Source organism: Oryzias latipes, chromosome 9 (assembly GCF_002234675.1).
Source record: "Oryzias latipes chromosome 9, ASM223467v1".
Taxonomy (NCBI): Eukaryota; Metazoa; Chordata; class Actinopteri; order Beloniformes; family Adrianichthyidae; genus Oryzias; species Oryzias latipes.
In genome coordinates, this window is record NC_019867.2 from 20,863,312 (window position 1) to 21,151,669 (window position 288,358).

At 41.5% G+C, this 288,358-nt stretch overlaps 2 protein-coding genes and 1 non-coding gene across 4 annotated transcripts; 1 reads left to right on the plus strand and 2 right to left on the minus strand.

Moving 5' to 3' along the window:
* Positions 1-23,385: 23,385 nt before the first annotated feature.
* LOC101169042 (leucine-rich repeat transmembrane neuronal protein 4) lies at positions 23,386-28,733 on the minus strand. The gene is made up of 2 exons (XM_011479454.3): positions 25,983-28,733; positions 23,386-25,632 (listed from the first exon to the last, which is right to left on the minus strand). The coding sequence occupies exons 1-2, from the start codon at positions 25,984-25,986 to the stop codon at positions 24,017-24,019; spliced, it is 1,620 nt and encodes a 539-aa protein (XP_011477756.1). The 5' UTR covers positions 25,987-28,733; the 3' UTR covers positions 23,386-24,016.
* A 4,990-nt stretch (positions 28,734-33,723) lies between these two features.
* On the plus strand, positions 33,724-184,815 carry LOC101169294 (leucine-rich repeat transmembrane neuronal protein 4). Of its 2 annotated transcripts, XM_023958658.1 has the most exons (4): positions 33,724-34,054; positions 34,145-34,312; positions 34,618-36,208; positions 183,860-184,815. In XM_023958658.1, the coding sequence occupies exons 2-3, from the start codon at positions 34,267-34,269 to the stop codon at positions 36,162-36,164; spliced, it is 1,593 nt and encodes a 530-aa protein (XP_023814426.1). In that variant the 5' UTR covers positions 33,724-34,054; positions 34,145-34,266; the 3' UTR covers positions 36,165-36,208; positions 183,860-184,815. The 2 variants fall into 2 exon arrangements, with proteins under 2 accessions (XP_023814426.1, XP_023814425.1); XM_023958657.1 differs by having other exon boundaries at positions 33,724-34,312.
* Positions 125,139-132,138, minus strand: LOC110015503. Its single transcript, XR_002873877.1, has 2 exons — positions 130,754-132,138; positions 125,139-129,927 (listed from the first exon to the last, which is right to left on the minus strand). It is a non-coding gene; the product is annotated as an uncharacterized LOC110015503 (transcript).
* Positions 184,816-288,358: the final 103,543 nt, after the last annotated feature.

Here is a 288,358-nt window from a genome sequence, read left to right on the forward strand (position 1 = left end):
CAACCATGGGTGCCAGACATGTACTAGTAATCAGAAGAAAAACAATCCTGTTTGTCCGGTGCTGGTCTGGTGTGAATACCGCGGGCTACCGGCAGTTCACTGCCCAATGTATGAGGATATACCACCACTTACTGAACCTTTATTAACTTAACACAATTCAATTCAATTTAATTTTATCTATATAGCTCAATATTTACACAGACACGTTATTATTTGCAAAAGCGGTTAGCAGCCCGAGACATCTACCCTCTTCCTGTTACCAAAAATAAAATAAGAACGATCAAACAGAAAGAGCAACTCCAAGCTGTGTTGTTTTTAGTCTATCACACATTATCAAGATTTTCATTGTCTGCAACAATATACAATGTTGCATTCAGGCGATGTTCATTTATTTTTCGGCACTTTAATCCAATCATGGGATTTCCGTTGTTTAGGAAAACACAAATTTGTGTGATTGCGTAGTTATCTGCTGTTTAAACAGCTCGGACAATCATAAAGGAGGCAGAACTGTCTGCAAATGTTACAGTGAGCTAATCTTTTTTATATCTTTCAATATTGATTATTTAATTTATATCTTTTGGGAAGAGCAGCGTGCTGTTCGTACGAAATTCCACATTCAAAAGTTAATAGGAAATGTTAACTTCAAATGTTTAAGTTGGCTTATTCAAATATTTGACACGTTCTCTTTTGTTTAAACAGTTAAAATGACGTATCCAAGTTTCCACTGTCAATGAATGCAGTGTGCCGGAAGCACCGCCCCCACGCGCCAGAAAGGGGCTAAAAGTCAAAACTGAAGATTTTGACTAGAAAAGGAAAAAAAAAGTGAAATTTCAAAAACTTAAAAACAGATCATTCGAAACTGAAAAACAAAACAAAAACAAAGTTATATTCATTTTTCAGAAATCCCAAATCTCTTTTTTTTAGTCTGCTTATGGTTTTATTTATTTTTATTCCAAAACCTGTTTTTCAGCTTTGGGTCTCAAGTTGTATTTCGGTTTTCAGGACTTTTGGCAGCCATTTATCACCATACAGAGAAAATAAACAAAAGAACAAGATAAAAAGGTTTAAAAACAAGGACGTTTGACTTGTGTCTTTGTGGGCTTTTGTTTTTCTCTCATGTTGTTGCTGTTGGAGTCTATTTTCTCCTTTCACTGTATTGCTCCCCTTTTTTGGATGATGCACAGTATGCTGTCATATCAATACTGCATAATTGTATTTGCAATGACACAGAAGACAAAGTCAACACAATAATCTCTCTTTCCTCTGCTTTGTTTACAGTTGCTACATTTTTACAACTGTTTGTCATCTGTAACAGTAGCACAATCTAGCTGCTGTTTGTTTTTTGCAAAACCGCAGAGGTTTCAGTTTTTCCCTGCTACTGTCGGATAAGCTTTCTAGCTCATCTTGTTCGCTTTCTTTTCCTGTTTTGCTGTTTAGCATATGTAAAAACTACAGTGAGTCATAGAAACAGTCTCACCTGCCGCGCTCTGCACTCAGCTCAGCAGGCATTTGTTACTTCTGTTGGTTCTCTTACCATCACATCATGTAGCCAAAAGAAGAAAGTGTGTTAAAAAAAAGTGTTTTAACTTTAGAGCTGGAGGATGACTTAGTGACTTTGTTACACATAGATTTACTCTTTAAAGCTGAATTTGTATCTGAATTTGTAGTAGCCCTGGTGTTTATTCCCAAAAATTTGGCAACCAGCCCGGTGTGGGTACTGGATCGACGCGGGCTGCCACATCTTCTCGGGGTCCTTACCCTACGGTAACACCAGTTGGACAAACTACTTAGCGATTTTACGTTTCCTTTTGTAAAGTTTTTCTCACTCATAACTAATAATGCCATTTTTAATTTTAAGGTGTCTGACATAATTGTTTGTTATGTCTGACATTATTATTTGTTACACCAAATGCAAACTGTACTTTAATACATAAACAGAACAAATATGTTCTGTTTATGTTTTAAAGGGAGAACCATTGGCAATATAAACGTATTTTTCCAATTTGAGCAAATGTATGACTGTATAAAAACAATATTTATTTATTGACAAGGACCACAGAATGGCGAGGACTCAGATGCAGAGTTCTTGGAAAACTTTTATTCCTGAGAACCTGAAATAGGCGTAGGGTTTGTTAAACATCTACACATGATAATCAGGCACAGGACAGAGGGAGACACAGACCATAAATACATATGAGGAGGGACAGCACAGGTGGGAACGATCAGGGATGATTAGGACAACAGCTGTGGGGAAAACAGACATGAACAGGAAAGGGAAGAACTTTCAAAAGAAAACAGGAAGCGACACACGAGGACACAAATGTCAGACAGGAACTTGACGAAACATGACAGTACCCCCTCCCTAAGGACCGACACCAGACGGTCCAGGAGCCCCGGACCTGAAGAAGTCCGTCAGGAGGGACCTGTCCTCGATGAAACGCTCCGGAATCCACTGGCGGTCCTCTGGACCATAGCCCAGCCAGTCCACTAGGAACTGCCGACCACGACCCCGTTTCCTGACGGCCAGGATCTTCCGCACCGTGTACACCGGTCCACCCCCCACCATCCTGGGCGGCGGCGGGGGCTCCGAGGGAGGCACCAGAGGACTGTCCACCACCGGCTTCACCTTGCTGACATGGAACGTAGGATGAACCCGGAGGGACCGGGGCAGACGAAGACGAACCGCAGCTGGGTTTATGACCTTGGCGACAGGAAACGGCCCCACAAACCGGGGAGCCAGTTTTCTACACGGAACGTGTAGGTTGAGATCCCTGGTTGAGAGCAAAACCTTCTGTCCAGGTTGGTAGATGGGAGCGGGACGCCTCCTGCGGTCAGCAGCCCTCTTGACCCGATCCTGTTGTCGAGCCAGGATCTGTCGTGCAGCCGCCCAGATGTGATGGCAGCGACGAACCAGGGCGTGAGCGGACGGGACGGCGACCTCGGTTTCCGCCTCCGCGAACAGAGGAGGATCGTAGCCATGCACGCACTTGAAGGGTGAGAAGCCAGTGGCCGAGGTAGGTAGAGTGTTGTGGGCGAACTCCACCCACACCAGGAGTCTGCTCCATGTCGAGGGGTTCTGGGAGACCAAGCACCGGAGACCAGTTTCCAGCTGCTGATTGAGGCGCTCAGTCTGGCCGTTGGATTCAGGGTGATGTCCCGAGGACAGGCTGACCGTGGCGCCAATGAGCCGGCAGAACTCCTTCCAGAACCGGGACACGAACTGCGGTCCCCGATCCGACACAACATCCCTCGGGAACCCATGGTATCACACGATTTGGTGCATGACGATCTCAGCCGTGGCCTTGGCCGATGGCAATCTTGGCAGGGCGATGAACCGGACCATCTTGGAGAACCGGTCCACGACAGTTAAGACGGTGGTGTGACCCCGTGAGGGGGGAAGACCAGTGACAAAGTCCATAGAGATGTCAGCCCATGGTCTGGAAGGGATGGGAAGGGGCTGAAGGAGTCCCATGCGACGTCCGGTGGAAGATTTATTCCGGGCACAGACCGAACACGCCGCAACGTACTCCCGGACCTCCGACCCCATGCTTGGCCACCAGAACCTCCGAGAGATGGCGTGCATCGTCCGCCGAACTCCCGGATGACAGGAAAGCAGCGAGGCGTGGGCCCAGTGTATCACCCTAGAGCGTAGCGACTTCGGGCATCCACTGGGCATCTGCACCCCGCTGTTAGCCTGCTTCACCTCAGATTCTATTTGCCAGGACACCGCTCCAACCACACATGACAGTGGAAGGATAGACTCAGGTGCTTTGGCAACAGGCGCGGGGTCAAATCGACGGGACAAAGCATCCGGCTTGATGTTCTTGGACCCCGGCCTGTAAGAGAGAACAAAAGAGAAACGGTCAAAAAACAGTCGCCAACGGGCCTGGCGAGAATTAAGTCTTTTGGCGTTCCGGATGTACTCCAGGTTTTTGTGGTCCGTCCAGACCACAAAGGGGTGTTCGGCCCCCTCCAACCAGTGCCTCCACTCCTCCAGGGCCACCTTGACCGCCAGCAGCTCACGGTTGCCGATGTCGTAGTTGCGTTCGGAAGCGGAGAGACGCCTGGACAGGAACGCACAGGGATGCAGCTTTCCATCCTGCTCCGACCGCTGGGACAGGACGGCCCCAATCCCCTCATTGGAGGCATCCACCTCCACAACGAACTGGCGACGCGGGTCCGGCAGAGTGAGCAGCGGAGCCGACGTGAAGCGGCGTTTCAGGGTCCGGAAGGCAGCCTCTGCTGCAGGAGTCCACCGGAACTGCACACGTGGAGACGTGAGTACATGGAGGGGTGCTGCAATGGAGCTGAAACCCCGAATGAAGCGTCTATAAAAGTTCGCGAACCCCAGGAACTGCTGGAGTTTCTTGCGGCTGTCAGGTGACGGCCAGTCCGTCACAGCGCTGACCTTCGCCGGGTCCATCTCAACCGTCCCTGCGGACACAATGAATCCCAGAAAGGCGACGGTTGAGACATGGAACTCGCTTTTTTCTGCCTTGACATACAGATGATTGTCCAGAAGGCGCTTAAGGACCGCAGAGACATGGGTGACATGAGTGTCCGGATCAGGGGAGTAAATTAGAATGTCTTCCAAATATACGTATACAAAGTGGTCCAGGAAGTCTCTGAGGACGTCGTTGATCATGGCCTGGAACACGGCAGGAGCATTGGTTAGTCCAAAGGGCATTACCAGATACTCGTAATGGCCCCTGGGTGTGTTGAACCCCGTCTTCCACTCATCCCCCTCCCTGATCCTGACCAGATGGTATGCGTTCCGGAGGTCGAGTTTAGTGAAGACTTTGGCCTGCTGGAGCTGGTCAAAGACAGAGGACATGAGCGGCAATGGGTAACGATTTTTAATTGTAATGTCATTGAGGGCGCTGTAGTCAATGCAGGGCCTAAGGGACCCATCCTTCTTCCCAACGAAGAAGAACCCAGCCCCGGCTGCAGAGGAGGAAGGACGGATTAGGCCTGCCGCCAGAGAGTTGTCGATGTAGTCATTCAGGGCCTGGCGTTCTGCCGCTGAAACGGGGTACAGACGCCCTTTGGGAATGGTGGACCCTGGAACCAGGTCTATGGCGCAGTCATACGGGCGATGGGGAGGAAGACTCGAAGCTCTGGATTTGCTGAAGACCTCACCCAGATGGTGGTAACAGGCGGGAACTGTACTCAGCTCCGGGGTCCCGGTCCCTAAAGCAGGACGAACGGGAAGTGGGTTAATGTTCACAGATGTTCGTTTACCTGCGGACCCAGGACTCCGGTGTTCTTCACAGCCCGACCCCCATCCCAGGATTTTCCCTGATGACCAGTCGACCTGGGGTCCGTGCTGACACAGCCAGGGGTACCCCAAGACCAGGTTCCTAGAAGAGCCCTTAAACAGGTAGAACGGCATGACTTCTGAATGGTCTTGGATGGACACTTGAAGAGGTTCTGTGGCGTGCGTGATTTGAAAAAGACCCCTTCCATGAAGGCCACAGACCCGGACGGGACTGGGCAGGGGACGAGGCTCCAGTCCCAGGTCTTCTGCCAGCATCCAGTCCATTAAGCTGACATCGGCCCCTGAGTCTACAAGAGCTGTGAGGGATGTGGTGACACCACGGTGTGTTACCTCTAGGTGTGTGAGGCTTCGTGTGGGTCTGCAATCGGTTGCTATGTGACTCACCCTTGCCGAGTTCTTCATAGGACAGAAAGGAACCAGATGACCGAGCTCTCCACAGAAGAAGCACCGCCCCTCTCGCTGACGTCGCTGTCGTTCCGCCGCTGAGAGCCGTGCTCGGTTCACCTGCATGGGTTCCCCCTCCCCTCCCCTAGGGGGCGAGCGAGGCGGGTCGGCCGGAACCTGGCGGAAGATCCGCCTCTCCGCGGCCTCAGTTCCTCCAGACGGCGCTTCCCCCATGGGACCGCGGCTACGCCGGGAGGCCAGTTCACGGATCCTATTGTCCGTGCGAACGGCGAGAGCTATGAGGGAGTCCAGATCTGACGGTAAATCCAGGGGTATGAGCTGCTCCTGGATGCGCGGCGCCAACCCCTTCAGAAAGACGTCGTACAGCGCCACCGAGTTCCATCCGCTCTCAGCCGCCAAGGTGCGAAAACGGACGGCGTACTCACAGACAGAATCCCCTCCTTGGCGTATGCAGGTAAGCTCCCGCGCCTTATCCCTGCTGGTAGATACGGGGTCGAACGTGCACTGAAGAGCCTCTTGGAAGGCGAGGAGTGACATGCAGAGAGGGGAGTCGCGAGCCCACTCGGCCATGGCCCAAGCTCGAGCCCTCCCCGAAAGGTGGGAGATCATGAAGGCAATCCTCGCCCGGTCCGATCCAAAAGCATGGGGGGAATGTTCAAAATGAATCGAACAGTCTGTGAGGAAGTGCCTGCATAATCCTGACTCTCCTGAGTAACGCTCGGGAGGGGCGATCCTGATTTCCGAACACCGGGCAGGCGCGGGCGGGGCAGAAGCCGGGACGGCTGAAGAGGCTCCCGGGGGCGGGTTGGTCAAGGGCTGCCTTATACGAAGTTCCTGGACTTGGGAGGTGACCTGAACTATGTGGGCGGCCAGGGACTTCTGGAAGTCCTCCTGCTGGGAAAGGCGAGCCTCCAGGCGTTGTAGAACGGCAGCTAGAGTGCTGCTCTCTTCTGAGTCCATTCTGGCCTGATTATACTGACAAGGACCACAGAATGGCGAGGACTCAGATGCAGAGTTCTTGGAAAACTTTTATTCCTGAGAACCTGAAATAGGCGTAGGGTTTGTTAAACATCTACACATGATAATCAGGCACAGGACAGAGGGAGACACAGACCATAAATACATATGAGGAGGGACAGCACAGGTGGGAACGATCAGGGATGATTAGGACAACAGCTGTGGGGAAAACAGACATGAACAGGAAAGGGAAGAACTTTCAAAAGAAAACAGGAAGCGACACACGAGGACACAAATGTCAGACAGGAACTTGACGAAACATGACATTTATGGTGTGCAGTCTGGTTTAATTCTCCCAAATGTCAGTTTTCCTTTCTTTTTTTATCTCAGAAAAAACATTGTCATATTGATAACTATAATCAAAAGGAGAAACCTACAGTCCTAAGCATTAATCGAATTCCACACTATGGAATTACAGAACTTCATTGGATTTAACAGTTATGATTGCAAAGTATATATTTCCTGTTTAAAACTTGTTGAAAGCATTAAAAAACTATTTTAAAAAAAAACAGCACACTTTTTTTTGCTCAATTATTATTTGTTCTTCATGTTTTACCAAAACAAAAAAAACAAAAAACATTTTGATGTAATAGTCATCCATGTTTCTCACGAATAACGTAAAATTATAGTATTATCGTTCACCGTAACTGTAACTGACCAATCACTATTGTATACGTCATCGTGCCAACTTACAGCCAATCAAATAGTGTAACGTCATCATTGGTCGAAGAACCCCGAACGACCCCGAGAAGATCTGGCAGCCCAAGTTTATTAGATTCAGGCATCTATTGGAGACATGTGTTTATTCCATCACAGACAGTATGGTAATGGATAATGGGTTCATTTTGGGGTTATATTCGGTCAAGAAATGCCAACAATAACGATGAAAATGTCAGGATTTATTGAAATGATAAGAACATTTTTTATGTTGTTAGCACTGGCCGATACGACGGAGTATTAGGGCCACCAAAAAAAAAAAAAAATTAGAGCCACCAAAAAAAAAAAAGTAAAATTACGAGATTTTATCTCGTAAATTTAGGAGATAAAAACTCGTAAATTTACGACTTTTTATCTCATACATTTACGACTTAAAATCTCATAAATTTACGAGAAAAAAGTCGTAGATTAAGGAAAAAACACCGAAGTTGTCCGTTTATCGGAACCTAGCTTGAAGATGAAGTATGTGGAGCCTTTTGTGAAGCTTCATTTCCGGATTATTATAGGTTTAAAACAAAGAGATTCTGAACCTTTTGGCGACTCAAAATCAGATTAGTTTCCGTGTAGCAGTCTTTCCGGGGTTCAGTGTCAGTAAAGTGGAGTTTAATATGTAAAATAAGGAGCTCAGAGACACGTTTGGGTGTAGACAATCGCTGCAGCCTTTATTCTCCTTTTCATTCACATTTTCTGAAGTTCATTTGTCTCATTACGTCATGAACCTGTCATCCCAACACCAATGCGGAAGTAAACAGTGTTACAAACGCCCCCTCCTGCAGATGAAATGTCCCGTTTCAGCATAAAACAATAAAGAGGAATGAAAATAGTCTTTTATATTAGCTTTGGAACGTTGAAAATGCCAAAAAAGTGCTCCTCCTTTTGTGTGACGGAAGCGTCACACAGACGTAGAGTCTTGTCTTTGGTGAAGAAAGGATTCAAGCGAACAGCTGCAGGGACACCGACGACGGCTTCATCGGGCTGCAGAGATCCTGCAAACCAACCATCAATAAATAAAACTTTAATGAATTGTAAATCAAACAAATGACCTTCCAGACATTTGGAACGTTATCAATAAACATTCAGCTCACCTGTTCAACAAAGTTTAGTCGGTCTTCTCTGCGGCTGCACGGCGTTCACCTGCTGCTCTGCATGCTCACTTCCACTGTAATCTCCTAAAATTACGACTTTTTTTCTCCTAAATTTACGAGTTTTTATCTCCTAAATTTACGAGTTTTTATCTCCTAAATTTACGAGATAAAATCTCGTAATTTTACTTCTTTTTTTTTGGTGGCTCTAATTTTTTTTTTTTTTTTTTTGGTGGCCCTAATACTCCGTCGTAGGCCGAAAATGTTTCTTATCTCTTTGAAAAATCATTAATATCGGTGTCAAAAATCCTCTGCGCTTTCATGCAAATCATTTTCCTGGAGACGTCCACCTTTCCATCTATGCTCAATAATCCATGTTTAAACCAATTCTACTAATTTGTCGCTCATTTTCTTTCCACCTCCACCAGGAAATCGTTTGCTCCTTTTTCTGCAGCTGTCTCCTCCAGATCATCCTTCTGCTTGCGCCATTCTCGAAAACCTTTAGGATCTACCCCAAAATGTTGTGCAGTTTCCTCTTGACAATGTCCTTTAGCATACACCACCACACAAAGTTTAAATCGAGCGTTTCTTGGCCATCACTACACTGACTCACAATACAAACACCATAGACACCTGGAATCTGCACGACTGTGCATGGGGGTGGGGGGTTGGTCACTTAAACAACCATGAAATCCAATTAAACTCAATTTTCAGCACGTTACATTCAAATAAACTAACCATACTCTTTGTGCTGTCTGGTCTCAGTTTCGTGTGATTATCTGTCTATTACTTATCTTCTTCATCACTCCAAACTATCTCTCTTGCTTTAACCATGATTTTGGGCCTGTCAAAGACTTTTGTAATGTCAATTTTTTGTTTTTCTCTCACTGTCAAAACATAAGACAAAATTAGAAAAAATTTGTAACTATTTTTTGTTGGTTTTAGGTAAAAATAAAATACATTCATCTTCTTCTTCTCCGTTTATTCCATTCACACCCATTCAATCTCACACTCACACCTAGGGACAATTTAGAGTTGCCAATCAACCTATGAAGCATGTTTTTGGACGGTGGGAGGAAGCCGGAGATCCCGGAGAAAACCCACGCATGCACGGGGAGAACATGCAAACTCCACACAGAAAGGTCCCCTGTTGATGTGTTTTTCAGATCCCCCAGCCGGGACTTGAACCGGGGGCCTTCTTGCTGTGAGGCAAGAGCGCTAACCACTGCGCCACCGTGCACCATGTTTTAAATTAGTTTAGTAAAAAAGTTTAAAGAAAATATTGCAATTATGACGGAAAAATCTTGACTAGACATATCACTAACAGTCTGACTAACAAAGGGTTCTAGAGTGCTAGAGACGATCGCAATGTTTGAAAAGTATAAACTCCGAAGTTCATCGCAGTTCTGGCGGACAATCGCAGACAAATCAAAACAAGCTAAACGAGCTAAACGCGCAATTGTGGACAAGCTGGTGCGCTGTCCGATCGCTTGGCTCTGTTACCCTTGTGCCATCCTAGGCACTTTAACATTGGGAGTTGGGTCATCTAGACCCACTAGACAGTGCTCTGAAGCTTTTTCCTTCAATTTGTGAACATCACTGGTGTCCATGGATTATATGAAATCCTTTCACCTTTATCCACCTTTGTCATGGTAGGGATAACACGTCAATGTAAGGGTGGGGTCATCTAAGTTAGCACAAGGGTTAAGCGAAGGGCAACACTGGCTTCCTCCTTGGAACCGTTTTTTCTTAACTGCCCTTCACTCTTTCTTACTTCTTTTTCAAGCCGCTCATAAGTGGTCAATACATTTTTGCGCTGAGCAGAGGAGGGGTAGCGAAAGCTTGTTACAGATGCTGATGGTACATGGTATAGAAGCAAAATCCAGAACCACTTCACTTTGATTGATCTTGCGAAAAGAGAATTTAGAGTCTGCAAGAAAACAATTCTATCTAGAACTAACCTGCTCAACAACTAACCTGCACCTGAGAACTGAGAGAATCTTTTCCTTTTAGTCTTTTCCTTTGCTTTTGTGCTTTTTAAAATAAATAAATTTGATCTCTAAACATCCTCCATGTCTTCAATGCAATGTAATGAGACACACAGAGACAGAAATGTGAAGGCATCTGCTGTAAATCCAAACATTGCTCACATCCGTGTTTATGAATGCCTCATGGCGTGAATAACAGGTTAATGATGGGCTAGGTAGCATGTAGCCAACTAGCCTTCGGATGTAAAGTGACTGCAAAAGAGTATGTTAATAAAAGACAAGTCCTGAATATTATTCTTCTTATTCGACCCTAAACTACAATATCCCACACCGCACCTGGCTGGCTGGTAGACAGCCAGCCAGGTGCCCAAATGCCAGCAAGACAAGCTAAAAAGCTCTGCGGCGGAGCTAGGTGCTATGTCCGGAGAATCGCTGCGATGTGGCGAAACAGCAAGCTTTGGCATCCTAAATCTTATGATATTTTTCTTATATTCATTGAGACAATAATAAATTGATCATTCTTGTTTTTCTTTTTCCTTTCTTGAACGTTTGTGGGTCACAGAGACTTGGATGTTACCGCTGAAAGCGGCTTTTGCGGCCGGATGGAGAGCACATGCGTGTTTATGAATGACTTATGACGTGAACAGTTATTTCGTTCGCACAAATTAATTATTTCGAGGGAATGAAATAGTATTTCGTGGGAACGGAGTATTATCTTGTGGGAACGAAATATTATTTCGTGTGAACAAGATATGAATTTGTGGGAACAAGATATTAATCTGTGGGAACGAGATATATTTTAGTTTTTTAATGTCAGGACACGGGCTCAGTAATCCTTAGTTTATTGTTAGCAAAATTGTTTCAGGTCTCTCCAAAAACACTGTTGTGGTCTGTTTTGTTTATATTTTTGTGTTTTCTTCAATTATAACTTCTGCATGATGAAATATTGAACGGATGCAAGCACAAGCCAGCTTAAGCTGTTACTAAAAAAATAAATTATAATTTATCATGAACTCTGACTCTGGTATGAGACAACAGTTAGAGATCTAATTGCTTGTAAATATGTAAATAAGTGTTATGTATTCATTTATTAAATGTAATATTTATGTTTTCACTTTACAATTTAGATTTATACAGGAGATGTCGGATGACTTGACAGCTCCTAGCAAATTGCAAAGTTTATAATCAAAGAGGATATGGCCACTCGGATTCACAGCATATCCACAAAAGTAATTCATATGTTCATGTGCACTGATATGATTTCCTTCAAGATGACAAAACTGTTAAAAGGTGCCACTAAATTTCTGAAGATCTCACTGAAGGCCTTTAGTATCACAGTAAACTTTCACTATCAGTTTATTTGACATAAAGCCCTTTTTTTACATGCATGACTGAAAATTAATGAATGTACAAAGTTGGTCTAAATTATGAAAATTTAATTCTGGTTGATGAAGCATCTTAACATATGAACTTTCACTACAAATGGAACAAATTTTGTTGCCCTGTAAGTAAATAATAAAAAGATGAGAATGTGTTTTAATTTAATAATAGAATTCATAATCTGAACAATTAAAAAGAAAGATGTGGTGCTAATTACAGTAAACTATTTTACCTGTCTAACTTTAAAAGATCTTTAAATAATAAAAAATCTCCTAATGTATTAGTTACATTTATCAAGAATCATTTTGTGAATAAATGTCTCGGTTATTGTTGCTAGCATCGTTTAAAATGATCTTTTCATAATGCTGATATTGATATCACAAATCCCTGTCATAGTTGTTGAGTCTTTCGACACTTAGTGAGAATAACTATATTATTCTGTATGCATTTAGACACTAAAGCTGACAGAAGAAGAAAAAGAAATCTCACCAGTTATTTGTAGCTGCAGTAATCACTTCACACTCAGAGTACCCCTTTGTTTCTAAAAAGCACCATGTCAGATGTGTTTTGCATTCAGAGGCTCGTTCGTAAATATTATGAGTTATGGAGCCATCATCACTTAAAATGATTGGTGCGTTATTGAAGCTGAAGCAAATACTGTATAGAAACACAGAGCTATATAGTTATGTCCTGTATGCCACTTGAGTGGCACGCAGCTTTCAGACAGAAATTATTATTATCAGCTTTTAAGTGCTGGTCTTATTGGATGAGATCTACAATGTTCCTTCTTGCTAGGATGTTGAATGCAAATAAAAATAGAGAGCTTTGTAAATAATTTATTCCTGACATTTAGCTGGGAGAAGTACAGAGACAAAAACATGTTAATAAATGTTTAAATCTTACAATTTGTGAATTTCTGATGAGCTTTCAAACTTGGACTGCTATAAAATGTGGGAAATGCAAACAAAATGACTGGGATGTTAATGCATTTTAGCAGTTGGAACATCGCACGACTGGTCAAATTAATTAGAAAAGGTCATGAACATTTGATGTATAGTTGGTATAAACATTTTTAAAGGTAAATATGGGAAGAGGTTGATGATCTGTTGAAGCCTTCATGGGTAAATAATTCAGCATTTAAATAACAACTTTGTGCATCAAGAATTTGGGGATTTAATAATTTCTTGAACAAATTTTGAACCTTTTTTTTCCAGAAAAGAAAACCTCTGTGATTAGGACAAGGAGTTTTGTGTTCCAGTTGATGCTACATTAAGTGGAGTCCTGGTTGAAATATTACGTTGCAAACACTGAATTTATGTAGAAACTAGACTGAGGGAGTGAGCCGTTGTAGGTACAAAAAGTGTTGGGGGGGCAGTAAATGTTCGCGGAACCTGACACCAATGATGACGTCACACTAGGGTAACCCCACTTGGACAAACTGCGTAGCGTGGAGATCTGCTCGGGCTCTACATATTTTCATTTTACGTTTCCTTTTGTAACCTTTCCTTCATAATTTGTATCTGACATTAGTCTTTGTAATGTTTATAGACCCACTTTGTAGAAAGATCTGTGGCTGTTAGAATGAATCAGCAGCTCCATGCAAGTTAACCGTGTCTCCGAGCAGAACAGCTGGAGTCTTGTAGCTTTGTGTTCGCAAGCAGGTGTCCAGTCCGGAGAAGGGTTCGAACCGCAGTCCGTTCGGCTGCTCTGCGTGGGCGAGCTGCCGGATTCAGGAGAACCGTGTCTCCCGGGAGATTTGCGTCTCCAAGCAGAGAAGCAGCTTTGGGACGGTGTGTGCAATGACTGGGTAGGCTTTAGAATGAAGAGTCCTGAGAAACCGTGCAAACACTCATTTAATTTTGTGTTTTCCAATCGGGTCCAGACAAAATGAAGGCTGATGTTATTCCAGTTTAAGTTCATCCCTTTCTAAATGTGATTAGCACGGCTAAATGTTGTTAGCACGTATTAACTTAATCCTAACCCTTCTTCCGGGTCAGTTCTGCCAAGAATAAAGCACTGGCCGCACAGATTTAGAAAAAACTAGAAGTGAACATGCACTTAATAATATCTATAGCAATAATAAAAGTCCGTTTAGAAGATCATCTCGCTCTATGTCGGTGCTTTGTTTGTTTACAACAGAACTCATAACTTCTTCTTCTATGGTTGTACTGTAATTTGTCCTGACTAAACACTATCTGACATGTCATCGGACCAACGTACAGCCAATCAACTAGTGTGACGTCATCATTAGTCGCAGGACCCCAAACACTTATTGCACGCCAAACCATTTTGGTACCTACACCGTCACCCATAGAAAAACCTTTACAACCAAAATAAGTCAATACAGTCGCCATTTTTCTGCGTTATGTCTGTCTCCATAGTGGAACTTGGAACCAGTAACCCGTGATAGGTCTGTGTCTGTCTTCCATGGCAACCACTCTCTCCAGTCAGTAGTGAGCATTTTAGAAGGCCACACCCCTTCCACTGAAAGCTAGCTCAGAATAATCTGTCAAACGGTTCAAATGCTAGAGCAAAAATTTCATTAAAAAAATTTTGGATTAGCAAGAACATGTTGAAAAGATTTAGCAGAGAAAGATTGGTTGTTCTGACAATTACAATGACTGAGTAATAGCTGTTTATTTCTCAATAGAAGTTAATTTCAGCGTTTTGGGACCAGTGGTTACTTCTTATTTGGAACGCGAAGTGGAAGGGGTCACACAGTCCAGTTCTCATATACAGTCAGTGGCTGCAAATTAGCGGCATGAAGACGTTAAAGATTTTTAGGGCACAGCTACAAAATGATTAGGTTTTTATTTAATGTCTTTCTTAAAAGTTTTTTAAATGAAAAGTGCAAAATTAAATTTCATATTGGCAAAACAACTGCAAAAAATATCAAGCTGACTAGTAAATCATTTACAGTAATGAATAAAGATTATTCTGGTTATTTCAGAATTCTGAATTCTTCCTAATCTACATTCACTTTTTTGCTGGGTCACTATTTAAAAAAAAAAAATAATACAAAGACACTGAGCGTATCTGTGCCAGTAACAAAAATTTTATTTGAACGAGTTTGATGGGTAGAGATGTTTGATACCAATGACAAAAATATGAACCCTTCCAAAAAAATAAAAACAAACAATAACAGGGTAAGTTGTTTTAATTACTACTTAGCAATGTCTACTTTTTGAATAGTAACCAAAATTACAATATTCATACTCACGTAGTTTGTTTTTCTAGTTCCAAAATCAGCTAAAATAATGCAAAATTACAGTCAACAAACAATATAGAAACTTCTGAAGCGTTATCCAGTATTTTTTTTCAACCAACAGTGTGCTGAGTGAGAACACAAGACTGTGTCTGCTTGTTAAATGAGGCAGTGTCAAGTTATTGTCCCATTTGCTTTCCACTCGATGTGGTTTCTGCAGAAGAAACAAGAAAATAGGCAAGAATTGTAAAAGAATGAATGCAATTCATTATTAGAACAAAGCTGCTGCTGTTAAACATTCAACCTTCAAACCGCAAAATAAAAATACAGAGCTGCAGCAGACTTGTGGACTGTGATGTACCACTTTCACCTTTTGTGTGATTCGAGCACACCTCCTGTTCACTAATGAACTCGAAACATGCCAGAAAAGGACGTCTACCTTATGATGAACAGATATCAACAACAGCAAAGAGTTATCAGAGGCAATACAGTCACATCAATATCTATATTCATAATAAATTTGCTGCACTCTAAGGGTCCATTAGCAGCATTTGTAACTAAGCAACAAAATATAAGCCTGGCCTTGAAAATAGTAGAGAGATAAATTTCTGGGCACTGTAACTGTTCGTCTTCTTATTCCATAACCACAGTCGGAAATTTTGTTTCTTCGGACTGACGAGAGTCTCTGTTGTCAGGAGACCTGTTGTTAAATTGATTTGCTGTGTAGCGTCCAAAAAGCCTAAAAAAGCCACTCTCTCAAGAAAAACCCCTCACTAACTGGGGTGAAGTAGTATAAAGGAAATACACTGCTATTTGAACGTTTTTAATTACGGTATCTAAAAATCATCTCTAGGACAAAGACATCTGTCAGCTTCACCTAAATGAAGTCCGGAGTACACTGGGAAGATGTTCCCATGCAGGCAGTTTTCACATCTTTCCATTGTTGGCTGTGGCAGATAGTACAAATGCTGTGTTTTATTAAAAAGGTTGTTTGTTCAATGCCTAGCTCTGCCACATGTGGAAAAGCCCTTTGGCAAGATGCTGCACCCCACATGAAGAGTGAAGATCTGCAAAGCATGTTTACAGAAGCTGTTTGACTGTGTCTGACTACACAAATAAAAAAACTCATTAGAGAGGGATTGCAGCACTGGAAGAGCAAAATAATAAAGGTTTCTTTCCTTTTTGCTGCATTTGCACAAAGTATGTTGCTATGCTAACAAATGTTGACAAATGTTTATATGGTACATTTTTATAGTACATTTTTATAGTCCATTTTTGTGTTTTGCAAGTTTATCTGTAATGTTCTATGTATACTATACATTAAATGGGGCCTTACAATCAAAATTTGAGATTGTGGCATTTCTGGGCATAATTTTAAAGCAGTGGGTTGCCCCTGGACTCAGTGTAACAGGAACTTCACACTGTGACAAGTCACAGTAAGGGTCAAATAGGCATGCAGTGGAGTTGCATTGTTGCATTGAGGCTCACTAAACTGGGGAATATAGACCACAGTGCATTGCGTTTGAACAACGTTTGTGAAAAAAGTGTTTCAATAAAATGTTTTAATAAATTAGATTAGGTTTTCACTTCGCAAAATCTGTGACGTCATATTGGCTGTTTGAAAACAAAAGTATTCAGCACGGCTTTCGAATTGCTTTTAAAATCCAGGGTATTAAATAGCCCCGAACTATATATATTTTTTGTAGTTAGAAAGTAGGGAAGGAATTAGCACACAGCCCAAGTCTTTCATGTATGAAATGATGCTTTGAAAGAAAAAGCCTGGAGCAAGATTTACAAGATTTTCACCACTTCAACATTTCGCACCAAGCCTCTCCCAACAGTAGGTGACGGAAATGCAGCAGGAAACAGTAGCAAATGAAGAACAAGCCTCTATACCTGCTTGTTCAGTGGGAACACAATGGACTAAATCCATGTTCAAGAATCTGCGTTTAGCATGTTCTTGAACGTGTTTCACATGCCCGGTGTATATGTAGCTTAATAACAATGTTCTTCAGTGAGCTGACTGTGTTCATTTAAATAAGCTTGCAGGGTTTAAAAATTGGGTATAGTTTCACTGAAAGCTGCCAAACAACCTATAACTTCTGTTTATCAGGGGGTTTGAATAGATTAACAATAAAAATACTAAATGTTGACCTTTTTTCAGAAAGCTTGTTAAACTACAGATATACTTTAAAAGCTTTTTACAATCAGGGTTGTTGGTTACTCTCCGAGTGCACTAATATAAACCCATTTTGCAATGTAAGCCAAACTTTATTGAGTTTTGCACCTTGGACAGGACGGGGGGAAGGGGGGGGATAATACAAGGTCATGGAATAAGATGAGGGTCATACGTAAATTACATTACATGCGTTGATGCTCATTCACACAAGTACGTACATACCCACACACACACCATCACACGGTGTCCACACAACTGTTTACAGTCATAAGCATATCTATTTAAATTCATGGTATCTATAGAATACTGTTTCACGTCCAACAAATAAACAAATAAAACATCCACCATTCTTATGTTCAAACAGAAGAAATGAGCGGGTAAATTGAATGACTGTACGTTTCCTGGTGTCTGCTCAATCACACTGAATGCTCCAGTGAGAGCGCAGCAGACAAACCCGGCAGACAGATCCCTAGGGAAAGCCATCCACAAACGTACTAGACCCCCACCAGAAGAACGGAGCGGGAGTCACGCCCCCGTAGCCCCCCAGCCTAGAGGCAGAAAAAGCACAGGGAATGGGGCCACAACCATGCAGGAACTTGACACTCCCCCAGGCGTCCCAAGCCCAGACCATCCGAGACATATGCCAGCACCCAGACGAGAGGCACGCCACCACCAGGCGGTCCTGAGCCCCCGTTCCCACCCCTAGAAACGGAGCCACCCACGACCAGCCCACACTGCACCCTCGACAGCCCGCTTATCAGCCCCACCAAGACCGATTGGGGGAAGAGGCCGAGACCATCCACCCAGTGGGAGGGTGGACACTAATGGCGCAGAGCCAGGAGCCCCCACGCCAAGCAGCCAGGTCCACAATGGGGACGCTGGTCCTGTGTATGGAGTCCTGTGAAGAGTATTATACTGTATGAGCTGCAGAGTGGCACGTTTTAGCAAATTTGTGACCAAAAAGCGCCATCTGACCTAATACCCAGGTCCAAAGTCCCATTTTCCAGTTGGCATTGTAACTTTGTCTCCAATGTTACTTAAAAGTACATATAATTTGAACAAAAGTTTATATGATGATAATTTCCAAACCATATTCACTGATTCTTGTGGGATCAAATAAATGTGATTCAAGTTATACCTTGTACTTATTACTGACGTCAACTGTTCGTATTTAAAGTAATTGTTATTTCTTATTCAATTTATTTCCTTCAAGTTTTCTTGAATCATATGTTTAATATGTGAAATACCGTTAGCCTGCCAGGTTGAGAAATTAGCCTTTTTCTTATTTATCAGGATGTCAGGATGTATAAACCTTTTTTTTTTGGTTTGGTTTGATTGCTTGTGTAAAATTCCACACGTTTAGCACTAGCTTTAAATCTCATTAAACTTTTAGAAATTGATAGTGCAGGACTTTACTGCACATCAATAACAGAATAACTGTTAAAACCTTAGAAATTGGAGAGGGCCTTATTGTTATCAGAAGTGCCTTAGTAGGTGGTTGATTGTGGTCAGAGAAAGAGCAGAAGCAGCTGAAACGGCCCATTATTTTTCTCCAAGACTGAAAAAAAATGTCTTGGTGATGCAGCCATTCATCAAATGTAAAAGCAAAGGAATATATAAAAGTTTTCAATTTATTGAATTTAATTCAATCAACGTTCATTATAGCATAAGATACTTTACCTCTACTTTAATCAAATTATATTCCAATTCATTCTGAGCTGCCTCAATCCAATTATAATCTAAGTTATTGGATCTTTGGGCACCATAAACTGCCCTCAATTCATGTATCACTTAGAGTATGATAGAAAATAGAAGCTTTGTACTCTAGAGGTAAAACTGACATCATATACAGTGTATGTTCTGTTTTTTGACTGTTTGTAAATAAATAAACTTTTCAAAAAATAACCTGACTTCAGTTTGTTGCTTTAAATTTTACACGCATGTTTAAATATGTTTGTAAAGTTGTCTGAAAAACCAGACAACAGCAGGTGAGATGAAGGATGATTGAAAGTCCTTGATTGGATTGTCACATCAGGGCTTTCACTGACAGGGATATAATAGACCAAACTGCTTGCAGACTAAAAAATTGAGTCAATAACTGAGAGTTTTCATCGCTCCATTGGCCGCAATGTTATGTTGTTGTCAAATTGATGAAAAATTGATTTCTGACCAAGAGGCTTGTTTTCCAGCCAAAATCAGTAACAGCAAATCAGGATTATGCTGCATCTTATCCCCATTATCTGCTTCAGCTGATGGATTTATGCTTTTGCAAGAAATTCTTGTGAAATTGAGCCTTTTGTTTGCCAAGTCGAAATTCCAGGAACAAAAAAAAAAAGATTTAACAAATTACTTGATTAGACTTTAATCTGTTTCAGAGCAATCAGAAGAAAAATGGCTTTAAAAATCCAGACTCTTAGAATCAATCAAAAGTAACTAATCCAACTTAATCCATTCTCCAAAAGTCGGCTCTTTCAATTGTTGTCCAACAACCTTTTCTGAAACTTCTCTGTTTGCATGAAGATGGGTTGGATACTTTTCATCTTGGAAATGGTACAGAGGGCCATGGTCCTGTGCAGCTTTGCTGGATTAATGTTTCCATTTTTTATGCTGAAGCTGAAGGGGACCTCTGTTCAAAGGGGGCTACCGGCACAGAAAAACCATAATGTTAGTAATATTTTATAGCCTTCTGTTGGAAGCCAGAATCAGAATAGTAACAATAGGTAAAACTGCCTGTATTCATCAAAGTTAACCTGAAATTACATTTTATTTTAGCTCCTTTCAAACTCTCTGACAAAAGCAGAGAAACTAGATTAAATTGTATATTATTTTATTAAATACGACGTTTTACTTTTGTTTAGTTTTTCAACACATTTTAAACATTTCTTCACCTCTTAAGCAAATTTGCCATGAAAGCTTTTGGTGTCTGTTTCTTTTCCGAAACACGATGGGCGTAATATGCTATTTTTAAATTTCATACAGTTATTTGTGTTCACTTTGTGGCTGATGTCCCATTTGTGGGAAGCAGATCTGTTGGCCAACAGTGGAGGACAATAAATTTTCCATAACAATATCTCAAAAGAATTTGCAACAATGCAGAGGCCTCCCTGTGTCTGCATGTGCAGCATGTGTGAGGTAACTTCATGTGGGTTAAATTTAAATATCACTTAAGGCACTACATATGGTAGCATTTTCTTAAAAGCAAGCGGAAATACTGTTATAAAGGTCAAGTTGTCAGAAATGCTTCTGCTTGAAATGATTTTCTGATGTTAAACAGACTGAATTGGCTAGGCTATCAGTCATCGTGGACAAAAAAACAATGTCTTCATATCAGATGTCAGGTAGAAAAAGGGGCTGACAGGATAGCCTGTAACACAAAAATGTTTTTATTGTGAATAATCAGAGAAATTAAATACACAAAACACTTTGCAGATAGCGACACAAACAGACAAGAATATTTGACAATGAATATATGTGCTCAATAAAGAAAGTTTCTATTAATAACAATAAATGAGACATTTTGCTTGAAGAGTTTTTGCTACCGAAATGTTTGAGTGTTATAAAGGAAAGCTGAAAGTATAAGAGCACATGATAGATTTCAAAAACATTTTTCTTCAAATTTGAGTCAAAATGTAAAGCTCCTCCTGCTCAAAGATTATAGTATTTTTGCTCAAATGAAAAAAAACCTCTTGCAGACTGCTGCCTGGGTTTGTTTCCGTGAACAAAAAGTACATTTTCCTGCACAGAGCGCCCACTGGGACACATGACAAAAGGCTGCAAAGCGTTTCTATTCAAATGAATTTTACAGGTGACATACTGCACACAAAAAAGACAGGATAAAGTTTTCTTAACCCAAACTGTGACGAGTGCCTCTGAAATTTTTCATACTTCACTGAGTCAATTTTCATCCGACGTTAATCGTTTGGATTTAACAGCCTGGAACTCATTATTTTGACTTGGTAGCTTAAAGGTTACACACCTTATATTCATCATGTAGGAGAAAGAAAGCTGAGGGAAAGCTAGTCATTGGTTCAAAAACAGTGAGAGACTCCTTCTACAAAAGGGTACACGTCCTAAAAAGGAGAGACAGAGGAAGGAATATGCTCAAAGACACTATCTGTGAATTTCCATACAGTTTAACAATCATTCACAATTATTGATTCACTTGTGTTTGTTTTGTTTAGATGGGTGTTTAACAGTTTGGAAAAATAAACATCTCTTTTACTATGAAACTTCATCTAAATCTTACCAGCTGTGACTCAAAGCGATCTTCTGTGTTTAATCCTCTCATAAACCAGAGCTTAAGTGTTGGTGACAGAAGGCAATTGTAGCCTTGCATCTAGCAGCTCTCCGATAAGATGGCTGCAAACCTTTTTGAAATCTGTCTCACTCACACATTATATTTTAGAGAAGCACAAAGGGACAGTTCTATGTCCCTTTTCAAATTTTACTTAGCATTACATTAAACAGAGTTCCACCACATTATTTTTTTGTGAAGTATGAAATAACAGATTTTACTTTGAAAAGCAGGCAGTCAGACAGGCAGGAGGTTTTTAGGGTGTAATGACACATCAGGACTGTTGCTTTAGGATGATCATGCTCTCCCCTGTAAATAACTAATTTAACCTTTGGCAAAGATACACTAAACATCAGAAAAGATCCCCAGTGAGAGCTTCAGTGGGAACACAGGCTGTGAATGTGAGCGCTTCATGCTTAAGTCTTTGCTCCTCTCATCTATTCTGTGGCTTACTTTATTTTATGCTATGTACCTTAATTAAAGACTTTTCTCTGGACTTGCAGTGCGTTTATTTTTATTATTTTTTCCCCCAGCAAGAGTTCCTCTTCTGTGCATTGCTGTGTTCGGTCAATACTTGATGGTCCCACAATTTTTCATTGGAACAAATGTCTTCGGTAACGATCAGCAGGATGCAGACCACCGCCTCCTCCTAATCAACCTATTTTCCCCTTTCACCAAAAGTTTCAAAACCCAGCGAATTACTTTGAATCAGTCATGATGTGTCAAATCAAACACTAATTACCATATCTTCAAGGCTTGGATCAACAAATCATTTGTGTGGCTCATGTTGCACTTTTTCTTTGGCCTGCAGGTTTACTGGCCCTGTACGGGAAATTCATCATTCATGCAAGAGCTGGGGACTAAAATATGGATACAAATTCTATAAGCAGTCATTCTCTGCTTGACAGGAACATAAATATGAAAAAATCTAAATCTGAAAACATAGACAGTGAAGATCATAAAATGTTACCTCAACAGCCTTTGACAAAAGAGACACTGCGGGAGAAAGCTGACAACATGCAGAGGAAAGGTATTTATGTTTAGATACAAGTGTTTGGGAAAAAGACAGCTGCATGGAAGATATTAAAATAAGACGTGAAATGTTTTTTTCCCCCAAAAAAATCTCAAAAAGAAGGGAAATTTTGGACAGCTAGGGGCTAGCTTTTCGTGCCTAACCTAAAACACAATTATCACCTGGTGCAGGTTAATTTTTTATGCCTTTACAGCATACATGCCATAAAAGTATACACACTTATCTTAGATGGTGAAGCAGTTTACTATCTTAAATTATACAGCAGTGGCAGATAACTACATAAATCTGAGTTCCTTAATCTGCTTTTGATTTTTTAGGACTTTAATTTTTCAGTTTAATAAACTAAGATGGCATTGCCTACTTGAGGCCAAAATGTAAAAAAGAAAACCAGGTTAGATCAAAAGCATGAAAAAACATCATTTAAAACCCAGCTTGCACCATTGCCCAGCCTGTATCCTAGGTTGCAGTCCAGATGCAATCAAAGCTGCTGTTGTCAATACTTCCAGACGAGAATGGAAGGGATCCAGAAAAGCGGCATGTGAATACATGTCAGCTCCCTCTGCATGCAGCAGCAAATCCAATGAAATGTGTGACATCCACGGCACAGTGCGTGGCTTTAAAGAAATACTTCTCTCTCCACGCTTTGCTCCAGCTAGCATTGGTCCCAATAGATACACGCTTTCACTCCCCCTGCAGTGTTCCTTTTTTAACAATAGCCATAATTACACAGATTGCCCTGTACCAACTCTGTTTTAATGTTATATATATATATATATATATATATATATATATATATATATATATATATATATATCATTTGTTTTTCTTTTGTTGGACACAAGTTGTCTCATCCGAAGAATGAAGAATTTTCTGTATTTGATAGTACAAAAGAAGGATGGCTTCATGCAAACCATGCTCACTTTGTGACTCCATGTTTCAGCGGCGCTGCTGCAGCTGCACTTGTCTGCCAAATGCAAAATGACTCAACTGGACAAAGAAGGAGGTGCAGCCCTCCTCCAAGCAGACGTTAGTTTAACCAGAGGATTATGAACTCATCCCGATGACACACACACACATTAATTTAAAAGATGTACATTTAAATGCTTTACTCAAGAAATTAAAAAAAGAAGTCAAACAACAGACTCTTTCCTTTCGTCTCACGGTGATGCACCCTGACAAAGGCTGTGTTTCCATCTCTCCACAGAGCGGACGTACATCCTGAAGCGGAGACGTTTTTGGATGAAGCATTGGCTGAACCCTGCTGACCCAGTCCTTCGTGTCAGTCATAATTAGTTCTCTCCAAATATATCACTCCATACACGTCATCGTGTTCTTCTTTATTACTTCCACAAATTCAACCCGATCTGTCATCTAACATCAGAGAGAAAACATTTGTGTCCATTTAGCGAGTGAACCTTTATGACTCTGCCAGCTGAGCTTATACCTCACACTCTATGGATCCTGAAATAGTGCACGTGCATGGCCTGGTTTCATTCACCAATGAGTCCATTGCTTCTGAGTTTGAATGGTAGCTCAGATAGTACTCTTGCAGCTGAGAGTTAAGGTCCTGCTCCTGCTTGTGGACCTTTTTTCTTCGTTTATGGTTGACTGAGTGCTGCTGCAGCTGCCTCATGGTGTTGGGGTAGCGCCTCCACGACACATAAATAACCAGCAGAATCAATGAGACTGACAGGAACAGGGCTACACTGCCTGCAATGATTTTATGGAAAGTCATATGTTCAAACTGCAGCTCTGGAATGAACAGTGTGGGGGTTTCAAGGGAGATGTCGGATGGAAAGGTCATAGTTGTGGATTCTGAGGTCTTTCTGTCAGCCTCGGTGGGACGGACCGGAGAAAGGGTAAATTTCTTTGAGGGTGACACAGTATGCGTCAGGTGTGTAACTCCAAACTGAACTGGAAAAGTTGTAACATCTTCAGTTTGGGTTGTGCTCAGAATGATGATGGTTGCAGTGGAGAGCTCCTCAAACAGACACACAGAGTAATTCCTTACTACATCCACCACCTTCTCACCCTGCACAGACTTGGGACTGCTGCAGATCATGCTGATGTCTTTTGAGTCCCTGAAAGTTCTGAGCCATCCCATCAGAGGGCAGATGCTGGGACTGCAGTCCCAGGCGTTACCTGCCAGGCTGATGGTGGTCAGGGAAGTCCATGCTGCCACAGTTTCTGCAGATACGCTGCTCAACTTGTTTGTTTCAAGATTTAGTGTTTGCAAGTTTGGCATGCACTGGAAAACGGCTGGGTCCAACATCTGGATCTCATTCCCGGACAGGTCCAGTTTCTGAAGCTTCTGCCAAATCCATGGTTCACCTTGACTGACAGATCGTATGCGATTCCATTGCAAATAAAGAGCCCGCAGGTTGGTGAGGCGAGGGAAAACATAAAAATTAATCTTGGAGAACTGATTGTGCTCCAGGTGAAGCTCCCTCAACCTGAACAGCCCTAAAAAGGTTGTGCGGGTAAGGCTGCGCAGGTGATTATAACCCAAGTCAAGAAACTCCAAGCTGCGGCACTCCAGAAATGTTCGAATCAGGATCTGTCTCAGTCCATTAGAGCGAAGGTGGAGGTTCTGAAGCTTTCGTAGACCGTGGAAATGGCCTGGCTGCAGAGACTGCAGCTGGTTGTGATTTAAATCCAGATTCCTCAAGTTTGGAATGGCACTGAATGTTTTATTGTGCAGATGGGTAATTTCATTTGAATTGAGAATCAGCTCCTTGAGTCGACGCACTCCATGAAAGGCCAAAGCATCCATAGAACTGATGGAGTTGTGGTCCAGGTAAAGCCAAACCAGCTGATTGAGATGTGCAAACTGGTACGGCAAAAGAGCCATCAGGTTGTTATTACGCAGGGAAAGTCCTTGGCATCCTGTGGAGATGTTTACTGGAATTTCTAGCAAGTTTCGAGACTCGCAGTAAACAATCTTCCTTTCGCAGCGACAGCTTGCAGGGCACATCTTCTCCCCCTTGCTGAGCAGCAGCAAGGCAGCTGCATGCAGAAGAAGGCAGAATAACCTCCAGTCCAACATCACAGAACCTGTTGGGGGTAGAGGGGAGCAATCAAAGCACTTGGTTTGAGGAACAGTTTCCTTAAAGACATTTTAGGAATCACAAGTAGGACTGGAAATCATGTTTGAGGTCTAATCTTTTAGACATTTTCCAACCTGTTTCATGGAGGATTGATAGCAGTCTGTAAAAATATTAACAATAATTAATGTTTGGATATCTATCATTTCCGATTGAGTAAATACATAAAAAATATTGATTTTAAATTCCTAATGTAATAAATTAGGATACAACCATACAAGGATTTTAAATATTTTGTCAGTGAAAGCTCATCGTGTCACTCCGGCTTTCAATAGGGACAGAGGAGTGAAAGAGACTTACCCATCGTGGAGCAGAAGGAGCAATCCGAAATGGATGAAGAGCGCGTTAAACTGCTCCCAGTTCACGCAGCTTCAGTCCGCATCCTGAGCTCACTTCCAAACCCAAGTTTTCTGCAAAACTGTCTCGACATGTCGGCGAAGGTGCACCTTCAGAGTTGGGTCGCAGTTGGAGTCACCGCAACAGTTCAGTCCGCCGTGTGCGCAATTACCCATTTGGGCGCCAGTGCGCTGATGCACAGCTCTGCTCCTCGCGCAGCCCCCCCTCCTCCATCCCTCCCCCCTCTCCGTCTGCATCTCCACTCTCCTTACCTCACGCCTTGCTCAAAGGCGTGGGCGTTTTTAAGAACATAAGCTTGCAAAAATATGTAATCACGCTAACTCTGCCTTTTAAGCAAACTAAGAAATGATTTCAGAGTACTGTCTGTTTTTGAATGCACTCTGTGTAAAATATGAATGATGTTTTCAGAATTAAGTATGAATAATAACTGATCCCGTATTTTTCTAATTTTCTTTCACGTATTTTTTTTTACATGTGCACTCCCAAACTTTGCATGTGTAAGTCAGATGGGTTCTGGTGAGAACTGCAGTGCTGAAACACCAGGAAAAGAAGATCCCTTAGAAGTAAAAAGGTGACAAGATCCACTACTTCATTAGTTACCAGCCATTCTGCGTGACACGAATCAACAGTGACATGGATAATTGGGACTTCTGGAAGCGATTTCTGTGCCATCCTGATAGCTTCATCATTCCACCAGCCTGATTGTGATGTTGACAGTTCATGTGGACAAATGTGACTGAGATCTTGTAAGCCAAAAAGGCGTCAACATTTGGATGAATGGGTTTTCAAACAAACTTGGCAGTCAGCAGGTAGCAGCGGAAAGAATCATGCTAAGACGGAGATACCTCTCATTATCTGCTTGTTTTCTTCTCATTGTTTACACGCTCCATGATTTGAAAAAGCGCTCACACTGGGAAAGAGAAGGTTGTAGCCTGCACAGCTTCAGATAGCCTAAAATGAAACATGTGCTTACAGCAACCCCTTGTGCACACAAAGAGAAAAATCCTGAGATCTGACGATACTGATCTGCAAATGTTTGATCTCAAAGTCAAGGGTGAGAGCTGGTCTATGGGTTGAGGGAATATTGGGCTAATGAACCTGCATCAATATTTGGCAATGAGGTGCAGTGTTCTCCCTAGTCAAACAAAAGCTCCACGGCTGCCTGTGGGCTGCATTATAAAAAGGGAGCGCCTCAGCAGGGCAGAACCTCAAATGTAAAAATGGGCCGTTTCCTTCAGAAATTACTTCGCAAACCTAGTTGCACTCTGTGTAATTGAATTGCAAAGAAAACCTGCTCTTCAAAGCATCGTCACATGGTGTCTGAGGAGCCCACATATTACTCAAGTTACATCCATGCACGTCCTGAAAGACAGTGATGCTGCTCGGAGAGGCTGCATGGAAAACCTACTGCAGGTGGGGGTGGGAATGCACTGTCACCGATCATGTGTCAGCTTCATAAACAGGTTATGGTCTTGATCTCATGCTGGAGATTAAAAGTAAAGGGGTGATTGTATGTCAGTTTCAGTGGTGATAGCATCCAGCTTTGGAGCACAGATTAAAGGCAAATAAAATTATGAAGGATCAAAATGTAAGTTTATTTTTTAAATGTGTGTATTTGGCTGCACATCTTTGAATGGTCCAAATCTGTCTGATTGGGGAAAAAAACTATTGTTTTTCTTTCATCAATGTTCTTAAGCCCTTTCCATTAAAATACCACAAAATGTGTGTTGTGAGATTCAAATACTTCAAATGAAAGTGTCAGATTGATACTGCCTGCCTCACTGCTAATGAAAAGTGCATATTCCAACCCAAACAGTGTGTTATTGTAATGGAGTTTCATTATTTAGGCTGGAAGCCAAGCCCCTCAGCAGCATTTGTATGGGAAAACGGCATCAATTCACCAGAAAATGTTACATCCTGTATCTTTTCATGCATGTATGAGGGTAAGTGAGTCTAACATGGGATAGTTGAGTCCCATTAAAACTAGTGTCTATGTTTAAAAAAAAAGCACAGGCTGGTGTGCCTCTTCACACTTTTTTGTGGTCTTGAACCACTTCTCACTATAATGGGAAATTGTGTATTTTATTTATGCAATTTAGCATCTCATTACTTATGCAAACACAAGACTCTCCATATGCCAAGTTTCATTCAAATTTGATTCGCATCTGAAATACAAGCACGCCATGTGCAAGTTTCATGACAGTCAAGCAGTAAAATCAAAACTTTTGCAACACAATGAAAAAAACAGCAAACATTTTGGCAGCTAATTTCCCAAACTGTTCCTTTAAGACATAGACTTCTATTGGAATTTTCAAACAACACATTTCATTGAATCTCAGATTACTTATGAAGAGACAGATCCCTCACATGATCAAAATCCCTTAAACTCTTTTCTTGATGTGGGAAAACATTTATCTCCAAATAAATTAGTTGATTTTTAATTTTACAAAAAACACATCAAATAAGCCCCCCCCCCGGCTTGGTTTCTTGGTAATTTTCACCTCCGGTTTGACTGAGGTGGAAGTGCATCAGTTTTAGTAGTTCTCAGAAGCCGTGTTAGTAAATGCACTCGAATTCTCTGAATTGTCGACTTGATTGTCGTGGAACGCAGCACTTTTAAATGACTAATAACATGATAGGCAGGAGAAGGTCACTGCTTTGCTAGTGAAAGACACACACTGTGAGAACATAACTGTTCACTGTTCTCTGTACTGTTTTTGCATGTGCAATGGGATTTTAGGCTTTTTGATGCCTGTGGGCAGTGCAGAGCTCTGAAAAGAATGATGTCCATCCCAGGAAAAGTGAACTGTTTCATGTGGGGTATTTTCGATTGATATTTGCAAAATCATTACTGATATTTTCAATTGATTATAATTCATATTTAGAAGACCAATTCTGCCATTTCTTACACAGTAAAGCTGCTTGAAACCAAGTATTGTAAATCTGACTCATGCACCCATATTTACTAAAACTTCTCAAAGAAAATGGAACTTTGATGCATTACATCTCCAGCATCAAAGAAATCTTCTTGTGGTCCAAACAGATACTGTTTTCCTATCTCACTGTGGTGTGCAAAGAAACTCAAAAAAAGAGAAGAGTAAACACTTTCAGCGTAAGTGCAATGGAAAAAGCATGAAGAAATACTAATCTGTGAAATACTGCAGCATTTCTACTCAGAATTTAGGCACAAAACTCAGTTATCGTCGTCATTTCTATTATGCATTATCTGCTCTTTCACACAGCTTTCCCAGCAGACATGTTTTCTTATGCATGAGCATAATGCAGAAGGTAGACTACAACATGAAGCCAAGGTGTCCACATACAGTATTCTGCTGAAAGGCACCTGGGAGAAGACTGAAAACGGCTGTGGCCCCTGCACAGACACAATGTTTTAATGGGGGTTTGATGTTGTTTTGGAATCTGTTTTGTAGTTTTTTTCCACTTACATTTTCGCTTACATTCCCATCAGAAGAAGAGACATGCTCCTGCTGCTGATCAGAACACTTTAAAAGTTCTAACTGTCCTCCAAGTGTCTTTAGTTAGAGATACTTAAACAGGAGATCTCCCCACATTTCCTCAGTAAGGTCATTTTAAAAGTTCAACTGCATCCACACTGGAGCTTTGTTAAAATGTTCACGTACAGATTAAGACAATATTAAATGAAATTCATTTACTCAAAAGGGTGATGTGTTCCAAATGATTTGGAATGAATTTTCTCCAAATACCTTTACCTGCTATGGGAATATTTTGTCTTCTCTGATGCAAAGAAAAGCCAAAGATTCAGACAGCAGTCAAACCCATTGAAGTTCGTCTTTTTATTGATTATTTCACCTTTTATACCTTTTACTAAATTTGTTTCAAAGGGATTCATTAGGCTTTAGGTTAGGTCCCACCCTTGCTCTATTATTCAAGGCTCTGTCAGTTACAGACAGTCATTAAAGTTTCATTGTAAGCAATTTGGTGCCTGAGTTATTTGCAAAGTGAGGTGAGTGCACACAGCAATATTATACCTTTGTGTTTTGTGGCGGAGCTCTCTTAAGTCATTCAGGGCTCTCATGGGGTTAACTTCTTGATTACATCTGTGGTAGCTTTGTTAAGCAGCTCCTGGGCGCAGCAAGACACAAAATGTATGATTTTAAAAACAAGAGCAAAGGTAAAAACATGGTTAATTCATAAAATGTATAAAAAAATAGTTGTGGAATTATTAAGAAATTTTGATTTTCTGAAAATAATGCATAAATGCACCTCACGTTGTCATTTTTCTTAAGAAAACCAATACAAAAACGAATGAAATCTGAAAATGACTAAACATTTCAGAGTTGATTGAGCCTCACTGATCACAGGAACAGGTTTCAGCATTTACAGAATTAGAGGTCAGCTGTTGTTTGAGTTGTCATCTTAAAATTTTCCGCACATGCTCCATTTAGGACTGCAAGGAGGCCTACCTGTTCTTGCTGCAGCCTTTGTAAAATTTGCAGAAGGCCGTTTTCCATTGTCCTGATGAAAAATGCAAGGACATCCCAGACAAAGACAGCATGTACCGATCTAAAATCTCAGCGTGCTTTTCTAAATAAATGATGTCATCACAGACAAGAAAACTGCCTAATTCAAGGGCACTGAGACAATCCTCATCATCCGTTTTTAAAAACTAGCAATAGCAAACAAATGAATTATTGTAGATAAAAAAATGTATGTTCTTTGACAATCCTGAACAGATGTTTCCATTATAGCTGAAACTCTGTTTCCACAAGGTTAACATGATTCACAGTAAAGTTTTTACTGGCAACTGTGAATAAATCGTTTTCCTGGAATCCTTGGTTCCAACTTCTGCTTGAAATATTCAGGTTTTTCTGGCATTTTCTGGTCTCCTTGTGTAATGTAAGGGCCTCTTTAGGTTAAATTTGCATCTGAACTGTAAAAATTCTAATTTTTTCCAATTTATTTGACAAAATACTAGTTTATTTTCCATTTGGCAGATTATTTTTAGTTCACCCCGCATGTGGGTCCACCATCAGTCTTTAAATGTACCTTATTGCCTCTAAATTGCTTCTTTTTCCACCTTTTGGGTTGCAGGTGAAGGCTGAAGTGTAGCAACAAATGGTGTAATCACAGCTTTATTTACCATTTTCTGCTCAATTCTGACTTTTTGGATTGAACTCAGATTTTAAGGTAAAATAATTAAATTGCTCCTACTTTTGCCTGTGTCAGATTGATAATAAATACACCGTGAAACTTGATTATTGACTGATGCACTTTTGCACAGTTGCACATACCAGATAATCAGAAAAGCTAGCGAAACCAAAAGAAAAAAAAAGAAAACTGGGTCACGTCAGACTTATTCAACAATACAAATGAGAATTAATGCAGAAACTACAGGAGACTTATCGTGCCATGAATGCACCGCAGTGACTCACTCTGATTTATAACGGTGTCAATACAAACTGAGATAACTCTCCTATTTGTGGGAATCTGTGGCTGTTCATTCCCCTTCCATCCATTTATCAGCATGTCGGGAGCTTTGACCTGTTTGTTAACAAACAGAGGTGAAACCAAGACCATCAGACTCATGGCCGTCTAAAGGGAACCATAGAGAACTTTTTTACTGAGATATAAAAGGTTTGTTTTTCCCTTCAATTTTTTAAATCTTATTCACAGACGGTGTCCAATTCAATAATCTGACAAGAACTAAATTACACGTTTTGGGAACAATCTCTGCCCTTATTTTCTAAATTACTACACTGCCATTTAAAAATTGATCCCAAAAATCTGGAAAAAAAAACAAGAAGAAAAAGAAAAGAAAAACTGTCATTTTAAAATATTTCGTTTAACATTTTCTTTAAAACATTTATCTAATTTGTATTTATTGAATGTTGGAATGCCTGATAGTAAAAGCCTATTAAATCATCTGAGAATGAAGTTCTGCACTCAGACAGATGACGCACACTGTGGATCACCTCTGCATTCAGAGCCGTGTAATTGTCACTGCCGTGCTTGCAGTCACCTTGATGTGTGTGACTCACAGAGAAGTGTGAGTGTGTGTGCACATTTCCCCTCTGCCCTTCAACCCTTGTTAGCTGACTGATCTAACAGTGGAAATTAAATCAGTGATTGCTGCTGAATGAAGCCACTGCATTCATGTTTCTGGCAGTTTCTTTGTCCCAAACTCTTTGAGCTTTCAACTGAAATGTTCATTAATGTTCATTACTGGTAATTATGACAGTCATTAAGAACAGGGGCAGACAGAAATGGATGACTCCAACCCTGCCTCTTGGTCTCTATATAAAACATTTAGCACCCATTTTTACACAAAGTATATTTCAATGTCAATATGCTAATTTCAGTGAGTAAAAAGAAAATACAAGCACATAGAAACTGATGCAGTAAAACATTTGTATTACAATAAAACAAACGTATTGTTAACTTGTAGAGGTTAAAGTCAATATTGTTACTTGGTCTGCATTGTGTATTGATGATTACTGGATTAATGTGATAATGTATTCTGATGATACTCAATAAGTATTACCTGTCTTTTACATGATGTGTGAAACATGTTACTGTTTACCAAAATTATGAAAAACTATTTTCTAAAGAATTTTGTCAAAAAGGAGTACTTTGTTACCCAAAAAATACACTTGATCTGATAAGAACAGGGTTATGACAACCATGCAAAAAATTTAACATGAAATAACTCAGTAAGTAGGGGTGTGATTACTTATTGCTTCTTCTCGCTCTTTTTCAAGCAATAGATCACACTCCACCTGACTTAAGTTGATAATCATTATATTTTATAAATCTAATGTGACCTTTCGTGTGTCTTAGAAGCATTACTGCAAAAATATCTGTTTAGGATTAAGAGTAACTACACAGTTATACTGATGGCATCATCTTACATTTTTGTAATTTTTTTCAGTTGTTTCAACCAATCCATTTCTTTATTTTTAAAATGAGTTTGATATATTTATATTTAGTTTTGTATATTTATATTTGTGTGATTTCTTGTTGGATGTCTACAATTAATGGTAAAAAGACTAAGAAATCATATCAAATCAAATCAAATCAAAGTCTGACTGTGGAAAGCTAATTTGCCTGAAACCTACATGAGAACCAAATTAACTTGGGATTTTTAAGTAACAGATTTAGAAACAGTGACCTAAAATGATTTAAGATAATTTAAAAATTACATGCATCCCCCCAAATTTATCCTTAATCATTTAGGCCGTTTTGCAGTATTTTCATAAAATTTAGCTCATTTTGATTCTACACCTACAATGTGAATGTATTTTATTGAATACTTATTTAGAATAGAATATTCACCAAAAATACATTTGTGGATCATAGCCTTACAAATGGTTATCACAAAGAAGTAAGGCAAGTTTTAAATGACTAAATGACTTTATTTATTGACAGATTATATTCTCAGGCGGTATAGTGGGAATGCTTTCTTAAATTACATGAAATATTTGTCCTTTTCTGCTTTGCTGGGTTTACTGTGAGTCTCTGTGAAAGCCGCCTGAGCATCATCTGAGAATGTGAGACATTTGGCTGCTCGGAGGGTTTTGACTGGCAGTGGAGCTTCGCAAATATCTGAAGGCAGAGCAAACAGTGTTCCCAGTCCCCAACTCTACTTGATATGCAGGCTGTCCTCCTGGAGAACAACGAGGACCATTTTGGAGAGGGCTGCGAAGCTTCCTGTTGCGGCCGCCAGGGGGCGTCTCGAGTCCTGAAACAGAGTCTCAGCTCGGTCCTCTTCTCCTCACAAATGTCGTTCCTGTTGCTTAACAACTGATTTATTCTTGATGCTTCGGTCAACCCGCTGCAGTCTGCCCCTTTCCTCCTCTCACCTGCCGCAGGATGCTACCAGTTTGTTACTTCCAGACTGACACACTTCCTCACACTTTTTATTTATTATTTTAATCAACAATTGGCGAGCCGTTGCTTGGATTGGATTCTTAAGCCTCCCACCACCTGCGTGGAAGAGTGACTGGATCACGAGCTGCGAGAGCTCTCCGTCCTGTGTGAGAAATGCGTTATCCGGCTCACGCTGTGCGGCACCGGGGCAAACTACAGACTGCAGGCTGATGCGCACCTTCTGTCGTTTCCGACAGGTGTGCGGCCGTGAGCGGGTCTGACTGCTGCGGCGCAGAGCGCGCGACTCCTCCGCGCAGACGGCTGGTTGAGCGTGCCACTGTTTTGGCGAGCTGGCGGGTGACATGTAGAGCTGGGAGGCATGCAGCTGAGAGCCGCGGACACGAGGATACACCGCGCCAGGATGGGTATGTTTGGAAGCGTTTGTTTCTGCGCTGTCTCTTGACGTGTGTCTAAGTGCAGGTCAGTCAGTCAAGGCTGATGCTGCAGGTGCATCTAAACCCTGCAGCTTACCAGTAGTTGCATGTTTTAAAAAGAAAAAGGACAGGATACATGCAGCTGTCACTCACCTTACAAGAGCCCCAAAGGCATGACTGTGATTGTATGGGTTGCACTGACCAACCCTCTTCATTAGGTTTTTGATGTTTAATTGAAATTGTGCATAGGTGGTATTCGGTATACTCTCACATCTGTCACTTTTTTGTACCTCCAGGACTCCCCGTGCTTTTCCAGTGGCTTATCTTCATAGTGGTGGTACCCACATGGTTGTTTGCGGCTCCGAACCGGGAGCGCCCCTGTCCCCATAGCTGCAGGTGTGATGGGAAAATAATATACTGTGAATCGAATGCCTTTCACGACATGCCAAACAATGTGTCTGTGGGCACACAGGGTCTGTCCCTTCGCTACAACAGCCTGGTAAGCCTAAGAGCCCACCAGTTTGCAGCACTGAGTCAACTCGTTTGGCTCTACCTGGACCATAATTACATCAATGCTGTGGATGGCCAGGCCTTCCACGGGATACGGAGGCTCAAGGAACTGATTCTCAGCTCAAATAAGCTCACAAAGTTAAAAAACAACACGTTTCACGATGTCCCCAATTTACGAAACCTTGATCTGTCCTACAACAAGCTGCAGGTTCTCCAGCCAAACCAGTTTTTTGGTTTACGAAAGCTGCTCAGCCTGCACTTGAGGTCAAACTCCTTAAAAACCATCCCCATGCGTGTTTTTCTTGATTGTCGCAACCTGGAGTTTCTTGATGTTGGCTACAACAGGCTGAGGAGCCTTACACGAAATGCCTTTGCAGGACTCCTAAAGTTGATTGAGCTTCATTTGGAGCACAATCAGTTTTCAAAGATAAACTTTGCTCATTTCCCCCGCTTGACTAACCTACGGGCGCTTTACCTGCAGTGGAACAGGATAAAATTGCTTAACCAGGGTCTGCCGTGGATGTGGACTTCCTTACAAAAGTTGGACCTCACAGGAAATGAGTTGGACATTCTGGATTCAAACACATTTCAGTGCCTGCCTAACCTTCAGACTCTTAATCTGGACTCCAACAAACTCACCAACATTTCTCAGCAGACGGTGGACACCTGGATCTCCCTCACAACCATCAGCCTGGCTGGCAATTTGTGGCACTGTAACCCCAACATATGTCCTCTGATATCTTGGCTCAAAGCCTTTAAGGGTAACAAGGGGACAACTATGATTTGCGCCACTCCTAAGGAGGCCCAAGGAGAGAAAGTAACAGATGTGGTGGACACTTACAATGTCTGTACAGCAACGCCAACTCCACTCACCTCCACGACCTTGCCCCTCACTTCTGTGTTTCAGACGGAGCTGCCGTCTTTTCCCACGCAGTCCTCTGTGGATCAAAAGCTGATCTGGAACAGGACGGATTCTTCTTCCCCTTCACCTTCCCAGGCCTCCCCCACCTCCCCCCTGCCTGACAGTGAGCTTGTATCCTTCCACAAAATCATAGCCGGCAGCGTGGCCCTTTCCCTATTCGTGACCATAATTCTGCTAGTGATCTACGTGTCGTGGAAACACTATCCCAACAGTCTCAAACAGCTTCAGCTGCGCTCAGCAGTCAAAAAGCGCCAGAAAAAGGCTCGGGAGATCGAGCGCTCTTTTAATTCTCCACTGCAAGAATATTACGTGGACTACAAACCTTCCCACTCAGAGACTATGGATGTTCTGGTTAATGGAACAGGACCTTATACATACACGATCTCAGGCTCGAGGGAATGTGAGGTATGACTGTTGCCCTCCAAAAACCAATTTCCACTGCAAAGGCGTAAGAGGTAAATTTTCTGACACTCCATGAGAAAGAATGTTAGTTTCTCCTTTGCTGTGGGATAAGGAAGCAAATATCAGTGCATGGTGACTCGTTTTGCAAAATAGCAGTTTGTTCAATTCCATATGACTGCCAAGCTGCTGCTTTAAATATTATTCCCATTTGCTGAAACTGCAATGGCAGCTCCTCTTTCTGGGGTTACTTGCTTACACCACCATGCAATATGCACAAGAGATTTATCTTTCATTACCTACAGGAACAGGCCCCTTGATTAATTTTTGTATCATCAGCCTGCCCCTTCTTCAGACACAAATGACTTGGTGGCCCGAATGGAACAACAGCAATGCATTAGATCAAGTCACTGTGCAGGTGGTACTTTCTTATCCTGTGTTTTTGCTACAACAGCCATAGTGGCAAACACACAACTTGTTGGAATCGAAATATTTGTTTTCTGTTCTGTAAAGCATGTAAATGTTCTTAATCACACCAGCTGATCGTCATATATCTCACTGTCTGCCTGCAGTAACAGTGTGTTTAGCATTTTTTCTCATTAGTTTAATTTCCAAAGTTCAAACAGTCACTGCAGGGTGGAGTACACCATAAAGGCCCGTGGCCAAATAAAAAATAAATTATGCATTTGGGCTCAATTTCTGTTTGGCTCTGGCGTGCTGCTGCAGTGAGAAACTGCATTATGCTGCGTTGGTTAATGTCAGAAATATGAAAGCAAAGCTTTTGTCTAAAAAAAAAAGACTGGGAATATCCACTTTTAGACAATTTTTTGATACACAAAAGAAAAACACAACCAAAATCATGTGGGTTGAATGTGTGAATGTTTACCTCCAAACTCTCAGCATCTGTTCTGTTTTTACTAACACTTGTCTCCTTTTTGTCATAACAGTTAAGTGTGATTAACAGGATGTGTTGCTAGGAGGAGAAAAAAACCTGAAACACACTGCTGGAACCTTTTGTGTTATTAACCAGAGGTGCTGTGGAGTTCAGTAGACATCTTTCTTCTCCATTGTTTCTGTCTTTGCGGCTCAGAGACTACATTTTATCTCTCACTGCCACACAGCCCATTGACCATATTCTCTGTGGGGCCAACAAATCATTTAAAAATATGTTTTAGGTCAGCAGACTGCAGTGTATAACTCTTCCTGTTATTTTTAACCATTATGGAACTCAGCACAGACACTTGTGATGGTCTCAGTTGTATTTCTGAAGGATTTTGGTGCACATGCAGTTAAATTAGCTGAGTTTTTCTAAAATAAAAGTTTGGGGTAAGAAGTGTATTTTCTTTTGTGGCTTTTGTGTAAAGATAGCTTTAAAGTCCCACTTCAATCATATTTTGGTCTATTACAAAATAATTCCCAGTAGTCTTTAAATGTTGATTATGCGTTTTTTGCCCAAAAAAAAGAAAAACTGTGTTGTTTTCTAGGACATAGTTCCTGCAGAGCGGCAGTAGTTTGTTAGAAATTCACCTCTGAGTTGTGGGCAGGACTATTGGCGCAGAGTAAGCCTGCCCTCATTTCCTATCAACCCTTAGTTTACACTCTTTCTCGCTATAGCTTACAGACCCTCATAACTCCAACCTGACATTACCAGTGGATGATGAGCAATATTGGAACTTTCCAGTCGTACAGTTTGGAGCCAGATGCCAGCTCAGACATGGAAAATGAAGACATACATGGATGTATTTGTCCACAGGTGAATGCATTCGAATGGAGCAGAGCAGGGAGCTTGTGACCCCTCCAGTGTATTTTCTACATAAAAAAACAATCTTTCACAAATGTTACTTTTGAATCTAAAACTGATTCACAATGATTTGAAATGCAGTTTTATTCCTAATTTTCTCTGTACAGTATATATGTCCTCCATTATGAGATAAATGGCAAAAGAATGTTAAAAACATCCAAAACACAATTTTCACTGGAGTGGGTCTTTAAGGCAGCAGTGTTTTGAGTTCATTGTGGTGATTTTCATGCATAACCAGATGATATTTATGCATGTTTCTTTCTAAGATTTGGTTTGCTAGCCTCATTCTTGAACCACAACAAAAGGTGGAAAACGACAAAAACGGATTATACTTTTTAAAAAAGAAATCTTTCTATTTCTATTAGCTGGAGCTGACGTGAGCGGGGTGACCCTGCTGCAGCTTGCAACAGGCATGCATCTAATCTACACTTTCTTTTTACCAATGCAAGTACGAGAATCAATTTAGCACAGTCTCCTTTGGCATGTAAAGATCCTTCTCAGTTTACAGTGACACTGTGTAGTGTCAGGGAAGATGAAAGCCAAAGAAATGCTGTTTTTGAAGCAATTGCTGCAGGGCTAAAGCCCAGACTCAGAGGCACAGACTAAATCCTGGAATCCAATGTGCCTTCTGCATGGGTTTTTTCAAGCTTCCCCAGATAGGAAGCTCTTAAGCTATTAGCTGCATTTTCAATTAGGAGAAGAGCTATGTAATTGAAGCCTGTTATCTTGTGCACATGTCCAAACCAACAGACGTCGAGTTAATTTGTTTCTATAGATTTCCTCCAGCACAGCTCAGCAGGTTGGTTTCGACACAGCAAAGAGAGCTCACAGTGCGTGAATTTTGATGAACACTTTGAACCGTGAACTTCTTCAGACTCCTTCTTGCACATTATTTAAAAGCGCACCCTTGTACGCCATCCACTTACAAGCTCACAAAGCAGCTGCGACTGCTGTACACCCACAGATCATTCCCTTCAAAGTTGGTTTAGAGCATATTAAGGCAAAAACCTCATCCATTTCAGCCAAAGGCACTCCTTTTATTTGGACAGAATCTGCAAGCAGTAATGAGATGAGAAGATTCTTCTCACAGATAATTAAAGTGGACATTGTGAAGCCTGATGATGTGAGTAGAAAGGTGTGCCACTGTGGGATGCATTTAACTTGACATTATGCTGTCTAATGTAATTAGATCTGGAAGGTTAGTTTCCTTTTTCTTTTTTTTGCTTTTACACTGTGACAGCTTTTTTCATCTTTGTGTAAACACACACCAAGTGAAGCTATTTTTTGGGACTAGTTTAAATAAGGAAATATTATATAAAATTTTACTAATTCAATTCAATTACATTTTATTTATATAGCCCAGTATTACAACAATAGTTGTATCAATGGGCTTCATATCGGTAATGGTATAGGAACATAATATCTGTCATAAAAATCAATTGGTAATTGTGAAAAATCCTCAGGGGTGTCCACATGAAGGAGGGATCCTCTCCCAGGAAGGACAGGCGCTGTACCACAACTCTTAGCTTAGAAGAATTAGCTTATCTAACTCTACGACTACACGTTTAAATAGTCCAGCAGATGGACTTCATCCAAATGGAGTTGGGGGACGGCTAGGGGTGCGAGACGAGCCAGAGGCTAGGTTCATGGCTAAGTACACGAGCATGGACAGGCCAATTTGAATCACTCCTGCTCCCCTGGAGGGGAGTGGGAAAGAGGGACAACACATGAATTGTACTGCACCAAACAAAGACATGGATAACTAAATGATAAATAAATTATCAAGAATAGAGGAGAGGACATGTAGATGAGAGTGGAGGACAGAACCCCAGTGCACCATACTTTCCCCAGCTTCTAACTTCCAGCAGCTCACTAGCAACTAATTCTTATTGAAATTTAATTCAAACATGTTTATAGTAAGTTGCATGCACTATGGTACTTATAGTGGATATTAATAATAATACTGGAAAATATACGTGTTTGGGATATTAGTAGTAATGCAATATAGTGTTAATCTAAGCAGGGGGAACTGTTTATTAAACATTCTTCCCTCTGCGGAGAAATATGTATAATAAATGTGATGAAAATTGTAATTATTCCCCCAAAATTCATTACAGTAGGTGAGGTAGGGGGAGCAATAAGGTAAATATTCTCTGATTACTAGCTAGTCTGCAATAAGCCTGTCCAAAGAGGAATGTTTTAAGTCTAACTTTGAATGTAGGAACTGTGTCAGCCTCGCTGACATGAGCTGGGAGCTCATTCCATAAGCTACTAAAGGCTCTACTTCCAACTGTGCTTTGACAAATTCTAGAAACCACAAGCAGTCCTGCATTTTGTGAGCGAAGTGTTTTGTTTGGTTGGTAAGGCACTATGAGATCTTTAATATAGGATGGGGTCATACCATTTAAGGCCTTATAGGTTAGCAGGAGGATTTTGAACTTGATTCTAGACTCAACTGGGAGCCTGTGAAGTGAAGCTAACGAAGGGGTAATGTTTTCTTTTCTGCTAGTTCCTGTTAACAATCTTGCTGCTGCGTTCTAAACAAGCTGAAGACTTTTTAAAGAACTTTAAGGGCACGCTGCTAAAAAAGAGTTACAGTAATCCAACCTACACGTAACAAATGCATGAATAAGTTTCAGCATCACTTAGATAATATATTTCTGATCTTAGCTATGTTGTGCAGGTGAAAAAATGTGTGATGTTTTGTGTGTTTTACAAGCCTGTGATATGTAAGCCTTAAATGATAAATCCTGGTCAATTAAAACTTCTTTTTTTTAACTGTGAAATTGGAGGCTATACTTACACCATCCAGGGAGACTATCTGATCAGAGAGAGCATCCCTCAGGTATTTAGGACCTGGTATAATGACTGTAGTATTCTCTGGGTTTAAGAGGAGGTAAGCATTGTTATCCAGGTTTTGATGTCTCAGATGCAGGCATTAAGTTTCTCTATATGGTCATTCTAGTCAGGTTTAATGGATACATACAACTGTGTAACAGTGAAAATTAATTCTGTGTTTCCTAATTATGTTTCCAAAGGGCAGCATATAAAGCATAAACAGGATGGGTCCTAGAACTGAGCCCTGTGTGACTCCATAGCTAACTTGAGTGCAATGAGAAAACGGTCCATTTACATTAGCAAACTGGTACCTATCAGATAAAAACAATTCAAACCACCGGAGGGCAGATCCTCTGATCCTTATGTCATGCTCTAATCTTTGGAGTAAAATGCTGTGGTTGATAGTGTCAAAGGCTAGACTGAGGTCTAACAGATCCAGAATAGAGAACAGTCTCTTTTCTGAGCCCAATAACAAGTCATTAGAGAGTCTAACTAAGCGCAGTGCAATTCAACAATTACATTTTAAACAGTGCTATGAGGAATAAACTACTAAGACTTGAATAATTAAATATCAATATATCACAAATCTAGATTTTGTGTTTTTGCTTTTCATTTTGGTTTGCCATTTTATTGTGTTGTGGAATTGACAATCACTCTGACCACATGGCTTGGAGGGGGGATGATTCATGGATCCGCACCAGCAGACTACTTAGCTTTTATCATACCTGATGATTTTGTGAAAAATGGGCTCCGGCAAGTTCCATTCAAACTCAACTGCAGCAAAACGCAGCAAGAAAATAGCCTATTAACTGAATTGCCTGTAATGGCTGTTATGTAATATCATTTTTATGACTCTCCGTCACGTGCTGTTCAGTAGATGGGGATTTATATAGGAAAAATTAATAATTCTTACATGTGAATCATCACATAATCTTAACTGACTCGAAGTGCTTTCAAAACTGAGTAATTCATTAAATTGTCCAAATGTTTTCTACATAAAGGATGAGTTAAAATTCTACAAAAGGTTTTTCCACGCTTTTTTTTTAACTATTAGTAATATAAAATAAAATGGAATTTGCCCCAATTAAAACACAGGGTTTTAAAAGAAGTTTAAAGATTTATGTTATTGCCAGATTTCTGCAAAGTTATTTGTGTTTTTTTTTCTAAAAGCATATTAAATACCAGCTGGAGCTGAAGCTTGAAGGGCATGAAGTATGTACAGAAATTATGCACAATTACTCATTTTTGCTTAAACCCTGCATTAACCTCTTCCTGTTAAAAAATTGCCTTCAAAAGTTAAAACAAGCATTTTCAAATAAACTACAGAGAGTAATTGAATAGATCAGGTGTAAACAGTATAACCTGATTGCAACAGCACTGTGTGAGTAAGCATAAGTATTTTTCATTTAAAAAAGAAACAGAGTGAAAAAAAGAAATAAGGAAAATATCGCTTTAAAATACTGCAAGATCATGCAATTATTTTACATTTGTTTGAAATCTTATTATTTTCTGCATTAAAAGTGGTTCTCTTGTTAGGTAGCCTTTTCAGATTTTTCTAAAAAGAAGTACCAGGGTCTCCTTGGTGCATGCTGCATGGTTTGGCACACCTGGGGTTTCTCATGTGACACCCAACTATGTTTACTTCAATAAAGTATGTGAGCTGTGAAAATCATCTTCTGTGAGGGGAAGAATTCATAAGCCACACATTTATTTTGAGTTTGTGTTTATTGACAAACTATTGTAAAAAGGTAGAGGAACTCTCAGCAGGTCCCTAAAAAAGTGAGGTAACATGCATTGTTTTTCCACGTTCATATATAATTGTGTGTTATACCATGGTCCGGGTGAATACTCGATTCTGATTGGCTGCTGAGTGTGGATTAAAAATTGATAATCAACACTGATTGTATACGCCCAAAAAAAGACATCCCAGTCACAGAACCTAAATGTTCTACTTCACTGCGCCGGCTTCTTTAAAACAAACTTTAGCTTCATCATCTGGAAAAAATCAAGCAGTAAGAGGTGAACTTTCTCTATGAACTGATGCTTTATTTAACCTATCATGCAATTGGCATATATATCGCTTTGCTGCTGTGGTTGAGGTCGGTGCTGGCTCACCCAGCTAAGTGTGACATGTTACTGTGACAACGCGCAGCACCATTTAACAAATAGTCCGCTTTTTTGAGAAAAAAGCAATCTAAACCGAACAAATAACAAGAACGAATGACTAAAAACTGATTAAATATTTCTTTCTTTTGTAAGTGACCATGGTATCAGCGGGTTAATGGCGTTCGAAGTGTGCATTATCAGAATTTAACACACCTCGATTCAGGCTTCCATGTCAATGTCTGATAATGCACACTTCGTCTGCCATAAACCCATATATCCATTTCCAGAAAGTCTGAACATCCTGCCTTCTTTGTACTTAAGATATTCCCCTTGCTTTGTTTGTGCTTGTTGCTATGTAGAATCTTGTTTAACAAGTCTACCTTTCTACCTTCACCTGTAAGACTTTGCAGCTGGCATCAACAGTTCTCGATGGTTTGCATATGCTGCTGATATTACTAAAAGGCCCTTTGCTCACCTTCAGGATGAAAGTATATTTACATTTCTTTCATTTCTTAAGTTACAAGGTTTTATATTATACTTTATTATTATACTTTAGTTAAACATTGTTTGAAGTGATTGACATAGTGAACTGCTTGGTATCAGAACTACACCAACAAAAACCTGTTAAAAAGACTTGTTAGATAAACAATAGCTGTGTTTCCATCTCACATATGTGCAAAACATTATAGAAATTCTAGAAATGTTGAAATGTCCTGTGCTTTGACCCAGGCTTGTCTTTCTTCAAAATAGATTTCTATTCTTCTGCTGAATAAATCATTTATATGTTGATTGAAATGGTTAAATTTAAATGCATGTCTGCATATTTGAGCCTTGTGTTAGCTTCTATTGGGTCTATCTTTTCCAAGCAGTTAAAGTGGCATCTCCTTTTAACGTGGACAAAGTGATTGAAGGCCTTACATGCAGCATGCAAAACTGAACGACGCAGCAAAACTCCTTATTTATATAAATTCCTACAACTAAAAAGAAGAAAACGCAACCAACAAAATCAAGTTGGTAAAAACTTTCAAAACAAAACAAACCAAAAAACCTCCCTTAATAGGAATTAAAAAAACAGGAATTCAAGGTGAGAAGTAACAAAATACAAAAGTATAAAAAACTGTTTCTTGGTATTCATTGCCAAGCAAAACAAACATTCATCTGCAGATTGCAAGGATTGAAGTGATATGTCCTGATATGTCAATGTTATCTGACAAAAAAAGGGGAGAAAAAAACACGTTGTGACTATACACACCTTTAGGTATTCAGGATCTCTTGAAACGCTCACAGTGGCAGTTAAACAGGACAGTTTCATGCACTCTACTGAGGGCTCTGGGTCTGCAAGTTGAGTATAAATGAACCAGCGGGATTTAATTCATAATCAGAGCAGAAACCTATCTTTGGTTAAGCACCTTTCATGCTGCTGTGTGCGTGGGGTGAGATCTCCTCCAAATAAACATCCTCAGCGCTGCTCATAATTCCGACTTTTGCCAGAGGTTCCTCTCGGCGGTGTCATGTCTACTCTGGAGAGGAGCGGAATGCATAAAAGGACTGAACCAAAAGAAGTGGCGATAGATTTGTGTAAAAATGGCTTGTAGAATCTGATAGTTCTTTTGTTTCACAGTGATTAATCTTGACATCTGCTCTTCATCTGAAGGATGTTCTCATGATTTCATTATTGTCCTTATGATGTGCTAATAGCAAATCTGTCAGTCAGATAAAAGCTCATTCTGGTGTAGGCAGAAAAGGAAATGATGCTGCTTTTCCATGCTTCAACACAGAAAATATTGAATTCCACTCCAAGTTAGAAGTCCTTATTTACAGAAAAAGTGCGACAAAACACTGATTGGGTCCCTGATCACTGATCATTCCAGTTTTTGAGGTAGCTCACTGTGGAAGCACTGCGCTGCTGAGAAAAAAAAGCAATAAAAGTCAGGGCTTTTTCGACCTTCAAACCTCAGATTTAAATTGAGGCCAGCATTGATTGACAGCATCATTAACTTCCGAATGCACTTCATGTTGCACAATAATGTAGTCCTTCACCTAGACTCCAGGCTAAACAAACTACATGAAAAGTCAGGCCACACTGCTTTCTCCCATTTAAGATAACGCAAAATACAAAAATTAACAAACCTTTAAACCCACTAACATTCATGAAATACGCTCAAAATTATATTTATATAAGGAAAAAAAATGTTTTCGTGCAAACTAATTTGTGGGCAAATGAAGAGAGCACACAGATAAGTCAGGCTAATTTATTTCATGAACCGTACCCTCAATCTGCCCACACACAAACTATGATGAATATATAATGCAACATTAAACTTCTCTGTTCTGTTTCAAAGGCAATGTGAATTAGCTAAAAGCAATATTCTGGTAATTTGCTGAATATGTGTTCATAGAAATCATGTAAATGCCTTTTAGAAGTTAAATTAATAATTACGTTCCAAGTGAAAGAGCCATTTTTGATTAAGCAGTGAATAATAAAATTGGGGAAAGTATGAAGTGTTTGTAAAATCTAACACTTTTTCCAAAAGTGATCAATAAGGCTATACAACAAGATGTACAACATACTGTAGTTATTTCATAAAGATTTTGCAAAAATGTAGAAATCTTTGAGTCAAACCAAGTTTTGCAATATAACATTTTTTTTAGAAGCACTTTTAACAAAAGCTTGTTGTAATGAATTAAGTGTATTTGGGTAAATATCAGTCAATACATCACTGACAAACTAATAAATCAATTTATTTTCTAATTCAACAAGATTTGCTCAAATGTTCATTATTTTTCAAATTTCCATCCCAAATCTAATTAAGTATGGTTATAAAAAATAGTTTTCACTTTTGTTTTTACTTGACAATTGAATATCTTACATTGATACAACAATGAAATATTAAATGAAAAAATGGCCAAAAAACAGTTTTTTGGCCAAAATAAAAGAGGCAACAAAATTTGTTTTTAGGAAAATCAATCCGCAAATTAGATGAATTGATATTTTCAAAGTCAAGATTGATTGGATTAGATTAATCAATTTTTTAATCTCAGCCCCATCGGTAACAGAAGTCATTTTTGGCAGAAAGTCAATGTTTTGTAATAATTTCTCAGACATTTTGACCCATGATGAAATGATAGCATCACGCTCTTGCTGCAGATTCCCATCATAACATGAAGCTCCCAACCTACCAGTCTCTGGACCTTTAGCATGTCAGAGATGCTCAAGTGGACTGATATTATGTAGCTTTAGAATCCAAAATATTGTTAAAATAAATGTTTTGGTTAGGGATCATTTGAACTTTATGCCAATTTAAATACTACTTCTTACACAGGGTCAGGTTTTTATTGTATTATCTCATTTTGGTAAGCACCCACACAAAGAATTTATTTGAGCTTTATTATATATTATTTGAGTTGCTTTTTTAAATTTATCAGTTTCCCTTGACCTTCAACACCAACACATTGTTGAACTGAATATTTTCACTTTTGAACTAGAGTGTGTAAAACATGAAAGATGATGAAAGGGGAAAATTCCAGTTTCTGAATGACCAAAACTGCAGATGTTTGAAAGGAAATTATAATAAATCTCCAGCATCAGTCAATTTCTTTTGAATCTGCTCAAAATTCTTGAAGGGGTTTATTTCCAAACTCTTTTACGACTGCTTGTCCATCACTTTCTTATGCATTTGCCCTTTCACATGCCCAGATACACAGCCTGCTTATTTTTTGTGTATTCAGACTAGACACATTTGGTTTGCTTAAAGTGAACCAGAGTTTCTTTTCCCTGATAATCCCGAACAAATTTTCAGCCTGAAACCCAAGCAGACCCTGGTTCAGGACCATGAACCGCTCTTGGACCCATCTTCCGAGGTGGTCTAGATTCGTTTCCAATTGGACTGAGATTCGTTTTGCTCTGAGATTCCTCAGTCTGAACACAATCCATCCTCGGAGTGGAACCACTGGACCAAAACAACCTCCGTAGCCGACGTACACAGAGTAGAAATGTAGCAACAAATGAGCCTTGGGAAAATAAAGCAACAATTTAAAGCAATGATTATCGTTTATCAAACAGAAAAAGGGTCCATGGTTATTTGTTAGAACGTTTTATTTTAACACCACTGAAAACGTTTCTTACAAGCTGTTCTGTGTCTTGTTGCGCGTCACGCGCAGAGAGGCGCTGCTGTGATGTCACCCTAAAAGCTGCCTTGTAGTTCCTTAACAGATCTGTTTTATACGGTTTTAAAGCACAACAACGATGAGACGCAGCAACTCATTCAAATGTAAACGGATGAATTCAGACTCATTTAAACAATTTTACCGTGATACAAATTGCTTCTCACCATTTTCCCGACGATTTATATGTCATAAACACTTATTAGTATACCTTCTTAGCTGTCTTCTTGCCAGTAACCGCCCTGCAGCCTGCCTCCACCAGACCAAAAAAGCAAGTAAAAAGTGTTGACCCTGATGTTGATACAGATGTACAAAATTTGTGAGCAAAGTATTAAGTTTGAAAGAACTAAAAGCACAGGACTTCCATAGTTTCTGCCTCTAGTTGCTTTTCTCCCGCCCTCGTAATTCCTGACTAATGAGTGAAGAGATCTTTAGTCAGGTTTTGCTGAATTTGTGTACAAGCTTTAGTCCGGAACAAGAAGGCCTACTTGACGGCAGTCTGAATACACACCATTCGCAAGGTTCGGGACTCGATTCGGACCAAATTTTTTTTATTTTTCATTTTCGGACCAAATTAAGTGGACTTGGTGTGGACCAAACGGTTTTCTCAGTCTGAATCCACCCTAAGCATTGACCTTTTGTGTCCTACTCTTCCTATGCACAGTTTGAATGATTTTTCTCTGAACAACTATCACATTTCCATGATTGAAGGCTAACACGCGTTAACAACATTAGCCTTGGATGAACATAAAATCTATGCAGGAAAGGCTGTAATCTGCATCTTGACTGCACGTAAATATGTGGGAATAACATCAGCCTTTATTTTGTCGGGACACGACTGGAAACACAAATCCAGGTGATTGTTTGAAAGGTTTGCAAGGACTGAGCAGCATTTCTGCTTTGAAAAGCTCATACACTGCCACAAAGCCGCTGTGTGAGCTGGCAGTCCGCAGTCCGGAATAGTCCGATATATTTTTTTACCCATGTCAGATCCTTGTCTCCCTAGTGACATACACTATATTACAAAAAGTATTGCCACCGTCCCAAAAAACAAAAAAACAAACAAAAAACATGCTCATAGGTTTTAATTGGTTAATCTAAATTATCCCTTGGTGTGAATGTGAGTGTACATGGGTGTGTGATTTGTGGCCCCGGGATAGACTAGAGACCTGTCCAGGATGTCCCCTGCCTTCACCTACGAGTGGCCGGGATAGGTTTTGGCAGCCTCTTGACCCTGAAAGGGACAAAATGGGTTTAGAAGATGTATGAATAAAAATAAAAGAAACATAAATGCTAATCGTGACATAGTATACAAAGAAAACAAATCATAAAATTATACAAATGTTTACGTAAAAAAACAAGCTAATGTGCAGGTAAGTGGAAGACGCCTAAAGGCTTATATGAAAGCTACCCCTAGATCAACAAAAGGAATAAAAAAAAACAAGATTTGTAATAACATAAGAAATTTTATGTGAGTTCTGTAGGTACACCTCCAAACAATGTTACAACAAGAAAATAAAGGATAAGCAGGCTATAGGTCAAGAGTAAAATACATTGTTTTTATAACCCTTTTTAAATATGGGAATAACTTTTGTAATCTTTAGGTCAACTGGTACAAGTTTTTTCCTTGAAAACTTTTACTAGTTTTTTTCTATATGACCTAAAAGTTTATATATTAAAGGGAGAAGATGAGCTTAAATACTTCTTGTATAAGTTGTTTATACTTAACAATTACCTTTTCAGACCATGAGTAAACCATGATTTACTTAGTTTTCTTTTTTCTTCCCAACCATTTTTCACAATTGGAAAGGATCTCTCAGAGGCTACATTGATTAATAGTGAAATCCATGATATGTTCTATCAGGATCTTCTTCTCTAAAGAATTTAAAAAAAAGATGTGTTCTAATAATTGTTTAATTCAAGTTTAATATAATTATTATAATTTTGAAATGTGATATTCAATCTTTTATTGACAAAGTTGAACAATTTGAAATATAAGAAAGTGATCGGATATATATGTGTACAATATAACTGACTTTGTTTCATAATTTAAGGAATTAAATAAAATTTCATCTATTAATGTTGCCGTACTTTCAGGGAGTCGGTTTAGCTCGTGCTGGTTTGCGGCGCCTTCTGTCCGCGAAACCAGGGTTCGAATCCGGGTTGCTCCCTATTCCCTGCTCTGCTTCTGTGCCGGACCCAAGCTCAGCTAAACTTGACAGGGTTGCGTAAGGAAGGGCATCCAGAGTAAAACATTGCCAAGGTAACCATGCGACTAGAGAGAGGGGTTGTTTCGCTGTGGCAACCCCTGATGGGAAAAGCCAAAATTGGAAGAAGACTGTTGCTGTACTTTCAATTTCCGTTAAAACGGATAAAATATCATACTCATTGAAAAGTACAGAGAGATTGTGTTGAATCTTGAACTCTTAACTCATTCATTCATCTTCTTCAGTTTTGTCCCTTTCGGGGTGATGGAGTTGCCGGAGCCTGTCCAGGCCACTTATGGGCGAAGGCAGGGGACACACTGGACAGGTCGCCAGGAAAGTGCAGGAGAGGAGAGAGTTAAAATATAGTTCTGGGTTTTCCGTGCAAGACTCTAAAAACAAAAATTAAAATCTTAAAATATATTTTAAGTCGTGCGCTTATTCGTTCCCAATCAAAAGCCTTGCTGCAGAGTTTTGGACAAATTGGGGACGTTTCAGAGACTTTTTGTTAAACAAGTAAAAAGAGAATTGCGGTCGTCTAAACAAGAAGACAAAAAAGCATGAATTTTCAGCTCAAGATCATACTGGGATTAAATTGGTAGAACATTCTAATACCACTGCTAATACTCAGAAGACAGTCCAAGTTGATTTTATAAGAATTTATTATACAATGCCTGATATACAGTGGGGAAAAAGTATTTAGACACCCATCATTTGTACAAGTTCTCCCACTTAAAAAGATGTAATTTTCATCATAGGTATAACTCAACTAGAAACAAAATGAGGAAAAAAAAGAGAAGAAAAAAACAAAAATGACATTGTCTGATATTAAAATTTATTAGCAAAATTATAGTGGAAAATAAATATTTAGTCAATAACTAAAGTTCAACTCAATACTTTGTTATATACCCTTTGTTGGCAATGACAGCAGTAAAACTTGTTCTGTAAGTCTTCACAATGTTTTCACAAACTCTTGCTTCTGTTTTGGTCTATTCTTCCATGCAAATCTCCTCTAGAGCAGTGATGTTTTGGGGATGCCGCTAGGCAACACGGACTGTCCACTCTCTACAAAGATTTTTTATGGAGTTGAGACCTATAGACTGGCTAGGCCACTTCTTCATTACCCGGGCGGTGTGTTTTGGATTGTTGTCATGCTGAAAGACCCAGCCACATTTCTTCTTCAATGGCCTTGCTGACAGAAGAAGGCTTTCACTCGAAATCTAACGATACATGGTCCCATTCATTTTTTTTTTCTTTACAGGGATCAGTCATCCTGGTCCCTTTGCTGAAAAACAGCCCCCATCTCCCACGGCAGTGATGAGTTTGTCATATTTGAGATAAGCAATGTCCCCTCTCTGTCTTGCCTTTTTCATTGCTAGGACATGTTCTTTACATTTTTGTAGAACCAATTCGGAATAGTCCTTATTTACATGAATATTTGTTCCTTTAAGGAGCCTTGCCTTTTCCATCACAGCCAAACAATCTTTTAATCTCAGAAACGTCACCACTATTTGTCTAGGTTTTCCCCCTTGAACCTGTGAATTACCAAAGCAAATCATACCAATCAGATTGAGGAGCGAAGCGCTCCTCAATCTGATTGGTGTCCAGTTTCAAATTGTCTGAGATGATTTTTCTAACCTCAGCCTCAGATTCCAACCACGTTTCATGATCAGACTCTGATTGTTGCTACGTCATTGGTTTTTAATGTAATCAATTTTTCCAACCACATTTTTGACCGAGCAGCCAAAATCATTAATCTTTGTTAATCTCCTTAGACTTGCATGATAAATCATCAGTTTGCAATCTTATTCCGTCAATGTCTTTATGTGAATACTGCAGACTTGATTTAAATTCACAAACCTCTTACACAAGTCAATCCAACCTCTTATTTAAATAGTCCATAATGAGTTGAATAAAGCCCTTGTAGGTTGTTTCTTAGCTCTGAAAGAAGTCTCTGAATGAAGACATTTGCTGATCTAAGAAGTCTCTGACTTGTGAGGTGGTCATTAAGTCCTCTCCTGATTTTGTGCTTTTTGGAGGCATCTCAATACCTTTAGTTGCTAGTAGTGCTGCTGAATGACAGCCTGGTCATTCCACTGCCTCTGGTACTGCTTGCTGTTGCTAGATGACGGCCTGGTCACAGCTTGGTTACTCTACTAATGCTGCAGCTGGTGAGTTGGATGTGCTTTCCATAAAACTATTCCTCCACCAGGTGAGGGGTTTGGTAAGAAATACCTAGCTCGGTTGGTCTGTTGGTACAGGACACCACCACATAGGTGTAATGTGGCTGGGAGTTGCGGCTACAGACGACTCCTAACTAATAATGCATTTTGGACTACATTGTGCCTTGTTTTTCTTTGATGCATACTCCCCTTATCACTCTATTCTTGATCAGTAGTGATTATAGGGTTGGGTTTGGTTGATAAATATTTAATTTATAATCCCTCCCAAAAGCTGTTGACATATTTGTTATTTCATCAACAAGATCAAAATGCTGACAATCTTGACACTTTTTTTCGGATTCGAATTTTTTCTGACTGATGTTGATATTTGACAGGAAGTTGTTTTATATTTAGGCTGCAACTTCCTTATTTAGTCATCGGTTAACCAAGCAAAGGGTCTGGAGCTGATTGAGTTTTGCATTTGCATTTGAAAAATGCAATTGTGACCCCACAGGATGCAGTGAAAGGAGTTCTTAAGGGGAGCAAGCCATGCTTGGCTTTGAAGAGAAAAGAAATTCACATGAAAGATATCAGAGATTAATATTTTGCTATGCTTTCCTGAAAAAGCATTTGAGAAGTCCAATCTGATGTTTGAAAGGAAAAGTAAGACGAACTCAGGCCGTATCACTGGAAGGAGAAAGTAATGAAAACGAATAAACGGTTTTTGATCAGAGCAGTATCATCTGCAAAAGCTTGTGATGACAAGAGCACACATGAGCCATTAACTGCTTATGTGACACATTACAGAATTCTTAAGTGTTATCCCAGACCCAGACTCAAAGTCAATGTGTTGTCAACTTCAGAAAGTTGTAGCCTTGAAAAGGGTTCTGTAGGTTCTTGACAAAAAAAAGACTTTGGATAGAATATTCAATTCACTCCATTGCATTTAGTATTTATTATTTAGTTAGTTTCTTCACTTGAATGTGACATTTTTCTCATTAAACATCTTATATTTCCAACACTTCTGTGAGTTTGATTTTGAAACTGAAGAAGAAACTCTGAACTTAAATCCCACATCAAACACAATATAAACTGTATTTTTCTCAGCTAAAATAATGCTTTTGTTGGGAGAGGGGAGTGGATAACTGAATCCAAGTGCAGACACAAACTGATAGAAGTTAGGTTATTTAATTTGACTTGGCAGGCAGACTGATAGGCTGGCAGGCAGGCAGGAAGGCAGGCTGGAAGGCAGGCAGGCAGGCAGGCAGGCAGACTTGAAGGCAGGCAGGCAGGCAGACACAGGGTGAACAATAATCTGGCGCTGGCTGGAGATCCTCCTCAGGAATAAATAGAGTCTGTGATGGCCTGCAGGTGGGGAGGTGCTGATTGTAGAGATGAGCAGCAGGTGTTGGGCTCCAAGGAGGAGGCATGCTCAACAGAACCACAACAGTACCCCCCCTCAACGGGAGCCACCAGGCGATGGAAAACGGTCTGGACGACGCCTGCGAAGATCCCGGATCAGGGAGTCATCCAGGATAAAGGACCGAGGAACCCAGGCACGCTCTTCCGGGCCATACCCCACCCAGTCAACGAGGTACTGGAACCCTCGACCACGTCGACGAACATCCAGAAGACGTCGGACAGAGTAGGCGGGCCGGCCACAAACCAACCGGTCGGGAGGAGGGGGCTTGGAAGGAGGGACCAAGGCACTGGAACAGACCGGCTTGAGGTGTGAGACATGGAAAACGGGATGAACCTTCATGGAGGCAGGGAGCCGGAGCTTGACCGCAGACGGGTTGATGACAGCCAAAACCTCAAAGGGGCCCAAGTAACGGGGAGATAGCTTCCTTGAGTCAGTACGGAGTTGGATATTCTTGGAAGACAGCCACACCTTCTGACCAGGGCTATAGCAGGGAGCAGAAGACCTCCGGGCATCAGCCACGCGGCAGCTACGTTCCCGAGCACGCAGGAGTGCCCGATGAGCCAATCTCCACACTCGACGGCACCTGCGGACGTGCAGCTGGACAGATGGCACAGAAACCTCCTCCTCCTGGGCTGGAAACAGGGGTGGCTGAAACCCCAGAGAGCATTCAAATGGTGACAGACCTGTAGCAGAGCAGGTGATGGAATTATGGGCATACTCAACCCAGTCCAAGTAATCGCTCCAGGAGGAGGGGTTTGCCTCAGTCACACACCGCAGGGCTGTCTCCAGATCCTGGTTGGCGCGTTCGGCCTGTCCGTTGGTCTGAGGGTGAAAACCTGAGGACAAACTGACGGTAGCACCGATGGACCGACAAAAAGCCTTCCAAACTTGGGATGTGAATTGAGGGCCTCTATCCGACACAATGTCAGCAGGAAGCCCGTGAAGACGGAAAATGTGATGGACAAGGAGGTTGGCAGTGTCAGTAGCAGAGGGTAGTTTGGGAAGGGCCACATAATGGACAGCTTTGGAGAAACGATCCACAATGGTAAGTATGGTGGTGTTACCTCGAGACAAGGGCAAACCGGTGACAAAATCCAAAGCTATATGAGACCAAGGGCGGCCAGGAACGGGTAGAGGATGGAGGAGACCAGCAGGGGGTTGATGCGAGGCCTTATTACGAGCACACGTTGGGCAGGCAGCAACATACTGCCGTACGTCCTTCTCCAAGGTCGGCCACCAGAATCTGAGTCTCAGCAGCGAGCAGGTGCGGGCCCCACCAGGATGACAGGTACGGCGAGAGGTGTGACCCCACTGGATGACCTGTGAGCGAACAGAGTCTGGCACAAAAAGGCGATTAGCAGGGCCTGTACCTGGATCTGGTTGTTGTTGCTGGGCCTCTAAAACTTTGTCCTCGATCTCCCAAGAGACAGCAGCAAGTGTACATGATGAAGGAAGGATGGGTTGCGGCAGTGTTGGTGCATCTAAAGTAAACTGGCGAGACAAGGCATCAGGTTTCTGGTTCTTGGAACCTGGCCTGTAGGACAAAAGAAAGTTAAAACGAGTGAAAAACAAAGACCACCGCGCCTGACGGGGATTGAGTTGTTTTGCTGATTGTAGGTAGGAGAGGTTTTTATGGTCAGTCCAAATGATAAAGGGATTCTTGGTTCCTTCCAACCAGTGTCTCCAATGTTCCAAAGCTAGCTTAACAGCCAACAACTCTCGATCTCCCACATGGTAATTTCTCTCAGCTGGGGTCAGGCGTCGGGAGAAAAACGCGCAAGGGTGCAATTTTTGTGTGTCCATGGATCGTTGTGACAGAACGGCTCCTACCCCAGTGTCAGATGCGTCTACCTCCACGATAAATTGCAGGGTTGGATCAGGATGACGAAGAACAGGAGCCTATGTGAACCTCTCTTTCAGCGTGGAGAAGGCCTTGGCTGCCTCCTCTGACCAGTGGAAAGAGACAGATGGAGAAGTTAATCTTGTCAGGGGAGCAGCTATCTGACTGTAATTTCGGATGAACCTGCGGTAGAAATTGGCGAACCCCAGGAAACGTTGTAGTTGTTTTACAGTGGTGGGGGTAGGCCAGTTTGCTACAGCTCGTATCTTTTCAGGGTCAGCTTTGACCTGCTTGTTCTCAAAGATGTAGCCGAGGAAGGATATGGAGGTGGTGTGGAACTGACACTTCTCAGCTTTCACGAATAACCGGTTTTCCAATAGTCTCTGTAGCACTTGTTGCACATGTTGGATGTGCTCTGTGACTGAGGGGGAGAAAATAAGGATGTCATCTAGATAGACAAACACAAACCGGTTCAAGAAATCTCTTAGAACGTCATTTACAAGTGCTTGGAAAACTGCAGGGGCATTACAAAGACCAAAAGGCATAACCAGGTATTCAAATTGGCCTAGTGGAGTGTTGAAAGCTGTCTTCCATTCATCTCCCTCCTTCATCCTTACCAGATGGTAGGCATTTCGAAGGTCTAGTTTGGAGAAGATTGTGGCATCCTGGAGAGAGTTAAAAGCTGAATCAATGAGTGGCAGGGGATATTTGTTCTTCACAGTGATGTTGTTCAACCCCCGGAAATCGATGCAGGGACGGAGAGTACCCTCTTTCTTCGTGACAAAGAAAAACCCAGCTGCTACTGGAGAAGAAGAGGGTCTGATGATTCCTGCAGCTAGAGAAGTTGTAATGTAGTTTTCCATGGTTTCCATTTGTGGCCTAGACAGGTTATACAGACGGCTGGTTGGTAGAGGGGCCCCTGGGAGCAGGTCGATAGCACAATCATAAGGACGGTGTGGTGGAAGGACAAGGGCACGATCCTTGCAGAAAACTTCCTTAAGGTCATGATAGACTTCTGGAATGGTGGACAGGTCAGGTGGGTATGTAGTGGAAGGACCTGAAGGCACAGCAGAGAGAAGACAGGATGTGTGACATGTGTCACTCCAGTTCAGGATGGTCCCCGTCCTCCAATCCACATGAGGATTGTGTGAGACCAACCAAGGATGTCCAAGGACCACTGGGTTTTCTGGAGAGGCAACTATGAGAAATTGGAGCTGTTCGTGGTGATTACCAGAGGATATAAGCTTAATTGGGGCTGAGCGTTGAGTGATCCGGTAAAGCTCCCGGCCATCTAAAGCTCGTGCAACAGTGGGTGAAGGGAGGTTCTCTAGAGGAAGACTGATCTGGGACGCCAAGGTCTGGTCAAGGAAGTTAGCCTCTGCTCCTGAGTCCACCAATGCCAGAACTGGATGGGACGACTGATTAATGCACAGCGTAGCCGAGAGCAGGGTCTTTGTGTGGGTGATGTTAGTGGAGGTAGTCGTGGTCGTCAATACCCCCACTGCTACTGACGACCACTGTCTTTTGGCCGGATCGGACAGGAAATGACAACATGTCCAGGAGTTCCACAGTACAGACAGGCCCCACTAGATATTCGTCGCTGGCGTTCCTCAGTGGAGAGGCGGGCTCGACCCAGTTGCATAGGTTCCTCAGGTGGAGGGCTTGCAGCATGGAGCGGGTGAGAAGGTGGACATGAGGAGATTAATGAACGTGGACTAGGTCCCTGTTCCCTTGCTCGATCCCGCCGCCTGTTGTCCAGCCTGATTGTCAGGGAGATGAGGTCACCTAAGGTTGAGGGTGGATCTCTTGAGGCCAACTCATCTTTCAGCTGCCCGTTGAGACCATTTGTGAACAAAGCTTGCAGTGCCTCGTCATTAAAGCCCACATCTGCAGCCACAGTCTGGAAATCCACAGAATACTCTGCAGCGCTCCGGGCTCCTTGTCTCATGGAGATCAACTGCCTTGTGGAATCCCCTCCTCTCACTGGGTGGTCAAAAACACGTTTTAAGTTCTCTACAAAGTCAGAGTAGGACAGCTGCCCAAAGCCATGCCGGTCGAAAGAGGCTTCTGCCCACTGCAATGCCTTGCCATCCAGGAGACCAACAACATATGACACCTTTGCTTGGTCACTGGCGTAAGAGAGAGGCTTCTGTTCAAAAATTAAAGAACACTGTAACAGAAAACCCCTGCACTTACCCAGGTCTCCGGGATATGGTTTGGGATCCGGGATGTGGGTCTCTCTCACAGCTGCGGGCGGGTTTCCTGGAAAAACAGATTGAAGCGGAGCTGGTGTAGGTTGTGCTGCAGGGGCGGTGTGAGTGGACAAAGACTGAGTGAGTCGATCCAACTGAGCCAGAACTGCATTGAACTTGTGATCCAGGTTAAGGATCATCTGTTCGTGGCGTAGAAAGTTCACATCAGAGTGAGGAAGGGGATGCTGAGCAGGGTCCTGGGAAGCAGACATGTCCGCTGGATCCATATTAAATGGCCAGATTATTCTGTTGGGAGAGGGGAGTGGATAACTGAATCCAAGTGCAGACACAAACTGATAGAAGTTAGGTTATTCAATTTGACTTGGCAGGCAGACTGATAGGCTGGCAGGCAGACTGGAAGGCAGGCAGGCAGGCAGACTGGAAGGCAGGCAGGCAGGCAGACTGGAAGGCAGGCTGGAAGGCAGGCAGACTGGAAGGCAGGCAGGCAGGCAGACTGGAAGGCAGGCAGGCAGGCAGACTGGCAGGCAGACTGGAAGGCAGGCTGGAAGGCAGGCAGGCAGGCAGGCAGGCAGACTGGAAGGAAGGCAGGCAGGCAGGCAGGCAGACACAGGGTGAACAATAATCTGGCGCTGGCTGGAGATCCTCCTCAGGAATAAATAGAGTCTGTGATGGCCTGCAGGTGGGGAGGTGCTGATTGTAGAGATGAGCAGCAGGTGTTGGGCTCCAAGGAGGAGGCATGCTCAACAGAACCACAACAGCTTTTGCTGTTCATTTTTAATAATAGAACAACTGTGTAGCCTGTATTTCAACCCTTATTAACAATGAGCATATTTGCAGTTAAAGCTAAATTGAATTCTATATGCAGTCTTATTACAGCTGACACTTTCCTAAAATCGTAAATGTGTGGATACAGCTTTGAACAGTAACTGACATAATTATAAATGAAAATGAGCACCGCTTTTTCATCATCTGTTTGTGTTGGTACAGAACAGTGAAAAGAATCAAGTCAATAAATTCCGTTTATTTATGAAGTGCCAGTTCACAACTTGCACAAGGCAAGAAAGATCAAACCAAGCTTTATTATATATGATTGTTAAAATTAAATTGAAAGGGCTTAAAAGTGTTTTCCACATAAGTCCCATACTGAGAAAGCAACAGGAAAATGTAGAAAGAAAATCTTTCTCAAAATGGAAAAAAAAAGGGGGGCGTTCCGGTTCAAGACATCCATCCGGGTAATGAGCCACTTTGGATGGATGAGTTGGGTTTTGTACCTTACTGCCACCTTCTTTCCTGGAATGTATTAGATTTGCCATCTCAACCCATTATAATTAAGAAAAGTTAGCAAAAGCTCTATTAGTTGGTGGTTACGTTGTTACATGAACATAATTAAATAATGTTGAAACACAAAACATAAATTATGATGGTATTGAATTTTATGACTGATTTCATGTTCTTATACAATTACTGATATGACGTCTATTGAGATGTCTATTGTCATATTATTGGGCTATATATATATATATATATATATATATATATATATATATATATATATATATATATATATATATAGCCCAATAATATGACAATAGACAATATGACAATAGACATCTCAATATATATATATATATATATATATATATATATATATATATATATTTATACCCGGAAGGAAACACAGGAGATTTAGATGTTGAGTAATGAGTTTATTTTCCTGGACGAGGATCCGAAGATGAGTTTGTTGAAGAAGTGCTGGCGATGCGCCGATATTGGTTTGGTTAGCGGGAGCTATGGCTTGAAGGAGTAGCGTGGTTGGAGGTCTTGGCGTGGCTGGGAATCGTGGCTTGGCTGGGGTGGTGGCGTGGCTGGGAATCGTGGCTTGGTGAAGCGTGGATCAGGCTGCTCTTGGAAAACTGAGACTCAGGTGAACACTCGTGGTCTATGGTCCTGTGGGCGAGGCGGAGAAACAAGATTAGTGAGGAGCGAGAGCACAAGAGCATAGAGACCTCACTAGTAGACCAGGCTAAGCACCATAAGAGGCAACGAACTGGCGATGAATGCTGGAACTGGATCTCCTTAAGAAGGCTAGATGAGGTGAGTGTCCACAGCTGGTCTCAATCAGAAGGCAGAGCAAAGAGGGGAGGGGTAGGAGAGAATGCAAGGGGCATCATGACAAGTTGCTTTTTGTAAAAATGAATGGGATGCGCTACCTCTGACCCTTGCTACGACAAAGTAATGCTTGAAAACGGTTCCTAGGTCTATATTAAAATTAAATTGACCTAGAGTGGTGAAATAAATACCGGTATGTATTTTGAATGCGTTTTGAGCAAAACCAGTTTAAGGGGGGGAGAACGCCTCTGTTGGCATCAAGGGGTCAAAAATTGGGGTGGCATGTGGGGGGATGGCAAAGCTTTTTGCTGGGGTGGCAGCATCCTGTACCCTGGCAACCATTTTCCGTGACCAGCTGGGCCCTTAGAGAACAGAAAAGAGACAGACTTGCACAAAAACCCTGGAACATCTGTTGAAGAGCGGAAAATTATTTATTCATTGCATCAATAAGAAAAGAGAAAACAGATGAGCATAAAAATTGTTTGTTAAAAACAGATACATCCAAAAAAATTAGAATATCAAGGAAAAGTGTATTCCTTTCTGTAATTCCATTAAAAAAATTAAAGTTTTATAGAATATACATTTAGGGCCCACTGTTTAATTGATTACAAGTATTTTTTATTTTATTTTACATAAGTTCAGGGTCTAGCTCATAAAACCCACAAAAATAGGATTTTCAGATATTTAGAAAACTCTAGTATAATCACCTATCCTCTGTTTTAACAGAAAGATAAAGACAGATTATAATTACATCCAAATAAAGTATATTTTCTTTTTTTTTTCTTCACTTGTCCTGTCCAACAACTGAGAAAACGGATGAGAGATATACTTATGATATGCTAAACTTTAATACCATATCAAAATCTTAAACATTCATGCTGCTAGAGACTAGAAAAGATTAAATAAAGGATCATTCACTTTGAAAGAACAATAAAATTGAACCTATGTGCAAAAAGAAACAAAAAGTTGTGTTAATGACTGCAATGTGCCTGCTTTGTGCTACACATCTTTTCAAAACGAGGTTGAAGGTTTGTTACTGCAGCCCAGCTCTGTTCTTTGTTTTCAAAGTGGCAACAGCAGAAAAGCCGATCTCACAAAGATAGGACGTAGAATGGAAGCAGAATGCCCACAGCCTTCTGCCCTATGAGTGGATGCTCCCTCCACACCAGGCCAGAATTCAGGGAGTCTCTGTGCTGTAAACCTCATTCTCATTCTTATGGTTAGGATTAGGATTACGTTAATGCAGTGCTTCTCAGATTACGGGGCGTGCTCCCGATGCGATTCCAGGGGCGGTGCAGTGGTGGCGGTTTTAGGCAAAGGTAATACGGGCAATTGGGGGGGGCGGATTTTATTTTTTATTTTTTTATTTTTTTTACTTGTCCTGTCCAACAGCTAGGCAGGCAGATGAGAGCTGAGGGCCTCTTGTGTTGGACATATTTTACTTTAACAAGAGGGGTTATTAATCTTCAGACAAACCAAAGGTGTGACTGAACAAACCCCTTTTGTAATTGAGGTCAAACTTTATTCATTTCAACCATGATTGAAAATCTTTGGTGTTGGACCGGACGGAAAAGGAAAGAAGGGAAGAAGAGGGAGGGATGTCAGAGGGCGGGGGGGTGTTATAGTGAGAGGGGGGGGTAAGACCATGAAGCAGCATAGAGCAGACAGGTTTACTGGTTGTTTATCGTTACGGTACAGTTCAAATGTAGTACAAAAAGGGCGGGGCCTGTCCACACACACTCAAATATTATCAACACACCTGCTAGCTGCAAAAAATGTTCACATGTCAACATGTACATAAAACAGATAGTGTTCACGAACGCATACCTATGCCTTTAAACCAACTGGTGTGAAATCTTTCATTCATTCAATCATGCAAAGTATAAGTGCAAAGGTGAGCTAACACCTGTGCTCAGGTGAGTGTTTATGTTCTTCTAAAATGGATGGTGGAATGTGAAAAGAAGGAGGAGGAGCGCCCAGCCACCCCCACACCCAGACCCCCGCCGCAGCAGCAGCGGCAGCCGGAATTCCCCCAACGCCACACGGGAACAGGCAGGGAACAACCCCCCCCCGGGCGACCAAGACCGCCACCCAGGCCAGGGCCAGCAGGACTGCCGCGAGGCCCCCAGAGCCAGAGAGCAGGGAGGCGCGGAGGGAAAGAGAGCGCCGCCCCAGCCCAGCCAGGAAAGCAGCCCCCCGCGCCGGAAGAGCGCCGCCCCAGCCCAGCCAGGAAAGCAGCCCCCCGCGCCGGAAGAGCCCAACGCAGGGCCCCACCGGAGAAGAACGCCCACAGCCCCAGACGAGCACCCCACCATCACCCAGGAGTTCCGGGCATCCCCCCGCCCCAACCCCAGGTACGAGCCAGGACCTCCCAAGGGAGACCCGCTACGCACTCCAGGCAGCCACCCACCCGGCCCACGGTTGGTCCAGGGAGGAGCAAGGCAGGGGCCCGCCGCCCCCGCCCAGGAGGGGGGAACCCCCGGGGAAAAAAGGGTGGCCCACAAGGGGTGTTATAAATATGGCCCGACCAGGCTCGGCCATGTTGGAAGTTTGGCGGGGCCCAGCGCTCAGGGGCAAGGACCAGGACCCACCCCCCAGGGACACGAACACCCCCGGCTCAGGTATAATATGAACCCCCCCACCGTGCGGAGAGAGCACCGCTGGGCCCAGGGAGCCGGCACCCAAGGGACAAGGGGCCCGCACCCCCCACCAGGGAAGGGGTAAGGGACAGATGGACCCAGGTCCCACCTTCCTTGCAAAATGTGTGTGCGTGTATGTGTGTTTGAGAGGGTGTGTGTGTGCATGTGTGTGCGTTTATGTTGGAATGTATATATTGAAGGGGGAGGGGGGGGTGTACTAAGGGGGGTGCAATTAAAATTGGCGAGTAGGGCACTAAGGGGACATCTCCTGATTACTCACAGTGATGTCCCCTCACCCTCCCCACCAAGGGGCCCTAAATGTCTAGGGTGCGGTTAAAATTGGCGGGTATTGGGGGGGGGCGGAAATTTAACGGGGGACAATGGTGACAGCAGCTCAGTGCTTGGAAAAAAACTGTCGTTTAGTTGATGTCAGTATTTGACATAAAGACAGAAGGCAATGCAGTAAAACAGCTGCACTTTATAAGATCATGGATAAACAATCCATCATATAGAAAAATAAATCAGCACAATGTTTTTTACCTATTTCTTCAGACTAAAAACGTTAAATATATTGGTGCTGCTCTGTTAATGTTTCAGATCAATTTACATTTAATAATATTTATTGATTGAATTATTTTTCTCAGCATCAAATTGTTCAGTTGGTCAAAAATGTTTCTAGTTTAAATAAGGAATGACAGATTTTTTGTTTCAGGCACTTTAAACTTCTTTTCTGTTTTAGACTATAACAGGGTTTCTGTGTGGCAAAATAAAGCTGATATTTGTTGAAAGTGGATTTATATTGCTTTTTTTCTTTTGTTAATGTTAGAAGATACAATTCAGGTATACTTCAACAAATTTTTAGATACTAACCTGACAAAAAATAATTGAGAAGCACTGTCTTATTGCAGCATTTCTGAAAGCTCAGGGTCTAAATGAAATCTATAATTTGTCATTTGCTCTTAACTTATCTTCACACTTCTAACAATGAAACATTTTTTAATGCTCTGCCATTGTGGAAAGCACCTCACTTCATTCTTCTAGATTTGGTGTTTTATTTTGAAAAACTAATATTCTGCAACATTTCTACCTTGTTATAAATCCAGGCATGAGCATCAAGTCTCGATGTCATACACTCTGATGAATTGTCCCACAATTTCACACAAGCATTCAACAATCCATCATAAAGGAGAAATGCATTTCAGAAGAAGCACAAAAACCAATTTCTTCTCTGACAGCCGTCTCAATAGGCCACAATGCAATCCAGCCTCTTGATATGTGGCGGTTTGAGTGAAGGATGTGACTTTTTTGACTTTCACGCTCACTGTCACTGGCGTTTTTACCTCGTCTGCCAACAAGCAGCTGATAGCGGAGTGCACTGATTTTTGGTCTGTGATGATTGGTGAATGGCATTTAGGAAGATGCAGAAAGTCACAGGCTGACATTGAAGCAAATGGAGGAAGTTATATTCGAAACAATAATCTTTTTCACATCACAGATAAATTACTGCTCACACTCAAGAGCATTACCGATAACAGTGTAACTGTATCCTAGGGTGGAATTTTTAATTCATTCTCAAGCAAGAGCTAAAAAAAAACATTTGGTTTCTTAGAATTTCCAGACAAATGACAAAAAAAAACAAATTATACATCAAAGCAATTTTAGCATATTCATAGAAATCTAAATTACTATAGAATACAATGTCTATTGTTTAGTTATTACATGATCAGGTTTTTTTTTTGTGAGCTTCCATTCAGCAACACTTGGCTCTTAATGGGATTTGACTTCTTATCTATAACCATGAACAACTCAATTCTTCAGACAGAATTATTAATATCACTGCAGCTATGCAGATATACCTACATTAAAAAATCCATTTGGTTATGACAAATTTAACTAAACCTCTTAAGACAGTTGGGTTGAGGCTTCAGAGCCTGCTGAGTGACTTTCATTTTTTTCAAAAAGCGATACTTTAAACTAGAATGAAACAGCATTAAAACACTGTGAAAAAAGTCCCCAAAGTTGGTAAACTGTCATCTTTTTTTTTACACTCCTCTATATAACAGTGGTTTTTAAACATCTATTTCTTTTGGAAAATATTTTGATTTAATGCTAAAGTCTAGCTAAGGACTAGCTGCAGAAAGTAAACCATCTTCATCATTTATTTCACGGCATCAGTCAGTCTTAAGAGGCGAAATGGTGAACCAGTCAGCAGAAACTGAGAGTGATATAGCACCTCTGCCATCCTATCCTTGGGCCTTTGTGAAGGATGAGCACAAAAACTAACTTGATCGCTGTGATACTGTTAATGTTTCCTTGGTGAAATTTTCACTATCTTGAATAGAGGTGTTTAACAGGAATCTCCACTAGTCAGAATATCATTTATGCAAAGTTTCAATTCGTGAGAGAAGATGACTGCCCAGAAAAAAGTCTTTCAATTTTACTATATTTAACATCAGAACATATGCTTTGCTGAGTGGAAAAGATTTCAATCAAAGTTTGATGTTGATAGTAACTAGTAAAAGGTATATAACATGCGGATATAGTACTTTTTTTTACCTTTTTTAGAGCCCAGAGTATTTTGCAGTCACAGTGTCATTCGGACACACATATCAAGAGTGTCAAGGTGAAGCCCTAAACATGAGCAATGTGGGGTTCAGTGTCTTGTCCAAGGATATTTCGACACCTTGGCAGGCAAAGCGAGACCCTTTGTGTCACAGCTGCCCAGAGACAGGGATACAGCAAATTATCATGATCATATTGATAAAATAGTCTATAATGTTTCAGTAGAGGTCCTACCACACCTGGGTGCGTGAAATTTACTATCCTCATTTGATCCATCTCCTTGGCCAGTGGTGAAGTGCATTTACAGAAGCACACATAGGGAAGACAGTCTCCCACCTACCCGCTGAGTCTCCAGGCTACTTATCGGCTCTGATAAATATCTAATTAGTAAAATTATAAAACACGTTTACAAGAGCCATGTCATTTCACATCTAAATACATAAAAAAGAGTTGTTCAATTAAAATAAGTAAAAGAGAAATGTTTTCCACTTCCCAATCCCTACAAGTTCAGGGCTACTAGAACATTCTAGAAAGTTACTCCTTACCTATTCCTTAAAAAAAAAAAAAATACAATAGAGTCCCACATGTAAAAATAATCAGTCTTGCTCTGGCTGACCTTCTTTTTGCTCCTTTCAAGAGCAAATCTCCACCTCTCTAGATGTTCCTTCAGCTGTTCCCTGCTCTCACCTCAGATCACAATGACACTTGCAAACATATTAATCCACAGAGATTTCTGTCTAACCTCATCTGTCATTCTGTCCATCACTACAGGAACAACAAGGGGCTTAAAGCTGAACCTTGGTCCCACCTCCATCTTGAACTCTGTAACACATATACAACACATCTAATCACTGTCTTAAAGCTCTTTTACATGTCTTGAAAAACTCCAATGTACTTCTCTGACCTTAGACTTGCTCTTACAGACAACAACCCTTCACTTTAGACCCTGTTTTAGACTTAAACTATACATCTTTAAAAACACAATGAAGCTAATTTTATCCTTACTAATCTTTGCTACTTTCTGCACCACAACAGCCAGCTCTCCTGTCAATTGTATGTCATGTTTGCCTTTCGACTCTTTTCCTTAATGTGTCGCCACAGAAAATCAGCTTTCTCCATCTATTCCTGTTTTCTGCGTCCTATAGTCTAACATCAGCTATCTTCATTTCTTCATTGACTGCATCCATAAACCTCCACTTTGGTATTCCAAAAGACCTCTTGCCTGGCAGCTCTAGACTCAGCATCGTTTTACCAATATATTCACTCTCTCTCCTCTGGACATGTCCAAAGCTATTCTACTTATCTGCTTCCCTTATGCCAAATGTAAAGTACAGTCAGAACATTTTAGCAAGCTCCTCCTTCAGGACCAGCCCTACATAATTTGTTTTTCCATTAACACCTTATTAAAACAGCTTGACATCTGCTCCTTTAAGCATTGTTCTCTTTTCATCTGGTATCTTGAACACACATGTTCTTCATCTTTATTCTTTTCATCATGTCCATAAACAATTTTCCTGTCACCACATCTGGTGGTAAAAGGTTAACTGGGCCATGACTGATCCAGTATGATTCACAAAAATAATTTGTTTTGTGTCCAATGCCCTTCCAGATACAACCTCCTGCAAAAGCTTTGGATTGCATTGCCACTTTTTGGAACCTTTGAGAATTTTCTTTTGTGTTTACAATCACACAAAATTCCAAACAGAATTTAACATTTTTTTGCATGGATCTTTCTTATAAATTCCACAACACCTACAAAGACTTGTGTAAGATTTGAGGGACAAATGATTGGCAAAAATGAAGGAGGAAATGTCCGTCTCCAACATCTGAGGAAGGTTTCTTCAACGTAAACGAGGGGATAACGCTCCCTTGCAAACGTTTCAGATATTTTAAAACTTCCCCATACACCACTTTCATAACCTCCCCCACATTTGGCTGTTGAGCTAAACGCTAAGCTCCTTTAGCTCCTCAGGAAGGTTAGAGGCATTACTAAGTGTGAACATTTCACCCCTAAAAACTTAGTAGGCACAAACCGAAAATTAAATGAAAAATTCCAAAAGTCATAACTCTACTTTCAAAAGTTGTGCTCCTGTTCTTTAGTAAATTGCACTGTACAACTGACTATGATACGTGCTAATTAGGAAAGGGGTAATTGTTGCTAAGGTCAATGTCCTGAGCCTGCAATTAGTTTTGCAGCTAATGATTTATAAGCTAAACTGACAAACTGAAAAAAGAACTTATACAAGGAAAATTAAGCTTCAAACCTAATTTCTGAGTATTTCTTTATTTAAATCGTAAGCCAGGAGTAGATACATAAATGGTGTAGGAAAAAGCCTGTAGTTGTTATGTAGAAGCTACAATTAGGAAGCAACAAGCTCCCTGCTCCGCTCCATTCTGATGCATAAAATTGCAAACGGCGAGATCCACGTACGTCTTCGTTTTCCTCATCTGAGCTGACATCTGGCTCAAAACTGTATGGTTGGATAGCTCCAATATTGCTTGCAATTTCTGTTGTAGTGAAACCGTTAAGTTGGGGTTGTGAGTAGCAATAAGCTAGTGAGAGAGCATGGATTATGGGAAATGGGGGCAGGCTTACTCTGTGCTAATACTTGCTTACAAGCATACGCCATTTAAAAGTTCTGCACACATTCCAGAGGTGAATAATGAACTCCTGCCCCTCTGCAGAAACTACTGTATGTCCCAGGAAATGACACTGATTTTTAAAATTTGGTTTAAAATGACATAATCATAATTAAAAGGCCACTGGGAACACTTTTAAAATAGATCAATATCATGGTTGGAGTGGGACCTTCCTTAGTTTATATGCTAAACCCACATTTGTATTAATTACTGGTTAACTAATGTCCGAGGTTTTATGGCTTCCCACACAACTATCATGGAGATGTCTTGGACTGACAGAAATGGGAACAGTCCTGTCCCAAAAGCCGCACCACTGCTGCTGCCTTTTTGAGTTCTGTGTGGTTGCAGAGACCAGGCACCATATGCATAAAAGATGAGCACACAACACAAAACTCTGCAGACACTTTTTTCGGCACTCCAGTTGATATTTATAGAGGAAAATAGTGCGATGAGAATATGTGCATCTCATGCATTCTAAGACCGTCAATGTGCACTTTGTTCTTTCAGCTCAAGCCTGATTAGGGGAGAAAAACAGGATTTCGCACAACAAAATCATTCATTTCACAGAACTATGCCTTTGATCTGATAAGAACACATATTGCAATTCACTTGTTTTCTTGTGCCTAATAAGGATCCTCTCACATAAAAACTTTGTTAATGTGTCTTTAGGAACTACTCAGAGATTTCCTTCTAACATAGCTTCTGTAAAGATGTCAGGCATGGCCGACTTGCGGGGGTGTGCAAGAGCTGCGAGGGAAAGTGTCTAGCCATGCGTATAGGCTGTCCCCTTGGAAGCGCAGGGGATCAGTAGAATCTTTGGAACATTACTCTTTATTTTTATCCATTTTAGACAGTGATCAATTTATTGTTTTTCGTCTGGACGTGTGTGTCTCCCTCCTGGTCATTTACTGTTTGACATAATACTGTATGACCTTGTGTACTGGCTTTGATGTCATCTGTTGCAGAGACAATGTAGGGTTACTGATCCTGCTCCCATAGGCTCTTCTCATGTAGGATGATAGGTTTTGTGTTCCTCTTTTTAAATTCTTTTTTCTTTAAGACACACAATTATTTATTTATTTTTATTTTTTTCAAGTCCCACTCCCATCATTAATAATGCTTTAGAATAAGATAACGTAATAAACTACTTATAAGCATTGGTAATGTGGCATCAAGCTACTTATAAATACAATAATTAGCATTTGAAAATGTCTTAAAAATGACTTGCGAGTTTAAATGACCTGCTTCTGAAGACATTTATTGGCAGTTGTTAATCCTTTATAAAATGTGTCAACATTTGCAATGTTTTAAAATGCCTTGTAAGTTAATAATAAATGTACTAATTGAATCCTTTTTAACAGCTTATTGAGTCTTTTGCAGCCCCTAATCTGAAGCGTGACAAAATAGATGTTAGTCTTTTACAGGCATTTATAAATTGCTTGTAAGGGATTAAGCAGCATGTTAACATGTTACTAATGTTTGTTAATGTCTTACAAGTACTTTATTAAAGAATCTTGTTCTAAAGCATTACAGAGTTGTTACATGTTTGTGGCTTTGGTTAACGTTATAAAGTTCATCAGGCCTCTTTTGCTTACTTGAAGATAGGCAAGACAACACATGGTGTCAGAAATGAGCAGTGACATAAAAAAGAAGAAATAGGAGAAATCTCTGTCTTGTGATTGAAACATGCTGGGGCAACATGCTAACAGAATGTGCTACATTGTGTGATGGCTTTGAGCATCAGTGATAGAAAAGCCGGAGCCGATTGACTGGAGATGATTGTACAAACAGAAGAGGTGTATTTTCCTGATTACATGGATAACGCACAGCTGCAGAGGTTCAGAGATGCCCAAATACACCGACTCGTCATGGATAAGCTAAGTTGATAGGCAATCTTGATAATAACTGAAAACGGTTTGAGCAAAGATTTCACATTTATTTTGCTGCATGTGCACAAATAAATTTGTTATTTATGTAAGGGTTAATAGCAGATGTGCATTATCACTTTTTAACGCACGCCGTGGAAGCCTGAATGCTTCGCTTTTTTCACGAAAAGCTGACTATTTGTTACATGGTGCGGCAAGATTCAGCGACATGAAGCGATACATATGCTGATCGTCCCAATGGGTTGAATAAAGCATCAGTTCAGAGAGAAAGTTCACCTCTTACTGGTTGTTTTTGTCCAGATGATGAAGCTAAAGGTTCTTTTAAGTGATACAGAAGATTTAAGATAGATTTAAGATATTTGACCGGAACTTCTCTTTTGGGGAGTGTGGTTATCACTTTTTAATGCACACCCAGCAGCTAATCAGAATCGAGTATTCACCCGAAACATGGTGTAAAAAGGATTGCAAATCACTGACAGTGGAGAGCAAAATTCGTCCAATAACAGCAAAGGTGACTGGGTACACAGGCGAATGCGTTACTGTAAAAGGGGATGCAGGATCCTTATTCAAAACATTGAAAACAACCAAATAAATATGAAATATGATTTATTATGATAATGATCATTTCACTCATCAAAAATCAGATTGCTTGAAGACAAAATCCATCCTTTTCTCTATCCTCAAAAACAGTTAGATCACCCAGTCATAGATTATCGTCTTCATTTCCAAAAAGAAGTCCTTTTCTATTACCATCAACGCCAGAGTGCTGAGAATCGAGTCTGTCCTGTTGTGTTTCTGCGTAGGCTTTAATTCGGTTTAGAGACGAAAATGTCCGCTCAATAGACGCAGTCGACACGAGCGTGGATGGTCAGTGCCAAACACACAAATCTGTTCAGCTGCTCACAATCTCACTCAGATTTTTCTGATGAAGGAAGTCTAGGAGACTTTCCTGCAAAATCATCCATGGAGTACATTAAAGTCAGCTCTGTTTTTAACCGAGATCACAAAGTGCTCCTCCGCTCTGTGTCAAACTTGACAAGGCTGCATGTAACTTCCTGAAACTTCTGTCCAATCAGAAGGTCTGAATACTGTGAAGTTGCCTAAGCCTGAAAAAGGCCCTGCTGGCACCAACTCAAAATCTGATTGGTTGAAAGAAATGAATGCCCGACATTGATTTTGCATTAGCAGGCTTTCACAACTCATGGTGAGACCCTTACCCTGCTTGGCAACAAAGGACAGCTGAAATGTGATTGGTTAAATGCTCCAATGTGAAAATACGCCTGTCTGGACCACCATGAACACAATAAAGAGAATGGACAGACCATTTTGGATGATTTAATGAGTACGCATGGACAAAATACAATTAACACATGATTCAGATATTTTTTAGGCTTTCAGAGAAGGCCTTTAAGGCCCTGACGGCCCTCTACTGCAAAAATGTCACGTGGACGTTGATAATTGATGTTAGCCAAATGCCGTAAAAAACAATTCGCCTGCCGTATTGTTGTCTGTGCCTTCTGTGACCCCATTTCCGGGTGAGCGTAACCCAGTGCTTGGTCGTTATTTGACTGTTTGCTCCTGTTTGGTATTAGCCTGATTGCTAATACCCAACTTCAGTGTTATCCGGTTTAATATTCACATTCCATTTCTTTGTGTAGCTCCTTTAGTATACTAGTGAATAAACTACCTTGTTAACCGCTTGCTGTCCACGTTACTCTAAGCTTGCAACGTATCTGCTTCTCCTCAGCTTAACACTGCCAACCTTATCTTAGCACTTAGCATGGCTTCTACCTCTTCTGCTTTCACCCCTTGTGAGGGATCGAGCGGCCAAAGAGGACAACAGAAGTTTCTCAAAAATGAAAATTTTAATTTTCTCAAAAAATGTAAAAAGATGAACAAACTGGGCCCGTAAAAGAGGTCAACAGAAACATAATTAACTCAGGCAATAACTTTAACTTAACCAACTGAACAAACCAAGTAACAGAAACAAACTGACCTCACCAAAGACACAACAGGGGAACATATATAGTGGCTGATCAGACCACTTGAGAAACATGGGGGGGAACTAACATGACTACAAAAGACATTTAACAAAGACTATAAAGACGAGACTAAACACAAAACTTGGCCTCTTAGTGGAAGAGAAAAATCATCAAAAGTGGAACAAAATGAATAATGAACAACAGAAGCAAAGCAAATAAACATTAAATAAGTCCATTGGTTTCTCCCCTGGAGGCTTCAGTAGATGGTGCCTTCCTAATTGCCTGGCTGGAGTATTTAAAGGCTGTGAAGACTTGAGCTCCTCCTTTGCCAGTCCTCACAGCACAGCTCCAGGAGCAGAACCTCAGCCACACCCGTAGCGACCAGTAGCCCCCTCAGCACTGGCAACTCAAAAACAGGTGACATTAAATAAACAAACCAAAATAAGTAAACTAAACAAGTGTCCATGTGCTAGAAATTATTGAAAATAAATAAATGTATATTTTAACTCAAAGAAATGTGTGCATTTATTTAAGAATAAAGAATCTGAAATAATAAAATTAAAAAGAAAGTGTGCAATGCTGAAGGGAGGTTACCGCCATGTTGTTTGTGGGTGTGGCAGGGTATGCTGCCATCACACCCCTCTTTCCTGCCCCATGAGCTATATTTTCAGTGAGGATTCTGCCTCCTTTAGTGAAGATAGTGGTAGGTGTGTTAAGTGTAGTCTTATCTTAAACTTGGAGGCCAGTCAAGAGCATTTAGAAGCACGGCTCCGCACACTGGAAGCTAAGCCAGCTAGCCTGGTAGTACCTTGTAGCGTGGGCCGCACTACCAGATCTAAACTCCCCGTCAGCCGGGGAATACACAGGATGGGTATGTACCGGTGGGAAGGAAGCATAGTGCTAAACACAAAAACAAAAACACAAAAGCACCCAAAGCCCCCCATGTGTAACAGGTACTTCAGCAACACACCCGCTCAACCATATTGGTCATTGACTCCTAGTTAGATGTAGTTAGACACATGGAGGTCCCAGCGGCTATAGTTAGGTGTTATTCGGGGGCCAGAATTGGTGACAAGGGTAACCTTAGTTAGCCCAGAGTAAGTCCAGGTACTGTCGATTTGTGATTCACGCAGGCAGTAACGACGCCCGTTCGAGACAATCAGAGGTTCTCAAATTAAATGTAGAATCAATGTGCAAACTTGCTAAGTCAATGTCAGACATTGTAATTTTCTCTGGTCCCCTGCTGAACCTGGTCATTGTGAAATGTACCGCTTTTCATAATTTATCCGCTGGTTAGCTAGATGGTGTAAAATGAGTACATTTTTTACCTCATTTGCATTTAAAGTGATTTACATTCCTGCTAAGTAATATATTATTTTACAATGAACAAAGAATGAGCATTTTGTACAGATGCCAAAATGTATACTTCATTATTTCATTCTTCTTCTTTCTCTTTCGACTTTTCCCATCAGGGGTCGCCACAGCGAATCATCGTCCTCCACCTCACTCTATCATGGACATCTTCTACCCTAACACCAGCCAACTTCATGTCCTCTGTTAAGACATCCATATATCTCCTCTTTGGCCGTCCTCTTGCCCTCCTGCCAGGCAGCTCCATCTCCAACATCCTTCTACCAATATATCCACTATCCCTCCTCTGAACATGTCCAAACCATCTCAGTCTGGCTTCTCTGACTTTGTCCCTAACACAGGCAACATGAGCCGTCCCTCTGATGTACTCGTTCCTTATCCTGTCTAACCTGGTCACTCCTAAGGAGAACCTCAACATCTTCATCTCCGCTACCTCCATCTCAGCCTCTTGTCTCTGTCTCACTGCTACCGTCTCTAACCCATAGAGCAGAGCTGGTCTCACCACTGTCTTGTACACCTTTCCTTTGAGTCTTGCTGGCACTCTTCTGTCACACAACACTCCTGACACTTTCCTCCACCCGCTCCAACCTGCCTGCACTCGCCTCTTCACCTCTTTTCCACACTCCCCATCACACTGAACTGTTGACCCCAAGTACTTAAACTCCTGCACCTTCTTCACCTCAGCCCCCTGTAACCTAACGCTTCTACCTTGATCCCTCTCGTTCAGACACATGTATTCTGTCTTACTATGACTGACCTTCATGCCTCTTCTTTCCAGAGCAAACCTCCACCTCTCTAGCTGTTCCTCCACCTGCTCTCTACTCTCACTGCAAATTACAATGTCATCTGCAAACATCATTGTCCAGGGAGATTCCTGTCTTACCTCGTCTGTCAGCCTGTCCATCAGCATAGCAAACAAAAAAGGACTCAAAGCTGATCCTTGGTGTAGTCCCACCTCCACCTTGAACTCCTCTGTCTGACCTACAGCACATCTCACCACCGTCATACTTCTCTCATACATGTCCTGAACTACTCTGCATTATTTCATTATTGCTAATTATTCTTGTTGATGGTTTTGAATTTCCATATTCCCCCTCTGTTACTGTGGGTAAAACTATTGTGTTTATTTTAACAAAAATTAGGATAACTAAACCTTTAGGTTCAGTTTACGTGAAATTAATATTGTCAATAGTTATTCATTGCTTTTTGTAGTGTTGTGTAATATTTCTGATAAATAAATATTTATATTTCTACACTTCAATCCTCTCTCTCCTTTTGTGACTAAACAACATAATATCATTAGTAGAACTATACCAGAATGCTAGAAGTGTCATTTTTATTAAAGTTTTGCATTTTAATGCTTTGTTATGTTTGCGGGCAGCTGTTGTGTTTTGGGCAGTGGCTTTAGTAACTATAAAAAATTACTTTTTGAAAGTAAGATTCCCAACCCTGGTCGAGACTAGCAGCTGTCGCCTCATGAAGATGGGTGTGGATATCCATTCACGACCTTCCTGGCTCTTCAGCCAGTGTGCACTGATTCCAGTGGCACCTGGTGTTGTCTTTGCTCCTCAGGTGCACTGCATATGAGGTGTGTTCCACCACTCAGAACGGGCCTGTACTGCAAAGCTTAGACCACTTTCTCTTGAAATCTTCAAAAGACCCTACTCAACAATGTATGGCTCTGCTGTGCCAGAGTCTGGAGCATGGCCTCTTACCTGTGATGCAGAAGCTGTAACTAAAGCTCTAAGTTTGTTAAAAAAATTGTTCGTACTGATACCCAGTGGGTTCTTCGCTCAAGTTCAGTGCTTCTGCTGGTCTTGTAAACTCTCAACTTGTTAGAGGCTTATTGGGAGTGAACTGAGTGTTAGCATTCACAGAGCACCTGACAGCCATTACCCATTTTTGCCAATTTTGCTTCAAAATCTGGTAAATTCTTTCTCCTTCCATGCTTACGTTTCAGACTCTGGGCTTTCTCACCTGTCCCAGAGTCAGCGCTCTTAAAGTGAAACCCATTGTCCAATCTGATCCGTTCGGGGAACCTGTGCTGCTGAATATAATATTTGATTAAACACTTAATAATGCTAGCATTGTCCTCCTGTTTTGCTGGCAAAGCTTCTGGCCATCCTGTAAAAGAGTTAACAGCAACCAGCAGATACTGAAACACCTGGTGACCTCCACACTCCTGTGACCCATTGTTGTTGCCACGCTGCTTTTTTCTGGTGATGCCTTCAGCTGGTCTCTCGCCACCTGTTCCAATGTGATTTGGGACAAAAGCTCTGTTAAATTCTGTGGTTCAGTTAACATCCTCTGTATGTTACCAGAATACCTGGCAGCTTGTTTTGCTGCTCGATCAGCAGTCTCATTTTCCTAACTAACCAAAGTATTTTCTCCACTATGGTTCCTATTTTTGATGAATGCTACTTCCTATGGTCCCTCCAAAACCTTTAGAAATTTTCTCATCTTTTTCTTGTGTTAATAGGTTTCTTGTTAGCTGTGAGGAACCTTGTTCTTTGCCACTAAGGAAGCTCTATTATTGCCAGTCCAGTGTGTTGTCCAGTGTTTAAGTCCTAATGTTTAGTTGCACAATCCGATATTTCAAGTCTGATTCCCCCTAGATATGCATACATACACACCAATTTTTATTTTAAGAAATCAAAAACTTTCATGCTCTCGCGGTAGAGCTGTGACGTGTCGGATTTTTCATCACCGCGGTGATGAACCACCAGGGGGCGCGGTGTCGCGGTTAACCGCAGCCCCCCCCCAAAAAAATAAAACACAAAATCCCCCGGCGGCCGCATCAGAAATAAATACAATTACAACGTAGTATTCTTTATTAACAAATAACAGTAACAACTAACTACTACCTAATTAATGAACTAACTATATAGGTGTTGTAGATTGACTGTGACTGTGTGAGCGTGCTGCGTCGTGTGTAGGACTGGGAGGAGGGAGCGCGCACACGTGTTGGGGGTGTGTGTTGATTCTTCTGCAGTGGACCGCTCTCTAGCTGCACGTGAGTTTCACCTGTGCTCTCTGGTACAAACATCTTCTCAGAATATTATTTATTGCCCAGTAATAAACAGACTGTAGACACTTTTTCACCTTTCTGGTAGCCATGAAGCCTAACACCCATGAAGAACGCGGGGCAGGAGGCTCCGCCTTTGTTTATACAGACACGTAACGTTGCGCTCCACAAAATAGTTCCCAAACAAAACGTGTAGTGATATTCATCGAAATCTAACAGTGCGCGCTCATGTTTGGTGTTACAGAGTGACTGAGAACAGTAATAAACCGCCCCAACATAAAATCCTCCGGCGGGCGGCCGTGTCGCGCACTTAAGAGCGCACGTAGCTTGTAACGGAAATGAATACAAATGGAAATTTATAATTAGAACGCATTGACTTTCTGTTGTAGAAATAGGATGTGTGCTTCTGAAAGCGCGCGCCTGTGTTGAAAGGGAGCAGCGTGCTACTTGCAGCAAAGCCGGTGAGAGCGCCCGCGCCTACGAGTGAAAGGGGCGGGTGGGAGAGAAGGACAGAACAGTCTGAAAGAAAGTCTGAACACAGGACTAGCAGAAAAAGTAAATTATCAGCAAAGATGAACGTGTTTAATGTGTTTATTATAGTTCCAATCATGCACCATATGCTGAACTTTCAACAAAAAGAAAAAAAAAATAAGTGCGGTGATGAGGTCATCATCACAGCCCTACTCGCGGGCCACATAAAAAGACATAGCGGGCCTTGAGTTTCACACATGTGATTTAGGGGGAGGGGCTGATCACTATCCCCATTTGATTTGATTTGAAATGGTTTATTTCAAGCAATTAAGTAGAAATAATACACAACAGCAATATAATCATCAGTTATACATTCATACAGTAACTAATCAAACTTAAGATAATTAGACATATTAATAAATATTGCTTGAAAGGGAGTGGAAGGAAGCGAACTTATATAATCCCACCCCGTTATACTATAACCATTTTATTACATGATTTATCAATATCCGGTTCCCAGTTTTTATCAGACAGAATAAAAAATCACAAGATATTGATAAAGCACATGACAAAGATGAATTACTTAAGTATTACGTCAAAAATAACTATTTTAGAAATCAACATGGCAAATGCAGATCAGTCATCTGAAATATATGTAGATTATGTTACTTATAAAAGCCATTCATATGAATAAAACATAATACTATATCAGTAAAGTAGACACAACACTGTTTCAGGAATTTTCAGCAAGTTAAAAACATGTGCAAAATTATGCTACATTAGGAAAGATTTTTGAATCAATATATCAATTTTTAGTAATATCATTAAAAGTCAATCAATTTAATAATTTTCAATAAGTGATTAATCATTTGTTTTACATTTTTTAATATTTTTTTTTGTATTTTTATTTTTAATTTTTATAATAAAGTAATGCTGTAGGAGAAAAGTAAAAAGGGTCCATAACTGTCGATTGTCCAAGGTTGGTATTTCTTCTTTTACTGATAACAGCTGATCTTCTGGGTTTGAACAGAGTTTGTTCTCTTCGATGTTATGACTGCAGACATTAGATTCAGGTCCATATCCTTCTTCGGTTGATATCAGCGACGGTGAAAGTTGAGGTCAAGTTGTCCGCAGGTCAGAACTCTGCTGTTATTCAGGTTACGTCAGACATACAGAGAAAGTGATGAATCCACGTGTCATATTTCTTGAAATTATTTGGCTCTTTGGTTTATTACTCCATGTTGTTTCAGACGACTGTGATTAAACACTTTTCAAAGTCTTTCATGGTGTTCACAACCAGAACCTTGGACCGGTCCTCTGGACCGAGTGGTTTGGCGTAAATCCTGCAGCCTTTAACCCAAGTGTTCTCAATCTGCTTACGCTTCCGGAGAAGCCGTGCATGTTTTGAGATTTCAGCATTCCTTCTGGTCAGATGGTCGTTCAGATAAGCAGTCGAACCTTTCAGGTGTTTCCTTTGGGTCATCAAAGCTAGCTTGTGTTTGTGATTCACAAACCTGATGAGGATCGCTGGTTTATCCGTCTCCTTTCTCCTGGGGAGCAGGTGGCAGGTCTCGATGGTATTGAGATCCAGGGAAATCCCTTTAGATGTGAGAAATGAATGTATTTGCTGCTCCAAAGACACTGCACCGATCTCCGTATTAGCACTGCTAGCTATGCTAGCGCTAGCATTAGCAGTGTTGGCTCCTGCTGCATCCAGCTTCGCTCGAGACTTGATTGGTACTCCAGTGAGAATGACATTATTCATCCTTACTTGCTGTTCCACATCGTCCAGTCTTTTCTCCAGAATCTCGACCCGGTTTTCTCGCTGCTCGTTTTGAGCCCGAAATCTTCGGAACTCTTCCATCATTTCCCAAAGTGGCGTTAGCTTAGCCGACACTTGTTCCATAAAACTTTTCAGCGTTTCTTGAATAATGTCAAGAGTCTTTTTGAGGTCTTCGTATTCCTGGGGCTTCTTCTGGGGCATGGTCAGCTCTCTTTTTTGGGGAAAATCAACCTTTTAAGTAATTTGAAGATAGTTGTATTCGCAGAGAGGCACGCCACGCGCCCTGCTGTGTAACCTGGAACTGGAAATGAATTCAAGTTCACCTGGCTCTAGGTGTGTTTACATTTTGGTGAGTTTTTGAGCATATGGTGTTGGTCAAATTCTCAATTTACTCAGTCAGCAGTATTTTTTATGATGTCTTCTTCTTTATCATCTACAAGTGAATGCATCAGAATGGACTGGTGCAGGAAACCTTTGGCTTGCTCTTGTAGGTTCTATGTGAGAAACAAGTGGAACAGTTATTGGCTTTTGTATCTCTATTTGCCAAAAATAAAAACTAAAGAGTAAATACCTATTTGTAAGAGAAAATTGTGGACACTGTGATGCAAAATAGTTGCAAATAGACAAAGAAACACTGAGGAGGACTATGCTTTATTGAACACATTTAATCCAAGCCTTAAAAGAGTTTGACTTATATCGGTGCAGGGTAACAGAGGAATGTTTTGTCGCTGTTGTCGCACATCATTTCTATGTGGTAATGATTATAAGTTCCGCAGAGATGTTTAACATTTGCTTCTATATAGTTTACTTTGACATATAACATGCTCAGGAGTGTTGAAAGGAATCACCTTTCTTTTTCACTCAGGGTGCAGATGCATCCTTTTGAATCAAACCAGTGGGACAGCTCTAAAGTAATTTCACTTGTCCAGTTTGAAAAAACACAAAATTGACTATGACCACTAAGATATTTTTGGAAGCAATGCTAAAACATTATCTTTTTAGGGGGCAGATGCAACTTGATTTTAACTTGTTTAATAAATTGTACTCTGTTCATTCACAGTGCACAAAAGCACCACTATGTAGTTAAAAACTTGGAAAATTTACTTCATTGAATTATTCTAGCTGTAGCTGAACAGAATTTAAAAATGATTGATATACACTTTCCATTCATCTACACAGTTCCGCATGTTGTTTGCTTTTCAATGCTATGCTCTTTAGCCATTCCTCCTCAGATGTAAAAGCACAAACAGACCAACAAACCAAGGAGGTGTGAAGAGCATTGACAAACTGACAAAAGTCTATCAGCAGAACTGGATGATTGTGTTCATTCTTCTGTATACTTTCCTTTAAATTTGGTCTTGTTTCTGTGGAAAATTAGTCTGTTTTAGTGAAAGTGCACAGCAATTTTCATCATAATCAGATAACTGAAGACAGCAACAGAACAGCATCATTAACAGTGGGCCTATTATACTCTTGACATTTATTCAGTTATTACATTTCTATGTGACATTTTGACACAACAATTACATTTTGGCTCTGATGTTGGCTTATGCAGATAATCTACAGGTCTGTAATAATGAATAAATCTTTAAATGAGACTATCTTTTGATACTTTAAATCAAATTCAGTTATGTCAAATAAGCCATGTACAGTACCATAATGTTACTGCTCTTCTGTATTTTGACATGTCAGCACAAAAGCAACGTCACCCTGTGTCTTTAGGAGACTGAAAGATTGACTTTCCTTTAAATCTGTGATTGTAAATCGTTTTCGCACGATTTCGCACGTATTTTGATCCACTCACCCAATTCTGAGTATTCCTCTAAAACCTGCACTCTGAGTACAGGCCCCTCCCAACCCATGAAAAGCGGGTTCTCCCTAGCTCTTCTAGGAAGAGTCTGCGAAGCCAGCACCACCCCCAGGCTAACACATACACACCCTTACTCCACAGAGCTAGTGGCAATCAGCTAAAAATTTTTCCTTTTATATGCACAATATGCACATCTATCTTTGCAAAAGTTTAGATGTTGTTTTTTTTGTGTGTGGGTGAAATGCACACTTGCTGCAGAGGCCAACTCGAGGTTGATGTCATGAAATGGGCGGCACTCACACGGAGTGAAAGCCGGTGCCTCTGAGATTGCATCGTCTTACTTCTGTGTTGGAAAAATTTAGGAAAATGACTAATATTTAATTAAAAAATTGTTCTTTAGTGTGCCAAAGGTGTTATAGTATCATATACGGTTTTAAAGGCTCAAGATTAGCAGGCCAGGAGTCAGCAATATTTATGACATGAAGTGTCATTTAAAAATTTTCTCCTTAACAACTGTTTCATCGCCAACTATAATGGAAACTCGAATACAAAGAAATACCAAAAACATTTCCAATAAATCTGAAATTTTCTCTTAACATATTTTGACATTAAATTAAAAAAATGCTGTCACAACAATCTTGCAACAGGAAAATAGGCCAAAGTTGAAATAGTATTGCAACAATGTTTCTTTGACACAAAAAGTACTGCGTTTGTGGCATTTTATACCTTCAATAATAGGATTGATACAATCACTATTTCTAAAAACTTCACAACCATGAAAAAAGGGTACTTTGGTTTATTCATCTTTTGTTAGATTATGAGACAGGGCTTGAGTAACTAAATATAAGTTAATTCTGCTATTGTGCTTTTATTGCATATAAATTTAAATGTTTTTATTTTCTGTTAGTTTGCTAACTATAGAAATATACATTTTTCACAATTGAACAGTGTCATTCTTCTCTTTTTCTCACCCCCAGTAAATGGATGACTGATACTACAGTAGTACTACAGTTTTTCCTAAGTGCTAAAACACACAAGTGCCATTTTCCAAACCACCAAATCGATCACTATAACTATTTTCTCAAAAACAGAACTCTTTAAACCTAAAACACAATTTCTAATTAACACAGAATTTCTAAAACTCTAATCCACTCATTGCAGAACACACGATACATTCTTACATTACAGTTTTTCTCAAATACTAAAACACAAAAGTCAATCCCCTAAACCAAATGACCACACATTTAGTAAATCTAGCCACCTTTTTCCAACATCATAAACACATTTCACATGAAGACACAATTCACCTAACACAATTCTCTGTTCTCATAAATCTTAACATTTTTCTTTGCTAAAACACAAGTTGCAAAAGAAATCGGCTCAAACCGAGTACGTTCACCTGAGTAGGTTCACCGTGGCCACTATTATCAGGGCGATCAACCTGTAGAAACGAAGGCAAAGAGGACGTAACATTATTGGCCATAGAGCCATACTGAGGTTCCTGGCCAACGGGGGGGGGGGTTATTTTACTTTTTGTGTGGCTATGGGTTTGGAGTGGCTTGTCTACTGGCATGCTGTCCTTGGGTTTTACAACACCCAACGTCTCCTTACCTTCCTAGAGGAGCTAAAAAACATCCTCCTGGACCGCCAACAACACCATCCTGGGCCTGCACATCACATTTGTGTGATCATTTGGGACGATGTAAGCTTCCACAGAATGAACCACATCAGAGAGTGGTTCACCACCAACAGTAACCACTCTACTCCCCTTTCCTGAACCTTATAGAGGAGTTCTTTTCATCGTGGAGATAGAAGGTTTATGACAGACATCTAAATGCCTAATCCTCAGCAGAGACTTAAGAACATCCATTTCTGTTTCTAAAAGTTTCTAAAAAAAACATGCATTGGCAGTTGTGAAAAAAGGAACCTTCTCACAAATTGAGAATTGTGTTTTAAATTGTTTTGCTTGGGCATACAGAAAAAAGTTTGAAAATATTTATATATATCCTGATTATTATATTATTCTATTTTAATGAGGGGGGGGGGCATTTCTCTTAAAATCCTTTTGTGAACAGTGTCAATTGTTTTGTGGTGGATTGTGTTGTGTTTGCTGTGTGTTCCTTAGTTTTCACGACAGAGTATTCATTGTGACCTTAAAGTGAGCTTTTGACTGAAGAATCAAGTATTTTGTACATTTTACTTATATTAAGAAAATTGTGTTTGGTGTTTTGCTGTGTGTATGTACATTTTGACAACAGTGTCTTCTATTTGACCTTAAAATTGACCTCATGACTCAAGAGTTTTGTATATTCAACCTATATATTTATATTTGGCCTATATTTTGATGTTGTGTTTTATGTTTGGTTAAATTGGTCTAATGTGTCAGAAAAATGGCTGGGTAGCTCGGTTGGTAAGGTGGGAAGCTACCATGCAGGAAACCAGGGTTCGATTCCCGGAGGGGAATGAGCAATGGTACTGGGGGCAATTACCATATCAATGGCGAGCAATTAACATCACCCGGTGAGGGTCCTTAGGCAAGACCCTTAACGCTACTGCCTCCCGAGCGTGGTTTCGGCTGCAGCTCACCGCTCCCCAAGGGGATGGGGTCAAATGCGGAGAAAGAATTTCCCTTCGTGGGATAAAATACAGTGTATAAAAAAAAAAAAAAAAAAAAGTGTTTTAGCAATTGGGAAAAACCGAAAATGTAAAAATTCTTCACATTTCATATTAAGATTTGGCCGAACAGAAAGAAAGTCCGGGTCTAATCTGACCTTGCTTGGTTATTATTCAACAAACAGAACTTTTAACTTCATAAAGGTGGGCCGCTGTGACGCCAAAAACATGACACAAAAAAAAAAAAACAGCTGTGCAGTCGTAAATGTGTGCAACAGCTCAGGGATCAGCTTCGGGATTTTTCCTCTCACGCATGAGCTCACGTTCCATCCACAGTCACGCTCATATCGCTCTGCCTGTCAACTACCGGTTTCAAAACACAGGGGAATTATTACGACATTTTAATTTCACTGTGGCAAACTTTTTTTTTTCCTACGAAGCACATTAATTGCAGTAATTAAATCATTCATTTGTGAAGCCCAATGCAAAGTGGCAGTATTTATTTAGGTGGTGGAGTCACAGTAACAGCGCTGCTTGAATGGAGCCTTTCCCAGCCAGCAAGGCCAAGCAAACCCCATATGGTTTAAAAGTTGGCAGAAAATGTGGGCCCCAATTGGGTTTGTCCACAGTTTGTCCACTACATAGTTGGTCCAAGTGGGGTTACCGTAGTGTGACGTCATCATTAGTGTCAGAACCCTGAACACTTATTGTAGGCTGAACAGTTTTGGTACCTACAGTGGCCCAACCTGTGTTTGCCCACATTGGCTTAAGTGAGCACTCAGTGGCTGGCAACAGATCAAGTACTTATTTTTGTCACACCCCTGCATGCCACTGTCTTTCCCTTTGCCAAATGTAGCACCTGTGCCTCAGGTTGCCGACCCCTGGTAAAGGCCCTTTAATATTGTTACAACAGTGTTAAATGCCAACCACAAAAAATTAAAACCTCTTTAAATATTAGGTAAAACGTTATAAAAAGCATCAGCTAATCCTAACAGTTGTTTAATAACTTCAAAATCAAATAAAAACACTAATCTAATTAATAAATTAAAAATTAAAGAGTAATGCTCAATTGGGATAAAATGCCATCGATACTAAACATGCTTTAGCAGGCTTTTGAACAACACAAAGCTGGTTCACGCCGTCATATAGAGATGCGAAGTAATGAGAACATCATGCAGTAAATATGTGGGTGATTTAAAAAAAACTCTCAAATGGAAGAAAGGGCTCAGCTTTTGTGAGAAGCCTAACTGAAATAAATTTGCCCTGACCACTGGTGAAATGTGCTTGGTCAGTTTAAAAGCAGATTTTAGACTCACTCCCAGGTTTTGGACAATAGAGAGAAAGTAAGGAGCCAGTAAAAGAACTGTGGTTGACTTTCAGATGGTCTGATTGCTCATATTAAATAATTATATTTTTGTACTGTTGAGAATAGGAAGGGAATTGTTTTAATCTAGAACTAAACCTTTTTTGTTCATTACTGTAGGAAGTCAGTAAACCAACAAAAAGACCCTTTCGGAAAATGGAACCCAGTGGAAGTATAGGGTATTTAACAATAAAATATAAGAGGACCCAGAATGGAACCTTGTGGTACCACAGCTAAAGCAATTTTCAGCTGAATGGAGGTGATAAGTATGATAATTCAGGATGACTACTGAGAAAAAAGTACAAAAACTTTGGATGATATCTAACTTAGATTCACTGACTGAAGCACTTTTCGTTATGCTTTTATATGAAACGTGCTTTATAAATAATGTTTAACACTAGAACGCCCAGGATTTTTCACTCCCCCTGCAGCGTCCAGAGCACAGCCAAATGGCTGGGTGGCTCGAAATGACTGATTCAACAGCCTTCACACCCTCAATTAGCCACCTTTCATTTGTAAATGCAGCACCAACTACCTGATCATCTGGATGAAGACATGTCCTAGCTAACCACATTCTTTACTCAGATCAGGGTGGGGGAGGTTTTTCTGCTTCAAAAGAGCCTCCAAGCTCTAACAAACTTTGACTCCCAGTTTGTCAACTGAAAAACCAAGATGCCTTAATTTTACAACAATGAGCAGACATTGAAAATTATCCTGGAGCAAGTCAACCCATTTGACTCTGAGGGAGAAGAGATAGTCCTTTAGCTGGACTCAGACGGATATTTCTTTTGATAAGATTTCATGAACATCTTGTTCTCATTTGCTGATTCTAGCAGTTGTCTATCCATTTATTTTCTGTGCCTGCTCATCCTGGTCAGGATCACAGGGGTCTGCTGGAGCACATCCCAGCTAGTCACAAGCAACTGGGGAGGGGTACATCCTGGATGGGTCACCAGTCCATTGCAGGGCCACATAGATAAATAACCAGGCACACTCACATACACACCTATGAGAAATTTAGTCATTTAATTTAACCACATGTTTCTTGGACTGGGGAGGCAAAGGAGGCCTATTTGACATGTTTTGGAATTTATGGTTTCAACTAGAATTCAACAAAAAACAAAAAAAAATAAAAATAAACAAGTGAAACAACATATCTTTACATTGTTGAAGGTTTTCATTGCTCAGATCTCAGAAATCAGATCACAGATGAGGAGATTTCATTGCCATCAGAAAAGAGAGGACGACAGAGAGGAGACACACTGTGCCAACAGAAAAAGCAAAAGATGGCACAATGTGGCATTCAGAAAAGGTTGGAAGGCCTCTCCATCACAGCCCAATTGAATGTTACACTGCTGAGGAAGAGCCAACTGCTTTGGTCAGAAGTACGGTGTCGACTCGCTTACAGAGTTTCCTGTGTTTCCTCACTCTGAACATGATTCAGACTATTCGGGACTGTGTTGTTCAGCATGAATGTCAGACAGAAGATGACAGCTGGTTCATAGCCCTCCCTGAACTAATGGGGTTCATTGCCATCCTCCTTGTGAGGGGGGGATAAAACTTCCATCCATGCAAAACGCAAGATGCAAGATGGTTGGCGAAAATGGGAAATCCACTGATCTAAAAAAACTATGGTCAGAAACCACTTCAAAGATATCATGCGGCATTTACACTTTGATGTCAAGGGCATGCGCATGGAACAAGTTGGGACTGACAGGTTTCCTGCAATCTCCAATGTTTGTGGGTTTGTTGTTGCCAACTGCATCAAACTTTCAACCAGGCAAAATTCACTGGGAGCTTCCAGAATCAGTAAAAAACCTTGCACAGGTACATGCGGGAGCTGAGAAGGCGAAAAAGGAATACCGTGTTTGGTGACAAGCTCCCATACCTGGCAAAGGGAAACGGGCAATATGCCAGGTGAATAGTCAGTACAAGAACAATAATGACAGAGTGCGCTTTGTTGATTGCTACAAGTATACCATGTGGAAAATGCAGAAAGGAGATTTTGGGGCAGTACCAAGTATGCACAGACCAGTAGTGGGTTGAAGATATGACTTTGACCACATGATTTCTTTGCTTGAACATTTCAGTATTATGCCGGTAAAGAAGTGTAACCTGTGCATGAACGATAAATCTCAGCCAAAAAAGAAAAACCAAACTGTGGTGACCTCTTACTAGAAGTGACAGAGGTGAGGGGAAATAGTGAAAACTTGCGCAGCCACTTGGCTCGTCCTTTTTGCATGCCAAAAGAACAACCTAATGGCTGCGCTCTTCATGTGCAAACTATGTTGAAGGCTGCTCTTTGGGCATGTAAATTTCAACTAATCCAGCCACTTGGCTGTCCCTTGGACATTGTAGGTAGAAAAGCCAAATGGCTGCCCTACGGACGTTCTAGTGATAATTGATTAATTTTGTCAAATACCTGTGTCAGGAAGCAGATGACCTGACGAGGGTGTTAGAACCAGGTCTATAGGAGAGGGAAAAGGTGAAATGGTTAAAAAACAAAGACCATCTGGCTTGGCGTGAATTGAGTCCCTTAGCTATGTCTCCTGGTCCAGAGGAGGGTCACCAGTTCTGCTCCCCTTCATGGCTCATGTCCCTGGGGAGAGTAATTGGGACTGCTCCTCTTCATGCCTGTTGCTGAGGAAGGGTTTGCCATGTCACCCCTCACTTCTGCTAGGCTGCAGAAACCCAAACTGTGTTCTGGACTTTTTTCTTTTCCTGTTCCTCCAGGTCCCCCTCTCTGGGTTTGTTTGGGCATCTGGGATCAGCCCTTTTGGGGAGGGGTACTGTCATCCTTGTCAAGTCATCTGCTCTGTTGTGTCACCGGTTTGTTTCTCCCCATAGTTTTGTCATGTTTCAGTTTGTTTATTAAATGTTTTATTTCCTGTCACCAAGACTGGTCTCCTGGATTTTGGGTCCTCCACCACCAGTTCCTGACAAGCTGGTCCAAAAATGAGAAAATATTCAAACTAATAGTTAAATAGAGTTACAGCTGCACCTGTGTAAAAACATGTATTTGCAAGTCCAAACGTGTGTTCACAAACCACAAGCATCGGGCAAAGTCATGTGTGGGAGGAGCTACAGCAAACTTTTATTTAACAGGCTCATGTGGTCAGTCAGAGAGACTCCCAGGATCCCAGGATAGGAGAAGATTTAAGCAGTATGTCAGTCTTGTACAAAAACATATCCAAGCATTCTGATTTACCCCAAATAAAATAAAATCTGGGCATAACAGGGAGTGAAAAAAAACATTCTCTTAGACTCTGAGCTTGACATGTACAGTGGTCCCCCCGCTTATTTGCCTTTCACGTATTCGCGGATTGTTTTCCCCAGTCACGTGACTCCTCCGGTTAATCTCAAGAAACTCAAGACCTTTGAGTCAGAAGGAAGTGCTACAGGGGAGGAGGAGCAGAGATGAGGAGCATGCTGGCCCATTGGCGTTCTTGCCAGGGGCTAAATAATAGTTTACAGCTATTTCCACCGGTTCCTGAATTGCTACCAAACAAAGTTTGTCCTCTGGTGGAGAGATGGCATCAGCTGACTCAGTATTGGCCGGAAAATATCCTGATATGCTTAGGAAGATGATCGTGGAGAACAATTATCATCCCGATGAATGACTAATTGATGAAACCGCCCTCTTCTGGCAGAAGATGCCCTCTCACACTTAAGGGAAGAAGGAAGAAGCACAGGCTCCTGGATTTAAGGCACAGAGTGACACTCCTAATGTGCGTTATGAAGTACGCCCTGGTACAGTCAATTGCTCTGATTAAAAAAAAAAACTACATTGAGCAATTTTCCAATAATCTTTAATAAATGTTTTACAAAGCATCAGAAATGTTACAGCAGGGTTTTTGATGAGCAAGGATTGGTAACAGACATTCTTTGGGCGTGGGGGTGGTTCTCTGTTTTCGCAGATACTGCATATTCGCGGGTGTCTCTGGTCCCTAAACCTAGGGAATATGGGGAAAATACTGTGTAGATGACCTTTTGCTTCCATTTAAAACGTGTTTGACTTTGGTAGAACTGTAACAGAAGGAGCATTGCTAAATGATGCACATAGTTTATGCACTCTGTGACCAGTGAGACCAGATTAGTACTTAGTGTTAATAGTTAAAGCCTCATTTACACCACCATATTGTGAATCCAGCACAAAACATCCATTTCAGTAATTGTTAACCTGAGACATAAGGTCTTTTGTTTTTATGTAGCTGCATTCAATTCCCAGAAATGCGTCGATTTATCACACAGACACATCTCCAACGCACTGCAAATTTCGCACAACAAAAGTAACAGCAAAGTACTGGAATTACAAAAACCAGATGAAAAGAAAAAAAAAAGAAAATATCTTGAAAGATTGACATTGTTATGCTTTAAAAAGACTTTCAATAATGCAAATAAAAAAAGCACTGATGAGTTTCCCTGTCAAACCTGAAAAAGCTTTAAAAATTGTTGTGTCTTAGCATTTTACATTTTTCTATTTTTTATTTGAAATTAACACTACCATTTTATAATTGCAGTGTGTTTATTTTTACAGAAGTGCAGTTAAATGTGTTCTTCCAGGTGATAAAAAAATTGATAGCTTGCTTAACTCTGTCAGCCATGACACATATAAAAAACTCATAAAGAATTTATAACCCTCACAAAATTAAGGATTTGTGAAAATTCCCGAAATGCATATGTGACTTATTGATTTTCTTTGAGAGACCGGCAAAGCATCTGGCTGTAGGACTTGCAAAAAGTTTGAAGGGTAGTTGTTGTGTCTAAGGTGTCAAAACCCTTTTAAATCTCTAAATTAAATACTCCAAAGGTAATGTGTGTTTGGAAGAATACTTGTTGGGTAATTTTAATTTTTAAAGGATACTAAATCACTCAGATTTTTTGTGCTATCTTGATTACATGTGATTCATCCAGTGTATACTGACGCATTGCCTTGAGTTCCTGCATCTTTGAGATTTGATGACTTGTAGCTGTTCAGTCTCTATCTCTATAGAGAACACAGTGGGAGACTGACAGAGTGGTAGAATGGAGAGTCACTCAATGCTTCTTCTTTGTAATAGTGTTACTGTATTGCACGGATACAAGTGCAGCGAATTTTCAACTTCTATTTTGTTTGTTATTCTTTTTAGCCAGACCTGATTTTGTGGTATACTGTCAAACCTAATGGTAGAAAATGTAGTGGAATATGTTACCCTGCATATTCAAGCGATTAAGTCAAGCTGTTTCCACTGAAGATATCACGCAGTGATGAAAACTACTGTTTTGCAAAGCATTTTATTTTTCAGCCACAGCCAGTCTGTTACAGGAATCCACCATTGCATTTTTCTATATAACATGTCTTCATGCTCTAACTTGACATTGTAGTGATTTAAATAGTCCAGGCAGGAGAGTGGGGGTGGAAGCTTCATGCATTTAGATGTAAGGAATAAGCGGTGTACAAATCTAATGTTGGAAACCTTTATGAGATGCAGCTTTTTCAATCTGTATTACAACAAGCCACAAGTCAAGGAGGTTGCAAAGCTCACCTACATTTGCTGGAGCCATGCTTTCCCTTAGTTCTCTGTGGAAGCGTGGGCACACGCACACACCCACATCCTTCACAGTGACGTTGTGTCATTCACCACACAACAGTTGTGGGCATGGTGGCACTTACATCCAACTGTCAAGTGAGGACATTTACGTTTTTATGAATAAGCCCTTTATTGTGGACTGTTTGCACGGAAGGACAGCTGCTGGTTCTTGTTTCAGTTGTGCCACAGTTAATGCAGCACAAAATGAATGCTATCATAAGGCTGTTCAATACCCCTCCTTAAAACTGTCGAATAGGCATTGAAGATGGTGAACGGTAAAAGTCTTAAAATTCTCTTGATTATAAATGTATGCAGGTTTTCTGCAGAAACTCTGAAGGAGGAAAAAACGTTTATTAAATAATTTACTTACTTAACGGCATCCTCAATTTCTGGAAACAAGAAAAAATAGTGAGTGCCAACATGGCAGAAAAACTAGAGGAAAGAAAATCCTAAAGTTGAACTTTCAGTCATTCCAAAATGACTTCCATTTATCATAAACTGTGGGCTTTCTTTACGAGACATTAAAGTGCAGTTTATTAGGTTTCTAGAAAAAGAAAAAACTCAGCTAGCTCCTTTAACCCTTGTGCAATCCTAGGCACTTCACCATTGGGAGTTGGGTCATCTAGACTCCACAAGACAGTGCGCTGAACCTTTTTTCTTCAATGATTTGTGATCTTCACTGGTTTCCATGGATTACATGAAATCCTCTCCACCTTTATTCACCTTTGTCATGGTAGGGATAACACGTCAATGGTCATCTTGACCCCATAGGATAGCTCAAGGGTTAAATAGAAGGGTGGGCATGCACAGAACTGTGCTCACACTGTTTCTACCTGTTCTGCAAAGTGAGTTTAGCCGCTCAACAGAGAAGTACAGTTTGTCTGCTTGTTTTTAATAAAGAGATATTCAAGTGATCTATAGCTGCAGAGCTGGAGTTACGAACAAACAGAGAGGCAGGAGTTTGTTTGACATGCAGAGGTAATCAACATGTCTGCGGTCTTCTAACTGCGTGAGCATGACCCTCATACCTGAATCAACAAATGCAATTCATGGATTTTGTTAGTTTAGCCCTCTTAGCTTCAATAGCTAAACTCTAGATCATACAAAAATGTTCGTATTTTCCTAAGTGACCTCAAAGCTCCAGAAAAACTAAGCCCTCTTCATACAAACTGCCTGAAATCTTTCAGTTAGCTTCTAAGATTATTAATTTTTCATTACACAACATATTCGTGACAACCCAGGGCTTATAGAGGTCAGCTGGGTTGTTAATATGCTCTGGGGAACAAATCCAAACCTTTGGGATGTAGTTGGACTTGTTGCAAAAACTTGTGTCTACTTATCAGAACCCCGGTTTACACATTTGGAAAAAATCTATTATTTTTGCTTGATTTCTTACTCAGACTTTAAGCAGAGAAAAAAGTAGCACATTTTAGTCTTCAGTATCATGATGTTCATATTTTTTACAATTAGTAAGGTAATATGTAATATGTATTAGGGCTGGGTAGATAAAATCGATGAAATAATCTGAATCCATCTAGGCATAATAGATCAAAAATCGATCCATAAAAATAGAGATTGATCTTTTATGCCTTTCCTTGTCCGGTGACCTAAAGCTACTGTTAAATTTTGTGAGATTTGGTGAGATCAAGCTTTGAAACAATCGTGGTGTACAACTGTAAAACTGCAAGACAGTTTATAAAATAATACGGGAAAGTTAATGGAACATTATTAATATACTTTGATACATCTACAGTGTAATTTTTACAATAACAGCAGTAAAGCCAAAGTCTGCTAAATCATGGTTATGGAATTTCCCATAGAACGGTTAATACTAATGTTTGGTTGAGCTAAACATACATTGCTAACCTAATGAACAGCTTTATACACTCACAGGCAGGAATTTTCCAAACACTTTTGAGGAAAGATATTTTTTAAAGTATCCATTTATGGTCTAAAGCAGTGGTCCCCAACCTTTATTTGGCTGCGGACCGGTCAACCTCTCGAGATGTCACCCCAGCCCAACGGAGGGGGGGATGGGTGTGTGTGCAATGACAGACAAACAGTATACCTGAATGCAAAACCCACATTTCTTAATATTAATATTAAATCACAATAAACAATGACACCAGTGGAACATCAATCTCTGGGAACATAGTCTGCCAATTAATATTATGAATACTATGCAAACGATGTGTGGGAATCACCTGTTGCGATAAGTCCATATTTTAAGTAGGACTCCTGATAGCCTACTGTTTTTTTTTTTTTGTCTTGAAGTCGTAGCCTGTTCTTCCATCTATTATCCCTGCACTTGTCCCTTATTCATTTGCAAAGAAGCATTCCACATACAACACGTCTTTTGTTTTTGTTGGACCGGTAATGTTAGCTTTGGGTTCTGAGGGGCTTTAAGCTAGCGGGAGAGAGTGTAAGCACGGGCATCATGGAATTTTCGCAGAGGATTACTTCACGCCCACTGCCCAGAGGGAAATTTTTAATGAATTCCTGCTGCTCTGCAGAAACTAGCTTTTTCGATTTTGTCTAAAAACTGCAAAGTCATAATTAAAAGACCACTGGGAATGCTTTTACACTAAATAAGAAATATAGTTGGAGTGGGACATTACTGTGTCCTGTGCTACTAACACACCAGGCCTATGTGGCTCATTCAAGAATACGCTGAGCCTAGGGTTTTTTTTAACGTGCTTTCAGCATATATTCACACAGGCCTGTTGCGACCCAATACTAGGACATGTACCTGCAGTTGGAAGAGGCTTGGTGCAATATAGAGAAGTATAGTTCAAATCTCACGAATCTTGCTCTAGGCTTTTTCTTTCATGGCTTTGTTCCAATACATCAAAGACTTGGTTTCATATAATTCCAGCAGGGCACAAATCCGAATTATTATTTGCTCCTTCATGTTGATTTTCAATCGGCTGGCACTTCCGTATTTTGAAAAGGACACTATCACCACATATCACTACAAATCCAAGTCCCTGATTGGTCAAAGTTCAACTGGTTTAGCTTTCAGCTGGAGTTCAATTGCCATGTGTTTTGCATGAAGAGCCTGAAAATAAAACCTGCATAGTGATGTGTGAACACAACAGTTTTGAACACGGAAGCCCGAAATGCGCATTTACGCGGGTTTAACACAGACTTTTCATTGGAAGCGGTCACTTGAATGCTTCCGAGCCTGGTGTGAACGTAGCATTGTATAAGCATGGATTACTCACTTTTTTGAGTCTTACTTTCTTTATCAAGAAGGTCACTATTAAGTTTTTTTGTGAGTGTTATGAATCTGCACCTGTTCTCACCTCTGATTAGGCAGGAATGAACAAAACAGGGGAACTGCTGTCACATCCCTGTAGTTTTCCTCTTTAACTTTTGACACTCAATTGTGTACTTGTGATACAAATGTTACACCTCATTATGCAAATAAGTGTCACAACACCAGATCAGATTTTCAGGAGAGGATGTCTCAGAGCAAGCAGACAAACACATGAGGAGATGTTTAGGGGGTTACATGCTATGCTGTCATGTCAAGGTGAAACTCACATTTCTGTTTCCCACTCAACAGTATTGGTTCCTTTTTTATGCCAAAAATAAACCAAACAAATAAATAAATTATTGGCTGGAGAGTTCAAGAGCGGAAGCAATGTGTTAAGTGCGTTTAACATTTTAAACAGATACTTTGTTGAATTTAAAACACAAATGAATATTGATTCAAACTGCACCGAACTCTGGCACAAAATTAAAGCCCCTGTCGGTTCAACCCAGGAAACAGCAGGGCAGTTCAGAGCTTCGCTCCAACATGACTGCAGATGAGACAGGATAACCTATCAAGTCAAGACACTGTTGGAAAATCTGTGAGAGCAGACAGAGGATGGCTTTGGAAAATCAGTTTGTAGTGGCGAATGTGGCACGAGGAGAGTCTACATAGGGACAGAGAAACAAAAAAGAAATTTAAAAATAGGACAGGGAAAGATTACTAATTGGTAACGTGTAAAGGAGATTGTCCCAGAGTGAGAAAGACAAAAATGAATGAGGAGGATGGGAATGTGGGACCTGCACAAAACCCCACAGACTACTGATTTTTTTTTAGATCAATCTTTTTTCTTGAAATGACCCAGGGCTTTTGTTAAAGAGGAAAAAGGAGTATTGTTGAGGAATTAAACAAATCAAATATATTCAGATGACCCGCAGATTCAAAGTATTAATTGTAGTAAAAGCAGTCATTCTTACCTGTTAAATTCCCTTCTCTGCTTTGAACCTTTTCTAATCAAATGTTGATCAACAGTTGTAACAAAAGACATAAAACATCTTCAGCTCATAGGGGGACCGGGAATAAGCTGCAGCAACTGCAAAAGAGCAAACATGTGACAACAAATGTATATGCTGTCACAGAGTATCCCTTAAAGATGCAACAATTAGTGGGTGCTTCGACATCACTGTGAGCAATCAGGAGATTTCCTCTGAGTATCCTACCTGCCAATTTTAGCTGCACTTCTTGGTGCACACACCCTTTACCCCACAACAATATACACTCCGACACACAAACAAACACACACATACCACACAAAGAAGGTGGGACCTCTAATCCTCTGTCCCCTACCCCATCCCTGGCGGGGGAAGCCAGGCCCTAGGCAACGGCGGCCATGTCCCTTGGGTGCTGGCTTCCTGGGCCCAGTAGCCCTCTCTCCACGCAGGGAGAGGGATCCCTGAGTTCTCTGGGGGAGCTCTCGGGGGGGCAGTGCCCTGTGCTGAGTGGCGGGGGGCTATTCTTCTGGCTGACCTGGAGCTTGCACTCTCTGTGCTCCTGTGCCTCCCTGGTCTCTGGTGTTGAGGGCCCCTGTGATAAACCTGCTGGCCCTGGTCTGGGTGGCGGACATGATGCCTGGCGGGCGGATTTCCTTTTTTTGCTTTAAAGCATGGGTGTTGGGGGATCTTGGCTATCACTGCTTCTGGGGGTCTAGGTGTGGGGATGACTAAGTTCCCTCCCTCTTTTTTTTACATTCCTTCATCCACCCCAGCAGAATATAAACACTCACTCGAGCACAGGTGTTGGCTCACCTTTGCACAAATAGTTTGCGTGACTGAATTAAATGTTTCACATCTGTTAGTCTGAATTCACACGTTGTGTACATATTTATACGTGAAGATTTTTGGAGCCAACAGATGTTTGAAACATTTTAGTGTGTGTGTGGACAGGTCCTGCCCCTTTTAGATGTATTCTACATCTACACCTGACAGTAATGATTATAAACTTCCAGCAACTTGTTGCTTTATGATCAGTGGCGCAACCAGGGGGTGGCCACAGCCACCCCTGGCCGACACATGGCCACCCCAGTGGCCACCCCACTAGCCACTATGAACTGTGGTAACATCGGTTATGTATTTCATCCCAAATGCACAGCCTGCAGGCGGCAAGTCGCTCTGATCACCTAAACCGGCCCACACCCCCTCCCTGCTGGCTTTGCGTGCGTAGACATTGCTAAAGACGTGCCGCTGGATGCAGAACACGAATAAGACGGAAAGGCTGATCTTCATTCGGAGTTCACTTCCTCAGAGCCTCCAGAACAAGTAAAACCAAAGATCCAGTCTCAGTTCTTTTAGAGGAACTTTCTGTAATTTATTTATAAATACTTTCAGAATTGGGTAATCAGAGCTATTGATGAGGCAGGAGAGTAGTTAACATGACGTACTTTATTACTATGTTTTTTGACAGTTGTAAATCAGTACTACGGATAGCAGTAGGGACATTTACAAAAGCAATAGCTTAACCCTTGTGCTATCTTAGATGACCCCAACCTTACATTGACGTGTTATCCCTACCATGACAAAAGGTGGATAAAGGTGGAAAGATTTCATGTAATCCATGGACACCAGTGAAGATCACAAATCATTGAAGAAAAAAGGTTCAGCGCACTGTTTAGTGGGTCTAGATGACCCAACTCCCAATGGTAAAGTGCCTAGGATAGCACAAGGGTTAATTCGCATTCACATTCACAACATTACACTTCTTTATCATGTTTTTCCTTAACTCCAAAACAGCGACTGACCACGCATGTATGCGCTCCACACACTCACACGCGCTCTCCCCCCTCCCTTCCTGCATCGCGCAAGCACCGGTTTCAGCACACACACTCACTAAGACACACACACACACACACGCACACACACACAGACACACACACACACACATCCCAAAACACTACATTTATTTTCACACTTTTTAAATATTTTCCGTGGTGTCTTTTAACAATCTGTTTATTGTATTTTAGATCACCTGATCTGTATTGTGCGCAAATACAATTGCAAATACACTACAGCATCAGCGGTGGTGGATATGCAATGACATTTTATTAGTATGGAAAAAAAGGATGCCCCCTGTCAGACGAGCCTCGAATTTCATGGCACTATTTAAGGACTGGTGTGTTGTATTACCGCAGCATTTTGATGTGTTTTTGACCTATTTCCACAGAGTTATCTAAAGTCATTAGTTGATGCTTGTGTGTGTCAATTTCCAGAGAATGAAGAAAAGTCTACATATATTGTTATTTTAAGAAGAAAAGCACAGCAGAAGGAGCGAAAGAGATGGTATGGGAGCAACAAAGGTGTAGTGAGAAGGAGAAAGATGAGACAGAGCAGCATGCTCCACAGCTAGCATTAATAACCGAAGATAAAGAGGAAGACAAACATGAGATGGCATCAGACGAGGGACAGTCAGTATCTTTGGTCAGAGACGCAAGGCTGAACTCAGCAAAAGGTCCTCGACCTGTTCCTTGACCAACAGGTGAATTTAGAATTATGTTGGCCTAATAATAAAACAGTTTCATGTTTATTAGTCTGAATAGAAATCATAGTAGTAGGTTTAGGGGCTGTCATCTGGGCTTAGTTTTTAAAGTTAGAAGACATTTCACCTCTTATCCAAAAGGCTTTGTCAATTCTGAATTATCTGGTATATATGTGCTGTTGGGGGAGGAGTCTGACCTGAAACTGGATGGTGTTGTCAACTTAGCCTACATAGTCTCAGGTCGTTAAGAGTCCTTTGTCCTCAGCTGAGGGTTGGGGAGCCAGTGACTCCCTACCCAAACTGGTCATCTCTTTCAGCTGTTAACGATCCAGGTGGAACTGGTTTGGTTTGTTTGGGTTTCAGAACACTGCCGTAGATGGATGGAAGAAAAAACCTGAGACCACCATTCTTATTAAGAGAAGGTTTGTCCTCCTTGACAAAGATGGCTTCTTTCACTCCTCGCTCAAACCATCCTTTCTCTCTGGCAAGAATTCGGACTTCATTATCATTCAACGAGTGGTTTGTGGCCTTCAGGTGGAGGTGCACTGCAGAGTCTGGTCCACTTGAGTTGGCTCTGCAATGTTGGTTAAACCGCTTGTGTAGAGGTTGTTTGGTTTCTCCCATATACAGTACTGTACATTGCAGTTCTCTTGGCAGTGGATAGAGTACACAACATTGCTCTGTTTGTAACTAAGATTTTTGTCCTTTGTGTTCTTTGTGTTTGTCCGTGGTTCTGATAAATGCAACACTTCTAAAGGCAGATGCATGGCTGTGCTATGGGCTCTCCAATCTCGCCCATTGTGGCCAACTTGTACATGGAAGAAGTCGAGAGAAAAGCCCTGGACTCGTTCTCAGGTACTACTCCAAGCCACTGGTTCAGATATGTGGACGACACTTGGGTCAAAATCAAAATCCAGGAAGTGGAGGCTTTTACGGATCATATCAACGCAGTCGACAAGAACATCAAGTTCACCAGGGAAGACACAAAGGAGAACACCCTAGCCTTTCTAGACTGTGCAGTGATCATTGGAGATGACAGACAGCTCCAGGTTAAGGGGTACAGGAAGCCTACTCACACAGATCAGTACCTGATATTTGATTCAAACCACCCTTTACAGCACAAACTAGGCGTGATCAGAACTTTACAACACAGAGCCCAGGAGGTGCCCAGAAGCTCTGACGGAAAGAAGAAAGAAGACAACATATCCGTCAAGCCCCCCGAACCTGTGGATATCCCAACTGGGCTTTCACCAGATCCCAACATAAAAGAAAACAAGACAAGAAGGAACAAGAGCCAAAAGGGAATAGTTTTTCAATTCCTAACATCTCAGGCCTGTGTGAAGAACTAAAAAGGATTTTCAGACAACATAACATCCCAGTTCATCTCAAACCAGTTAATACTCTCAGACGAAAACTGGTTCATCCAAAGGAGAAAATTCCTAATTACAAACAGTTGTTGTGTACTCTATCCACTATAAAGAGAACTGCAATGAACAGTATATAGGAGAAACCAAACAACCTCTGCACAAGCGACTTTACCAACATTGCAGAGCCAACTCAAGTGGATCCAAAAGCCTTTTGGATAAGAGGTGAAACGTCTTCTAACTTTAAAAACTAAGTCCAGATGACAGCCCCTAATCCTACTACTATGATTGGAATCAACCTCGATGAAAGAGAGTCTACAGAAATAATTAATAATTACCATGGAAGGGCATTACTATTATTATTATTATTATTATTATTTTAGAACATCTGATTTGTTCATCATAGATATCTCCCTGTCAAGAGCCGAACACCCCAAGCAGACACACCTAAGCATTCAATATGAACAGTATGAATCAAAATATATCAGTAGCATTTAACTTTCTGTTAGTTTTCTAAAGGCTGTTTTACTACGTTTAGTAGAATGAATTTTAAAATTGTAGCTCATGGTTTTTGTGTGCTACCCCAATATTTAAAGTGGCGCCCTACCGGCCACCCCCATGAAAAACGTCTGGAGGCGCCACTGTTTATGATGCTTTATGATCCTTTATGATCCTCTATAATCACCCTCCTGTTCTCCCCTCCCTAACATCCCTTTCTCTTCTTCCCTCCTCCTCTTTTCCCTCTGGTCCAACCAAAAACGGTTATAAATTTAATTAATATATATAAAGTTTAGTCAAATTTACAAAAAGGGTTTAATCAAAAATACATCTGGTGTGTCAGACAATCCATAACCCCATGTTGTAACAGTAAAAAGATGTCCAACACAAGAGGCCTTCAGCTCTCATCTGTTTTCTCAGGTGTTGGACAGGACAAATAAAAAAAAAAAAAAAAAAAAAAATATATATATATATATATATATATATATATATATATATATATATATATATATATATATATATATATATATATATATATATATATCCAGTAACTTGTTGCTTGTTGCTATTTGATTGAGAAAGGCTTGTATTTTCATCGTGGGTATACCTCCACAATGAAAGACACAAGGAATAAAAAATCCAGAAAACCACATTGTCTGGTTTTTAAAGAATTTATTTGCAAATTATGTTGGAAAATAAGTATTTGGTCACCTACAAACAAGCAAGATTTCTGACTCTCACAGACCTGTAACTTTTTCTGTGAGAGGATTCTCTGTATCATTGGCACCTGTTTGAACTCATTATCTATATAAAAGACACCTGTCCACAACCTCAAACAGTCACGCCCCAAACTCCACTATTTCCAAGCCCAAAGAGCTAAAGACACCAGAAACAAAATTGTTGACAGGCTGGGAAGACTAAATATGCAATTGGTAAGCAGCTTGGTGTGAAGAAATCAACTGTTGGATCAATTTTAAGGAAATGGAAGACATACAAGACCACTAGTAATCTCCTTTAATCTGCGGCTCCCTGTAAGATCTCACCACATGGGGTCAAAATGATCACAAGAACAGTGAGCGAAAATCCCAGAACCACATGGGGGGACTTAGTGAATGACCCGCTGAGAGGTGGGACCTAAGTAACAAATGCTACCATCAGTAACACTCTACGCTGTCAGGAACTCAAATCCTGCAGTACCAGACGTATCTCTGTGCTAAAGCCAGTACATGTGCAGGCCTGGCTAAAGTTTGCTTGAGGGCATTTGAATGATCCAGAAGAGGATTGGGAGAATGTTCTATTGTCAGATAAAACCAAATTAGAACTTTTTGGTCAGAACTCTAATTGTTCTGTTTGGAAGAGAAAGAATGCTGAGTTGTATCCAAAGAACACAATACCTACTGCAAATCATGGGAGTGGAAACATAATGCTTTGGGGCTGTTTTTTCAGCAAAGACACCAGGATGACTGATCCGTGTAAAGGAAAGAATGAATGGGGTAAAAACCTCCTTTCATCAACAAGGGCATTGAAGATGAAACGTGGCTGGTCTTTTTCAGCATGACAACGATCCCAAACACACTGCCAAAGGAGTGGCTTCATAAGAAGCATTTCAAGGTCCTGGAGTGGCCTAGCCAGTCTCCAGATCTCAACCCCATAGAAGATATTAGGAGAGTGTTAAAAGTCTGTGTTGCGCAGCCCATTTGTCCACAGCTCAACTTTTGCTACATTCTGACTCTGTTCAGTTCACGTGACCACAAACTACGGTGGCTGTTTTGGTCCAGTTGTTCCGCTCCGAGTACAGATTGCTGTCAGACTGAGGAATCTCAGAGCAAACCGAAGCTCAGTCCGGTTGGAAATGCACCGAGTCCACCTCAAAAGATGGGTCAGAGAGCGGTTCCTGGTCCCAGACCAGGGTCTGCTTGGGTGTATTCAGACTTGAAATTTGTTTCAGATTATCGGGGGAAACGAATTCTGGTTCACTTTAATCAAACTCAATGTGTCCAATCTAAATACACCCTTAATGGCCGCAATGAATGTCAGTGTTCAAGATGTCCTTGCTCTTTGTTAAAGTAAAGCCATGGAACTTTAAATAGGTTTTTCTTGCAAATTACAAGAACATTATTTGCAGTTTCATAGGATCTTGTATTTATATAATTGATTTAAATAAAATCTAATTGTTTGCAAAATTACTTTTTAAAACTGTTCAAAGTGTATGTTAGCAACAGCAGTACTTCAAATCTCCAGAGTGAAAGAGTCTAATTTGCATGTGTCAGAGTGATAGCCGTTCACTCCTTTGTGCCTGTAAAAGTCTACATGAACCGGTAAAAACATTTCATATTGCTGTGGTGAGGTGTTGATATCCGAGTGCATTTACATGCTAGAAGGAAAAGCACAGACGAGTCAGAGCAGTCCTGAGGAAACGTGGGTGCGTGTTCACAGATTTCACCCGAGCGCAGAATGCAACACTTTGATGAGATTGATTTGGTAGCATTGGCAGTGGTGGTTGATCTGAAGGTGTTCTCTCTCTCTAATAAAGCTAAGATGAACCCAAGGGAGTGCTGTGTCCACCGCCTCCTGTTGCGCCCACACTTGGTCACATAGCGCAGTCAGGAAATTGGCTCGCATGCAGAAATATTTAATACAGATACCACACACAGAGATGAAAAAGAAGAATCATACCTCTTCATTAACAGGGACCTTTGTCTGAATCCAGTAGGTGGATTTGTCAGAGGCAAGTGTGAGATTGTGTCTCCGGTTTGGTCTGTGGGAACTGAAGGATGAACTTCTGTTTGCTTGTTAGCACTTAACACTGAAAACGTCTGATTCATACAACAGTGCTGGTTGTAAATTATTTAATTATTTTATACTCCTGAGGCATAAAGTTGCTGTTAACTTCTAAATCCTTCTCATCCAACCATACAGCGATAATTGTTTTCACAAATGTAGCAAGAAATATGATCCGTTTGATCTTTTTATGTTTATTACAGTGAAAATGTGGATCTGTCTTCCACTGTGTGACTAGAGAAAAGATGAAGAACTTTGCATCCTTTGTGCTTTTCACCTTTGCTGATTACACGGCAGCTCGTTGAGAGCCGAGACCGCAGCGATAATTTGTGCTTCTGAAATAACTGATGTCAAGGATGTGGGCACTTGCCAAATGAATAAAGCCTGCGATGACTCATGTGAAAGGATTAAGCCTTGAAGTTTTGCATTGTTCGCAGGATTCAAATATTTCAGGTTTTTAAAGAGAGAACAGTTTGCTTTAACTCAGTTCTTGATGATAGACCAAGTTTAAGCAATCAGATAGGCACAGAATGAAACGAACAGCATAAAGAATTTCTTTTGATCGTTTCTAATTTGGGTTTGCTATTATTTTTCAAGTGTTTACTGAGCTTGAAAAACAGAACAGTTTTTTGCATTCATCATATTTAAAGAACCAACTACATTATAAAACAATTTCTGTTAGCATTTAGGGTAACACTTTATATTAATATTCCTTAACAAGCTTTGTTAACACATTAACAAGCATTATATTAGAATTTTTAGGGTGTTAGTAAGACATTTATTAGCACAATAAGTCTAATAAGGTTTATTTGATTACTTAGTTAACACACTTACAAGGATTATTATTAAGATGTTTTTAAGGTGCTAATGATACATTTATTGGCATTATAGATGCCTAACAAATGTGTCAGCCCGGTTGCTTTGAGAGGGTTGCGTCAGGAAGGGCATCCGGCGTAAAACATTGCCAAGTTTACCGTGCAACTCGTTCGCTGTGGCGACCCCTAATGGGAAAAGCCGAAAGGGAAACAACAGTTAATAAGATTCATTAACATCTGAAGTCCGACCATTGTCTTCAAACTCCATATTACTAAACTGCTTACAAGCTTAACAAATGTATTGATAAACTTTGTTAACAGTTTATTAATTTTTTTGCAGCACCTCATATGAAGTGAGGACGGTCAGTCCACAAACAACCACAAAGCATAAAGCTTGTAAAAAGAACATTAAAACAGACTAAACTTAAAAAAAATATTTCTGTAAAAGAAATATTATAATTTATTTCAGACAAAAAAAACAAAAACAAAAAAAAAACAGGGGCCGGTGTTGGATGACGCTAGCATCATAGCTAATAAGGATAAAGCATTAGCAAAATATCCTGAGTGAAACATTCATTGCAAATCCCATCACCAGAAGACAGTTCTCTGGATTCAATGCCAACTGCATTCAACCACTGTTCCTTGCTTTCAAATCCACTGGAAAGTTGCACAAGCTGTAATTTTTGACGACCAAAGGCAATAAACCTACAGGAGCTATGCTGAAGCCAACACGCTAACGACCGACTGGTACAGAATCAAAGATGGGCAGGTTAACTAATCTACCATTGGCTAATGAATCTGTCAATCAAACTCATCAGGAAAACAGGCGTGCTCGCTTTCAGCCAATTGAATGGCCTCTTACACAGGTGACAAGAAGTGCTTTCGGTCTTCAAAAATTACTGGCTTGTGCAACTTTCCAGTGGATTTGGAAGCAAGGCAACAGTGGTTGAATGCAGTTGGCATTGAATCCAGAGAACTGCCTTTTGGTGATGGGATTTGCAATGAATGTTTCACTCAGGATAGTAAATCTGAGCAACACTAGAACAATGGAACTGCTTTCACTGAGTGAAACAACTTCTCTAATTTATAATTAAAATCCTCCAAGACTTCTAAAACTGAAGTTTTCCAACAGTCTGACATTTAAGATTTGACTGTACCCGAGTTATGCAACAGGGCAAGAACCACAAGTGTGTTTGTTCACCTTTTGGTAAACTAACAAACTGTGGCAACTCCTGAAAATTTGTTCACCTTCAACAAATCAGCTTTTACTGATTTGCACAAGTGTTTTTGGCAAAGATTTTTATGCCAAATGTCCTTCCTGACACAACCTTGTATTTTATCTGGGCTGGGGTCCGGCACAGGGAGATCCAGACTTGGGCCTCCTTTTGGCTACATAATGTGGCAGTAGCGTGAAAGGTCTTGGCAATACAAGTACATCAGATAATAAACGCGAGGAAAATAAAATAAATTGCAATAGCTTGAAACTCTGCAACCTCACCTGGACAGAGTAGCTCCTGAAAATGTTGACAAAGCTTGACAAGCTAAAAGGGGTTTGGGGAAAAACATGGATCAAAACCTCTCTGGAGTTCAGTAAAAAAGTATAAAGGACAAGAAGGATTCAATTTTTATTGTCAACTAACATTTCAGCTCAAAAAGTAAATTGCGTTTTAAAGAATAAATGCTCCAAGAAACATACAAAACATTCCTATGACGTGCTTGGGTTGCAAAAACTGCAGGATTTGACCTAGGAGTTACCTGTTTGAGTGTAAACTACATATATTCAAATTTAGTAATACAATTTATTACTTTGCTAGTCCTGGAGGTTATTAAGGCCATAGTTCACAAACCACAAATTTTGACATTTCATTGGCATTTAAATTTATTCTCAGATGCATAAAGATGCTTGCCTCACAGCAAGAAGGCCCCAGTTCAAGTCCTGGCTAGGGGACTTGAAAAAGAACATCACTGGGGGACCTCTCTGTGTGAACGTTTATCAGAAGAGTTATTGAAGCAGGAAGTCTGATTGGTTGACTCCCCCTTTCTCTAACCCCCCTCCCCCCTCTTGCTCCAATATCAGACACAGATCAGTTTTGAAACAAGTTTCTCCCAAGGAATGTGTCAGAAGTCCGAGCGCACTACAAATGCAGATCTGAGCAGTTGTAATCACAGATTTGACGTTGTAACTCTAAATAAACACATACAAATGGGAATTTGTCAGTTCTGATTTTGTTTTTCAGACTTTACTGCAGAAGAATTTTACACACAGATGCAGATCTTTGGTGTGCATGTACTCACATTCGATTTTACAAGTTCTCACATCAAATCTACAAGCTCATCCATTTAGACACATTTTTACCTTGATATCCGGCTTCCTCATGCTTCATTGGTTAATCGGTCACGCTAAATTGTCCCTAGGTGTAAATGTGAGTTTGAATGGGTGCGTGATTCGTGACCCTGTGACAGACCGGTCCAGGATGTCCCCTGCCTTCGCCCCCACAAGTGGCCGTGATAGGCTCCGGCACCCCCGTGATCCCGAAAAGGACAAAATGGAAGCGGATGGATGGATGAATGAAGATGCTGTAAAATAGGAAAGTATTTTTTTTTACTTGAGAAAAAATCTGATCTGACCCACTAAATGGGCATTAAGAGATTTATTTTCATCATATGTAACCCTTGTGCTATCCTATGGGGTCAAGATGACCATTGACATGTTATCCCTACCATGAAAAAGGTGGATAAAGGTGGAAAGATTTCATGCAATCCATGGATTCCAGTGAAGATCACAAATCATTGAAGAAAAAAGTTCAACGCACTGCCTTGTGGGGTCTAGATGACCTCACTCCCAATGTCAAAGTGCCTAGGATAGCACAAGGGCTAAATCTATATAAGCTCATAAGTGACTCATTTTCTTTAACCTACATTACTGTGCGCATGAGTATGTGAGGCACTAAGAAAATGTATCTTTTTTTCCATTACATTTCACCTCTAAGCAAAACACTGCGTGGCCAAAGGTGGTATAAGAAAGCCATAACAGCACTTTGGAGAATGGAATATCCCAGCATGCCAGCCATCATGTTCCCATAAGATACATTAGCAACAGCACATGCACCAAATAATACATACAGTAGCTCCCGCAGCAGAGATGCTCTTTACTGATGTGCATGTCCTGATATTGGTCAGCTGTGCCTACCACAATATCACATGAGAGTTTTTAACAAGCTCAGCCATTTAATACCCAACTAACAAGGAGAAACACACCACACATGGGTAGCAACGTCCACTTTCTCGCTTCACAAGTCCAGTGTGGATTGGTGCACTGTGGGCACAGAGAAAGACTGCACAGATGGTAAAAAAAAAAGAGCAAACTATATAGCAAATGCAGGAATGCAAGTACTTGTAAAGTACTGTGGCCTAAAGTCAAGTTTTATTCAGTTTTTCTATTGCAATACATATCTGACTGGCTAGTTCAAGAACAGCCAATTTACACAAAAGAAATAGCAAAAAGACCCAAAAGTAATTCGGGTTTAATTTGTTGTTTGTAGGAATATTGCTCCATGTTTTATTATGAGGGAAAACGTGTTTATTTGCTACCTGGTGCTCTGTGACACACTTCAGTGTCAACAACCGACCTCTTTTAGTCAGATCCAGCACTGCTGGACATTTGAGCCATTTACCTAGGGACCCCTGACTGGGAAAGAGCAGGGTGACGGTCACAGGTCATTACAGGTTTTCAGCTTGGCAGACAGTTTCTCTGCCTCGTGTGAATTAAAGAGCAGGTTCAGACAGATGCACAGGCAGTGTGGTGGCAACCTTGTGAGTCAGAAAGAGGTTACATGCAAGAATCTGATCTTGGCTCACAAACTAATAAAACTCTGAATACTTCTAACTTTTTTTTTTTTTACATGGCTGACTATTTGTGTTGCATGATCAGCCTTCGGTTTTGGGATAAGAAACATGAAATTACATGAAAATTTTCACACAAGCAGATCAGAAATCTTAATACTAACATGGTAGACTGTGGCCCCATAATTTGGACTTTAAAGACATTAGGGAGCTCAGGAAAGGACAAGGATTAGAGAAATATTTGCCAACAGAGAGAAAATTATTTCTGCTGTTACTGAAAAATTGACCCAGTTACTCCACTGTATGAATTAATGCTTGTTATCAAACATATTAATATTTACTAGTACAGACTCTCAGAACATAAACATGTAGTTTCAGTGTTTACCTGCCTTTTTATTGATATTTTCTTTTTTAAATAGTAGCTGGGGTTTCATAAATTTAATAAATCTATGGATTGTTTAGGGTCAATATATCAAAAGGATTGCAAACGTAAAATACTTTTTAAATATTTTTTTAAATATCCACTGATAAAACTTACGCTTTTGGTATTTTTAACATGTTCTTGTGACATTTTTCTCATGATACAGGACATATCTGAAAACAATTACACTTAAATTTGCATTTCTGAGTTGGTTGTTTTTTTTAAATTGTGGTGAATCAGAAGAAAGTGAAAAATATGTTGTTTAAAAAATTTTTTGTTGAGACATAGAAGCTACAACATGCGGGCAGAAAAACTCCCTGCTCTGCTCCATTACTTCTGCTGCATCCGTTTGTAGATGACAAGACTCATGTACGTCTTTAGTTTCCTGGTCCGGGCTGGCATCTGGTTCAATGTATGGCTAGATTGCTCCAATATTGCAATATTACTATTTTTTGCTGAGGTATGATGGGCTGTCAGTCAGCAGTAGAGTACATAAACAGATGGATGACAGGAAGTAAGGACAGGCTTACTCCGGGCCAACAGTCTTGCCCATAACTCAAAGGTAAATTTCTAAAGAACTACTGCCACTGTGCAGAAACCATGTGCTAGAAAATGACAAAAGTTTCTAACATTTTGGCTATATTCTGACACGATCATACTTAAAAGACAGATGGGACCGCTTTTAAAATAGATCAGAAGATGAGCAGAGTGGGTCTTCAAAAGTGTATCGCTTTTGTGATTTTTAGTGTGTTTTTTTTATATAAATCACATTTATAAAATGATCATCTTCAGAAGAAACACACAGCTGATCACCAGTATCATGCAGTGGTCCTTATAACAATTTATTTCTGAGTATTCATTTGAACAAAAACATTCTCGGAAAAACATAAATAGTAGCTTCATTTTCTGTCCAATTTCCTCTTTCCTATTAGATCTTGTTAAACTTTGTAATGTACGGAACAAAACACTTCATAGAACCTTGTTGCCATTGTACCAACTCATAGCCATCTTTTCGTTATGTAAAGAGCCACGTGTTCTCTTATTTGCACCGGGGTTCCTGTTGCTCAATGTTGTTACAGCCCCAGAGTACAGCATACATTGGCTGGAGGTTCAATTACTTCAGTTGTCATGGAGCAGCAAATGACAAATTAAGTTGCTGGAACCAAGCATAGCTTGAACTCAGCTATATCAAAAGACTACTGCCAGCTGTGTCTGGCATTAAGTACAGAGATAGATAAAGCTGCAAGTTGGCAAAAGAAACACAAAGAGCTGTTTTTCAGCTTTGTGGATTTTCAACTTCTTGACCTTGATTCCAAGATTTTTTTTCCTTTTGATTCTTTTATTGAACAAAAAGCAGCATGAGATGTTTCGTAACCTGTACACCTGTTATTTCTACCTGGACCATCAAATTGAAGCTTTGGTATTAGTTTTTTGGGGCTACATCTTTGTTATCTCTGTTTAATTTTGAAGATCTTTGCTACATCGTTCAAGTAAAGTTAAGTAAATCATGCTATCATTTTAAGCATGCTGAATTTATAAAAATGAAAGTGCCCGTTTTCATTGCTAAAAACCCGCTGTGTAAACTGTGTAAGCCTTAAAAGCTACGCAAGGCTTTGATGTACTGTCCATTTTGTTAATTCTTTTTTTTGGGGGGGCTCACTGAAAAGATTTTTTTCTGATTTAATCTAAATCACTTGGGCATTCCATAGAATTTAAGTGGAAGTGAAGCAGAGGGTGAATCACATTTGTACTCTGTGACATGATTCACCAGATGAAAGAGGGGAAATAGATGAAGAGCTTTGTTGAGTTGAGAACAACAGGGGACTAAACTCTGCCCCCACCCCACTCACCCACCTGCTGTGATCGGACAATTCGAGAAGAACAAGGGAAGTACGGTAGTATAAAGGCCTAGCCACACTTTTTACCAGCTGAATTCAAAATACCTTATTCAGTAATGTTTTTTTTTGTTCAAGACCACCATCAAGCCAATGTGGGAAATATCAAGCCTTTCAAAACAATATCGGAAAAGTTTACATTGTGATAAAAAAAGAAGACTTCTGTATGAGATGGGAGATAAAAGGAGCTGCAACATCTCTGTTTGACTCCTCATCCTATAAAACAATGTTCTCCTATCCACCGGTAGCAGAACCCCCCCACATGATTTACTCTTTTTCTGTCTTTTTATTGTCTGATTCTGAAGGAAGTCATATTTTGTAAGGGAACTTGTAAGGCAACCACACCTGTCTGTGACTAACTCTTTTTTTTTAACTTGTCCTGTCCAACAGCTGGGCAAACAGATGAGAGCTGAAGGCCTCTTGTGTTGGACATATTTTATTTTAACAACAGGGGTTATGAATCTTCTGTCAAACCAGAGGTATGTCTGAATAGACCCCTTTTGTAATAGGCCAAACTTTATTAATCTTAATCATATTTGAAAATCCTTTGTGTTGGACCGGACAGAAAAGGAAAGGAGGGAAGAAGAGAGAGGGATGTTAGAGAGGGTGATTATACAAGGGGGGGGGAGGGGGGGACACAATAAAGCAGCATAAAGCAACAAGTTGCTGGGTGGTTATACTCATTACAGTAAGGTTCAGATGTACTACAGGTCTATAAGGGCGGGGCCTGTCCACACACACACCCAAATACCACAAAAATACCTGTTGGCTCCAAAAACGTTCACCTGTCAACATGTACACAATACAAATAATGTTCCCACACGCATATCTATGCATTCAAACCAACTAGTGTGAACCATTTCATTCAATCACGCAAACTATTTGTGCAAAGGCTCAAGTGAGTGTTTATGTTCTTCTAAAATGGATGATGGAATGTAAAAAGAAGGAGGGAGAGTGCACAGCCATCCCCACACCAAGACCTCCGCCGCAGCAGCAGCGGCAGCCAGAACCCCCCAACACCCGCATGGCAGCAAAAGCCGCCCCCTGTGCCTCTGACTAATGCATGTCAAGTCGATCGCCTTCGTCATGTGTCTTGAATACTTTTTCTCAAAGTGGCTACTGCAAGTATAAATTGTAAGTTCCAAGCAAGAAATGTTACCAAAAACCAGACGTTGGAAAGTTTCTTTGCTCATAAGACAGTCAGTGTATTGGGAGAGCTGGTCCCATGTACCAAAGACGATTTAATAAAAGGTAAAGAAATACATTTGAGGGATTGCACACTTAATAAATAAGCATTAAAAGAAAAAAACATACATGCTAATCAGTTTTGAATAGATACAAGAGACATTGGATTATTGAGATAGCATTTATTCACCTGATGAATTATCTATTTTTGTCTTGCTGCTTCCTGGCCATGAGGTAGCATGGACCAGAGTTGTTGTTGAATAGACTGAAATAATGTATTTTTTGTATACATTTTGTAACTTTTTGTGAACAAACATTGACATTATGATCCCCCCCAAATGCTTTTCTGCATGCTGCTGCAGACACACCACTGCAGCTCACCTTACCCTTATGATAAACCAATTACAGTCAGACCCTACGTTTGAAGCGGGGTCAAACACATTGACAACTAATCCACACAGGGGGATGTCTTAAGGGGGAATAGTTAGCCACTTGAGAGAACTAATAGGAGAAATTTGTATCACTTGGGTCCACTCCATGTCTGTTCCTTAAGAGAGAGGTTGGTTTGGTCCAGCGCCCCTAAGGTAAACTAATTCATTGTGTAATCTGAATTGTTGAATGTTAAAATGTATTAATTTAATCTATCAATCTTACAATTTGTTATTTCTTAATTTTTTTAGCTCAATCTTCTTCCGAATAAAAGACCAGGACGCAACAGACTAAAACATTCTGTGACTGCTCCAAAAGTGGAAGCCAGACTATCTGTGACCTATGTGATATAAATTGTTGCATACTTTTCACTACACTGTCAAGATCAAAAAGGGAAAGAAGTTCTAATCATTAGCTCTTTGTTTAACTTTGATTTGTCCGACTTAAAATTGAAGACTGAAAGTCACATTAAGTTATTATATGTCATATATTACCGTAATTTCCGGATTATAGGCCGCTACTTTTGTCACACGCTTTCAACCCTGCGGCTTATTCAATGATGAGGATAATTCATGCATTTTGTTCCTTTTTTTTATGCATTGTTTCTAATGGCCGATAGGGGTGCTTGAGTGGAAAGGGTAAGAGTGAGACTGGGGGAACACGGTAAATTTGTTGAGGAAGACAGAAGTTTAATGTAAATTCCTGCTTTGTGAATGAATAGCACGAACAGACCCTCATCATGGAAAATGCAAGAAGAAATGTATATGACGCAGCTTTCAAGTTAAAAGCAATCGTTAAAAGCAGTGTGAAAAAATCCACCACCAACGGGTTTCGAAAAGCCGGTCTGCTGCATGACGGAGAGGACAGCGCATGTGAAGGAGTGAAGAGTGAAGAAGAACAGAAATAAAAGTTTTCCCCCAGAAGAATGGTGATTGATTCTTTATTAAACCGCTCTGGAGTAGAGCTGTGACTGTGTGGGATTTTTGATCACCGCAGTGATGAAGCAGCAGGAGTCGCGGTGTCGGGACTCTTGCGACACCCCCCCCCCCCAAACACAAAATCCTCTGGCAGGCAGCCGCGTCGCGCACTCAAGAAAGCACGCAGCTCGTAATTGAAATGAATACAATGGATCTTCCCCCCATCCTCATTCTACAACACGTTTCAATGTGGGAACATGCGGCTTATAGACAGGTGTGGCTTATCTATGTCCAAAATGGTTTATCATTTAAAAATGTGCGGCTTATATTATATCTACTAAACTTAAAGCACCTGAACAGGTTCCTCAGATGTCATCAGATGGGTTAGTTTGGTTCATTGTCTCAGTTTGGTTCAATATGGGGAAGACTTTTGACTTGACAACTAGCCAGAAGACCATCATTGATTCTCTCCATAGTTTGGGTTAGCCACAATGGTTTCTAGCTAAGGAGGCTGGCTGTTCACAGATTGCTATGTCCAAGCAGCTCAACAGAAGGTCTATTGAAAGGACCAAATGTGGCAGCGGAAGATGCACCAGCAAAAGACACAAGCAAGGACTTCAGCTAATTATCAAAAGTACAAGATTCGAGAATCTGGTAGACATCCAGAAAGAGTGGAATGAGGTGGAGGAATAGCTTTAAAAACCATTACATTGAGACTCATTTGGTACATGGGCAACAACCTTCTGGTTTCTAAGGTCAAGCCACTTCTGAGTCTGAGCCAATGGAGAAAATGTCTCTACTGGGCCAAGGAGAAGAAAACTAGATTGTTGGACAGTGATAAAAAGTCCTCTTTTCTAATGGGAATTGAGGGTCAAGGGTTTGGAGGAAGACTGGTGCATGGAATAAAACCCAAGCTGTTTAAGGTCCAGTGTGAAATCTCCACAGAAAGTAATGGTTTGGGCTTTCATGTCCAGTACTGGTGTTGATATACTCTGCTTTCTTTAACCCTTGCGCTATCTTAGATGACCCCACCCTTACATTGACGTGTTCTCCCTACCATGACAAATGTGGATAATGGTGGAAGGATGTCATGTAATCCATGGACACCAGTGAAGTTCACAAATCATTGAAGAAAAAAGGTTCAGCGCACTGTCTAGTGGGCCTAGATGACCCAACTCCCAATGTTAACGTGCCTAGGATAGCACAAGGGTTAATCCAAAACCACTGCAACTCTCTACCAGAATGTTCCAGAAGACTTCAGGATTCCTTCTGCTGAGGATCTGGATAGAGATGCAGATTTCCTCTTCCAGCAGGGCCTGGTTCCTGCCCAAACTATTAATGGTGGATGGATGTACAATTTTGAAAATAATTTCTAATAGTTTGATGTGATCATAAGGCGTCTATATATTTTTGCAAAAGCTGAGAAGAATTCTAAGGTTTTGAAATTCTGTTTTTGTGAGTTTCATGAGCTAGAGACCCATCTGTATGTAAAAATAAACACATAGACAATTGTGATCACTTAAATAGTGGATCCCCTGATCTAAAGTCTATGAAAATTTATTTTTTTGAATAGAATTATGGAAATGAGCAACCTATTTCATGGTATTCTAATTTTTTAGAAGGGTCTGCGTATTACACCTTTTATTGGGCTCTTTACGGTAACCTGTTTAGAAAGACAGTTTAAAACGGCTGCAAGTATTTTACAGAGGAAGAATGAAGATTGACTTTTTGCTCACAAGTTAAGAAAGACTGGAAGCCATTAAAAACAGATGCAAACTTTAGTCTTGTACAGAGTCAATCTGTGAAAATATTGTTGAACAATACAGCAGACCATAGCCTAAAAAAGGTTGGAGACCACCGCTGTAAAAGGAGCTATTTAGGGCATGTGGTAATATGTTGGACACTCGCGTCAAGTTAAATCCAATATAAAAACATGCAGGACAGTGACTGCAGCTTACATTGTTTCAATGCTTTAATCAGACACACTGAGGATAGGAGAGGAAAAAGGACGAGCTGCCGGATTCTGACACACAATGTTGATCAAAGCTGAAGAAATTTTTGTACCTTTTCAACCACTGTGACATAAACAAGACAACCAGACCGCCTACTGCTATACTTCTATCTGTGCTTGATTTTGTCTCAACAGTGAACAGCTGGTCAAGCTAAACCATATAACCTGACATCTGACCTGTTCAAACAGGACTGTGTCACAACCTCAACATGGTAAATCACCTTTGGGATCGAAAGAGAGCGAAGACTTTAAGCCAATTCTTCTCGTCAGTGTGTGACCTCTCAAATGCTCTTTCTGGATGAATAATCCAACATTCCCAAAAGCCCACTTCTGAACCTGTTTGAAAGCTGTCTCAGAAGAGCTGAAGCTGCTGCAGATGTAAAGAGTGGACCGATTTCATTATAAACCAAATGGATTAGGACTAGGATGTTACTTATTTATGGTATGTATTTAAAGGTAGATCCCAAAAGTCTTGAGCTCACTTAGTTTTTCTAACCTGACTCTGAATGAGACTCCTTCTCTCATTGAGGTAGAAATAAGTATGACATAACATACAGTATGTAAAATAAAAAGCAACACAACATGATTGATCTTTATTGACCTTTAAAATAAACCTTTAAAGTGTTCCTCAAATTTTTTGACAGTTGCTACACTGGCAGTCAAAGGTTAGAACACACAATATCCACATTTTTAACATGTATTTTAAGGAAAGAAGTCAATTAGTGCAAGGCATTCTTTTAATAATTTAAGCAGAAATTTGGTAAATTCTGGATAAAAGCGAAGATACTCACCAGTAATGTGTTTGCTAAGAATTTTATATGGATTCTCCATCAGACTTTAGGTTACTGGGTTGGTTTAGCAGAAAAATGTTAAATTGAGAGCTTGAGCATTTGGTGAATGAGCAATACTGCCCTGTAATTAATTTATTTAATGTGCCCAATCCTCCAGGGCTGAGGAAACAGATGAAGAGTTGTATCTGTCAGCAAAATGAGAAAATCATTTTACACAGTGCTGGACACTGCACTGACATCCTTAAGAGCGCACCTGATTATAAGCCGGAATGTATTTTTAATTATATCAAAAAAGTTTCTTGTTGAAGAATTTATTTACTTTATCATTGTATTGGAGTGGTAAATGGCCAGTCAATTCCTCTCAGTTTGATCTGAAATATTTTAAGGTCTATTTGTTATAGTTCAAATGTATTTTACTGGGTTTTCTCCTGCAACAATTGGATATTTTTGTAATGAATGTAACTATTAATGTTCTGCTACTTTAAATGTTGTGTTTAGCCAGTAGTAAGTTAATTTGTGGGGCAGCCGTGGTGCAGCGGTAGGGCGGTCAACCCATGATCATAAGATTGCAGGTTCGATTCCCACCTTGCATGCCCATGAGTCAAAGCGTCCTTGGGCAAGACACTGAACCCCACCTTGCCTCTGGTGGTAGGTGGGCGCCTGTGTTTGGCAGCAAAACCGCCACCACTGACTGAATGTGTGTGTGTGACTGGGTGAATGGGTCTGTGACTGTAAAGCGCTTTGTCCTTGTAGGAAGAAAGGCACTACATAAGTATACGCCATTTACCATTTAATAAACATGAAAAATGTATTTTTTGTTATTACTTTGTTGGAGTTATTTGTTGACATTTCAGCATGATGAGGACTTTTTACATGGATTGCACAGAGGACGAGGATGTGAGCCGTGGTAGTGAGGAAGCCATGACAGTTGTGCAGCGTATAAGAAAACGACACCATTTCCAGTGTTCCTGAGTGGAATATACAGCTGAATACTGTGAGTTTTTTAGTGGTTAATTAATCTTAATTTTTATGTTTATGTTTCTGTGATCAGAGTCCACTGCCGTATTTTATTTTTGCTATTTTCAATATTTTGTATGGTCAAATCTTTATCTTTTCCCCAATTCATCAACCAGTTGCCAAAGAACCACCTATGGGTTTGTTTTACCTACAGGAAGCAAGTCTGTGACAATTTTTGATTGCGCTTCAGAAACAATAAAACACTGTATAAAACCCCAGTTATTGTGTTCTGTGAGGCAACATTATTTCTCCAGGCTACATTATCATTTTAACTGCTTCTTCTTCTATACTGTGTTTCAACTCTGAACTGAAGAATTCCCCCCTTTGCGCTCACAAAACTTCCCACACACCACTCTGGGATCTTCCCAAGCACTGTCCTGAGAAAAGAAATGCACAGAAAACATATGAAGTGCAGCCTTTACTCAAGTTGACAATTGTTCAAACAATTGTTATCGGTGCCCCAGCATTTGCCTTGCCCAAGCTAAAAGTAACATAGATTAGATTACCAAAAATATTCGCTTACCTGCCTTGACTCACACATGAACTGAAGTCCCATTTTATTCCTAACCCATAGAGTTCAATATGATGTCGGCTCACCTTTTGTTGCATCTACAGCTTCAACTCTTCTGGGAAGGCTGTCCACAAGGTCAAGTTTGTAGGAATTTTTGACCATTCTGTCAAAAGCGCATTGGTGAGGTAACACACTGATGTTGGTTGAGAAGGCCTGGCTCAGTCCCCGCTCTAAATCATCCCAAAGGTGTTCTATCAGGTTCAGGTCAGAACTCTGTGCAATCAAGTCAAGTTAATCCGCACCAGACTCTGTCATCCAGGACTTTATGGACCTTGCTTTGTGCACTGGGGCACAGTCATGTTGGAAAAGAAAGGGGGCCCACTCCAAACTGTTCCCACAAAGTTGGGAGCAGGGAATTGGGAGAATGTAGTTCCTTTAACTGGAATCAAGGGGCCAAGCCCTGAAAAACAATTCCACACCATATTTCCTCCTCCATCAAGTTTCCCAATTGGCACAGTGCAGTCCAAAATATATCGTTCTCAGAGCAACCTCCAAGCCCAGACTCGTCCATCAGATCTCCATCTGGAAAAAATGTGATTCATCACTCCAGAGAATGTGTCTCCACTGCTCTAGAGTCTAGCGGCGACTGCGTCCGACGCTTTGCATTGCACTTGGTAATATGTGGCTAGGATGCACCTGCTTGGTCATGGAAACCCTGTCCATGAAGCTCTCTGCGTTCTGTACTCGGAATAATCTGAAGGTCACATGAAGTTTGGAGCTGTGTAGCAATTGACTTTGCAGAAAGTTGGCGACCTCTTTGCACTAAGCTCTTCAGAATCTGCTGACCCCACTCCGTCAGGTCCGTCTACCACTTCGTGGCTGAGTTGCTTTTGTTTCCAAAGTCTCCTATTTTGTTATGATAGGGCTGATGGTTGACTGGGGAATATTTAGGAGCTAGGACATTTCAAGACTGGATTTGTTGCACAAGTGGTATCCTATTCCACGCTGGAATTCACTGAGAGCGCCCCATTCTTTCACAAGTTTTTGTAAAAACAGTCTGCATACCTGAATGCTTGATTTTCTGCACCTGTGGCCAGACGAAGTGAAAAGGACACCTGATTCTCATCTGGATGGGTGAGCGAATACTTTTGGTAATATATTACAAAACCCATATTAATTGTGCAGACCTTAGACCTACCCCTCCCTTTTGTATTTGAAGGTTTCCAAAAAACTAAATAAAGGGAGATGGTCGTTGCATGCAATACATATTTTCCACCTTAATTAACAAATACATTTTTTTTAAATTGCACAATGTGATTTTTCTGGATTTTTTACTCACATAGTAGATGTATACTTATAATGAAAATTACAGGCCTCTAATCACGACACTCTTTTTAACTGAGAGAACTTGCACATTTGGCTGAATAAATACTTTTTTACTCCATATAGTCCCTTGTGTTTTCAGAGTTAATTTTGACAATTCCTCATTGTATTTTCCATTCAAGGTGATGCCAATAAGAATCCTGGATTAAATAGAACTTTCCAAAGTAGCAACATATAGCAGTGATTTTGAATATATGCTGTTTGGAAAACACAACTGACCTTTATACTAGTGTTGCTTTTATCTCTTGATTTGCCTTTTTTCTGATTTGTCTCCATACTCTGCTGTGTAGATCAAACTCTTCTCGGTGGGCATCCAGTGTAACTGAGTCACTCTGCAGCAACTTTGTCAAGAAAACAGAGATGCTTAGGATGAGGCTGTGAACTCATATCGTCAAGGTGACTTTCAATGAAATTTGTCAGGCTACCCAAGGTGACAGCTGAGCACCTGAAGTGTGCAGAACATGTGGGGAATGAATGCAGTAAAATGAATGGGGGAATGGCACGGATGAGATTCATTCGTCTTAATAAAGTGGACCATCAGAGAGATGTAGCCACAGAGTTGCTGGTTAAACAGGAAGACATTCAGGGAGACAAAGAGAGAAGAGGAGAGAAGCAGACAGGGCTGCAGAAAAGCCTTCTCGCCTGCAATTACTATGTAGTTTTTTACCATCAGCCCCATGAATAGAACAGCACCTATCTGTCCGTGGGCAACATATTGTGCTGCACAGCTCAGCCTAATTTAACAATGCAGATGCTTGGCAGAACAATTATTCTTTTAAGTGAAATCTGTCACAGATGCATTTGAATGAATGTGTTGTGCTACTCAAAATCAGTGCCTGACACACTCACAACAGCAAAAATAAAAAAAATACAGTTGCATCACGAAGGCTGGTGAACTCATGTCAGTGATGTCTTTATTATATTTTCTGGCCTACAGGCAGTGATGCATTTTGTCTGCAACAAGTATGTGGTACAAGGAGAATACTGTCAAGGAAATAAATCATCGAAAGTCTTGGCATCTAATCTAACAGTTTAACATTGTTTAATGCTGATTGATATAGAATTAACATTAGCCTACAATTATTTGTAGCTCATAAACTCAGAAATGCATGCTTAACCGTATTTAGTTTTATTTTGATTCACTTATTTGATTCAGATAAGCTTTATACATTTTTATGGATAAAATGACGACATGCAGAGTTATGGTTGAAATCTTTCATTTCCTTTACAGCATTGATCACTAACCTTTAACTTGTCTTTGAGGACTTCCAAAAAACAAGTTTTTTGAGGTAGATTTAAAAATAAAAGAAAAACAAAATTGTGTTTGTGTTTTTTTAAGAAACAAGTTAAAATGCATTTTAACCTGACTGGGACCCAATGCTATATTTTTCAAAACATGTCTTCAAATTATTCCTTAAAAATGACTGATAAGTTAAAAAAAAAAAAAGGACGTTTGTTTCTATATTGTCCGTGGCGCAGTGATAGGGCGGTCGACCTCTGAACACAAAATTGCAGGCTTGATTCCCGCCTTTCCATATATCAAAGTGTCCCTGGGAAAGACACTGAACCCCACCTTACCTCTAAGGTAAGGTTGGTGCCAGTGGCGGAACCAACATACAGTGTGTGAATGGGCCTTCGAGAAAGGTAGAAAGCGCTATACAAGTGTACAAAATTTACCATATCAGCAGAACAGGTCAACATCATTTTTTTTTTTTTTACCTCTTATTTCTGACTCCATTCATTCTTTGTGAAGAGGCACTTCACCCAACGCCTAATTTAGACACGCTTAAGTGTTTAAAAGTTCAATAACAGCCTTCCCCCTTAGGATCAGAAATTATAAGCCTGAGTTTAGGATAATCTCCTGAAGATGGAAAAGTTTGCAGCAAATTAGAGACAAAGAGAAAGAAACAACAACCTTTTTTTGGAACTACAATGAAGTTGGAATGCACAATTGTCACAGAATCTACGCTGTGTTCAAATGTCCTTGCTACTCACTACTTGGTACACTACGTAGTAGGGCTGGGTGTCGAATCCTTCTTATCGACTATTTCGAATTTGACCTTTTAGATTATCATCATCAGCAAGCAAAGAGGACCTACTTCCGCTAGTTGCCTCCAAGTAGCCTTCAGTCTAAGCGGATGAGGCAGTGGAACATTTAACAATTTTTAACAGGATTCAGAAAGAACTGGAAAAAAAACCTGTTGGACTTACAGCAGCAACCGATAGTTTAGTAAAAAATTATCATTTGGAGACAGCTGTATTGTTGGACACTGATGCTACGAAGCTAAATGCTACAATGCTATCATGCTATGCTAATGGGCTGCTCCGTGTGTCGCCTACATAGAAATCATGGACCGGTTTAAAGTCAGACTATATTTTCACTAAGAGGGCTTTAAGACATGGCAGATAAATGCAACAAAAATATTGCATAGAACATTTAAAAAACTGTATTTTATAAATGTGATAAAAGGCACTTTGTATGGAACTTTATTAGAAGTGCCTTTGTAAAGCTACAATCACACCGAACTCGATTTATGCGGCAAATTTGCACCAGACTGTTCTCTTTCGCCATGCAGCGAATTATCTGCTCGCCGCCAGTCCAAAAATGCGTTAATGAGCTTGAAGCTGCTGCTGCATGTGGGAGGAGAAACCAGGTAATGTCTTTAGCCTGATTGCTACATGAAGCGGTGTCTGTGTTTAAGCCATTTACAATGCATGGAAGACACGGATGATATTGAGAGATCAGGTTTATTTATTATGAAGAGCTCTACAAAAACATCGTGATGTCTCCATCGTGTCTGCATTTACAGCTGGAAGAGAACAATTAAAAGGCAAAAAAACCCTATCTTTTTTACTTTTGAAATCCATTTGTAGTTCACTCTCTGTGTTAATACAAAATGATTCACATATTTGGTGTCACATTTCAACGTTTTTCTACAGTGGCCAAGAGGTGCAAGACACATTTACATTTAAGATAAAACAACAACAAATCACAGCAAAAGTTAACAAATACTGAAACACAACAGCAAATCACAGAACAAATTACAGAGTCCTGAAATACAACAGCAAATCACAAAACACAACAGCAAATCACGAAGCACAACAGGAAACCACAAAACACAACAGCAAATTAAAGCTACAAGTAGCATTTAGCGGGCCCGAGCACGTGCGACCGCCTGGCACGAGCGACCGCCCCGTGAGCAACGCCTTGTTCGAGCCATTCTCTTTGTTCTTTCTTGTTCTTTTCTGGAGCTCCAAGCTAATGTTAACATGACAGCAGCCTGTGGGGGGGGGGGGGGGGGAACTGTATTCTGTTGCTTGTTGTTTTCAGTTTGAGAAACAATCAATGATGATAATTGCCATCACTGTCCCTAAGGATGAGAACAATTGAACTCTTCTAATTTCTACTACAATATTTAGACAAGTGTCAGCTATGTCTGATAACTTGGTTAATTAGCTGGACTGGGATCTTACAAAGTGCAGGTGGTTTGATGTCCAATGTGATGAGTCTGTGGACAGCAGCAGTACAAACTTTTGGAGTCCACAAGAGAAGAACTCTTGACACAACTGCCCTAACAGACAACTACAAGAGGAGTTGAAATGTATAACATGGTGAAGGAATTTTTGTGCAGAAAAAGGTACCTTTAGAAAAGCTGGTAGCAGTGACTGCAGACAGGGCTCCTGCTATGATCAATAGAAAAACGGGTTTCATCACTCACTGTAAAGCTGACCCAGACTTCCCAAAATGTCTTCATTACTGCTGCGTCATTCACCAGTAGGCCCTATGTGCAGAAGTGATTGGCTCTAGACACATGATGACTCCTATTGTGAAATCAACTTCTGCTGCAAAGCAAAACGGCACAGGATTTTCAAGGTGCTATTGGAGGAGCAGTCTGCTGAATATGGTTAATATGAATATGGTAAATCTGAACTCGCAGTTTGACTGATATTACTGGAAAACTAAATCACTTGAACTGTGATCTGCAAGGCAATGGCAAAACTATATTTTTCATGGAACAGCCTGCAGTGTTCCTTGTGGGGATCTTTTCTGTCAGGGCTTGGTCGGTGGTTGTTGCTGCAGTTGTCACACTTGCTGGGGCAGCTGGAGTTTAACTTTGCAGCCTCACGGCTGTGAAGTGGACCACGTTGATGTTCCAGTCAGGGTGGTTACTGTGGGGATGTTCCTATGACGAGATTTATAGAAATTTCTCTATGATTAAAAATAGACGAGAGTTATTTCATGAAGACACATATATGCACTAACATTAAAAAAGTGTTTATGTGACCTCAGAACATGGACATTGTAGGGAATCGAACCCCATCCCAGTAACTGGGAGTACCATTACCAATGTCTTTTGCTTTTTTTGAGGTCACATGGCAAGGAAAGCAAAACCTGCATCATGAATAACTAGGCCATAGGAATGCAATAGATACATAAATTTCAATTACTTTCTAAAGTACTTTTTAAGTACTTCGAATATGTTTGTACATCAGATGGTTTGAAATTTAGAAATATGCAAAAAAAAGCATTTTGATTCTTTACTCAATTGCTAACTACAGAAAAAAATGTAAATTTGTAATGCCTAATATGTATTCAAGATGCAGGAAAAGAAACCACATTTCCATAAAGTCAGAGGATTGTGACTTAACAGAGATAAAAATGTCGCAGATGCGTCATTTCTCCCCGCCTCCTTCGCCACAATAACTGACACCAGCATGTATTTAGTTCAACATTTGACGTTTTACATTAAGTCAGATGTTTGTGACTTAACAGAGATAAAAATGTCGCAGATGCGTCATTTCTCCCCGCCTCCTTCGCCACAATAACTGACACCAGCATGTATTTAGTTCAACATTTGACGTTTTACATTAAGTCAGATGTTTGTGACTTAACAGAGATAAAAATGTCGCAGATGCGTCATTTCTCCCCGCCTCCTTCGCCACAATAACTGACACCAGCATGTATTTAGTTCAACATTTGACGTTTTACATTAAGTCAGATGTTTGTGACTTAACAGAGATAAAAATGTCGCAGATGCGTCATTTCTCCCCGCCTCCTTCGCCACAATAACTGACACCAGCATGTATTTAGTTCAACATTTGACGTTTTACATTAAGTCAGATGTTTGTGACTTAACAGAGATAAAAATGTCGCAGATGCGTCATTTCTCCCCGCCTCCTTCGCCACAATAACTGACACCAGCATGTATTTAGTTCAACATTTGACGTTTTATATTAAGTCAGACGTTTGTGACTTAAAAGAGATAAAGATGTCCCTTTCTCCTTCGCCACAATCATCAACAGTCACTTACATGTTTAAAACGACAAAGAATCCCATCATGATCACTAAAGTATGTTTGTACAACTGTACATTCGACTTTATATTTTGTTGTTTTTAAGTACACATGATCGATTATCGTATTTTTTAACGTTGTGTTTTCAGAAACCAGTTGAATAAAACCTTTATGTGCCATGAAATCAGTTATTGTCTTCGAGTTTACTAGATTGTCATTGAAATCACCCATTATAGCAATGGTATCACCCAGGGGCTCCAACAGATCGACTAATTTCTTAAGGTTCTCTCTAAATAATGAAATGGCATATGATGGTGGACGATACAGAACTGCCACGACTATGTTCGATTTAATAAATCTGTGCACTAAACATTCAATATCTACACTTTGTACCTCTACATGTTCAAACAGGATATTTTCAACGGTGTACATTCCAACACCACCATGTTTTAAGCCTTTAATGACATTCAGTCTAGGATCTACTCCACTATAAGACAGTGAGCGTGGCATACTATAAAAATTGTAGCCACTGATGTTCAATGCATCAGTAAAAGGGGCATTTGGAAGCCATGTTTCAGTTACAGCTATGCAGTTAGCATGTAACTGTTTTGTGCACAAAGCTAAGTCCTTTACATGCCACTCTAAATTTTGCACATTCATAAGGAAAATGCTAAAGTCACATGAACTAGAAGTGAGATTTTCTTTATTTATTAGATATTGAGGCATGTTTGCCACATATTCAGAAACTGTTTTGTTACAATAAATGGCCTGTTCCTTAAAATCTTGAATAATTAAACCAGACAAACTTGTTACGCGGCTTAATGCAACATAAGCCTGCCCAGGAGCAAAGGTTTTTTTCAAAGACACAACAACATTATCAATGGTAAGACCCTGAACTTTATGAACAGTACAAGCCCAAGCAAGTTTTAGAGGAAACTGACGTCTCAGACCACCTCTTCCTGTGAGTCGTTCCTCTTCTGGAACAATGGCTACAGAACCTGAGACAAGCCCTGGATGATTTTCATACTGTTTCTTCCGTTGTCTTCCAATGTCTTTATTATCAAAATTCACAAAAACAATTTGTGGAAAGTCAGAGTTTCTATAGACAATATCAGTCACAATTCCACATGCACCATTGACAAGACCATCTGCCACATCAACATTTTTACAAAGCATGACACGTGCATTCTTCCCCAAAAGAAGTCTTCCTGCTAAACAAGTATTGTTAGCGTTTGAATGATTACCACTTAGTAACACTTGTCTACCTGTTTCCTTACAATTTACATAATCTTGAGCTTTAATAGTTACATAATCTGGACAGGATGAATGTAGATGGGTTAAATTATGTTGATTTACTTGACCATTAGTTGGGAAAATATGTAAAGCAGCGCTGCCTTCTCCCGTTTCACGTGACTTCAATTGTTGGATATCACTTTTTAACATTTCAGTACCTTTGCATCGTGTCCTAACTCTGCCGAGTAATTTGGCAAATTCCTGATCTTTTTGGCGTACAATGGTTTCCAGGCAAACAATTTTAAACACACCACACCAAAGATCCATACCCACATTTTCTACATACAATGGTTTTCCTCTCACTGGAGGTAATTGAAAGAAATCCCCAACTGCAATAATACAAACATTTCCAAACAATGCAGAGTTACCAGTTTGCTTTATTTGCCTCAGACGCCCATGAATATATGCTAATAAATTATGATCTACCATGGATATTTCATCAATTATCAAAATCTGTAAACTGCTGTAAATGGCACGTAAAGAATTTAATTTTTCCTCACCCAGTGGTGTGTAAGGTAAGCGGACATCTTTACCAATACAGAAAGTGTTGTGTATAGTACTTGCTTGTACATTAAACGCAGCAATTCCTGTGGGAGCTGTCAACAAAACACAGATGTCATCTACATGACGACAAAGAGGAGACAATAGTCTATTTGATTCATATTGTATTGCTTTAATTAGGTGAGTTTTACCAGTCCCTGCACCTCCTGTTATGAACAGGTGGAATGGTTCTGGCTTTTTTCCCAAAACCTTTTCCACACACCATTTTCTCACTTGGTAAAAAATATCCATCTGAATTTCATTTAAAGAGCGAATTAAAGCCAAGCCATCACTACGAGGCATTTTTGTTTTATTCAGTTGAAAGAAATGGCTATGTTGAGCTGAAACTCTTAAATCAGGAATATCAAATTCCTGTTCATCATCTACACTTTTTTGGTTCTGCAACAACTCTTGACACTCAAGTCTTTCCAATTCTTGCTCAGGGCATAATTCACACCAGCCATCTTCAACTACACCAGCATTATCTATCCCTTGCTGAGCATTAACCAATTTATCACCATCAATTTCAAATTTACTTCTGTTTAATGTTACCACGGACTTTACCAACTGCAGACCTGAATTACCAAGTCTTATCGTGCCCTTATGAAAAAAGTCTTGATACGTTTCAAAACCTTGAGGTTTCAGCTGGCTATCGCTGTAGTATGGCAAAAACAACTGCAGATTGCTTTGATAAAACAGTTCAGGCTGTTTTGTTTCAGAGAACTTAACGTAACGTACAACAGCAGGTTGTGTGCGGGTTCTTTTCACAACATATCCAGTGTTGTTGTTCAACTTTATTCGCTTAGCAGCACTTTCATTTTTTGACAACACACGAAATTCGGAAGCAAATACTGCTAAACACATTGAAGGAAAATCATCACTCTTAGGTCTGTTCTTATATCTATCCACAATGCTTGTCATCCACATATCATCTGTACTAACAGAATGCTTTGATGCTTTTTCTTTTAGTACTTTTAACGGTAAACTCATTTTAACAGTATTTTCACCAACAGGAAGAAACACAACTTTCCGAGAGCACTCTTTCAAATGTGCATTTGTCAGTCTATAAACACTTTCTTGAGCAGATACATCTCTGTTGTGCAAATATGTACTGCCTAATGTTTTTAGACTCTCTTTGGCAGAAGCATTTCCATCCCTGCTTGCTTCCTTTTGTGCACACTGCAATAATAAACCCATTTCCTTCTCTGATTTAGAGATGTAAGAAATGATGTACACAACACATGCGTATGCGTCGACAACAAACTGTATATCCATATTAGCATTCCAGCATTTTAACAGTGGCTTGCTATATTGATTAATCCAAACTTCTTTAAGTTGACGTTTCAGCACAACATGGGTTTTCCGAGCACAACAGTTATATGCAGTTTCAAATGTGCTTTGGTTTAACCCAACAGATTCAAACAAATCCTCAACATTGTCACAAGTTGGCCCATCAGTTGAGAGAGCAGCTTTAATGTGTGCAATCAATGCAGAAGCCTCTTTTTTCTTCAATTGCTGTGTCTGTGCATTTTCTTTACAGTTGCAAGACTCTTTCTGTGATAACACACATTGACAAGACTGTGTCTCTTCAGCACTTGTGCTACGTGATATGAATGTACGCGCAGAAGGTGGTCTAGGAAAATTAAAACGACACACAGTTCCTTTTTTTTTACATGTTTTCGCATGTGTTTCAGAGTGTTTTTGCACAGATGTTACAATTTCCAGTAAGTCAATATTTGATGGTAACTCACAAGTCACATAACGATCAATAAATGCAATCACTTCAGCATCTGTATTTCTGTCAATTACAGGTGCATCCTCTATCCAAAACAGGCAATGAAGATGTGGTGAGCCTCGTTGCTGAAACTCCACCCTATAAAAATAATCCTTAATTTTTCCTATAGGACATGCAGGCGACATAAGAACCTCTTTCAGAAAACAATGCCAACGAAAATCAAACATCCGAGCAGCAGTGACAGGATTCCGACGCAAAAGCTCACATCTGTCTGCCCATTCCAACTGCTCCACAGTTTCAGTTCTACCTTCGTGCTTCAGAATGCAGGAAAGTAAATTCTTCCACCGCATATCAGCTGAAGAAAATGAACAGAACCATGTGGGGATTCCAAGCTGCCTCACACAAGCCATGAGGTCTTTCTGGGCCGCCTGCCAAAAAGCTGGCGTACCTCTAATTGGTTTTAAAAATCGGTACCCATCATCAAATTCCAACATCCTTTTAATGGAATCATCACTATTCAACAACTCTCCAGTAACTACTCGTTTATTTTTAAAATTATACTTACCTTTTCTTACTGCAATCGAAACATTTGAAACGACCTTTTCTAATTCTGTCATATATTGGGCAAAAAAAATATATTCCACATTTTGTGCAAAACGACAATCAGCATTAAGAATCCTGTTGTTAAAATATCGTGATAGAGTTAAAGGATGTTGTCTTCCATCATGATATGTTGGTCCACCCTTGGGAAACAACACAGGAAAACACTTAGCCTCATTTGTAATATCGGACAACAACTTCACCGGACTATTGCCTTCAGCGGGAGCTACATTCAAAATGTGATCAAAATATTGATCCAAAGCCTCTTGACCAATGTCTACTGGCATTAGACAAGTGTCCTGGAACATGCAATGCTGCTGTCTATCATGCAGAAGTTCATCTCCTAAAACATTTGAAACGTCAACATCTGCAGTGCATTCAACATTTTTTTCTACACATCAGATTTTTCTTTACAAAAACCATTAATCCAATCATTATTAAATTTCACGTTGTTATAATAAGAATTATGGCTTTGTAAAAACTGTAAAGCCTGCTTAACACGTTCCGTATCAACATACTGATATTCATAATGTCCTTTATAAGTAAGCTTCCGTTTTAATTTCACAGGCACAAGAGAACCCTCAATAGACATGCGTGGTAACAAAAAACTGGTTTGTTCAGTATTTGCAGGAACACAAGTAATAGGTCCATGCACACCATTCTGCCCACCTTTGGGCAATGCTAACAGTTTCATAAATGGAATATGTAACGCTATTAGATGTTGTTCTAATTGATTTAAACATGCCAATTCTGCTGGTATAGGTTCAAGTTCTAAGTTATTTTTAACACTTTCAGCTGGTACTTGACCTTTTTTTATTTTAGCATGACACGTGTAACAAATCCACAACTTGCTTCTTGGTGTTTTCATCCATTCACAATTTTTTGAGCAGTTAGCATTACAGGTATGCAAATAATCAGAAGTGATACATTGATCAGCAATAAGTTCAAGTCCTGCATTACTGTAGGACTCTTTTCTACAATGTAATACTTGATGTTCAAATAACAACCTATGACATACACAACAAACAAACCCGGGTCCATCCTTAACTTTATCCAAAAATTGTTTCATCACAACATCAAACTCTTCTAACCGTTCTTTATTCAATTGTCGCTTCAATTTATTCCCATCCAACACACTTTTCCTAAAGTGAGGATCTTGATGATATTTTCTAGAACTCAGTGCTTTAACATTTTCTCTATGAGTAACATTACTGTGATATTTTCTAGAACTCAGTGCTTTAACATTTTCTCTATGAGTAACATTACTGTGATATTTTCTAGAACTCAGTGCTTTAACATTTTCTCTATGAGTAACATTACTGTGATATTTTCTAGAACTCAGTGCTTTAACATTTTCTCTATGAGTAACATTACTGTGATATTTTCTAGAACTCAGTGCTTTAACATTTTCTCTATGAGTAACATTACTGTGATATTTTCTAGAACTCAGTGCTTTAACATTTTCTCTATGAGTAACATTACTGTGATATTTTCTAGAACTCAGTGCTTTAACATTTTCTCTATGAGTAACATTACTGTGATATTTTCTGGAACTCAGGGCTTTAACATTTTCTCTGTGAGTAACATTACTCTGATATTTTCTTTTACTCATTTCCTTAACATTACATTTGTGTAACAAATCCAATTTATACTTGTTTTTACTTCCATTTTTTTTTTTATCTCTGTGTAAAGGATCAGTTCTGTATTTTGCAGCACTACGTTCTTTAACACACGTTCTATAGATAGCATTTTTCTTATACTTATTTTTACTCAATTCCAATGCTCTGGATCTATGCAAAGAATCAGATTCATATTTCCTTTTACTCATATCTTTTTTCTTTTGTTTATGCTGTTCAATTATTTGATAATGCATTTTGTGGTAAAAGGATCTCTTTTTTTTTAGATACTTAGAAAAAGAAGATTCACCAACTGAATCACAACTAACATTATGTGGTTGAAAAGAACGGCATCTTAGCAGTGGTGTGTCAGAACAAATACTATTGCTTTTACACCAATTGGCACATCCAGCTTCACCACTACAATGAACACAGACAACAACCTCATAATATTTCTTATCACATTCTCGCAAATAAATTCCTTGATTTCCAAATATTCTATTTACAGGCTTATACTTTCTCCATATGCTACCATTGTGTACAAAAATTTCTACTCCCAAAACATTTGAAGTAGCTTGAATGTCAATCTCAGATACAAAACTGCCAACATATTTCATACGTGACTTCTGAATGTACTCAGACACTGTTCCATAGCCTTTCTCCAGCAACTTCATATGAATGTCACTGTTCTTTAGCATAAACTTAACAACAGCCAGTCGAACTCTTCTATGACAATTTTCAGATCCACTAATGACTCGAGAAATAGCACGAAAAAAACTATTGCCATCATTTAATGTGACCTCTGTCTTACAAATAGAACCAAGCGTTACATTATTAGTTGGAATGTCTTCATACTGCTTCACAAAATCTAAATCAATATGTTTTGACAACAAAACTGCACTCTCAAACGACAATGGATAAAAACTGAAAGCATTTTCAACTAAATTGTTACTTTGATAGATTTCACTGTTTTGGTGATCATTGTTAACCAATGCACTAAACAAAACTTCATTACAATCACCAACTTCAGACCTGCCATGTTTAACACTCTTGCAATCTCCTTCTGACAGCATTTCTGAGTCTCTTTTGCGTTGCCTCATATTATGACCCAAATTATTTTTTTCCATAGATTTACACAACCCAAAACAACGCTGCTGCTGAAAAATTTCAACGCAAGTTACAACTTCATAATGACACTCATTTATATTTTGCAAATATATGCCTTGTTTAGATATGGCCTTACGTTGACAGGCATATTTCAACCAACGTTCATTGTGAAATGTATACACACTCACACCCAAGTAGTCAGCTGTAGCTTGAATTTCAACCTCTGTAGCCCAACTACCAGAAAATCTCATTCTAGAAACATTGAGATATTCATCCACAGACATATTTTCAGATCTCAAAAGAGAACTATAATTTCCAACATTCTTTTGTAAATGTGTGACAACTGCACGTCTTAACTTTATGTGATTTTTCTCTGTACCACTAATAACTTTGGACACAGCCCTAAAAAAACAATTGCCATCGGCTACTATATGATCAGTTTGACATGGAATTCCCAACATATCAACCTCTAGAGGGTTAGAACAAGCAGTGTTTTCACAATGCACATTCAGTTGTTTACACAATGCTTGTGTAACATCAAAATCAACAGGGTAAAACTCAAGTTTCTTTGATGAAACATCACCAAGAAACTCAACATCCAAACTAGCTTCATTAGCATCATACCATTTTGTCTTCTTTGATTCACGTTGCACAGTAGAAAGCTTACGCTTTCTGTTACTTTCATGCAACGGTAAGGGACTAGTTTGAACATCTAAACTGCACCCGAAACCAAACTGTGACCCAGTATTTAATCCAGTTTTACAATCCTTCTCAAGCACACTTTGTTTATTTTTCTCACTATGATCATTGTCAGTAACAGCAACGGATGCAATTTCAAAAGCCATTTCTTTCCCTGCAAGTGAAATACTCAAGCAACAAATATAATTGTATAAATCATTAAGACTAGGAAGGTACATGATAATACTTCTTCCATTTACATCTGCCATTCCAGTACCACTGCGTGCATGTGAATCCACCACAGCATAATGGCCGTTTTCTGAAATAACAGCACAAGTACTACTGCCTATGGTCAAAAAACATGTTTTATACTTGACAAGCATGTGCTCCAGTCCCTTTTTAAGAGTTATCACTTCACCACTGTCAACAAATTTACCATTACTCACATTAACAATCCCAGAAACGTATTCACCATACTCAAACTTAAATAATTTACCATCAATTTCAGAATCCATGGGCAAATCAGGTACTGACAAAAACTTCAAATTTCCAGGGATGATTTTGTTTTCACACACCGAGGAGTAAAGCTGATCACCAAGAAACACAACATGGTCCAAGTCTGTTGCCTCCCACTCAAAAACACTACGATCCGTGTGTTTAGCCATACTCACCAGGGCTATTGCCATGCACTGCACACCTCTGTTTTGAAGCTGCCGATCTCCTTGATGAAAAGATCCCCTTACACAACGTTCTGTGTCAAATCTGTTACAATTGTTTTCATTTAAAATCACTGAAGATGATTTTTTTTTTAAATTAATGCATTTTTTTCCAATTTTCAATGAATTTTTGCGTTCCATTAACACTTTACATTGTTCGCCAACCACAACTTTGTCATTTAACTCCTGAACATGTTCTTTTATAAAACCAGTCTGTCTTTTGCCCAAAACTGACTGATTCACACGTGCATCCTCTGCTCCCAAACCAAATGTATTATTACACCCATCCCAAGAAGCTTCTTTCACAAACATTGAACTGATGCCAAACCATTCTGCATTCAAAGACTTTTTCAAGTTCCAAATGTGCAACATCAAGTCATTAAAGCAACTGTTGAAAACAGCCACAGATGTTCCAATATTAGAAAACATTCCAGATGAATCTCGTGCACCACAATCGACCACAACAAAATACTCTTTGTGATGAATGACAGCACAAACGAAACCCTGCAAATCCAACAAACACAGATCTTCCTCCATCAGTCGCTCCTGCATCATTTCATACCAGTGAAAAATCTTCACTCTTTGAATCACCAGAATACACAGGCTCATTGATAGCAACATCCCAAATTCTTCCAAACACACTGAGCTTTTCAGAAACCTTGAATAACTTTTCGGAATTGTTCACACATCCATCACTTCCATTAAATGAACAAACCAACTGCACACCTTCATTTCTAATATTGTCAACATCAGCGTCCCTCCATGTACACACTGGAGCAACAACATGGTTGATTGCAGCCACAACACAACATGTAAGAGATGTTGTACTATCACTTGAATGTGTTAATCTTACTTTCATTCCAGAAATCAAAGGCTTCTGTATTTGCTCCTGACACACACAACCAGAAGTTTTACCTTCTTCTTGAACCTTACACACTTTGGTGCGACGCATATTAAATCCCTTCTTTCGTGGCATCTATAAAAAAAAATATATAAAAATGAAACCACCAGTAAAATAAGATTATCATTTCTATTATGTATACCTAAAGCAATACATTTATACCACACAGACCAATAATCAAAAACAAACAATATTTTCAGACTATTGGAAAATAGTTCTACACAAATAAATGTAAAAATAATAATAAATGTGTCCTAAAATACAGTGTTCCCCAACCCCCGGGCCGCGGACCGGTACCGGTCTGTGGGTCATTTGGTACCGGGCCGCACAGAAATAATAACTTACTTCCGTTTTTTTTATATCTGAATCTGAAAGATGTTTTATTTAGAAAAGTTGCCCGATTCTGTGTGACTGTCACACCCGTCTGTCAACAGTAACGCAGACCAAGGTGCTCCTCTCGGCCACGTGATAAGTTACTGCTAAAATAAAACCCAGAAGCTAGCAAAATGAGCCTAGGGGAAAAGGCCCAGCCAGGAGACAGGAGGAGCCTTCCACTTCCAGAAAAGAAAGCTACACTTAACAGACAGTACTTTTTTGCACCATGAGTATGAGAAGGGGGGAGGATGATGAGACCCATGCAATGTTCCATTCATGGGTGTCAAAATTAAAGCTCGGGATGTGTGTTGTCACGTATCTGTTACTCCTTCTGCGTGGCGTTGCTACAGTAATCCTCCACCAACATCTCAAAGACCGATCCATTAACTTAAAAAATGTGCAATAAAGTTTATTGAAAAAAGAAACCTTATCCGTGAAAACCTTGAATTACGTCATACCGGGCCGTGGCGCTAACTAGGTTGGGGAGCACTGCTATAGATTATTAAACACTGCAAATTTAACTTACCTTTACCAAACTCTTAACTGGCTTACAAAACAAAAGGCTCTCTGGAAAAACCAGCAAACAGCTCCTCTCTGTTGTCCAGAAATGGTCAGCCACTGGTGTGGAAGATCCCTCAGAGCAAAACTCTGGAGTTACAAATAAAATGTAAAAGGAATAAAAAAAATTAACATTTATTTAAAACAAATACATAAACTTTAATAGACATAAAATGGTAAATGCTCTCTGGGAGGCTAATCCATAGAGGAGGTCCATTAAAACTGAATGAGGCCTTTCAGTGTGTTTTAACTTTTGGGATAACCAAAAGGCCTGTATCAGAGGACCTCAGGGTCCAGAGGGGATCATACTTTAAAATATCAGATAAATATGAAGGCCCAAGACCATACAAACATTTATAAACTAATAAAAACTTTAACATCAATCCTAAAGCGAACAGGAGGCCAAGCAGCCATTTTAAAATCTGTGTTCCTGCAAATATATTCATACTGGCTGCCACACACTTATAGATTATTTGAAGAAATTTATACACAAATTTAACATGTGTCCTATATTAGATTATTAAACACTGAAAATTGAACATAAAACCTAAAAAGTACTAAATACGTTGGAACTGATCTTCAGTGGAAATACCCACGGGTCGGCAGGCGTTTATAAACCGCGGTCAGGTGAGCCGACATCTGTGGAAGTGCGGTCTCGCTAGCCGTCACTGACTTTTTGCATGCGGGTTTACATCATAGTTTACATCATAGTTTACGGTGCACACCGCCAGCGAGCTGAAAAGACGGTATAAAGCGCTAATATCACCCATGTCAGTTACTCATCAAATAACATGTACTGTGCTCAGAAATCAATGAGAGATATTGCAGCTCTAGATTGTCTTTTGATGTACAGATTTATTCCTTTATTGCATGTCTGACCATTCTATAATCAACTACCAAGAAGAATGTGTTTGTTTGAAATTATGCAATCAGACAGATTCTAAAGGTGAGTTTGAACACTAACAAGTGTTTTGTGTGTTGTTGAGCACGGCATGGAATGAAACAGAAATAAAGATTCTCCACGTAAAATGACACATCTGATCCAGTCATGTCAATTCATTCTAAAGTGGCTTCTGTCCAAGATTACACAAAACTTTCAGTGGATTATTGTTGTTAATGATGTTCACTAATATAACAGCAAGTTTGAAGAAGATTTACTGTATAAAATTAGAGATATTGCCATTATAGTCTCACTGAGGCTGTCTCATTCAGTCAGCATATAACATGGAAACCACCCAAAATGCCAATTTATTAAAAGATTACACAAACATTTCAATGGATTATTGTTAGTTATGCCTTTTCATTCATAGTATTACGTATAACCACCAAATAAATTTGGTACAAAGTGACGCCAAACATTTAACATATTGTTGGAAGTGTTGCTTCATGATGTAAACTATGATGCAAGTTTAAACGCGCATGCAAAAAGTCAGTGACGGCTAGCGAGACCGCACTTCCACAGATGTCGACCGCGGTGTTTAAAAAGTATTATATGTGAACTGCTATGTATTTGATCAATTAGAAAGAAGTTTCACTACTTAATGTGGTTTAAAAACTGTAAAAACTACGTTCGAATTCCAAGAACTATAAAGATGGCGGAATGACTACAAAAAACCGATCTCTGAAACGGATAGAAAATTGTTGTTTGTCGATCAGTATCGATTCTACGTGTCATTTTGTACATTTGTGTCCGTTAAAAAGAAAATTCGTCGGTTGGTTTGCTTTAAAAAGTATTTTAAAAATTACGTTCGAATCAAATTGCCATGACCACTTCCGGTTCAACGAAGGAAAAGTTCAAATCATTTACGTTCGTCCTATCGATTTTAAACTTTTACGGTTTTTATTCAAAAAAATTGTTTATCAGAGGGTGAGTAGTGTTGTCTTAGTGTGAAAAAGGTCGTTGATTTACAGTAACGGTCCTTTATAAAGTCGCGGGAAAATTCATAATGGTCGTGACTAACCTCGAGTAAAGTTGAAGACCTCCTCCTTCTCACTGGGGGTCCGGTGGTCTTCCTTGCTGGTCAGGAGCGTCGAAGATCGAAGTGTAGTAGAAATGAGGAAAGCTCTTAAAAGAGCTGTTTTTGCTCTAGTTCGGCAACCTTGAGTGAAATTCTCCGTGGGTGTGGTTCTCCAGTCGTCCAGCAGGGGTCGAGTAGAGGGAAGTTTGAGATGAAAATCCCTGGGGTGATTGGCTTGACCAGCTGCTTGACTCAAGGTTTCCCTTTTCTCGTTCGTATTTGATGAAGTAGGTTGATTACATGTATTTTTTTCATGAAATAATAGAAGTTCTACTTAGTTTAGTTCCTTATGTATGTGTAGAACATTTTATAGTAATTATTGTATTGATCATTAATCCGTTGTTGAACATTCTAGCTATTGAGTTTGTTCTCATTTGCATGAGCTCTCCCATGGACCAATCAGACAGCTCCGTTTTTAGTTTGACTCCCAAGGGTTGAAATCTAATAAAATTACATTCCAATCCCAAAGTGGTGGTGTGCTGTCTTCTTTGTGTTATGTCTGTGTGTTTTGTGGGTGATTCTGTTAGATAATTCTCACAAGAAACGTGTGCTATTCCGGGGTCGTGACGTCATACTTCCCATGATGCTTTGCTGGTGGGGGAAGTTTCAAAAGAACTCTCTTTTTAATCCCTTGGAGAGTTTGTTTCCAATAAGCAATAATTTTACAGTACTGTTGAGATGTGCTTTGTATGATGTGAAGGGTAGAGTTCCAAAATATTTTTTAACTTAAAAACCATAACTTTGGGTGGTGTTGCCAACAAAGGTGTTCCAAGATACAGGCTGTTTCAACTTAACGTCAGTTCATTCTGAATAGAGTCAGTCTCCTGCAAAATAGTTGATCATCAAGTGATCCTCAGAAGACTCAGACTTTGTCAGAATTCCTGTTCTCTCCTGTAACTCCTGGAAAGCCTTCAAAGATCGGCATCATGCAGTTCCCTGAATTTCATAACAATTTGGACACCCCGTGCTTTCTACTTTTCTATCTCAGGTGTTTACATAAAGCGCTTGACACGAAACCAAAGTGGCGCATTACCGCCACCACCTGGTCTGGAGGGGAACTACTACTATTTAACACGGAGAATGACACCTATTTGTCAAAGTACAAACATAATACATATGAACATTTTACAAAGACTATTTATGAATCTGCTATGTTTTGACCATGGAAAACGTGGCCGATTTTCTAAATAATAAAATTACAAACACTTTGGTGGCGATTTAATGTATTTGTTCAGAAATAAACCCTCAAGTCATTAGTCTATGGCAATATTTATTTTTTTTGCCGCTGAACGATTTACAGGGTCTTGCGAGGAGGCTTTTTTTCAGTAGTTTTCTCTTCCGTCTTACTGAAAATAGCTTTGAATATGAATCTGACCCTGTTCCTGTTGGCAATAATTCAACCATTTCTTGTGAGATCAAACCGAAAACGAGCAGATATGCAGCATCACAGGACAGCAAGGAGGAGAAGTTGACGTCTCAGAAGATTTCCTCTGGATGGCCTGGCCAGACATGAACAACCTGTGAGTCAAACTTAAAGTTTTTTTTTTTTTAGTTTAACTTTTTTAGTTAAAGCATTTGTCACTAATTGTTCTTAAGGTTACACAATCTGCTGGGTAAGAGTTTAACATTCTTTTTCAACATTGAGTTGTATAGTCTAACTACATGAAACACTTGTGAGTTCAAAGTTTAGTATTTTTTATTCAGAGTCAAACCATATCACTTGTTTGAAAACAAAAATACTTTCATTTATTAAATACTTTCATTTTTCACCCAGTAAAAAAAAAACACAAGATTTTTCAGCATTTAAAAATACTTCATAAACTAAAATGTAAGACATCAAAAATAAATAGAAACATTCAAAAAATGAGATTTAATTTCCTCAATGAAATACATTAATGTTCCATTTTACAGAGTCTTCCACGTCTCTACTGCTTTGCCAACAGAATAGGGTGATTAAGGTGGTTAAATGTTTCTCGTAGACCCTATAGTGCTGCTTATCAAACGTGGAGCTTTGTTAGATGCATCTAACTCTGAAATCTCAGCTTCCTGAGACAAACAGCTGAAAGGTTTTTTATCAGAGTAAACTTCAATGGCTTTTCAACAGGTGGACTCATTTTTAGGTGTGTCTGCTCATCCTACTTGGAGAGGTGATGCTCCAAGTAGGTGGCGCTACACCTTTTCCAGATTCTTCCACTGCAGATGTGTTCAAAGTCAGACTACAATCATGCAAACCAATTTTGGATCAAATTGGATTATGCATGGCTGAGTAATGGATTTTTTTTCATGCGTGTTTCGAAACGACCTCCAATTTTGACGTGCCGCCACGGTCACAAACAACCGTAAAAACTTAAAAGCTTCGCAATTTAACATCGAACATGGGTCTAGTTTACAAAACCAAAGTTTGGAGTCATTATTCACAAATCTCTAGGAGGAGTTCGTTCTAGAACAAGGCCTCCAAATGACCAAAATAGAGCAAAAATGACATATTGACACCAATATAGCAGACTTCCTGTGCAACTGACAGCTTGGTACCAAGAGACTTTTTTGTAGGTTTTCATCTGATGAACATGTCCTGTAAATATCAAGCTTGTATGTTAAAGAACATGGTGGGGCTCGCGAAAACAAACATTGTAGGTGGCGCTATTGAGCCGTTTTTGTGCACCCATGCGAGTGCTGTATATCTAAGTTGGAGATATGTAAGAGGCATCTCATTCTGAAATCTCAGCCTCGTCATACAAACGGCTGATTTTTTATGAATTTTTAATTATCTGACTACAACGCAATCAACCACTTCCTGTTTGGTGGTGGCTTGCGCAGGCACTGTCAGGTGTACACCCATGAAACTTTAAACGATGAGAGAATACCCTTGTGAGGATCTCCTGTTGTAATTTTGTGAACATCGGACAAAGCACAGAGAAAATACAGGGCAGAATGTGCCCCATGCAATAACTAGGTGGCGCTATAGAGCTCGTCCAAAGTTGTCATATCCATGGGTTAAGAATGGAAGCTTCATCATATCCATTGATTTTCAGTGAGATCGGACAAGGAATGTGCACGTGAGAGCAACATTTGGGCATGGCGAGACGCCCAACTTTGCCGCTCTGTCACGACCACACCCCCGCTTTGAAAGTTATGGTTTTTTATCAGAGTAAACTTCAATGGTTTTTCAACAGGTGGACGTCATTTTGAGGTGTGTTTGCTCATCCTACTTGGAGCAGTGATGCTCCAAGTAAAACATGTCATTTCCTGTTGCCAACAGGTGGCGCTACACCTTTTCCGGATTCTTCCACCTCTGATGTGTTCAGAGTCAGACTACAATCATGCACATAAACTTTGGATCAGATTGGATTATGCATGGCTGAGTAATGGCCATTTTTCTTTTCATGGCGTGTTTTCGAAATGACCTCCATTTTCGACGCGCGCCACGGTTACAAACAACCGTAAAAACTTAAAAGCTTCGCAATTTAACATCGGACATGTGTTTAGTTTACAAAACCAAAGTTTGGAGTAATTATTCACAAATCTCTAGGAGGAGTTCGTTCTAGAAGGAGGCCTGCGAATGACCAAAATACACCAAAAATGACATATTGACACCAATATAGCAGACTTCCTGTGCAACTGACAGCTTGGTCCCAAGAGACTTTTTTGTAGGTTTCATCTGATGAACATGTCCTGTAAATATCAAGCTTGTATGTTAAAGAACATGGCGGGGCTCGCGAAAACAAACATTGTAGGTGGCGCTATCGAGCCGTTTTTGTGCACTTATGCAAGTGCTGTCTATATAAGTTGGAGATATGTAAGAGGCATCTCATTCTGAAATCTCAGCCTCGTGATACAAACGGCTGATTTTTTATGAATTTTTAATTATCTGACTGCAACGCAATCAACCACTTCCTGTTTGGCGGTGGCTTGCGCAGGCACCATCAGGTGTACACCCATGAAACTTTAAACGATGAGAGAAAACCCTTGTGAGTATCTCCTGTTGTAATTTTATGAACATCGGAAAAAGCACAGAGAAAAGATAGGTCAGAATGCGACAAAAACTGTGTTTTTCAATAACTAGGTGGCGCTATAGAGCTCGTCCAAGATTGTCATATCCATTGGTTCAGAATGGAAGCCTCATCACCTCCATCGAATTTCAGTGAGATTGGACAAGGAATGTGCACGTGAGAGCAACTCTTCTGTGCACGGCGAGACGCCCAACTTCGCCGCTCTGTCACGACCACACCCCTGCGTTGAAAGTTATGGTTTTTTATGAGAGTAAACTTCAATGGCTTTTCAACAGGTGGACGTCATTTTCAAGTGTGTCGGCTCATCCTACTTGGAGCAGTGATGCTCCAAGTCAAACATGTCATTTCCTTTTGCCAGCAGGTGGCGCTACACTTTTTCCAGATTCTTTCACTGCAGATGTGTTCAGAGTCAGACTACAATCATGCATATCAATTTTGGATCAGATTGGATTATGCATGGCTGAGTAATGGCCATTTGTCTTTTCATGGCGTGTTTTCGAAATGACCTTGAAATTCGACGCGCCGCCACGGTCACAAACATCCGTAAAAACTTAAAAGCTTGCAATTTAACATCGGACATGTGTCTAGTTTACAAAACCAAAGTTTGGAGTAATTATTCACAAATCTCTAGGAGGAGTTCGTTCTAGAAGGAGGCCTACAAATGTCCAAAATAGAGCAAAAATGACATATTGACACCAATATAGCAGACTTCCTGTGCGACTGACAGCTTGGTACCAAGAGACTTTTTTGTAGGTTTCCATCTGATGAACATGTCCTGAAAAAATCAAGCTTGTATGTTAAAGCATATGCGGGGGCTCGGGACAAATGTCACTGTAGGTGGCGCTGTCGAGCCATTTTTGTGCGCCCATGCCAATCTCCTGTAAAATACGAAATTTTTCGCGACTCCTGAGGTGTGTGCCAAATTTGGTGAGTTTTGGGGTATGTTAAAGGCCTCAAAAAGGCGATTCTTCCGTCGGAAGAAAAAGAATAATAATAATTAAAGCTACAAGTAGCATTTAGCGGGCCCGAGCACGTGCGACCGCATGGCACGAGCGACCGCCCCGTGAGCAACGCCCTGCTCGAGCCATTCTCGTCGTTTTTTCTTGTCCATTCTGGAGCTCCAAGCTATTGTTAATACGACAGCAGCCTGGGGGGGGGGGGGGGGGGGGGGGGCTGTAATCTGTTGCCTTAAGGGACAAAGACTTTTGCATATAGCATGAAAAAAATTCAAGCAATGATGATAATTGCTATCACTGTCCCTAAGGATGAGAACAATAGAACTCATTCAATTTCCACTACAATGTCTAGATGAGTGTCAGCTATGTCTGATAACTTGGCCAATTAGCTGGACCGGGATCTTGCAAAGTGCAGGTGGTTAACGTCCAGTGTGATGAGTCTGTGGACGGCAACAGTACAGCATAGCTTTTGGTTTCCACAAGAGAAGAACTCCTGACACATCTGCCCTAACAGACAACTACAAGAGGAGTTGAAATGTATAACACGGTGAAGGAGTTTTTGTGCAGAAAAAGGTACAATTAGAAAAGCTGGTAGCAGTGACTGCAGATGGGACTCCTGCTATGATCAATAGACAAACAGGTTTCATCACTCACTGTAAAGCTGACCCAGACTTTCCAAAATGTCTGCATTACTGCTGCGTCATTCACCAGCAGGCCTTATGTGCAGAAGTGATTGGCTCTGGACATATAATGACTCTTATTCTGAAAATCGTAAACAACCTCAGCTGCAAAGCAAAACAGCACAGGATTTTTAAGGTGCTATTGGAGGAGATGTCTGTTGAATATGGTGAATATGAACATTGTGAATCTGAACTTGCATTCTTGACTGACATTACTGGAAAACTAAACCACTTGATCTGCGAGCTGCAAGACAATGGCAAAACTATTTTTTTTTGACCAGCCTGCCTGAGCCAGTGTTTTTCTTGTGGGGATCTTTTCTGCCAGGGCTTGTCAGCTTGGTCAGTGGATGTTGCTGCAGTTGTCTCCCTTGCTGGGACAGCTGGAGTTAAACACAGCAGCTCACGGCTCTGAAGTGGACCCCGTTGCTGTCCCAGTCTGGATGGGCACTGTGGCGATGTTCCAATGGCCAGGCTGGCTCCTGGTATAAAGAGATTCCCAAATACCATTTCCTAACCGCAGAGCCAAGGATGTGTTTACATGTTTAGGTCAAAAATGTGATGGACAGCTTCATGTTGTCTAAACATGCCACCCTGTTATTAATCCAGTTGATATGGTTCTCCATCTGTGTCTAGGTGATAGAAAAGCATTTTTTTTTATATTTAGAGCTCTAAGCAAACAAACAGTTGTCTATATAAAAGAGCTTTTACAATTGTGCACTTTTAGCAGGTCTCTGAGTTCATGTGACCAATGTATGGTGGATTTTCACAGACCTTGTTTAAAACTGAAGGTGAGAGAGACTTAGAGAAATGGCTTCATTGTTCTGGAGTTCTTTGTTTCATCCACAGAAGAGTAGAATTGGTGATTGATTTTGAAAAGCTGCTGAAAAAAGTATCTTTTTCAAATTGCAATTTCTAACTTGGGTTTTACATTTTGTGTTCCATTTTTTGTGCTTTAATTGGGAAGCATTTGTTATTTGTTTGGTGTTTTTAAGGTTCTGCAAATATACACATCATTTTTTAGAGACATTTGTTATCAGTTGTGTTTGTTGATTTGTAGTTTAATTTCATTGGATGTATAGATGTCGTGTGGGGGGGAGGCTCGAGAGCAGGTAGGACCCAGGCGCAGAGACGGGAGGCAAACGGGTTCAGGGCAAGTGGGTTTATTTAACTAACAAAAAGCGCTGCAGAGCAGGATGACAAAACTAAAAACAAAAACTTACTGTGGCATGGCAAGGGACATGGACGCCAGACAAGAAGACGTGATCAACATGAGCAGAAGTTAATGGACCAGCACAGGAGGAAGGCAGAGACAAGACTTATATACAGACAGGGCAGACAAGACACAGGTGAACACGATTAGGGCAGATGGGGACCAAAGGAAGTAAAACTCAAGAAACATGACAAGACAGGAAACCTTTCAAAATAAAACAGGAAACAGAACCAAACAAGACAGAACAAGAACTAAAGCGAAAAAAAGACAACAAACTGAAACCATGACAATAGAAAGGAAAAGAAGTTCAAACATTGATTATAAAAAAGGATATAAGAGATAAAAAAAAAGAAAAAGGAAAAGAAAAAAGATAAAATATTGATTTAATTGCATTTTGAATGAATAAAAAACAATTATTAATAGAATCAGAATCAGAAATCAGAAAAAGTTTTATTGCCAGGTTCAGTAGAGCGCACTTTACAAAACGAGGAATTTGACTTGGTGTATAGTGCAATTAAGAATAAGTTAAAAATTAAGTTAACAACAACAACACACTATATACAGTAGAGTAAGGTGAATTAAAGTGGGAGCACAGATGGGCTGGGATGGTGGGGCCTGTAAGTGGCACCGACAGTCCTTTGGTGGGCGGGGGGGGAGGGGGGGTCACCTGGGGGAGTTGGGGTTCTGTTCAGCAGGCTGGCTGCAGTGGGGAAAGAAGCTGTTCTTGTGGCGCGAGGTCCTGGTCCTGATGGACCGGAGCCTCTTGCCAGAAGGGAGGGGCCGAAAGAGATTATGTCCTGGATGAGAGGGGTTGGCTACAATCCTGGCTGCCCGCCTCCAGGTCCTGGAGATGTGCAGCTCCTGGAGAGACGGGAGGTGGCAGCCGATCACCTTCTCTGCTGAGTGGATGACGCGTTGCAGCTTGGCCTTGTCTCTGGCCGTGGCCGCAGCGAACCAGACTGTGATGGAGGACGTGAGGGTGGATTCGATGATGGCGGTGTAAAAGTCTACCAGCATCTTTTCAGGGAGGTGAAACTTCTTCAGCTGCCTCAGGAAGTACATCCTCTGCTGGACCTTCTTAGTGATGGAGCTGATGTTCTGCTCCCACTTGAGGTCCTGGCTGATGATGGTTCCCAGGAAGCAGAAGGACTCCACAGAGGTCACCGGGGAGTCACAGAGGATGACAGGGGGGAGGGGGGCTGGGGCCTTCCTGAAGTCCACTGTCATCTCCACTGTCTTCAGAGCATTAAGCTCCAGGTTGTTAGCGCTGCACTATGACACCAGCCTGGCTATTTCACTCCTGTAGGCCGACTCATCTCCGTCAGAGATGAGGCCGATGAGTGTGGTGTCGTCAGCAAACTTCAGGAGTTTGACAGACAGGTGACCAGCTGTGCAGCTGTTTGTGTACAGGGAGAGTAACAGGGGTGAAAGGACACAGCCCTGGGGGGATCCGGTGCTTGTGGTCCGAGTATCTGAGACGAGCTTCCCCAGCCTCACATACTGCTGTCTGTCCGTCAGGAAGTCTGTGATCCACCTGCAGGTGGAGTCAGGCACATTCATCTTGGAGAGTTTTTAATACTAAAGATGTATGAAAGACATACCGAAAAAATATGTCTTTCAGTGTTTAACTGGCTGTCTTTGGATTATGCATGCCTGAGTAATGGCCATTCTTACTCCTCATCTCTCTGTTCACTGCTTGCTAATTTACATAGCAGGGGTCCCAGCAGGAGGGGGCGGGGTTGTAACACGACTCCTTCAGCAGAGCCAGGCTGAGAGAGGCTTTGACATGTAAGATGTTAGATGTTAGAATGCCAGATGTTAGAATGACCAGTTCATTTTATATCTATGAAAATATTCAGGGAGCTATGGGACATGTTCAGCTATAGGTCTGTGAAAATTGGTGTCGATTGTTGAAACATAAGTTACCATAAAAAAATGTTTGTTTGGAGTCTAGACAGATTTAACACAGGTTTTTGGATGAAAAAGGATTTTTTATAAATCATCTGTTACACTTTTAAGTCTGAAAAAAATATGGAAGGCAGCAAACACAGATCCCTACCGTTTTTAATTTTTTTGTGCTGATATTTGAAAGATAAGTTATGCAAAAAAATAGGTGTTTGCAGTTTTGCCTAAAAAGACGTTTTCGGACCTTTTTGGATCAAATGTTGTCTAAAAGTTCACCTGTAACTTCAATCATTCTGAATTTTTTTAGGAAAACTAAACCACTTCAACTGTGATCTGCAAGAAAATGGTAAAACTATATTTTTTATGGAACAGCCTGCAGTGTTTCTTGTGGGGATCTTTTCTGCCAGGGCTTGCCGGCTTGGTCGGTGGTTGTTGCTGTTACCAATCCAGTTGATATGGTTCTCCATCTGTGTCTAAGTGATATAATCAGAATCAGAATCGTTTATTGTCATTGTACATGGGGATACAATGAAATTGCAGCAGCCTTGGAGTGAAGGAGTTACATAAAATAAAAATAAAAATAGAATAGAAAAAGAAATACTGTATTTACAACTCTTAACAAAAAATGAACAATATGGACAGAAACTGTTAAATATTAAATATTTGTGAATAAAATAGAATGGAATTACATGAGTTGCTGTGAGCACAGCTTAATAAATATCAAGTTATTGCACAGTGACCCGGTTAGACAGTCAGGATATTGCACGCATTGTAGTAAAATTAGAGTGAGGTGTGGTTGGTGGACGTATGTGCATTCCGTATGATAATTGCCTGTGGAAAAAAGCTGTTTCTTAGTCTGTTTGTCCTGGTTCTGATGGACCTGTACCTCCTTCCAGAGGGCAGCAGTTCAAACAGAGGGAAAGCAGAATGGGTGGAGTTGGTGGTGATGCTAGTCACTCTGCTGATGCAGCGAGACTGGTAAATGTCCTTCAGTGAGGGGAGGGGGCAGCCGATGATCCTCTGCCCTGTCTTTACCACTCTCTGGAGACTCTGCCGTTCTGCTTCAGTGCAGTGGGAAAACCACACTGTGATGCCATAGGACAGAATGCTCTCAATGGTTGAGCGGTAGAACGTTACCAGCAGCTCCTGGCTGACGTCGTTCCTCCTAAGTTTTCTCAGGAAGTGCAGGCGTTGCTGGGCCTTCCTGATGACAGTCATGGTGTTGTTAGACCATGTGAGGTCAGCAGAGATGGTGGTGCCCAGGAGGGTGAAGCTGTGGACCCTCTCCACACAGTTTCCATCGATGTAGAGTGGGGGTGGATCTGTTCTGTTTTTTCTGAAGTCCAGGATGATCTCCTTGGTCTTGGTGGTGTTCAGGATGAGGTTATTAGCCTGACACCACCTTGAGAGTTTCAGGACTTCGTCTCTGTAGGCCGTCTCGTCGTCCCCAGAGATCAGCCCCACCACAGTAGTGTCGTCTGCAAACTTCACCACGGTGTTGCTGGTGTGGGCTGGTCTGCAGTCTGCTGTGTACAGTGTGTACAGCAGAGGACTCAGCACACATCCCTGTGTGGAGCCTGTGCTCAGCGTCCGGGTGGAGGAGAGGTGGGGGTCAAGTTTGACTGTCTGTGGTCTGTTTGTCAGGAAGTCCTTGATCCACGTGCAGGTGAGTGGGTGGAGTCCTAGTTCAGACAGTTTGTTGACCAGAATGTCACTAATGATTGTGTTAAAGGCTGAGCTATAGTCCACAAAGAGCATCCTGGCGTAGGTGTCTCTGTGTTCCAGGTGGCTCAGCGCAGTGTGGAGGGTGATGGAAATGGCATCATCCGTTGATCTGTTTGCTTTGTAAGCAAACTGGTGGGGGACGAAGATTGGAGGGGGGAGTCTTTGATGTGTCCCAGGAGCAGCCGCTCCAGACACTTTGTGATGACAGCAGTGAGTGCAACTGGGCGGAAGTCCGTGAGGAAGGCTGTGGATGAGGACTTTTTGGGTATCGGGATGATAGTGGATGACTTCAGGCAAGCAGGGATGAAAGCCTGAGCTAGCGACAGGTTGAAGATTTTTGTGAAGACCTGGGAGAGTTGATCGGCGCAGGCCCGCAGAACCTTTCCGGGAACTCCATCAGGTCCCGCCGCTTTCCTGGGGTTTACCCTGCTGAACATCCGTGCCATCCGTGCCACGTCCATAAAGGCATTGTTTTTATATTTAGAGCTCTAAGCAACCAAACAGTTGTCTATATAAAAGAGCTTTTACAATTGTGCACTTTTAGCAGGCTGAAAAAATTATCTTTTTAAAATTGCCATTTCAAATTTGGGTTTTAAATTTTGTGTTCCATTTTTCTGTGCTTGTATTGGAAGGATTTGTTATTATTTTGTTTAAAAGTGCTACATATTGTATATACACATAATTTATTTAGAGAAATTTGCTATAGGTTGTGTTTTTTGGTTTTGTAGTTTAATTTCATTGGATTTATATTAAGGAAAAGAAGTTGCAGCATTGATTAAAAAAGGATAAAAGAGACATTTACTGTCTAAGTCTTATGTTACATCTGTAGAACTGTACTGAGAGTTGGGTTTTGTTTTGGAGCACATTCATATGTTTTGTTTGTAAAAAAAAAAAGATAAAATATTAAGTTAATTGCATTTTACATGACTAGAAAAGCAATGATTATTCATAAAAATCTATGAAAGACATACAAAACAAATGAAAAAGCAGTCTGCCCTCCCTCTTGTGTCTAAACTATTGTCACCTCACTTCTGGGTTAGTTAGCATATGAACAGGCAGCTGGTGTGTGTGTGTGTGGGGGGGGGGGGGGGGGGTGAAATTTGACTCCAGCAACAGGGCAGATTGAGGAGCAGGCTGCAGCATGAGGAAAAGACTGAAGCATGTAAGAGGAAATGACATCCTACAGTTGACCAGTTCATTTTATATCTGTAAAGAATATTCAAGAAGCATTTAGACATGTTCAGCTATATGCGTGTGAAACTTGGTGTGGATATTTGAAGCATAAGTAATTTTAAAACGCACTTGTTTGGAGTCCAGACGGAAAAAGCACAGGTTTTGGGATGAATCAGGATTTTTTTAAAATCATCTGTTTCACCTGGACTTCTGAAAAAAATATGGAAGGCAGCAAACACAGATCCCTACATTTAAAAAAATAAATGGTGTTGATATATGATGATTAAGTTATGAAAAAAAATAGGTGTTTGTAGTTTTGCGTAAAAAGACGTTTTCGGACCTTTTTGGATGAAATGTTGTCTAAAAGTTCACCTGTAACTTCAATCATTCTGAATTTTTTTAGGAAGCAGTAGCACATAAATGCCTATGAAAGTTGAATTCTTGGTGCTGATAACCTAAACAGAATTTATGCTAAAAATCTTTGTTCAGTCCAAAATTTCATTAAAAAAATCAAGTGATGAAGTTTCTCGTAGACCCTATAGTGTTACATATCAAAGCTGGAGGTTATTAAAGGCATCTAATTCTGAAATCTCAGCTTCCTGAGACAAACGGCTGATTTATAATAAATTTCTATTATTTGGGTGCACATAATCGACCACTTCCTGTTACGCAGGCACCGTCAGGTGTACACCCATGAAACTTTACATGATGAGAGAGGACCCTTCTGAGTATCTCCAGTTTTAATTTCATGCACATCGGACAAAGCAAAGAGAAAATACAGGGCAGAATGTGCCCAATGCAATAACTAGGTGGCGCTATAGAGCTCTTCCAAGATTGTCATATCCATGGGTTCAGAATAGAAGCTTCATCATATCCATTGAATTTCAGTGAGATTGGACAAGGAATGTGCACGTGAGAGCAACTTTTGTGTGCATGGCGAGATGCCCAACTTTGCCGCTCTGTCACGACCACACCCCCGCATTGAAAGTTATGGTTTTTTGTCAGAGTAAACTTCAATGGCTTATCAACAGGTGGATGTCATTTTCAGGTGTGTCGGTTCATCCTACTTGGAGCAGTGATGCTCCATGTAAAACATGTCATTTCATCTTGCCAGCAGGTGGCGCTACACTTTTTCCGGATTCTTTCACTGCAGATGTGTTCAGAGTCAGACTACAATCATGCATATCAATTTTGGATCAGATTGGATTATGCATGGCTGAGTTATGGCCATTTTTCTTTTCATGGCGTGTTTTCGAAACAACGTCGAATTTCTACGCGCCGCCACGGTCACAAACAACCGTAAAAACTTAAAAGCTTCGCAATTTAACATTGGACATGTGTTTAGTTTACAAAACCAAAGTTTGGAGTCATTACTCACAAATCTCTAGGAGGAGTTCGTTCTAGAAGGAGGCCTGCAAATGTCCAAAATAGAGCAAAAATGACATATTGACCTCAATATAGCAGACTTCCTGTGCGACTGACAGGTGGGTCCTTTCAGACTTTTTTGTAGGTCTCCATCTGAAGAACATGCCCTGAAAAAATCAAGCTTGTACATTAAAGCATATGCGGGGCGTCGGGACAAAAGTCAGTGTAGGTGGCGCTGTGGAGCCTTTTTCGCGCACCCATGCCAATTTCCCATAAAATACGAAATTTTTCGCGACTCCTGATGTGTGTGCCAAATTTGGTGAGTTTTGGGGTATGTTAAAGGCCTCAAAAATGCGATTCTTCCGGCGGAAGAAAAATAATAATAATAAACCTAACAGATACAATAGGGTCCTTGCACTCCGTGCTCGGGCCCTAATAATAATAATAATAATAATAACTCTTACAGATACAATAGGGTCCTTGCACTCCGTGCTCGGGCCCTAATAATAAACCTAACAGATACAATAGGGTCCTTGCACTCCGTGCTCGGGCCCTAATAATAATAATAACTCTTACAGATACAATAGGGTCCTTGCACTCCGTGCTCGGGCCCTAATAATAATAATAATAATAATAATAACTCTTACAGATACAATAGGGTCCTTGCACTCCGTGCTCGGGCCCTAATAAACCTAACAGATACAATAGGGTCCTTGCACTCCGTGCTCGGGCCCTAATAATAATCCTTACAGATACAATAGGGTCCTTGCACTCCGTGCTCGGGCCCTAATAACTCTTACAGATACAATAGGGTCCTTGCACTCCGTGCTCGGGCCCTAATAATAAACATTCGAATTACAATAGGGTCCTTGCACTCCGTGCTCGGGCCCTAATAATAATAAACATTCGAATTACAATAGGGTCCTTGCACTCCGTGCTCGGGCCCTAATAAACATTCGAATTACAATAGGGTCCTTGCACTCCGTGCTCGGGCCCTAATAATAATAATAATAATAATAACTCTTACAGATACAATAGGGTCCTTGCACTCCATGCTCGGGCCCTAATAACAGAAACAAATTACAGAGTCCAGAAACACAATAATAAAAGCGGAGACACGGCTTCTAACAGAAAGGGACGTAATATAAAATCTATCGTGTATGACTTTTTAGAAAGTTATTTATTACTGTTTTCTTTATGTGGACATTATGAAACATTAAACAGCCAAAAGCAGTTTTTTTGTTGTATTACTACAAAAAAATGACAACAATATTTTGCAAGGTAAAGTTTTCGCGTCACTTACGGTATTAAGGGTGTTCCCTCTCCGTTAAACAGCCGGCCGGCAAGTGCAAAACATGACAACAGAAGATAGAGAGAAAAATTAAGCTGCTAATGGGAGGGGGGGGGGGGTTGTTGGCATTGAATGGGTTGTAACAATTCGCCCTCCACTCAGTTAGGGGAACGTCACAAAGTCGTTCTACGGCAGGGGCATTAAATATTAAGACAATTTGCACACTAATATTTTGTTGTTTTTATTTTTTCTTAACTTGTTCTGTCCAACAACTGAGCAAACAGATTAGAGCTGAAGGCCTTTTGTGTTGGACAGGTTTTACTATCACAAAAAGAGGTGATATAACTTATAAAAACCAGAGTGTAAATTTGTTAAAGCCCCTTTTAGTTACTTTATTATTTTTATTTATTTGTTACATTTAGTGTGTGTGTGGGGGGGTGGGGGGTGGAAGAGAGTAAAAGGAAGAGAGGTGGAGATACAAGCACTGATTTGGATAAGATATTATTTTAAGCTGTAACAATTATACCAGATCTGCTGAGATGACAAATATTACTTCCAAAGGTGAAATCCTGACACGAAGATGAGTGGAAGGTATCTGTCCATCAATACACTGTGGGTTAGGAGGAGGGATGAAGCAGACAGGGAGCAGTGTGGCAGTCTGCACGTGCACGTGGGGGTGGAGATACATGCATGCTGCCACAATTTGCACACTAATATTAATAATAAAAACTCATGTAACCGCATTTTGGTGCAGTCATGTATTCTATGTTTGTGACAAATTAAGATGACCATGACCAACACTCAAAATACAAACAACCCGATTAGCCAAAGTCCATAATATTTACAAAACTAACAGTTCAAACCTATGAGAACCCTGATTTAGCGTAAACAATTAACCTATGAAGCATGTTTTTGGACGGTGGGAGGAAGAACCCACGCATGCATGGGGAGAAGTTGGAAGAATGTTCTGTTTCAGGTCCCTCAGCCGGGACTTGAACCGGGGGCCTTCTTGCTGTGAGGCAAGAGCGCTAACCACTGTAGCCATGAACGAAATAAATCACATTTCAACATAAATATGCTAATTTGAACATCCTAGCTGGAAAAAGTCTATGTTCTGAACAGTCCAAATTTGGATAATACGGCTACAATATGCTGACTTTATAGATAACATTCTATCATACAAACACCGTATTTTTTTAATGAACATTGAAAAGAGATTATTCAGGACTCATATTTTTTGTGCTATTTTTGTGACTTTCTATCAGCTGATGGAGTTTGCTAAATGGAATTATCTTTCCAGTCTGCTTTTCTGAACTCTGAACTTTTATCCAAACTCCCCTGGGTGATTTGTACATGAAAAGCAGAGAAATAAGCTGCCCTGCTCTACTTGTAGAGTGACTAAAAATATGTTTTTTTTGCAACTTAAAATACCAAAATATAAAATCCAGCAATATAATCCTCAAATGGTCCCAGTGATGGTCATAATCCATGGATGCCATTTTTTTCTTGTTTCTTCAATTTTTATCTACAGAAACACGTAATCAGGAAAAGTTCCGACATTATTAAAACATTGTGGAATGTAAAAATGCAAAAGTATTATTTAAAAAAGTGTCAAGAACTGGTGGTGGAGGACCCAAAATGCAGGAGACCAGGATTGGTGACGGGAAATAAAACATTTAATTAGCTAACTGAAACATGACAAAACTATGAGGAGAGGACTGTTACACAACAAAGCAGATGACCTGACCAGGATGAACAGAAACCGAGACCCTTAAATAGGCTGAGGGTAATTAACTGAACTGAAGACAGCTGTGGATCATGAACCAGAAACTGGTGTGACTGACATAGGAAACAAAAAATATGACAAAGAAAACCAAACCACTGAATCCTTACAAAAAGGGGGTAAAAAAAGTCTAAATCCAATCTTATCAACAATGTTTTTCTTTATTTAGAATATAATGTGTGTATAAATGCAGTAATTGAAACCATGTGCTTAGTTACACTTAAAGTGATTACCAAAAACAGTTCTGATAATTAGAAACTCAAAGTGAGTTCACTTACTGTATGTCAGAGTGTGACAAAATTTACTGGAAGGGCAAATATAATTAAAAACCTGTTAATGGTTTAGCAAAATTTGCACAATGTTAGCAAAAATATGTCAAAGTTGATTTTTTTAAATGATTTACAAATTTCCCTTATCTTTTTGGAAAATGATCAGTTAAAGACGCTTTTTTTTTTTTCATTCATTCATTCATCTTCTTAACCGTTTATTCCCTTTCGGGGTCACCGGAGCCTATCCCGGCCACTTGGGCGTAGGCAAGGGATACCCTGGACTGGTCGCCAGTCTGTCGCAGGGTGGAATATCCTCAATCACACATCCATTCACTCTCACACTCACACCTATGGACAATTTAGAGTTGCCAATCAACCTATGTAGCATGTTTTTGGACGGTGGGAGGAAGCCGGAGATCCCGGAGAGAACCCACGCATGCACGGGGAGAACATGCAAACTCCACACAGAAAGGTCCCCCATTGATGTTGTTTTTCATGTCCCCCAGCCGGGACTTGAACCGGGGGCCTTCTTGCTGTGAGGCAAGAGCGCTAACCACTGCGCCACCGTGCAGCCAGTTAAAAGACCCACTCCAATGAAAATCTTCTTGGTGTTTTAACGTGTTCTTAAAAAACAATTAACTTGAAATTCATCTTAAAAATGCTTTTCTGAGTATTTTTTTTTTGTGTGTTAAATAAAGGGGCAGACGAAAAACGCAGTTTGAAAAAGCTTGTACTTGTTACATAGAAGCTGCTGCAGCAAGCCGCTCCATTTTGATCCACCCCATGTGTCGACTAGATCCATATACGTCTTTATTTTTCCCGTCAGAGCAGGCATCTGGCTCCAAACTATACAGCTGTAATCCTCTAGTATTTATTACCATTTTTGTTGCACTAGTAATGTTAGGTTGGGGATGTGAGGGGCTGTAAGCTAGCAGGAAACAATGTAAACAAATGGATGACAGGATGTGGGAGCAGGCTTACTCCACGCCAACACTCAGAGGCAAATTTCTAATGAAGTACTGGCACGTTGTAAAAACTATCTCTGAGAAAACAATACAGTTTTTTTTCTATTTTGGCTAAGAAATGGCACCATCATAATTAAAAGACAACTGGGAATGCTTTTAAAATAGATATTTAAAGCATTTCTAGACTTTCATTTGTATCTCCAGTCATATTCCAACTTCTACTTCACAGAGATTTAAAAATTGTGAACGTGTTATTCTACTCTTTGTGCATTCCACTATCTTAAACCTTATGCCCTGTTAACTATTTCAAATAATTGCAAAATGCTTGCGCAGAGAATCAGATTCATTAAAATATATCACATGCTAATTTTAAAAATTCAAAATTATAGTCAGCCCAAACTGTCAGTAATGAAATCCACATCTTGAGGAGCTTTATTAGATTCTGTTTAAATCCCTCTGAAAACACAGAAGGCTTTTCTTATGTGCCTCCATGCTAAGTGCTTGATAAACCCATGAAAAAGACTCAGATATCTCTCATAGGACAAAAAAGTTAGGAAATATAAATGATGAATAAAATTACTAATTCATATGGCACTCTTGTCATAAAGATTAAAGGTCATTGCACCTAGTTTGTGTGAGATATGTGCCACAATGTTTTCTCTCTCCTTCAGTGCACAGTCACACAGATGGAGCAGGTGAAGACTGTTTAATGACAGCACAGCTATCACTGTTATAAGCCAGTAGCATGGCTTCTTGGTCCTTGTAAGGCCGGCAAGGCTCTGCAGGTACAGTACCAGTGATTCCGAATTAAAACTGAGCCTATTCATCTTCAAGATCAGTTCAGTGGAAATGAAAGTGCCACACTGCTAAAAGTGGGGCAGTACATCCGCTTTGTTTGACAGGGGCATAATGAATAGACACTGTGATTCCATGCTGAAGCTACTGTATCACTGCACTGGCTTTATGCCTTTTCACTTGACTTGCAAGATATCCCTTCTGCAATTTTCTTATCTCATCGCCACTTGGCTATCAACCTCAACAGGATCCTCCCAGAGCAGATTGTTCTTCTGCAGGAGCATCGCTGCAGGCCGACAGCTGGCTGAGGTTCATCACTTGTCACTTGCCATTTTCTGTCGCATCACTTTTGAACAAGTCTGTCCAAGTTCAGAGACAAATGGCTGTTTTCAAAACCTCTACAAGAAAATGATAACAGACACAGTTGTAACCCAAGTAAGGAAAATTTACTTGCTTCTTATTGTTGTTCAATTATTTTCTGGTACTGATCTTAACTGTCAAATATCAAGTGGCAAAATAATGAATCTGATTTTGTGCTTACATCTGTTTGTGTTTGCATTTTTAATGACTTTTTTTAAAAACCAAATATATGCAGCACATAAACTATTAAGTTCAGTAGACAGACACGTGTGCAATGGCGCATACCCAGACAATCGTCCACTATATAAAGAGTTACCGTCCATCCTCTAGAGCAGTGTTTTTCAACCTTTTCTGAGCCACGGCACACTTTAACCTTAAAAAAAATCCCGCGGCACACCAGCATCCAAAAATTAAAAAAAAAAAAAAAAAAACGGAGAAACTCAGTATGTATTGATCTACAGCCCCTCCACAATTGCACATGCGTTTTTGAGATAATTGTTGCAGAAAAAGCTGGAAACTGCAGCTGTTTTTTTTTCCCTAAAAGATGCAATAAAAGTTAAGTTAGAAGATTTAAAAACAGTTTGTGTGTTCGTTGGTTTCAAGACGTTTAACAACAGATCTCCTTGTGCGCTGTCACTCTCACAACCCAATGCATCATGGGAGATGTAGTGCATAAAACGGCCGGCGGAGATCGCGTCTCTGAGCTTCATTGTTTTGTTCACTTGTTCCACGGTCTGATACCGGACTCTGTGGAAAGCTACACCGATAAAGACGAGATTTAGCTGGTATTTTTGTTAGAACTGAGCAATTTTACGAGCTAAATCGGGACAAGGAAGTGAAGACTTTAACCACTTCTGATTGGTCAGACTGATGACATGTGATTAAGTTCCCTAAGAATGATTGGTGGAGACAGTCAAAGGGACGGGACTTTTCTAAAATACAGCCGGAGCTGCAGCTGAATCGCGGTACGTCATTCTTATCAAAATGTCTTTGATAAAATAAAATAAACGCAAAGAAAAAGTATTTTACGATCTTTTATATTCCTAACTACTCAGTGTTTTATCAGGGGCTGTTTTGATGAACAGAGAACTGAAATCCTGGAGATGGGAAATGTTTTTATATCAGTTAATGAGGGTGATTTCCCACGGCACACTTGACCATCTCTCACGGCACACTAGTGTGCCGCGGCACACTGGTTGAAAAACACTGCTCTAGAGTTATCACCATGGTAACTGGATTGAAGTGAAAACCCTGAACAACACAGAGGAACAGTGAAATTCAGATTTCTACAACTTTTATAATGCAGAGCATTTACTATGTCAAAACATCTGCATTTGATTACCTGACCAAGTAAAAACATTACAAGGTTCCCAAAAATGTCCATGGGGCTTGAATCTTACCTTAAAATTGTCAGTTGCTGTGTCCATTTTATAAATTACGTTGAAATACATGTTCCTAGCTTAAGAATCCAACATGATAGTGTAACCTGTAACCCTTGTGCTATCTTAGATGATCCCACCCTTCCATTGATGTGTTCTCCCCACCATGATAAAGGTGTAAAGATTTCATGTAATCCATGGACACCAGTGAAGATCGCAAATCATTGAAGAAAAAAGGTTCAGAGCACTGGCTAGTGGGTCTAGATGACCCAACTCCCAACGTTAAAGTGCCTATGATAGCACAAGGGTTAAAAAAATTACACTTTACACAGGCTTATCTCTTTCAATTTTTTTACTTAAAACATTTTTAAGCTAAAAAAAACAACAACAGAAAAAAGATAATGAAAAATACATAAATTTGCTACATTTTGCACATTTGTCAACAAAAATAGATATTTTAAAATCTGATGCATACATGTTTGCATCTTTGAGCAAGGGACTCTTTTGAAATGGACTGGCAGAAAGTGTGCTTTCAGCTTTTAGCATAAAGAAAAACATAATTTCTGATGGCATCAGGATGCAAAAATGCATCCAGTTTGGAAGCGCTTGTTTTGAAAGGAGTTATAAATGCTGAAAGCAACGTCAAAGGGTACATCTTTTTCAGGGAAGACCTTGTGAATCTCAATGGTACAATGCAAGACCACACACTGCAGCTATTCTGACAAATACCATAATTGAATTGTTGAATTTGCCTGGCTGCAGTTCAGAAATTTCACTTAATGAGAACAATTGATGCATTATATAAGCAAAACTATATTAGACCAGAAAGTCTTCAAAGGCTGGAAACTTGAAATGAAGTTCTAGGTGGGACGTAAAGACTACGGTAGTTGCAGTTTACCCCTTGTGCTATCTTAGATGACCCCACCCATACATTGACATGTTCTCCCTACCATGACAAAGTTGCATAAAGGTGGAAAGGTTTCATGTAATCCATGGACACCAGTGAGGTTCACAAATCATTGAAGAAAAAAGGTTCAGCGCACTGCCTAGTAGGTTAAAGTGCCTAGGATAGCACAAAGGTTGCTAAAACCACCTGAAAAACGTCAAGGAGAAATTGCTTACCTCTAAAACCAGCTTCGAGTGGTCATTTAAAGAACTTGAGTATTTTTTATTGCCACGCTGATGTAAACTGGGAAATTGAATCTGGATGGTGGATTAGCACTCATGAAAAAGCCACAGTATAAAATTAGAAAGAGACATTTTTGAAAATGAAAAAAAAAAGAGATATGGCAGAATGCAGACAAAATTGGTTATTTTAGGGAGTGGGTTGACAAAAACAACATACAAAAATGAGTCAATCAAAATGTTGAGAGAACTGGCACTCCATGATAATAAAAAAATAATTAAAGCCGGAAGCGGCGTTGTATAGCCCGCAGACGCAACCCGCCTTCCACGCCCAACTCTACGCACCACCGCCGCCCTCACTGCCCTCACTGCCCTCACTGCCCACTTTTGATAAAGGTTAGTCAAAACGAAATTTGCTAATTATGCTAACTATGCTAGCTATGCTAATGTGGCTAAAAGTGCTAGCATAGCGATCAGCATCATCAACTCTCTCAGAAAAACACATTATCTAAAATGCAAATTATGATAACTATGCTAGCTATGCTAATGTGGCTAAAAGTGCTAGCATAGCGATCAGCATCATCAACTGACTCAGAAAAACACTTTGTTTAAGATGCTAATTATGCTATCTATGCTAGTTATGCTAACATAGCTAAAAGTGCTAGCATAGTGATCAGCATCATCAACTAACAGAAAAACACACTGCACCATTGGTGAGAGCTTTATGTCATAAGTTGATATAAAAAAAAAACACTTTTTTCAAAATGGCTGCTTTTCTATTGATTTTATCTCCATAGCAACCATTTTATTTTTTAATCGCCTTGGGATTACGAACAGATTGACATCAGTTTCAGACGAATCGGTAAAAGTAAACTTTTTGTTGTCCTTAGCAACAGTGGTTTTATGTCAACCACACCCACATTCCTTATAAGTCCATGTCCAGTGTTTTTCATTATGTTCAGTTCCTGACATGGATTCATGCATTCAAATTTCACTGTTTTGCATTGAAAAGCATGGAACTTCAAGACAAACATGGAATAAATAACTTCTTGGAATATCAGCAACTTAAATCAAGTATTACTAAAAAGTATAAATTTAAAGACGACGATTTAAAGCTACCAGATGTAGTTACCACTCTGATTAATTTTTCAATGAATAGAACTCTCTCCAAAATATACAAACTTTTATGTAATTTAGATAACAATATTGCCCTTCCAACAAAAAAATGGGATGCAGATTTGAGCATCAGCACAGATGAAAGCTTCTGGTCAGAACTCTGTCTAAACACCTTTAAACTGACAAAAAGTCCAAATTTGCAGCTAATCCATCTCAAAACTCTTCACAGAATTTACTACACTGGACAGAGGATGTTCAAGATGGGTCTCAGTAACTCAGATATTTGCGAGCACTGTGATAATAATCTATCCGACAGCTACATGCACGCACTGTGGTTCTGCACTCCTGTCCAGGCTCTCTGGCAGCAGGTATGTGCCGATTTATCAGTCTGGCTTAAGGTTTCAATCACGGCTTCACCGTCACTTTGTGTGCTTGGTGACATGAGTGCCATCGATATAAAAAAAGGATTAGCATCTATCATTTTCACAACTCTTTGTATTGCCAAAAAAACTATTTTAATAAATTGGAAAAACAAGAAAAATATAAACATAAGTCAACATAGAAATCTGCTGTTTGATCATATCAGCTTGGAAAAAATGTCAGCCCAAAGCTCAAGTAACTTTGAAAGAATTCGGTCTCTCTGGTCTCCTGTGGTTGACTCCATGACTTAAGGGGTGGGGGGCTTGGTCGTCGCTGCTCCTTGCCCTTCTGCCGTGGTTTGGGGTGGGGGTCGGGGCCTCCGGTGCCTGGCGGGGGCGGTGGGGGCTCCGTTGGTCGGGGGGTCGGGTCCGGTGCCTGGGTGGGGCGGGCTGGGGCGCTGCGTGGTCCTCTGGGCTTGGGTGTGGGGGTGCATGGTGGGGGGGTGGGGGGGTGGTCTGGCTTGGTTTGGGGGGGTGGTCCCTTTGCCTGCGCTGGGGGGGGTTGGCGGGGGGCCCTGCTCGGGGGGGTGGCGGCGCTCTCTGGCTCCTCTCTCTCTGTGTGGGGTGGGTGGTGCCGGGCCTGGGGTGTCGGCGCCTCCGGGGGTGGGGCCCCTGGGCTGGGTGGCCCTGGCCTCTTTGCTGGGGGGGGGCTGGGGGACAGCTATTTGACCACTGGGGGACAGTCTACCAGCTGTCCCCAACTTACCCCCTTCCTCATATAACCTCATATTAGGGTGAGGGGGTGGGGGGTCTAGCCTGCGATGCGCCTTGGGGGGGGGCTACTTGGCAGTGGCCCCCCTCCTATGGTTGCCGTATGGAGTGGGCCCCCCCTTTTTCGGTTTTATTTGCACCTTAGACATGAAGGGTCCTTGGTAGGGGGGGTGCTTGGACATCACTGCAAGCAAGCAGCAGATGTCCTCCTGGCACCCTACCCACAAATTTTAACCGCACCTTAGACATTTAGGGCCCCTTGGTGGGGAGGGTGAGGGGACATCACTGTGAGTAATCAGGAGATGTCCCCTTAGTGCCCTACTCGCCAATTTTAACTGCACCCTCCTTAGTACACACACCCCTCCCCCTTCAATATATACATTCCAACATAAACACACACACATGCACACACACACCCTCTCATACAAACATACACGCACACACATTTTGCAAGGAAGGTGGGACCTGGGTCCATCTGTCCCCTACCCCTTCCCTGGTGGGGGGTGCGGGCCCCTTGGCGATGGTGGCCGTGTCCCTTGGGTGCCGGCTCCCTGGGCCCGGCGGTGCTCTCTCCGCATGGTGGGGGGGTTCATATTACACCTGAGCCGGGGGTGTTCGTGTCCCTGGGGGGTGGGTCCTGGTCCTTGCCCCTGAGCGCTGGGCCCCGCCAAACTTCCAACATGGCCGAGGCTGGTCGGGCCATATTTATAACACCCCTTGTGGGCCACCCTTTTTTCCGCGGGGTTCCCCCCTCCTGGGCGGGGGCGGCGGGCCCCTCCCTTGCTCCTCCCTGGACCAACCGTGGGCCGGGTGGGTGGCTGCCTGGAGTGCGGAGCGGGTCTCCCTTGGGGGGTCCTGGCTCGTACCTGGGGTTGGGGCGGGGGGATGCCCGGAACTCCTGGGTGGTGGTGGGGTGCTCGTCTGGGGCTGTGGGCGTCCTTCTCCGGTGGGGCCCTGCGTTGGGCTCTTCCGGCGCGGCGGGGGGGCTGCTTTCCTGGCTGGGCTGGGGCGGCGCCCTCTTTCCCTCCGCGCCTCCCTGCTCTCTGGCTCTGGGGGCCTCGCGGCGGTCCTGCTGGCCCTGGCCTGGGTGGCGGTCTTGGTCGCCCGGGGGGCGGTCGCTCCCTGCCTGTTCCCGTGTGGCGTTGGGGGAATTCCGGCTGCCGCTGCTGCTGTGGCGGGGGTCTGGGTGTGGGGGTGGCTGGGCGCTCCTCCTCCTTCTTTTCACATTCCACCATCCATTTTAGAAGAACATAAACACTCACCTGAGCACAGGTGTTAGCTCACTTTGCACTTAGAGTTTGCATGATTGAATGAATGAAAGATTTCACACTAGTTGGTTTAAAGGCATAGGTATGCGTTCGTGAACACTATCTGTTTTGTGTACATGTTGACATGTGAACATTTTTTTGCAGTTAGCAGGTGTGTTGATAATATTTGAGTGTGTGTGAACAGGCCCCGCCCTTTTTGTACTACATTTGAACTGTACCGTAATGATAAACAACCAGTAAACCTGTCTGCTTTATGCTGCTTCATGGTCTTACCCCCCCCTCTCACTATCACCCCCCCCCCCCTCTGACATCCCTCCCTCTTCTTCCCTTCTTTCCTTTTCCGTCCCGTCCAACACCAAAGATTTTTAATCATGGTTGAAATGAATAAAAGTTTGGCCTCAATTACAAAAGGGGTTTGTTCAGTCATACCTTTGGTTTGTCTGAAGATTAATAACCCCTCTTGTTAAAGTAAAATATGTCCAACACAAGAGGCCCTCAGCTCTCATCTACCTGCCTAGCTGTTGGACAGGACAAGTTAAAAAAAAAAAATAAGAAAAGCATGGGAGTTATAACAGTGCGCCACTTTTGTCATGATTCTGCGGGGGGGTGGAACCCAGATGCTGTAACCCAGAACGAAGACAGGTGAGTTTTGAGGTAAGAAGAGTTTTATTGTTTCTCCAGATGTGTAGTTGTTTGTGGCTGGTGGTGACGTGGACGAGCCTGATGGCGTGGCTGGAGGGCTTAATGCGGTTGGCGTAGGCTGTGGTTTCTTGTAGGCTTCTGTGCAGCTGAGAGGATGATCCACGCTGACTTCACTCTTGGCAGGTTGAATATCCTGAGACAGGGAGCAGAGGTTTAGAGCGAGAACGAAGCATAACATAAAGTTACTGAGCATGACTTGGACCAGGGCTAGTCACCATAAGGGGTAACGAACTGGCGATGAACTGTGGAGAGGAGTCTCCTTTTAAGCAGCAGCAGCAGATGATGATGAGAGTGGAGTCAGTTGGTGGCAATCAGGCAGAGAAGCAGGCAGAGCCGGGAGGGGGAGGAGTCCGACAGGCAACATGACAGTACCTCCCCCCTAACGACCGCCTCCAGGCGGTCCGGGACGCCGATCCGGGTGGGCCCGGTAGAAGTCAGAAATGAGGGTACGGTCCAGAATAAGGGAACGGGAGACCCATGAGCGTTCCTCTGGACCGTAACCCTCCCAGTCCACAAGAAACTGGTGCCCACGACCCCGGCGGCGGATGTCCAAAATCCGACTGACCGTGTACGCAGGGGCGCCATCAATGACCCGGGCGGGTGGAGGGGAAGTGGAAGGCGGGCAAAGCTCGCTGTCGACCACAGGCTTGATCTGGGAGACATGAAATGATGGGTGGATCTTGAGTGCCGCAGGAAGCCGGAGACGGACGCAGGTGGCACTGATGACTTTGTCAATGGAGTAGGGACCTATGAAACGTGGGGCGAGCTTGCGAGAAGTAGCATAAATGGGAATGTTGCGTGATGATAACCAGACCTTCTGTCCTGGGAGGTACGTGGGACCCGCCACCCGGTGACAATTAGCTGCCCGGCAGTTGATCTCCCTGGTGCGGAGCAACGCCTCCCTGGTCTGACGTCAGATCTCCTGGCAACGTTGAAGGTGGTCCTGAACAGAAGGAACAGCGAGGTCCAACTCATGAGACGGAAACAGAGGGGGGTGCATAACCCAGTGCGGCCTCAAAAGGGGATAGACCCGTGGCAGAAGAAGGGTGCGTGTTATGGGCGTATTCCACCCAAACCAGGTACTTTGACCAGTCAGAGGAGTTGCGGTCGGCAAGACAGCGTAGCGAGGTCTCCAGCTCCTGATTGGCACGTTCTGCCTGGCCGTTAGACTGGGGGTGATAACCTGAGGTCAGGCTCACAGTGGTCACCAGGGCACTGCAGAAGGCCTTCCAAACCTGGGAGACGAACTGGGGTCCCCGGTCAGAGACGATGTCAATGGGGAGCCCATGATGGCGGACAACCTGCTGCACCAGAATTTCCGTGGTCTCAGTGGCGGTGGGCAACTAAGGTAGGGGAATGAAGTGGACAAACTTAGAAAACCGGTCAATGACAGTAAGGATGACGGTGTTACCCTGAGATGGGGGGAGTCCAGTGACAAAGTCCACAGCTACGTGAGACCACGGGCGGCAGGGGGTAGCTAACGGCTGGAGGAGGCCTGATGGAGGTGAGTTGGAGGACTTTGAGCGAGTGCAGGTGGTACAGGCGGCAACATACTCCTTAACATCCTTGGACATGAAGGGCCAGTAAAACCTCCGCCGAAGAAGGTTGAGGGTCCTGGCTACCCCGCCGTGGCATGCAATGCGAGAGGCGTGGGCCCATGTGATGGCGTCAGACCTGAGGGATTGAGGGACATAGAGAGTGCCGTCAGGGGGGTCCGGGTGGTCGGGTTCCTCGCCTTGGGCTTGCAGCACTTTGTTTTCAATGTCCCAGGTGATGCTGCCAATGATGCAGGTGGAAGGAATGATGGGAGCTGAGGTTTGATCCTGGTCACCGGAGCTGTATTTCCGTGAAAGAGCGTCTTGCTTGATATTCCGGCTTCCTTGTCTGTAAGTTATCGAGAAGTTGAAGCGATCAAAGAATAAGCACCAGCGGGCTTGACGGGAATTGAGTCTTTTGGCGGATCGAAGATAAGAGAGATTTTTGTGGTCGGTCCACACTAAAAAAGGATGGACCGCACCCTCCAGCCAGTGACGCCATTCTTCGAGAGCAAGTTTTATAGTTGTTCACGAAGCAGTTCACGATTTCTCACATCGTAATCGCGTTCAGCGGGAGAAAGTTTCTTTGAGAAAAAGGCGCAGGGCTTTAGCTTGCCAGAGTGTTCTTCGCGCTGGGAGAGAACAGCTCCCACTCCTGTGTCGGATGCGTCCACTTCGACTACGATTTGCCTGGAGGGGTCTGGTTGGATCAATATGGGAGCGGAGACAAAGAGGTTTTTAAGTGTGTCAAAGGCTTTCTGAGCAGCGGGAGTCCACTGGTAGGACCGGGTAGTGGAGGTGCGCTGAGTCAGGGGAGCAGCGATAGCACTGTAGTTTCTTATAAAGCGGCAAAAATTGCTGTAGCTTCCTACGAGTGGTAGGTTGTTCCCAACAGGAAACAGCCTCTATTTTAACCGGGTCGGGACGGATGCTGCCGGCTTGAAGATGTAGCCTAGAAAAGGTATTACGGTGGAGTGGAACTGACATTTCTCTGCCTTAACGAAAAGCTGATTCTGGTATAACCGGTGTAGTACTTGACGAACATGGGCTTGATGTTGATCGGGGTGTTTAGAGTAAATGAGAATGTCGTCAAGATAAACAAAAACGAAATGGTTGATGAAATCCCTTAGAACGTCATTAACTAAGCGTTGAAAAATGGCAGGAGCGTTGGTTAAACCGAATGGCATGACGAGGTATTCATAATGACCAAGAGGGGTCTTGAATGCGGTTTTCCATTCGTCACCCTCTTTGATCCGAACGAGATGGTAAGCGTTATGTAGGTCTAGCTTGGAAAAAATGCGTGCTTCCTGGATAGAGTCAAAAACGGAAGAGATGAGGGGAAGAGAGTATTTGTCTTTTACAGTGATTTGATTGAGCTCACGATAATCAATGCAGGGTCTGAGGGTTTTATCTTTCTTCTCGACGAAGAAGAACCCAGCGCCGACAGGAGAAGATGAGGGACGAATGTGCCCCGAGGAGAGCGCCTCCTGAATATACTTCTCCATCGCTACTTTCTCGGGACCCGAGAGGTTAAACAGTCTTCCCTTAGGAAGTGGCGCACCCTCTAATAAAGTGATACAGCAGTCGTAGGGACGGTGGGGAGGTAAGGAAGCAGCTTTGGTCTTACTGAAAACCGAGCGAAGATCGTGATAGCAGCTAGGAACATTAGACAGGTCAATTTCTTCAGTACTTTCGACAGAAGTGGAGCTAACAGGTGGAATAGCAGATTGGAGACAGTTGGCGAGACAGAATTCGCTCCAACCAATAATGCGCTAGTGGACACAATCAAAATGCGGGTTGTGACGGCGGAGCCAGGAAAATCCCAAAATTATCGGATTCTGGGGGGTTTGCGTGACAAAAAACTGAGCATATTCACGATGATTACCAGAGGAAACCAACAGAACCAGGTTAGTGCGGTGAGTAATAACAGAAAGCTGTTGACCCCCTAAACCAGCGGCCTTGACAGGAGAAGGAAGGGCCTCAGTGGGCAGGGATAAACGGATGACGATACTGTGGTCAATAAGGTTCTGTTCAGCTCCGGAGTCGATCAAGGCTTGGAGGTCCAGAGTCTCTGAAGCATGACTTAGCTTGACAGGAATCAGGAGGAAATGCTTTGATGTTATTTCATCACCTGCCCTCGGCCTGTCCTCTAGAGGGGGGTTTCGGAGTAGGTGACACTGGTGTACCTGGTGACCTGGTTTCCCACAGTAGAAACATGAGCCTTCAACCCGCCATCTCTGCCGTTCTTCTGTGGAAAGCTTGGAATGCCTGATCTGCATGGGCTCTTCGGGTTGACTGCGGGGAGATTCAGACTGGGTTATAGGGGAAAAGTGTGGTGTCGTACCTGGCGGTGGAACAACCAGAGTTTTGCGTGGTGTAGGAAGTCTTTCGTGCTGCCGCTCGCGTAAGCGGGTATCGGAGCGGAGAGCAGCCTTGATGAGCTCCTCAAAGGAGTTGGTTTCAGGCTGAAAACACAGGTGGTCTTTTATGTTTTCACTCAGGGATTGATAGAAGACCCCACTTAAAGCAGGATCCGTCCAGCCTGCTTCCACCGCCAGGATCCTAAAATCAATCACATGGTCACTCACTGATCGATTACATTGTTTCAGGGCGAGAAGCTTACGGGCGGCCACCTCTTGCTTCCTGGGCTGGTCAAACACCAGCTTGAGTTCTTCTATAAAATGTTCGTAGGTCAGGTGAGTGACGGGATTGACAGCCAAAAAAGCCTGGGCCCACTGCAGGGCTTTATTACGAAGTGAATTTATAATTAAAGTAATTTTACTGAGATCGGAATTGTAGTACCTTGGGGCTTGCTGGAACAGCAAATGACATTGTAGCAGAAAACCTCCAAAGGCTTTGACATCGCCGAAATATGGCTCAGGTTGTAGGCGGAAGTTCTCCGGTGACGGAGCGGAGGCGGAAGTAGCGGCAATGCCGGAAGCAGGAAGAGGAGATGCGGGAGTAGCCTTTTGGCCAGCTAATTCCATGAGAGTAGTGTTGATACCTTTGATAGGGGAAATAAGGTCTTCTTGGACTGTGGTGACACGGGAGATGGCGCTGTATCAGGAGTTCTAAATACACTCCGTGTTGGTTAACAACGGAGCGGAGTCCCTCTGGGTCAGCTGGGTCAGGGGAGAGGCCAGTTAATTCTGTCATGATTCTGCAGGTTTGCTATGGATGCCTAAGAAGTTATGAGACAATGGCAAAAAATCCCTAGGATGAGTTTTCGTTTGTATGTGGCGCTAAAGGGACTTTTTTATAAAAATGCAGGATGGCGGCCTTTTCCCAAGGTCAAAGGTCAACGACACTTCTGTGCTGTTTGTTGACTGGAGCTGGCAGCAAGTGTGTGCAATTGCGTGAAAATCGCTCAAACAAAAGTGTCGTTTTCCCATATCGTGGGAAAACACAAAAATTGCCAATTCTCAGAGTTCGCCACAAAATGGCCGCCAGGCCGTAGGTCGTTTGTCCGTCCCGTAATGATTTCAAAACTTCTTTGGGATATCCCCAACACCTGTGTTTGGGTTTCGCAACTGTATTCTGAAGTACATTTTGTTCGGCCCCATACGCGATTTTCGGCCCATTCATTTTTTTGACGGGATCGCTGGCCGTGATGTCATCGTCTTCGGGGGGTGACGTTGACTTTGTGGAAAATTCATTCGCAATTTATCCCAGGTGTGTGCACGTTTTGGTGACTTTTCGAGCATGCTGCAGGGGTCACATTCTCGCCGAAGTCGTCGTTCCAACTGCGAAAACAATATGGTCCTTGCAGTCAGTGACTGCTGCTGCGGGCCATAATTAAATAGATTGATATTTGATGCTTGATGACTGACAGAAGTCCAAGCATAAACATTCCAGGAAATGCTTCATTCTCAGTCAAACTCCCATTTTTACAAATGGGATAATCTTGAAGCCTGGTTAAAAAATAATCCCCCAATCAGTGTTTTCTGGCAGACATAAAATCCACACTGCCACAAGTAATCGGAATGTTTTCAAACAAGCACAATTTTAAAATGCAGGGCCTCCAACACAAAATTGACTCTTTGAAGGAGGGGGATGGAAAAAGTCTGAAGATGAATTATCTGCATTGTGTGCAGACCAGGTATTAATGAGTGTGTTTTATTAAAAAAAATGATTTGGCTGTGGTTCAAATGTTTGCATTTGAACCAAATGTTTGCAAACTGTAGAAATATAGAAAGCTAGAATGCCTACATGATCCTAAAAAGGTTATCCCAACCCCCTTTTTAAAGAATAAACATCAGAATAGATTTTTTCACGTTAATAATTTAAGCTGCAGTTCTTTACACAAAGTCATGACCCCTTCTTATTTATTATATGTTACTTTTACTTCTGGCTGAGCTCTGCAGACTTGCTCTGAGAAAACGCAACATCTTAATCTAATTATGCCTCAAGCTAAATGCTATATCTTGGATGTCCCACAATATTTCCAGATCAGCAGATTCAGAGTTTAGATATTACACAATTTCAAATACCATTAGTTTCTGTAAATTCCCATCAAGCGTAGTGTTGCCTTCTCTTCTTAAGCAGCTGTCCATGTAGTTAATAAGCATTAGATCTTTATCTTCATGATTGTTTTATTACCTTACTCATTAGGCACAAGGAGATTTGTGTTTTCTTTCATTTCCTTTTTCTAAGCTGTCCAAATGATCTTTGATTCGCCACATTAGTTTGGTTCCTCATGCGTACAAAGTAAGCCTGATAAAATCCAGCTATTCTTTAAACAGTTAAACAGCTTGGCGGGGGTGTACTGGCTTCTTTTAATCTTTCTTTTAGCTTCACTGACAGCTAATCGATTCATTTATTTTTCTCAAATCAGTCTATAGTCACTGCATTCATGTTGGGCAGTATAGGAATTTTTCTCTTTAAGATCTCCCCTTCTTTAAATTAGAGAACCTGGAATTTCAAAGATTTCTTGCACTGCTATGTATAGGAATTGGCAGGCTCAAAGTAAGAAGATTCCTGGGGACCTTCAGATGTATTGCATTTACATTTTTCATCAAAATCATCTTTGGAAAGACAACTTTTCTAAACAGGTGGTTTATGTTAAAGGGATGTATTTTGACTCAACATTTTACTTTTTTTGTTAGTTCACTTCTGACAAAGCTTACCTCATCCAAACATATTCTATTCATTTACATAAACCTGAACATGTGACATCTTGATTGTTCTGCCTTTGGGATGAGCCTCTGGTGGAAGCTAATAATTAAACTGTTTCTTTATACTTTCTGGACCAACATTTATTTTTTCTCTCTTGTAAATAAGACCCATGGAAATAATAATTTAGTTTATGTAAACATTTTTCCTCCTTTTATCTATTTATGAGCAATTTACCACAATTTTAAAGTCAATTTAAGTTATAACAAAGAATAAACCACTACAATTTAATTGTGTTTTTTGTTATTGTAAGTTCAAAATCTCTTTAAACAATAAAAGGCAAGTTTTTTCAGCTGATGACAAGTGAAGTGAATAAAAAAATTCACTGTATAATTTATTATTCAGTTGTGTAATTTATTATTCATTTTTCATCCACTGAGTTTTAAAAAAAAATTACTTTTACTGCTCTTAGTTTTTCCCGGTGTTGATACTAATAGACATAGAGGTGTATCTGCGCAAAGCTGCAACTGACGTATATGGCGGTTTGCTGTTTTGAGGTTTATTATGTTTATGATGTTCTCATCTAAACTTCAAAATGTTATTCAAAGACAAATCATGTTACCTTTACAAGGAGTATGTCAATGCTTCTTTTTTCTTTTTAACCACTGCATGTGATGAGACTTGGGTTAGTCCAGAGTGATGTAAAAATTGTGGTGGGTGCGTTAGGGGTTCGGATGGTGATTGCTTATGCAGACATCCTTTTTACACTAATACAAGATTATTCTACATTTTGTCTTAATAATTTTAATATTACATTAGGAGTTGAATTATAAATTATCTTATACTTTTGGTCAAACAGGGGGCCTCAGATAGTTAGAAGGCACAGACTGTTTTCTTTATCCCAATGGTAAATCCACATTCTTGCACAGTCAAAGCCAAAAGTTGTGCGTATTCACTATGGATGAGAACTGGACTTTTTACTCCTTCTCCCTCATGTTCCAAATAGGATGTACCTGCTCGTCATATGAAGGCAAAATCCCTCAGACTTCTATTGAGAAATTGCCAGCTATTACTCACTCATTCTATTTGTCAGAATAACCATTCTTGATTTCAACTTTGTTGACATGTTCTTGCTAATTCTATAGTTTTTTTTATCATGATATTATTTCTGTAGAGTAAGTTATTCAACTGAACAGATGCCTCAATAAAGTAGGTGGTCTCATGTTCAAAATGTTTGATTGACACAGTGTCCCGAGTGTGCTTTCAGTGCTAAGTGTATGGACTTCCAACTACCTCACTTCTGATTGGTGAGAGTGGTTGCCATAGAAACGTTGACTCAGACTGACTTGGGTCAATCACTGCTTACTGACTTTTCTCTACAATTTGTAAAAGTGGAAGACTCCAAAGCTAATGAGTTTAAACTGGCAAAAGTTATTCAGATCTGGTTCAAATCTCTATGTACAACAGATGCTTTTAAAAAAAGATGCATCTGGGCACTGAGCTGCCCCAAAATTTTTCCATAGTTGCTTAAAGCAACTGAAGGCCTGTCCTTCCCAGGGACCTGTCAGGGACCTGTCAGGGACCCCCCCCCCAGCAATTGGTATCTGCCACCTGCTGGGAGGCCGGTCTAAGCCACCTCCCCCTGTCAGTCTTGGTGGGCCTGAAGGGTGGGGTGTTGGGGGCTCAGTGCTGGGTCTGGGCCTTGGATACCGGGGGAGGGGCAGGTCCCTACATGCATCACTCTCTATTCCTTTTCATTTATTTTTTTAGTTTTTTTTCCTTGTCCTGTCCAACAGCTGGGCAGGCAGATGAGAACTGAGCGCCTCTTGTGATGGACATATTTTACTTTAACTAGAGGGGTTATTAATCTTCAGACAAACCAGAGGTATGTCTGAATAAACCCCTTTTGTAATTGAGGCCAAACTTTATTAATTTCAATCATGTTTGAAAATCTTTGGTGTTGGACCGGACGGAAAAGGAAAGGAGGGAAGAAGAGAGAGGGATGAAGCAGCATAAAGCAACAACTTTACTGGGTGTTTATCATTGCGGTAAGGTTCAAATGTAGTACAAATCTCAAAGGGCGGGGGCCTGTCCACACACACACTCAAATGTTATCAACACACCTGCTAGCTGCAAAAATGTCCACATGTCAACATGTACACAAAACAGATAGTGTTCACACACGCATACTTATGCCTTCAAACCAACTAGTGTGAAATATTTCATTCATCCAATCATGCAAACTATTAGTGCAAAGGTGAGCTAACACCTGTGCTCCGGTGAGTGTTTATGTTCTTCTAAAATGGATGGTGGAATGTGAAAAGAAGGAGGGAGAGTGCCCAGCCATCCCCACACCAAGACCCCCGCCAGCGCCACACGGCAGCAGGCAGGGAACAACCGCCCCCCGGACGACCACATCCGCCACCCAGGCCAGGGCCAGCAGGACCGCCGCGAGGCCGCCAGAGCAAGAGAGCAGGGAGGCACAAGGGGAAAGAGAGTGCTGCCCCAGCCTAACCAGGAGAGCAGCCCCCCCGCCGCGCCGGGAGAGCCCAAAGCAGGGCCCCACCGAGAAGGGTCCCCACAGCCCCAGGCGAGCACCCCATCACCACTCACGAGTTCCGGGCATCCCCCTGCCCTAACCCCAGGTACGAGCCAGGCCCCCCAAGGGAGACCCGCTCCGCACTCCAGGCAGCCACCCACCCGGCCCACGGTTGGTCCAGGGAGGAGCAAGGCAGGGGCCAGCCGCCCCCGCCCAGGAGGGGAGCACCCCGGGGAAAAGGGGGGCCCACGAGGGGTGTTGTAAACATGGCCCGACCAGGCTCGGCCACAGTTGGAAATTTGGCGGGGCCCAGCGCTCACGGGCAAGGACCAGAACTCACCCCACAGGGACACGGACACCCCCGGCTCAGGTGTAATGTGAACCCCCCGCCCGTGCGGAGAGAGCACCGCTGGGCCCAGGAAACCGGCACCCAGGGGACACGGCCGCCGTCGCCAAGGGCCCCGTACCCCCCACCAGGGACGGGGTAGGGGACAGATGGTCCCAGATCCCACCTTCCTTGCTTGTGTGTGTGTTTGTGAGGGTGTGTGTGTGCATGTGTGTGTGTTTATGTTTGGATGTATGTTTTGAGTAGTAAAACACGCCCCCACAGGACAGGGCTGACAAGCCCCCCCCACCCCAGACCCCGCAGCCGCAGCGGGTGACACCCAAAGCGACCGGGGGTCCCAAGAGAACCGTCCCACAGCCGGGGAAGGGTAGATCCCAGCCCCAGGCGTAGATGGGCAGCCCATCCAGCGAGACTGGGCCGACCCCCCCCCCCCACCACAGTCAAAGGGACCACCCCCCCAAGCCAAGCCAGACCACCACTCCACACCCCCCACCACACACCCCCACACCCAAGCCCAGAAGACCACGCAGCGCCCCAACCCGCCCCACCCAGGCACCGGACCCGACCCCCCGACCAACGGAGCCCCCATCGCCCCCCACCGGGCACCGGAGGCCCCGACCCCCACCACGAAACCATGGCAGTAAGGCAAGGAGCAGTGACGACCAGGCCCCCCACCCCCTAAATCATGGAGTTAGCTATGGGAGACCAGAGACTGAATTTTTTCAAAATTACTTGAACTTTGGGCTGACATTTTTTCCAAGCTGATATGATCAAGCAGCAGATTTCTGTATTGACTTATATTTATATTTTTCTTGTTTTTCCAATTTATTATAATAGTTTTTTTAGCAATACAAAGATTTATGAAAATAATAGATACTAAACCTTCTTCTATATCGATGGCACTCATGTCACCAAGCACACAAAGTGACGGTGAAGCCGTGATTGAAACCTTAAGCCAGACTGATAGATCGGCACATACCTGCTGCCAGAGAGCCTGGACAGGTGTGCAGAACCAAAGTGCATGCATGTCACTGTCGGGTAGATTACTGTCACAGTGCTCACAAATGTCTGAGTTACTGAGACCCATCTTGAACATCCTATGTCCAGTGTAGTAAAATCTGTGTAGAGTTTTGAGATGGATTAGCTGTAGATTCGGACTTTTCGTCAGTTTAAAGGTGTTTAGACAAAGTTCCGACCAAAAGCTTTCATCTGTGCTGATGCTCAAATCTGCATCCCATTTTGTTGTCGAAAGTGAAATATTATTATCTAAATTACATAAAAGTTTGTATATTTTGGAGAGAGTTTTATTCATTGCAAAAATTAATCAGAGAGGTAACTGCTTCTGTTAGCTTTAAATCAATGTTTTTGTATTATAACTTTTTAGTAATAATTGATTTAAATTGCTGATATTCCAAGAAGTTATTTATTCCATGTTTGTCTTGTAGTTCATGGGGAGTTATGAATCTTCTATCAATAATTACGTGCTCTAGTTGTTTTACGCACCCTGCTTGCCAAACTGGGAAGTGTATCATTTTTTTGTTTATAAGGATGTCTGGGTTGTTCCAGATGGGTGTCATTTTGCACGGTTTAATCGATGATTTTGATATTTTGAGAAATTCCCACCAGGTTGTTAAAGTGGCGTTTATATTAATACTTTGAAAACAATCCTGTTTTTTAACTGTTTGGCTAATAAATGGTAGATCTGACAGGTTGATCTTTTCACATGACGCATGTTCCAAGTCTAACCATGAGTTGGTTTCTGGATTATTTTTTAACCATTTTAAAATGTATTGTAATCTATTTGCAAGAAAGTATTTGTGGAAGTTAGGTAATTCTAAGCCTCCACAGCTTTTTGCAGATTTTAAAGTTTTTAGACTAATTTTTGCAGGTTTATTGTTCCATAAAAAGCTTGATATGGATGAGTCTAATATTTTGAAGCATTTTAATGGCGGTTGTGTGGGAATCATTGAGAATAGTTAATTAACTTTGGGTAAGATTTTCATTTTAACCATGGCTACCTTGCTCATAAGTGACAGAGGCAGGTTGGTCCAGCGTGTTAGATCGTCCTGTATGCTTTTCAGTAATGGGGTGTGGTTTAGCTGCACCAGTTCTGATAATTTGGGGGGAAAATGAATACTTAAATATTTGATATTTCCTGATTTAACTATTATCGTGAGTCTTTGCTCCGCATTACTGTTCAGTGGTAATAAAACAGACTTATTCCAATTAATGGAGTAGTCTGATATGGAGGAGAATTCATTAATGATTGTTGCTGTTTCATTTACAGAATGTAAATTACTTGAAAACAGTAATATGTCATCTGCATAGAGATTAATTTTATGATGGCTGTGTTTGGTTTTAATTCCTTTAATGCTCTCATTCTGTCTTATTGCTGCAGCTAGAGGCTCAATAAATATAGCAAAAAGAGAAGGAGAGAGTGGGCAACGCTGTCTGGTTCCTCTTCCGAGAAAAAACCTGTTGGAAGTCTGTTTATTAGTTCTAACTGATGCATTAGGGTTGTGATACAATATTTTGATCCAATTGATGAATGATTCTCCAAAACCAAACTTATGGAGGGCAGCAATCAGGAACTTCCAATTTACTATGTCAAAAGCTTTTTCAGCATCCAGCGATAGTATGGTCATTTCCTGGTTTTTAATGGTGGCAAAGTCTATTATATTAACTAGTCTTCGGAGATTGCCATCCGAGTGTCTGCCTTTGATTAATCCAGTTTGGTCGAAGTGAATTATGTGAGGAGTGATTTTTTCTAATCTCTGTGCTAGTGCTTTGCAGATAATTTTTACATCTGCATTGATTAGAGAAATGGGGCGATAGCTTGAAGGACTAGTGGGATCTTTATCTGGTTTTAGAAGAAGGATTATGTTGGCTGAGTTTGTGTTAGGTGGTAGTGATTGGCTTTCATTGATAAATGTGACTGTTTTATAAAACGTTGGTACCAGCTGTTCCCAGAATTCTTCATAAAACTCAGCTGGAAAGCCGTCAGGCCCTGGTGCTTTACCATTAGGCATAAGTAACAGAGCTTCATGAAGTCACTCTCTATTCCTTTGCCACCTGGCCCGTGGGCCGCGGGGACATGACCTCCTGCTCTGTGGGTGGCTCTAGTACACTTGGCAGTGGTTGCTCTAGGCATCTGCCACGGGCTCTCTGATGGGGGTGGGGGAGTTGGTGCTCCCTGCACTCACTACGGCATTCAATGTGATTAAAATCACATCAGGGAAAACACATTTATTCAATTTACCTGCTCATTCCTTTTCTTTGAACACAGGCATGGAGAGAGTTTTATTCGTTTCTTTATTTATTTATTTATTCACTGAATATGAAAATTCATGTAGTCATGTCTACGTGCACGAGGAAACACCAGTCGGAGTGATCTTCAACAAAAAACCTTGCATTAATACTGTAAATTTGTGTAGATATGCTTCAGACTTGTAAACAGTTGTGTGGATGCCATGTGATGGTGGGGTATGTGTGTGTGTACGTATGAGCAACAATGCATATAATTTACGTATGACACTCTTCTTATCCCATGACCTTGTATTATCACCCCTCCCCCTTCCTCTCTCTTTCTGTCTCCCTTCTTTCCATCCTGTTCGAGTGGCTAAAACTCAATAAAGTTCAGCTTCAATTACAAAAGGGCTTTATATTAACACACAGCAAGAGTAACAAAAAAACCCGGGAAAGCAAAACATGTCCAAATAGGCACCCAGCTGCAATCTGTATGTTCATTTGCGGTAAAGGACAAAAAAATAAAAATAAGGAAAATAAACAAACATTGAAAGTCTTTTACATTAAAATACATGAACCTGTCTAATCAATTGAAATATGTTCTGCTGTTTTATGATGTGTGCTACAATGTCTATTCTCGAAGTCATTTACAAGTTAAGTATTAAAACTGTTTTCATGCTGTGATAACATTAGATTCACAGGTAAACAGCTGTCACCTCAGGGGCTTCATTACCTCATTCATCTTGAACTGAGGTTTGTAGAAGCTGCTCTGAAAGGCAGCAGCAAGACATTCAGTGTGATTAGGTAAGGGTTAGCTTAGGAGAGTTGTGTGGGAGTGTAAAGAGAAAAAAAACTGTCAACCAGGGAGAAAGAAGCAAAAAGTAAACTGTGCATCTGCTGACTGTACACCTGCTGAAAATGAGTGAATCTATCATTCTATATCCTTTGGCTTCCATTATTCAAGTTATGCATCAACATGTAACGAAACAGACCACACTGTCATGGCTGCAGCTCCCTGCGGCTGCTAATCACCACTGATTCCCTCCACCTGTGCCTCCGCATATAAAGCTCTGCCTCTGCTCTTCACTCTCTGCCATAATGTTGTCCTACCAGCACAACCTACAGCTAAACTCATCTACCCTGCTGGTTCTGCCTGCTCGTAGTCTGCCTGTCTTCCACCCCATCTGCTCAGCTACCTGTGCTCTCTACGTCACGATGCCAGCTGCCGCCGCTACTGCCTCCTGTTTATCTGCCGCGCCAACATTGTCCCCTGCACCTCAGATTATGTGGAACTGAATTCTGGATTATTGGATATTGAATTTGATGTTTTCTGACTGAGCTCCAGGAACCTGAGTTTTTACTGGTGCTCCATCGAGCGTTTCTCCAACAGAATTCTGTGTGTGGAGTTCACGCCTCCTTCCCTTCGCTGCACTAAAGATTCTGCTCCACCCCTTTCAACTCTCTGCCTCTCTGTCACTATCCAAGTAAGCCCCATCTCTGCATTTATCACTCACTGCCCCAAGTTACATCGTCATCATAACCCTCTCCTGTCTTCCTGCCACCAGAGTTATTGGGCGTTGTTTTCCTGGCTGCTGTTGTTCCTCCAAGCTCAACGTTAATAAATTTGACTTCTTGAACTCCTGAGTTGTCATATTTTGGGTCCCTATAAACAAATTCCAACAGAACGCTCCGACCCTATTGACCCAAAGATAGCCCAAAGATGTTTTAAGTCACAGGTAGAGGGGACTTTTAAGAACTGTGATGCTCGGATGGCTGTATTATCATTTGGAAGGCATGAGACTTGAGGCCCTGAGTTTTTCTCAAGGTACACTTCCCAACATAACTATGCAGCAAGTAAATGATCATAAAAATGCTCCTCCAGAGAAATATGATGGTATTCCCACTCGCTGTAGGACTTTGCAATACCAATGTGAAAACTTTTCCTTACAGCAGTCTGCATTCCCTTCAGAGAGGGTGAAGGTTGCCCATGTAATTTCGTTTCTAGTTGGTCGAGCTGCTCAGTGGGCAACAGCTGAGTGCGCCAGGAGCTCTGGTATCTGTTCCTCCTACAAACCATTTTCAGAAGAAGATCTTTGACCTTGTTAAACCCCATTGGGAGGCTGCATGACACTTGGCCAGAATTAATCAAGGCAAAGAGGCTGTTGATGACTAAATCTTAAGATTTTGGACCATCGCGTGCAACGGTACCGGATTTTCAAGACCAGAAGGCGCACTTAAAAGTCTTAAACTTTCTCTAAAATGTAGAGGGCCTCCTATTAGGCGGTGAGCCTTATGTGTTGTTGTGGGATGTAGAAGAAGAAGGCATTAGAACAGGGGAGGGAAGTGTGGGCGTGAACAGAGCAACAATGTTTACAACATCGCTGAAGCACAGTTTAAACTGCAAGCTACGCGGAGGAACATTGGAACAGCTGCAAGAGAATTCAACATGAATTATTCCATGGTTCACAAGTGGAAGAAGCTGAAAAACGAACTCCGACACGTCAAGAAGACGCAGCTGAGTTTCTGCGGAAAAACGGCGACTCGAGTGATGGATTAATAATCATCTTGGAGAATCTTTTCTGTAGTCACCATTCTACTGAGGGCAGTAATGCTTTCAAAGGAAGCTTTTGCTTTAGTTTTATAAAATGCTGTCATCTTTCCATCCAGGCGAGGAATATGGTGCCGCAGCAACTTCCAGTGGATTACAATGAAAAGCGGTATATCTTCTGCTTATACTCAGTAAAAAGATCACCAACGAACGGCCCACGCCCAAGGGTCTGGTTTTCGACAGCCAACTTACTTCAGGATGTGGAGACCCGAAAACTAGCACCTCGGTTTGTCAGCTCTTTTTCTATCACCAAGGTTGGCCAGAGGCCTTCATCTGCCAAAACCTCTCCGCATCCACCCTATGTTCCATTTCTCCGAGGTCAAGCCGGTGCAGACGTCTCCCTTCGTGCCTTTTGCCGAACCTTCGCCACATCAATGGGGGCCCTGCATACACTGTGCAGCGCCTGATGAGATCTCGCCGCAGTTGACGGCGTCTCCAGTGCTTTGTGGACAGGGAGGGTTACAGGCCAGAGGAGCATTCTTGGGTCTCTGACTGTTTTGTTCTCGATCCGGATCGCATCGCCCAGTTCCACTGGGACCATCCTGATTGGGTGGGGGATTGTCAAGGGTGCAGCTACCTGCTGCTGTTAATCACTTCTGATTCCCTCTACTTTTGCCTCCTCCTATAAAGCTTTCCTTCTGCTCTTTGCTCTCTGCCGGAACATTGCACTACCAGCACAACCTGCTGTTTCTTTCTGTTTGTTCACGCCTCCTTCTTCCCTGCACTGAGGATACTGCTCTACCCCTCTTAACTCTCTTTAGCTCTGCATCATTATCCAAGTAAACCCCGTCTCTGCATTTGTCACTCGCTGCCCCAAGCTATATTTCCATCATTAACCCTCTCTTGTCCTCCTAGCACCAGAGTTATTGGGACAGTGTTGTTCCTGCTCCTGTGGTTCCTCCGAGCTCATCGTTAATAAATCTGATTTCTTACACTCCTGAGTTGTCATATTTGGGGCCTCTGAAAACAAATCCTGACACACACAGTGACTCAGATTGTCCATCCAGCAAATAACAGTAAATCCTAGCTTGCATTACCCACATTGATGAGCAGAAAATAGGATGAACAGCATTAGGAGGAGATAAACCCCCACATCTGAAGGATTATAGTTATTTTGACAAATGCGAGATGCTTTTCAAATAAAAATGTAATTACATAGTAAATATTAAAGTCAGCAAAAGATGAGGTTTTTGGAATTCCAGCACACACAGGATTAAATTGCACAACCTTCTGCTGCTGTTCAGGCGGATGCGAGTTTTTGCTCTGCTGTTAAAACTGATGCAGGTTGTGAGCAGTCTAGTTTTTACTTTGGAAGGACACTGTTATTATACCTCAAATGATAAACATGTCAAATTATAAAAAAAAAAAATCTTGACCTGAATCAGTAAAAAAAAGCCCCGTTAAGGAAATTTACTGTAGTGGCAGAGGAGGACAGTGACACACACTCTACTGAGATACCACACAGCAGTTAATTTTAGTTCTCAAATGGTTATCTTTGGATTGCTAATGAAAACATTCACATAGGTGGTCCCCTTTTGCACTGCAACGAATGTAGGTCAAACTGCAGCTAAATGATTTCCAATTAGATGACAGGCAGCTGCAGTCCGCCAGCATGCCACAGACGAGCACAGGAGACACAAGCTCTCATTGGCATATTAACAACATCCTCAGTCCGAGCTGGGTTGTTGTCTTCTGTCAGCTGGATAATTCACTCAGTGGTCAATACTATGGTTTGAAGAGCACAGACAACCCTCTATTGTCACTGAACTATGCACATGCAAACATAAATACACAAGCTGAGTAATATAAAAACTGCCACAAAAGCACTTTACAAGTTAGTGGCATGAATAAATCAATAAACATGTTGGGGAACACATGAAGCTGAACCTGTAGCTCAGGGGGGAAAAGCTGCTGTCTGCCAGCTGTTAAGTTGATGGTTTGATTTCCAACTCTGACAGCCACTGTGTCCAAAGGGAAGACAATATGACAACATTGGTTAAATCACTTGGAAAAAAAAGCATCTGCTTGGTGACTTACATGTAATCTTACAAGAAAACAATAAAAAACCAGAGTACATTACACCGAGAAGGAAAAAAGGGAAACTTCAACTACGATTTCCCTTTTTAACCATATCTTAATTGAGAAGAATTACTTAAAAAGGCTTAAAAGTTAATGGTTTCTATTCAAACTAAAATGTGTATAAATACATCAAACGCAAATGTAACTTTTTCTAGCCCCGTATTTCTAATTTTTTAAAAATGCGTAATTGATACCCGATTTGGAAAGCCTCACCTTTTTTACTCTGAATTACTCTATAAAATAGAACATAAATTATGATTATGTTGATTTGGACCAACTTAATAAAACCAACGTCCTAAATGAATTTACACAGATTATATTGCCATAAATGGTTTTGAATGAGAGGACTGAATCATGGTCAAATTTGCAGAAATTACCTTTCTACCGAATCACAATGTCCATCAATCAATGCTCAAAACACGCTCTGTCTTGCTCAGGTTTTAGCAAGTTAGGGGCTGTCCCTGCTGTATTAGGGCAGGAGGCGGGGTACATGAAGGTCAGCAATCCATCATGGGACCGCACAGGGGCAAACAAGATGAACAGCCGTCTAACCTCACACAACAAATTCAGAATCACCAATTAACTCGGAATGCAGCGTATTCCTGTGCTGTGAAGCACAATGTAACTGTAATCACTAATTCTGAGCAGTTTTGAGCTGCTTTAGAGGCTACTGTTGTCTATACTACATCAACCTAACTGTTGAAGTAAATACAATCTTACAATATAACTCATACACACACCAGCTCTCCTGTACACATGTAGAGACATCAATGCATGTTTGAGAACAAATCAGCTTAGAAGCTGCAAGCGTAAAGACTCATGAAAATCATGTTTTTGGTGATTTCACATTGTTTTTGTGGCATTTTTGTAATGATGGTGGGCATATACAGTATAAAGAAAATAACCTTAAGATTGCATTTCTGAGTATTTCTTTATTCAAATCCTTATGAATCAGGAACAGATGAAGAAAACACCATTTGAAAAAGCTAGTAGCTGTGACATACAACCGGCGGGCCACAAGCTCCCTGCTCCGCTCCATTCTACTGCATCCACTTTCAGAGAGAGCGTAAACAAATGTGGTGGTGGGCTTACTTCACAGCAACAGCCTCGCCCACACCTCAGAGGTGAATTTCTAATGAACTCCTGCCACTCTGCAGACATGTTCCTAGGAAACAACATTTTTAAGATTTTGGCTTAATATGACATAATTTTAATTCAACGACCACTTGAAATGCTATAAAAATAGCACAAAAGTATTTGGGACTTTAAAGAGGTTTGAAAGTTTAAACTTCGCAAATAAATTGGAAAAAAAAGTATTACCCGGTTTGGACATTATACTGTGGTCATGTAGGGGAAATACAGACATTGGTTTGTGAGTCATTTTGCATCCTTCTGCAAACAAATGAGCCACCTGTGATTTCCAGTAGGTTGTTCTCACCTCACATCGTCTGATAGACAGTTGCTGCTGCACGCCTCCCTCTATGTGCTGAGTCAGTCTCCAGTTTTTTTGCCACAGTATCATCAGTTTCAAATTTGTTTTTCAGTGAGTGATGAAATTTATCTGAGCTTGTGACTCTCTTGCTTGAATTGTAAGAGCTTGCAGGTTGTTCAGAAACTGTTGGTGGAGTCAAACCCACATCAGCAGAATGTTTCCACCTCTGTTTCTCGTTTGATGTTCACTTCAGGCATCATATTAAGTATTCTGCTTCAAGCTTTCTCCCCTCAGGATCACAAGGCTGTGAGGGGGTCTTCTGTCTCTTTTTATTGTCGAGCACAACTGCTGTAATCACACGTGTATGTTTTAGACACCAGGTATGATATTTGAACATTTTTTCATTTTTATGCATTGTTGGAACATGATTACTACGTTGTCTTGATAGCTGCAGTCTTCTGTCAAAATGGTGAAGAAAGCTGAGAAAAAGTAAGGTGAAAATCTTGTTTTATTTGAAACACAGGTCACACAGATATTTCTGTTGATTTGTTTGAGACTGCCTTTCTTGAAAATAATCCCATCTGTCTATTCAATGAATGCAACATTTTGGTTTTGTGTAATTGGAATTTCTCTTTGCTTCTAAATGTTATTTATTCAAACAAGTGCACATTTAAGTTAGGATTTTTTTAGTATTAAAAAATACTATAAGGATTTACAGGGAGGAAACAATGAGTCAGAGTGTAGCTGGGAACTGGATAAGAAACTTGGAACCAAATGAAAATGGGTGTGATAAAAACAGTGGCCTAAATACTCTGCAAAAGCACAAATAGGGCCTGAAAGAGTCGTTTTCTCAGGTATTTTCCTCTTTAAAAATCACTCCATGGTTAACAGTTTCAGAGCTCACAAGAAGAGGATTACTGCAGATGTTTAAGTATGGCTGTTAGCAAGACTTCCTGAATTAAGACTCACAGTTGTCAAACGGAAAACAGGATTATTCTTCAGCAGCTTTTTTAAATCAAGAGATTTGGAGTTTATTTATTTAACATCCAAATTTTACAGATATTTAAATGTGTTTTTGGTCATTAAAAGATTTACATTTTAAGTTAGGTTGAAATGAACAACTTGCCTGTGTGGAGCTTTCGACTCAAAGATGATATGTTGGAGAACATCCAAGCTCTTGGAGCCAGCGACTCACCTCTTAAGAGCTCCAACCCTAACAGTGCACTCCCCCAATAGTCCTTATTAAACCAGCTCTCTCTCTCAGCATGGCTGGCCAAAAAGGCTTTTCTATGCTAAAAGATTAAACTGATTCCAGTTTAATTTACTGCATCTGAAATAAAGCCATTTAGACTTCATCTCACCCACTTTAGCGGGAATGTTTGCATTGTCGGTAAAACTGATTTAGGATGCAATTCATTGTTTTCAGATGTGGGGAATTTGTTTCATGCATAAAGACAGTATGTAAAAGACAGCTGTACTCTCACAGAGAACTTTTCCAGTTATGATACACTGGAAAATAATGTGTTTATTGTTAGTGGATGTTAAGAAAGCTATATTCCAATACTTCCATAGTTTGCATGGAACCCTTCCAAAAGCGTTAAATGCTGAAATTACAGTGAAAACCAGAAATGTAATAAAGAAAAAGTCACTCACTGTGAACTCTAAATTGAAATCATGTGAACAGGATAATGACACAAATAGTTATCTTATTCAAAACCATAAACCATTGTTGTTTTGATTACAGAAACAAGTAAATAGCCATGTTTACATGGGCAAAAGTAATCGGAAAGAATGCCTGTTCGGAAGAAAAATGCGTCATGTAAACACGCCGTTCGGAATACTCTGGCCCGGTCTGACTCGTTCGGATCAAAATTTCTTTCCGATCGAGATAGGTTGGTCATACCGATTGTTTATCTGATCGTTGTTCATATAAACGGTTCATTCCGATCATGTGTCACTACTGCTCTGGTTTACTTCATGCATAGACTGTGTTTTGCTGAGAGAAAGCTTTGCAGCGCATACGGGACCGACCAGCTGCTCTGCGGACGCCCCGTGAAAAGCGCCACTCCGCTCTCGCCCCGCTGGCTCTTCGCCTCTCCGCTATCTTACACCCTCACGAGGGGGATGCCGGGGGAGGAGCGCTTCGTGCCCACTGACATCCGGACCCTGCACCCTAGCTCTGTGTTTGTGCTCGGGTGCCAGTGGACCGAGTGGACCGTGTCTCTCTCTGAGCAGAGCAGCCGGATTTATTAATGTGTGTTTGAGGGGAGGGAGGAGGATGCTTTGAAACGTGTGCGTTTTGTTATGTGTGGGAGACTTGGATGGACTGCGATCCGTCCCGCCGCTTTGGGTTAGCGGCTGCCGGCTACAGGAGAGCCGTGTGTGTCCGAGCAGACCACGGACCGCCAGCTCACACAGCGGCTTGGTCCTGGATTTTGTGTCCATGACCAAACAAGGCTAATGTTAGCCCGTGTTTATAGCCTCTCCTAACTGGCTTCTTCCAGCTCCGTTCTTCCACAAAAAAAGCACTGACCACGCGGATTAAAAATAAAACGATGAGCGTGTTCTTTTTTATTGTTTTTTTGTTAGAATCCTCAAAATAAAAATGACATAAAAAAATCAGATTTCTTTATTACATTTCTTTAATTTTATCAAAGCAATAAAACATAATTCATTGATATTGTAATGAAGTTAAGCTTGCACAACAGAGCAGTCACGTGACGCGTCGTTCTCCGCAGAATGCACTGCAGGGCAAATAAACATTGAATCGTTAATAATGCTCATTATGTATTTGTAATAACTTAGTCAATTTGATAGTAGGCTAATATAGCTAATATAGGTACATATCACATAAGGCTTAAATAGGGCTTTTAATATTTTGCGGCTCCAGACATATTTGTTTTTTGTTTTTATCGTCCAATTTGGCTCTTTCAACATTTTGGGTTGCCGACCCCTGGTCTAGATGACCCAACTCCCAATGTTAAAGTGCCTAGGAGAGCACAAGGCTGTCCAAAACTTTGTGATAGTTTTGGACAGCGGGTGTGGTTTTGTGAATGAAAGGTGGATGTGTTTTTTTAACTTATGTATGGCCTTATCCTAGAACAGTCAGGTTTGTTTGTTCCACCTTTAATGCATTTGATGGAAACACTGGGACTTAAAGATACCATTTCTGGTCATAATGCAGAGAACAGTGGAGCTGAAAGTCAAACACAAGTCAACATGCATTTTTAGTCACTGCGCAGAAAGTCATGCTCTAAAATCTGTTTTCACAAATGGAAAATTTGTGCAATCAGGAATCCCATATTGCCCAAAGATTTACATCAAAGTGCAGTTTTGTTTTACTCTGAAGGGATTTTGGTGTCACAGAGTAATAACAACAGGATGCCACTTCATGAGCCTGTGCCCACCAAGCTGAGAGTCCTAAATACCATGCAATGTTTAACACATTCAACAAAAACAAGTTTTGAGCAAAGCAAAAGCTTTTATTTGTTTCACGACAAGGTATTCTACTTTTATCATCACGTCTTGCTTTGCATTTTGTTGTCTGAATATTTTGTGTTACAAGGAAATACTCTCGCACCATCTGTTCCATCCATGCAGATGCTCAAACCAGCTACAGGATGGAGGAAAATTACTGCATCTGAAAGGGCTGTTGTGATATTTGCAAACAACCAAAAGCCCTGCTTTGCTTTAATACCCATTATTACTGGTCTGTATCATGACTGCAGTCTGTGCTCCCCTGATGAAAGCGCATTCTGGCCTCACAGCAGTTCTACTTTAATCTTCTTGAACTTTGACTGCTTTGTGCTTGAAATAAACATCCATCACACAAAGTCAAAAGCTAAAATAGAGCAAATTTATTTGTATGCAAGATAGACTTTTTTGCAAATTCTTTTGGAGGATGAAGAATTCTGCAGAAAGATATTTCACCATTTTACTTAAAAAAACACACAAAGCATAAGTCAAATTGCATAACAGAAAGGTTTTGCATTAAACTTGTTATAATTACTTCTAATCAACATTGATTGGATGGATACACAGTCCAGAAAACATTTATGAGCACTCACCATTGCAAAGTCTTTTCCAAAATGGATTTAAATTTTGTCCATGCTTCATGTCTCGTTGGAGTCTGAAGGAACATGCTGTTCGTGCAAAGGCCACCCGATGCATTGTTTTGCTGTTTGCAGAAAAAGGGTGCAAAAAATCTGAAGCACACATTCAGTACAGGTCATGAGAACAGCTCATTCCGAAAGTGTGAAATTCAAGTTTCCACCTCTCTCTATGTGATCTCACTTCTGCGTTCATTGTTTCAGTGCACAGTCACTCTTGATTATAGGTGTCGAAAGTTACAAATGTGCGTACGGTTCTTTAACTGCGCAGGACACCCACAATTTCATACAGTGAATGATGGAAAGAAGCTTAAGAGGGCAGATCTGGAGAAACCCGACAAAACATTTGTGTTGCAGTTCTGCCTTACAACAGTTACGGGAGGAAAGCTGCAGATAATCCTCCCCCAGCTGTCAATACAAATACACCACAGAGAGCCTTACTAAAAATTAAAGACCCTGTGATATAGAAATTATACTTTTATTCCTAAACATCTCTGTGGGAAGGATTGCATCCTAAACTGCTGAATGAGAAAGCGCTTTATGCAAGCCGCTGCACGTGACAGTTCAAGATTTTAGAGGGCGGCAGCTAACTGAGGTTTTGGAGAAAAAGGCATCAAGGAGAGAATTTTTTTCTCTTTATGCACTTTGTGTTTTTATCTCAATGTGTACTTGATCAGCAGCATCTGGTCCAAGGAAACCAAGCATCTGCAACTTTTTTTTTGTGTGTGTGCAAAGAAATAAGACAGGAATGTCCTAATCCAAGCATCTGATTGGAAAAAAATACCTTCGCATTATGCAGAAAATGAGGACAAACTCTGTTTCAAGCACTCCAGAAAAATAAGCAAATAGTGGGAAATATAGTAGCATTTGTAATTCATGATTTTTTATGAAGTTCTCTGAAGTGGCCTTTAAAGTTCACATTGTACACATCTCAAATTTTTTGCAATTTAGACCTGCAATAATACTAAACTTTAATCAGTTTTAATCTACGTAGTGCTATGGAGCTTAGCACTGCTTACCAAGAAAACATGTTTACTGTTAAGGTACACCTGTGTTATTTCTGCTTCATATTGTACATGTACTGAAAATAATTATAATGTAATTTTTTCTGCTAATTTGTCTAACTTCTGTTTGTGATAATTGGAAAAGTCTGTCCACAATGAAGTTTTTTTGTCAATGGTTTAAACAGAGACTGCTCAATGTAGACCCCCCCCCTTCACTCAGCTCATTGTGTATGCGGAGCATTTGTAATTCATGATTTTTTATGAAGTTCTCTGAAGTGGCCTTTAAAGTTCTGGTGTTGAGTTAGACAACAGAATGTCAACTAATCTTATCAAAGATGAAAATGTGAGTTGTAACATGTCAGAAAAGGAAGTGTGAGCAATAAATAGCACTGGGGGAGGGGGGGTGAATCACAACAGCTTAGCAAGTCTTCATAAGGCCACATGAAAACTCAACCTTACAATCCAGTTTAAATCAGCTTTATGCAAATCCTCTGTGATCCAAAGACACAAAAATAAATACAATATACACTACTTTGAAGTACTTATTTGTTCAGGTTTTACCTAATAATGGATAAGTTAATGAAAATGAATCATTTTGTTTTTCATTGAAAAATGAAAAACTGAACATGTAATAGTGTTGTTAAGATCCTTAAGGTTTGTGTCATAAACTAATGTTGGCATTTTTCCTCATGTTGTTCTGAGCATTTCATGAGTTTGAGTGTGTTAATGTATTTATATTTTGCTTTAAATAAAAAAATAAAACATAAATCTACTAAAACTCAAATCTTAAATTTCATCTATTTGTATAGTGCCATACAAATAAGTGCATTCCGGTTGAAAACACAAAGCGCTTCACAGAAAAGCAAATAAAATAGTCATAAAATATGAAAATGAATTAAAACAGAAAACACAGGACAATCACACACAGATGGGACTCCTCCCTCATCAAATTCCTCCCTATACCCACCCAGTTCCCCCATTATAACCCTGAACAAAAATGTAAGAACTGCAGGCTAAAGAAACAGTCTGACTCGCTACTGCTGTGCAGAAACAATATAATGGGGATCCATATGTTCCAAGGCCCAGCCCGACCATGGGGGTCATTGCCACAGTGCCCGCCCAACACAGAGCAGCCTAGGGCCCACAGAGCAGCTATTAGACCACAGAGCGGGACCCCAGCCGGCCCATTGAGAACGAGCACCGCAGCATCAGCACTCCCTACAGGCGAAGCTTTTAGTTTCCCAGAACAATGGATCCACAAAGGAAGCACTGGAGTAATAAAAACCATCAGAATATAAATTATAATACAATAAGAATAATAAAATAAAATAATATATAAAAATAATTGTAATTAAAAATACAAAAGGTAAAATGATTAAAACAACCTTAAATATCATGAACATAATAACAACACATAACACAGGCTTTATTCTATATTATTGGCTTAATTTGGAACACACCGGAGCATAAAATGGACACCAGCTTCAGAATCAGCAAAGTGCTTGTAATGTCATAAGCCCTCTCTTCCAAATGGAGCCTTGACTTCCTTTAAAAGAGGACAGAAAATATGTGTGCACTCTTGCTTAAGGCTTTCATCTTGCATATAAATCACTCCAGCTAAAAGTGGGTGTTTGAGCAAAACATACTGCAGGTCTTGGGGCATGACTCTGTGTCACCAGCCAAGTTTCCATTTATGACAGAGCTGTGCCATGACAGCATGATGTAAATTAAGCCAATTACAGATATTCTGAGAGCTGATTTTTTTTCTTGACTGTTACTGAAGCTTCACATCCAACTCCTCTTTTCACTGTCTGTTTTCTGTCTTTCTGTTGTGTCTAGATACCACAGCAGCTGAATCCCCTGGCTGTGTACAGGCATGAGCAGTCAGTTCTGTATCACTGCCATGTCCACCTGTCGCTGCAACACAATGTGGACATTGAGCCGCCCACTCAAGAGCTAGGAGGTCCAGGGCCAACCTTGTGCAACCCTTGACTAATGACTGCCCTTCCCTCTGAGCCTGTGCTGCCTTGCCCCCAGACTCACTCCTACCACCGGTGAACCGAGCACACCGTGAGGCTCTAGTCTCCTAACTGCTGCATTTCTGCTCCACAAACTCAGTGGACTGGTCAAATGAAAAAAAGTGATGTGTGGGTGGGAAATGGGGCTGGTAAAGAAACAAAGGAAACAAATAATCAAAAGCAGAGCATACTGGAACCTGTGTAATGAAAATAAAACTATTTTTCAGTTTAAAAACAAGGGCAAGTAGGTGCAAGAGTATTGATTGGTAAGCATCCGACTTATCTGACCTTAACTGTCCTTAATTAGCAAAACGTGGCTGAACCCTGGAGTCTACTTCTTGGGGAGTATTAAGGATAATAATTTTACTGATTTGTTAATCTTATAAAACACATTTCCTCATCTTCTCATAATCTGAGCAACTATTTGCTGCTCTGGTAATCAAATGCAAAATGCTATAAGTGCAGCAGGGAAACAGCGTGCTGAGCACATGTGCAGCATGTGCTTTTCTGCTGCTTTTTTTTCATCTGCGCTGTCAGTCAGAAAGAAACCTCTGACTGACAGCGCAAAACTCTCAAGCAATGTGCGCTTCAGGATAAATGAACTAAAACTGGAGAAACATTCTGGAAAGAACAGATCTCCATCTACAATGTACAGCCTATTCAAATTTAATGGCCCTAAGTTATGCTTTCATGGTGACTTGATTTGTGATGTTTATCAAATTCATCTAATTGAGCCGCAGAATAAACTTTACAAAAAAAAAAAACGCCAAGAAGCTTCACTGGAACATTTGAATATTAACTTTCCATCCTTTATTCAAAGCACTGTTGTGATTAATGTTTCTTTGTTTGTGTCTTTTTTTTTCATGTTGTGTTGATAAATTGATAACTTGAATTTGCACTTGTAAATCTACTTGTGCGCTTTTTACAAGATGTTACATTATAATAAATGGTCAATAACCTGTGGTAAAAAAAACAGAAACTGCCATTGTTGTTCAGATGAGATAATTGTTTTTTTTTAAACACTTTTGTTCTCCCCTTGTGTTTTCAGGAGTTATCATAATCTATTAAACACACAACAACAAATGTAATGTGTTATGTTTTTGGCAGCTTTTAAGGGAAATAAAAGGTGGATCCATCAATGTTCAAAAACAGAACTGTAGTTCTGAAAAAATTAAATTAACCATTGTTAAGTTAATTTGAGCTGTTATTTTATTCATTTTTTCGGTTTAATTTTTTTTTTCATTTGGTTTGCTGTTGTTGTTTTTTTAACCTTTTTTAGCAAAAAAAGTAAAGTTAGCATTTTTAAAGTGTAAACCAGAAAATTCCTCACTGATATAAAAAATAAAGTCAAATTCAGGATGAGCAGAAGATTGATGGATTGATGTTATTTGGGACTATTGCAAAATGTCAAAAAAAAAAGTAAAGGAATGATTGAGAGGGTCTGACAAACTGGTGGCTGAGCATTTCCAAAACTCAGCTGTAAGTATAAATCAAAAAGGGACAGACCAATGGAAGCTCACCTTCTTTCAACTGAACTGTGGACGTTGGCCCAGAAAACCTTTTTCCGATTATAACAAATGTTTACATACGTTCTTATTAAGTGCTTGTTCGCTCATAATATTTTTAATCTTTGCGGTCAGTGCTTTGTTCTTGGCAGAACGGACCCAGAAGAAGGGTAAGAATTAGGCTAATACGTGCCAAAACATTTAGCCTTGGATGCAATTAAAATGAGTGCGGTCAATGCCGCAATGTGCATCTTGGCTGCACGTTAATGTTTGGGAATAACATCAGCCTTTATTTTGTCTGGACACGACTGGTAAGACAAATTCACATGATTGTTTACTCAGTTTCTAAGGACTGTGTGGAGTGGCATTTCTGCATTGAAAAGCTGCCTCTGCCAGCTCACTTACCGTCTCATAGTCGCTCCTCTGTGCGGAAATACAGTTCTCTCAGAAGATACGGTTCTCCTGCATCCTGCAGCGCACTCACGCAGAGGAGCCGGACGAACTGTGGTCCAAAGCCTCCTGCGGAGCACACACTGTAACAAAGCACCCTCCCCTGCCCGCAAACATGAAGCTACGAGTCTGGCTGCTTTGCTAAAAAAGATGGTTCTCACGCGCGGAGCAGCCGGACGGCCCTGTTCGCACTCCAAATCCTTCTCTGGAACGCCACACCATCTACACTGACCAAAAATATAAACGCAACACTTTTGTTATTGGTCCCATTTTTTATGGTATGAACTCAAAGATCTGAAACATTTTCCACATACACAAAATAACCAGTTCTCTGAAATATTGTTCACAAATCTGTCTAAATCTGTGATAGCGAGCCCTTCTCCTATGCGAAGACAATCCATCCCACCTCGCAGGTGTGCCATATCAAGATGCTGATTAGACAGCATGATTATTGCACAGGTGTGCCTTAGACTGGCCACAAGAAAAGGCCACTCTGAGCTCTGACTGCGAGTTAATTTAGCAATAGTGCTAAAAAGAAATCTTGGATTATTCCCATTCTCTGATATTAAGGTTGAATAGTACTGGCTTCTAGCTCTATGCAGAGCTTTTTTATAATTTAATATGTTTCCAGCTTTTCAGAGACTGCTCTGAACCGGAGCGGCGCCATTCTCTTTCCAACTTACGGGTTTCTTGTTTAAGAGAACATGTATCAGCGTTAAACCACGGTGCTACTCGGTTTTGTCTAACGAACTTAGGTTTCAGGGCGGCATTAACATCGAGTGTACAGTAAACCCTTGTTTTTCGCGGGGGTTACGTTCCAAAAAGAACCCGTGATAGGCAAAATCCGTGAAGTAGAAACCTCTATTTTTTTTTACAATTATTATACAATTATACATTGACAAGGAAGAACAAACAGGCTCAAGCATTTGTTTCACAAATAAAGGTACTTTAGAAACGATTTTTTTCAACAAATAACTTCTATACTAAACTGTCACAAAAATAACTTTAATCATCAATGTGAATAGAAGGCTTCAAATTGCGGAGATTAGCCCCACCCACCGCGACCCGAGTAATTGGATTAAACAGGAGAAAATTTAAAATGATTATGAAAAAAATACAAAGTACAGTCGGACAAATAGTGACTCAGGTGTATTTCACTGCTCTTCAGACTGAGCCGCTGCATCCTGACTCCGCTCGGCAGTGTTTTCTATTTTGAAGCCCGCGGTGCAGGTGTGTTTGTTCGGGAGAAGAGCATAGTGATAGGCAGTTGTTGTCGCTCTTTTTTCTGTGGGTTTTAGAGAAACTCATAATTGCAAGATGATTTGCACGTACGTAAAGTAAATTTGGCAAGCTGTTTTACGTACGTGTAAATATTAAACCGCAACGTTATTGATGCACAAGTAGAGAAGAAGCAGAGTGACTTTTTAGCCAATCAGAATGCAGAACGCAATACACAATGCAAATCCGTGAAGTAGCGAAACCGTGAAAAGTAAACCGTGTTATAGCGAGGGATCACTGTACTCCTGAGGGCTTGTAAGGCATCATTAACAAACTGGTCATTTATTCTAGGACTGATACTATGGGAGCTGGACTTGGCGTATTTGCTCAGAATGTCACTAAGTACTGTCAGTTAAGGTTCTTCTAGGCTGTTTCTTATTCACTGGAGCAGTAGCATGTTCTAATGTAAACTGGAAGGTAATCAGAAAGTGATCAGAAATGATGGGGTTAAGAGGAAGGACACTCAGCTGGCTGATATCTATACCATGGGTTAAAACAAGGTCCAGGGTGTGCTTATGACAGTGAGTGGGTTCATTCACACTTTGGGTGAAACCAACATAATCTAATAAAGCTGCAAAAGCATTTCCTAGACAGTCACTGGGGTCATCAACATGAATATTAAAATCCCCTATTATTATAGTTTGATCAGAATCTAGAATCTAGTAGTCGATAGGAAGTCGGAAAACTCAGTTAAAAATTCTGAATATGGGCCGGGGGGCGATAAATAATTATGAATAAAACAGGTTTTTGAGTCTTCCTGTTTGGGTGATTTATAGACAAATGAATTATAAGCATTTTTAACTTTAGGGCTGAGAAGTAAGCTAGACTGTGATATTACTGCCAAACCACCTCCTTTCCCTGAAATCCTGAATTTCTGATAGTTAGCATAAGTGGGGGGGGGTTGCTTCATTCAATCTAACATAGTCATCCTGTTGGAGCCAAGTTTCTGTTAAGGCTAGAAGACTAAGGTTGTTATCAGTAATTAACTCGTTGACTAAGAGGGACTTAGAGGAAATGGATCGAATGTTTAATAAACCACATTTAATGACATCATAATTCTGCTTGTGAGTACTGCTGTCTGTCACTTTAAGGTTTCTATGATGCGTTCCTTTCACTTGTCTTTCAGCACACAAGCTAAAGTAACTACAGACCATCTGAGTGCAGTGCTGGCAGAGGAGCTGAATAACTACTTTGCACGCTTTGAAGCTCCAAAACAACAGAACTCTGCCGCCCCACCCCCACCCTCAATCCCATCCTGCTCCACTCCTCTTTCTTCTCCTTCACCAGTCATGCCACTAACTGTGACTGAGGATGACGTCAGGAAGGCGCTCCTAGCAGTGAACCCCAGAAAGGCAGCTGGCCCAGACGGGGTTCCTGGCAAAGTGCTTAGAGCATGTGCTCCTCAGCTCGCACCCATCTTCACAGAAATCTTCAACCTCTCCCTGGCCCAGGCAGTGATACCCTCCTGCCTAAAATCTGCAACCATCATCCCAGTACCGAAGAAATCTCCCATCTCCAGCCTCAACGATTACCGTCCAGTGGCACTCACTCCAGTAATCATGAAGTGCTTCGAGAGACTGGTCCTCCAGCACATCAACGATCACCTCCCCCCAGACCTCGACCCCCACCAGTTTGCATACCGCACAAACCGGTCTACAGAAGATGCCATCGCCTTAGCCCTGCATGCAGCGCTGAGCCACCTGGAGGAGCAGCAGAGCTATGTTCGGATGCTCTTTGTGGACTACAGCTCTGCCTTTAATACAATCATCCCGGACATTCTCATCAGGAAACTGGACACTATAGGCCTGCCCCCCCTCACATGTGCCTGGATAAAGGACTTCCTCACTGACCGGCCCCAGGCAGTGAGGCTGGGCCCCCACCTCTCCCCCACACGCACGCTGAGCACTGGCTCTCCACAGGGCTGTGTGCTGAGCCCCCTCCTGTACTGCCTCTACACCTACGACTGCAGTCCGCAGCACGACAGCAACCTCATCGTGAAGTTTGCTGATGACACCACAGTTGTCGGACTCATCTCAAAGGGAGACGAGGCAGCCTACAGGGAGGAGGTCCTGAAGTTGGCAGCTTGGTGTTCAGACAACAACCTAGCTCTGAACACCAAGAAAACCAAAGAGATCATCGTGGACTTCAGGAGGCACAGCACCGACCCAGCTCCCCTCTACATCAATGGAGAGCGTGTGGAGAGGGTTCACACCTTCCGGTTTCTGGGTGTTGTATTGTCCAACAACATCTCCTGGACAGAGAACATCACAGAGGTCATCAAGAAGGCTCAGCAGAGACTCCACTTTCTGCGGGTCCTCAGGAGGCACAATCTGGACCCCAGCCTGCTGACAACCTTCTACCGCACGTCCATAGAAAGCCTTCTGACGTACTGCATTACAGTGTGGTACGGCAGCTGCTCCATGGCGGACAGGGAGAGACTGCAGAGGGTAGTCAAAGCAGCTCAGAGGATCATCGGCTCCCCTCTCCCCTCCCTGTCGGACATCTATTCCTCCCGTTGTCTAGGCAGAGCGGGGAAGATCATAAAAGACAGTTCCCACCCTGGCTCTGGACTGTTTGACCTGTTGCCCTCAGGAAGGCGCTACAGGTGCATCAGATCAAGGACAAACCGCCTTAAAAACAGTTTTTTCCCAAAAGCCATAACCATCCTGAACTCCCACATGCACGGTCACTGACAGCTCCACCTCCATGTCTCTCTCTCTCACTATGCGCATCCCATCATGTAAAAACCATCCCAATATGTGCAATACCATCCCATCATGTGCAATACATTAAGTGCAATATTTCTCTGCATTCATGGACACAGCAGGTTTCTTCTGTGTCTGTCATAACTACCTCTCTGCAGAAATTTCTATTGTAGATTTTGTTCTTTTGTAGTTTGTAATTTGTAAATTGTGCCCTTCATTTTGAGAAATTATTTTATTTTATTATTATATTATTCTGCGAGTTTTTTTCTCTCTTGTATGTTTGCACTGAATAGTGAGCGGCTTTAATTTCACTGCATGTGTGTGTGATGTGAATTGTACATGTGTACAGTGACAATAAAGGCATTCTATTCTATTCTTCTATTCTAAAGCTAGGACCTGCTTGACTTTCCCTACATGGGTTTTGCACCAGCACTAACCCTAAGGGAGGCTCAGAGGAGCGTTTTTACACTGCTGCTCTGCGCCCGGGTCTAGTCTCTGGGTTGTCAGGTTGTCAGACTAAGGTTAGCAGAAATGTTTCTAGAAAGAAGAGCGGCACCGTCCTAGAGTAGGATGGACACCATCTCTCCGCATGAGACCGGGCTTCCCCCAAAACGCGCTCCAATTATCCACAAAACCAACGCCGTTTTCTGGGCACCATCTAGAAAGCCAGCGGTTAAATGATGAAAAACGACTGTACATTTCATCACTGACTAAGTTCGGCAGGGGACCAGAGAAAATTACAATGTCGGACATCGTCTTAGCCAGTTTACACACCGAAGCTACGTTTAACTTAACCACCTCTGATTGTCTCTGTCGGGCATCATTACCGCCTGCGTGAATCACGACTCTACGGAACCTGGTCTGACTCTAAGCTAACATCCTAAGGTCACCAACTCCGGCCCCCGGATAACACCTGACTGTAGCCACTGGGAGCTCCACGTTTCTAACTTCAGAAGAGCCGATAACCAGAGTTGAGGGTTTAGCGGGTGTGTCGCTGAGGGGGGAGAACCTATTACTAACGTGGAGTCTCGGGTGCTCTAAGTTTTTGCGTTTAGCACTACGTTTACTCCCAACCGGTGCAAACACCTGTGGTGCTGGGGTGCTAACTGGGTTAGCCCTGGCAGCGCGGCCCACGAGTAACGACCTGGCAAGACGGCTTAACTTCCACTGTGCGGAGCCACGCTTCTAACTGCTCTAGCCTGGCTTCCAAGTCTAACACAAAACTACACTTAACACACCTACCGCTATCTTCACTAAAGGAGGCAGGATCCTCACTAAACATATGGCACATGGGGCAGGAAAAAGGGGGAAAGATGGAAGGAGTGGTGGCCATGCTAGGTTCTAAGCTAAGGCTAGCAGTGTTTAGGTAAAGAGAAGTGGTTTATTTAGCAAAATGAGAAAAGTGAACGGCAAGCGGTTTAACAGTAGTGTATTCACTACTAAAAGTTGCTAGATGTGAATTTGAGTATTAAACCAGATAACCCTTAGAGTAAGCAATAGTAGTCAGGGTTATGCCAAACAACAGAACAGCAGTCAAACACGACTAGCAATGGAAAACGCTCACCCGGAAATGACGTCACAGGAGCCCGGAAAGCCCTTTGCAAAATATCCAGTCACCCCTTTGGCAATTAATATTTAAGTTATCTGTGCTCTTGTTGTCCATCTTTTTAAGAAACGCTGATAACAAGTTCAAAGCATCAAATCCAGCCAAGCTGCAGTCCATTGCTGCGTGAGATGTCAACCTTCCTCATTTACGAATCTCCTTGGTCCTTGGACACCCTTCCATTCGCTTGCTCCTCCATGGCCTTCTAAAGAGTGCATCCCTCTGGAAATGACAAAAGGTTACTTCTCTCTTACCTTTGGTGCATATAAAATTTTGGTGTTAAGATTACGTGCATGTTCAATTTTTACTGTCGATTCTCTGTTGGAATCTGTGCTTCTGATGGTTTTCTATGGTGCAGTGAAAACAGAAATAGAACCTTCTCTTTAAACTCACTACTTGATTTCACTTTCTCAGATTTGTTATTTAAAAACACCTTTATTCCCTTTATCTCAAGCATTCTAAAACTGATTAGATCTAAGTTATATATATATATTCATTGCCAAGACTAATACTGCTTTTTTCTGTATCTATGCATCGCTTCCTTAGCTTGCGACCCCTACTCCCCGGTCAGCACTTCCGTTTCTGGCGGATAACGCAAAACCCTTGACAAAGTTGGTTGGATTCCATGTTCCACAGTCTCTACTCGTCCTGCAGCTTCCCTGCAGATCGTGCCTCAGCACTCCTTGAATTGGTGCCGCAACGACGACTGCTCTCCACATACCTATTTCTGCACTGAAAGTGATGGGGCGGTGGACCTCCTCCGCATTCCAAAGAGACTTAGACTTAAATCAACCAATATGTTAGCAGCAGAATGGAAAACAAGTTCTCGGATTATGGATGTTTGATTCTATTCCCAGGTGGAAGCCTCAAAATTAGGATGTTATTAATCTCGTATTTAGTATGCCAATGGAGCTCGAATTTGGATGGTACTTTGGCTCGTATTATTAGTACGAAGATGGAAACATCGAATTTATGGCCTTAAGCTATGAGGTCAGAACAGTCTCATAATTCAGAATTGCACACACTCCGAGTCATAAATAAATTTGGAAATGCACACGTTGTGTTTCACAAATGCACACCCTGTGTTTCACACATGCACACTGAATGTTTTACAAATGTACAATGAGTGTTTCTCACAAATGTGCACACTGTTTTTCACAAAAACATTTTAGAAACTCACAATAAATGTATCAGAAATGCACAGTAGGTGCTTTACAAACATGATTTTTAAGTACACATGTGATGTGAACTTACAGATCATACGAATTGCAGAATGTGCATTCAAAATCCCGTTCTCGTTTGTGAATCTCCCCGTGTGTGTGAGAGATTTTTCTACGGTGAATATTGAGACTCATCTGACGGAGCAGGTCAAATAATGTCACCATTGGCTAGTGAATATGTCAATCAAACTCATCGGTAAAGCAGGCGGGTTCGCTTTTAGCCAATCGAATGGCCCCTTACACTCCTCACTTTCCAACTGACGAGGGAAGGAGCTGTTCAGCACAGCATTTGAAAGGACGCGGGCGGCAAACATGGCGGAGAGGTCTTCCGAACGGGATCAGTCTCAGCCCGTAAGTAATGCATTTATTTGATCATTCCCTCGTCGTACGTCCTGTAATGTTATTGAATACTAAGTTGATGTGTTCTCCTTAGCCAAGTGGCATGTGTGAATGCTTTATGAACACTTCAGCCGAGTCGTTTGCAGAGTACCCCCACCGCAAATTAGCTTAGCTTAGCCTGTGCGGTCATATTTTTTATGAAAGCGGGGGAGGACTTATGATGGTTTTGTCAAGTTTTATACTTGGCATACCAGCTCTTCACACAACACGAGTAACTACAACCAACCAGGGGCCTCGAAACTTAGCCGGCTTTTGACTCAAGTTGTGTCTGCCTGTGAGTGAAGTTCAAGCCGGTGTCGGTTCAAGCTAGCGTCTATAGCCAATCTGTAGGTTCTTAACATGATTCAGATGGAACTAAGGGGAAAAACATGCCGGATTTACAGCAGCAAAGAAAGTTTAATAAAAAGTATTGATTTGGAGACGGCGATGTTGTTAAACACTGATGCTATGCTATGCTAACTAGCTAGTTAGCTGTTCCGTGTGCTGCCTTTATGTAAACGCGATCCGGGTTAAAGTTAGACACAGTCTTTTCACAACCCAGACTTTAAGACGGGGTGGATATGTGCAACAAAGTTAAATCGTATGACATTCATCATGAAAACTGCATTTTTTAAATATAACAGACGTGAATCCACTGTTGAATGAAAGAAATAGAAGCCTCATTAAGTTTCTGACGTTAGAACCCGTATTGTGCTGACCAGCCCTGTGAGATTGTGTCAGAGTGACAGCCACTAAAATCCCTGTTTCTTTACTTCCAATGACGTAATGAAAAGAATCCCAAACATTATGTTTTTAGGCTGTTTTGTAGTCGATAAGTAGTCACAGAAAGGGTGGATGGTAGAAATCTGCTGTCAACAGTGATAAGAGTAGAAGTTACTGTAAGTATTACACACAGGCTTCCTGTGATCAGTGTATTGTCTCTGATTTTTCTTTAAAGCTGTTCTTTAGAGTGTTTTAAAAAAATTCCCCTTTCAAATATTTGAAAATTATGTTATTTAATCTCAACCAGCTAAATAATCTAATCCATGTTTGTCGTGTTTTTATTTATTCTCTAGGAATTACTGAAGCGTGACATCCTTCAAAGGCTGCATCATCGACTGTCAAGTATCTTGGAGAGGCAACCTGTTGCTGTGGAAGGACTGCACATTCAGCAACAGTCTGCTGTCCCAGCGCTGCTCCACAGAAAGACTGAAGCAATCGTTTGTTCCTCGTGCCATCAGGCAATACAACTCTCTGGCAGGGCATCTTACAAGTAATTTATTTTAATTAATTTTATCCACTGATTTTTCAATTGTTTACCTTTTTTATCAATCTTTTTAATTTGTGACATTTTTATTTTTAATGCGTGTGTGTTTTTATGTGGGATTATTAAATACCCTTCTATTCTATTTTATTTCATTTTGTTCTGTTTTACCTGTCAATTGTGAATTTAGAATTTTTGCCCCTGTAAATATCTGTCAGTTGAAAGTATTTGTACTTGTATTCCATAGATCTTGTACCTGAAGATAGCAGACACCCACTTGGCCTTCTTCAGTGACGCTGTGAACGTGTATGGCTTACCTCTGAGGTATTCATGTTATTCATAAAGAAATATTTAATTCACATATCAGGCAGTATAAGTACTTGGTTATTTGTACAAAAATAAAATAACTTTTTTAGACTCCTCTCCATAAACAAAGGCAACTAAAACTCTTTCCCCTCATGAATAACATTTTAACCCCGTTAACAGTCTCTCTCACCTCAATTTTTTCCCCAGTGATACATGTAACCCACTCCTGCAATTTATCTAACCTAGAAATTCTACTTATTGGCAACGTACATAAGAACATTGCATTTTAAATTGATGTGTACCGTATTGGCGATGCATTTGTAATTATGTGTTTGAGACATGATTTTCATGTTATTGTCAGGGTGAAAGGAGATCCCGGAGGAGAAAATGTGGGCATAGCAGAGTAAATGCTCACAGTACGTAGAACTGACACAAACAGCTTCATTGTGGGAAAAGTGTACACACAATCAACGGTGAGTTGAACCTAGTTTTAGAAGCTTTAATATATACATAAAAGTGAATGATGTATTAAAAATAAATCTGACAATATAATATTTAGGGCCCGAGCACGGAGTGCAAGGACCCTATTGTAATTCGAATGTTTATTATTATTAGGGCCCGAGCACGGAGTGCAAGGACCCTATTGTATCTGTTAGGTTTATTATTATTATTTTTCTTCCGCCGGAAGAATCGCATTTTTGAGGCCTTTAACATACCCCAAAACTCACCAAATTTGGCACACACATCAGGGGTCGCGAAAAATTTCGTATTTTATGAGAAATTGGCATGGGTGCGCAAAAATGGCTCGACAGCGCCACCTACAGTGACTTTTGTCCCGACGCCCCGCATACGCTTTAACGTACAAGCTTGATTTTTACAGGGCATGTTCTTCAGATGGAGACCTACAAAAAAGTCTGAAAGGACCCACCTGTCACTCGCACAGGAAGTCTGATATATTGAGGTCAATATGTCATTTTTGCTCTATTTTGGACATTTGCAGGCCTCCTTCTAGAACGAACTCCTCCTAGAGATTTGTGAATAATGACTCCAAACTTTGGTTTTGTAAACTATACACATGTCCGATGTTAAATTGCAAAGCTTTTAAGTTTTTACAGAAGTTTGTGGCCGTGGCGGCGCGTAGAAATTTGACGTTGTTTCGAAAACACGCCATGAAAAGAAAAATGGCCATAACTCAGCCATGCATATTCCAATCTGATCCAAAATTGATATGCATGATTGTAGTCTGACTCTGAACACATCTGCAGTGGAAGAATCCGGAAAAAGTGTAGAACCACCTGCTGGCAAGATGAAATGACATGTTTTACTTGGAGCATCACTGCTCTGAGTAGGATGAGCCGACACACCTGAAAATGACATCCACCTGTTGAAAAGCCATTGAAGTTTACTCTGACAAAAAACCATAACTTTCAATGCGGGGGTGTGGTCGTGACAGAGCGGCAAAGTTGGGCGTCTCGCCATGCACACAAAAGTTGCTCTCACGTGCACATTCCTTGTCCAATCTCACTGAAATTCAATGGATATGATGAAGCTTCTATTCTGAACCCATGGATATGACAATCTTGGACGAGCTCTATAGCGCCACCTAGTTATTGCATTGGGCACATTCTGCCCTGTATTTTCTCTTTGCTTTGTCCGATGTGCATGAAATTAAAACTGGAGATACTCTGAAGGGTCCTCTCTCATAATCTGAAGTTTCATGGGTGTACACCTGACGGTGCCTGCGTAACAGGAAGTGGTCGATTATGTGCACCCAAATAATAGAAATTTATTATAAATCAGCCGTTTGTCTCAGGAAGCTGAGATTTCAGAATTAGATGCCTTTAATAACCTCCAGCTTTGATATGTAACACAATAGGGTCTATGAGAAACTTCATACCTCTTTTTTTCCTATGCAATTTTGGACTGAACAAAGATTTTTAGCATAAATTCTGTTTAGGTTATCAGCACCAAAGACTACACTTTAATAGGCATTTATGTGCTACTGCTTCCTAATTTTTTCAGAATGATTGAAGTTACAGGTGACATCTTAGAGAGCATTACATCCAAAAAGGTCCGAAAACGTCTTTTTAGGCAAAACTACAAACACCTATTTTTTTTCATAACTTAATCATCATATATCAACACCATTTATTTTTTTAAATGTAGGGATCTGTGTTTGCTGCCTTCCATATTTTTTTCAGAAGTCCAGGTGAAACAGATGATTTAAAAAAAATCCTGATTCATCCCAAAACCTGTGCTTTTTCCGTCTGGACTCCAAACAAGTGTGTTTTAAAATTACTTATGCTTCAATTATCCACACCAAGTTTCACACGCATATAGCTGAACATGTCTAAATGCTTCTTGAATATTCTTTACAGATATAAAATGAACTGGTCAACTGTAGGATGTCATTTCCTCTTACATGCTTCAGTCTTTTCCTCATGCTGCAGCCTGCTCCTCAATCCGCCCTGTTGCTGGAGTCAAATTTCACCCCCCCCCCCCCCCCCACACACACACACACCAGCTGCCTGTTCATATGCTAACTAACCCAGAGGTGAGGTGACAAGAGTTTAGACACAAGAGGGAGGGCAGACTGCTTTTTCATTTGTTTTGTATGTCTTTCATAGATTTTTATGAATAATCATTGCTTTTCTAGTCATGTAAAATGCAATTAACTTAATATTTTATCTTTTTTTTTTTACAAACAAAACATATGAATGTGCTCCAAAACAAAACCCAACTCTCAGTACAGTTCTACAGATGTAACATAAGACTTAGACAGTAAATGTCTCTTTTATCCTTTTTTAATCAATGCTGCAACTTCTTTTCCTTAATATAAATCCAATGAAATTAAACTACAAAACCAAAAAACACAACGTATAGCAAATTTCTCTAAATAAATTATGTGTATATACAATATGTAGCACTTTTAAACAAAATAATAACAAATCCTTCCAATACAAGCACAGAAAAATGGAACACAAAATTTAAAACCCAAATTTGAAATGGCAATTTTAAAAAGATAATTTTTTCAGCCTGCTAAAAGTGCACAATTGTAAAAGCTCTTTTATATAGACAACTGTTTGGTTGCTTAGAGCTCTAAATATAAAAACAATGCCTTTATGGACGTGGCACGGATGGCACGGATGTTCAGCAGGGTAAACCCCAGGAAAGCGGCGGGACCTGATGGAGTTCCCGGAAAGGTTCTGCGGGCCTGCGCCGATCAACTCTCCCAGGTCTTCACAAAAATCTTCAACCTGTCACTAGCTCAGGCTTTCATCCCTGCTTGCCTGAAGTCATCCACTATCATCCCGATACCCAAAAAGTCCTCATCCACAGCCTTCCTCACGGACTTCCGCCCAGTTGCACTCACTGCTGTCATCACAAAGTGTCTGGAGCGGCTGCTCCTGGGACACATCAAAGACTCCCTCCCTCCAATCTTCGTCCCCCACCAGTTTGCTTACAAAGCAAACAGATCAACGGATGATGCCATTTCCATCACCCTCCACACTGCGCTGAGCCACCTGGAACACAGAGACACCTACGCCAGGATGCTCTTTGTGGACTATAGCTCAGCCTTTAACACAATCATTCCTGACATTCTGGTCAACAAACTGTCTGAACTAGGACTCCACCCACTCACCTGCTCGTGGATCAAGGACTTCCTGACAAACAGACCACAGACAGTCAAACTTGACCCCCACCTCTCCTCCACCCGGACGCTGAGCACAGGCTCCACACAGGGATGTGTGCTGAGTCCTCTGCTGTACACACTGTACACAGCAGACTGCAGACCAGCCCACACCAGCAACACCGTGGTGAAGTTTGCAGACGACACTACTGTGGTGGGGCTGATCTCTGGGGACGACGAGACGGCCTACAGAGACGAAGTCCTGAAACTCTCAAGGTGGTGTCAGGCTAATAACCTCATCCTGAACACCACCAAGACCAAGGAGATCATCCTGGACTTCAGAAAAAACAGAACAGATCCACCCCCACTCTACATCGATGGAAACTGTGTGGAGAGGGTCCACAGCTTCACCCTGCTGGGCACCACCATCTCTGCTGACCTCACATGGTCTAACAACACCATGACTGTCATCAGGAAGGCCCAGCAACGCCTGCACTTCCTGAGAAAACTTAGGAGGAACGACGTCAGCCAGGAGCTGCTGGTAACGTTCTACCGCTCAACCATTGAGAGCATTCTGTCCTATGGCATCACAGTGTGGTTTTCCCACTGCACTGAAGCAGAACGGCAGAGTCTCCAGAGAGTGGTAAAGACAGCGCAGAGGATCATCGGCTGCCCCCTCCCCTCACTGAAGGACATTTACCAGTCTCGCTGCCTCAGCAGAGTGACTAGCATCACCACTAACTCCACCCATTCTGCTTTCCCTCTGTTTGAACTGCTGCCCTCTGGAAGGAGGTACAGGTCCATCAGAACCAGGACAAACAGACTAAGAAACAGCTTTTTTCCATAGGCAATTATCATACGGAATGCACATACGTCCACCAACCACACCTCACTCTAATTTTACTACAATGCGTGCAATATCCTGACTGTCTAACCGGGTCACTGTGCAATAACTTGATATTTATTAAGCTGTGCTCACAGCAACTCATGTAATTCCATTCTATTTTATTCACAAATATTTAATATTTAACAGTTTCTGTCCATATTGTTCATTTTTTGTTAAGAGTTGTAAATACAGTATTTCTTTTTCTATTCTATTTTTATTTTTATTTTATGTAACTCCTTCACTCCAAGGCTGCTGCAATTTCATTGTATCCCCATGTACAATGACAATAAACGATTCTGATTCTGATTATATCACTTAGACACAGATGGAGAACCATATCAACTGGATTGGTAACAGCAACAACCACCGACCAAGCCGGCAAGCCCTGGCAGAAAAGATCCCCACAAGAAACCCTGCAGGCTGTTCCATAAAAAATATAGTTTTACCATTGCCTTGCAGATCACAGTTGAAGTGGTTTAGTTTTCCTAAAAAAATTCAGAATGATTGAAGTTACAGGTGAACTTTTAGACAACATTTGATCCAAAAAGGTCCGAAAACGTCTTTTTAGGCAAAACTGCAAACACCTATTTTTTTGCATAACTTATCTTTCAAATATCAGCACAAAAAAATTAAAAACGGTAGGGATCTGTGTTTGCTGCCTTCCATATTTTTTTCAGACTTAAAAGTGTAACAGATGATTTATAAAAAATCCTTTTTCATCCAAAAACCTGTGTTAAATCTGTCTAGACTCCAAACAAACATTTTTTTATGGTAACTTATGTTTCAACAATCGACACCAATTTTCACAGACCTATAGCTGAACATGTCCCATAGCTCCCTGAATATTTTCATAGATATAAAATGAACTGGTCATTCTAACATCTGGCATTCTAACATCTAACATCTTACATGTCAAAGCCTCTCTCAGCCTGGCTCTGCTGAAGGAGTCGTGTTACAACCCCGCCCCCTCCTGCTGGGACCCCTGCTATGTAAATTAGCAAGCAGTGAACAGAGAGATGAGGAGTAAGAATGGCCATTACTCAGGCATGCATAATCCAAAGACAGCCAGTTAAACACTGAAAGACATATTTTTTCGGTATGTCTTTCATACATCTTTAGTATTAAAAACTCTCCAAGATGAATGTGCCTGACTCCACCTGCAGGTGGATCACAGACTTCCTGACGGACAGACAGCAGTATGTGAGGCTGGGGAAGCTCGTCTCAGATACTCGGACCACAAGCACCCGATCCCCCGAGGGCTGTGTCCTTTCACCCCTGTTACTCTCCCTGTACACAAACAGCTGCACAGCTGGTCACCTGTCTGTCAAACTCCTGAAGTTTGCTGACGACACCACACTCATCGGCCTCATCTCTGACGGAGATGAGTCGGCCTACAGGAGTGAAATAGCCAGGCTGGTGTCATAGTGCAGCGCTAACAACCTGGAGCTTAATGCTCTGAAGACAGTGGAGATGACAGTGGACTTCAGGAAGGCCCCAGCCCCCCTCCCCCCTGTCATCCTCTGTGACTCCCCGGTGACCTCTGTGGAGTCCTTCTGCTTCCTGGGAACCATCATCAGCCAGGACCTCAAGTGGGAGCAGAACATCAGCTCCATCACTAAGAAGGTCCAGCAGAGGATGTACTTCCTGAGGCAGCTGAAGAAGTTTCACCTCCCTGAAAAGATGCTGGTAGACTTTTACACCGCCATCATCGAATCCACCCTCACGTCCTCCATCACAGTCTGGCCCACGCCCAGAGACAAGGCCAAGCTGCAACGCGTCATCCACTCAGCAGAGAAGGTGATCGGCTGCCACCTCCCGTCTCTCCAGGAGCTGCACATCTCCAGGACCTGGAGGCGGGCAGCCAGGATTGTAGCCAACCCCTCTCATCCAGGACATAATCTCTTTCGGCCCCTCCCTTCTGGCAAGAGGCTCCGGTCCATCAGGACCTCGCGCCACAAGAACAGCTTCTTCCCCACTGCAGTCAGCCTGCTGAACAGTACCCCAACTCCCCCAGGTGACCCCCCCTCCCCCCCCCGCCCACCAAAGGACTGTCGGTGCCACTTACAGGCCCCACCATCCCAGCCCATCTGTGCTCCCACTTTAATTCACCTTACTCTACTGTATATAGTGTGTTGTTGTTGTTAACTTAATTTTTAACTTATTCTTAATTGCACTATACACCAAGTCAAATTCCTCGTTTTGTAAAGTGCGCTCTACTGAACCTGGCAATAAAACTTTTTCTGATTTCTGATTCTGATTCTGATTCTATTAATCATTGTTTTTTATTCATTCAAAATGCAATTAAATCAATATTTTATCTTTTTTCTTTTCCTTTTTCTTTTTTTTTTATCTCTTATATCCTTTTTTATAATCAATGTTTGAACTTCTTTTCCTTTCTATTGTCATGGTTTCAGTTTGTTGTCTTTTTTTTCGCTTTAGTTCTTGTTCTGTCTTGTTTGGTTCTGTTTTTATTTTGAAAGGTTTCCTGTCTGGTCATGTTTCTTGAGTTTTACTTCCTTTGGTCCCCATCTGCCCTAATCGTGTTCACCTGTGTCTTGTCTGCCCTGTCTGTATATAAGTCTTGTCTCTGCCTTCCTCCTGTGCTGGTCCATTAACTTCTGCTCATGTTGATCAGGTCTTCTTGTCTGGCGTCCATGTCCCTTGCCATGCCACAGTAAGTTTTTGTTTTTAGTTTTGTCATCCTGCTCTGCAGCGCTTTTTGTTAGTTAAATAAACCCACTTGCCCTGAACCCGTTTGCCTCCCGTCTCTGCGCCTGGGTCCTACCTGCTCTCGAGCCTCCCCCCCACACGACATCTATACATCCAATGAAATTAAACTACAAATCAACAAACACAACTGATAACAAATGTCTCTAAAAAATGATGTGTATATTTGCAGAACCTTAAAAACACCAAACAAATAACAAATGCTTCCCAATTAAAGCACAAAAAATGGAACACAAAATGTAAAACCCAAGTTAGAAATTGCAATTTGAAAAAGATACTTTTTTCAGCAGCTTTTCAAAATCAATCACCAATTCTACTCTTCTGTGGATGAAACAAAGAACTCCAGAACAATGAAGCCATTTCTCTAAGTCTCTCTCACCTTCAGTTTTAAACAAGGTCTGTGAAAATCCACCATACATTGGTCACATGAACTCAGAGACCTGCTAAAAGTGCACAATTGTAAAAGCTCTTTTATATAGACAACTGTTTGTTTGCTTAGAGCTCTAAATATAAAAAAAAATGCTTTTCTATCACCTAGACACAGATGGAGAACCATATCAACTGGATTAATAACAGGGTGGCATGTTTAGACAACATGAAGCTGTCCATCACATTTTTGACCTAAACATGTAAACACATCCTTGGCTCTGCGGTTAGGAAATGGTATTTGGGAATCTCTTTATACCAGGAGCCAGCCTGGCCATTGGAACATCGCCACAGTGCCCATCCAGACTGGGACAGCAACGGGGTCCACTTCAGAGCCGTGAGCTGCTGTGTTTAACTCCAGCTGTCCCAGCAAGGGAGACAACTGCAGCAACATCCACTGACCAAGCTGACAAGCCCTGGCAGAAAAGATCCCCACAAGAAAAACACTGGCTCAGGCAGGCTGGTCAAAAAAAAATAGTTTTGCCATTGTCTTGCAGCTCGCAGATCAAGTGGTTAAGTTTTCCAGTAATGTCAGTCAAGAATGCAAGTTCAGATTCACAATGTTCATATTCACCATATTCAACAGACATCTCCTGCAATAGCACCTTAAAAATCCTGTGCTGTTTTGCTTTGCAGCTGAGGTTGCTTACGATTTTCAGAATAAGAGTCATTATATGACCAGAGCCAATCACTTCTGCACATAAGGCCTGCTGGTGAATGACGCAGCAGTAATGCAGACATTTTGGAAAGTCTGGGTCAGCTTTACAGTGAGTGATGAAACCTGTTTGTCTATTGATCATAGCAGGAGTCCCATCTGCAGTCACTGCTACCAGCTTTTCTAATTGTACCTTTTTCTGCACAAAAACTCCTTCACCGTGTTATACATTTCAACTCCTCTTGTAGTTGTCTGTTAGGGCAGATGTGTCAGGAGTTCTTCTCTTGTGGAAACCAAAAGCTATGCTGTACTGTTGCCGTCCACAGACTCATCACACTGGACGTTAACCACCTGCACTTTGCAAGATCCCGGTCCAGCTAATTGGCCAAGTTATCAGACATAGCTGACACTCATCTAGACATTGTAGTGGAAATTGAATGAGTTCTATTGTTCTCATCCTTAGGTACAGTGATAGCAATTATCATCATTGCTTGAATTTTTTTCATGCTATATGCAAAAGTCTTTGTCCTTTAAGGAAACAGATTACAGTCCCCCCCCCCCCCAGGCTGCTGTCGTATTAACAATAGCTTGGAGCTCCAGAATGGACAAGAAAAAACGACGAGAATGGCTCGAGCAGGGCGTTGCTCACGGGGCGGTCGCTCGTGCCATGCGGTCGCACGTGCTCGGGCCCGCTAAATGCTACTTGTAGCTTTAATTATTATTATTATTATTATTATTATTATTATTATTATTATTATTATTCTACCGGAAGAGTCGCCTTTTTGAGGCCTTTAACATACCCCAAAACTCACCAAATTTGGCACACACATCAGGAGTCGCGAAAAATTTCGTATTTTATAGGAAATTGGCATGGGCGCATAAAAACGGCTCGATAACGCCACCTACAGTGACTTTTGTCCCGACGCCCCGCATACGCTTTAACGTACAAAGCTTGATTTTTACAGGGCATGTTCTTCAGATGGAGACCTACAAAAAAGTCTGAAAGGACCCACCTGTCACTCGCACAGGAAGTCTGATATATTGAGGTCAATATGTCATTTTTGCTTCATTTTGGACATTTGCAGGCCTCACTCTAGAGCGAACTCCTCCTAGAGATTTTGGAGTAATGACTCCAAACTTTGGTTTTGTAAACTAGACACATGTCCGATGTTAAATTGCGAAGCTTTTAAGTTTTTACGGATGTTTGTGACCGTGGCGGCGCGTCGAAAATGGAGGTCATTTTGAAAACACGCCATGAAAAGAAAAATGGCCATTACTCAGCCATGCAAAATCCAATCTGATCCAAAAGTCTGACTCTGAACACATCAGAGGTGGAAAAATCCAGAACAGGTGTAGCGCCACCTGCTGGCAAAAGGAAATGACATGTTTTACTTGGAGCATCACTGCTCCGAGTAGGATGAGCCGACACACCTCAAAATGATGTCCACCTGTTGAAAAGCCATTGAAGTTTACTCTGATAAAAAGCCATAACTTTCAATGCGGGGGTGTGGTCGTGACAGAGCGGTGAAGTTGGGCGTCTCGCCATGCACAGAAAAGTTGCTCTCACGTGCACATTCCTTGTCCAATCTCACTGAAATTCAATAGAGGTGATGAGGCTTCCATTCTGAACCAATGGATATGACAATCTTGGACGAACTCCATAGCGCCACCTAGATATTGACAAATACATTTTATGTCACATTCTGACCTATCTTTTCTCTGTGCTTTGTCCGACATTCTAAAAATTACAGCAGGAGATACTCATAAGGGTCTTCTCTCATCGTCTAAAGTTTCATGGGTGTACACCTGACGGTGCCTGCGCAAGCCACCACCAAACAGGAAGTGGTTGATTGCGTTGCAGTCAGATAATTAAAAATTCATAAAAAATCAGCCGTTTGTATCACGAGGCTGAGATTTCAGAATGAGATGCCTCATAAATATCTCCAACTTAGATATACAGCACTTGCATGGGTGAACAAAAACGGCTCAATAGCGCCACCTACCATGTTTGTTTTTGAGAGCCCCGCCATGTTCTTTAACATACAAGCTTGATTTTTACAGGACATGTTCATCAGATGGGGACCTACAAAAAAGTCTCTTGGTACCAAGCTGTCAGTTGCACAGGAAGTCTGCTATATTGATGTCAATATGTCATTTTTGCTGTATTTTGGTCATTTGCAGGCCTCGTTCTAGAACGAACTCCTCCTAGAGATTTTTGAACAATGACTCCAAACTTTGGTTTTGTAAACTAAACACATGTCCAATATTAAATTGCGAAGCTTTTAAGTTTTTACGGTTGTTTGTGACCGTGGCGGCGCGTCAAAATTTGAGGTCGTTTCGAAATCACGCCATGAAAAGAAAAATGGCCATTACTCAGCCATAAATAATCTAATCTGATCCAAATTTGTTGTGCATGATTGTAGTCTGACTTTGAACACATCTGCAGTCGAAAAATCCGAAACAGGTGTAGCGCCACCTGTTGGCAACAGGAAATGACATGTTTTACTTGGAGCATCACTGCTCCAAGTAGGATGAGCCGGCACACCTCAAAATGACGTCCACCTGTTGAAAAACCATTGAAGTTTACTCTGATAAAAAGCCATAACTTTCAATGCGGGGGTGTGGTCTTGACAGAGCGGCAAAGTTGGGCGTCTCGCCATGCACACAAATGTTGCTCTCATGTGCACATTCCTTGTCCAATCTCACTGAATTTCAATGGATATGATGAAGCTTCCATTCTGAACCCATGGATATGACAACTTTGGACGAGCTCTATAGCGCCACCTAGTTATTGCATGGGGCACATTCTGCCCTGTATTTTCTATGTGCTTTTTCCGATGTGCATGAAATTAAAACTGGAGATACTCAGAAGGCTCTTCTCTCATCATCTCAAGTTTCATGGCTGTACATCTGACGGTGCCTGCGTAAGGCACTGCCAAACAGGAAGTGGTCGATTCCGTTGCAGTCATATAATCAAGCTTTATAGGAAATCAGCCGTTTGTCTCAGGAAGCTGAGATTTCAGAATTAGATGCGTCTTACAAAGCTCCACGTTTGAAAAGCAGCACTATACGTAGGAGAAACATTTAACCACCTTAATCACCCTATTGTGCTAAAAGCAAATTTTTGGACATTTTGACTCAAGCAAATATTTTTATCATAACTTCTGTTTAGTTTATCAGCACCAAAATAAAAAATATTTACATTTATAAAATGAACTGGTCAACTCTAGGATTTTATTTATTCAATCTTACATCCTCAAGCTTTTCATCAGTCTCCCCTGCTGCAGGAGTGGAGTTAGCCCCCCCCCCAACCCCCGGCTGTGTGCTCACATGTAAATTAGCCAGGAGTGGCAGACAGAAAGTAGAACAGTTAGAAAGCCTAGTTCAACACTAAAATACAGCATTTTCCTTTGTTTTGTTTGTCTTTTATACATCCTTAGCACTAATCATTGCTTTTTTATTCATCCAAAATACAATTAACTTTATATTTTATCTTTTTTTTTTTTTTTTACAAACAAAACATATGAATGTGCTCCAAAACAAAACCCAGCCTCAGTACACTCCTACAGATGTAACATCAGACAGTAAATGTCTCTTTTATGCTTTTTTTAATCAATGCTGCAACTTCTTTTCATTTCCTTTCAATACATCCAATAAAATTAAACTACAATGACAACAAACACAACATATAGCAAATGTCTCTAAGAAGATTGTGTATATACAATATGTACCACCTTTAAACACCAAATAAATAACAAATCTTTCTAATAAAATCACAAAAAATGGAACACAAAATGTAAAACCCAAATTAGAAATTGCAATTTTAAAAAGATACATTTTTCAGCAGCTTTTCAAAATCAATCACATATTTTACTCTTCTGTGGATGAAACAAAGAAGTCCAGAATAATGTAGCCACTTCTCCAAAGTCTCTGTCACCTTCAGTTTTAAACAAAGTCTGTGAAAATCCATTATACATTGGTCACATGTATTCAGAGACCTACTAAAAGTGCACAATTGTAAAAGCTCTTTTATATAGACAACTGTTTGTTTGCTTAGAGCTCTAAATATAAAAAAATGCTTTTCTATCACCTAGACACAGGTGGAGAACCACATCAACTGGATTAGTAACAGGGTGGCATGTTTAGGTTTAAACTTACATCAATAGACAACATGAAGCCGTTCATCACATTTTTGACCTAAACATGTAAACACATCCTTGGCTCTGCGGTTAGGAAATGGTAATTGGGAATCTCTTCATACCAGGAGCCAGCCTGAACATTGGAACATTACCACAGTGCCCATCCAGACTGGGACAGCAACGGGGTCCACTTCAGAGCCGTGAGCTGCTGTGTTTAACTCCAGCTGTCCCAGCAAGGGAGACAACTGCAGCAACATCCACTGACCAAGCCGGCAAGCCCTGGCAGAAAAGATCCCCACAAGAAAAACACTGGCTCAGGCAGGCTGGTCAATAAAAAAATATAGTTTTACCAATGTCTTGCAGCTCGCAGATCAAGTGGTTTAGTTTTCCAGTAATGTCAGTCAAGAATACAAGTTCAGATTCACCATATTCATATTCACCATATTCAGCAGATATCTCCACCAATAGCACCTTAAAAATCCTGTTCTGTTTTGCTTTGCAGCTGAGGTTTTTTTTATGATTTTCACAATAGGAGTCATTATGTGTCCAGAGCCAATCACTTCTGCACATAAGGCCTACTGGTGAATGACGCAGCAGTAATGCAGACATTTTGGAAAGTCTGGGTCAGCTTTACAGCTTACAGTGAGTGATGAAACCTGTCTGCAGTCACTGCTACTGGCTTTTCTAATGGTACCTTTTTCTGCACAAAAACTCCTTCACCGTGTTATACATTTCAACTCCTCTTGTAGTTGTCTGTTAGGGCAGATGTGTCAGGAGTTCTTCTCTTGTGGAAACCAAAGGCTATGCTGTACTGTTGCCGTCCACAGACTCATCACACTGGACGTAAACCCTCTGCACTTTGCAAGATCCCGGTCCAGCTAATTGGCCAAGTTATCAGACATAGCTGACACTCATCTAGACATTGTAGTGGAAATTGAATGAGTTCTATTGTTCTCATTCTTAGGAACAGTGATAGCAATTATCATCATTGCTTGTTTCTTAATCTGATAAAAACCTTCTTCTACTTGATGAGAAATTGAGCAGGTCTAAACGAGGCTTAGATTTAAGAATTTTTTTCATGCTATATGCATAAGTCTTTGTCCTTTAAGGAAACAGATTACAGTCCCCCCCCCCCCCCCCCCCACAGGCTGCTGTCATATTAACATTATCTTGGAGCTCCAGAATGGACAAGAAAAAACAACGAGAATGGCTCGAGCAGGGCGTTGCTCACGGGGCGGTCGCTCGTGCCAGGCGGTGGCACGTGCTCGGGCCCGCTAAATGCTACTTGTAGCTTTAATTCTTTTTGCTTTTTTTCCAAATACAGGATTGAGCCCCTCTGGTGTGATGTCTTCATGAGTGTTACTGGGTTTTTATTACAACATCCTGCTCTCTCCTGAGGACCAAGACTTGCTCAATATCAGTAACATCACGTATTCTGCTGCCACTATATTTTCTTACCACACATCCGGGCCAGTTTTGATGTCTTTAGTGACGCGTGGGACAGCCATCCAATCAGGACGGAGCAAAGCATGACACCAAATCAGCTGTGGCAGTTGGGCTTGACCCAGAACCCTGTTTCTGATCCCCGGGTAAATGCTTTATTTAATCTCACTGTACTGGACAACTGATTTGTGTGCAGTTTGACTAAAGTGGAAAGTATCAAGAACATTCATCTTCTTTACCGTTTATTCCCTTTCGGGGTCACGGGTTTGCCGGAGCCTATCCTGGCCACTTGGGCCGGGATAGTATCAAGAACAGTATAATGAAATCACAATGACTACATTGAATTTTCATCAAAAATGAATGAAAAGTATTATTGTTGTGTGGTGCAAACAATTTCCCAAAATTGTTTTTTTTTTTTAATCAAGTAGGAAGAATAGCACATCTGCAAGTTCAAAATGCATCACAATGCATGGCATTATGAGCCATCAGCTGTACTAATCTCACTACTTTGTTAAGGATCACTTATTTGCAAATTATAAACAGTTATGGAGATATGAGGTCTGCCTGCCAGCAAAAATATAAGTAATTATTAGTGGGTCACTGTGCCTACATAATCTAAAACATTAAAAAACAGTGCTGTTCATAAACAGTATCTTTTTTTTTTTTGGTCAGGGTATGCTGGTTCCAGAGATTGAATGGGAGGAGAGTGGATCCATGGCTGAACCTCATCCTGGGATCAATGTCCTGGTATGGGACAGTCCTCTTTTGGGTCCACAAATGTTGGAAGTGCAAGACGACATCAACCCATTGTGGAATTCAGACCGTGTGGGATTGGATCTACATCTTTACTGTCCAGTGTGTTTAGAACTTAATTTAGGCGACATAATTACATACAGAAGAAGAGAGACTGAGGGGAGCAAGACAAAGTTCAAATCAATACTGCTGTATTGTTCAAGGGACTAAATTGTATGTAAGGCTGTTATGAAAATTAGTTCCACTTTAAATAAAATTCAAATCAGTAGAGATCCCGCATCTGCTTAAATTTTGATGTTCTAATCTGTCCATGTTTTCACTGAATTTTACTCGGCAATAAAGGGTGAATGTTTGCACTTTGTTGTTCTATGACCATCTTTTGTTGTGTAGTGTTTAACCAGTTATAAAACCCAGAGAGATGAGGATCTTTTTTGCAAGGTTGACCGGGCCAAGAGGTTAGCAGAAATATGGTTACAATTTAAAATCAATAACATTTGAGTTATTAAAAAAATTAAGGTCCAGCAAAGTGACTTTGGGCTGAGCAGGGGAGGTGTGTTGGGTATCTGTGATTGACAGTGAGATGAACTTGAGGTAATGTAGTCCCAATGCGTGGTACGGAGCAAAGTGATGCCAGTTTCTCCACAAAACCTTCTGTGGAAGTTGCAGATTTTTCTCCTCCACCTTCATATGATCAAAACCGTGTCTGAGTGTTGAAATGACGCTAGCATGAAAGCTAAGAGAATAACGTACAAACAATCCCGAGTGAAACGTTCATTGTAAATCTCATGACCAGTACAGAGTTCGATGGATTCAATGTCCACTGCATTCAACCACTGTTGCCTTGCTCCCAGGTCCACTGAAAAGTTGCACAAGTCAGTAATTTTTGACAACCGAAGGCAATAAACCGACAAGCCATGCTAAGGCTAACACGCTAACGACTGACCGGTATAGAATCAAATATGGGCGGGGCTTTTGCCACATGCAGAAAGCGTAGAGAAAGTGTAAGGGGCCATTCGATTGGCTAAAAGCGAACCCGCCTGCTTTGCCGATAGGTTTGATTGACAGATTCACTAGCCAATGGTGACATTAGTTGACCTGCTCCGTCAGATGAGTCTCAATATTCACCGTAGAAAAATCTCTCACACACACGGGGAGATTCACAAACGAGAACGGGATTTTGAATGCACATTCTGCAATTCGTATGATCTGTAAGTTCACATCACATGTGTACTTAAAAATCATGTTTGTAAAGCACCTACTGTGCATTTCTGATACATTTATTGTGAGTTTCTAAAATGTTTTTGTGAAAAACAGTGTGCACATTTGTGAGAAACACTCATTGTACATTTGTAAAACATTCAGTGTGCATGTGTGAAACACAGGGTGTGCATTTGTGAAACACAACGTGTGCATTTCCAAATTTATTTATGACTCGGAGTGTGTGCAATTCTGAATTATGAGACTGTTCTGACCTCATAGCTTAAGGCCATAAATTCGATGTTTCCATCTTCGTACTAATAATACGAGCCAAAGTACCATCCAAATTCGAGCTCCATTGGCATACTAAATACGAGATTAAGAACATCCTAATTTTGAGGCTTCCACCTGGGAATAGAATCAAACATCCATAATCCGAGAACTTGTTTTCCATTCTGCTGCTAACATATTGGTTGATTTAAGTCTAAGTCTCTTTGGAATGCGGAGGAGGTCCACCGCCCCATCACTTTCAGTGCAGAAATAGGTATGTGGAGAGCAGTCGTCGTTGCGGCACCAATTCAAGGAGTGCTGAGGCACGATCTGCAGGGAAGCTGCAGGACGAGTAGAGACTGTGGAACATGGAATCCAACCAACTTTGTCAAGGGTTTTGCGTTATCCGCCAGAAACGGAAGTGCTGACCGGGGAGTAGGGGTCGCAAGCTAAGGAAGCGATGCATAGATACAGAAAAAAGCAGTATTAGTCTTGGCAATGAATATATATATATAACTTAGATCTAATCAGTTTTAGAATGCTTGAGATAAAGGGAATAAAGGTGTTTTTAAATAACAAATCTGAGAAAGTGAAATCAAGTAGTGAGTTTAAAGAGAAGGTTCTATTTCTGTTTTCACTGCACCATAGAAAACCATCAGAAGCACAGATTCCAACAGAGAATCGACAGTAAAAATTGAACATGCACGTAATCTTAACACCAAAATTTTATATACACCAAAGGTAAGAGAAAAGTAACCTTTTGTCATTTCCAGAGGGATGCACTCTTTAGAAGGCCATGGAGGAGCAAGCGAATGGAAGGGTGTCCAAGGACCAAGGAGATTCGTAAATGAGGAAGGTTGACATCTCACGCAGCAATGGACTGCAGCTTGGCTGGATTTGATGCTTTGAACTTGTTATCAGCGTTTCTTAAATAGATGGACAACAAGAGCACAGATAACTTAAATATTAATTGCCAAAGGGGTGACTGGAAAAAATCTCTCACACACACGGGGAGATTCACAAACGAGAACGGGTTTTTGAATGCACATTCTGCAATTCGTATGATCTGTAAGTTCACATCACATGTGTACTTAAAAATCATGTTTGTAAAGCACCTACTGTGCATTTCTGAAACATTTATTGTGAATTTCTAAAATGTTTTTGTGAAAAACAGTGTGCACATTTGTGAGAAACACTTATTGTGCATTTGTAAAACATTTAGTGTGCATGTGTGAAACACAATGTGTGTATTTGTGAAACACAGGGTGTGTATTTCCAAATTTATTTTTCACGTTTGCATAAAATGACATTTGTGAATCGGAGCGTGTATATTTGTAAAACAGGTTGTGTGCATTTCTGATTATTGAGACTGAATTAACTCCATATTAAGCTCTTATCCTAGTACTTCAGATGGAAGCGTCAAAATTATGGATGTTACTTAAGCTTGTACCATAGTATACCAGTGAAAGCATTGAATTTTGGATGTTAAATTCGCGTCGTTTTACAGTTTGGTTCATGGCGGGTTCAATTTATAGTTCCCTACCGCGTCTTTGCAACATTGTTTTTTTTTTTTCCTCTTCTATCTAGATAGTATGTTCCCTTCGTGGCGCTGTACTCAAACGGGAGCGGTCCAACGGTTTAAGGTGCCGGGTCACACATAACAGATCCACTAAATAGTGTGTTCCCTTCGTGGCCCAACGGTCAAAGGTGCCGAGTCACACATAGCAGTCATACTTGTAAGTCTGAAAATGGAATACCTCCGAAACACACTTCATTCGACTTTACAAACTGATTTTACATTTACATTCTCTTCAACCTTGATGATCTTTTGGTGTTGGGGGTAGTTTGTTACCCTAAAGTTTTTATGGAGATCTTGTCTTATGTAATTGTACGGAGCCTTATGCCAAGCTAAAAGAATGTGAAAATAAATATCTTACTGCATGAGATGTCTGACTGAAATGTAAAAAAAAAAAAACCACTATTTAGAAAGAATATATTTGTTTTTTTGTGAGGTTACATAAAATTGCATGTTAAGATACTGAAGGGAAAAACAACTACCAGGGTAACATTTCAAATAATTTAGCTTAAAATTATTACTGAAAACTAACTTAACTTTTATTACAAGTTTTAGAAAAAACAGCTGCAACTTGTAGCTTTTTCTGCCACAATTATCACAAAAATGACCATGAGATTGCAGAGGGACTATGCATCAATACAAACTATGAGTTTCTCGTTTTTTCAATTTTTGGATGCTGGTGTGCCTTGGCTAAAAAAAGGTTGAAAAACACTGTCTTAGACAAACTTTGTGTCATGGTTTTCTTTTCTAAAACAATTTTCAGTTTTCAGTGTTGTTGCTGATTAAATTTAGCGTAAAACAAACTGCAATATTACTTTGAATACACATTATATTTTGCTACTCTGAGTCTCAGATGGGTCTGATGCCAACATCTTGGTTCCAGATCCCACAGTCAAACAGCAGGGTTCTGGTGGAGTTAACGCTTCAACAGATTAAGATTGTTTTTAGTGTAGGGTATCATCACCCACCACGTATGTGTGGCAGCTGGTGTAGTTGTCACGTTGAAAATGCAGGCTTGCTTTGCACACAACAATAATTGCTTATTTGAGTGTTTTATAAAGCAACATGTTTTCTTTTTGCCAAGACCTTGTTTTGCACACCGTTTCCTCACTGGATGAAAGCTGCAGAACATTAAAGCTTCAGTTCTGTCTCATGTAACTTTATATGCAGATTATTTAAATTATTGGCAATTATAATGGCAATTATAACCTCAGGTAAATATAAAAACAATTGTTCTAAATGACTATTTGCTATTGAGTCAAAGACAATGTTTTCCCTGGAACTTTTGCTAAGATATGTCAGCATTTGAATGCTTAATGTTCTTCCAATATGGCGACGCGTGTTATCCCAGCGGCTCAGCGCTCTCTGCTTTTGTTTGTTTTTTTCGTTTTTTATTCAGTACAGCAGTACGGAATTACTTCAAATCGGTAGGAACTGGCAATTTAATGCTTCCCCTGAGCCGGACTTCATCGAGATCCAACGGACTATCACAGCCTTCGCCATTCCCCCCCTGCGGCCAAGGACACAAAGGAGAAGACGTAAACAAAAGCGAGGCAAGAGAAGCGGAGCACGCACTGGGCTACATGCTAACCCGCATCAACCAGCTCTCCCAAGTCTCTTCCTCGCTAACGTAAAATCACTCGCCAACAAACTAGACGGGTTTCGTTTACTGATTGTCTCGCGGAGGATGGACAGCTGTGTCGCTATTATAACAGAAACCTGGTTGGACGAAAACATACCTAACGCCGCGGTGGAGGTAGCGGGCCACTCTTTGTTCCGTGCGGATCGGACTGCAGACTCCGGTAAGGTCAAAGGTAGCTGACAGGCGCTCTACATCCACAACTCCTGGTGTGCAGCCACACACATCATCAGAACGCGCTGCACACCCGACCTGGAATACCTGGCGGTGAAATGCAGGCCATTTCAAACAGCGAGGGAGTTCTGCTCTATCCTGATCATAGCTGTTTATATCCCACCTCAAGCTAATGCTAAGTTAGAGCTTGAGGAGCACTACGCTCTGATCAGCAGGCAGATGAACTCCAACTCAGAAGCAGCTGTGATTGTTTTTTTTGAATTTGAATTTGAAATGGTTTATTTCAAGCAATTAAGTAGAAATAATACACAACAGCAATATAAACATCAGTTATACATGCATACAGTAAATAATCAAACTTAGGATAATTAGACATATTAATAAATATTGCTTGAAAGGGAGTGGGAGGAAGCGAACTTATATAATCCCACCCCGTTATACTGTAACCATTTTATTACATAATTTATCAATATCCGGTTCCCAGTTTTTATCAGACAGAATTAAAGATCGTAAGATATCGATAAAGCACATGACAAAGATGAATTACTTAAGTATTACGTCAAAAATAACTATTTTAGAAATCAACATGGCAAATGCAGATCAGTCATCTGAACTATTTGCAGATTATGTTACTTATAAAAGCCATTCATATGAATAAAACATAATACTATATCAGTAAAGCAGACAACACTGTTTCAGGAATTTTCATAGCAAAAATTTCATCAAGTATCAAAAGTTAAAAACATGTGCAAAATTATGCTACATTAGGAAAGATTTTTGAATCAATTTATCAAGTTTTGGAGAAAGTGAAGTAAAATCATTAAAAGTCAATCAATTTAACAATTTTCAATAAGTGATTAATCATTTGTTTTACTTTTTTTAATATTTTTTTGTATTTTTATTTTTTTAAAAAAAAATTTATAATAAAGAAATGCTTTAGGGGAGGGTAAAAAGGGTCCATAACTGTCGATTGTCCAAGGTTGGTATTTCTTCTTTTACTGATAACAGCTGATCTCCTGGGTTCAAAACAGAGTTTATAGTTCTCTTCGATGTTATGTCTGCAGACATTAGATTCAGGTCCATATCCTTCTTCAGCTGATATCAGCTGCGGTAAAAGTTGAGGTCAAGTTGTCTGCAGGTCAGAACTCTGCTGTTATTCAGGTTACGTAAAGTGATGAATCCACGTGTCATATTTCTTGAAATTATTTGGCTCTTTGGTTTATTACTCCATGTTGTTTCAGACGACCGTGATCAAACACTTTTCAAAGTCTTTCATGGTGTTCACAACCACAACCTTTGACCGGTCCTCTGGACCGAGCGGTTTGACATAAATCCTGCAGCCTTTAACCCAAGTGTTCTCAATCTGCTTCTGCTTCCTGAGAAGCCGTGCATGTTTTGAGATTTCAGCATTCCTTCTGGTCAGAGGGTCGTTCAGATAAGCAGCCGAACCTTTCAGTTGTTTCCTTTGGGTCATCAAAGCTAGCTTGTGTTTGTGATTCACAAACCTGATGAGGATCACTGGTTTATCCGTCTCCTTTCTCCTGGGGAGCAGGTGGCAGGTCTCGATGGTATTGAGATCCAGGGAAATCCCTTTAGATAAGAGAAATGAATGTATTTGCTGTTCCAAAGACACTGCACCGATCTCCGTATTGGCACTGCTAGCTACGCTAGCGCTAGCATTAGCAGTGCTTGCTCCTGCTGCATTCAGCTTCGCTCGAGGCTTGAATGGTACTCCAGTGAGAATGACATTATTCATTCTTACTTGCTGTTCCAGATCGTCCAGTCTTTTCTCCAGAATCTCGACCCGGTTTTCTCGCTGCTCGTTTTGAGCCCGAAATCTTCGGAACTCTTCCATCATATCCCAGAGTGGCGTTAGCTTAGCCGACACTTGTTCCATAAAACTTTTCAGCGTTTCTTGAATCAAGAGTCTTTTTGAGGTCTTCGTATTCCTGGGGTTTCTTCGGGGGCATGGTCAGCTCTCTTTTTTGAAAATCAACCTTTTAAGTAATTTGAAGATAGTTGTATTCGCAGAGAGGCACGCCACGCGTCCTGCCGTGTAACCCGGAACCGGAAAACCAGGAGACTTCAATCACGTGGAACTCAAAGCAGGGCTCCCCAAATTTCAGAAGTTTATACACTTTCCCACCAGAGACAACAACACACTGGATCAAGTCTACTGCAATATCCCAGGTGCATACAAGGCTGCAGCAGCTCCTCACCTGGGCATGTCGGATCACATCTCTGTGGAGGGAACCCCCACATACAGACCTCTGATCTGCAGGACCAAACCAACCACCAAAACAGTTCAGGTATGGACCGAAGAGGCTTCTTCAGCACTACAGGACTGTTTTGAACTTACTGACTGGGAGGTGTTTAAAGATGGCTCAGACTTTGAGGCCCACACATCTGTGCTATGCTAGATGCAGTTTTGCACAGATGCTATTCTGCCCTCAAAGTCCATCAAAGTGTACCCAAACCAGAAACCATGGTTTGATGGTTGAGTGCGGTCTCTGCTCAAAGCTCGGGATGCAGCCTATAGGTCAGGTGACAGGCTGGCCTACAGCAGGGCCCGGGCAGAGCTAAGGAAGGGAATCAAACAGGCTAAATGCAGGTACAGACAACGTGTAGGGGAGCATTTTGCTAATAACAACCCGCGGGAGATGTGGAGAGGCATCAGAACCATCACAGACCGGAGCAACACGCAGCAGATAACCCATGACCCCACCTTGCCGCTTGCCTGACACCTTAAACACCGTCTTTGCATCCTTTGACAATCCTGGCAGCAGAGACACTGGTCATCTCTTTCAGCCGAAGGAACAGTCCCAGCCTCTCGTCCTGCACCTTCATCAGGTGAGCCCTACTCTGAGGAGAATTGACACCAGCAAAGCAGCAGGATCAGATAAGGTGTCAGGTCAGGTTCTGAAGCTATGTGCAGGAAATTGTGGGAGGACCTCTCCCACAAATCGACTCAGTGTACGACAGCCGGGTCAGACGGAAGGCTGGTCGTATAGCTGCAGACCCCGCCCACCTGGGACACCAACTTTTTGTACCTCTTCCCTCTGGAAAGAGATCCAGGAGCATCAGAACCCACACGAACAGACTGAGACAGTTGACTATGCTTTGGTTGCACTTTTATGCAACCATGAGTATGCAATACTCATTCCATGTGTGCAATACTCATTTCATGTGTAGAGTACTCAAACTCATTTCATGTGTGCATCTTTTTTTTACTGAACAGTTTTATCTATTTTTAATATTTATTAGAAAAGAGCTGCTGGAAACAATTTCATTGTGCACTGCATAATGAAAATAAAATAATCTGGTTCTGATTCTTACCACATTTGTTTAATATTTCCATGCTTGAGCGATCATAAATCAAGTACTACATTTATCTAGTATAATAAACTGGACAACAGCGTCTAATTAAATAAGAAAATACCTGTTGAAAAAATAAACTATGAGGAAGAAATTCATTTTGTCTGAACTTGTCTGGGCCAGAATGCATTGATTAAAGAATGAGGGAGGTCTTTGGTGGTTAATTTGATGAAGCATGTGAGGATAGCAGCGGTGACTAATAAGGACTGGGTCAATGAATTGCTGTTTGTTATATGGATCGGGTAAGACAACAAAATCACATGTGAGACAAACTTTACTGTTTTAAAGAAGCCTATCTGCAAATAAAAATTGTCATTACTACATATTAACAAGTTTAAAAACCTTGGACAACAATGTATTTTTTGTTGGATTTTGTTATCTTTTAAGTGCATTATCTTTATTTTTTCACTTATTCTAGTTGTAGCCACCCAAATGCAGGAGACTGAGATTATTAAAGGCTGTGTCTTTAATTAAAGAAATGTTCTTGTGCAGCTAATGTTTATATCTGCATTTGTGCTTAACTGCAAAACTCATGCCTAGAGTAAGAGTTAGCGTTCTTTTGTTTTTTATAAATCGTGGGGGAAATTGGCTGCTTAAATATGGCTGTGTTAACAAAAACTGTAAGATGTGTGTAGCAATGGGACTGTGATGTCATTTGCAGGATGCTGATGCACAAGTACCAAATAAACTGAACAATCAGTAAAGGGCATGGGTTATCTGCTGCGTGTTGCTCCGGTCCTTCCCTTCTAAACGTATTTCCTTCAGTGGGTGTAGCAGGGCTTAAAAAAACTTTAAAGGAAAATAAAAATTGTTATCTGAGAATATGACGTTCACTTTTAAACGCTAATATATATATTAAAAGTATATTATTCTCCGAGACACCGAATTGATACAAAATGCGTAAGAGGAACGACCAGTAGGGGGCACTGTTTTTTTCTTCCGGAAAAATCAAAGGCAGTCACACAGAGAGAGTCACGGGAAGAATGGCGGCCCATCTCGGAGGTCAGCGCCCCAAAGTAAGTAGCCTTTATGTTCAACACTAACATCCACTGTCTTCATGTATTGATTGACTCATTGTCTGGTTACGTTTAGAAGGGAAGGCTGATAGGAAAATTCTAATGACCGAGCATTCCACTGGTATTTAAACGCAGCACTTACGGACGAATTTGTGAGACGTGAAAACAGTCTCACGGTAGATCCGTGCGTAACTTTGGCTTCGTGTGTGCGTAACAAGGGATTCGTGCGTGTTTTTTAAAGATGTGTGTGTGTAAGTAGTTTCAAGCTGTTGTAATCTTAATTTGTGCATACGTAAATTGCATTTTGTATTTTTTTCATTTTATATTTTTTTAACTTATACACAAAACGTATTATGTGAGTAACAAATCACGCAAAAATCCAAATTTATGCACAAATTCTAATTTACGCACGCACAAAGCAAGAATATGCATACACAAATCCTAATTTACGCACAAATCAAGAATTACGCACACTCAAATCCGACTGAGTCTAATTTCTCTCCATACAGAACAAATCTTCCTAAAATTCAAGACTTGAAATGTTGTCAGCTGCATTACAGAAGTAAAGAGCCAAAAAGAATCAACACGGAAGCTAAAGTTATAGTAAAGTGTTTTGGACAGACTGTTATTATCATACATGCCTATGATGATTGTTATTTTCTTTAAAATATAATAACAATGCTAATGAAAAAGTGAAACATCCCAAGACATTTCAAATGGAGGGCTATCGTTCTCCGTTTTGCCATTCTGGGGCCATTTTATCAGCTATAATAATAAAATGGCAGCAGTGCAACTAATCTTTTAGACTTAAGGCCTGTTCAAACCGGGACGAATTTCGCCGGCAATTTTCGCCGACGTTTAACGCTTCGTAAGGAGTTTTTAAGTAGTAGACTTGCTATCATGTTAACATGCTTTTCAAGGTAATTCTTCAAGATAAATTATCTCAATTGTTACAAGCTTGTATTTAGCAAGGTTACTTTACGATAAAAGACTTCAAGACACTTTCATGGTGCAGATGTCACAGGCACAAGATTCAGGCACACTGCATATGAGGAAATATTAGGCACTGTTTTTTTATCAAGACAACCATTGAGGCTAACACTATGCAGACAGTGGAGTCACGGTTTGATAAAGGCGGTGACTGTCCATAGAATCACATGATCAGGTTATCTGCGCTTTCGCTATTTTTGTTTGAATTGTTTAAACATTCCAAGGGATAATGAGCTGAACTGTTTTGGCTGCAGATCCTTGAAATCCTAAACCTGCTGTGTGCATGAAAGATACAAAGAGAAAATCTGAAAATTCAGCACCATGCAAAATATAACTAACCAAGCATTAATCAAACCATATCAAAACTCACAAGGAAAACAAAACTACAAATGCACAAGGGGGATTCTAAATGTTTCTAAGGAATCTGAGTAAAATTAGTTGATACAATTTTTATCCACCACCCGTGTCTGGTGGATGAAAATACTATTCAGGTTTCCCTCAGCCTCCCCGGGAAAGCCTATGCCAGGGTACTGGAGAGGAGAGTCCGTCCAACAGTCGAACCTCGGATCCAGGAACTACAGTGTGGTTTTCATCCTGATCGTGGAACAGTGGATCAGCTCTACACCCTCTTTAGGGTACTGGATGGTTCGTGGTAGTTCGCTCATCCAGCCCAGATGCTTTGTGGATTTGGAAAAGGCGTTTGACCGCATTTCCTGTGGTGTCCTGTGGAGGATGCTCTGGGAGTATGCGGTCCAGGAAGCCTTAGTGCTGTCCGGTCATTGTATAACCGGAGCAGGATCTCCTCTCTGGTCTTTGCATATGATGTTGTCCTGTTGACCTCATCTCCAGCGTGCATTGGGCGATTTGCAGCTGAGTGTGAGGCGGCTGGGATGAGGGTCAGCACCGCTAAGTCTTAGGCCATAGTTCTCAACCGGAGAAAGGTAGTTTGCTCTCTCTGGGTGGGTGGAGTGCTCCTGTCCCAGGTAGAGAATTTAATATATCTTGGGGTCTTATTCACAAGTGAGGGAAGGGTGAGATTGCGTGTGAAGTGTCGAAGCGTGACACTGACAGGGCGAATTGGAGCGGCGTCCGTCATTGTGCGGTCGCTGTAGCGGTCCGTTGTGGTGAAGAGAGAGCTGAGCCAGAAGGCAAAGCTCTTAACTCACCGGCTGATCTTCAATCCAGTACTCACCTATGGTCATGAGCTCTGGGTCATAGCCAAAAGAACAAGGTCCTGGATACAAGCAGCTAAAATAGATAGATAGATAGATAGATAGATAGATAGATAGATAGATAGATAGATAGATAGATAGATAGATAGATAGATAGATAGATAGATAGATAGATAGATAGATAGATAGATAGATAGATAGATAGATAGATAGATAGATAGATAGATAGATAGATAGATAGATAGATAGATAGATAGATGACTTTATTAATCCCACAATGGGGTAATTTCATTTCTGTGGCAGCAACACAACATTCAGAAATAATCTATATAATGGAAGAAGATGGATGGAAAATTGAATCCACTTTTGAACACGTACACCTACAAATGCAGCTTCCTGTTTTCCATTCCTCTTTGTAAAAACTAATGAAAAAGCCAGTGCAGCAGATATATGTTCTGACAACTCATTCTGATACATGACAGATTCCTGCAGCAGGATTTACAGCTGTGTCACCGAACACGTGGAACAGTTTAACCAGTGACGTGCGGTGAGGTTAATGGCTGGTGAGGCACTGACGTCATCAGTCAGATTTACAAACATATGAACCATACTGAGTAACTTATTCACCATTTGAGAACAGTTAACGTGTTTTGTTTACAATATTATTTCAAAATGTTTTTTTTCATATGCAAACTGCAGCATAGAAAAAAGCACAAACGTTATTATCGTCTTACCTTTACTTGTAAATAAAGTCCATATGCCGCTCCTTCTGAAGAAAATGACTTGCCGCTTGCTATCACTTCTTCTAGTATTTTTTAGCGTCATAATCTCAGGGCTCACCGGCGCCCCCTAACATGAGGCACGAGAATGTCTGGCCTCACCCAGCGGCTTTTTCGCCGGCGTTTAGCGCTCAGCACAACAAAACACGTCCCTCACATACAGTTATTTATAAAAACAAACACTGTACATCATATACATCTGCTAAATTATGTAAACTCAGCTCACCTGCCTCTCCTGACTGCACGTCACTGATTTTAACAACACTGATGGATTGTGTACTCTTCTCACCTGGATCACTTAGAAAGGCGGCAAGAGCATCAGAGCAGGGAGGTGTGGCAGATCCAAAGCAGAAGCATTTGTGCCGAGTGACAGTAAATGCTGGAAAACTTTATGTTATGCATTTTTACACTAGGATTCTTACAATTATTTATTCATGGTTATAAAATAGGCTTAAATCTAATCTAACCTAAACCTGCAAATGACAATTAAAACTTCTATTGCCAAAGCACTGTTAATGTGAGGCCTTAAAATTAGTAAACATTTTACTGTTTAGTAGCTTAAGTTTTGAAATTGACCTTTTTAAAAAATACTTTTTTTTCCTTTGGTGCACAATCACAGTCACGGTTTTCTGCTTTTCTTTTCCTCCTGAGGCAGTTTGATGACAACTGGCTGTTATCAGACAATGTATGCCTAAATTCCAGAAATGAAAAGATGCTTCTCAGATTGTTATTAATTTGACATTTTTGTTTATTTGGACGATATGTTGGTTCTTCTCACAGGGTGCACCACTGTAAAGTAGAGAAGATCTATTCCCCATCATGTTGAGGACAGATCAACGCTTGTGGGCTTATACGTTTCACCTTCCTCAGCTTGTATTTATTTTGTCCAGAGATTCTCTTTCAGTGAAATCCAGGTCATTATCAACAGACCATTTTGCATTTACAGGAAACACAAAGAATCAAGACGAGGCTGGAGGAAGGGTAAACAGTTCAGTTTCTTCCTTCCTTTTTTCCCACTAAAGCGTCCTCTGATCATATTTAGTTACTTTTCCAATCAGAATAATTTTGGCTCTGATTTCTGGGGTTCACAGTCATTGCCAATTTCCTGAATCAATTTATTTTAAACTCACGAGGTCATAATTTAAGCTGACATATGCTTCAATATCAATTTATTTTTCCAAATTTCAATATCAACACCTAATTTCTTTTTGTTTTAATGGAGTTTCCATCCAGCTAGTTTATTATTTTTAAAAAAAGAGAAATGCATTGATAAAAACACGTTAATAACAAACAGACATGTTCTGTTGATGTAAAAATGTAAGAGATAGTAATAAAGGTAAAATGATCAAAACGTGTTTTTAATCAGCATACAATATTGGTAATACTTTGCTGCTCTGGTTCACACTGATGTTATGGATAATTGAATGTTTTCTCCTTTAGTTCTAATATTTACAGAGGAGAAAGGAAATTAGGTAAAATTAAAACAGGTAAAATAAAATTAAAGTAGGTTGAAGGATGGATTATCTGAAAAGCTTTGCAGTTTTCTGCTAATTTTGTGAGGTCAGAAGCATGCAGTTTCAAATGTGGCTGCTGTCCTGGTAACCATTGGTTTGAAAATGTGGCTTCTTCCTTCTCATGAGTCCATGGTGTATCAAAAGTATTCCAGTTTAAGGTCAAACTAAATTTTCTGTCTCTCCTCGTCCACATGCACATGGCTCTGTCATTTCAGAGTTGTGTTGTAACCTGCTGGCGGGTAGGGCAGCTGTGAAAGCTCCTGATTTCCCCTGAGAGCTCCACTGCTCCTTTGCCCACACTCAGAGATTAGCTTTGCCGTCTCACACACCCAAAATGACACTGGTGCTGCTAGTTTATTTTCAATCTGTCTCTCAAATCACAAGGCAATCGATTAACTTCTTGATATGTTTCAGGGTCAAAGGTGAGGTCACCTTTTACAGTTTTCCTAATTGCTAAAACACATTTTCTGAAAAATTCAACCAATTTAACCACACAAAAGTTTCAAAATATATGCTAAACATACAAAATACTTGACTCTTGAGTCAAAAGCTCACTTTGAGTTCAAAATGAAGACTGCTGTCCAAACTAACAGACACACAGCAAACGCAACACACTACACAACAAAACACTTGACACTGTTCAAAAGTTTGTTTTAAAAGAATGTTTACCCCCCCCCCCCCCCCCCCCCCCCAAAGAAAAAAGAAAAGTAAACTTATGGAAGCCGAAAATGGCCTGCCCAATTTTTGTTGTACCATTTTGTCCTGCTAACCACATGATGAAGATTATACTGTAGCGTGGCTCTCTTCCTTTCCCGCACTGATTTCCCTGTATTAAGTTTTTTTTTTTTTTTTTTTTTTTTTTTTTTTTTTTTTTTTTTTTTAACTTGTCCTGTCCAACAGCTAGGCAGACAGATGAGAGCTGAGGGCCTCTTGGGTTGGACATATTTTACTTTAACAAGAGGGGTTATTAATCTTCAGACAAACCAAAGGTATGTCTGAATAAACCCCTTTTGTAATTGAGGCCAAACTTTATTAATTCCAAACATGTCTGAAAATCTTTGGTGTTGGACCGGACGGAAAAGGAAAGAGGGGAAGAAGAGAGAGGGACGTCAGAGAGAGGGGGGTAGGGGGTGATAATAGGAGGGGAAGGGGGATAAGACCATGAAGCAGCATAAAGCAACAACTTTACTGGTTGTTCATCATTATGGTAAGGTTCAAATGTAAAAAAAAACCAAAAAAAAAGGGCGGAGCCTGTCCACACACACACTCAAATGTTATAAACACACCTGTTAGTTGCAAAAATGTCCACCTGTCGACATGTACACAAAACAGATAGTGTTCACACGCATACTTATGCCTTAAAACCAACTAGTGTGAAATATTTCAGTCATTCAGTCTGTTGAGCTAACACCTGTGCTCAGGTGAGTGTTTATGTTCTTCTAAAATGGATGGTGGAACGTGAAAAGAAGGAGGGAGAGTGCCCAGCCATCCCCACCCCAAGACCCCCACCGCACCAGCAGCGGCAGCCGGATTCCCCCCAACGCCACACGGGAACCGGCAGGGAACAACCGCCGCCCGGGCGACCAAGCCCGCCACCCAGGCCAGGGCCAGCAGGGCCGCCGCAAGGCCCCCAGAGCCAGAGAGCAGGGAGGCACGGAGGGAAAGAGGGCGCCGCCCCAGCCCAACCAGGAGAGCAGCCCCCCCGCCGCGCCGGGAGAACCCAACGCAGGGCCCCACCGGAGAAGGACGCCCACAGCCCCAGACGAGCACCCCACCACCACCCAGGAGTTCCGGGCATCCCCCCGCCCCAACCCCAGGTACGGGCCAGGACCCCCCAAGGGAGACCCACTCCGCACTCCAGGCAGCCATCCGCCCGGCCCACGGTTGGTCCAGGGAGGAGCGAGGCAGGGGCCCGCCGCCCCCGCCCAGAAGGGGGGAACCCCGGGGAAAAAAGAGGGCCCACAAGGGGTGTTGTAAATATGGCCCGACCAGGCTCGGCCACAGTTGGAAATTTGGCGGGGCCCAGCACTCAGGAGCAAGGACCAGAACCCACCCCCCAGGGACACGAACACCCCCGGCTCAGATGTAATGTGAACCCCCCCACCGCGCGGAGAGAGCACCGCCGGGCCCAGGAAGCCAGCACCCCGGGGACACAGCCGCCGTTGCAAAGGGGCCCGTACCCCCCACCAGGGAAGAGGCAGGGGACAGATGGTCCTAGGTCCCACCTTCCTTGCAAAATGTGTGTGCGTGTATGTGTGTTTGAGAGAGTGTGTGTGTGCATGTGTGTGTGTTTATGTTGGGATGTATATATTGAGGGGGGAGGGGTGTGTGTACTAAGGGGGGTGCGGTTAAAATTGGCGGGTAGGGCACTAAGGGGACGTCTCCTGATTACTCACAGTGACGTCCCCTCACCCTCCCCACCAAGGGGCCCTAAATGTCTAAGGTGCGGTTAAAATTGGCGGGTAGGGTGCTAGGAGGACATCCGCTGCTTGCTGGCAGTGATGTCCAAGCACCCCCCCTACCAAGGGCCCTACATGTCTAAGGTGCAAATAAAACCGAAAGAGGGGGGGCCCACTCCATACGGCAACCACAGGAGGGGGGTCACTGCCTAGTAAACCCCCCCCCCCAAGGCTCATCGCAGGCTAAGCCCCTCACCCCCTCACCCTATTATGAGGTTATATGAGGAAGGGGGTAAGTTGGGGAGAGATGATAGACTGTCCCCCGGTGGTCAAACAGCCGTCCCCCCCCCCCCCCCCCAGCAAGGGGGCCAGGCCCACCCAGCCCCGGGGCCCCACCCCCGGAGGCGCAGACACCCCAGGCCCAGCACCAGCACCCCCACACAGAGAGAGGGGAGCCAGAAAGCGCCGACCCCCCCGGAGCAAGCCCAGGCCCCCACCCCCAAACGCCGGCCCTAGAAGAGCTCTGGTCAGGCCTCGACGGGACCGAGGCAGCCAACCGGCCGGGGAAACCGCCGATGGCCTCAGCGGAGACCCCGACCCGTCAACCCCCCCTGCCCCGTACCAATAGTGCCCCCCCCCTCCCCCAGAATGCCCCCCCCACAGGACAGGGCCGACAAGACCCCCACCCCACCCCACCCCCAGACCCCGCAGCCGAAGCGGATGACACCCAGAGCGACCGGGGGCCCCAAGAGGGTTGTCCCGTCCCGCCCCAGAGCCAGGGAAGGGCCGATCCCAGCCCCAGGTGTAGACGGGAAGCCCATCCAGCGCCGCTGGGCCCCCCCCCCGAGCAGCGCCCCCCGCCAACCCCCCCCAGCACAGGCAAAGGGACCACCCCCCCAAGCCAAGCCAGACCACCACCCCACCCCCCCACCACGCACCCCCACACCCAAGCCCAGAGGACCACGCAGCGCCCCAGGCCGCCCCACCAAGGCGCCGGACCCGACCCCCCGACCAACGGAGCCCCCACCACCCCCGGCCAGGCACCGGAGGCCCCGACCCCCACCCCGGCCCACGGCAGAAGGGCAAGGAGCAGCGACGACCATGCCCCCCCCACCCCCTAAGTCACGGAGTTAGCTATGGGAGACCAGAGAGACCGAATTCTTTCAAAGTTACTTGAACTTTGGGCTGACATTTTTTCCAAGCTGATATGATCAAGCAGCAGATTTCTGTGTTGACTTATATTTATATTTTTTTTGCTTTTCCAATTTATTAAAATAGTTTTTTTGGCAATGCAAAGAGTTATGAAAATGATAGAGCCTAATCCTCCTTCTACATCGATGGCACTCATGTCACCAAGCACACAAAGTGACGGTGAAGCTGTGATTGAAACCTTAAGCCAGACTGATAGATCGGCACATACCTGCTGCCAGAGAGCCTGGACAGGCGTGCAGAACCATAGTGCATGCATGTAATTGTCGGGTAGATTACTGTCACAGTGCTGACAAATGTCTGAGTTACTGAGACCCATCTTGAACATCCTCTGTCCAGTGTAGTAAATTCTGTGAAGAGTTTTGAAATGGATTAGCTGCAGATTTGGATTTTTTGTCATTTTAAAGGTGTTTAGACAAAGTTCTGACCAAAAACTTTCATCTGTGCTGATGCTCAAATCCGCATCCCATTTTGTTGTCGGAAGTGAAATATTGTTATCTAAATTACATAAAAGTTTGTATATTTTGGAGAGAGTTTTATTCATTGAGAAATTGATCAGAGTGGTAACTACATCTGGTAGCTTTAAATCGTTGTCTCTGTATTTAAACTTTTTAGTAATAATTGATTTAAGTTGCTGATATTCCAAGAAGTTATATATTCCATGTTTGTCTTGAAGTTCCTGGGGAGTTATGAATCTTCTATCAATAATTATGTGCTCTAGTTGTTTTATGCCCCCTGCTTGCCAAGCTGGGAAGTGGATAATTTTTTTGTTTATGAGGATGTCTGGGTTGTTCCAGATGGGTGTCATTTTGCACGGTTGAATTGATGATTTTGATATTTTGAGAAATTCCCACCAGGCTGTTAAAGTGGCATTTATATTAATACTTTTGAAACAATCCTGTTTTTTAACTATTTGACTAATAAATGGAAGATCTGACAGGTTGATCTTTCCACATAACGCCTGTTCCAAGTCTAACCATGAGTTGGTTTCTGGATTATTTTTTAACCATTTTAAGATGTATTGTAATCTATTTGCAAGAAAGTAATTGTGGAAGTTAGGTAATTCTAATCCTCCACAGCTTTTTGCAGATTTTAAAGTTTTTAGACTAATTCTTGCAGGTTTATTGTTCCATAGAAAGCTTGATATGGATGAGTCTAATGTTTTGAACCATTTTAATGGCGGTTGTGTGGGAATCATTGAGAAGAGATAATTAACTTTGGGTAAGATTTTCATTTTAACCGTGGCTACCTTGCCCATAAGGGACAAAGGCAGGTTGGTCCAGCGTGTTAGATCGTCCTGTATGTTTTTCAGTAATGGGGTGTAGTTTAGCAGCACCAGTTCTGATATTTTGGGGGAAAAATAAATACCTAGATATTTTATATTACCTGATTTAACTGGTATTGTGAGTCCTTGCTCCGCATTACTGTTCAGTGGTAATAAAACAGATTTATTCCAATTAATGGAATAGTCTGATATAGAAGAGAATTCATTAATGATTGTTGCCGTTTCATTTACAGAATGTATATTACTTAAAAACAGCAATATGTCATCTGCATAGAGACTAATTTTATGATGGCTGTGTTTGGTTTTAATTCCTTTAATACTCTCATTCTGTCTTATTGCTGCAGCTAGAGGCTCGATAAATATTGCAAAAAGAGAGGGGGAGAGTGGGCAACCCTGTCTAGTTCCTCTTCCAAGAAAAAACCTGTTGGAAGTCTGTTTATTAGTTCTAACTGATGCATTGGGGTTGTGATATAATATTTTGATCCAATTGATGAATGATTCTCCAAACCCAAACTTATGGAGGGCAGCAATGAGGAACTTCCAATTTACTCTATCAAAGGCTTTTTCAGCATCCAGTGATAGTATAGTCATTTCCTGGTTTTTGATGGTGGCAAAGTCTATTATGTTAACGAGTCTGCGGACATTGTCATCCGAGTGTCTGCCTTTGATGAATCCAGTTTGATCAAAGTCAATTATGTGAGGAGTGACTTTTTCTATTCTCTGTGCTAGTGCTTTGCAGATAATTTTTACATCTGCATTAATTAAAGAAATGGGGCGATAGCTTGAAGGACTCGTGGGGTCTTTGTCTGGTTTTAGAAGAAGGATAATGTTGGCAGAGTTCATGTTAGGTGGTAGAGATTGGCTTTCATTGATAAATTTTACCGTTTTATAAAACGTTGGTGCCAGTTGTTCCCAGAATTCCTTATAAAACTCTGCAGGAAAGCCGTCAGGCCCTGGTGCTTTACCATTAGGCATAAGTAACAGAGCTTCATGAAGCTCAGACAACGAGAGCGGAGAGTCTAAATTTGTGATTTGATCTTCGTTTAACTTGGGCAGGTTTATATTGTTGAGAAATGAGTTGATGCTTTGTTCTGATGGATTGATCTGTGGAGTGTATAAGTTTTGATAAAAGTCTTTAAACGCATTATTAATTTTTACCGGGTCATGGGTGACATTCCCTGTTTGGTCCATAATCGAAGTGATTGTTGATTTTTCTTTATTAATTTTAAGCTGATTAGCTAGAAATTTGCCAGATTTATTTGAGTTTTCATATCTTTCCAGTCGAAGCCTTTGTATCTGGAATTGTGTTTGTTTATTGATGATGTCATTTAACTGCAGCTTTAAATTTTTCAGGTCCCCCAGTATGTGTTCCTGTGCAGAAGCAGCATAAGCAGTCTCCAGAGTTTTTATTTTATTTCCTAATTCTAATAAATCTGCTTTCTCCTTGCGTTTTTTATGCGTTGAATAAGAGATGATTTTCCCTCTCATGACTGCTTTTGCTGCTTCCCAAAGAATACTTGGTGATATTTCAGAAGTATCGTTGAATTCTAAGAAGGTTGCCCACTCTTTTTTAAAGAATTCAATAAATTCCTGGTCTTTTAACAGAGACGTATTAAACCTCCAGGTTGAACCCGAGGGTCTGGGTACTTCCCTTGAAATAGTAACAGAAACTGGTGCATGGTCACTGATAATAATTGGATGAATGTTGGAACTTTTAATTTCTTTCAAAAGGGAGTTACTGACTAATAAATAATCTAAACGAGATTGTGAATGGTGAACTGGAGAAAAAAAGGTGAACCCCTTAGTGCTTGGATGACATGAGCGCCAAGCGTCGCAGAGACCCAGATCATTCATGTACTGCTTTAGAATACTTGCAGACTGCCATGTACGCTGGTTTGCTGCTGTGCTGAGTCTGTCAAGTTCAGGGTCCAAAACAAGGTTGACGTCTCCTCCTATAATGATTGTGGAGTCAGAGTGAACTGAGAGTGAGGTGAAGAATCTGTGAAAGAAGGAAGAGTCGTCAACATTAGGACCATAGATGCTGGCTATGCAAAAGTCTTTATTCTGAATGGATATATTAATGATTACAAATCTGCCTTCTGGGTCAGTAACTGTATCCTTATGAGTAAATGTAACATTTTTATTAATCAAAACTGCAACCCCTCTTTGTTTGGAGTTGAAACTGGCAGAATACATAGCTGGATACTGGGAACAGCACAGGAGATGACCAGCTGATAATGATAAATGGGTCTCCTGCAGCAGAGCTATATCTGCTTTAAGATCATTCAGGTGATTTAACACTTTCAATCTCTTTGGCCCAGAACCAAGTCCGTGCACATTCCAGCTAACGATGTTAAGACTGTTCATAGCTGTTCTAACCGGGAGAGTGCAAGGCTAAATAGTGCGTGTGCCCGTCCGTGTGCGCGTGCCCGCTGTGCGTACCTGCTACACTGACAAGCGCTATGCGTTGTGGGTGAACGTGTCTTGGCTATGAGCTGCATGTTATGTGCGTCCTGTGTGAGCCTAAGTGAGGTTTTTGCAGTTTATCAACGTGTGTGTGCGGGATCGCGTGTGCATGCCCTTATGCGCGCTAGTATGCGCGCGCGCCCGTTCCGTGCATAAATAAATACTCACCGTGGTTGCGTTGACTTTACCTGATTCACATATGAGAACATGGGAAGGGGGGAGGACAAGAGAAAAGAGAGAGGGAAAGAGAAAGAACAAAAAACAAAAACAACGAAACAACAACAGAAACATGAATGTGAGAGAAAGAAAAAACACTTTTCCTGAGAGGTGTGGATTATTGATGATCCGATTATTTCCTAGTTAAATAAGTTTGCGGGTTTCTTCTGGGCAGCGCAGATGTCAGTGCGCCTCTGAAAGCCTTAAGCACAGCCAGGGTGTTACCTCGGGGTCCCGGAACAGCTTGCCATTCACAAAAAGTTTATCAACGGCAACCACCGCACGGGCTCCAGCAGACAGGTGCTTCCTCCTCAGCGGGAAGAGGATTTTCCGCCGGCGGAGGATCTCGCCAGGAAACTGATCATTCACGCTGTAATGTGTGTCTTTCAGCTCTCGCCCTCTGCTTTTTACCTGCATCTTTTGTTTATAATGTTCAAATTTAGCAACAATAGGACGGGGACGCTGATTGTCCGGCCTTTTTCCTCCGAGCCGGTGAACCCTGTGGAAGGAGATCTTCTGGACTTCTTCCTTGGGGAGTTTCAGGTGGACCTCTATAAAGGACTTAACAATGTTCTCCGGGACTTCCCCTGCCTCTTCTGGAATCCCTGCGAACACTAGATTGTCCCTCATGCTCCTCGCCTGAAGATCCAGGAGGGTTTCCTTGATGGATCGGTTTTCCTCAGAGAGACGGGCGGTGTCGTGGCCCAAGGTCTTGACGGTCTCTCTGAGGGCCTGGTTCTCCGCTGCGAGCTCCTGCACCTGCTGTTGGCTGAACTCCAGAGACTCTCGCAGACCTTGGAATTCCTTATGGAGGATCTCCAGCAGATTTAAACGGCAATCAAGGCTGGAGAGCCTTTTATCAATTGAATCCAGGATATCACTCATGTTGCTGCCTGGGGAGGAGGCAGCCCCCGGGGAGTCTTCGGGACGGTTGCGTTTGGTGGACGGAGTGGCGGTGTTGGATTTCTTCATGAGGCAGGTATTGAAACACTCGTCGATGTAATTCTCCAGATCCTCCAGGTCCTCCAGGTCATCCAGGCTGGCAAATGCTTGACAAACTTTTTCAGATTTTTATTTTTTAAACTTTCTGGATTATTTAAATATGGCGGTGTAATTAAATAAATCAAAAATGTTTGTTCACAACTTACGCGCCGCCAAGTAAACTCACCACACTCCTCTCGTCGGCTCTCGCGATACTACAGCATCACGTGCTCCTCCTGACGCTGATGCAGCTTCTGACGCTGACGCAGCTTCCCTGTATTAAGTTTCTTTATTTCAAAAACAGCAGAAGAAAACACTCCACAAAAGTTGTTTTTTTAGTCTATTTTTTAGTTTATAAGTTGAGCTGCGCCCCTCGGATACCTTAATGCTGTCTCATAACGAGATAACAAGTTTTTGTAATGATAAAAGCCCAAGTCCCGAGTGATACACCGTCAGTCTTTCCTGCCCCTCTCATGCATCATTCTGTCACCGTGTAGACGGCCTAATCCCCTCACCTGATCACTGATGAAATTGACAACAACCACCAAACTTCAGCCGCTTGCACAGCTGTATCCGCGCTAACCTTCTCCACAAGTTACGATGACTGATTCGGCCGTCTTTAGATAACCAACAACATCAGCAAAATCTCTGCCTGAGTTCGACTTCGATTAAACTGAACAATTAGAAATCAATCAGTTCTTCTGGTGTTTGACCTTTTTTTCTGACGAACTACTTTGTTTTGCAGCGGATTGTAGAAAAATGAAGTAAAGCATTGTAGTAGACTAAATTAGACTGGGTGGCTGTTTGGGTTCTGCTAATGTCAGGAGCTCAGTGTACACACCACGCAGAGATGTTTGTTGGCCCTGGGTTCTGTCAGTCAACCAGTTGTCTGCGGTTTTACGGTAATAAAGGGAGGTTTTAGGGAAATATAGGGGAATAAAGGGATGGTGTGGGTTAAAGGCGTGAATGAGATGACATTAAGACTGAGGAGCACAGCTCCACCTATAAATCAAAGTAGAAAATCGTCATTTCTGGGACATTGTTTCAACAGAGCGGCAGAAGTTCAGTAAAAAATTCGCCTCTGTATTGTGGGCCAGACCGTTGCCTGCAAACATGTTCCGTAATCCCTCTGTCTACATGCTTTAAGTGCTTTGTAGAGACATCTGACAGACTTTTAGACTCTGAACATTCAAATTCATTGAAATAGCAAAATGATTTCAAGCTTTGACAAAACCTTTAACTTATTCTGCATAAAACACTTCTCCCATGATGCATTCTGCTGTTTCCAAAAAAAAACGAGTTTGTTGGTGCCAAGCTGATGTAAACTGGCTGGGAGAAAATGTTTCCAGAATGTTCTTGAGCAGTAGATTTTTTTTAATGAAATTGTGCACTTCTTTATCTTCCCATAATGTTCTGTTGGTTACAGTCAACTCTTGTTACAGGATTTTTCCTTTTTGCTTTTCTCATTACACTGTACTTTACAGTATGGCACTACACAACATAAAAACAGCAGAATACTCTAATAGATTTTTCAATTTTGCACTGTTTGACAGTATAGTACTGTACAACACAAAAACAGCAGAATTCTGTAAGATTTTCTCCCAGTTTGCATTGTGGTGTACAGTATGATACTTTGCAAAAGGAAAACAGTAGAATACTGTCAATGGGTTAGAGTGTGTAAACTGGGAAGTATTTTACTGTAATGTTTGTAAGCAGCAATGAATTTGAAAATACTCATGGTCATTATTGTAATATTCAATGTAATATTTACAGGTATATAATATTGGACATGAAAGGTGACCTTTTGTTTCCATGTGCTTCACAAAAATTTAGCTTTCGTAAATGTTAGAGGTTAAACTGATTGATATGCTTATTGTGCAAATGTGTTTCTTTGAAACCAACTTGCCTGGAACTAAATTTTCTCTGCAGCAGTTTTTGTTGAATAAACAAATAGTGGTTATAAACATACTACCGGTACTTGTTCCGAGCAAATGAGCTAAAGACCTCTAGTGTTTAACACATTTTATTGTTAAAACAGTCGGTTATGGATTTTCTGACAATAAAGGCACTTGGGTCAACATCTAATTAGCAATATTGAAAAAAAGATCATTTCATTTGAAATAATGCAGATGACACATGGTGGTGCAGTGGCTAACATTAAGGCTTCATAATAGAAGACCACTGATTCAATTCCTTGTAGAACTTTGTGTTTTTCTTCCTCAGCCTAAAATACGCTCCACAAGTTGTTGTTTTTTTTTGATAAAAATTGAATGATTGTAATGATCAAAACAATTAACTTGGATATAAATAGATATGAACAGTTATTGTAAGGCTTTTATTTTTGGGAATAAGGCTAGTTTAAAACAAAACTAAACGCTAGCTGTTGACTTTATTATTTATTGTTTATTTACCTTTTTATTATAGATACATTGAAACTGTGGTTTGCACCATCCAGCAAGAGGTCCTCGGTTCAAATCCCAGTGGCAATCTTTGTGTGTTGAGTTTGTTTCATCAGTTTCATTCAAGTAGACTTAACAGTGTTCAGTGGTGTAAAATAAAGAATTGTACATCTCTGTCTGGTGTTGCATTGATCTAAGAGCTCAATCAATGTGGCCTTGGCAAAAAACAACTGCAAGACTGACTGTAATGAACTCAGTAAAAGGTGAAAATGGCCTAATAACAGCTCTAGAAGTTGTCATAATAGAACCAGAGTAACTTTTTATTTACTATTATCATACGGTAAATAAACTGAAAATGAAAATACGGTAAAAACATCGTAAAAAGAGTCACAGTACAATTACCGTAGAAGCATTTACAATAACTTCTGGCAGTGGGATGCCAGTAGCTATTGTATTTCATTTTATAATAGTGCAGCTGTAAAATTAAATATATTACAATAACTGTATGAATTACTGGCAGCTGGATGCCAGTAACTATTGTAAAGCATTTTACAGATTAATTACTGTAAAATAAGATACAGTAGAATCTCGATGTAATGTTTTTCATTTTACAGTAATGCAACTGTAAACTGAAATACAACAATTTGTGTACTGTATTTCATTTTACAGTAATTAAACTGTAAAATTCTTTTCATGCAAGTAAGTTACAGAAAAATCGTCAGCAACATATTTTACAGTGTACCTTCTACATCACAGCTCCAAGCTTTTTCCAACTGCATTTTTTATTGCTCCTGATTCACAACGATTTGAATAAAGAAATACTCAGAAATGCAATTTTAGTCTAAATTTTCTATATATATGTCCTTTATCATGAGAAAAAGGCCACAACAAGCAACACCCAAAACACGGTTTTCATCGGAGTCTGTTTTTAAAGAAAAAGTCTTTACTTTAATCAATAAGGATTTTGAAATATCACCCCTTTCTCAAACAGACTTCATTTGACTGACTCAGAACCAACCCCCCCTGACAAAGTCAGAATTACTGGAGGATGGTTTAATATCTAAATCCAACATCAGCTTTTCCTTAATTCCACAGATTTCCTGAACTGCACAAGATGTGGCTTTCATAAACCCTTGTGAGAATAGCTTTGTTGACGGGCTAAAGTCAGGGCTGTTGGAGGATGAGAGACAGCACATTTGGTTGGTTCTGATCATTTCAGTGTTTGGCTGTTTGAAAAAAAGAGAGTAAACAAAAGAAAAACAAGTTTAAATCTCAAGCTGTGGCTGCAGCTGTTTTAGTTACACAAAGACTGGGTTACATATAGTGTTTTGATTTAGAAGTTTCAGCCTTTGCTAGTGAAAAAGGAAAAGTATGTAAAGCCTGTTTTGTGTTGACAAGCACCAGCTTGCTATAAAGTAGAGCCTTGGTCACGGTGCCTATAACCTGTAGAACATTTTTCATTAAGCCAATATCTGTAGGTAGTTTGGTTTTACTTTCCATCCTGTTTTGTTTCTTTACCTATGACAGGATTGTGGGCTTGCAGACAGAACAAACTGTTTTTAAGTGAGTGAATGCCTTTTTTCTGTGCTCGTAAAGGGTCGGTTACAGCTTTTTATCCTCCTAAATTCCTTGCTATTTCGCTGTCTGAGCCAGTGTTTGCAAGAGTTGGCAGTGTGCTCAAAATACTCTCCTCTTCAGGGGTAAAAATTAATGAGGGAGTGTTGCCTGCTGTACCACAAACAGGATATTGTGATTGTAAAGTACTGCTTATCAACCCAATACCTTTTTAAGAAACTGCACTAGATAACTATTTTTATGAAAGAGGACGGCTATAAATAATCTTAAATATCAACCTAAAACGAAGACTGAACTGAACCATCGGAAGCAGTCACACTTCACAACATCACCCTGTCTCAAGTGTAATTAGTCTTTCCTTCCACTATGTACAACCCTGATTGTAAATGTTTAGTTAGTGCTTCATTAAAACTGATTTCTATAACTGTATTGTTTCAGGATGCATTACATTTCTGGTTATACTCCATTAAACAATAATTATAACGGTCACCATCCACTGCATGCAGCACAGATTGCTTTTAGAAGAAAGAAGAAAAAAATAGGTTGCTAGGCAATGTACTGAGATCTAAGAAAAGGTCTCTGTGAGACGTGGCAAAGACATAGAGTCTGCAGTTGCTAAGTAAATTGCAAGTAGACAATCAAAGTCATGTGATACTAAAGTGGGAGAGCTAAGTACGAAGAGCTAGCTGCTAAGTGGAACAGCTTACCTCTTACTCTTGTTGGTGACACAAATTAGCCTCTAGGTAATTATGCTGCCTCCTGTTCTCAATACTGCATGCTAAAGGAACATGAAATGAGAAAGCTTAGGTTGTGTTTTTTCTGTGGCAAATTTAAACTTTGGTTCCAACAAGTAGAGGTTTTGATAGTCTGTGTAGACTAGGTAACATCCCCTATGCACATCCACTGTTTCCTTTGAGATTTGAAGAAACCCTTTGAGGAAAATGAAATTGACTACCAACGAAACAGAGTCAAAAAAAAATCTTGAAATGAGAACGTTTATGAGGAAAATTTGTGTTGGCACAGGTGTGGCTTGTGTGTGTGTGTACTTCTGGGGTGGTGGTAGTAGGGGGTCTTATGGCTAAAAAGACTGTTGCTGTCATGTCCCTGCAGCAGCACCAATCCCCCTGCTCCAAATCTCTGCCAAGGCACAGTTTACCCTGCCAGCACCAGCTTTGCATCCCAATAAGCTGCATGCAAGAAACAGCTAATGTTACAACCTCTCACCACATATCCTGGGATATGAGTTCAATTAACTTCTTTAAGCTTTGTCAAGTGAGAATGAAAGCAGATACGGCCCTCTATTCAGCAGAGTCCATAATTTCAGTTTATATAATGAACTGAGAGGGGAAAAGGTACATTGTTTGGGATTGATAGCTTTGATCTTGAAATTATTTGCTTCACACCTCTCCTTTTAGTCTGTAATCCATCTTGAAGTGTCAGTACTCACTGAGTGGGGTATTCTGGCTGATCTCAGGAGCCAGGAATAAAACCAAGGAATGCTCCATCAATTTTAAGATGCTTCCCTAATTTAAATCTCACTGGCAAAAGGTAATTCACAACTTGCAGAATCCAGCAATTTTTGCAAAATAGCTAAGATCATGTCATTCCAGCTGTTTGCTAATTTTCATAAAAAAACTTCAGAAATATTTTTTTGCAATACATTCAATCTAGGAGTTTTTAAATTTTAATTAATAAGTCTTGCAGAGTAAATCAGGTTTCTGCTGCAGATAAAGTTTGCATGATATGATCTTGTTCAAAAGCTCATCCTTGCAGTTTCCAGGAACAAAAAGAGTCTTAGTGCTCATCTGCACATTTTAACATGAAACCTGGGACTTTAGTCTTTTTGAAATCAGATTTATCATTAAGCGTATTGTGAATTTCAACTGATCTCTAACAATTTTCCTCAGTCCTTCATAAACACGAAGCAGAATTGAAGCAGTTGACATCAAAATGCTACTATTTCTACATTTTCACCCAAAGCTGACTGAATTAAAAATGTGCTTTTAGCCTATCTATCAAAATGTGAGAATTGTTTGTGGAGCACAGAAACATCTGATGTGTTTTCTTTGCTTTTTCAGGGTGCAGTGGTGTTTGTGTCTGCACAATTTGCCATTTTTTTTCTGCATAATTAATTTAGAAACCACATGTAGTAAATGTATGAAAAGGCTGTAAAGCAGCAAATGCAGATGAAGATCATTCATTTAATTGCTATTAGCCATTAAAGTTATTACTTTATTCATTTTCATCCCCATCAAAGGCTTACGCATAAATGCCACAGAAATCAGCTTGCCTTAAAGAGACTATTCACTTGTTTTACTCATCTGTCTTTTAGGATTCTCTAGATGCTGAGTCGTTGCTTGTAAAAGCTGGAGGGCGTCATCTGAGCTGAAATGAACTGATTTGTTAAATTGTTTGCCACACAGCGACCACAAATAACCCACTTTCCTGTGAAGTTGAGGACTGTTGATGCACCAAAATATTATAAATGGCTTCTAGCACAGCCTAGTGACATTTTTTGTGTATATGACAAGGATACGCCTTCTTTCTACACCTGTGTGAAACGATGAAGCTTATTCTTGTTACTATAAAACAGGGGTCGGGAACCTTTTTGGCCAAGAGAGCCATAAATGCCACATATTTTGAAATGTAATTTCGAAAGAGCCATACAATAATGTAGTGTCCCTTCCCCACACTGAGGCACGGAGACTTAACCTCTTTTAAAGTTCTTTATTCTGGTGACTGCAGACCGCAACAAACGCCGTTCAATTAATTCAGCAACTCCTGAATCTCTCCCGCCGAGACGAGAGCGCGTCTCCCAACTTTTTATTCGCTCCTACCGCTCCAGCCCTCCCATTTCCCTTATTCGGCCCATAGCTGAACCCCATTGGTCCAAACTACCTAACAACAGGCTGAGCGACAGAACTGAGAGCCAATCAGATCTCTGCTTGACGCGTTCAATGAACTCCAGAACTTTTAACGCGACCCAACAGCCATCCAACTCAGTCCGCGACAATTTGTTTAAAACTAAATATACAAGTGAATGTGTGCATTTGATTTAATTTCAACATTTTTAAAGTACAATAAGTCTGTGGATTCTTTTTAATAACATTGTTATGCTGTTGCTAATAAATGATGAGTATTTCTCGTGGTAGTTCTGCTGATGGTCTAGTCTGGTTGATACGTGGTGAGTTTCTGCTTCATGCAGGCGTTGAGACTTTAAACGTGATCGTAGGTCTGAATGTTCTGTAGATGTGAGACAGACTGATCACATGCAGACGGGGAGCCAAACATATACTCACACGCTGCAGTGAGTGACGGACAGCGGGTTTTACGTTTTTACAATCCCTGCGCGATTCACCTGCTGCCGGTCCCCACAACCCCCCACCCTCTGCTTTCTCCCTCACACATCCCGTCCCCGCATCTGCGCGCTCTTTCTCAGAGACGGGAGCGCGCAGTTTTAGGCACGTCAATTCACAGGTTTCCAGCTGGTACAAACTCTGTGAAATAATAGATAATAGTAAACTGATAATGCTGGCGCAGATTTCTCTCTCTAAGCACTGCTACTACTGCGCGCCTCTGGCATCGCATCGCGCCCGAGAAGGACTGGTCTAATGAAAAAAAAAGTATAAGTAAAGATTTGTCTGCGAGCCACATGTGACCATCAAAAGAGCCATATATGGCTCGCGAGCCATAGGTTCCCGACCCCTGCTATAAAACAAATATAAAGGTGTTATGTAAATATTTTCTGTCATCCAGAATTCTTTGTCAGTGTATGAATACACTGACTTAATAACATTACAGGCTTCAGGCTGTTGAAGGTTGCTGAGATACCGGATTTTATATTGACTGTTCTTGGTAAAGAGACAGGACAAGCATCAAAAGGCCATGCAGTTAGTTGACAATTCATTTTACAGATGCTGCCCATTAAAAAAATATTCCCGGATTTAACTAAAATAATACTAAGGATCATTCTATGTATGATTAATGTAAGATGATAACATTTAATCTTCAGCAGTTTTATTAACCCTTGCAGATTCACTAAGCAGCTTTCTGATATTCAGACCCCCGGACCTGAAGACACATCCTGTAGTCATCTTCCAGTTTTACAAAAATCTTAATATTGGCATGCACCAAGTAAAAAAAATGTAAAAGATTACTAAAGGTGCACATTTTTGGTATGAAGACCAAAACTTTATCAAAAACTAGAACAAGTGAAAACCTTCATCTTTAAGGAAGAAATCTACAATAAATTGTAAAACAACAGCAGACTATGTGAAATAGTGAAAGTAGGGGACATTTCCTTATGCTGAATGTGAGGAGAACTCATGCTATTGGGACAGCTGTGTTAAGACCTTCCTCCGGTTGCTAGGAAGCACCAAGATTGAACTCTGGAGCTGTTAAAGGTCATGTTGTCTTACGGGAGCATCAGGGTAAAAAGAGAGCCAGATGAAGTGATGCCCCCATCATGCCTAGTGCCAACTGCACAACCCCAGGAGAGGACAGGGAGGAGTTCTTTGGTTGTGTTTTTTGTAATTGGCCAGATCAAGGTTCAGCAGTGTTCCACAGGAGAAGACCTTTTTTTCATCCAACTTACCCATGGATATTATGGTGAAAAACCAAAAGAAAACACAGCTCTGGGTGAATTATAATGGATCTGCAAGCAAAACACTGAAACTGCTACCTTGAAGGGCTCCAAAGTATCAAATTTATCAGAATTTTTTTTTTAAGTGAGCCCCAAAGGAACGAATTATGTCAAAAAACAAGCAATTTATTTTTTTGTAAATTGTATTTATTTTTTATATTGTAGCTTAAAAGGAGACTGCATATTGAGAAATGTGAATGGTTCAGTCTGTAAATGTGCTAGATTTGGCTGAGCAAGTATAACTTTAGTTACATTTTTAAGGGACATATGTCTTTTTAGGAAGGATGTGTTGTCTTAATATGCCATTCCATAAAAACAAACAGTTACAAATAAAATTAAAGGTCTATTAAAACTCATTGATTTTACTTTGTCAAATCTAAACAACATGTAGTGTACATAATAATTGATGGGTTCACATACCCTAATGAACGCTTACTGTAATTTTGACTTTTTTTACACATGGTCCAAATAGGTTTAAAACATTGACTGTATAAGAGAATGGGACCGAATGAGCGTGAGACAATGGCTTACTTCTGGCTCCAATCAAATGAAGCAAACTGACTTGTTTTCTTTTTTCCGATACGAACGCCACAGTGTTGGAGCCAGTTGAGGTCAGTATGTGAGTCCCCATTTCTATAACAACCACTCTCGCCAATAAAGAGTGAGCTTGTTGGAAATTTCATTCTAGGCGAAGGCTGTGTCACACTGCTGCCACAAAAAACCTGCGCATTTTCCAAATATACAATTTCGGTCTTCCGTGATACATGCCCGATATACATAATTTAAAAGTGTTTCAGGCGTTAGTCATTCGTCGATGTGCAAAAATGTCTGTCAAAGGTTTCGGCTGACATGTCTTTACGTGAAATCGGTTTTGAGCTGTTCAAAATTTTTGGCTGGTTGAGACTTACATATCCTAGTTTACCTAATTCATACTCAATTATTATTTGCATCATATGCAATTGTGCTTGATTTCCACTCATTTGTGGCTTTCCACAACCGTTCCATGTAGGTCCACGTATGTCTCCTCTTGTTTTGTGGACTTTTCACAATGTATAACTTTTATATCTTGCATATGGCACATAGATCACATTAAAAATACATAACTGAGGCACATATCACTAATTTATTGCATTTAAACAGAGCAATAATCATGAACTACATGCAGCAACATGCAGTCAGGGGAGGCAGGAGAGGCACAGCCTTGGCTGTTGCCAGAGCGAAAAATAGCTTAAGAAATACATAAATTATGCAGAGGAAAAAATTGAAAGCTTCCTTCAGACCTGTCTTAAGCTCGCAGAGGAAAAAGTTAAGTCCAGCAGAAAGACCAGGGAGTAGCAGGCCAAGAACCATCGTGCCCAAGTTCGTGCTCCATAAAAAGAAAGAGGAGGTGAGGCATTGTGGCAGGGAGCTACAGGGGACCAACTTCAGAATGGATGATCAGTTCCCCAAAAGATCCTGTTCCTCATCAGAAGGAAATTTCTGAGTTGAAAGGCCATCGCTGTCATTTCTGTGAACAAGCTAATGTATTTTTTGAATGGACAGCTTCACCGAGACCCAAATATCCTGGATCTACCAACTAACCAGATATATATCCACACTCTCTGCACAGGTGATAGTTTATGTTTATATTTGACACACTGGGCATAACTCACAAGGCATAAAGGTTTTCTACTTTAGTTACGGTAATATCACAGTCACAGTCTCTTTCATAGTTGCAGACTTGTTTATAATGGGTTTGTTCTGTTTTTACCCTCCCTGTTGTTTAATCATTTCCCCCCTCTGCACACCTTTCTTCTCATGATCTCCCAGGGGCGGCGCTTGGGCGAGCGTGCCTGGGCTTGCTCCGGAGGGGGGCGACGCTTTCTTGGCTCCTCTCTCTTTGTGTGGGGTGGGATATGTGCGAATGGGGGGGGCAGCGCTTTAAGTAGGTCCAGACCTGTTTATAATGGGTTTGTTCTGTTTTTACCCTCCCTGTTGCTTAATCATTTCCCCCTCTACACACTTTCCCTATGTTTTTTTCACATGAACTACCTTCCCCTCACCTAAACTGCCACATAACCCAGCCAAACTGCATTAGTACTGATCTGTACAACACACTTAGACACTTAACATGTCCAACATTAAGTCACAAAAACTGCACGTTACACAGAATGTCACATAGCAACTATTACATCACTAGTATGTGTTTGTGTATACTTACTTTTGCACTGATCATTAATTGACATTATCAAACATTAACTTCAACAACAGCGTGTCCACCCTTAGGTTAGTTACATGAAATGTGCACGGAGCCTGGACCAGAGAGATGTTTATGTGCAATGTTTTTTTTCAGAGACTGAAAATAATGAACAACTTAAAAGATCTTCAAACTGACTGTGTTTCTTCAAGAAACTACGGTGGCCCAGAAGGGTCACAACACAACACACTAACTTTACACACAACACATTAACTTTACACACAACACATTAACTTTACACACAACACACTAACTTTACACACAACACACTAACTTTACACACAACACACTAACTTTACACACAACACATTAACTTTACACACAACACATTAACTTAACACACAACACATTAACTTAACACACAACACATTAACTCACAACACAACACAATAACTCACAACACAATAACTCACAACACAACACAATAACTCACAACACAACACATTAACTCACAACACAACACATTAACTCATGGCCCAGAAGGGTCACAACACAACACATTAACTTACCTCACAACACATTAACTCACAACGGAAGTAAAGCAGCAATTGAAGTGCTTTTATTCTGAAATTTCTACTGGGCTGAGCAGCTAACTACCTAACAGAAAGTAATGTCACAGTGAGCTGTGGAGGGAGCATGTTATTGCTACAAGAGAAGCTAGCAGCAGTGTTGCCAGAAACGTTGTCTGTACTACGGTTCTCCTTCCTCTAAACACACACAATATGAACGCACACTCCTCCCTCCGCTCTGACACCCCCCTCTGTCGCTGCACGCGCGCTCCTCTCCTCTCCTTTTTTCCACTCCGTCCTGTGTGTTGGGGACTGCACGTGCCTGTGTGAGAAGACGTTGTTGTGAGAAAATGTGTTGTGTTGTGAGTTAATGTGTTGTGTTGTGAGTTATTGTGTTGTGTTGAGTTAATGTGTTGTGTTGTGAGTTAATGTGTTGTGTTGTGAGCTATTGTGTTGTGTTGTGAGTTATTGTGTTGTGTGTTAAGTTAATGTGTTGTGTATAAAGTTAATGTGTTGTGTTGTGACCCTTCTGGGCCACCGTAAGAAACTCATGTCTTGTTCATAAGTGAATGTCCTTGCCACAGCTGATTTTCCTAACATAAATTCAGCTTGCTATAAATCTAGACAGAGAGGAGTAGCAATCCTGATAAATAGGGAAATTAAATTCACAGAAGCCAGCATGGTCATAGACCGATAAGGGAGGTTTATAATAGTCACTCTTTCTACTCAAAACATGAAGCTATGCTTAGCTAATGTTTATGCCCCCAATGTAGATGATCCGTTTATTCCTTCTTCTCAGCACTATCTGTGCACACTGTTAAATCAGTGATTGTAGAAGAACCTGGCAGTTCGCAAATACTGTTAAGCAGTACATAGAGGACTTTGGTCTTTGTGATACTAGGCGATCATTCCACCCTTCAAAGAGCGCTCACATTTTTGTTTCCACAGTTCATCATTCATATTCCAGGCAAGATTATTTCCTGGTCAACAGCTCCTTGTTTACTATAACTATAGAAGCACAGGTTCAGCCCATTACTGTCAGTGATCACGTACTGGTTTCCATGACTCTAAAAAACAAAACATCCTCACCTTCATCAAGGAGCCTGAGGTTAAATACAGCGTTGCTCAGAGACCCTGACTTTATTGAGTATTTTGTTAAAGAATTGTCCTTACACCTACAAAATAATGACCACCCAGGGATTTTTCCCATGCCTTCTATGGGAAGCTGGGAAAGGTGGGCAAAATTATCGCCATCTTATCCCCAAAAAAAAGGAAAACGCTAAGGTAGTGGATTTAGAACAAACAATTAAATTGTTAGAAGAATCCCACAGGACCTTACCGGATGAACCAACTCTGCAACAAATAAAGAAAGCCAAACTTCAACTAAGTGAAATAGTTAATTAAAGAACACAGTTTTTAATACAGAGATTACGTTGAGAGAGGTTTGATAGCAGTAACAAATCTGGGAAATTTTATCATTTATAGATGCAACAGGAACCACGACACACAATCCAGTTGCAATAAACTCAGTTTTTAAAAACTTTTACCAATCCTTTTGTAGGTTTCCAATAAACCTATCAGGGCAAGAACATGCGGCTGACGCACGTTTTCCACAAGAAAAAAAATGGGAAAATAGAAGTGCATTAAAGAAATGGAGGGAAAAAAGGATGTCATCCACTTGCGGTCAAAAAATAAAAATAAAACAACAAAGAGAAAATCCACTTATTTTCTATATGAACTTTAACATGAACATGGTCAAAAAAAGGCTGTGCACGCTCCTCATTCTGTCTGCTGCATTCTGTCTGTTTATTTATTAGAACTTTTTAAAGTGACAATTAGTTGCATAGAAAACACATGTTTGCTTGTTACTCTAGCATAAATCCTTTTAAATTTGATTCTGTCAGGTTAGGTTATATAAACAGTGTTTAAGTCCTAATATATAATAGCCCAATCCGATATTTCAAGTCCGATACCCCCTGAATATGAATAAATACACACCAATTTTTATTTTTTATTTTAAGAAATTAAAAACTTTTATGCTCTCCCGGGCCACATAAAATTACATGATGAGCCATATTTGGCCCGCGGGCCTTGAGTTTGACACGGGCCCTATAATCTGTTGCAGGGCCAATGGAGCTGGAGCGATTGATCTCGCTATGCTGCTCCCAGAAGGCAAGGTGGCGGACAGACAGAGAGCTGATGTTGGATGGAAAGACAGCCTGCTTGGCCCTTCTGAACTTTATAATATGTTTCATTCTTTTCATCAAGATAATGATCAAAAAAAGGTCCCTTGATTTTATTCTTGTTTTTTTTCCACTCTGGGGTTAATGCGGGACAGCAAGCCTTTAAACTCGGTCAGAGAGAGATGGAAACACAGCAGAAGTTTTTGTAGAGCTCTCCAAAATAAATAAACCTGATCTGTCAACATCATCTGTGTCTTCCATGCATTGTAAATGAGATAAATACAGACACTGCTTCATGTCGATCAGGCTAGAAACGATGAGAGCGCAGCTTTAAACCTGATTTGTTAGATGAATCTGGAAAAGTTATAGAGGACACTCTCTATGATAACCCAGACATTTCTAATGTTTCATTTTTTTCAATTTTAAAATTAAACATCATAAGTGCTTCAGAAGTTTCAACATCAGTTCATCTCTTAACAGTCTGGTGGGAATTTAAAAAAAAAAAAAAAACTCTACAATATTTCCATGAAAATTCACTTCCATTTTGAACAACCCTCACATGTTACTAAACAAAAACATTATTTGCTTTACGTCATGAAAGAATGAAGGGATCCAACAGTTTCAACATATTATTCATAATAGAACATTTTTACCCCTCAAACAGTCTCCTGAATGTGTGGGATTAGCAGGAACAAATGTCTAGAATACAATCAATAATAAGTACTAAATATTTCTTGACCATAATAGACCTAGAACTCCATCATACAGTAACACAATTCATGGACCTTTTTACAACCCAATGCTTACCTCCAAATTTTAAAAATTGGTATCTAATGCAGACAACACAATTTACCTACCCATGGCAAAATGGGAGTCTGAGCTATCGTTGAATTCTAGTGACCAAATTTGGCTACAGTAGTAGGTGACCTAAATAACATTAACATGGTTCTCACCGCTTTATGTATCGCAAAGAAAACTATCTGAACTGGAAATCCCAAAATAGTCTTAGCATTAATCAGTACAGAAATCTCTTTTCAGATTACATCAGTTTAGAGATTATGTCTGCTTCCTCCAAACATAATCTGTCTGCTTCAGACTTTCCCTAATCCCATTTGAGTAGTCACATCACATAGTAGGGGAGGATTGGTGGGTCGGGTCCTGGCTGGTTGGGGGGTTAGGCTGGGATGTGTTTGGGGGGCTGCAGTTTCTGGCGGTTTCCCAGTTCTGGGCCTCTGGTTGCCCGGGGGGGGGGGGGGGCGGGGGGGGGGCTCTTGTGTTGGACATATTTTACTGTAAAACAGGGGGTTGTGGATCTTCTGACACACATGGTGTGTATTTGTATAAACCCTATTTGTAATTTAGGCTAAACTTTATTTATTGCATTGATAACATTTGTATCATTTTTATTGTTGGACCGGACGGAAAAGAAGAAAGAAAGAAGGGAGGAAATTTGGAGACAGGGGGTAAGGGAACAGAAAAAAGGGGAATAAGGAGAGTTAGGGAAATCTGGAGGATGATTACGGGGGGTAAATGTTAGTAAAAAAGGGCTGGGCCTATCCACACACATACTCAAGTTTAGCATAATTTTTTAAATGGAGGATGACGTGTCTAAACTCTAAACTTTGTTTAACCACTTCAATGGCAGTTATCTCTATTGAGAAAAAGAGACTAAAAAATTAAATTTTGGTGATTTTTTTCAATGCTACAGTTTGTAAATGGAAGAACAATGTTTTTAAAATTTAAACAACACACTTTAGGTGTTGCCAATTAAATGAACGATCCTGGGAGTATTTCAGGTGTGCAACTCGAGCAGTACGTTTACCTGCTTACTGGTTACGGGCGGTTCAGTATAATAAACTCACCTGTTGAGCGTCCTACTTAAGATACATGTGTGCGGTCCAATCCCTCTTCTTCCATTTCAGCAAGCTCTGCGTTCATCACCCCATCATCATCCCCGGCTTTTCTATGGAGATCTTAGTTTTATGTATCTGAACGGAGCCTTATGCCAAACTAAAAGAAATATAGAAATAAATCTTCTTTACTGCATGAATTGTCTGACTGAAATGATGAATAGCTACTAGGATCATTTGTTTGTAAATCTTACTGTTGACATCGGTACCTCATTAGCCGTGAACCTCATTGTATGTCACTGGTGATGGGAATATAAAACAGCAGATCTTTCACCTCTCCGGCAGTATATACCGAGTGGGGTCTCCTCTCCCCGTTGTCCAGCTTAGGATGGGGATCAGATCTCTAGCAGGGCAGTGTCCAGCACCACACGGAGGGCAGGCCCCAGGAGGGGACAGAGTATGGTAGGCCCGGCTCTGGACCCCCGCGGGCTGTCTCTGCTGGCGCCTAGCAGCTGACTGGTGAACTGGTGCAGATCAGGGGAATCCGACTGTTTAATTTGAACAAAGCATTGCGAGTGCCCGCAGCAGACGCTGACCATGGTCTTGATGGCATATGATTACTGCTCAGTGCGCTTAACATCAAAGTGAAGAAATTTAATGAAGCGGGGGTTTACGGATTTTATTCACCCATAAACAATTTTTATCCGTGCAATATGCGCAAATTGGGGGTGGAGCTGCAGCTAGGGATATCCACGAGAAGGGCCTGGCACGTGTGCAGAGTTGCATCTGCTCCCTTTTGCAACCCGCCCTCTGTGGGACTTCCCCACAAGAGACTTACCATGAACTGCAACTGACCAAACATTTTCAACAGCTCTAAAATTTCTATAAAGACCCGTCGGCCGAAACCCTAGACAAACATCTGCACAAATCGACAAATGATGAATGCAAAAAACACTTATGAATCCTGCATGTATAACGGAAGACCAAAATGTCATACATGGACAATACACAAGTTGTTCGTAGCGACAGTGTGACATGGCCTTTTAGGTTTGGACTGGAATTTGACCTTGAAAGTATTTCCCATCAAACATTGAAATGTAAATCCTAGCCCTGTGTTCAGCTTAAGATAATTTAACAAATAATTTTATGTTGGATGTAAATTTGATTGGTTAATCTGCACTTAAGTGTAATGTGGTGAGTGAACACACATTCTGAGCAGGCAGTAGGCCTAGACATGGAATCAGGATCAAGGCTGCTTAACTTCAAGGTTAACTGTGTGCCTGTATCAAATTATGTTACCATGAAACACTTTGATGTTTACTCGTGCAGCTATGAAAACAACATGCTTCCCAACATAATTTTCCCTTTTTATTGGCGTGGATCTAAAATAAAAATAAAATATCTCTTTCAAAATAAAGATGAAAGATAGAAATTGGTGAGGGTAGATGAGGCTGAGATGCATGCCTTACCCCTCGTTGATGTTTATTCGTGTATAAATTTGTGGTGAGCCTTTTAAACACAAAATGATTATGTGAAGATGTTGGTACATTGTGGAAGAAAAAAACAAATCAGTTTGATTAAAAAATTGCACATCCAATCATGATCGACAGCTTTCTCCCTTTCTCTTTCTGGGATGTAAAACTGCCAACTAACAGTAATATCAGAGGATAGATGTGTTAATAATTAATTTGATCTTTTCTCTCTCTTTTTAAGATAATTTCTCTCAATAGACTGTCTTTAAAGCAGTCTTGTCTCTTTTTATTAATCAGTAGCAAAGCTCCAACATAATTTCAGTATTCATGTGCCCAAACACAGTGGGACTTGGTGTGCATGTAATTCTGTTCACATTCTTTTTTGGGTCAGCATGCTGAAGCTTCCAGCGCTTAGGAATAGATATAATGCATGATACATTGTAATGCTTTAGATAAAAGACAAGTTTTTCTGTTCTGTCTGATGGACAGCCTAACATTTTGGCCAGAACCTTCAGTAAACAGTTTCAGAAACTGTGTCCAATGCAAAGACTACATGATTGGATTTTGTTCAAAACCTCTTATTTTGAAAGGATAAACATTCATGGCAAATATACAAACTGTAGGCTGATTTACTGATAAAATCAAGTTTCAATAAACAGTAAAAAAAGAAAAAGAAAAAGGAAAGTGATAAAAACAACTACAGTTACACTAATAAATTAAAAACTTGTGAAAAATTTGCTCTGATCTATTGTATTTTTGTCCTTTGGACATTTAATAGTTGTATGTATGTATATATATATATATATATATATATATATATATATATATATATTGAATGATAGAGGTGTAGTGATGACAGAAGGGACTTTAGGAAACACAAGAGTAAGGACAACATAAATATAATCTGAAAGTAACTGATAGATAAGTCAACAAAACATATACAGGCAGGAATAAGGTGCCTAAGTGTATAGAGGATTTTTAATGTGTTGGCAAGGTCTGATGGTTATTTAAGCACTTTTGACTTCCAAGTGCTGTTTAAAAAGCAGTTCATATGCAATGTACCATCTGTAGCTCTTCTTATTTACCATCCTCCATTAAATCTTCAAATGGGGTTTAGGTTGGAGAACCTCTTTTTATCATCTCTTTCTGAGTTTTAATTCCCACCCTAAATACTCAGTGGCTGTCGTGCTTGGAAAATTGTCCCATCTCAAAATGTCAGCATAGTTTCCCATAAATAATGCCTGATTACTTTGAATGTGAGCTTCAGATCGGTGTCATGTTAGAAGGTCCATTGCTTTCAAAGCCCACATCTCCCGATGGTCTGATGCTTTTTCTTTCAGTGAGTATTCAGACCAAAGGCCTCCAAATGAGGACATTAAAATACTACTGAGCTGGTATGACAATCTCAGTGCCAAAACACCAGCACAGTCTTGCAGACTAGTTGCTGAGGATTATGTTCGCTCTGACAAAGAAGTAGGTATTTATGACAGAACAAATTTGCATCTTCTTTAGCTTAATTATTGAAAAAAAGTTTTTTTAATCATTATTTTTATTTAGGAGAAACTATTAATCACTCCTAAAAATGTTTTGAGTTTTTTTAATTATTTAGTTTTTCATCCAGAAGTAAGCCTAAGTCACAATTAGGAAAATAAAGTAAAAGTTCTAATTTTGAGGTAGTTAGACTTTAAACTTAAACTTGCTGTGAGAGATCCAGTGGAGGAAACAAGACAAAGTTGGCAAAATATCAACTCATTTATTTAACCCTCGTATTATCCTCAAATATTTCTCACACATTTCACTTTTAGGGTCAATTTGACCCCAGGGATATTTGCCTTCAGAAAATGATTTACATAAAATTGTTATCCAAGTTTTTAGTGTCAGGCACCTAGTTTATGTGTTGAATACTACATAAATAGCCCTTTGATAATGAAACAGATTAGTGGGTTGATCTGTTCTCTAGCGCCACCATCAGGCCAAACTTTTAAATTAGAATGAATGTAGCTTGAAAAGTTTTCATTCAAATTTACTCAAATTCACTGACAACATTATTTGACCACAAAAATTTGAACCCTATTGGTTTTGGTGATTATATGACATTTGCTGTAGTAAATCTTGAAAAAGATTTATCCAAATCTTTTCTAATTTGGGGTGCACATTCATGACTCTCACAGAAAAAAGCATATTGGCTGATGTTAGTGACCCCCTTTCCTTTTCGGAACAATACTTACTTACTTACTATTTTTTATCTCCTTTTTCTGTGACATATTCGTGGTTAGCCACTATAAAGTCTCACTCACCCCTCCTCTTTTGTTATCCGGGCTTGGGACAGGAGGCGGCAGAGTTAGAGTTTTCCCCCCCCTTTTTTTTTCTTTTTGTGATGTTTTTGTGTGAAACAAAAAGTCATAACGAGTACATAAGTCAGATAGTCAGAACATGGAACAGTTCTTTATGCCCAGAGTCGAGCTTTTAGTATGCACTACTGTACACAGTATTTGCAGAGAGTTTGTGCATGCTCCTTGCAGACATATTTATGCTAAGAGTGATTCCCACCAGACACACAGTCAGTCATGTTGAAAACAAAGTCATTATTTGAGCTCTTCATTTGAGAGTTGAGATAAAACTTTATTTATCCCACGATGGGGAAATTCTGTTGTCTGCGGCAAAGTGAAGTTCAGCAAAGTAAAGTGACATTCAAGTGTTACAGTTCAACATTATAATATATATAACATAAAATATACAACCATCAATTGAAAATATTTTAATTGAGCTGATAATTTTAGAGGGGAGGCATGTCTAGTTGAAAAGACTTGGATGTGATCATCACACAAGCTTACATTGGCTTCCTCATTTTGGCAGGTTTTCCGACCACGCCACAAGAAATATCCAAAATTCTCTTGTGAATAGTTGCCCCCCCGTTATGTATCAACTCAAAAGTATCAACTCTGCACCTGCAGGTGTGGGGATGTTAGGTCACACACAGACAGACAAGTTTTACACAGCTAAAACAGCCTGGGGTCAAATTGACCCCCGAGGAACACCAATGTATGCAATTTGTGTTATGACATTGAAAAAACTATCCTCATGATAATTGTATGCTTAATCAGTTGTCCCCATCAAATTAGGAAAAATCATGAAATATGAAGTAAAATGAAAAGGTTAACTATTGTTTTTTGATGACAAACATTGAATTGGGGTCAAATTGATCCCAGGGATAATAGGAGGGTTAATAATTAAAATTCATTGTTGCCACAAAAATGAACCAGACCGTGATTTAAATGAAACATAACAGTAAGAAGAGACTAAAGCTAATGACAAGCATCAGCCTCACTGAAAGCCAAGGATTTTATTAAACTAGAGAAGATTCAAACTAATTTGAAACTGTCAAAAAAGAAACAGAAAACAGTAGAAATTAATTCATTCATTTTCTATTCAGTTTTTCCCTTTCGGGGTTACAGGGCTGCTGGAGCCTATCCCGGCCACTTGTGGGCGAAGGCAGGGGACACCCTGGACAGTTTGCCAGTCTGTCGCAGGGTAGAATGTCCTCAATCACACACCCATTCACTCACACCTAGGGACAATTTAGATTAACCAATTAACCTATAAAGCATGTTTTTGGACAGTGGGAGGAAGCTGGAGACCCCAGAGAGAACCCATGCATGGATGGGGAGAACATGCAAACAACACACAGAAAGATCCCCCATTGGTGTTCTGGTTCAGTTCCCCCAGCTGGGACTTGAACTGGGGGCCTTCTTGCTGTGAGGCAAGAGCGCTAACCACTGCGCCACCGTGCAGCCCACAGTAGAAATTAAAAAAAAAAAACAGTAGAAATTAATTTACAAAAAACGTAATTTCTTAATTCATATGAACCTCAAAAGGTAATTCAAAGAGAGACATACCTTTCTCTGTTGTAGATTTTTTTAATCAAAATTCTCCAGGGGCACTTACCTCATAAATGATGAGCTACCAAGCTTCCCGAATACAAAATTCATGACAAAAATATCCTAAATTTTTGCTTGTTTAAACCATTGACTGTGTGTGAGAACTCGACTGAGTCATCAGTAACCCTTACATTCCAAACAGGAAGTACCAAGTAGTTCCAACAAGCCAAAATCCCATATACACCCATATACATGTGAGAAATAAACAGCTTTTACAGTAATTTCCAGACTATAAGCTGCTTCTTTTTTTTACAGGCTTTGAAATCTTCAGCTTAAACAATGATGTGGTTAATATATAGATTTTTACGTTTTAACCCTTCGGAAGTGATGGAAGCATGAGGGTGTCCTGCCGAGCATGATAAATCTACGTTTAAAATAAACTTCAACTTGTTTTTGCTATTCTGATTTTTTGAATTAAAGTCCCCTCCGATGAAAATCATGTTTTTTTGAGCTTCTGACATATACTTGTGTTCATGTACTTTTTCTTATGAAAGAGAACAAATGTGATTAAAAAAAATCATTTCATTTTTGCATTTCTGAGTATTTGTCCTTTTAAATCGATGCCAATCAATCTGTTGCAAAGACACTCGGTTTGAATTATTGAGCTTTTGTGATGTCACAAAATTGCACAAGCTCGCTGATCTGCCACGACCAGTATGTACAAGCTAAAGGGTTCCCGCACTTATTTTTAGAGCGTCCAAGGCTGGATTTTGTTTTGGCTGCACGTAAATTTAAAGTGCCTGCTCCAGCATTCACAGCCAGCTTGCCTGACTTCTCAAGGCCAGTACTTGGCCTCTTGTTGTATAATCTTAAAGTTTATAATGTCTTATGTCTAATTGTCTGCGAAGCTCACTACTAACTTTTTGTCTCCAGGATTTTTCATCTTATGTACTGACCGGTTCCTAACACACGGTTGGCGAACATGCGGCTCTTGAGCCGCATGCAGCTCCTGGCCAATAAGCATGCGGCTCTTTGCGTCTTCCCATATTTTCTATATAGTATTTCATAGTTTTTTCCCTCTTAAACCACACTCAAATCCATCAGAGGATATTAAAAATAAATAATAAATAATAATAAAAGTAATTTGGCAGTGTGTTGTTTTGATGCTGCTCCCGACACAAAAGTGACCACCAATCATTTGCGTGGGTTAAGCCCAATGCTGGAAAAAATAACTAAACATTTGACGTGCTTGCAGACTGTTACCCTCATGGTCAAAATGGCGAAATTCAGAGTATTAAGATAAACACAGGACGTTTCTGGAAGAATGGGAAGATTTTTACTTTTTTACTGAACAGAATGGCAAGTCGCTATGTTTATTATTATGAGCTTTTGGAAGCAGTAAAATTGTTCATGGCAGAAAAAAACAAAACGTATCCAGGAGAAAATTAAAAACTCTTCCTGATCTAACACAAATTGTCTCCTTTATTAACAAGTTGAAGCTTTTCAAAGTGCACATTCATAACGGCCATCATGCCACTTTCCTCCTTTGAGGAGCTCACAGCAGAAGGCTGCAATCAAAATGAATAAAGCGCAGTACGTGACACTGCTTGCGCAACTGGACGGGAACTTTACTTTGCAGTTTGAGGACCTGCAGCAGAAACAACCGCAGATCACTTTTCTCATCGACCCTTTCAAAGCAGACACCGACTGCCTGAGATCCCCGTTTGCCACTGATGAGGCAGCGAGCGAACCGGAGATGATTGGGCTGAAATTGCTTTTGAAAGACGGCCCTGTTACGTTTTGGAGAAAGGAAAAATACCTGCGCATAAAAGAGCCACTCTCAAGCTGTTGTCGACGTTCTCAATATATGTCTGCCAGTCCCTGTTTTTTACCTTGAAACATGTGAAATCAAGGCATCGGTCCATTCTGACCGACACTCACGTAACCCTTGTGCTATCCTAGACACTTTGACATTGAGAGTTGGGTCATCTAAACCCACTAGACAGTGCATTTTTTTTTTCTTCAATGATTTGTGAACTCATGGAAAGTGGGGAATCTTGGGTGTAAAACCATGAGTGAGGGGGCTATGAGCAAAAGTGAGGTCCATGCTGTTTGGTTGAGTTTGGGTGTGTTCAAATTAATGGGCTCAGAAACTGGAAAGGTAGGGCACAGACAGCTCTTCAACGCAGCCAGTAAGCAGTAGCTCAGAATTGCTACGATATAGTAATATTCCATAAATTGTCAGCTATTCATGCAGAAAGTCAATCATTATATTTTACATTTAAAAATTATAAAAGTAATTACTGAAGGTTAAAATTAATTCATGCTACACACAACTGAAATGCAATGTATGTAACCCTTGTGCTATCCTAGGCACTTTACCATTGGGAGATTTTCTTCAATGATTTGTGATCTTCACTGGTGTCCATGGATTACATGAAATCTTTCCACCTTTATCCACCTTTTTCATGGTAGGGAGAACACGTCAATGCAAGGGTGGGGTCACCTAAGATAGCACAAGGGTTAACCCTTGTGTTTATTGTGAATATGAATTACTCAGACACCAGAAGGATGCTCTGTCCAGATGTTTGTGTATTTGTTGGTGTAAGGGTCATTGAAAGAGGAATGTTGAGATACAGAGATTTACGAGTTAAATACTGTTGGGTGAATGGTGAAATATTCAGTTTTAACAATCGTAAATCTGACTTCAGAGGAGTCAGTGCCTCACCAGCCATCAACCTCACCACCCGTCACTGAGTAGTTGTGTGTGTCAGAGAGAGGCAGAGAAAAGAGTGCGATAGAGTGTGTGTGTGTATGAGATGAGACGTTGCCTGTGTCTGTGGAGGGGGTATCTGACCTCCAGGGTACTCGCTGTGTTAACTCTGGCTAAGCTGCATTTGATGTGTGTATTGAGGGCGGACACTTTCCTTGAAATAAACACAACTACCACACTTGCTGTTGTATTGTAGGGAGAGGAGTGCTTTATGGAAAATAATACAGTTTTAAGTGCGTGTATTATGTGTGTACGTCTTGGCAGGTCAGTGTTTTTCGTGTGGCTCTTTGACTCTCACAGTGAAAAAATTCGGCTCTTGGTGTCAAACTTGTTTGCCACCCCTGTCTTAACACATCACAGAACGCTCGCTTCTGCCACTAATCTGCTCACACCTCACAGTCTTAGTCTGGAGTCAACCCCCAGCCACACCAGGTCTACACGCAACTGACAGCACAAGCCGCTTCAGCTCACTCCCTTCACAGACAAAACACCACTAAGGGAAGCAGAGAAACACTACTCACCACCTGCTTCTTGCGCCCCCTCTCCTCTGTCCCTCTCTCTCCCATGACCCCGAGAAACATTCACAAGTTCCGCTCTCAAGTTTGCTGCAATCCAACGGTCAAAGTAATCCATCCCTGTTTCAGTTCAATAGATCAGTGTTTTTCAACCAGTGTGCCGCGGCACACTAGTGTGCCGTGGGAGATGGTCAAGTGCGCCGTGGAGAAATTGCCCTCATTAACTGATCTAAAAATATTTTCCATCTCCAGGAAATCAACTCTTTGTTCATCCAAACAGGCCCTGATAAAACACTGAGTAGTTAGGAATATAAAAGATCTTAAAATTAATTTTTCTTTGTGTTTATTTAATTCTATTAAAGACATTTTGATAAGAATCACGGTACTGCGATTTAGCTGCAGCTATAACTGTGTAAGGAAAAGTCCCGCCCCTTTAACTGTCTGCGCCAATCATTCTTGAAGGCTTAATCACATGTCATCAGTCTGACCAATCAGAAGTGGTTAAAGTCCTCACTTCTTTGTTCTTAATTCTGCTGATAAAGTCGCTCAGTTCTAACAAAAATACTAGCTAAAGCTCGTCTTTAGCTGGTGGTTCATCTCTTAGAAAAAAACAGCCGCAACTTCCTGCTTTTTCTGCCACAATTATCACAAAAATCCACGTGAGATTGCGTGGGGGGGGCTGTCGATCAATACAGACCATGAATTTCTGCTTCTTTTTTTTTGGATGCTGGTGTGCCGCGGGATTTTTGTCAAGGTTAAAGTGTGCCGTGGCTCAAAAAAGGTTGAAAAACACTGCAATAGATAACCCCTCACAAGAAAACTAGCTATCCTCCATTCTGGTGTCTGTGATCCTTCTGAGTTGCAAGCATCTGGATCTGTTTCGTTCCGTTAACATGACAAAAAGGCAGCAATCGTCACTGCAAGGTGACATCAGGACACAGCCAGGAGATGCTAAATGTGTCAACAGGGTGCACAAAAGCAGCAGAAAGATTAAAACAAAATCATACCCAGACTCTTTGTCTCTTCATCCTAACCAAAACGTTAGTTTCTAGCTGATGAAACTGTAAGTTATGCATACGGAAAAAAGGACATTATGTGAAAGTGTGTAAAAAGACTTTGCATGAAGTGGAAAATGTCATTGCTTTATCTCTTGGTAGTTTTACCAGCAATGGAGCAACAACAATAACATCAAAATAATGAACAAAAACCTGTAATTCAAAATAGATACAGTAGCTGACATTACAGTTTTGCCACGTCGGATTTTCAAAGAGATTTTTAGAAACAGTAGCCTGCCCACTCTTCAAAAATCAATCAAGAATCTGTTAGGACCTGGAAGAAAGCCATTGAAAGTTCTTGGGGTGACAGAAATGAGACTAAATAAAGGAGATAAAGAAGCAAGCGAGGACGTCTTCATCTAGAAACACCTGCACACAGCTGGGAAGATGCGCTATTCACAAGTTGGAGCTACTTACTCATATAGATACCTTCACTATCGAGACACTAAAGCTCAGCTACCCAAAACTGTGCTGTGGTCTTGGTGAAGTGAAGCAGCCATATAACATCAAATTAAGGCCAGATGCTAAGGCTTTCTCATTTAAAAGACCTCACACAGTTCAATTGCCACTAATGTACAAAAGGTTAAGCTAGAACTGTCCCGCATGGATGACTTAGGTGTAATTAGCAGAACTGACATGGTGGTGGTACCCACCTTAACTTTTCTGTGTGAAGGTGTACATGCTGTAAATAATTCCAGCCATAAGTGGAAGAAACACTTGAACACTTGAATTTTCAGCAAGCTAGATGTTAATATGGGATTTTGACAAATACCGCTTACAGAAGAGTTAGCCAAATAAATCACCTTCATTACACCTTCTGGCCATTACTATTTTAAGAGGCTATGCGTTGGCACTGCATCTGCAATTGAACATTTTCAGAGCAGAATGTCAAAAGTCTGGGTGGTGTGGCTTGCCACATTGACATTGGTCTGGGGCAGGACACAAGAAGATCATGATCCTACATGTTGCAGGAAGCTGGCATTTCACTGAATGTGGAAAAATGTGACCTGTCACAGCGAGAAGTGGCCTTCGAGATCATGTCATCTCAGCCATGGCACCAGTCCTGACCCAAGCAAAGCAGAAGCAGTGTGAAAAATGTGAGAACCAACAAATGTTTCTGAACTAAGGAGTTTCCTTGGAACAGTTAATCAGCTAGGAGAGTTCACCCCTCAGCTAGCAGAAAGAGATAAACATCTGAGAGACCTTCTTTCTAAAAAGAACCACTGGGTATGAGGGGATCCCCCAGGCTCAAACAATCCATGACCTAAAAGTCTCTTTGTCTTCGCCTCCATTTCTGGCCATGTACGATCCAAATTGTGACAGTAAAGTCTCAGCAGATGCATCATCATATAGAAACGGGAGCATCTTACTCCAAAAATGGGACAGCGATTGGCGATCTGTGCCCTATATCTCACGATCTCTCATACAAACAGAGCAGAGACATGCCCAAATAGAGAAAGAAGCCTTAGCTCTCACTTGGGCTTGTGGAACGTTCAGAAACATCCTCATTTTAGGCACCTCCAGATGGAGACTGACCATAAACCTCTCCTAATTTTGTTAGGGTCGCAACAACTGGATACCCTTCCTTGACGGATTCAACTGTTCAAGATGCGCCTCATTCGTTATTCTTACGCCATATCGCATGTGCCAGAAAAGAGCTCGTGGATGGCGGACATGTTATCACATGCTCCCATATAAATAATGAAACACCAGACAGCGTTGTTGGAGGACAAAAATATATATATATGTGGACGGGATAGCAGAAAACTTGACTTAATACTTTGAGCACCTGAGACAAGACCTGAAGCTAGACATTGTTTGTGCATGAGTAAGACAACTCTGTGAACAAGGATGGCGGACACACTACAACGATGAGCCAGCAATTAGACCCTACTGGGTAAAACGATCATCACCTTTAGTACCTGACAGACTGCCACTCAAGGGTGACAGGCTTGCTATATCCCTTCTTCAGTGAAAAATGGTGTGCTCACAACTCTGCATGAAGGTAATCAAGGAGTAGTAAAATGCAGGGAACTTTCACAGCAGTTGGTATGGTGGCCTGGATTAAGCCAGCAGACAAATAATTTAGTTCTCTATTGCCGGATCTGCAGTAAAGGGAAGCACTTTACTTTAGAGCCACTTTTTGCAACACAGTACCCAGGGAGACCGTGACAAAATCTGGGAGCAGATTTGTTCATCCTGGGAACTAAAACTTACCTGCTAGTAGTGGATTATGCATCAGAATTTGTGGAAATCACTTTGCTTACAACTACAAATTCATCAAACGTGATCCACCACTTAAAATCTATCTTTGTACACCACGGCACTCTGGAGCAGCTGATAACAGATAATGGACCTTAATTGGAGTTTTTTTGCAGAGTTTGCAAAATCCTATGGATTTCATCACATCACCACCAGTCCAAAACACCCATTAAGTCATGGTGAGGCTGAAAAAGCAGTCAAGACCATAAAAGATCTCCTGAAGAAAGTGGATAATCCCCATCTTGCACTGCTTGCACGCACATCTATTCCACTACAGAATGAATACAACCCTGCTCATTTTCTCATAGGGACAGGGTTTCACACCTTGATGCCAACATTTCCAGCTCAACTAAAACCTGCTCTTCCCTACATGGAAGTTTTTTCTCAAAAGAAAAAAAGGAGGAGGATGAGAGATGCACAGCAGTACAACCAGCGCCATTGCCCAACTCGTTCCAGGACAAGAAGTGTGGATACCAGATATAGGATCAAGTGGAGCTGTAGTCAACAGCCACACAACTGCTCACTCATAAGTGGTCGAAGGACCCCGTAGGACTTTAAGGAGAAATCAGCATTATCTTGTTGCCATGAAGACTTCACCCAAACAGAGCAAGATCTCAAGAACTCATCTGACCAAACATCCATCCCCAGGATCAGGTCAGGGAGAGGTGTTGTAAAACCAACTAAACTGGATTTTATTTATGTAAGAAATGTTTTCAGTGATGTTGTAAAGGGGTTTTATACTAGATAAATGGTTTTTATACCAAATTGAGTTTTTTTTAATATACTTTAAACTATGTTACACTTTAATTCTTGGTTATTGACCCATTGATGAAAGCATTGTTACATTGACCCACATGATGCTCCAGACTAGTTAAACCCAGATAGGGGCGTGCAATGACTTAAGTATTTTTCCTTTTGAAAAACAAAACTATAAATTATCTTCCTGGCAGGAGAAGGGAGACTGACCACTAAAAACACAGATTTGGTGAAGACGACCATTTAAGGTGTTAAAGACCATGGGGACCCAGATTACTCTGTGCAACTCTGATCAAACTTTTTATTAAAAGGACTAAATTCCAACTGAGGTTTTCTTACTCATCACTGAACACGCAGGAAATTAAAGAACATACATAAGGAAAATGAGAAAGAAGGGATGTTGGGTTGCATAAGATGAAGAAAAGAAAAAAGAAAACATTAGGGAAAATTGGCCAAGTCATATATTAAAGGATTTATTTCAGTAAAATTGTTTATTTTGTTTGGTTTAAGGGTACCTAAGCGTGGTATGTTTTGTGCTTTTGTTTAGTTTTGAGAAAACTGTTGCAGTCTAAAAGTTATTCTCGGGTCATTCTGTGTGTTTGTCTGTGTTTTAAGCCATGGTTGTGTGTGTGAATTGTGTGTTTTTGTTGAATTGGTTAGAAGTAAAATGGCTAACTGGGGAAATAATTGCAGAACAGATGAAAACAATGAAAGGGAATGGTGAATTTTAGGAGCAAAACGGTAATTGATATATTAAGTTGTATTGTTCTGAGGTTAATTGCAGAAAGAGGGGGGTTTGAGAACACCCCATCTCTACTTGCTGCTGCTCCCCCACACCTCCCCTATCTAGTTTGTATCCTGTGCTAGAAGTTAATGTGGGCACATATAAAACATTTAATTGTCAGAAAAAGATGGCTTGTAGAACTCACTGAGAGGAAGGGTGCTGAAGGGTTGCAGAGGGCGACCCATGATCATAAGGTTGCAGGTTCAATTCCCGCCTTGCACGCCCATGAGTCGAAGTGTCCTTGGGCAAGACACTGAACCCCACCTTGCCTCTGGTGGTAGGCGGGCGCCTGTGTTTGGCAGCGGAGCGGCCACCAGTGTGTGAATGTGTGTGTGACTGGGTGAATGGGACTGTGACTGTAAAGCGCTTTGTCCTTGTAGGTAGAAAAGCGCTATACAAGTATAAGCCATTTACCAGAGAGGCTGAGCCATGGGGGATAAGGATAGCCAGATACCGAGTGGTAAGTAGGGGTACTACAAAAAGGGGCAGCAGGTTTGTTTCCCTCCACTTGACACCAGCAGAAGGAGGGTGATGGTGAAATATGACATTGGAAATGTGATGGCTCTGGAGTGATGCTCCCTCTTCAGAGGGGGGTGGATTGTGTAGGACTTAGTTTCATGTGTTAACACAGGGCAATAGGCTGGCATTTGGAGGTTGGAAAGCTTGAGCTGCTTTCATGAATTTGCATTAAACCAAACTTTATAAACACAATTCTGAAGTTGATAACTTGAAGCTGTAGCTCAGGGGTCGGGAACCTATGGCTCGCGAGCCATATATGGCTCTTTTGATGGTCACATGTGGCTTGCAGACAAATCTTTAATTATACTTTTTTTTTTTAGACCAGTCCTTCTCGGGCGCTGGGCGATGCCAGAGGCGCGCAGTAGTAGCGGTGCTTGGAGAGAAAAATCTGCGCCAGCACTATCAGTTTACTATTATCTATTATTTCACAGAGTTTGTACCAGCCGGAAACCTGTGAATTGCAGTGCCTAAAACTACGTGCAGTTGCGGGGACGGGATGTGTGAGGAAGAAAGCAGAGGGTGGGGGTGGGGTTGCGGGGACCGGCAGCAGGTGAATCGCGCAGGGATTGTAAAAATGTAAAACCCGCTGCCCGTCACTCACTGCAGCATGTGAGTGTGTGTTTGGCTCCGCGTCTGCATGTGAGCAGTCTTTCTCACATCTAAAGAACATTCAGGGCAACCTACGATCACGTTTAAAGTCTCAACGCCTGCATGAAGCTGAAACTCACCACGTATTGACCGGACAAGACCATCAGCAAAACTACCATGAGAAATACTCATCATTTATCAGCAACAACATAACAATGTTAATAAAAATAATCCACAGACGTATTGTACTTTAAAAATGTTGAAATTACTTAAAATGCACACATTCACTTGTATATTTAGTTTTAGACATATTGTAGCGGACTGAGTTTAACTTGGCTTTTGGGCCGCGTTCTAAATTCTGGAGTTCATTGAACGCATCATGCAGAGATCTGATTGGCTCTCAGTTCTGTCGCTCAGCCTGTTGTTAGGTAGTTTGGACCAATGGGATTCAGCTATGGGCCAAATAAGGGAAATGGGAGGGCTAGAGCGGGAGCAGGGGAATATAAAGTTGGGTGAAGCGCTCTCGTCTCAGCGGGAGAGATTCAGGAGTTGCTGAATTAATTGTACGACGTTTGTTGCGGTCTATAGTAACCAGAATAAAGAACCTTAAAAGAGGTTAAGTCTCAGTGTGGGAAAGGGACACTTCAAGTATGGCTCTTTCGAAATTACATTTAAAAATATGTGGCGTTTCTGGCTCTCTCGGCCAAAAAGGTTCCCGACCCCTGCTCTAGCTGTTTAAATTACAGGTCAGATAGGCCCAAAAGGAGGCCAGCGATCGAAGGAAAAATAATTAAGAGATCCCTGCAACTCAGATTGTTGCTTGAGCCTCACCTTTATAGCTACCACCACCAATAATTGCTCTGAGTGTGGCTTCTGGCACGTATCCTGATCCTTACTGGACGCCCCTGCCCCCTATGAGTAGACGCGGGGCACAAACTTAATGGTCAGTTGCCCCATCAGGACAGCAACAATAATGGGGTCTGGTACAGGGGCCACCTCTGCCAGGACAGTTCATGATGGTATGCTGGGGGTTGATGATGCTACCCAGAGAAGAGTGGTGGGTTGGCAGAACCCAAGCTCTCTGTACATGTTGGAAGACTTGATCTGCCTTTCTTGGTAGCCTTTTGTAACGAACAATATCCTTGGTTGGCTCCTCTGGGGAACCTCTTCTTCTGCTTTTCACTGAATCTGTAATGACCCCAATTAATTTGATGGGTGGACTCCCTGAGAAGCCTGGAGTAGGCAGGGTCCTTTGTCTGTTCCAGTTGTGGAAGTCTTGGGTGCCCCTCTCCAGGTGACACTTCTCCATGATCATGAAGAACACCACTTCTATCTTGACAGTTTCTTAACACATTTAGAAGTAAATAAATAGAGGTCAAACAAATTTTCGGTGGCTGAGGAGGGAGTGACTGCCGAGGTCCAGCTGAAACCAGAACAGATTGACCTCAGAACAAGATTTCACATGGGCCCAGAAAATCTCCCCTACGTGTCTTTGGCCATCCATCTAAAACATCAGGCTACAGATTTGGGTCCTATGGTTAAATGATTTGAGGCTCAGACTGATTTGCAAAGTACAGAGTGAGAAGGACTTTTATACACCCCCACATTAAAGTATATCAGGTTGTTGCATCCACGGTTGATGATTCTGCCTTAGAACACGAACAGCTGAATCTCTGGTGTGGGAGAGATGACGGACCATGACAAGGCAGCTGACATGCTGGCATCTCTCTCTTCACCCCTGTGGTCAAGCTCCCCGACTGACATTGGGTCCTGCTGTGCGTGCACTACTTTTTGTTCACATTTAATTCTCAAACTCTGATTTGGATAAATTAATATCCACATAAATCACATGCAGAGGCCAGCATTGCGAAAACCATAGCCGGTTTGCAACAAAAAGGGAGTCTTGGAGCCCTCACAAAACTGTTGTAACACGCCTATCTTGCTTGTCCAGAAATATGGGAATTTAGGATGGCTCATGATCCTAAAATTTTTCCTTTATTTACTGGGTAAATAACTTCATTACATATGACGTCCACAGGGGTTCAGTCTTTTCCCTGTGCTTTTCAATCGTGTGCTGAAAGTGATGCTTGTGGGGTGAAGTGATGCTTGCGGGGTGCCCCTTACTTGAAAACACCATGGTGATAGAGTATGTTGATGATATTTTGATCACTGCCAAATTTCAAGGAGGACTCCTGGTTTTGTCTGTAAATAGCAGCTTTATTTGTCTTTGAAGTTCTTCTGTTTCCTCACTGAATTTTTTTCTCCTGGAAGAAATTCTCCAAATACCATTTATTGTTTGGTTTTTATTAAGTTTAAAGCATTGAGCTACTAGCTTATCGGTCCGAGCAACTGCTTGTAGTCATGTGACGTGTAAACACAGATGGATGTGGTGAACACAACCTGGTAGTTTTCCACAAACAAACAAAAAAAACTCCTTTTAGTATCAGAAAATAAACAAAATTGAAATAATCGAAGTTAGTGCATTTTTTTCTGTCTGCGGCCTGGTACCAGGTGGTCCACAGACAGAGACTGGTCTGTGGCCCGCGGACCAATGGATTACAGAGCCTCCTTAGTCCCAAAGAGAAGGGTTCCTCACAGCGGATGAGAAATGTATAAAACATGAGAGAAAGATGAGAGAGTTGCTAGTGTTGTAGGGACCACAGTTAGTGGCAATTATCAGGGATCATAGTGGAGAAAATACTTTGGCTGGTCGGGGAAATGAGACTGCGGATCGAGCAAAACAAGCAGCCAGGTATTCTGGTAACATACATATGATGTTAACTGTACCACAGAATTTAACAGAACTTTTGCTCCAGATCACGTTGGAACAGGTGACGAAAGACCAGCTGGACATATCACCAAACAAGAAAACCATGTGGCAACACAATTTGCCATGGAAGGGTTTCAGTATCTCTTGGTTGCTGTTGATCTCTTTACAGGATGGACATAAGCTTTTCCAACAAAGCAGGAGCACAGCATCAGTGTTATTAATTGTCTAATCAATTATTATTTTCCACAGCACAGGTTCCCTTAACAGATCAGATCAGACAACAGGTTTCACATTAAGGGTGCTGACTTTGAGATACTGTGGTTGAGAAAGCCCTAGGTCTCGTATACCATCCTCAATCTCAGGACAGGGTGGAAAGAACGAAACAAAATTTGAAGCCAAAATTAGCTAAATTGTCATGTGCGGGGGGTGGCTCGAGAGCCGGTTGGACCCAGAAGCAGAGGCGGAGGCACGAGGATCAGGGACCAGTGGGTTTAATACAAGAAAACAAACAAAAGGCGCTGCAGAGCAGGTTCACAAAGCAAAAACAAAAACTTACTTGGCGAGGCATGAAACGTGGACGAGGCAAGAGACAGGACCATGGACTAGACAGGACATGAACACCATAACAGAAGGCCCAGAGGCAGGGTCCACTGCATAGTGTAGGAGCAGGAGCAGAGACGAGCCAGAGGCAAGGTACACGGTCAGGTACAGGAGCAAAAACTAGCCAGAGGCAAGGTCCATAGCCAAGTACAGGAGCGGAGCACAGGTGAGCCAGAGGCGAGGTCCACATGAATTGCACTGTACTAAAGAGAGGCATGGAAAACTACAGTCAGGGCCCTAAATATTTGGACAAAGACACATTCTTTCTAATATAGTTTCTGTACATTACCACAGTGAATTTTAAATAAAACAACTCAGATGCCGTTGAAGTGCAAATAACCGGATAATACGGCAGGTGAGGAGGGTTGTAGAGGGTGGAGTAGTGGAGGGGGGGTGGAGCTGTGGTTGCTAGGTGATCTCTGGGTTGCTTGGGTCGGGTGCCGGGGGCTGGCGTGCGGAGACGGGGCTCCGGCTGGGTGGTGGGCGGCTCATGGGTTCTCGGAGCCCTGGCTTCGTCATTGGCCCATGTCTCGGTGTCCGGTGGCCCCCATGGCTGCCGCCTGGTGCGGCCAAGCAGGCCTGTCCTGTGGCCTGGGCGCCCAGATGCCGGGTTCGCCTATGCCTCTCTGCGCCGGGGGGGGGGGGGGGGGCGCCTGGGGGCGCTCTTGGCCTGGGGGGTCTCTCCTCCCTTTTCCTGGCTGGTCGGGCTGGGTAAGATGTGGTTCCCCTTATGAACACATGGTTCACTTTGGCAGCATGCATGTATCTCCACCCCCACGTGCACGTGCACACTGCCACACTGCTCTTTGTCTGCTTCATCCGTCCTCCTAACCCACAGTGTATTGATGGACAGATGTGGAAATGTGAATGTTTTGGGGAAAAAACTGCAAATAGAAATACGCACAGCATTAGGTGTTATAAAAAGGGGTGGAATCATACAAGATATCTCTTCAACCCACTCCTTTTCAAGCACACTATCTAATTTCATCTTCCCTTTTTAAATCATTGTGTTTATTTTTATTTGTGTTTGAAATAAAGAAATTGATATCGAAAAAAAATTTGAAATTGAATTACATGCTCAGAAACATCAGAAATGTTTAATCAAAACATAAGCAAGGCAGATTAGCTTCATATGTAAAGGACTTTTTACCCAAGAAGCAATTTATTATGTTTCACAGACACAGTGTGAACGTGTTATATTGAACATTAACTCACCTACAAAATGCACTTTTTATCATGTGATGTGCAGACAGTCAGTTCATGTGAAAAAACAAGGCTTCACCACAAGCCAAAATGATTAAGTAAATATTACAAAAAACAAAAAGGTTTTCTCTTTAAGAGTGTGAATTTATCAAAGGTGTTGAAAAAACAAGACAGAAGGTTTATGCTGGGACTGTCAAGTTCGTGTGTCAGTGCTTGCCTAACACTGACAGAGTGGATGGGTGCTTTTAATGTTTCTCCGGCCTGAATCTGACCCAGACTATAAAATCCTGCAGCAGAAATGTAAACACATGGTTAAACCAGGAGGTTTTTATGTAAAGGTTCACGGTTAAGTGTCAACATGTTTACAGTGCGAAATGTTTATGTGCCAAAGCTTCGGAATGTCCAAAATTTTAAAGATTCTTTTATATAACTAAATTTCCCTTCGAGGATTAATAAAGTTGTCCTTGAATCTTCTTGAATCTTGAATCTGGAATATATAAATATGCTATATTTTCGCAACATTTTTATAGTGTGGTGAAAAATAACACATTTATTTTTTATCTTTTTTGGGGGTGAAAACAAAATAACCATTTGAATATTTCCATAAATTTACCACTGAAATGTGATCTACAAATATTTCAAAGAATGTGTCAAATATAAACACAAATCGGAAAACCTGTATTTTCATGTCTTTACATCCATGGATAAATAAGATGTCACACGGCACTACATGTGTTTGTTAATAATATATGTGTGGTGAGAAAACTACGTCGTTTCTTGTCAGGGGATGACAATCAAAGTTGTTGGTTGTTCCTGAATGCTGTTGAATTGTATTGTCTATTAGACCTGCTCCTATTCGAGCAGCACAAAACCTTTTACACCTGTCAACTTCAGAGATCTCCCACACATTCTCTGCGTTCATCTTTCTGCAGCGAACAACTCATCAGCCGCCAGGCTCCGTGGACAACAACTGCACCTCAAACACACAGATTCACCGCCTCCACTGCCAGCCAGGCATGTACGCATCCATCATCAATATGCACGGAAATAAGTCTTTTGATATCAGAATAAAATGTATTGTATCAATGTCTTTTTATATTTTGCAAGACAAAAACACATTTGTAACACTTGAAAGGTATTTAGAGATTTTATTTTGCTTCATTTGTGTGCTTTAATCTTCATCCATTTTAAAAGCATCCATACAAAAAAAGAGAATGGCTATAGCAGGGATCACCAGCCTTTTTGAGGATGAGGGCTTTTATAGGGTCTGAGTAGTACAAAGGGCTACAAAGGACCTTTTTTCTGCAAATTTCCCAAAAAACAAAACCACAGACAAGTATAATCCCGGCTCTGGGACGGGACGGGACAACCCTCTCGGGGCCCCCGGTCGCTCTGGGTGTCACCCGCTTCGGCTGCGGGGTCTGGGGTGGGGTGGGGTGGGGGGCTTGTCGGCCCTGTCCTGTGGGGGGGCGTTCTGGGGGGGAGGGGGGGCCCATTATTAGTACGGGTCGGGGGGGCTAGCGGGTCGGGGTCTCCGCTGAGGCAATCAGTGGTTGCCTCGGCCGGTTGGCCTCCTCGGTCCCGTCGAGGCCTGACCAGAGCTCTTCTAGGGCCGGCGTCTGGGGGTGGGGGCCTGGGCTTGCTCCGGGGGGGGGCGACGCTTTCTGGCTCCTCTCTCTCTGTGTGGGGTGGGTGGTGCCGGGCCTGGGGTGTCGGCGCCTCCGGGGGTGGGCCCCTGGGCTGGGTGGCCCTGGCCCCTTTGCTGGGGGTGGGCTGGGGGACGGCTGTTTGACCACCGGGGGACAGTCTACCAGCTGTCCCCAACTTACCCCCTTCCTTATATAACCTCATATTAGGGTGAGGGGGTGGGGGGTCTAGCCTGCGATGCGCCTTGGGGGGGGCTACTTGGGAGTGGCCCCCCTCCTATGGTTGCCGTATGGAGTGGGCCCCCCCTCTTTCGGTTTTATTTGCACCTTAGACATGTAGGGTCCTTGGTAGGGGGGGTGCTTGGACATCACTGCAAGCAAGCAGCAGATGTCCTCCTGGCACCCTACCCGCCAATTTTAACCGCACCTTAGACATTTAGGGCCCCTTGGTGTGGAAGGTGAGGGGACATCACTGTGAGTAATCAGGAGATGTCCCCTTAGTGCCCTACTCGCCAATTTTAACTGCACCCCCCTTAGTACACACACCCCTCCCCCTTCAATATATACATTCAAACATAAACACACACACATGCACACAAACACCCTCTCAAACACCCATACACGCACACACATTTTACAAGGAAGGTGGGACCTGGGTCCATCTGTCCCCTACCCCTTCCCTGGTGGGGGGTGCGGGCCCCTTGGCGATGGCAGCCGTGTCCCTTGGGTGCCGGCTCCCTGGGCCCGGCGGTGCTCTCTCCACGCGGTGGGGGGGTTCATATTACACCTGAGCCGGGGGTGTTCGTGTCCCTGGGGGGTGGGTCCTGGTCCTTGCCCCTGGGCGCTGGCCCCCGCCAAACTTCCAACATGGCCGAGCCTGGTCGGGCCATATTTATAACATCCCTTGTGGGCCGCCCTTTTTTCCCCGGGGTTCCCCCCTCCTGGGCGGGGGCGGCGGGCCCCTGCCTTGCTCCTACCTGGACCAACCGTGGGCCGGGTGGGTGGCTGCCTGGAGTGCGGAGCGGGTCTCCCTTGGGGGGTACTGGCTCGTACCTGGGGTCGGGGCGGGGGGATGCCCGGAACTCCTGGGTGGTGGTGGGGTGCTCGTCTGGGGCTGTGGGCGTCCCTCTCCGGTGGGGCCCTGCGTTGGGCTCTTCCGGCGCGGCGGGGGGCTGCTTTCCTGGCTGGGCTGGGGCGGCGCTCTCTTTCCCTCTGCGCCTCCCTGCTCTTTGGCTCTGGGGGCCTCGCGGCGGTCCTGCTGGCCCTGGCCTGGGTGGCGGTCCCCGGGGGGCGGTTGTTCCCTGCCTGTTCCCGTGTGGCGTTGGGGGAATTCCGGCTGCCGCTGCTGCTGCGGCGGGGGTATGGGTGTGGGGGTGGCTGGGCGCTCCTCCTCCTTCTTTTCACATTCCACCATCCATTTTAGAAGAACATAAACACTCACCTGAGCACAGGTGTTAGCTCACCTTTGCACTAATAGTTTGCATGATTGAATGAATGAAAGATTTCACACTGGTTGGTTTGAAGGCATAGGTGTGCGTTCGTGAGCACTATCTGTTTTGTGTGCATGTTGACGTGTGGACATTTTTGCGGCTAGCAGGTGTGTTGGTAATGTTTGGGTGTGTGTGAGCAGGCCCCGCCCTTTTTGTACTACGTTTGAACCGTACCGTGGCGATGGGCGACCAGTAAACCTGTCTGCTCTATGCTGCTTCATGGTCTTACCCCCCTTCCCCTCCTATTATCACCCTCCTACCCCCCCCCCCCTCTCTAACGTCCCTCTCTCTTCTTCCCCTCTTTCCTTTTCCGTCCGGTCCAACACCAAAGATTTTCAAACATGATTGAAATTAATAAAGTTTGGCCTCAATTACAAAAGGGGTTTATTCAGACATACCTTTGGTTTGTCTGAAGATGAATAACCCCTCTTGTTAAAATAAAATATGTCCAACACAAGAGGCCCTCAGCTCTCATCTGTTTGCCTAGCTGTTGGACAGGACAAGTTAAAAAAAAAAAAAAAAAAAAAAAAAGTTAAGTTCATTTATGTTTCTTCGGATTTGTTCCTGAGTAAACCATTTATTTTATTCTACATACCGGTACTACATAACAAAATTAACTTAATGAATTGTACACACATTTAGTTAATTTTGTTTTGAGTAATTCCATTCTTTTGAGTTCTCCCTGAGGCCTGATGCTGGGGCAGAGGCAGGAGTTCCTGAAGAGGTGGCAGTGGGAGGAGCTGGACAACTTCTTGAACACTTTTGATTTGAAATGGTTTATTTCAAGCAATCAAATAGGAATAATACACAAAAACAATGCAATCATCAGTTATACATTCATACAATGACTAATCTAACTTTGAATAATTAGACATAAAATTAAGTATTGCTTGGAAGGGAGTGGAAGGAAGCGAACTTATATAATCCCACCCCTGTTCTACTGTAACCATTTTATTACATGATGATTATCCAGTTCATAGAAAGCACATGACAAAGATGAATTACTTAAATTATTTTGTAAAAAATAACTTTTAGTAATCAGTATGGCAATAAAGTATCCAAAATATATGCAGATTATGTTACTTATAAAAGTCATTGATGAAAATAATACTATATCAGTAAAATAGACATAACCCTGTTTCAGGAATTTTCATAGAAAAATTTGGTCAAGTATCAAACGTTAATAATATGTGCAAAGCAGTGACGTGCAGTCAGGAGAGGCAGGTGAGGCACAGCCTCACCTGTCATTATGGGAAGAAAAGAGAAAAAATAAATTCAATTATTATATTTAATCAGTAATTTGTGCTTTGCAGTCATTTTCCATTTAAATGTACCATTTTTGGGTGTTTTTTCTTTTCAAAATCGCTGAATTTCCGCATTTGCCGTTCAGATACTAAGAAGTGACGTGCGATGAGGCACCAGCCCGCTGAGCCTCACCTTGGATTGTGCAATACCTATGCAGTCAGACGGTACTGCTTTCTCTCTGTATGTCGGTTCAATCACTTGTACTATATGAGCTGAGTTTACATAATTTAGCATATGTATATGATGTACAGTGTTTTTTTTATAAAGAACTGTATGTGAGGGACGTGTTTCTTGTGCTGAGCGCTAAACGCCGGCAAAAAAGCCACTGGGTGAGGCCAGCAGTTCTCGTGCCTCATGTTAGGGGGCGCCGGTGAGCCCTGAGATTATGACGCTGAAAAATAATAGAATAAGTGATAGCAAGCGGCAAGTCATTTTCTTCAGAAGGAGCGGGGTATGGATTTTATTTACAAGTAAAGGTAAGACGATTATAACGTTTGTGCTTTTTTCTATGCTGCAGTTTGTATATGAAAAAAACATGTTGAAATGATATTTTAAACAAAACACGTTAACTCTTGTCAATCAAATGGTGAATAAGTTACTCAGTATGGTTCATATGTAAATCTGACTGATGATGTCAGTGCCTCACCAGCCATTAACCTCACTGCAAGTCACTGGTGCAAAGTTATGTTTCATTAGGAAAAATTCATGAAACAGCTTATCAATTTTTTTGAAACAAGTGAAATAATATCATTAAAAGTCAATCAATTTGACAATTTTCAATAATTGATTAATCATTTGTTTTATTATTTTTTTGTATTTTTATTTATCTTTTTTTTTTCTTCTCTTTTTTTTTATGATAAAGTAATGCTTTGAAGTAAAATAAAAAGTAAAAAGGGTCCATATTTGTCGAAAGTCCAAGGCTGGTATTTCTTCATCTTTTGCTGATAAACAGCCGTTCTTCTCGGTTTGAAACAAAGCTTATAGTTTTCTTCGCTGTTATGTCTGCAGACATTAGATTAAGGTCCATATCCTTCTTCAGCTGATATCAGCGGGGCCTAAGAGTTGAGGTCAAGTTGTCTGCATGTCAGATCTTTGTTGATTCTCAGGTCACTTCAGACTTATGGAGAAAGTGTTGTATCCAGGCGTAATATTTCTTGAAATTATTTGGCTCTTTGATTTATCCCTGCATGTTGGTTCAGACGACCGTGATCAAACACGTCTCAAAGTCCTTCATGAGGTTCACAACCTGAACCTTGGACCGTTCCGGTGGACCGAGTGGTTTGACGTAAATCCTGCAGCCTTTAACCCAAGTGTTCTCAATCTGCTTACTTTTCCTGAGAAGCCTGGCATGTTTTGCGATTTCAGCATTCCTTCTGGTCAGATGGTGGTTCAGATAAACAGCAGAACCTTTGAGATTCCTCCTTTGATTCATCAGAGCTAGCTTGTGTTTTTGATTCACAAACCTGATGAGGATCGCTGGTTTATCCGTCTCCTTTTTCCTGGGGAGCGGGTGGCAGGTCTCGATGGTATTGAGATCCAGGGAAATCCTTTTAGATGTGAGAAATGATTCCACTTGGTGTTCCAGAGTCTCTCCACCGCTCTCCGTTTCAGAGCTCCTAGCGCTTTTAGCATTAGCAATGCTAGCTCCAGCTGCATTTAGCTTTGCCCGAGGTTTGATCGGTACTCCAGTGAGAATGACATTATTCATCCTTACTTGTTGTTCCACATCGTCCAGTCTTTTCTCCAGAATGTCAACCCGGTTATCTCGTTGCTCTTTTTTAACGCGGAGCCTCAGGAATTCTTCCAATAGCACTGAGAGCGGAGTTAGCTAAGCATTCACTTGTTCCATAAAGGGATACAACATAGCTTGGATATCATCAAGAGTCTTTTTAAGGTCTTCGTATTCCTGGCTTTTCTTAGGGGCCATGATCAGCTCTCTTTTTTGGAAAAAATCAACTTTTTAAGTCGTTTGAAGATAGTTGTATAGCTGCCGTGAGCCCACACGCGTCCCGTGCTGTAACCCGGAACCGGAAGAATTGGAAACACTTCCATTTGGAGATGATGGACTCAGTTGGACTCAGTGGCGGACCGTGAATTACACACCCGGGCGTCCAGTAGTGCTACGTCTGAATCTCTCAATCCCTCCCTCCCTTTTACAATGCAAAAAAGAGCTTTGCATTGTATAATGATAATTCCTGTAGCCATAATAAATGCCTCTAAATAAACTGAATAAACAAAACAGTAAACAAATCTCGTTATGCAACTACATCCAGCAAAAAACATTGAAAATAACCATATACATTTTGAATATTATTTATTATGATAGTTATCATTTCACTCATCAAAAAATCAGATTATTTGAAAACAAAATTTATTTGAAAACAAAATCTATCCTCCTTTCTTTCCTCAAAAACAGTTCGATCACCCTTCGAGTTGCAAAATCCTCCATGGCGTACATGACAGTCAGCTCTGTTTTTAACAAAGACAAAAATTCCTCACAAGTCTGGGCCACAATGACTCTTTGACATTGACAAGATTCCAGGACAAGACAAGACACTGCAACACTGAAAAACCAAACAGCCACTCCTTAAATAACTAAACAATAATTTCAAAAGGTAAGCAGCTGTGGCAACCAGGGGGGTATTCCAGGAAGCATGTTTAAACTAGCCTGACTTTAACCCTGAACTCTGGCTGAAATCCGCCTGAACTTGCTTACTCGGGGTATGTCGGTTCCAAAAGACCGGATATGAGTTAGCGTAATTACGCTCGACTTGGTAATCCTTGGTTAATGCACGTGCGCGTCGAGTACATAAAGACATTTTCAATAGAGCGCCGATTTCCGGAGTCACCATGGAAACGCATGGAGAAAAAAAGAAAGCGCTATACTTCAGTGAGACGGAGTCTGAGATTTTAATGATGGTGTATGAAGATTATATGTTCATCAATAAAGTAATACTGCTGCATCATCGGCAAAAGAAAGATTTTCTGCTTGTAGTAGAAGAACAGACAAAGTAAACGCACGAGTTTCTGATCTTATTTCCATTTCATGTGACGCATATTTATATATATAAAACTTATCCAATTTTGCTAACTTAAATGAATTACTTCTATTGGTAACAAGTAAATGAGTTAAATTTATTCAACCTAATTTCTTACGTCTATAAAACTCAATAGTTATTTATATATATATATTTATTTAACTAAATGTCATATTACTCCAATTGAAGTAATCTTTTTTCCATCATAATGAATTAAAATTCTTGAACTCTCATATGTTTAAGTTTGAGCCGGCAGATCCTCATTTTTATAACAATAAAAGGAACAAAACAGTATGTGGTTAGTGAATTCATTCATTTAGGAATTTTCCAATTGTCAATATACCCTAAGAATGTAGGGGTGCTATATAAACTCATCATCCTCTCCCTCCCTTTCACTCATGGTGCAGAGACTTGAGCAAAGTAGGACAAAATAACTCGGCAAAAAACGGTAAAACACAGTAAAACAGCTAAACAACTAAACACATTTGGTCAAAAACCCACACTTAAACCCAAATCCGTCCAGACAGGCAAAGGGAATGGTATCCCACAATCCCTTGCGGTGCCGATCTAACAGCAGCACCAAAGTTACACCTACTTGATTGAATGAATTTGAATGAAAGCAAAATAACTGTCTGAAAACCATGTGTTATTTTTAAACTGACTTAACAAAAAAAAACCGATTTTTAATTATCTTAACTGAAGCAAATAATTAAGTTAGATCAAAGTAAAAAGTTTATCTTTACAACATCCATACGTGGTCTTATCACCCTCTCACGGTGGAAAAAGTATTATCTGAGCTTCTTCGTCCACTAAATCATCTTCAAATGGACACGGCATGCTGCTTCACCTCTCTGTAAACATCTAACCTTCAACTAAACCTGCTCCGGACCAGGCCATGTTCAGAGCATGAGTTGCCATGGCAACTTGACCTACCCTGAAACATACCTCCATTTCTGGAACCGAAAGCTGAGGTTATCAACTTCCTTAGCCTCAAACTTACCGTGGGAGCTACCATAACTTGCTTTCTGGAATACCCCCCAGGTGAGAGCACAGGAGGAGAAGAGGGCAACAGTCATAACTTGCGCTGAACATACTCTAAAGTAATTTACTTTAGAATCCATTTACCTAATTATATCCACTTGAAATGTTGTTTGGATTGAAAATAAACAAATGATTTGATTTTCAGGCGTCTCCAGTTGGTTAAGATTCCTCAGGTTTATCGAGCATGTGTGTGTGCGTGTGAAATTGATGTGCTGTGCATGGCTTTAAATATACAGCAGCATTTTGTGCAAAAGAGAAGTGGCTCAGTCTGGTATGGAATGAATGCAGCTCAGCTAAATTAAACAGCTTGGATTTCTTGCTTGCTTATGTGCAATTTGGCTTCAGTGAGTACAGTTCTGTCTTGAAGGGTGACATATGTGGTCACAGAACATCACACAGAACATTAAGTAATAAGTAAAGATGGGATTATTTTCGCTTAAAATGGTATTATTCTAAATCGAATTTACTCCAATCCATTTTTATGTGCTTTAAGAAAGTGTTGCTAATCAACTCTAATAAAAATAACAGGGGTGTCTGTTTACACTTAAGACAAACCATTTCCCAAAGCGAATGCAATAAAAATCACTTGCTCAATTTCACCTGAGGACAAGAATGGGGTAAAAACACAGAGGAAACATGTAACAGATAATAAAAAAGGAACTCGAGAAAAGTGAATAGTTGTGACACTCAGGGTAGATTAAGTGAGATTAAATGTTCTTAATACTTGATAGTTTATCATTGGGTACCTATCCATAAAGCTGTGACACAAAAGGTGACTTTGACATGAAAAGTGGAGCTACAAGATGACACTGTCAAGATGGAGTGAGCCTTTTGCTCCTCAATTTAGTGGAAATGTGTTTAAATAAACTGCTAAAACGTTTTTTTGCTCAGAAATGCATGCACATACTGTAACATCGATTTCAAAGAATTATAAAGTGGTGCTCTTTTCAATAATCAAAACCAATGCTGAAATATTTAATTTTTCAGGTGTAAAGTTGGTAGTTTTACGTTAAAAACACATTTGTTTTAAGTTTTTATGCTCATGGAAATCAATTTTGCCAATTGCATTTTACACTTTTGCTGGTCACACATCCGCAAACTATATGAACGCTGGCCCAGTTTCTTAAGGATTCATTGACATAGGCAAAGGTAATCCATGTTCAATTTCCTTTACATTAACAGTCTTTAAACTTAAATGGGATCTTAGAGTTAAGAATATTGGAAATCATTTTGAAAAAGTAAAATTGTTTTGTTATGTGAAAGCAAGGGGGTATATCTTCCTTTCAAGGGATTTCAAGGGAACAAAAATCAATAGCTCCCTCGTTGTGTTTCTGCCAGGCTGATGGAGGTGCTTGAGAACAGACGCAACCATGGATCAGGTTCAGGATCTATCAAATACGAAACATTTATATTTGAAAGAAGAGAAATGTGGGGCAATGAAGCAGGCAGAGTTGTCTGTTTAGAAGTCTGACAGTTCATTCTCACAAAATAAGCTCTTTTTGGTTTGTTATCAGGAATCAATAATTTTTTTTCCAACATTTAAAATGTATCATTACAATCACAGAGTAGGGATGTTAACTCAGAGATCTATTTCATGGGTTTCAGCCAAAAAAAAGCTTTGCAGTGTTTCAATTTCTTTTTTTTACTCGATGTGACCTTTTGGTGGTTTGAGAAAAACACTTACACTTACCCATAAAATGTCACAATACTGTCCTGAAAGTCTCTGTAATGAAATTTTTGTAGATGGAATTATTTCAAAGTAAAGAGGATGAAAGTTTCATATTTTAGACTAAAACAACAACCCCCCCCTCCAACAACAAACTAAAGAGGATGAAAGTTTCATATTTCAAAGTAATATGCCATTCTCAATTGACAATTTAGTTTGCATTTTGATCATGCAATTTGAAAAGATATTTTGCAATTGACGATTCAACATGCGAATTAGGTTTGAACCAAGATAATACATTTTGCAAGTTAGAATTCAGTATTAAAAAGTACAAAGCAATATGACAATTGAAAAAAACAAAATAAAAAACAAAACAACTTACATTTTAAATGATGAGTTCTTGATGCCGTATTTCAAATGACAATGTAACGGTTTTAGTTTCTTTCCTTCTGTTTTTTAGTTGTCTTTTGTTTTTCATGTTTGGAGGTAACTTCCTGTTTTGTTTTGTAGGTTTTCCTGTTGTGTTGTTGTTATTTCGAGTTTTACTTTTTGTCCCCATCTGCCCTCATTGTTTCCACCTGTGCCTCGTCAGTTCTGTAAGTATTTAAGTCTGTCTTTCCCTTCCTCCTGTGCCGGTCCATAGTTTATTATGCTGTTCCCCTGTCTCAGTGTAGTTTTGATGTTTCCCCTTTTGAGTATTTCGAGTTTTCTAGCCTGCTCAGCAGTGATTTTGGTTTGTAGATTTTGTTAGTTATTGAAGCTCCTTTTCCCCTGCAACTTCCTGCCTCCTCTTCTCTGCGCCTGGATGCTTCCTCAATCCCACATCATAACAGACAATGCATTTTGCAATTTACAATTCAATATGCAATTTGGCCATTCATTTTGGAAATGTGTTTTGCAATATACTATATAATATTAAAAATGACATTTCAATACATGGTTTGCTTTTAACTCATTTTAAAGTACCGTAATTTCCGGACTATAAGCCGCAACTTTTTTCCTGCGCCTATAGCCGTGTGGCTTATTCAGTGACGCGGCTAATTTATGGATTTTATTGGCGGCCGCCGTGTGCGTATTTTCGGACACAGTGAATGGTTTGAATTCTCTAATACCAAACACAAGTCATTTATTTTTCAACACACCTCTAAGCAGCCAAACAGCATGGACCTCACTTCAGGTCTTAGACACTTCAGTCATGGTTCAACAAAATGAAACACGTATGCCCAGCCGCATCCCAGAATCCTTTGGTGCCATTAGACCCAACGTGCACGTGATCGCCGCTACAATATGATGAAGCTTTCAAGTTAAAAGCAATCGTTAAAAGCAGCGTGAAAAAATCCACCATCACCAACGGGTTTGGAAAAGCTGGTCAGCTGCGTGACAAAGAGAACAGCGCATGGAGTGAATTTACCTCTGAGTCATAGTGACTCGGCTGGCTGCACGTAAATATGTGGGAATAATATCAGCCTTTATTTTGTCGGGACACGACTGGAAACACAAATTGACGTGATCGTTTTAACGGTTATTAAGGACTGAGCGGAGTTTTGCATTGAAATGCTCACAGCCTCAGTGTGAGCTGGAGACTGCGTGTCGTGTGAGCTGCGGGGCCGATGGCAGTCTGAAGGCTCCCACACGTAACAACGCATCCGCCCCTCATACACAAAACTTACAGTATTAAGTCTGATTGCTCCGGACAGACACGATTTGCTCCGTTCACCGGCGCAATGGGGACGAAGCGCACCTCCTTGAAGCCGCCCTGGCCAGAGCTGTCGGAGTAGATAGGAAGGGGAGACAAGGAGCGCGCGGGAGCGCGGAGGCGTCGAGCCATTCTGCAGGCTGCAGCCAGGGCTTACTCGAGGCGTCCGCGGAACAACAGTGTTTGTTGTGGAAGGAAACTTCTGACCCACGCGCCGCGAGGAGGCGCGCGTATCCCGCTGAGGCGCGCGCTTTTCAGTCGTCGCTGCTTTATTTTACTAGCGTGTTTTTTAACCAGCCCTGTTACTCCCATAACGCTGCCGCGACACAAGCGGAAGGAGAGCTTTACCCGTTCACCCCTCCATGCACTGCTGATACTTGCTCATTCTTAAACACGTATAACAGAATGGCGAGCCGGGCGTTGGCCCCGCCTTTAGCTCCTAAGACTCATGGGAAATGGGGAATCGCGGATGTAAATTTCCTCATCATAACTGAGGGATGTAATGTTGATTATATGGTTACTGTTTGTAATTTTATGTATGATACCTAGATTGTCAATAAGTAAAAAAAAATTAAATAAAAAAAAACCATAACTAAGGAACTTGTGAACAGAATAGAGGTGCATACTGTTTGGCAGATGTAGATATACTCAAATACATGAGCCTGAGGTGAAGCTGACTCCACCCACTGTGTGCTAATAAATCACACTTGCTCTGTAAGTCAGGACGTGATCCGTCAGGATGACAATGTTGCCTAATTCATGGGGCTTGTACTCCGACGCGGCTTAGTTAAACACGTGAAAATAGGTGGGTGCGGCTTGTAGTCGGGTGCGCTTTGTAGTCTGGAATTTAACTTAAAATCTATTACATTGTCATTTGTCATGATGTGTTTGTGTCAACATTCAAAGCAAATTGCAAAACAGCGGTGTAACGTATATTCATTTGCATAGTATCATCCTTTATCTGTGTCAAAATTCAAATTGACACTGATCAGGGCGAAAAATGAAAGAAAAATAAATTCTCCTAGCTATTCTATTTTGGGGCATCTGAAAACTTTGTTTCCCTGAGAGACATTTTTCTACTTTATCTTGGTTAGTGCATATTTGGATGTGCATTTGAGCTTTTTTGTTTATGTTCTTTGACTAAAATAGGCTAAACTGGGCTTAAATCACTTGGTTTTTGCTTTTTGGGTTTAGATTGTCGGCCCACATTCACTCTGTGGATGAAATCTGGCTTCAGCTGCAAGTGAACCAAGACTTTCATTTTCAGGGAGTCAGGTTTTGGTCAGAACTAGAGAGTGGTGAAGGGAGATGACTTTCTGGGGCTGGTCTGAAGCACGCCAAACAGCCTCATGTAAAAGTGTCATGTGTGTAAAACCTTTTTACTGGGAACAGTCAAACATTTCACTATGCTGAGGATTTGCAATTAAGAGCTCAACCAGTCTTCCAATAAAACCCTCACCTTGAGTATCCAGCTGTCTTAGTAGCTTTGATCATTAGTCCCTTTGACACCCACTAGGCACGGACACATCTATTAGATATCAGTGATAGACATTGTTAAGGTCCATGTCCTTCTACAGCTGTTATCAGTGCAGCTGGAAGTTGAGCTCAAGTTGTCTGCAGGTCAGAACTCTGCTGAAAATAAGGGTCACTTCAGACTTTTGGAGATAGCGCAGGTTCCAAGCGCCTTCTTTTTTTAAATTATATTTACCTCTTTGATTTAAACTGCATTTGTTGGCTCAGAGGTCCGTAATCAAATACTTTTTAAAGTTCTCCATGTTGTTGAAAACCAGTACCTTGGACAGAGTGGTTTAACCTAAATCCTGCAGCCTTTTACCCAAGTGTTCTCAATCTGCTTACGCTTCCTGCGAAACCTGGCATGTTTGGCAATTTCAGCTTTCCTTCTGGTCAGATGGTCATTTAGATAAACAGTAAATCCTTTCAGATTTCTCCTTTGATTCATCCGTGCTAACTTGAGCTTCTGATTCACAAACCTGATGAAGATCGCTGGTTTATCCGTCTCCTTTCTTCTGGGAAGCGGTGGCAGGTCTCTATGGTATTTAGATTCAGGGAAATCCCTTTAGACTTGAGAAATGATTTAACTTGGTGTTCCAGAGTCTCTCCATCGCTCCCAGTTTCAGAAGAACCGCTAGCAATGCTAGCGCTTTTAGCACTAGCAATGCTAGCTCCAGGTGTAATTAGCTTTGCCCGAGGTTTGATCTGTAATCCAGTGAGAATGACATTATTCATCCTTGCTTGTTGTTCCATGTTATCCACTCTTTTCTCCAGAATGTAAACCCAGTTATCTCTTTGCTCGTTTTGAGCTCGGAGTCTTTTTAACTCTTCCATTAGCACCATGAAAGGAGCTATCTTAGCTATGTTTTGCATGTTCTACAATACAGGGTTCTCCCACTTATTCGCATTTCAATATTTGCCTTTCAAAAATTTGCAGATTTTTTTTCCAGTCACATACTCTTCCAGTTCATCACAATAACTCAGACAGCTCAAGACGCTTATATGAGACTTTTGCATCTGAAGGAGGGGCTGCGGGAGAAGATTTGCGGGGAAAGTCTGCTGCAGGGGAAGGTTGCTAAAGAATATTTCAAAGCTATTTTCACTGGTTCCTCAATCGCTATAACCGAAGCTTGTGCCCCACTTGGAGAAATTTCATTGGCTGATTCAGAAGCGGACGTAAATGATCCTGAAGCACTTAGGAAGATAATTGCGGAGAATAATTATCATCCGATTGTTTCAAAACTATTAATATAAACGCCACTTTAACAGCCTGGTGGGAATTTCTCAAAATATCAAAATCATCAATTCAACCGTGCAAAATGACACCCATCTGGAACAACCCAGACATCCTCATAAACAAAAAAATTATCCACTTCCCAGCTTGGCAAGCAGGGGGCATAAAACAACTAGAGCACGTAATTATTGATAGAAGATTCATAACTCCCCAGGAACTTCAAGACAAACATGGAATAAATAACTTCTTGGAATATCAGCAACTTAAATCAAGTATTACTAAAAAATTTAAATACAGAGACAACGATTTAAAGCTACCAAATGTAGTTACCACTCTGATCAATTTCTCAATGAATAAAACTCTCTCCAAAATATACAAACTTTTATGTAATTTAGATAATAACATTTCACTTCCGACAACAAAATGGGATGCGGATTTGAGCATCAGCACAGATGAAAGCTTTTGGTCAGAACTTTGTCTAAACACCTTTAAACTGACAAAAAGTCCAAATCTGCAGCTAATCCATTTTAAAACCCTTCACAGAATTTACTACACTGGACAGAGGATGTTCAAGATGGGTCTCAGCAACTCAGACATTTGTCAGCACTGTGACAGTAATCTACCCGACAATTACATGCATGCACTGTGGTTCTGCACGCCTGTCCAGGCTCTCTGGCAGCAGGTATGTGCCGATTTATCAGTCTGGCTTAAGGTTTCAATCACAGCTTCACCGTCACTTTGTGTGCTTGGTGACATGAGTGCCATCGATGTAGAAGGAGGATTAGGCTCTATCATTTTCATAACTCTTTGCATTGCTAAAAAAACTATTTTAACAAATTGGAAAAGCAAGAAAAATATAAATATAAGTCAACACAGAAATCTGCTGCTTGATCAGATCAGCTTGGAAAAAATGTCAGCCCAAGGTTCAAGTAACTTTGAAAGAATTCGGTCTCTCTGGTCTCCCATAGCTGACTCCATGACTTAGGGGATGGGGGGGCCTGGTCGTCGCTGCTCCTTGCCCTTCTGCCGTGGGCTGGGGTGGGGGCCGGGGCCTCCGGTGCCTGGCGGGGGGTGGTGGGGGCTCCGTTGGTCGGGGGGTCGGGTCCGGCGCCGGGGTGGGGCGGGCTGGGGCGCTGCGTGGTCCTCTGGGCTTGGGTGTGGGGGTGCGTGGTGGGGGGGGGGGGTGGTGGTGTTCTGGCTTGGCTTGGGGGGGTGGTCCCTTTGCCTGTGCTGGGGGGGGTTGGCGGGGGGCGCTGCTCGGGGGGGGGGGGCCCAGCGGCACTGGATGGGCTTCCCATCTACGCCTGGGGCTGGGATCAGCCCTTCCCTGGCTCTGGGGCGGGACGGGACAACCCTCTTGGGGCCCCCGGGCGCTCTGGGTGTCATCCGCTTCGGCTGCGGGGTCTGGGGAGGGGTGGGGTGGGGGGTCTTGTCGGCCCTGTCCTGTGGGGGGGCATTCTGGGGGAGGGGGGGGGCCACTATTGGTACGGGGCAGGGGGGGTTGACGGGTCGGGGTCTCCGCTGAGGCCATCGGCGGTTTCCCCGGCCGGTTGGCTGCCTCGGTCCCGTCGAGGCCTGACCAGAGCTCTTCTAGGGCCGGCGTTTGGGGGTGGGGGCCTGGGCTTGCTCCGGGGGGGGCCGGCGCTTTCTGGCTCCTCTCCCTCTGTGTGGGGTGGGTGGTGCTGGGCCTGGGGTGTCGGCGCCTCCGGGGGTGGGGCCCCTGGGCTGGGTGGGCCTGGCCCCCTTGCTGGGGGGGGGGGCGGGGGACAGCTGTTTGACCACCGGGGGACAGTCTACCAGCTGTCCCCAACTTACCCCCTTCCTCATATAACCTCATAATAGGGTGAGGGGGTGGGGGGATTGGCCTGCGATGGGCCTTGGGGGGGGGGGTTTACTAGGCAGTGGCCCCCCCTCCTATGGCTGCCGTATGGAGTGGGCCCCCCCTCTTTCGGTTTTATTTGCACCTTAGACATGTAGGGCCCTTGGTAGGGGGGGTGCTTGGACATCACTGCCAGCAAGCAGCAGATGTCCTCCTAGCACCCTACCCGCCAATTTTAACCGCACCTTAGACATTTAGGGCCCCTTGGTGGGGAGGGTGAGGGGACATCACTGTGAGTAATCAGGAGATGTCCCCTTAGTGCCCTACCCGCCAATTTTAACTGCACCCCCCTTAGTACACACACCCCTCCCCCCTCAATATATACATCCCAACATAAACACACACACATGCACACACACACCCTCTTAAACACACATATACGCACACACATTTTGCAAGGAAGGTGGGACCTAGGACCATCTGTCCCCTGCCTCTTCCCTGGTGGGGGGTACGGGCCCCTTTGGAGCGGCGGCCGTGTCCCCGGGGTGCCGGCTTCCTGGGCCCGGCGGTGCACTCTCCGCGCGGTGGGGGGGTTCACATTACATCTGAGCCGGGGGTGTTGGTGTCCCTGGGGGGTGGGTTCTGGTCCTTGCTCCTGAGCGCTGGGCCCCGCCTAACTTCCAACTGTGGCCGAGCCTGGTCGGGCCATATTTACAACACCCCTTGTGGGCCCTCTTTTTTCCCCGGGGTTCCCCCCTCCTGGGCGGGGGCGGCGGGCCCCTGCCTTGCTCCTCCCTGGACCAACCGTGGGCCGGGCGGATGGCTGCCTGGAGTGCGGGGCGGGTCTCCCTTGGGGGGTCCTGGCTCGTACCTGGGGTTGGGGCGGGGGGATGCCCGGAACTCCTGGGTGGTGGTGGGGTGCTCATCTGGGGCTGTGGGCGTCCCTCTCCGGTGGGGCCCTGCGTTGGGCTCTCCCGGCGCGGCGGGGGGGCTGTTCTCCTGGTTGGGCTGGGGCGGCCCTCTCTTTCCCTCTGTGCCTCCCTGCTCTCTGGCTCTGGGGGGCCTTGCGGCGGTCCTGCTGGCCCTGGCCTGGGTGGCGGGCTTGGTCGCCCGGGCGGCGGTTGTTCCCTGCCGGTTTCCGTGTGGCGTGGGGGGATTCCGGCTGCCGCTGCTGCTGCGGTGGGGGTCTTGGGGTGGGGATGGCTGGGCGCTCTCCTTCCTTCTTTACACATTCCACCATCCATATTAGAAGAACATGAGCACTCACCTGAGCACGGGTGTTGGCTCACCTTTGCACTGGCGGTTTGCGTGACTGAATGACTGAAATGTTACACACTAGTTGGTTTTAAGGCATAAGTATGCGTGTGAGCACTATCTGTTTTGTGTACATGTCGACAGATGGACATTTTTGCAACTAGCAGGTGTGTTTGACACTTGGGTGTGTGTGTGGACAGGCTCCGCCCTTTTTGTACTGCATTTGAGCCTTACCATGGTGATTAACAACCAGTAAACTTGTTGCTCTATGCTGCTTCATGGTCTTATCCCCCTTCCCCTCCTACTATCACCCTCCTTCCCCCCCTCTTTCTAACGTCCCTCTCTCTTCTTCCCCTCTTTCCTTTTCCGTCCGGTCCAACACCAAAGATCTTCAAACATGTTTGAAATTAATAAAGTTTGGCCTCAATTACAAAAGGGGTCTATTCAGACATACCTTTGGTTTGTCTGAAGATTAATAACCCCTCTTGTTAAAGTAAAATATGTCCAACACAAGAGGCCCTCAGCTCTCATCTGTTTGCCCAGCTGTTGGACAGGACAAGGTAAAAAAAAAAAAAAAAAAAAAAAAAAAAAAAAAAAAAAATAATTATCATCCGGAGCAGGTGTTTAAAATGGATGAAATCGAACTCTTTTGGAAGAAAATGCGCTCTCGAACTTAACTGATGAAGCAGGAAGCACGGGCTCCTGGTTTTAAGGCACAGAGAGACAGAGTAACATTCCTAATGAAGTACCCTACGGTATAGTGTATCTGAATAAAGAAAACAAACTGTGTTGAGCAATGTTTCAATGTTCTTACATTACAATACAGTGGTCCTCAACCTCCTTGCCGCGGCCCGGTACCGGTCCGTGGGCCAATTGGTACCGGGCCGCAGACAGAAAACAAGTGGGTGTTGGGGTTGGGGTCTCTGCTGAGGCAATCGGTGGTTGCCCCGGCTGTTCGACTGCCTCAGTCTTGTCGAGACATTACCAGAGTTCTCCCAGGGCCGAGGCTTGCTCCGTGGGGGGGGCGGCGCTTTCTTGGCTCCTCTCTCCTTGTGTGGGGTGAGGGGTGTGGGGCCTGGGGGCTTGGCGCTTCAGGGGTTGGGGCACCTGGGCTGTGGAGACCTGGGCCCAATGCTGGGGGGGGTCTGGGGGACGGTCACCACCCTGGGACAGTCCACCAGCTGTCCCCCATTTACCCTCCTCCTCATATAATCACTTATTATGGTAATAGGGGAGGTCAGCCTGCAATGCACCTTGGGGGGAGAAGTCACTTGGCAGTGGTCCCCCTCCCCTGGTTGTCGTATGGGAACGCCCCCCCCATGTCGGTTTTAACTGCACCTTAGACATGTAGGGCCCTTGGTAGGGGGGGCACTTGGGCATCACTGCCAGCAAGCAGCAGATGTCCTGTCAGCGCCCTACCCGCCAATTTTAACTGCACCTTAGACATTTAGGGCCCCTTGGTGAGGAGGGTGTTTGGACATCACTGTGAGTAATCAAGAGATGTCCTCTCAGTGCCCTACCTGCCAATTTTAATTACACCCCCTTAGTACACACAGCCTTTACCCCTCAAAAAGGAAGGTGGGACCTCGGACCATCTGTCCCCTACCCCATCCCTGGTAGGGGGTACCAGGCCCTTGGCAACAGCGGCCGTATTCCTTGGGTGCTAATTTCCTTGGCCCAGCGGTCTTCTCTCCACACGGGGAGAGGGATCCCTGTGCTCTCTGGCAAGACCGGGGTTCACATAACACATGAGCATGAGGGTGTCCGTGTTCCTGTGGTGTGGGTTCTGGTCCTTGCTCTCGAGCGCTGGCCTTCTCTAAATTCCATCTTTGGGTGAGCCTGGTTGGGCCATGGTAACAACACTCCTTGTGGATCGATACCGCTCCGGGAAGTCTTCCTCCTGGGTAGGGGTGGCTGGCCCCTGCCTTGCTCTCACCTGGACCAATCGTAGACTGGGTGGGCGGCCGTCTGGAGTGTGGGCCGGGTCTCCCTTGGGGGGCCCTGGCCCGTGCCCGGGGTGGGGGATGCCCAGAATTCCTGTGGTGTTGGGTTGATTGTCTTGGGCTGGGGTGCTCTCCCGGGGCGGGGCCCCGCGTTTGGCCCTACCGGTGGGCAGGTTTAGGGTTCTGACTCGGGCTCGGGCTTAAGATCTTACCTCTACCGGGCAAATTCTGAATGGCCTTCACCACACACATTTGGGGAATTATTGAGGCAATACACGGTTGGACATATTTTACAAAAATGTTCTGCTGGGTCATATCCAATCAGATAATAAGTAAGGAGATTTATACATTTAAACAATAAAGGTGTTGTGTGGGTGTTGAAGGAATTTATCTTTGTGGTCCTCATTTTATTAGGTTTTTGTCTTGCTTTTATTTCATTGAAGTTTATGTTTAAGGTTTAGTGTGTGCTTTAGCATTCTTTGAACTTTGAAGAAGCTTCCTCAAGTTGCATATGTGAGAAGGTTTTGACTGCAGCTCCAAGCTCACCCCCCTGCAGGGACACTTTGATTTTCTAATGCCATTTGGAGACCTGGGGTGTGATGGTGTCAAAGATAAATTAACATAAATTAATCTTCTCTGACTGATTCAATGTGTGGTAACCTCTGAAGGAGCCAACTCACGTGTGGAGAACAAAGCCCTAGGATCGACTCCCTGCGGTGAAAGTTCCTGACACCTATGGAGGACCACAGGTGGAGCAGAGAACAGATGCTGTGATTCCAAGTATGGGCTGAAGGAAGTAGGCGGGCTCCTCTGTCAGCCAATCCGAGCGGCCAGAGGCGGAGATTTGGCAGCCAGCATGCTTCCGGGGGAGGAGATTCTGACCACATCTTAAAAGGGCCATGCTTTGGAAGAAGCGTGGCCCCCAGAAAAGCCGCATGTAAATACGGATTGTAATTTCTTACATATTCCAGGCGTTGGATTTGGGAGCCCGAATGATCTGTTTTATTTTGTTTAGAGCTCTTTGTTAGGGACAATAAAAACTCTTAATTTTATTAGGTTCGCATTTTCTGGTCATTCTCCCGACTTAACAACACGCATGGAAGAAATCTCAAAGCGACAGATTCCTTCATTCCTTCAGTCTTTAAATAGCTTTAGGAGGGGTGTATGGGACATTTTATTATGTGCATTTATGTCTGTGTACTTGTGTGTGTGTGTGTGTGGGGGGGGGGGGGTTATGTGGCCGCATACCCCTATGAAATTAGGTAGTTGTGCCCCTGTCTGTACATTGTGGTACAGCAGCTGCACAGCAGAGGAGAGGAGAGACCTGTTCCGGATGGTGAAGACAGCGCAGAGGATTGTGGGACCTGAGCTCGCGGACCTGGACGCGGTGTACAAAGAGCGACTACAGAGAAGAGCACGGGCCATCAGCATGGACAGCAGCCACCCTGGGCAATCCCTGTTTGTGGTGCTGCAGTCGGCAAAGAGTTATTGTGTTTTGAAAACAAGGACAAATAGACTGAGAAACAGTTTCTTTCCCAGAGCTGTCTCCATTCCAGAGTCTCCATCACCCCCTTGCTTTCTACCTCACCCTGATTCAAATCTTCCTCATCTCGGACTTCCCTCAGTAAAACATACCACTAAATGTGCATAACACTGTTTATTTATTATGACATTTTACTTAAACTTCTTAACGTACTTTTTAACTTTTTTATTTTTATATTGGTTTTTATTCTTTTTATGTCTACTGTTTCTTTTTCGACAGAGTGCCATCAGATTTTTCGTTGTAGAAATACAATAACAAAAAAATCTTTGAATATTCTAAATCTTTAGAATTACAACATTTCATGAATATATGAGATACAAAAAAAAAACATTGACAAAAAAAAAACTCACAAAGCAACATGGAGGAAACAAGAACAGGGTGGCTTGAGTCCTTAGCAGCTGTTCTTCACTCTTTGGTCTCAATTCTGTTTAGTCAAAACACAACAACCAGCCAGTATGATGCGTATAAACTGGGTTATCCTCAATTTGACCCTGAGACTATGCTTCAAGTCTGCCAATCTTAATTGGATTAGACAGCTGTAAAAGGATTGCCTCGGAAACCTAACAGTAATTTTAGCCCTTATAAACAGGACAGCTACACTTCATGTACTTCTGCTTCAGGCTGATGTACTGCAGATGCCCGATTGGCTCTCTTCACACCTCGCACTATTTACCAAAAAAGCTTCTCGGAATATGACTAATTCAGTAGAGTTGAACAAAACTCTTTCAGCCTTTGATGCAGAAATTTGTCCTTAAATGCTTGCATCCAGATGGGTGCGTTTGAGGACACACAATGTCTGCCTGACTGGATTTGTGTGCCAGCTCATCAGATTTAGCTGTCAGCACTGTTGAGCGACAGGTAACAATGGGTGCGAGATTATGGTTTATTCTTGTTTCAAGGTGAACAGATGTGAGGCTGTTAAAGCGTTGACTGATGC

Bases quoted from the DNA above. Each gene is read 5' to 3' on its own strand.
- LOC101169294 (XM_023958657.1), top strand. From the start codon at position 34,267: ATGCAGCTGAGAGCCGCGGACACGAGGATACACCGCGCCAGGATGG. The intron at 34,313-34,617 runs GTATGTTTGGAA...TTGTACCTCCAG, and splicing joins GATACACCGCGCCAGGATGG to GACTCCCCGTGCTTTTCCAG.